The sequence below is a fragment of the Squalius cephalus genome, assembly GCF_949319135.1.
Source record: "Squalius cephalus genome assembly, chromosome: 1".
In the NCBI taxonomy this organism is placed as follows: Eukaryota; Metazoa; Chordata; class Actinopteri; order Cypriniformes; family Leuciscidae; genus Squalius; species Squalius cephalus.
The window spans coordinates 62,635,082-62,923,439 of NC_137122.1; the positions used below are offsets into that span (position 1 = coordinate 62,635,082).

Genomic DNA, 288,358 nt, shown 5'->3' on the forward strand with positions numbered 1-288,358 from the left:
GCAGTATTAATTTCGTTGACGAATAATTTTCGTCATTATTTTCGTCAACGACATTTTTTCACAGATGAAAACGAGACGATAACTAAATAAAAACTAGTTTTCAATGACAAAAACTATGATGAAAATCTATTGACATTTTTGTCAACGAATAAAAACTAGACGAAAATGTTAAATAGTGAAGAGGCGATCCAGTCTTATGTCCTGCATTTGTGGTAGATGCGCACATTTGTACTGTATCGTGCTGATCTACCTAGCGGCACACGAGTTGGCATGCGCTGCATGTCTCATAAAACGTTAAAACATGTAAACGTCTGGGAGAATGAGTAGAGCAGATATGTAGTAGATCTGAATAAGAGTGACAACGCAAAAAAGAGCTCTATATGGTACGGTTTTCTGTGCGCACACACCCGACCCGAAGCGTGCAGCCATTCACATAGACACCTACAGCGCGCGAGTACTGAATTGAGCTCTCTTTCGTGTCTGAATGGACAGATACACACAACATTGTCTAAATGTTCGTTTTGGTTTTGGAGTATTCATGTAAATTATGTCGGTTATGTCTTAAACAGATGTGAGTGTATCGTATGTGCATCAGTGCATTGGATCCTCATGTCATTGGACATGATCCGATGTCTTAAAGTGACAGTGGGTAATAACCTAATGCGGTCTGTGTCCTTAATATTGATCAAGCAACAAAAGAAAAAGAGAAAAGCATTCACTGCTCGTTAATAGCTTTAATAAGGATTAATTATATTTAATTCATACAAATAAATATGTCTGCTTGAAAGAATAGAGAATGATGTATGCAAAAAGTTATAAAGAATTCATATAGGCTATCATTCATTGAAAAAAGACTGTGTTCTACTTTAGGAAAAGTGGTTTTATTTAATTTTAAGATATTTTTTAAGTTACAGTAGTTAAATCTGTATCTGTATTGCACGTTCAAACTTTAAAATCATTCATATTAGCAGGTGAATGTAATGTAATACTATGTAATGTAAAACTATATGTTTTCTCCAGGAGTATATGGGTTTGGAATTTTAGAGAAATTCTAAATAAATGCATTTAAATTTAAACCCATTATATTTTAGTCGACTAAATATACTGTAGATTTAGTCGACTAAAATCTTATTGTATTTCGTCGACTAAAACTAGACTAAAACTAAAACAATTCAGATGATTAAAATATGACTAAAACTAAATGGCATTTTAGTCAAAAGACTATGAACACTGCACAAAAGAAAGATTTACTTGGAGCAGGAGTGTTTTCTATGTCTTTGCACACCAGAAACGTGTCTGACGCGGCGCTGCTGCTGCTGCTAGGTGACATATTATGATAAGCCTCATTGGTGATAGGCTATATTCGACATATGGGGAGAGAGTTGTGGAAGGCCTATACTTCATGTTAAACATAAATATATAGCAGCAAAGACAACGTCGGCAGTATTGACGGAAAAATAGGCTACAGAATATTTCGTATTGACAGGTGCAGTAATTGAAAATCGATAATATTTTTTTTAATTACATTTATATCTGCATTTATGTCAAAACCTAAACTTTCAAACATCAAAATTTCATTTATTAATATGTATTCATGTCAAAATGACATACAAACATCTTTTCCTATTCTATTTTGCCTGGAAACGTTTCCAAAACGCTTGCGTGTCGTGAAAAATAGGCATTGATTCTATTTCTAGCATGCACGCGTTTTACGCGCGGCACGAGCTGCGCCTGACACACAGGCAGTGTGCAAGCTCTAACCTGTTAACATTGGAGCCGAAATAAAAATGGACACGCCACACAGCCAGTGTGTCGCCGGCCTGAGGAATCCCTTCGCCTGTGGTTAAAAGCTTTACATTTGAAGAAACCACCTAAACGACCGTATGTTTGTTCTTTTCATTTCGTGAACACAAGACCTACAGAAGACCACCAGAAAAGTGGCTGGGCTACGAAGTCCCAATAAAAAAATCAAAGGAGAAACAAAATCACTATAGTAACCCCTGTATAAAATCTAGTCATAATGGCATTTATTTTGTATGATTTACAATTATTTATAGCCATCTACTTATTGCTATCCTGTGCTTTGGTTGCATTCTGATGGCATTATTAATACATTTTGACATGACAAAATACCCCCATAGATATATTAGTCCAGCGTTGGTTCGACCGTGCTGAAGGCCGAGTGCTGAAGTTGTCACTCTGCCAGCTAGATGCATGAGTGTTTTCAACCAGGTCCGGTAGCCAAACTGGGTGAGGTGCGGGGCTTTAGTTCTTTGTTGTATTTATCTACTACTGCATGTGTAACATTTTTCTGTCAACTCTGCATAATCCTTCGCGATCGATATCGTTAGTTAGCCCAGGGAAGCGAGGAAATGGAAGTGCTGCACAAAAAACGGAAATTGGACCCATGTTTACTTCCGTGTTCGAAAATAAGGTGAATAAAGCTTGCAGGACAACTTGGTTGGCATTGCCTTTTCAGCGTGAGAAATACACGGTGTGGCGTGTGAGCGTGTGAACTGGTTGAATTGCGTGTGTCTCACGGCCAATGCGTGAGACTTGAGAAACCTATGTATGTCAAATCAGCCAAGACTTTATTGAACTACTCTAATACACGCAAAGTAATCTAATGAAAACACACAAACATTCATAGGAAAGTGATGTTATTACGGAGTATAAATGGAGTCTCAAATGTCTAGCGTTAGACACTATTTCTTGACCACAACCTGAGAGAATGAGTATACTAGCAGTTCTGTTATTCTAAATTCTGTCAGCTGGGGGTCACATTAATCCATGCATGTAGTTAACTGCAAGATATTTGCATTTTACAGTGAATGTGTTTGTTAGCAAAGTTTTAGTAAACAGGAAGTTTTTCGGTAAATGTTTTTTGCACTTAAATTAGGATCTTTTACTTTCATTTTATGGCTTTTGTTTGGTAGCAGTAGCTGACAGTCATTGAATGTTTTTATTATTTTTTATTTTTTATTTTTTTTACAGTGTAGATAAGGCTCAGATGTGACTCAGTTTTGAGGTTTCTGGTTTACTTAGGCTATGAATCGGTACCAACACTAAAACCTATTTAGTCCCAGTGCAGGTCCAGTTATAGGTTAGTAATTGGCTGAGGCCTTTGACTGTACCAAATATCTCATTAAAAACAAAAACAAACAAAAATCAGTATACAACACACTATGTACCCACTGAGCAAAAGTATGTCCAAAAGACGTTTTTTCTTTTTTTTTTTATGGCTTTGTCATGCGTTGAAAAGACGTCCCCTGAAGAGCCAGAATTTACGGTGACCGGGAGGGGACATGTTCGGTTCACTTATTTTTGTCGTGGCCACAACATAAACTCGTGGGAACGTGATATTAAGTCGTGGGAACGTCATAATATCTCGTGGGAACGTCATATTAAGTCGTGGCCACGAGATCATTTTGTTGAGGTAACGACATCATTATGTCGTGGCCACGCGATGCAAAGTCGTGGCCTCGAGATCATATGTTGAGGGAACGATATATTTTTCTCGTGGCCACGAGATCATTTTGTTGAGGTAACGACATCATTATGTCGTGGCCACGCGTTGAGGGAGCCACAGCGGCCAATACTGTAACCGTACCATAGACTGGGCTACAGCAGAGATGGAGATGACAGAGGAAATAACATTTTACTTTAAATTAGGAATGTCATATAAAGATATAGTGCGGTCTTTGGCATTAAGACATGGGTACGTTATAAAGATTCTTAGACTTTTTATGTCGCACGCATATTTAGGGACCGTCTCAAAATTATGCGACATTGGCATAAACGTTTCTAACTTCAATAGCATTTGAAGACAATGACGTACAGTCATAAAACCAATTGTACATTGTTCACCCAGGTCTCATGTATGATGCACACCTTTTAGATTTTTTAGATTTATGACAATAAACTGCTAAATCATATGCAAATATTGTAGGCCTATTTCACATACTGTATGGGATCATACACAAAATATGACAATATTTAAAGCTCAATATAGCATTTGAAGACAGTGACTTACAGTCATAAAACCAACTGTACATTGTTCATAGGTCTCATGTATGATGCACACCTTTAATATGTTTGTTATGTATGACAGTAAACTGCTAAATCATATGCAAATATGTATTTCACTACTGTGTGGGATCATATACAGAATATGACCACATTTAAAGCTCAATAGCATTTGAAGACAATGACTTACAGTCATAAAACCAACTGTACATTGTTCATCTAGGTGTCAGGTATGTGGCAGTAGTGAAATAGGCCTACAATATTTGCATATGATTTAGCAGTTTATTGTCATAAATCTAAAAAATCTAAAAGGTGTGCAAGATACATGAGACCTGGGTGAACAGTGTACAGTTGGTTTTATGACTGTAAGTCATTGTCTTCAAATGCTATTGAAGTTAGAAATGTTTATGCCAATGTCGCATGTAATTTTGAGACGGTCCCTAAATATGCGTGCGACAAAGTCTAAGAATGTGCTTCATGTGTCTTTCACTTATAACGTACCCATGTCTTAATGCCAAAGACCGCACTATATCTTTATATGACATTCCTAATTTAAAGTAAAATGTTATTTCCTCTGTCATCTCCATCTCTGTAGCCCAGTGGTGCGGTTACAGTATTGGCCGCTGTGGCCATAGATATCATATAAAGGCTAGATGTCTCGTCCGCGCTGCTGGCCAATGGAGCTCGACATCCGCACACGGCGGCCATCTTACGACAGGATGCTCGCTCACTCATAACATGGTGCATGTACTTTTAAATAACCATAACTTGCTCAATTTTCTACCGATTTTCAAACGGTTTGGTTTGTTATAAACGTCAGAGATGTAGCTATTATACTGCATACATATGAATAATTATGTTCAAAATGTTAAAAGCATTCAGAATTATAGCCACGTTAATAACGTTTGTAAGAAACCAAACCGCTTGTAAATCTGTCCAGATTTCAGCGAGATAAGAGGATTTGTGTGCGTGCTGCTCACTCACCTTAATTCACAGAGCCCTGTCCTAAGATGGCCGCCGGTGATGCCGGAAGTGACTCCGCCTTAAGACATCTAGCCTTTATATGATATCTATGGCTGTGGCTCAACGCGTGGCCACAACATAATGATGTCGTTACCTCAACAAAATGATCTCGTGGCCACGACTTAATATCACGTTCCCACGAGTTTATATGTTGTGGCCATGACAAAAATAAGTGAACCGAACATGTCCCCTCCCGGTCACCGTAAGAATTAATGTTTTTATTACGTCTTTTTTTGACGTCTTCTGAACGTCCAACATTGATGTCCATGTGCCCTCTGTACAAGGTCAAAAACTACAGTAGTGAACATTTGAAGTGTATAGAAACATTTCATCAAAAATACATGATTTTTGAACAATACCCATTCTTGTCTTTGATGATCTTTTTTGATCCACATCAAAATGTTGACTACTGTAGTTCAAATGTGGTCTTTGTTGAATTATTTTCGATGACCCTTAAAGAACAAAAATGTATTTCTATACATTTATGATCAATATATTATATGGGGTAAATATACTGAAAAATAAATTAAATCATATATTGTGTAAATATATTGTTATATATTATAATTGCTTTTCATATATTGAAAAATATATTTACAATATATTTACACTCTAAAATGTAATTAATTGAGTGTACTTATAAAACACGGGAAACTATTGCCTAAAATTCTCAAGGATGTTTTACTCAAAGTTGTAAGTTGCAAACACAAAAACATACAAGTGTTGTGACAAACATGTAACGAATACGACTCTGGGTAGCTCAAGAATATGGGGAATTCTGGGAATATTAATATGTATGACTCATGGTCATAATTCATAAGTCGCATGTACATTTATTTTATCAATTATCGAGATTACCTTGTTCTGTAACTGTGCTGACCAACATTTAATTCGTCCAGCGAAACAAATGTAAAATCATTAGGCTACAGTTAAGAAGAGGTATTCACAAACTTCGAGAGAGTTTATGTTCTGGCCACGGACATAACTCTCTGAGTTTATTAATTAAAACTACTGAATGTAGTCTAATATCGAGCTTGTAGCTCAGATCTTTTAGATTCATTGACTTATAAGGTGGATTTTTCAAACACAGAGACAGTGAAAAGTATTTATGAATTTTAATAAATGCAAAACTAGAGATTATATGAGCTACGAATATAAACGTACGTAAAAATGCAAACAATAAACAAACAAACAACCAAACAATAACATAAGTGATCAGAATGAAATGGAATGAAAGAAAGAAAGAAATAGAGAGGAGGGAAAAGCTAGTAATTATTATATACAGAAACCTTGGTTCACGAGACCCCTGGAAACCGCTTTTATCAGCTCAATATAAGTTACTTGCAGAAGTCTGTGCTCTTTCTGGTCAGGCTGAAGCCGGAAGCGGGAAGCGGACAGCGCGGACGTGTCCTGTTTCTGCTGGGTCTTCCAGTGCCGCGAAGTTCGAAAAGGCTCACTGAATGTAACATTACCGGAAAATCAAATTCATCTCCCGGGATGGGAGAGGTTTAAAGTCTTTGTTGCAAGGGACGGCAGGCTTTTACATGGCGCGGGCCATGTGTCCCAGAGGCCAAGGCAAGGCCCATTCATCTGGAGCAGCGCTGCACGTGGAGAAGGAGGAGGAGGTCAGCAGGATCGATGAGAGAAGAGATCCGGGAAGGAAGAGAGAGAAGAGTGGGGGTCTCTTCCTTTTAACAGACAATCTGTTTACGCCTTGTTTTGTGACAGAGCGAATCAAAAATTCTGATCTGTAGCGGGAAGACGTCTTCTTTGTGTGAAGAACAACACGCCCCCTTTTACCATATGTCTTATGAGGGAAAGGATTCATACTTAGAAATATGATATTTCCTGGAACAAATGCATATTATTGTACTTTGCAGTCAAGATTCGTCTCCGTGAGATAGAGAGGATTACAGAGACATCAATTATGACAGGTAAAGATTGGGGAAACATAACGTTACATTTATATGCATAATTACACACAAATAAAGTTTGATTAAACCCACAATAAAGTTGTCAGTTTTTCCGTTATGGCAAGTGACGACACTTTGAGAAACATAGGAATACATATCTATTTAGTGGCTTGTTGAGTGGGGGAATATCTGTTTCAAAGTCCAGAGTGTGTGTGTGTGTGTGTGCGTGTGTGTCTTCTGGAATGTCATGAGGCTGTAAAGTCACAGGAAGTCCCTGCTGAACTAGGGGGGTTTTACAAGGGATTCTTAAAACAGGGTCCTCTTTATGGCTCAAATGTCCCTCTGGGGAAATTACTAACCAGACGATGTGTTTTGACATCACATGATTCCTTAATTTGAAAAGCAGATGCCATTGTCGCTACAAACACAAACTGTACATTTATTTCCATTTATGAAACTTAATTATGAAACAAATTTTTTTTTAAATCATTGCAATACAGATGCATGCTTTTTTTTTTAAAAGCAACTTGCAGCATATCACCAGTGTTTCTTGTTCTTCTCCTGGACTGAAGCACAGGCTCTACTCTTCAGCACAATGGTAACCCACAAAACAGACGATACAGAAACTCTTTAAATCCCAACAGAATATTAAACACTAATAAACGCGCGTGATCATAGGTAACTAAACCTATGCGCGTGAACTCGGCAATCGACTACTTTTGACTTCAACCGAAAACAGGATGTAAACACAGGTATTTGCGCTGGCTTAAATAACATAATTTTTATACATATCTTTCACATCTACTGCAGTCAGATTCACTCTTGTTCACTCTGAAGGAATCACTCACATGACCTGTGCACTTGTAATGACACATCAAGGATGTTAAGAGGCTAAAAGCAGGTTTAAAACTTGCCCCATTGAAGTCAACAGGGTGCAAATTTTAAAAATAGAATAACTCGGTGTAGGCAACACTGATTTTTGTCGTTATTCTCTGTACTGACAGCACTCCAAATGTACAAAAAAATTTGCTCAATGTTAAAATTGACCGGAGTTCTCCTTTAATCCTAATGTCTTCTTTTATCTTCAGTTCATCTAAGGCTGTGGCTGAAGGAAGTTGTAATTTATGGTTTTATTTCTCTTTCTTTCAGTGCATGTTCACAGCAGGTGTTTGAATGATTGAAATATTTTTTCAGGAACATCATACTAACCTTTAAATAACATTAAGGAAACTGGAAAGTTTTGTTATTGGAATGTTTCAAATCAACGTTCCTAGAATGTTGAATTGTTAATTACAATTAAGTTGAAAGAACCATCCTGGGGTGCGTTTCCCGAAAGCATCGTTGGCCAACTATGGTCGCAAGTTCCCTCGTTACCAATAGAGTTCAATGGACATTGCGATGAACTTGCGACCATAGTTGGCCAACGATGCTTTCGGGAAACGCACCCCTGGACTGGACTGGACTTTATTTACTAATATAGTCCACTTGACAGTGAATGAAAAGAAGTGAATGAATTCAGACACTGATCAGCAAAATCACTGAAGGGAAGAGAAACAAGAGCAGAAAAAAGAGAAACACAAGATTTAAAGTCAGTATGATAATACACAAGGAAGATGACAACATCTACTTTAAATAAAACATGAGTAAAATAAAATAAGGCCTTTTTGATTTTAGAAACTTTTAAATAATGAATAAACACCCATAAAAAAAATTAAACAGATAGTAATCTGAGATAATTGGAGATGGCAAAAGTACAGTGGCAAAACCTGTACAACAGGGTTTTCAAAGATAAAAATTAACCACAGCACTATGAGTGTGTATACTGGTTTTGTTTTTCAAGAGATGTTTTGTACAGTCAAAGGCCTTTAGCATAACCACATATAATGCTGCTCAGCTGGTCTGAATTCTTTCTACTGTCTCTCATTTCATCTATACTGCAAGGAAATAGAAAAAAAAAACATTTCTGAAAACCCCTGTTGTACAGGTTTTGCCACTGTACTTTTGTCATCTCTGATTACATCCAGTTACTATCTGTTGTATTTCAAACACCACTGTGAAACTACAGCAACCAGTTGCAGTGACATTTTTAAAAAAAAAAATCACACACAGCCATAGACACAGAGCTACACTGTCTTGTAGAAACACAGAGATCTCAAAAATCAGCACATCGCTCAACAATGGTGGCAATAATTTATTTATTTATTTATTCATACTGCAGTGCATGCTGGGAGTGTTATACTATCCTGGAACCCAGCATGCATTGCTACATGAAACTTTTGATTGTCACCATTGTTGAGATTCTTATGCTGATTGTTGATGTCTGTGTGTGTCTAAAACAAGCAGGATTTAAAAAAAAAAATGTCTTAATGCATTATATGAGTTCAATATCCATCAGAAAAAACTTTCTGGTTTATAGAAACCTTGTTGGATTTAATGTTGTAGTTTCTTGTATATATTATAACTATTTAGTCATACATTAAAATATAATACACAGTACAACTCCACAAACAGCATTACCAGCTTCACTTATTACTAACCAGACTAACTTTATTTTTGTTAGACGGCTACAAATGTTTTTATTAAATGCACCACACTGTTATTTAAGCGTATTGACTAAAATGTATAATGCACTAATAATGTGAGCAAAGTATTACTGAGAACCTATTTCATTTGTTTGAGACAGCTAAAAAAATATTCTACAGTTTTTCTCCATTGATTTGGCTCATTTCTTGAAACAGAAATGACATTCTCAAAACAACATGGACAAACCTCCAAACCACTTTGCAATTGTTCACAACAGAATTGAATTTCTCATTAATTTCATCAAATTGCAAATGTCTAAGTACATGTCTCAATGTCTCAGTACATCTTTGCAAATGATTAAGTACAGGTAGCCTACATTTAGCACAATTTCCAAGTGAATAGATCTTGTTGATCTCTAAACTGATTGTTGATTCTCAGTCTAATGGTTGTTCGCTCCAAAACGTGTCAGCATCATTTCATTGTATAAGTCATCACATGCACAATAGTCTTTTCAATTGTCAAAATTAGTCAAGAACATAATACCATAAATACCATACATGAATCCCTTGGAACATTTGATACATTGATTACAGCAATTGACAGTCAGGTGAAACTAGAACTTGACTAACGAAGGAGGAGTTTCACACATCTCAGATGACCAATCAAACAGTATGTTTAGTTACCTGACAGGTGCTGTCCATGACTGTGAATGCTGCCAAACATGTATGTAAAGAGCTTGACCATGCAGAACCAGTACAATATCTGAACATGGAGGCACCTGGCCAAGTAAATGAACAAGGGCAACTGCCTGTTCGAAAAAGAAAAAACTCCAGCTTTATTTACGGGCCACAATTATAGACCATGTCATCAACCAGGGCTTCACAGGGTTTATTTTCTACAATATTGATGATACAGTTTACAGTAGTATTCCACTCACTGTGCAGTGATGCATTCGAATTGTGGTAAAGTTACTGTAAGTAAAACAACAATACAATTACATACACTGTTAGACCTTATCATGTTTTTTTACAGTAAAATACTGGCAACACTGTTGCCAGTAATATACTGTTAATTGTACAGTTATTTACTGTAACCTACAGTATGTTACTGTAAAAATGCACTAAATTAAAGTTAACTAATTACACTTGCAGAAACTGACTGCCTTTAAATTGACCAACTGTCATTTAAATGTATTAACTAAAATGTATATTGCATAAATAATGTGAGCAAAGAATTACTATGAACTTCTTTCATTTGAGACCACTAAAAAACTATTGAACATAAAAAGATTTCCACTAGACCAGCAACTACACAGGCACTGTCTGTTAAATACAGCAACACGCAGCAAATCATCAATGTTTGTAGATCTTCTCCTGGACTGAAGCACAGGCTCTACTCTTCAGCACAACGGTGATGATTTTACAGTAAACTACTGGCAACAGTGTTGCCAGTATATACCTATTTTATTACTTACAGTTTATTACTGTTAAAATACATTTTGTGGGTGTGTCTTTTTATCTTACATGTAGTTTACAGTATTTTATCCATTATTTCACTATGTAATGTTCAAAGTCAACATGTATGAAGGTTTTGCTTATAAGTAATACTCAGAGGTGGAAAGTAATGAATTACATTTACTCGCGTTACTGTAATTGAGTAGTTTTTTGTGTACTTCTACCAGTTTTTAAAATCTGTAATTTTACTTTTCTTAAGTGTGTTTTATTTGAATTATTGTACTTCGCTACGTTTAAAATCATATCCGTTACAGAGAATAAAAAAAATCCGAAAGGGCGGGACAACAAACAAGTGAAACAAATAACAAAAAACATGGAGACGGACAAGACAGATGCAGACTGAAAGTGAAACGCCGTCAAATTCTTATGAGGCGAACCATGGCCATTATGCAGAATACTTTGGATAAAGAAAAACTAACTGAGGACAGATATCAATTAGCAAAAAATGTGGATGCAAAGTGGCTGCAAAAGGAGGAAACCCATAGAACATGTTCGGGAACACCATTCCTCCGTGCAGATAAAGCTATGTCACGTTTATAACGTAAGGCAGAATGATTTCCATGATGCAAATGGAATCCCGTGTTGTCCCAATTTTCGACTAATGCCAAATTATTACCCCCCCTCCCTCCTCCCTCCCCCCTCCCTCCTCCCTCCTCCCTCCTCCCTCCTCCCTCCTCCCTCCTCCCTCCTCCCTCCCCCCTACTACAACTGACTTCAGACACAGCCTTAGATGAAATCAACTGAAGAGAAAAGAAGACATTAAATCTGTGAAGATCTCAGCAGAGGAGGATTAAACAACTCCACAAACAGCATTACCAGCTTGTGACGGGGCGCATAGCTACCGTCACGGCAGCGATGCGCTAACTATTCCAGTTCACAAAGACTGAGTGCAAATGTTGCTTGTATTTGTTTGTCAAGCGTGTCAATGTGTTTTGTTAATCCTCATATTGTTTCAAATCAGTGGTAATCTAGCCTTTTATCAAAGCCCCCACAGTAATCCCGTTGTGCACACTTATAATATCTAATACTACGGTGATTTATATGCTATAGCTACTACTATCAATACATATCTTACTGTTTAAAACCATGTTATTTATTTCACAATCATGATCAGTTTCAATAACCACGTAACACATGTTTCCATTAATTATGTATCTGTTTATTTAGTTTAAAAGGAACATAGCTTTGACATACCATCTTTGTGTCTTACTGGCGTCTCCGGTTTGTTTGTGTAAAGGAATGTTTGCCGCAATTGTGGGGTTTAAATGACGCTATGACTTCGGGGTCAATTGGAAGTGACCCGGAGTTTGAGTTATTAATTTTTTGGCTGTTAATTTGACTTGTGGCTTTGCCAAATGTTAGCTGGAACCATAGAAATAATATTTTGTAATTTTCTAGTTTTATAGATGTAGCATTTCGACTGTTTTTAAGCATTTATGGACTTTTCACCTGAGCCACCCCTGTATTGTAATATTGTGTTGGTATGTGCCAATTTCAGGGGTGCCTTTAGTCCTATAAAGATGAGTAGCTTCATTCTTTTGGGAGGAGCATGAAATGAGAAGACATAAGTCTGTGTGATGCTCTATTTTTTTTTATTTAACCTTTATTTAACCAGGAAAGTCCCATTGAGGTTAAAAACCTCTTTTTCAAGGGAGTCCTGGCCAAGAGGCAGCAAAAACACAATCAATTACATTTATAAAAGTTATACAACACAAATAATTAAAAACATTTACAATTTAAACAGGTAATTTCAGGTTCTCTCAATCTGGACTTAAAAACATTTAAGGAAATAAGTTCAGATAATTTCAAGTCTTTTTGCAAAAAGTTCCATGCAGAAGGAGTGGAGTAGACAAAAGCCCTTTTTCCCAGTTCTGTACGGGCAAATGGAACAAAGAGCAGCAAGTGATCATTTGATCGCAATGAATAAGAACCAACACTTCTCCATGTGATTAAACTACAGATGTAGGATGGCAACAGACCAAGCATGGCCTTATAGATAAAAATATGCCAGTGCCCTGATCTCCTGTTGGACAACGATGGCCATCCCACTCTGGAATATAATTCACAATGATGGGTCAAGTTTTTACAATTCGTAATAAATCTCAGAGACGCATGATAAACAGTGTCAATCTTATGCAGACATTGTGCTGAAGCGGTCCTATACACCAGGTCTCCATAATCTAAGACAGATAAAAATGTTGCAGTGACTAGCTGCTTTTTTGCTTTAAAAGAAAAACAAAATTTATTTCGAAAGAAAAAGGACAGTTTAAGTTTGAGTTTCTTCACGAGGTTGTCTATATGAGGCTTAAAAGTGAGAGCATCATCAAGCCAGATACCAAGGTACTTATAAGAATGAACCACCTCTATGACACTTCCAGACAAAGTGAACACAGGAGGAGGAGCTTGAGAAACCTTCTTAGTATTACTAAACAGCATCAGTTTGGTCTTATCAGCATTGAGAACCAGCTTAAGCTGCATAAGCGTGCGTTGAACCACATCAAAAGCTTTCTGCAAAGACTCAACCGCTTTAGCTGGGGATGATCCAAAACAATAAATAATCGTGTCATCAGCATAGAAATGCATATTAGCATCCGACACATTTTGGCCTAGTTCATTTATATACATACTAAACAATAGAGGACCTAATATTGAGCCTTGTGGCACCCCCTTGTGGACCTTCACTAATGCAGAACATAAACCATCACATTTAATGCACTGAGTCCTGTCACTCAGATAATTCATGAACCAGAAAACTACACAATCAGACAATCCCAGACAAAGAAGCCTATGCTTTAGAACAGCATGGTCCACTGTGTCAAAAGCTTTCGACAGATCAAGAAAAAGTGATGCACAGAATTGCTTTCTATCAAGAGCGACAAGTATGTCATTAATTACTTTTGTAACAGCAGTGATGGTACTGTGCTTTTTCCTGAAGCCTGATTGCAGTTTAGAAAGGAGTTCATTTGAGTATAAAAACTCTTTTATTTGGTCTGAAACAAGGGATTCTAAATTTTTTTCTAAAATACTAAAACACTCTAAAACACATTCTAAAACACACAAATTAGATATAGGCCGATAGTTAGTTAAAACTGCTGGATCACCTCCTTTAAACAAGGGAGTAACAAAAGCTGACTTCCAAACTGATGGTATTTCATTGTTTTGAATTGACAGATTAAAAAGAATTGTAAGGGGCTCTGCAACAAAATCAGCCGCCTTTTTCAAAAAGTAAGGCTCTATTAAATCTGGTCCAGGAGGTTTTCTGTGATCTAATGCTTTAAGAGCTCTGTGCACCTGCTGCACAGTAAAATAAACAAAATTAAAAGGCTCTCCAGAAAACACTGGGGAGTGTGTGCATGGAGTGACAGCGACTACTCCTGTCGACTCGGACAGAGAACCAACTGATACAAAATGCTCATTAAAGCATTTTAAGACATCAACTCTGTCGTAGACTGGGAGAGAGTTTTTTAAGACAAATTTTGGGAGGGCTTCATTACTTTTATTCACCGAAAGAGACTTGATGACTTTCCAGAATTTCTGTGGATTATTGAGGTTTTCACTTGTAACTGATAAATAATATTCTGATTTAGCCTTTTTGATAAGAGAGGTACATTTATTTCTTAGTTGTCTGAAAATGGACCAGTCAGTGGCAGAATCACCATTTCTAGCTTTAGCCCATGCCACATTTCGCTGATGGATAATGTCTGACAACTCTGGAGAAAACCAAGGGTTTTCCCGTCCCTTCACTCTGTGCTTTGTCCAAGGAGTATGTTTATTTACAATTTTCTCAAAATTCTCCTTAAAAAGTGTCCAGGCAAGCTCAACATCAGGCAACAGGCCTAGCTGTCCCCAGTTAATCAAAGATAAATCTTGATGATAGGCTTGTTCATTAAAGTTTTTCAAATTCCTCTTTCTAATAATTTGCGATTTACATTTGGGTATTTTACTGCCTCTCGAAGTAGCAATAACACAATGATCACTCAGATCATTACAAAAGACACCCATGGATAAAAATTTATGAGGGACATTTGTTAGAATCAAGTCGATTAAAGTAGATTTATCTGGATTTTTGAGATTAGGCCTTGTAGGTACATTTACCAACTGGCTAAGACTGATAGAATCACAGAAAGATTTAAATTCATCAGAACCATCACTTAGCCAGTCCCAATTCAAGTCCCCGGCCAATAAAAGTTCCCTATAGTTTAATCTGGACAAAAGAAACTTTAAAGATGATAAAGCCTCCCTGGAGGCTGATGGAGGTCAATAACACCCCACAACAGTTATTGAAAGGGACTTAAATATCTCAACATTTAAGGCCCAAAACTCCATTTGCTTACAAAAAGACTCAGACAGAACAACTGATGCACCAAATCTTGACTTAACATAGATAGCTACGCCACCACCTTTCTTCGGCCTGTCACTGCGAAAAACATTATACCCATGCACATTTATATCTTCATTAGTAATTGATTTCGTCAACCATGTTTCCGAAATTATCACTATGTCTGCATCTGTAGATTCAATCCAAATTCTAACCATGTCCATTTTGGGTAGTAAACTGCGAACATTAAGATGAACAAACTTAAGTCCAGGCATTGATTTAAATTCAGCAGGGGTCAAAACACATTGCAAACAGGGGCCAGGATTGGGCTGCACATTTCCAGATAGAAGTAGGAGTAGTGTAATAATCAATCTGCATTTCACAGATTCTATGTATAGTGGCTTGTGCAAAGGTCAATTTCTAAGCAGCTGCAAAATTTTGATTGTGGTTTTTTTTTTTTACTCTCATGTCAATTTATTTTCTTTACTAATCAGTATTTTTTTTTTCGTAAATTTGCAATGCCTTTCTTTGGCCTTAATTGGGGTAATTAAAAAAGATCCCATCTGTTCAAACTCATCCAACTTCTCCTGAGTGTTTACATCTGCTCACGACGACTCAGCCACATTTACCCTCAACACAGCTTATTACTAACCAGGCTGACTTGATTTCTGTCAGACGTCTACAGAAGTTAATGTTGAGAATTAACAGGTGTTTAACTCTAATATGTTTCATTTGAAGTCACCATAACAGTGATTAGTGTTCCCATTAGTTGGGATCTTAACTCTTATTATATATTTCGTCATTTTTTGGCTGCTTTAACAGTGTGTTTGTTAATCACATATGCAGCAGCAAAGGAAGCTAAAGTGAAATGTGATCAGGTGATGATTGTTACCTGTTGATGCGTTTATAATCATCACAAAATAACCTGATTTACAGATGTCTTTTGAACCTAACCAGATCTAACAATTTTATTGAACTAATAATACATTTATGACATGATCACTGCAGCAATCAGATTTTAACAATCACGAGTGTATAAAAAAAAGGTTTTTAGTGTTATGGTGACACACAGACATTGCTGAGATTCATACGCTGATTGTTGATATCTGTGTGTGTCTTAGGAGATTAAATTTGTATGCTCACGTTCATTAAAATCCTCTAAATTATTGCTGTAGTATTGGTGGATCTATTGCAACGAGACATCATTGTAATGGAGGTTAAATATAATAATTGCACACCTGAATTGTTGAAAGTGAATTGTAAAAGTGACTTGTTCATATAATTGACAATGATTCAAGCTACTTCATGATGAATTTAAAACCATCAGCAGGTAACCAACAAAGGTGACCTGATTTCATTTCACTTTGGCTTTCTTTGCTATTGCAAATGTGCTTGTCCTACACACACTATCACAGCAACCAAAATAGACATAAGGGCAAAAAATTGTGAAGAGCCTAACTAATGGAAACACTAATCACTGTTATGGTGACTTCACATGAAACGTTAATTCCCAATAAGAACTTTCGTAGACGTCTGACAGAAAAAAAGTCAGTCTGGTTAGTAATAAGTGAAGCTGGTAATGCTGTTTGTGGAGTTGTTTAATCCTCCTCTGCTGAGATATTCACAGATTTAATGTCTTCTTTTCTCTTCAGTTGATTTCATCTAAGGCTCTGAAGTCAGTTGTAGTTCTTGTGTTTCTGCTCGTCTCTTTTTCTGTTCTCTTCTTTCCTTCAGTGATTCTGCTTGTTAATTAATTAATTAATTAATTAATTAAGTTTTAATGTTAATCAAACAAAGGACAAATAAATTACTCAATGCTCTTGACTAAATAGGCTACCCTTTTCAACTTTACAACAAAATATCTATCTATATAATTTATACAGTAATGAATATGCAGTGCATTAAATATATATTTGATGAATAAATTGTTTAAATTTAATAAACAACTAATATGATTGATATTATTTTGGTTTCTCTACCAATACATTTGAAAATTACAAATGCATGAATTAAAAATTAATTGAAAATTAAAAATACAGTTATCGGTGAGTACCAAAAATGAAAGTATAGGTATCAGACTCGATCTGGAAAAAGTGGTATCGGGACATGTCTTCTTTTCTCTTCAGTTGATTTCATCTAAGACTGTGGCTGAAGTCAGTTGTAGTTCTTGTGTTTCTGCTCGTCTCTTTTTCTGTTCTCTTCTTTCCTTCAGTGATTCTGCTTGTTAACAGGCTTATTAAGGCTGAGATGAGTCCATATTTCATATACACAGACTTTGTGGCTCAAATAAGGTCCAGTTCTGGTTTATTTCTTTGCTCTTGGCTGACATGTGGCATTGCTATGGCCTGCTTGTGGCCCAGATCTGGCAAACAGGAGTGGGCCACCCAAGGGCCGTCATTCCACGCTGCATGTGGGCCAGATCCGCATTCCACAAGTGCCAGATGTGGGCCGGATCCGGGCCGAAATAATGTTGCTATCTGGGTTCTATTGCAAGAAAACAATATCCACTTTTGTTGAGTCGGAAAATTAGTAAACTATTTTATTTCTAATTGTGCTGAAAATTGTTTCACCTGATTATCTTTGTTTCTGTCTTTCTTTGCAACAAATTATGTTTTGGTTAACACTGCTGCAAAGACCAGAAACACACATAAAAGCCTTTGAAAACATCAACTACTAAACCTCTGTTTATTCTCCAAAAAAAGAAAAAAAAAGAAAGAAAAAAGAAGATCTTGGGATATTTATTGTCTTCTTTTATTTGCAGTTGATTTCAGGCTGTGTGGCTTTAAGTCAGTTGTAATTGTTGTGTTTCATTTTCTGAGTGCAAGCATGATGTTGAACCAGCATCACATTGTAACATTGACTCATGTCATCACCATTTATTTATGAATGAAAAAAAAAAAAAAATCAACATTAATTGCTGGAGATTTAAAAGAGAAAAATGACCAGACTATAAAAAATAGCTTATAAATCACTTGTTATGCTATATTTTCACCCAATATTGGATTCAATCTTTTTGTCAACTTGTTCTCTTTCAATTAGGACTGGTTTTATATTTCTATTTGCATCTGATTAATCATAGGCCTCATTTATTTGAGAGTAGGCATCTACATTTTTGATAAAAAATAACATTATTTTTGAATCATTTTGGAAATATTAAAAAAAATCTGAAGAAAATTGGCACTGTTGATCACACTAGTCTACTTTAATTTTTCACCAGGAATTTTGTTTTGAATAACTTTTATTTTGTACTAAATGGCACATTGTCACACTTGTGGTGTTCCCGGACAAAAATGACCGGCCTACAAAAAATAGCTTATAAATCACTTGTTATGCTATATTATCACCCAATATTGGATTCAATCTTTTTGTCAACTTGTTTTCTTTCAATTAGGACTGGTTTTATATTTCTATTTGCATCTGTTTAATCATAGGCCTCATTTATTTGAGAGTAGGCATCTCAATTTTTGAGTAAAAAAACATTATTTTTGAATAATTTTAGAAATATTGGAACAAGCTTTTAGCTTTTAGAACAAGCCTGACCTGACCTGAATCTTTATGTGACCTATGAGTCGTGCAGTGATGTGTTGATTCAGGGAAGATAAAGGTGGATTTTGCCCTTGAGCAAAACATTTGCATTGGTTCAGGAAGATCAACACTGTAATACATACATTGTGGTCCATATGCATCAGTGGAAAACATTATTTTCCTTATAAGGAATAGGAAAACTGTACACCAGGGATGGGCAACTGCGGTCCTGGAGGGCCATTGTCCTGCAGAGTTTAGCTCAAACCCTGATAAACTCTCCTGTCTGTAGCTTTCTAGTAATCCTGAAGACATTGGTTAGCTGGTTCAGGTTTATTTGATTAGGGTCCCAGAAAGATAGCAACCATCAAAACAATGTTAAATCAATGTTAATGTGTACTTTTTGACTCAACATCACTTTTGCTCCCACAATTAATGTAGATTTTTTTTAAGATTTCAGTTGCAGTTGATTTCAGGCTGTGTGGCTTTAAGTCAGTTATAGTTGTTGTGTTTCATTTTCTGAGAGTGCAAACATGACATTGAACCAACATCACATTTTAACATTGACTCAATGCCATTACCATTGATTTATGGATGAAAAAAAAAAAAAAAAAATCAACATTAATTGCTGGAGATTTAAAAGATATGTTGATTCAGTACAGTTAACATTGACACATTAACATTATGTTGATGGTTGATATATATCTTGGACTCTAATCAAACACACCTGAACCAGCTAACCAATGTCTTCAGGATTACTAGAAAGCTACAGACAGGAGAGTTTATCAGGGTTGGAGCTGAACTCTGCAGGACAGTGGCCCTCCAGGACCGCATTTGCCCCTCCCTGCCATATACTGATTGGCTTCATCACTGTCTCCTCTCCACCAGTAAGCTGGTGTGTGGTGGGCGTTCTGGCGCAATATGGCTGCCGTCGCATCATCCAGGTGATGCTGCACATTGGTGGTGGTTGAGGAGATTCTCCCCTTCCATATGTAAAGTGCTATATAAATGTAACAAATTATTAATTATTATGAAGATCTTCCTCACGTACAACACGGGAGTCCATGCTAGTGCAGCTTGTGAACAAACCTTTAGCATATGAAAAGACCATCTTTCCAATAAAAATTTTGAAAAGCTTCTAGGCTATTGTGTCGCGTGATTAAACACCTCTTGTTAAAAGGATCGGGGTCTAGCCTGGCCACCTCTTGATAGGTGGTGGCAGAAACTTGTTTCCATGGAGAGATATCTCTTATAGACACACACACACACATCAAATGTTACTGTGGTTTGAGCTGAGTTGAGTTTTAAATTAACAGTTTGTCCTGCAAATATACCCACGTCTAAATTGAGCATTCCAATGCAAACACAGGTGCGTACGCATACGTACAGATACAGATGAACATACACATACTCTCGACACATGGTTTTGTTATTTGTGGAAGTTTTTTGTTTGTTTGTTTTTGTGACCATATGGATGAACAGTTGTTGAATAAACATTTGAACTGAACAATTATGCCTCTATCTGTTTGACTGACCATTTAATTGATCACTGAGATAGCATTGATGAAGTTAGTTCAATTTAAAAAGGTTAAAAAAAAAAAAAAAATAGCTTAGATGTAGTAAACCACTTTTGCCATGTTGCTGTAGCTTAGCTCGCTAAATTTATTTCCCAGGGTGGTAGCTTCAATGTAGTGAAGCTTAACTTAATGTAGAGTAACTGCTAGCTTAGCTAACTAAATTTTTCAAGTAGCTTGCCCAGCACTGGTCATACGTCTACAGAAGTTCTTATTGAGAATTAAAAGAGGTTTAACACTATTAATTCATGTTGATGTTTGATGGGACGTAAGATTTGATTGAAGTCACCATTATGATGATTAGTGTTTTGTCTAGTTGGGCTCTTGGCCATTGACTTTCATTCTATACAATTTATTTCAAAGACTGCTGACACATTTTTGTGCTCTTAAAGAAAGAATTTCATAAACAAATAGATCAGTTAAAAATGCTTATTTTAATGATGGACAAATAAAAAGTTGGCAAATCCAGGATAATATGAAATGTTTAACTAAATGAATGTAGCAATTGCCTTAGAAAATCACTGTAATGCATTGCTACTAAGTGAACAGTTTATTTATTCTCGATTCAATTAACCTTTATTGTCATTGCATGAAATATACCAAAAATAGCTTGCAAACTTCACAAATAGAACACAGTAAGTGTACAGTGACACATACCATACAACAATTCAGCTGAAATAAGATATTACTGAAATTAAATATTGCAGCACCTCCATATACAATTATTGCATTTCATTGGGAATTTTTACAAACATCAACACTCATCATTAGGGTTGGGTATTGGTTGGGTTTTATCCGATACCAGTAACTACTCTGTATTTTTTAAATGGTTCCGGTACTTAAACGGTTCTTGAACCGGTACTTAAGAAAACGAAACCTCACACACTTTATCAAAAAAAGAATATGTGTGTGTGTGTGTGTGTGTGTGTGTGTGTGTGTGTGTGTGTGTGTGTGTGTGTGTGTGTGTGTGTGTCCAAACTGGACACAATATTAACTGAAATCTTTAAAGATTTTCTGATTTTTGATTAAATTAAAAAATGCGCCGTTTAATAGGCTACTGATGTAGCCTAAAACACTTTAGTTAAGATCAAAATTTTGTCTTCTCATATTATGACTTATACTTTAAAACAGAAATATCTGACACTGAGCAGAAATATTTAACACACACAGTAAAGCCTCATATAAATATACTTGATATACTTCATACTTGATATGCAAAATTTGCAGTTGGCATTAAAATACTAGACTTACCCGAAGAGGAACGGCTGCTATCATCATTTGTGAGGTCCATCACGACACTGGAAACTGAACTGGAAACCCATGCGAATCGGCCATGTCTGTAATTTGTAAAGTAAAAATTCCCCCACAAATGACCTACCATATTTCGCCGAACACAGAGGTCCTGTGATGATATTAGTCCCATGCAAATCAGCATCTCTGTGATTTGGAGGGTTTGTATATAATTTTTTCAAGGTTTTTGTTTCCTGTGCGCTTTTTATCCATCTTTCGCGAAGAATGGAGGCTGCGTTGGACTGTTTTGATAATATTTTTGGTGCTGGGTCATATCACTGTACACTATTCAATTTGCAGAAAGAGAAAGCTGAAAACCATCAGAAGACAAAAAGAATGATTAGATGGAGATGGATGACATGTGTAGCAGCATGCGGTAAAGAACATTATTCTGTTTATGATATATCATGCAACTAACGACAAGACATTTCCAAGCAATAGCCTATTGACATCATATCGGAGAAGTCAGTAAATTCAAGTAAAATCACAGGCTTCGCTTATCCCGTGCGATTGCGCCACATGAAATTCAGATGTGGAGGGGTAATTTCTAAATCACATGTGGTCCCCATAATACTAATCCAGTGCGAATAGGGCTTTTGATGAAATAAACTGAAAAGACATGAAATCTCTCTTATTACAAACCAGTTTTACCTTATTTCTGTCATTTATCTTCAGAAGTTCTTTTTGAGAATTAATAGAGTTTTAGATGTTTTATTGAAAATGTTTGGTCGCCATTATGGTCATCAGTGTTTCCTTTAGTTGGGCAGTTTGGCATTATATTTTTTACGTTAGTTGTTGTCTTTGTAACAGTGTTTACCAAAACACATAATTTGTTGCAAAGGAAACCATAAACAAAGATGATCAGGTGATTTATATTTCATCATCATAAAGAAAATTGTTTGACAAATGTCATCACTGACCTAAAGAGGTTACTTGTTAATAGTTTAATTTTGCCAAAGATCAAACATTACAAATTTTCTAAATACTTTGTGAGAAAAGAAAACATATCGATCACAAGTTCAGTATGGAGTACCACAAGGCTCAGAACTAGGACCATTGCTGTTCACTCTGTACATCATACCCTTGGGAGATATCAATTGGAAGCTTGGCATATTGTATTTAAATCATTATATGAATGTACAGTTATTTGTTATATGAGTACAATGCTTTCTCTTATAGTTACCCTCACTAAACAAAGAGTGTGATGTTTACAGAGAAATGGAAACCTCTTCTAAATAATATAGTTTGAATAATGATAGATGGTGGAAGAACTTCTGTGGTGTAGTGAAATGCCTTCTGCTTTAACGTTCATGTGGCCGTATTTACATATTTCTTTTTTGTCGTGTCACGCGATCACGCTATTTCAAAAGGATAACCACAAAACTTAAACAACATAAGCATGAGCCTGTTGTGAAATGAATACCCTTTCTGTGCAAAGTTATATGTAATCCCACATGAAAAAATACTATAATAGATTTTAGTAAAATTACTCTAGTAAATACTATAATGTTTTTGCGCCATACACAGCAAAATCCCCAGTGCTAAATTAACACTCAGAGTGTTGACATATTAAATAAATATAATTCAGTGTCTATTTCAATGTGCCGCACATTTCCATGTTGTATAATGCTCTTTTCACATAACTAAATGTTCTCTAATCCAGCCTGTTACATTTTTTAATTAGGCTAATGAAATTAACATTTGACTACTCTGCCAATAGAGGCTGGACCTGCACCACCACTGATAGATGAAGCAGAGATACACAATATTGGACGAATATTAAAATCCAACAGGAAAAAGAATTATTGTTGCAAGGAAATAAAGATGATCAAATAAATTGTGAATAATTTGTGTATTTAACAGCTGTGGTGGTTACAGCATATATCTCTACCCTATCTGGCATCCTCCCATCCTATACAGTAATCTGCTTCATTTTCAGAAGGTGCGATGATGGAAATATGTGTGTCATCAATGCATACAACCACACTGGATATCCTAAAGGAAATTCTAATTATTCGGTTACTTTCAGAGGTCACAGCAAGATGTTATCAAGTGAATGTCATTTATCAGATTATCCTCATTTAAGCAGATTTCTCCACCACTGACCTGCAATCCTGTGAATCTATTCTCTGATGGATCTCATGGGTTTGTGTCCAGGAAACAACACAAAAACTCTCAGAAGGAGCGTGAGAGCGAGGCACACTTTCCTTCCTGCTCTGATACAGTGGCCTTACTAATGTGCTCTGCATCTCCCATATTATATAAAAATGTGCAATGAATGAATGAACTGCACTACAAAAAAAAAATGCTTTTCTTACTTAGCCTTTTTGCCTTGTTGTTTCCAGTCAAAATATCTAAAAATTCTTAAATCAAGATGATGATGATGATGATGATGATGATGAATTTTATTTATAGTGCACTATACATTTGACATCAAATCTCAAAGTGCTACAAGGATCAAACAAATAAAAACAAAAAACAAAAAAAAACTAAAACAAATACACAGACACTTAAAAAAGATGCATACTACATAAGAAAAACTCTGGGTTTTCACTGTTATGCTGATGATACTCAGCTCTATATTTCTTCACACCCTGACGAAACTTACCAATACACAAAAATAATGGAATATATAGTTGATATAAAAACTGGATGACTAGTAATTTCCTACTTCTTAACTCTGAAAAAAAAAGAAAAGAAAAAAAAAACAGGAAGTGATTGACCAGAAATAAGGAAAAAGGCCATGTATTTAAATCATGATATGAATGTACAGTTATTTGTTATATGAGTACAATGCTTTCTCTTATAGTTAACCTCACTAAACAGTGAGTGTGATGTTTAAAGAGAAATTGAAACCTCTTCTAAATAATATAGTTTGAATAATGATAGATGGTGGAAAAACTTCTGTGGTGTAGTGAAATGCCCATTTGTTTGCTTCTCATTTTATTTACATTATGTATTTATTTTTACATCCTTCTGCTTTAACATTCATGCTGGCTGTATTTACATATTTCTTTTTTGTCATGTCATGCGATCACACTATTTCAAAAGAATAACCACAAAACTTAAACAAGATAAGCATGAGCCTGTTGTGAAATGAATAGCCTTTCTGTGCAAAGTTATATGTAATCACACATGAAAAAATACTATAATATATTATAGTAAAATTACTCTAGTAAATACTATAATGTTTTTGAACCATACACAGCAAAATCCCCAGTGTTAAATTAACACTCAGAGTATTATTAGTAACACTGAAGCAGTGTTAAAGTGTGTTCCTCTTTCTTTCAGTAATTCTGCTTGTTAACAGCAGGTGTTCATCAGTGTCTGAATTAACTCACTTGTTTTTATTCACTCAGTCAAGTGGACAATATTAGTGAACTAATGTTAATGTTAACCAAAATAAGTTTTCACCACTAGATGGCGGGCCAGAACATAGTCAAAGGATAATTTAAGAAATTAATTGATGAAAAATGCAACTAGAAATGCCCGTGACAGACTGTTACAGTGTCTTTTGTAACTGGTAGTGAGCTGTTACTCTGTGTTGAATCCTGTAGTAGGACAATCATTAACAAAAAGCCACATTTGTGTGGCAGTTTCCGGGTTTTACACTGGATAAATTAATAAAGCAGTAGTGACTAGGGATGAGTCAGGATTTTCGAATATTTGATTAGTTGATTTAATTATAGAAAATCGAATAGGTTGTGCGATTATTGTCTTAAAAATCCCCATGTTTTCAGTGCTGATGCGGTGGTGACTTGCTCATGTAACCAGAGTGTGGCGCTGCCAATAACGTACATAAAAGCTGTCACAAAGAACCAGCAAAAGTAATGATTATGAATGTTTCAAATATAGCAAGGAAACATTACGGTGAGTTTCGGTTAATTTATGAGACGAGCTCCAGTACACGTGCAATGCAAGTGATCGCACCAGCCCATCCTGATTATATTGTCTGCTATATTTGCTTCTTCTATAAATCCAGACAATTGGTTGATGAAAATGGCTTTCTACAAAACAAAACTTAATGAAGTGGGCAACATCTCGTCAGACCCACATGTCTCCCGATATATGGTAGCCTTGAAATCCAGAACTAAATCTGAAAGATTAATGGTCTGGTATCGATTAATGAAAATCGGCCAGCTCGAGGGGCGGCACCAAGCATGCATTTGAAAATCTCACTGCACGCAATTGGATAACACTACGACCAATCACAACAAGCCCCATACGCTTAGCTACCAGGGGAGCTAACTGGTAGATTAGACTCTCACCGTATCCGGTCGGCAAAACAGCAAAAACGCCCTTCTTGCAAAGCAACAATTCGAGCTCTGTCTTCTGTTCCTCTTTTAGATAAAAAGCCAAGTCTAACTTGCTCATTGTAGCGGCCAAAGCCGTTTCAAACAACTGGTGTTCATCCATAGCCATCTTGCAATGGTTACTAATGACTTTGACGTCACAGCGCTGTCGTCATCTGTTTAGCTCGCCTCTGGCCCGCCCAATATCAGATAACCTGATGTGATTGGTGCAGCTCAGATACAAGGGCATATTTAATGAGCATCATTACTCGACGCCAGAGTAAACTCGCTGAGCAAATTCAACTTGTGCTCTCGCAAGAACTCTGGATTTCCAGGATAGGTATATTGCGCATCTTGCAACACATTCCGCCTTCTAAAAACACACATTATGTGGGAGATGTGGAATGGATAAAAAAAAATAAAAAATAAAAATAATAATAATAATAATTTTCTCTTTGCATATTGTGAATAATAAATGTGTATCATTTGAATTTGCTTGTTATACAACAAAATCCCCAGTGTTAAATTAACACTGCTCAGTGTTTATATAATCCACACTCAGAGTGTTATAAGTAACACTGAAGCAGTGTTAAAGTTAATGAGATAATTAAGTGATTAATTTAGTGATGATTGAGCATTATTGAAGACACCTGATGTTAACAAGCAGAGTCACTGCTATAAATCTCAATAAATAAATCACCATTATGGTGATCTGTGTTTGTTTAAGTTGGCCTCATGACATTTAAATTATTAAAGGCAGGGTAGGTAGGATTTTTCTAAAAAAAAAACATTCCAAATTTGTTTAAACTGTCTTTATATACCAATACATAATTAAAATGTAAGTACTCTGAAAAAGAAAGTATAAAAATCGAGTGTCTGTAGACCTCTCACGACTGTTGTAAACACAGCTCATTATTTCCATTCACTCCACCCTCTCCCTTCTGGGCTCCTTCCAAAGCCACACCCCCAAAACACATGAACGCGCGCCGCCAAACGCTCAGGCTCAGCTGGAAGACGCATTTATTTACCTGAGACGAGTGGAGAGGAAGGAGCGCAGTGCATGCAGTGACATCATGTCAGAATCACATGTAATAAAATACCTAACTTTATCACTATGAATATAAACAAATATGATGGCTTTTAGTACTCACTATCAAGCTAGCATATCGATACTGGTAAAGTTTAAAATATATTTTGTTTGATTCGGTAACGAGCTATATATAGGCTATAGGTAACGAGCTATATTTATAAGGCAAAGCTAGGTTGCATTGATACACGTTTTTCCATTACCATCAGTTACACTGTGATGAAGGTGAATTTCGTGTAAGAGTCATAACATATACGGTGTTTTGCATGTAAGAGTTTCCATGATGAAAACATTGTTGACTCTGATGAGGACTAACGTTACACACAAGTACCGCATCGTCGGTTCGAGGACAGGTCCACTCCGGGGTCGAGGGCGAAGCAGAGGAGGTCGTTCAAGAGTGCGGGCAGGGTCCGAGGAAGTAGTTTAGCAAAGTAGCAAAGCTGGCATTGGTACTTTTTGCTGCATTTTCTCAGCCATTGTGCCGCAAACTCCTGCTTACTCGGTGTAGTGAGCTGAATATTTCCGGGAACGGTGACATGTGATGAGTGCACGCAGGTCAGCGCACGCAGTGGGGCGCGGGCACGAGACATGAAGACATCTGATTGGTTCTTTACACTCGGACCGAGTGGCAGTGATTGGTCAGAGTTTTTACTGTCCTGCAGCTGCTACAGAGGTCTGATTGTTTTCATTCCTTTTTCTGAACACATAATGTATTGACTACTCTCAGGATGGAAGGACCATTTCACCCAGTATAAAAAAAAGTGTTTCTGAACAGGATTACCTACCCTAGCTTTAACTTTAGATCTAATTTGGCTGTGCTAACTGACTTATAACAGCTAGATGAAACAAGAGAAAAGATGTTCTACCAGAAAGACTCGGGAGAATAAATACTGTGACAATTATCCATTTATTAACAACCCAGCAAGCAATAAAGTACTTTGGCATAGGCCCCGTCCGTAGCTCGCAATCTGAGGGTCCGGACTCTGCATATCCTGCCTGAAGATGAAGGCAGAGGCGCAGCCGACCCCCGTGAAGTATGGAAGGGACCATCCTGGTGGTGGTGATGGGGAGGATGGAGGGAAGAATTAGACTTGGAGGATGGTGGTGAATTGGAGCATCAGCATCTGCGAACTCAAACATGAGTAAGTACCGATCTTTTATACCACGAGTGTGATAATGTGATTGGATAGATGAAAGGTAAAGTGACATAACAATTAAGTCTTCCCGGCATAACTTTATGCTAAAGCTTTCATATCTGATGGTGTTTGTTGTGTTTTAAAGGAGCTGTATGTAGTTTTCAGCGACCTCTAGCGGTGATGTTTCAGATTGCAACCAATAAGTTTACAAGCGCGTGCTCTTACGCGTGCTCGAATTTATGAGCGAGCACTGTGGGTACCGGCCAGACTGAGACGCAACACACAAAGCATCCCACAACATGCTGGAAACTCAGGTAAACTCCCACTGCAACGTTACAATAATAGGCTACTTTTATCAGCTTGACGTTGAACTAATGCTCCATGCTCGTACCATGATAAGTTTGGAACCCTATCAACCGTGCCGAATTTTGCCACTGCAAGCACCACTTCACATTTTCTTCAGGAAATGTACATTCTAGGTTTGTAGATAAGGTTTCTCCATGATTCAAATGCCCTGCCGATGTTGATCCGTGTTTTTTACCCGAAGTTCATCTGATTCACGTCTGGCCTTACGAGCTTCAGCAGAAAAAAACCTTTTTTTTTTTTTTTATCAATATGTGGAGTTTGTGTTGGAGTCGGTGTTTTGCTGGGCGCAGGTCATTTCTTAGTGTTATCAGACATGTCATAAGTTGCATAAGTCATAAGTCCATGTCATAAGTTGCAGTGTCGTCGCTGTTGAGTACAAAGTCAGTAGGCTAGACGAGGCGAGAGGCTCGGGAGCGCGCATGCAGGTGACGTCACTGGCGGTAAATCCGACCCGGGACCTTCACATAAAAATAGGAATACTTGCTTTCAGAGGTAATAGCAAAAACCGCAAAGTGGATAATTTTAATGTGAGATTACAACCCCTTCACACACAGGCAATAAAAAAAGGATTTGTTTTGGTAAAAAAGCTACATACAACACCTTTAACTATTTTATTTATATTTTACAATCATTTGTCCTGAATCACTGAACTCATATAGAGCCTAATTTCTCAGTTAGGTTTATTTTATTGATTATAGCAGTACTGTTCTTGAACAGCATAATTTAACATTTACAGTGTAATCCAAATGATGTATTAGTTCATCATTTGGATTACACTGAGTTCAAAGCCAGATTAAAGACACATCTCTTTGACCTAGCATTCACATAATACATTATAGACTTCTATAATTTAATGTTAGACTGCATAGATTAGGTCAGCCGGAACCGGGAACACTTCCCATAAATCCTGATGTACTCATTACATTATGAGAAGAATAGCATCTACGCTAATTTTAGTGTCTGTGTTTATCCCGAGGTTTTCCTGCAGCCTGCCGGATCCAGGCCGTATCCAGATCTGATGAAGGACCTTCACCTGGACTGATGACAACGCAGTGCTGAAGTGCCAACTAGTCTCTCCCTATGGAGGATCCCTCTACCACTCTACAGATAAGGCGTTGTCGGGAAAATTCGTTTCGCGTTCCTACCCCAAAGCAACAAAATAAAATAAAATTCTTTATCAAAATTTATAAGGAAAGACAAGTACTTTGTTTAGGCTTGGCTTGTAGGGAATTCCAAACCTGCGTATATTCAAACGCACATAACTATAGAACCCATTCTAAATGCGCATGTGAACGCCATCAGCGTTTCTCACAGGTTCGCTTTAAAGTCTGTGTAGAGGGAATGGTGTCGTCTTAGCGGCCCCTAATTTAATAACAAATGATCGTTGCGACGGAAGCAAATCAATCAAAACTAACTTCAGATGGAAAATAACTTAACTCTGCTATAAAGCCAAAACAATCTGTTACCTTAAATTATACGCTTATCTCTGTAAAGCTGCTTTGAGGCAATCTATATTGTTAAAAGCGCTATATAAATGAAGATGACTTGACTTGACTATTAAAAATTGTTCAAATACAAAATAATTGCTATTTTTAGAGACAGACATCAAGATTCAGCCTGTGAATCTCATCAATGGTGACAAGTATAAAGTATGTTGTGCATTCAGTGCATTCTGGGTGCCACCAATCCCTAACCCTAACCACTCCTATGTAAATACCCCTGTTCCGCCACTGGTTGGGAGTGAGAATGTATGGCTCACTCACATTGTATAAATATGACCAAATGACTGACATCTGTTTAAGAGTGAATCCTCATCCTACAGCAGAAGTATCTCAGACACTCACACCACTATTGAACATGCACCTACACTGGCTAATATTATTTCTTGCCTCAATGGGTAAGTAATATTGTTTAATGGTAACACTTTACAATAAGGATGTATTTGTTAACATTAGTTAATGCATTAGGCATAAAAAATTACAACAATTTGCATTTTTAAATGAATAAATGATGAATAAATTATTCAATAACAAATAGGCTACACTTTTTAACAGTAACTTGTCACTACTTAGTGGCGAAACAATGTAATCGATAAATGCGTTATTTTAAGCTCCTAGTTTTTTCACAAGCTGATTTTGGTCGCTATCGTAGACATCAGTGTTCATATTTGAACTTTAAACTTTTATCCAAGTACTTCTATGATAATTTTAACTATTGCATCATAGAAATAAGACTGTTTGTGAAGCTGTTTCATGACAACTCTCTCCGGGTCAACGGCAGCGGCAACACAGATGTTGAGATATGATTTTGTCAAAGTTTAATAGACAGACAAACTGAAAGATCACGTGGGTGTTTGTATCAAGATCACAGTCTTTTAAAGATGAATCGTGCAGCTCAATTGTCTTCTCTCTCTCTCAGCATATGAGTAGCGTGAGGGCTTTTCGTGCTTTCAGTCTCACGTCGCTTCCACACGTCCACTTGGGATATTACGACACTCAACAATCATAGATAACGACACATTTCATCCTCTGTTGGAACGAAAGTGGCAAACTTCTGTCAACCTCATCTACAAGCAAGGACAAAAAAAGCAATTGAATTTGAGTTAATATCGATTCTGGAATAAAAAATCGATTTTAGAATCGTAATTAAAAAAAAATCACGATAGCTGGGTGAATCGTTTTTTTCTCCCAGCCCTACTAGATAATGTTCATTTATAAAATGTATCAGTATATGTATAATTTAACAGTATAGCCAGGTTAATAAATGCTGCAGAAGCACTGCCCAGACAGCAAACAACCATTGAAAAATTGTTAACTGCATTGAATCAACATCACTGTTGCACCCACAATTAATGATGAAATAATGTTGAACTTTCATGAAAAAAAATCTGATGTTGGTTCAACATAATTTTTGCAGTCTCAGAAAATGAAACAATAAATTACAACTGACTTAAAACCACAGCTTGAAATCAACTGAAGATAAAATACATCTAATCTCTCAAGATCTCAGCGAATGAGGTTAAACAACTCCAAAAACTACATTACTAGCTTCACTTATTATAACCCATTTGACTTTTATTTTTATTGTTAACAAAATCTCTTATTGAGAATTAACAGAGGTTTAACGCTGTTAATTCATTTTGATGTTTTGGAATGTAAGTTTTGTTTGGAGTCACCGTTATGGTGATTAGTGTTTCCTTTAGTTGGGCTCTTGACCATTGACTTCCTTTGAAATCATAATTGTTCAACAACTGTCAAGTTGTGATCTATTTTTTGTGCAATTCCCCACTTGAAAAGGACAGTCCCTCCACATGAAGATTTTAACTGGATTTCACTCAATAAACAGCCATGGAATCAGTTGTTTGTCTTTTATTTACCATGCTTTGGTTGGCACTAAACAGGTGAAAAACCTCAAAAGAGAGATGACAAATACAAGATTATTATTTGAGTTGACAGCCAAATTAAATAAACAAAATTATTCACATTCACCTCAGATAAACACATTACTGCTATTACAAGGTTTCCATTTTTATTCTAAACAGTATTTTCAAGTAAAAGTAAGTAAAGTAAAAGTCCTAACAAAGTCAACAAGGGTTTTCCATAGTATCATTTGCACTGCACTGCTTAAGTCAGTTGGGCCAAACATGGCCAATATGGTGCTTACCGGCTGTCCTTCACTGTTTTGTGGAGGGCTTGGTTTTGCACAGTCACCTTGATTACAAAGAAAGTTTCCTTGGTCTAATGGTGCCACAAATGCTCCTTTCACTGCGTTCTAAAGAAAGTAACAGAGCCAGGTCCTGGCACACTCAGATTGCCTCAGATTTGTCCCACCTGGTTCTCCACTGATTGAAGGAGGAGGAGTTTCACCACTGAGGAGCTCCCAGGCAGTTTGTCAGCACACCTCCCACTCGATCTTCCCACGGGAACCGATGGAAAGATCGTAAATCAGCACCTGCTTACTGCCGGTCAGTTCCGAGTTTGGTCCTCAACTGGTAGCAAGACAACCAGGCGTCGAACATCTCTGTGCAGGACTGTGGTTTGGGTAGCGTCTTTCAGGACTTTGGCCGATTGCCGGTTTAGTGCGGGTTTTGTGACAGGAAGGCAGGAGCTTTGGACCACTTTGACGTTCACGTCTCGAACAATGCCCTTAGCATCTGGATTGACGCTCACCACCCGTCCTAGCTTAAACTGGCCCCTCACTGCATTTTGGTCACACAACCAGACAATATCTCCGACAGCAACGTTGCGATGCAAAGTGTGCCATTTACTTCTCAGAAATAAGTTTGGGCCGGCAAGCTGGCTCCAAAACCTCCAGAACTTGTTGACCTGGTTCTGCATCTCTCTGAGTCTCTTGTAAGGGTAGTTCGCAAAGTCAAATGTTCTGATCTCACCGCTTGGAGAGGCTCGGCCCAGGAGAAGTGTGTTGGGTGACACATACTGCACGCTTTCCTCATGGCTCTGCACCCTGGCATCTATTGGGCATTCGTTGGCAAGGTTTGCAGCAAGTTGTAGTGTTGTCTGAAACTCGCTGTAGCTGAGGCCAGTGTTGTTGCCCAGGCTCTGCAGTGCTTTCTTGAGAATGCGGACAGCGGCTTCAGCAGCCCCATTGCGGTGAGGTGAGTCAGCAGGGTGAATTGTCCACTCCCATTTGGTACCTTTTTGAGCCGACATCTCTTCTATTGAAGTTCTATTCTGAGAATCCAGGAACTGGTACAGCTCTCTTAGGACAGGTTTGGCGCCGATGAAGTTTGTCCCCGGGTCAGACCAGATCTTTCTTGGGTGCCCTCTAATTGCAGTAAAGCGTTGGTAAGCCATCAAGAAGCTCTCTGTCGACATTGTGTTGACCAGGTCTGCATGAATTGCCCTACTGGCCATACAGCTGAAGACGACACCCCACACTTTCATTGAGACCCGTTTCTTGATGTCATCTTTGACAAGGTACGGTCCGAAGAGGTCGACTGTAGTGAACTCGAACGGGGCTGCAGGTGTGGCTCTTTCAGAAGGTAGGTCAGCCATTACCTGTTTGCACCTTCTTGCTCTTGACTTTTTGCAGAAAAGGCAGTTCTCCACTACTTTTTGGGCAATTTTTCTCCCTTGGATGACCCAGGCTTTCCTCCTCATTTTCAGCAGGGTTGCAGCCACACCTTCATGACCCTCATCGTGTGCCTCCCGTGCCAATAAAGTAGAGACCCATGCACTGAAAGGCAGAAGGGGAACTGCAGCGCCATCCTCCCTGAAGCCATGGATTCTCCCACCGCAGACTAGTAACCCAGATTCTGGCTCTCTGTACACAACCAAGCGGTCCATAGTGGTAACTGGGAACGTCACCCCCTCTTGAGCAGCAAGATAGATGTCTCTTATTGCCTCTTGACGTTCTGTAGCGGTGATAACTCCTTTTGTGGGAATTGCCTCCCACTTTGGGGTCTCGATGGACTTTATTGTAGATGTAAACTTTTTGGCGGCTCTCCAGATAAAAGCAACAGTCTTGATTAGACACTTTAGGCTACTAAAGCGCCTCTCATCCACCAAGTTTAGGACAGCTGCACCAGCAGGAAGTCGTCCCACAAGACTTGGCAGACTTCTTTTCGCTTGGGCTCTGGTGAGTGCTGCCACGAATGACTTCTTTTGCATATTGTTAATGCTTTCTCGAGCTGTCACAGACACATCTTTTGATGACATAATTGGCCACTCGCTCTCTGGAAGATGTAGAAACTCTGGCCCTTGCTGCCACTCTGAATGGGCATCAAGTTCCTTTGGCCCAGCTCCACGAGTGATAATGTCAGCTATGTTGAGTGGTCCAGGGATCCACCACCAGTCCTGTAGCCGTGTGCTCTCTTGGATCTCTCCAATTCTATTAGCGAAGAAAGTTTGAAATCCATAGCTTTCACGCTGGATAGCTCCAAGAACAGTCTGACTGTCTAACAAATGGTACCACCTTTTTATCTGGATCTGGGTATGCTGTTCAAAGTACTTTTTCAGGCGGCTAGCAAAGACTGCACCGCAAAGTTCTGCTTTGACCGCATCCCCCTTCTGGTCTAGAGGTGTCAGCTTTGCTTTTGACTCCACTAGTCGAATTGTTAATTGTTTGTTGCAGTTCCACCGCAGGTAGAGGACAGCACCATAGGAGCTTTCACTGCCATCTGAAAAAGTGACAGCGACTGGTTCAGTTGTTGCCGTTGGTGGAGTAAGGGCTCTTGGGAACCTTACTTTGCTTAGCTGGACGTACTCCTCAAAAATTCCAATTGCATCTTTGCGGAGCTCATCCGACAGAGGAAGGTCCCATGTGTCCTTGACCATGCTGCACTTTGGTTTTGCCTCTTGGAATGCCTTTCGGACCAAGATAGCCCCTTTTTGCTTTGATGGCGTTGTCAGGCCAACTGGATCGTATAAACCAGCAACTTGACTCAGCAGTTCACGTCTTGTCAGCGGGTCTGGTGTCTGTGCTCGTACTTCTTCTAGCAGCAAGTCTTGCCCAAGTCTCATCTTTTTCTTCCGCCTGGAGAAGTTGACCCTTACCATGACATGCAACATGTCTTCATCCACAATGTAGCCGAGACCGAGCGCCTTGTTGTCTTCCTCCTTAAGCTGGTTCGGCAGGACAACAATATTTGGTGATGCCTTTTCTCTTTCTCCTTTACCTTGGCCTGAGAAGACCCAAGGCTTCAGTGCAAACCCTCCTGCTTTTAGAATCAGCTCCACATTTTTTGTGATGACTTCAAGTCTTTCACGGCAGTTGTGGGATGTCAAGATGTCATCGACGTAGCTGTGCTCATGTAATACTTGGCATTCATCTGTGAGGTGGCTGAATTGAGGCAGGTTAGCCGTCTCCCTCATGGCAAGTTGTGCTATGCAACCTGCTGGCTTGTCCCCGATATTCACTCTGGTTATGGCGTATTGTTCTAGTTCGTCGCCCTCTGAATCACGCCACAAGAACCGGTGTAGATGGACTTCCCTCTCCTCGAGCCACACAGAATTGTACATTTTCCTAATGTCTCCTAGAGCGGCGAAGGAGCCTTGGCGGAACTTGAGGAGGACAGCTCGAATCGGGTTGAGAACGTCAGGGCCTTTCATCAGAAGGTCATTGAGACTTTGGCCTTTGTACTTCTGACTGCTGTTCCAGACAAGTCTTACTGGAGTTGTAACAGAGTGGGGGTTGGGTGCGATAAGATGACTAATATACCAGACAGGTCCATTCCAGTTGGTTAGATCCTCTTTGGTCAGTTTTTTTGCAGCCCGACGGTCAACCATTTCGTGGACTTGAGCGCTATAGGCTTTTTTCCACTGTGGTTCTTTGGCGAGCTGTTTCTCTGTTCTAAGGAAGGTTGCTTCCACTGCTTTTCTGTTGTTTGGCAATGTAGATGGGTCCATGAGCCATGGATATCTTGCATGCCAGTGTGGACTATCACTGTGGTCATCAGCACCAACATAAGTCAGGCCACCCTTTACAACTTCCAGCTCCCTTTCTTCAGCCAGAGTCATTTCTTTGCCACCAGGTTGACAACTGCCGCAGCGACATCCTCCACATTTTGGGGTGCAGGGGGCGCCAATGCTATCCCATCTCCACCACTCAATAAAATCCCGAGTGGTAACAGCAGAACAAGAAGACTTGATGGTAGGTTTGGCGCAGATATGTTCTTCATACATCAATGCTGCTGTTCTCATGGACCTGGCGAAGTGCGCTCTGGACTGGTGTGCTGTAACTGTAGCCTCTTCAAACAGACCAGGGTGTGTCCCTGCAATTGTCTTACCCAATGGCCCATCCCATAGTACAAGGTCCCCAACGGTGCGTATTTTCTGTGGGACCAGTCGCCCTTCCTTATGGCTTATCAAAAGCTGTATCTGTCTTGGTCTCACCAGTTCATTTTGGGGGACATCTGGAAAGAACTTTTGGAGTCTTTTGGCCGTCACATGTTTGTGGATCCTTGCAATGCTGTCCAAACCATAACAGAGGAGTTGGTGAGATCTGAAGTTGCCTTGCTCTGTGCGGACCCGGATCTTTAGGAGGTACCGTTTTGTGGTAACTTGAACTTTCATTCCTCCCACACCGTGGACAACAAGGGTTATGCCTTCACTTCTAAGGTTCAAACGATCAGCTGCATCATGAGTTATATAGTTTGTATCCGATGCCAGGTCGATCAAAGTCCCAACTTTTTGTCCTGCATTGGCCGTGACCTCTAAGAGCATCATGATGACTGGCCACTCCACTATTCCATTCTCTGCTAGAAGGCTGGGTTGGTTGGACACAAGAGAGGTTCTAGCTATAGTGTTGCAAAAGGCATTGCGACACTTCTCTGCAAGTTCAGGTGAAAGACTTTTAATGAACTCTTCTTGGGCTTGGGTGTAACGCTCTCTTGTGTCACCTCCCACTTTGCTGTTATTGTTGGACCTCTGGACGACATTCCCTTTGGACGTATCAGCTCTCGGGCAAAGGTAATAGTGGTGTTCTGCAGCACGCTGTTCTATGCAGTCTGGCCTCCTGCACAGAAACTCTGATTTACAGTAGTCACCTTCATTGTGAATCTCCAGGCATTTTTTGCAGGCTCCCAGCTTCCTGACAGCATCTCTTTTCTCTGACAGCTTAAGCGTGCGAAACTTTTGGCAGAAATATAGCCTTTTCTTATGCTTGCCATCTCCGCAGACCACACATCCTTGAGCCTGGTTGCTTAATTGGGTGGAGGTTCTGGTTCGAGCTTGACGAGGTTCAGATTTTGGTTTTGGTTCCTCTTCTCTCAGTTGGTCCAGCTTCTCATAGATGGCTTCTTGACCTTGAAGAAACTTGAGGAGGTAGTCAAATCGCTTATCTTCTTCAGCTTCATCACCTTTGCCAGCTACATGAAGAAGCCATTCCTTCTTCAGGCCATCAGGAAGTTTACTCTCTATTGTTTTTGTTACAAGAGGGTTCTTTATAGCACCGGTCTTGCCAAGCTCGTTCAGATCAACCAGGGCTTTTTCTACAGATTGAATGAGCTCAACAATCCTCCTGGGCTGGTTACCTTTAACTGCTTGGAGTCTTTGGAGCTCTTCTACTATCTCAAGGGCTATAGTGGTCTTATTTCCAAAGCGGTTCTCCAAGACCCGGAAAACCTCCTCAGCAGTTGTGTAAGTTGTAAGGCGGAGGTCTCGTATTGTCTTCTCATCCACACTGTCGAGAAGTTGGAACTTTTTAACCTCTTTGGATCCAGTAGGTTCTCCCTGCATCTGGAGTGCTTCCCAATCTTTTTTCCACCGGTGAAACTCTCGGCGGATGCCAGAAAACTTTGGGAGGGCAGCTGGCTTTAATTTAATCGTTGGTGTGGCCACACAACTGGTTGAAGTAGTACTCAATCTGCTGGTTCCTTCTCTGACATGTGCCCCTGTAAAGTCTGCTTGTCTTATTGTGAGTTTTGGCAGGATGGTTTCAAGGCCTTTGATACGACTCTGGAACTGTTGTTGCTCTGCTGGGGGGGCCCAGCACTTCCAATGCTTATGCACCTCCTTCGCAGCCTTCACAAGTTTCTCTAGTTGTCCGATCATGAAGAGATATGCATCTGGGTTTTTACTTGGGTCCACAGTTCCCACGTTTTCTGCTTGTGACTCTGCTGTTGTAATTGCTTGTGTCAGTTCATATTCCCCGAAATTGGCCCACAATGTCTTTTGTATGAGGTCCTTTAGCTCTTGCAGTTTTCTCTCACACTCATTGGCTGTTTTGACCAAGTCAGACTTTTGCTGCTCGCTCAACTCCTCTGCATCAGAGTTTTCTTCAATACATTGCCCCTCTACATCATCATTGGCTTCAAGGACTTTGCCAGCTTCTGCAGTGAGCTTCTTAAAAATGTCTCTGAGCTCCTCTTCTGACATCATTGTATGCATTCGTAGCACATTATTGGCCAGACGGGAAAACTGACGCTTTGCTGATGTCCTTGCGGTCTTTAGCTGCTCCAACAGTAATGAATCAGCCATTTCAATCACAACAGCAGGGCAGGAACAGTCTTTCTTTGTCTCTATGGACAAGTGTGGTCACTTTTCTGGTCCTTTTCCAGTCTTCAGTGGCGGTTTTTCACTGTCAAGTTGTGATCTATTTTTTGTGCAATTCCCCACTTGAAAAGGACAGTCCCTCCACATGAAGATTTTAACTGGATTTCACTCAATAAACAGCCATGGAATCAGTTGTTTGTCTTTTATTTACCATGCTTTGGTTGGCACTAAACAGGTGAAAAACCTCAAAAGAGAGATGACAAATACAAGATTATTATTTGAGTTGACAGCCAAATTAAATAAACAAAATTATTCACATTCACCTCAGATAAACACATTACTGCTATTACAAGGTTTCCATTTTTATTCTAAACAGTATTTTCAAGTAAAAGTAAGTAAAGTAAAAGTCCTAACAAAGTCAACAAGGGTTTTCCATAGTATCATTTGCACTGCACTGCTTAAGTCAGTTGGGCCAAACATGGCCAATATGGTGCTTACCGGCTGTCCTTCACTGTTTTGTGGAGGGCTTGGTTTTGCACAGTCACCTTGATTACAAAGAAAGTTTCCTTGGTCTAATGGTGCCACAAATGCTCCTTTCACTGCGTTCTAAAGAAAGTAACAGAGCCAGGTCCTGGCACACTCAGATTGCCTCAGATTTGTCCCACCTGGTTCTCCACTGATTGAAGGAGGAGGAGTTTCACCACTGAGGAGCTCCCAGGCAGTTTGTCAGCACAACAACAGTTGAAGTTTTTCAATAATATTGTTTGTGTGTTAGTGAAGAGTTTGATAAAGAAGATCAGTTGAAAATATTTGTCTTTCATGTTGATCAAATGTCAGGTATAAAGTCAAGAATATTAGTCAGTATGAATCATGGAAATGTTCTGTTGAGCAAATGCAGTTGTTATCTTAGAAAGTTGTTGTAAAGTATTAGCACTGGGACAAAGTGAACAGATTATTATAATAATTATATATTTTTTTAGGAATTGAGAAGTACATAGACATGATATACAGGACTTGCATTTAACTTATTTTGTTCATCAGCCACTGTGGCTAGTGATTTTCCGAAGTTACTAGCCTCTCAGCATTTTCTCTGGGCACAATTTTGACATCGATGACATAGGGGGAAAACTGCCATAAAAATATTTTTAATATTATGTCATAAGTGGGCAATAGGTATATTAGGCTGCTGTCACTTTAAGACGTGACGCAGATCCATTATACTGTTACACACCGTATTGAACTTATTTGGAATTTTTACTTTACAAATTACAGACATGGCCGATTCGCACGGGATTAACCCTTGTGCATCCTTGAGGACATTTTTGTCCTTTTCAGTTTTGTTTTTTTGATCACTTTGCCTGTGTTAATGCTAACTGCATAAAATTTGGCACGGGTGTGTATTTTTATTGGAATTTTACTATTTCATCACCATTTCCTTTAAAAAATCTATTTTGCACTAGTTACACAAAATACTTCCTCTCAGTGCCTTTTGGACAAAAATGGCCCCATTGAAACCCATTAAAACTGCATTTTTTAATCCCTGTGCCGTTTAACTATAAAATGATGCAATCTTTTTTAATAGGCTTTCATTCTGGTTGCAAGGCTTCAAAATTGACATTTAAAAAAAAAAAAATTATCAGATGGTGCCATTTTTTCAGGTTAGGCCTATAAAGCAAATACTGGCTTTATTCCTGTTTTCTGCTTCGGCATATTATAGAGCCAACTGGATAAATTATGCAACAATAATTGTGTGGGTTTGTTGGTATGGATGTCTAAGTGTGGTTTGTATGTGTGTAATAAAATAAAAAGTGTGTTTGTGTGCTTGTAATATTTGAGAGAGAAAAACTCAACTGCAAATCTAAAATCCAATCACTGTGTTCACCAGTGGAGTTTTGCTGGCATCCAATGGGGAAAGTCTGGTACTGCGCCCAAACAAAATCTTACTGAAAGCTCATTTTTTGAGATATCATCCTCAAATTCGGAACACAACCTGATTAGATTTATGGCTTTGAATTTATATCAGTTTTAGAGTTCCAAATGTTTCATAAAATCTATATTTTATATAAAATATTGATTATAATATTTTCCATAAACTTAAACTTCTATAACATTTTTTTGGTTGCACTTTTTTCACTTCAACAACAATCTGCCAAGGGTCTTCTTTAAAATGAGACCAAACTTAAGTATTTGCTCCCAAGCATAACATTTTTATGAGAGTTTTTTGACTTGGACATTTTTGTCCCTTTTGGACCTATGTGTATTTTTATATATATATATTTTTATGTTAACTGCATGAATTTTGAGCTATTATAGAGCCAGTTGGATAAATTATGCAATGATAATTGTGTGTGTGTGTTGGTATGGATGTCAGAGTGTGGTTGGTATGTGTGTTATAAAAAAAAAAGTGTTTGTGTGCATGTGTGTGTTTGTAGTATTGAGAGAGAAAAACTCAACTGCAAATAACAAAGCCAATCACTGTGTTCACCAGTGCAGTTTTGCTGGGATCCAATGGGGAAAGTTTGGTACTGCGCCCAAACAAAATCTTACTGAAAGCTAATTTTTTGAGATATCAACCTCAAATTTGGAACACAACTTATTTAGATTTATGGCTTTAATTGTCTAGCCGTTTTAGAGTTCAACTTGTTTCATAAAATATATATTTTATATAAAATAATATTCATAAATAATTTTCATAAACTTAAACTTATATAACTTTTTTTGGATTTAAAAAAAAAAAAAAAAAGAAGAACTTCAGCAATAATCTGCCAAGGGTATTCTTTAAAATGATACCAAAGTTAAGTCTGTGCTCCCAAGCTTCAACTTTTTATGACAGTTTTTTGACATGGACATTTTTGTCCTCTTTGGACCTATGAGTAACTTTTTTAAATTGATGCACAAGGGTTAAGATCACAGACAACCTCAATTATTACAAATGACTAGATGTCACCAGGTAATACTAATCCAGTGCAAATAGGGCTTAAGGCTTTGTCTGGAAGTCAGTTGTAGTTATTTTGTTTCTCTTTTCTTCAGTGATTCTGTTTGTTATCATCGGGTGTCTTCAATAATCGAACAACCATCATTAATTAATTATCGAATTAACTCTAATACTCCTTCAGTGTTACTTTTAACACCCTGCTGGTGGTTCCCATATGAACAAAGAGCAGTGTTAATTTAACACCAGGGAATTTACTGTGTGGTGGCCTGTATACAGCTAGTACAAATGTCAAGCGAGATTTAAGATTAACACTAGAAGGAGTTTTTTGTATTTCCTAATTCGGGGAACAGACACAGTCTATATATGATCATATCTAGGTGAAAGATATGGTCTCTATGTCTCTGTGGTGGGATTTATCTGATCTCAGTGACGTGAGGCAGCTATACACTGTTATCCCTGAAATTGTTTTAATTTAAACTACTTAGGTACAATAAACATAAACTCCAAAATGTTTGCACAATTACTCCATGTTTTTAGTTTGTTGTACGATTTGCATGATACTTTTCATTCTATTGAATTGTTTAAATTGAATGTACTTAACTTAGCTTATTTTAGTCTGCTGTCAATGCAACGCAATATAAGGAAGATGTTGATTGGCTCTTTGAACTGACGTCAGACATGGATGCAGCGCGTATTTTCATCTGTTCATCTGGACTTTCATCATGCACGTTTGCTGGTGAGTAGGACTTTACATTTTGGTCTGAAACAGCGATTACATTATAAAACATTGATAAATGAGATGTATAACATTAAGCCAGTAAAACTAAATGTAAGTTTACTCTGTGTTTACATGTTAACGTTCGCCATGGTGTTGTATCGATCAGTCGCAACCGACAATTTTAAATAATTCTATGCTCTTTGGGATCGTCACATTTAAAATCTAATGCCTAACCTTTTTTGATCAATAATTCTCATTAAACAAATGAACGAAAATGTCGTCTGTTGTGTAAAACGATATATTTTTTAGATGGTGTTTTTGCATCTTGGCGGTTTGCCATCCCAGCTAGCAGGGAACGTTCTCAGAACGTTGGCTAACATTCCCTACAAGTTTGGTTAATGTTTTAAAAAAACCATTTGAATTTAATGTTCAAAGAATGTTTTGAGGATGTTTTCTCATTCCAAATAATGTTTCTATAAGGTTAAATGTAAACTAAGATATAACATTATAACTTTAACATTTTGAGGATGTTTTTAGAGAATCTTTTCCTACACAGCAAAAACTCCAGTGTTAAATTAACTCTCCTGGGAGTTTATTTGACTCCACACTCAAATGGTTAAAGTGTTAAAATATGAGTGTTAAATGAACACTGAGGAGTGTTAAAATGAATGAGATAATTAAGTGATTAATTGTGTGATGATTGTCCATTATTGAAGACACTTGATGTTAACAAGCAGAATCACCAAAGGAGAAAATCTAATTTTAAGTTACCATTATGGTGAATAGTGTTTGCTTTAGTTGGGCTCTTGACCCTTAAACTACTAACTTTAGATTTTGTCTGGCTGTTGTAACTAAGTTATAACTCTCAGCTGAACAATTATAAAAGGTGATCAGGTGGTGTTGGTTATGTTTTGACGTAATCATCAATTGACCTGAAACACTAAGCTCATTTACACATAGTCATTTAGCAGATGCTTTTATCTAAAGCAACTTACAACAGGGGACTAAACTTTATAGAGTATTGATTGCATTATTATTGATTATTTTATAGCATACGATTTGTAGCATTTTCCATAAAATCCAAAATATTTCTTGAAAGTTCTGTTCAAAATATTTTATTTAGACACACAGACATCAAGATTCAGCCTGTGAATCTCAACAATGGTGACAATAATAAAGCATGTTGCATTCTGGGTGCAACCAATCAAAACGCATTCATGGCTCCCATCATGCATTGCGTTATGAATAAAATATGATCTGAATTGTCTTAGTAATTTCCTTTTCCTAACTAAATATTTCGTTTGTCACCATTGATGAGATTCATACATTCATTTTTGATGTCTGTTTCTGCCTAAACATTTATTCTTTTTTTTTTTTTCAAAACAACTTTTAAGAAATCCGTTGAAATATATAAAATTCTGGATCTTATGTTGTAGAATCACTGTGATGATGTAATCAACAATATAAATTTAAGTCAGAGATTAGGCTCTAAATGAGTTTTGTGATTCAGGTCAAATGATGATTATATCAAAACATAATCAACAACATCTGATCATCTTTTCTCTTTGTTCATATGGGAGTTATAACTTAGTTACAACAGCCAAACAAAATTTAAAGTAAAAATGTAAGTGTCAAGAGCCCAGCTAAAACAAACACTCATCATCACCATAATGGTAACTTAAAATAGTGATTTTCTCCTTCGGTGATTCTGCTTGTTAACATCAGGTGTCTTCAATAATGGTCATTGAAGGTCATTAATCATCGCTCAATTAATCACTTAATTATCTCATTAACTTTTTATCACTGGAGTTTTTGCTGTGTACCTTTTAGGAGAACATTCTGGGAACCAAAAGAAAACTACCCGCTGAAAACATTATTAGAACTTCATGGTAATGTTCTCAGAACGTTTTTAGAACAAAACATTTCTAGCTGGGATGTTAGAAATGTTCAACATGGCTTAAATACTTTTATATAAAGCACAACTTTATCATTAACCTTTTAGAAGTTTTTACATTTCTTTGTGAGTGAAATATTAAACAAAATAGCTTATATTGAAATTCGACTGCCCGCAAGAAATGCTAGCCCATGTAGTTGTCTTAAAGAAATGCAACCTCGTGCTCATCAGTGTGGTGTTAGCTAGTAGGCCTACATTTCAGTTAATGCAGGTCTAGTATCATGACATGCTAAATAAATAAATAAATGGATAGCTAGATAGTACTTTATTTTGGATATAAATTTTAGAGATAACAGATCAAAAGATATAATTTTTTTCTTGTTATCATGTAAAAAGCAATCTAATGTGTTTTGTTACTCTGCAGATTCAAGTTCAAAGCAAGGCTAATCAAGATGATCTGGAAATGTAAGTATTGCATATTTGCTTGTGACAAAAGGGGATACTTGTTAAAACATTACAGACTTAAACATGGGGAATATGCAAGAAGCCAGGCTTTTCCATGCCTATATCAAGAATGTTTATGTAGTTTTAAGTCTTTCAATAGCCTTAAAATACACTTATCCCGTTTTCATACAACAAAACAACAGTCGAAGAGAAAATTTGAAGCTAAGTTTCGCTGTCAACTTTGTGATTTTCTTCAAAAGTCAATAGTCAAAAGTATGATTAATAGAAATTGCCTTCCTTTCATGTTGACAAATGATACAATATTTTATTTTTCTCTGCAACCACCACACCTCAGACCTCTGATCTCGTTGACATGCGATGCATTGCCATAAGAGGTCTTCCAGTACTTCTTGGTGATGACCCAACTGAGCTTGCTTTGTAACAAAACATGCTTTGTAAGTATTATTAATGCATGTCATAGGTTTATTATAATATTTTCAGCTGGAAATATGTAAACCTTACTGTGCATTTATGCTAGTAAGAACAATAATAATAATAAAAAAAACTAAAAACAATGTTATATTTTACATAAATGTTGAATGAAATGAGTGAGGAGGAAGTTTTAATTTTAAATCAGAATTTTAAATTCATGTCATGACACCTTTGAAACACTAAAATACAATCAAGGTTAATCTCATAACGTTTTATTTTAATCAGTAATTCATGTCATATGCAAAGACTTGTATATAAAAGAAAAACATAATGTTTAAATATAACTGAACTCCTGGATGCACTTGTGTACATAATTCACAAAAAATTATGCTTGCATTCAACTAAACAAAAAAATGTCCAATAAAATTAATATCTAGAAAAAAACTGTACACTGCTAAAATGTATTTTAGAAATCTCCAATCTCTTGTCCAGGCTTCTGATGATGGAGACTCGTACCAACATGTGCCAGTTGGAATCCTCAGCTTAGAAAATGAAGATGTGGCTCTGCAACCCCTGTCCATCCATCTCCACCCATCCTTGGTGGGAATCATCTTAGAGGGGAATGTTGTAATGGACAATTTAGACAACATACCCCAGGCCATGTGTCTTCTTTTTGGTTTAACTTGCGTAAGTTAAATTGTAGACAACAGACTGCCTAGCACATAGCACTACCTAGTCTAGCACCTAGACTACCCAAAGTGCATGGGCAACACCTTTCTTTTCATTCAGCAAGTTTTGCTAGGTTTAGGAAAGAAGGAGTTGAAGGGCAATATTCTGGCTGTTACAAACCAGCTTACCATGTAAACAGGTACAGTAAATGCATTTTTCTTCTGGTTCTCTTTCAGAATCGTTAGATAAAAAAAACTTTCCCTTTCATTGAACTATGCCTTCAAATAAATTGTGAGTTCAAATAAATGATTGTTATCCTTTGTCCTTATTTGTTATGCAGGTGTATCTTTACTAAATCATTTACAGTAAATAGGTATATTTAAATTAAAGTTTTGGGTTCTGTCTACTCACAACATTCATCCAGATTGTAGGTTTCACATATGTTTTCTGTGCATAACTGTAAGCCTTTACAGGTTGATTGAGCTTAAAAAATGTATGGAAACTCGTTGCCCTAAAAAAGTTAATTTTGTATTGTTGAAAAAACAGCATATTTTAAGTTTAATGTACCTAAAATTTCAATTGCACTGTATTAAAAACTGTTAGTTCAATGAACTAAAAGTTTTCAATTAAATGCATTTGAAATCTCATTTCCATGACTTTAGAGGAACATGTTTTCCAAAAGGTATGATGTTCCACAAACGTTATTTCAACTACATTTTTATTAAGAACTCAACATTCTAGGAACGTTAATTTGTAACATTCTGAGAACATAAAAATATCCAGTTTCCTGAATGTTAATATAATGTTATTTAAAGGGGACATACCATGAAAATCTGACTTTCCGTGATTAAGTGCTATAATCGGGTCCCCGGTGCATCTACCATCCCAGAAAATGTGAAAAGTGCAATCCAGTAACTTTGTTTTGGTAAGCATTTCTCTGCAAGCATGTAAAAAAATAAGCCGATCAGACGTTGCTCCCCTTCTGACGTAGGAAGGGAAGAGATCTTATAATATTACCGGCTCTTAATCTGCCATTTGGTTTTCGCAAGCGACAACAGTGTAACCAGTTCTAACGCAATGGCAAAAGTTTGAGCAAAGCATGCTAACTGTTCTGTCGTTGATGCACAATTTCTCACGATTTGCTAATCTCATCAATGACCAAAATTGGTTATTTGTTATTAATAGATTATTTTCACCAACTATAATTTCTTGCCACACAGAACGGACAATCTAAATTGTGATTTGTTTTAAAATACATTCTGGGGAATTTAATGTATTTAATGTCAATATGTCAATCTGTATTTAATAATCAAAATTTGGACTGTTCGATCTGTGTCAAAAAAGGTGAAAATCATCTATTAGTAATGAATTACCACTTTTGGTCAGTGATGAGATTAGTGAATCATTATACCTTCTGATATAAAAAAACGAAATCACCTGATCAGGTCTGTTTCTGGCTTTCTTTGTAACAAATTATGTGTTTCAGTAAACACGGTTACAAAAATCACAAAGTTGCTTAAAAAACTTAGTCGAACTGCACAACTAAAATAAACACTGATCACAATAACGGTGACTTTACAAAACCTATTATTTCCAATAAAACATCAACATCAACACCACATCTACATTAATTCTCAATAACTAGTTGGTAATAGGCGAAGCTGGTAATGCTATTTGTGGAGTTGTTTAATCCTCCTCTGCTGAGATCTTCACAGATTTAATGTATTCTTTTCTCTTCAGTTGAGTTCATCTCCAGAAGTCAGTTGTAGTTCTTGTCTTTCTCTTTTCTTCAGTGACTCTGCTTGTTATCATTAGGTGTCTTCAATGCTCAATCATCACTCAATTAATCACTTAATTATCTCATTAACTCTAACACTGCTTCAGTGTTACTTTTAACACCCTGCTGGTGGTTCCCATATAAACACAGAGCAGTGTTAAATTTAACACCAGGGGCCCTATCTTGCACCCAGCGCAATTGACTTTGTACACCGACGCATGTATCATTCCTATTTTGCACCCGCGCAAAGCGCGCTTTTTCCTCCACAGACGCACATCGCTAAACTAGGGAATGAACTTGCGCTCCCTGGGCGGTTCAGCGCAAAGAGGAGGTGTGTTCCAGCGCAAACGTTCCTTCATGCTATTTTGCAGGTTTAGAAAACAGTTGCGCCACTAACCAGGAAAAAACAGTTTAAAGTCAGTGGCGCGTTGCGCATGTTATTCATATGCTATTTTAAGGGCGCATGCTTGGCCATAATCAATGTAGTGTGTGCACAACGCGCATACACTTTGATTCTCTCATCTACACAGAAGCAGCAGTTTTCATTTTTGCAAATCATACATTATTACGATAGATAGATAGATAGACAGATAGATAGATAGATAGATAGATAGATAGATAGATAGATAGATAGATAGATAGATAGATAGATAGATTATTATAAAAGCATACATCTAGCTTACACATTTACCCAAATTATCATACGCCTGTTTAACCGAAGTTAATTTGGGTGCGTTTCTCCATTTCAAGGTAACTTCTCTCTTTTTTATGGCCGTGACGAGAACGTCGGTCTCCTCGGCTGTGAACCGCTCCTCGCGTGCGCCTGGCAAATCCGCTGTTACAATAGGAATCCGCTTTAGAACAAGCGCGCCTGCTCTTAAAGGGAATGTGAGATGACGCTCTGATTGGTTTATTTCACGTTACGCCCAAACCACACCTATGAATAATGAAGCTACTTCAGACCAACCCAGTTTAGATTTGTGCCTGGCGCAAGAGTCATTTATCCCGCCGGGAAAATAGCAACAGCGCCCGAGACCCGCCCACAAAGTTACTTGCGCTTTGCGCTTGACACTTGCGTTTCAGATCGTTAAAATAGGGCCCCAGGGGTTTTACTGTACAGGTCAGGAAGCAGACAGACTGGCTAAACCAACCGGCTGCTAGCTGTCTCACGTCACTGAGGTCAAATAAATCCCTTTCACCTAGATATTATCATATAGAGACTGTGTCTGTTCCCCTAAATAAGAAATACAAAAAACCCATTTAAGGGTAACATTTTTATTGATGTTTAACAAATAAAAAACATATAATACAGATAAACAAATGATAAAGCTTGGGTTGCTGAATATTCAATCCCTTACTTCAAAAACACTTATTGTAAAAGGTGGTATCAGTGATTTCAGGCCCAAAAATATTGAAATTTTTTTTCCTAACGATCCGCTAGCTGCCCGCCCCATAAGCATGTCGTCAAAAAACGTGTCTCTGTAGGCAGCCTAGGCTCTGAGATCTGCACACAAAAACAATTGGTTTCACCAACCACTCAAAACCAAAACAAATAGTGTTCCAACCAATCACCGACAGTGGGAGGGTGTTGTGAGGTTTTGTGCTCGTGCACGGCTGCACGCGATGTCAGAGCTGAAGAAAAAGCTGGCTCAAAACCTCACAACACCCTCCCACTGTCGGTGATTGGTTGGAACACTATTTGTTTTGGTTTTGATTGTTTGGCTAAACCATTTGTTTTTGTGTGCAGATCTCAGAGCCTAGGCTGCCTACAGAGACACGTTTTTTTGACGGCATGCTTATGGGGCGGGCATCTAGCGGATCGTTAGGAAAGATTAGATGAATGTGATAAAAATATTTTATGGGCCATGAAATCACTGATACCACCTTTAATGGTATGATTACAGATTATAACCTAGATGTACTTAAATGAGTCCACCCTGCAAGATTACTGTTATAAACATGAGCCTCGTCTGAAAGGCAAAGGGGAGGTGTTGCTGTAATTTATAGTAATATCTTCAGAATTACTGAGAAGTCTTGTTTTAAATATAATTATTTTGAAGTGTTGGTGCTCTGAAGTGTTGGTCCACTGTCACAGCAGCCAAAAAAAGACAAAAGATATGATAATAGTTAAGAGCCCAACTAATGGAAACAGTAATCACTGTTATGGTGACTTAAAATGAAACACATTACACAGTAAATTTGTCAGAGTAAAATTTACTCAAATTGAAGAAAATTTTACTCTATGCCAGATAACATTTGGTCCCTCTCTGAAAAGAGTAAAAGTTACTCTTTTGATAGAGCAGTTTTTCCAGAGTTAATTATACTCAATTTAGTGATAATATTTTACTCTTTCCTATGATATTTAACTCTATTTAGTGTTTTTTTAAATCAACTCTCATGCTATTTTACTCACTTCAGAGCTACAAGAAATTGACTCTGCTACTTTTTAACTCTGTTCAGGGGAACTTCAAATTTACTCGGCCACATTTTATTTCCCCTCCAGAGTTGTTTATCATCAATTATGAGTAAACTATAAAGAATAACTAACTGAATAAAGAATAACCATTCATGTTTTACCCTCAAAAAGTCTAGAAAATATAAATGAGAAACTTAAACTTGCTTTTCAGTCTGAAATAAAATCAACAACTGTATACTCGTCTCAATTTTTATTTTTCCAAGCACCTGTTTAAACAATTTTACACTTACACTTAATTCATTTGTGATCCTAAAAATAAAATAACGAAAACAATACTAAAATAATAATAAAGAAATCTAGCACCTGTTTAATTCAATTGTGATCATAAAATAAATAATGAAAACAATAATACTAAAATAATAGAAAATTGTGATAGTAATGTAAGAGAAGAGATGAAGAATTACATGAAACAATATGGTACAATAAACAAATCAGAATCCAAACCATAAGACATAAGATACGTAGATACGGTACGATAGATACGGCTGGAGACTCTCTCCAATGGTATCGAAGTGCCCTTGGATACTGGTACCGGTCTGTGAAAGAATGAAAACACATTAGTGCCAATGTGACTTAAAAGTTAAACTCAATATACACCATGAATAAAATATACAGTGATGTCTTCCACCTAAGTTTCTTTATTACATACTTCCAACAGATTGTTACAAAGCAGGGCTCCAGACCAAGTTTTCCACTGGTTGCACTGGTGCTATCAACTTTCTCAGTTGGTCGCACCAGCACATGATTTGGTCGCACCCATTTTTTTTTTTTTTTTGTTGCTACAACATAGGATTAATCAATGCATGCTGATGAATAGTTGTCTCAATCTTTTCATTTTTATATGACTTAATTCCTAAATTTCCTTAATTTCTAATGGACTATATGCACGGTTACTTCCTGGTTTTCGATAAGCCAGCTCAGGCATTTCTGGTGTACATTCTGTGCTCACTGTACATCCACACAAAACCATCAAAGGTTGACTTTGTAATGTTGTATTTCTATTTTAATGCCGTTAATGCCGAAAAACTCGTTCATTATATAAATTTGGTTGCAGTCTAGAACCCTGCTAAGTATGTACTAAGTAGAAAAGAATTGAACAAGTACAACAATTTGGAGGACCAAATAAGAACCTGTCTGAGAAATAAGCAAGTTCAAGGTCACACAGTAACACAACAATATGAACTAGTGTCATTTGATCTGCTTCATCAGTAGCTTCACCTTGATGAATTTGACAAGACAATCACATGCTTTTCTCGCTGAGATCTTTCCCCGGTCTTTTGTGGCCTTGACTTGAGGATGGCAAAAGGTGAACCAGCATCAGAATGGAATACATGTTGCTGTCCCAACCTGGAGACAAGGAAAACAAAATAAACATTGGTTTTTAAGTTTTTAGGTAGAAGGGGTTGAGCATACCCTCCTACTCAGTTGAACTAGTTTAACTTAGACTTTAACTTCACTTGGATGATGTGCCGGTATAAATAAATTAACCACTCTAGTACCTTAGTTTATACTGCACACAGAATCAGTATTAACAGCACATTCATGGCCAAGTCTTGATGACTACAGATGTGTGGATGAATTAAGGTGAAACCTCTACAGATATTGAAATGAGGTCATAGAGTTAAACTTTATCTACTACATATCAGCCATACTTTTGTTATTCAGATACCCAAATTCTGTAAATCTGCAACACCTGTACTAGGCCTTTGAGAAAAGATCAGGGTAGAAATGTTAGAGAAACAGGTGATTTTCATTCTGACAGTTTACCCATTGCAAGTCTGTGTTGCATATGAATCAAGCATGTCTAATGGGTAAAGTTGTGACCACACTTTAAACTCTTTAGATCTGAATAAAGCTATATGCTTGTCATAAACACATAACTTATAGCACAATATAGTTACCTTCTTCAACTTCAGTGGCTTCAGCATTTTGGATGAGGTCTTGGAGCTCACTAGTCTGTGTGAGGCCACGGCACTGTGCAATAACCTTTGGTTTTATGTTGGTAGACCACTTCAACAACTTTGCAGAGGTCGCATCACCAAATAGAAGTCCAAAATCTTGATCAATCTGTACAAAATGCCAAAGATAATTAAAGTAGGAACCACAGTAGAAACTCACTTTTTTTTTTATCTAATGAGTCTGGGTTACTGCAGAACAACAATAGCACTTAATTTCATGTGTATGTTTTCATGTTTAAAGATTTGAAGTCCACATACCAAGCCTGGTATATCCAAGAATCGCGGGAAAATAGAAAGAATATCAGATGACTCTTTAGGGTCATGCAGCATCTTCTGCCGATAGCCCAGTGTTAACCTCATCTTTTCCTTTACCACTGCCTCGTCAGCTGTATGCTTCATCAGGGCAATTGCTTCCTGACACTGACGTTCATCTTTCAACCAGCTGTCTTCTTTGAAGGGATCCCTGTCAGTAGTTGGCCCACCTGAAAATGTTTAAGACAATATGAAAACCAAATATTTTCTTTCAAAAGCATGCACAACACATTTATACCAAAACTAAATACATGACAGGAAAAAACATAGAAAACATGCATGTACAGTATCCCAGAGTGACTTTTAAATTTGCCCAACATGGATGATTGTGCAAAACATATTTGCATTTAAAAAGAACAGCAATTATATTTTGAAGAGATACTATGTAACACTTGACCTCATTTACATTATGACTTAATGACAGACCAATCTGGAACAAAAGAATACTTTTTAAAAATGATAAAAATAAGCAAGTTTTATGTTCAATAAAAAAAAATAAAAAAACATTTATCAAGCCTTCCAGCCAAGCTAATAAGAGCAGTGACTAAGCATCAAATCTCGCACCTGTTTGTGGTTGGCGTTTCATTCGTCCCTCGGATGCTTCCTTCTGCAGAGTCTTTATTCTCCATGCCAGATATCCACTTCCATCTTCTGCATTGTAATAATGCTCCTATGACCAGAACAATACACAGACCTAGTAGTTATACATTACACAGCTAAGAAAATAAATACCACATGAATTATAAAGTAGATAATCTTTACTCTTTAACTCATAAACATAATCGTTTATGACCTTCTCGCCTCCAGGGCTGCTCTTTAGGATATCTTCAATCATCTGGAGGGGGGAATTATGTTATATTGAGCAGAGATGAGAAATTATTAACAAATGACAAGTGTATATAGTTCCAAATATCTTTACTATTTAAGTAATTCTATATAGATGTATTTCAGAGGCAAGATTGGTGATCCTTACTTGGCCAAGACGACGTTCCTCAGCTCGATTTTTTTCAGGAGGACTTCTAATCAACATTGCTGTGTCATCAGACTCTGACGTGCCCTCAGTATCTCCTAAATATGAGCTTAAGCTTAAAGAATCTGCAATATAAACCATATCAATGGTCTGAAGATCTGTTCATACTACTTTTGATTGCATGCTATGACAGCTATTGAGAATTAGTCAAATAGACATATTAGCCTATGCAAATATGGTGAATATTGCTGAGAATAAACAAAACTTACCATCAACGCTTGCTGTGCCTGGAAGGAAAATTTCTAGGACACCAATGTCTGGTCGTGTCAGCAGATATTCAAATGCTTCCTCATCAACCTCTGTCTTTGAGTCATCAAAGACTTTTACATCCTTTGTAGGAAGATCAAATTTCTTGGCAACTGAAGGAAGACAAATCATTGGGAAATTGACAAAGGCCAGCAATGCCAAAGGAACTAAAACAGTTATTTTTATAAGATAAAATCATACACTTATTATATTACTATTAAAAAATATTTTCAGAGGGAAAAGTATTAATGATATTAACAATGTTAAAGTTTGTTATATCTCACCACATTCCAAAAACGTCTGAAATGTAAAAGGTGTTGGAGAAAAAATATATTTCTTGCTATTTTTGAACTTCACTCTGACAACGTTGTTGGTTTGCATTCTGGAGGGACCAAAGAGACTAAGTTAAACAAGGCGTTAACACTCACAGTCAGATGATAAAAGGAAAAGAAGAAAAAAAAAAACATTTGGTAACAATTTAGAGTACTAGGCTTATTTTATAGGCCCATTTTCTTTCTTTTTTTTACAGGGCGAGTAAAAATTTGAATTACTGGCCCGACTGGATTTTCCAGCTAAAAAATCCTTAGCGTTGAGCCCTAGATTATGTATAAATATAAGGTAATAAAAAGCATGATAACACTCTAATATTGGCATTAATAAGTCATTGTTAGCTGTTGAGGTTTTTGTAAGATTTTGGATAATAATAATGACTCAAGTGTTACTAGCCTACATCTTTCTAAAGGAACAAGGAATTACTATTCCAAATCTTCCAAAAATCTAAAAAGCCTACAATGACTTTAGCCATTACTAGGGAATTTAAAAGCTAATAATAACATTTTAATAGTTCTGTTAAGGCACTGTGCTCAATGCTCATCCACATCCACATCAAAATGGCCTCCATCGATCCTAACGTTAACTTAACTCATTACAGAGTGAAGTACATGTGGTGCACAACTCGAGCCGCTCGTCACAATAACGTATAGTGGACAAACATTTGATATGAAGCTAACTTCACTGGTGTCAATTAACGTTCATGTAATCTATATGTTAGCTAACGTTATTTTCTTTGGTTAACAGTTACAAAAATAAGATAATTTATCATTTAAGATAAGATAACTTTCTAGATTTATCCTAACTTAGTTCTATCTCGAGGCCAAATGTGATATGTGTTCGCCTCATAGACTGTAAAAAAAGATGGACGACGCCCCTTCGCTCTCTTCCATTGATGAGAACTGAAGCCGCCAGAGTCCCGATATGGCGCTGACATATTGGAACTTGAGTCTGCGCAGTAGCGATCTCGGGACCAGACCTGCGCAGTAGTGAGCAGGAAGTAAAGCCGCGAAATCAACGCTCCGCCCTCACTCTCGCAGGGAAAGTGCATTCTGCACACTTTTTTAAAAATTGATTGCAGTACGACAAGAGGCTTATTAAAATAAAGTAAATACAATCTCCTCAGTCCTCCGAAGATCCCGAAAAAAATGTCCGTTGGTGCTTCAGTGACTACTTCGCTCAGAGAATCTGTCAATCACAGCTGTCAATCATGACGTTACACCACCGCATCACGTAACTAACTAAAAACCAACTTATTTTTGAAACAGACACTTGAACTTACATCAGCGTGATAAAAACGACAGCAAATGAAAGAAACCACCTTTGGAAAAAGATATTTGAAGTGTAATTTAATTGTTTAGTTGGTCGCGCGTCCCGTTGAATAACACGGGGAGGCGGGGCTTATGACCTATACTAGGACCAGCCACCGGGGGGCGATCGAGACGTTTTGGCTTCACTTTTCAGGGCATGTGCGGCACGCTTGGTTCGCCTGCACAACATCATCTAACAAGTGATTAACTTATGTTAGTGATTTTCCCTCGTTAAGTAGCTAAACAAGTCTTGTCGAGCACTAACGTTCGCGTTAAACTTCACATCAAGTTCACATTGGCGTCGCGATCACTGTAATGTTAAAAAAATGCGGCAAAATGGTCTGAGCTCAAAACAGAGGCGATTATTATGAAAAGGAGTTCTAAAACTTTGAAATTCTACTTACTTTTACATCCAGCAGAAGCACAACTTCTTCCAAATCCACATGCAGCGATCACCGTGACCAACGTAATGGCGGATAAACGAAACTTTAGGAGGAGAAGATTTTGGGGAGGAGTCACAGTTACTCTTCAATTTTGCTCCCACTCTATGGACACATTTTACTCTGTTCACTCAAAATAGATCAAAAACAACTATTTTTGAGCAAAAAAAAAATTACTCTGGAAAAATTACTCTGCCAGTTTTCCTGTGTAGAGTTAAACCTCTGTTAATTCTCAATAAGAGCTTCTGTAGACGTCTGACAGAAATAAAGTCAGTCTGGTTAGTAATAAGTGAAGCTGGTAATGCTGTTTGTGGAGTTGTTTAATCCTCCTCTGCTGAGATCTTCACAGATTTAATGTCTTCTTTTCTCTTCAGTTGATTTCATCTAAGGCTGTGGCTGAAATTACTCCATATTTAATATACACAGATTTTTTGGCTACGATAAGGTCCAGTTCTGGTTTATTTCTTTGCTCTTGGCTGACATGTGGCATTGCTATGCAGAGGTGTAAAGTCCAGGTTCAGAAAGTAAAAGTCCTCCTCAGTATTTTGTTCCAATCACCTGGATTTGCTAATTCAGACAGGAGAGAGAACTAATTAGTGAAATCAGCTGACTTTTAGTTTATGGGTGGAATAAACATATGGCAGGACTTTTACTCTTTGACCCCTGGATTACCCACCTCTGCCAGTATCAATGTTGCTCGTAGTTCTTCTGTGTCGCAGACTGGCTGGAGGGGTCTGTTGAAGTGTACAGTCACGGCCGCCACTCAACAGATTGTGTGCGTGTTTTTCACAGACAGTTCAACGGTGACAGACGTTTTTTTTTTTTTTTTTTTAATCCTTTATTTAAACAGGTCAGGTCAGAGAGCAGGATCTCCAACTCAACAATGCGCATGTGCAAATCATGCTTAATCTAATAAAAATGCTTTGATCAAATTAATAAATTCAGTTTAATGTCCCCCTGCCAATTTATATTGTATCCATGTAAAAAAAAAAAAAAAAATGGATTCAACCATAAATATAAACTAAAATGTTTACTTTAATGAAAAAATAAATAAAAAAAAGTAAGCTATTTCAACGAGAAAATGCACATTAAACGAACAACAGCAATGTTAGACTTTTTTCAGTGCTCCTTTACACAAAGTCTTAAAGCCTGGCTTCTAGAAAATCCAACATGTGATCATATTTAATTTCTGTAGTTCATTACTTGTTTAACTATTACTGCTGTTATTATTTAACCTGCTTCTAATGTCAATGTCCTTTGCTTGTTGCCAGGTGTCCAGCTGCAATATTATGGTATGTATGGATTATTGTATTTTATTACATGGCTTGGTTGAGTTCTAATGTAGAATGCGATGTGTTATTGATAACAGACCGCTGCGAAGTATAACACACCATGAAAAACAGAGCATTGCTATGGATATTTTCTTTAGCGGAAGCAATACAATCGTTTTTAAATCAATAAACTCCTTTTTAGATCAATATTTTGTGTCAAATAATTGATTTATTTTGTAGGTAGCCATGTAATAAGCGGGATAATGTAGAGCGAATACAACCCCTTCAGGCTGATTCAAGCTCCGCTTCACGTTAGGGTCCTGCCTGTCGGGGTTTTATTCGCTATAACAACTGCCTCACTCTATATTATCCCTTAAGGCACTTTCACACCGGACGCATAGCAAAAAAGCGAAACGAATAAGCAAATAGTTTGCGTGCGAATAATTTGCATCAAAACCATTCACATCAGCCGCGACGCGAATTTGCCGTTCAGAGCTTTTTCTATTTTTTCTGCGTCTTCAACTAAACACATTATGTAACACACAAAGTAACAAGTTAAAATCATTCAACTAGAAACTGTAGACATCACACAAAGAATGTATAGTAGGCTAAAAGCAGCTCTAGTCTCACTACATTTTGTTACATGTTCAAAGTAAACACGGTCTCTGTCTCTATCTTTGACGATAATAGTGTTAGCTTTCTATCCCAAATGTAGTTTAGCCTGCTAGCTTACACAGCACAGGACTATACAACGACTAAAACTATCACACAGCATACTCACAGTCAGGGCCGTTTGAAGGAATTTGGGGGCCCCAAGCAAAATGGACATGGAGGCCCCCCCAATAAAAAACATATTATAATATGTAACCATATTCCGTCCGTTCGAAAAAAAAGTTGCACTAAATGTTTGTTACAAGCAGCATTTGCCGTCAGGCAGGTAGCTAACATAAACATATTTTTTCTAGCCTATATACCTGCTGCAAAATTACACCATTTGTACAAGACAAGTGGAGCTATTTTATCCAGTGTAATTTATCACTTACCACTAGGGGTGTAACAAAATTCACGGTTTGGTATGTTTTCGATACAGCAAAAAGAAAGAAATGCCAATTTCCTTGATTTATTTATTTTTCTTCTTTTTTAAATTAAAACTAGCATCATAAAATATGATTTCTTTTTACTTTGAGCAATTCTGGAGCTATAATTGACTCTTCTTAGGAGCATTAACATTTAAGATTAACATTTGAGGGCATTGTATTCATAATGTCAAAATAAAACCGACGTAATGTTACTTGAAGGCATTATAGCCTACTATTCCTGCCAAACTATGTGAATGTTTCTCACTAGATCTCGCAGCGATGTTATTACTTCTGTGGCGAATTCAAATGCTTTCTTTACTGGATCTCTTATTAGCGCTGTGTAGTAACAGTGTCGCATGAACACGATCGGCTCGCGCTGCACTGGTCCAAACTGATAAACAACGGTCCGTCAACCACACAATAACGAGTAGCCCAGTTTCGTTCCGCTTGCATTACGTTTGCACATTTGATGCTGGGCAATGTTGTCGCGCCGGCGTCTCTACATTATGAGCGCGCTTGCCACGCGCAACGCGCCTACATTTGAAATAACGAAATTTTGGTCGGCAGGAAAAATGATCCAACGAACCGTTCTGTTTGAAAACGCGTAAGTTACCGAACACCGAACCGAAAGCCTCGTACCGAACGGTTCAATACGAATACGTGTATCGTTACACCCCTACTTACCACTATCTTGTTTTTTCTTATCCTCCTCTTCCTTTCTCTTCATTCTTTTCTGGCTTCCTGAAGCATAATTCCGCTTCATGATGACTGCCGAGGAGGTTTTGTATTTTGCCGGCAGCAGAGATCGCGTGGTTGGCTGGTTGCTGTCAGCGACTACTGAGAGGGGCCCCCTTGAGGGGGATCCCGATAACAGTGTCATTGCACTTTACTGCATTGACTATCATCAACGGGGCGCTCACACAGTTTGTCGTTGCATTTTATTCTTAACCAGTCGTTGTCTTGGGGCCCCAGGCCAGCTCGGGGCCCCAAGCAATTGCTTGGTTTGCCTGCCTTGTCGCGACGGGCCTGCTCACAGTCGAGATAACCGAGTTGGTTGGCAATGCTATGCCACACATTGTCTTTCAAATCGTTGTCCTTGTAGTATGTGATTGGCTGAAGCCTTTTCTGTCGCCGCAAAAATAAAAATCGCATCGAAGCAAAGCAGCAGCACATTCACTTTCGGTGTGGAAGCACTCATTACACAAACAGCTGATCAAAAAATAAAACCATCGCGCGAATTATTTGTGTGTCAAAATCACATCCAGTGTGAAAGGACCTTTACTTATACAACACGTAACTGTCTCTAATATTTTATCGAGATTAATATAATGTTGGCTATGTTTTACGTATGTTTATTGTTTATTCCTGCATGCCTATACATGTACCGACAGAAGTTTGTGTGTTGTGGCGTTGTATGCTTGTATGGCTATTTGTGTGGAAATGCTGATTGTTGTTTCTGAGTTAATGTTCTGATGTTTTGCTGCTCATTGTTGCTCCGCATGGCTTGTGTCCTGTGCTGAGAATTATTATTTTGTTGCTGTTGTTGTCTTTATGTTATGATGTTATGATGTCCTTGTATTGTGCTTTTTTATTTTGTTGATTATTTTGAGGGTTTCAAAGAAATTCCCCATTGTTAAATGCAGTGGCGGTTCTACATTGAATTACACCATGTGCGAGTAATAACCTGGGCGAGTAGTGCAGTGTAATAACTGAACTTGAGAGAGAAAACTGAATAACTGAATCATACAGAGAAAACATAGTTGCATTTTATCTTTCGCTCGTTTCTAAATTGGGCAACTGATGGCTTGTACCTTTCTTGTGCCTTTCCGCGCCCCCTCCCCTTTCCCCTTCTCAGACAAACAGCTTCCGTGCACGGCATCTTCTCAGCAAGCAGGGGCGCCTGCAGCTGCAGGGGGCGCAAATTTGCCAATTCCCCACACAGTGAAATGATAGATAATAGAAAACCGCTTTGCGGCGCCGATTTTTTTTTTTTTTTTTTTTTTTTTTGCTCGTGCCGGCGGCGCCGCACCCCCAAAAATGCCGCCCGGGCGATTGCCCGGTTCGCCTGTGCCAAAAACCGCTACTGGTTAAATTAACACTGCTCTGGGAACCATTAACAAGGGTGTTAAAAGTAACACAGAAGCAGTTAATTAGATATTTAAGTGATTAACTGAGTGATGATTGCTTGATTATTGAAGAAACCTGATGGCAATGAGCAGAATCACTGAAGGAAAGAGAAACATAAGAACTACAACTGACTAAAACAATAAATATTATTACAAACCTTTATTTCTCTAATTTGTCTAGTTCTCTTTGAGTAATAAGCAGTTGTTTAAACCACTTTAATGCAGTCATTTAGCCATTAAAGTAAAAATATCGATCTGCTTTAACAAAACAAAAATGTTTTCTGAAACACCTATAATGGTTTAAAAGAAAAAAAAAAACCTTTAAACGAGTTAAGGGTCAAGAGCCCAACTACAGTAAACACTGATCACCATGATGGTGACTTACAATTTGTGATTTTCTCTTTTGGTCAAGCGAAACAATCATTCATCTACATCTAAACCACTAATTATTGTCAATAAGAGCTGCTGTAGACGTCTGACAGAAATAAAGTTAGTCTGGGCTGCATTTCCCAAAAGCATCGTAAGCCTAAGTTGATCGTAAAAACGATCGTAGGACTGATCTTAATATTATGGTCTGTTTCCCAAAAGCATCGTAGCTTAAGTAGCACTTGAAAATCTTCGTAGAACTACGAGTGCTCTGGAGTAATCGTACATCCTCAAGTGCATCGTAAGAAGACAGATTTATGAGGACACCTCCAGGACAACCGGCAGATTACACCTTTAACTTTATTCAAATGCAATGTGATTATAATATAAGGTTTTAAATGTACTTTATTGTACACTTTATTACTCTTTTTTGTTGTTGGTTAAATTCATGTATAAATTAAATAATTAAAAAAGTCAGAAAATAAAACAAAAAAATAGAAATAATTTAATCTAATAATTTTAATCAAAATTAAATGAATGAACAAAAAAATAAATAAAAGAAATCCTTTAAATCTGTTAAAAATTACATCTTTGTTTCGCTCTATCTCCTCTAAAAGGACATTAATTTCATCTCTTTGAAAGGTATCTTTTCTGTTTGTTTTTTTTTTGTTTTTTTTTTGCCATTTTGTCAGTGCCTCTGCCTGTAGGTGCTTTATATAGACTTGTCTTGATTGCTAATCCACAACATATGACAATAGGCTTTATGCCCAGCTCCACTACTTCCTGAACTTCAGCCAGCTTCTTTGTTTCCTGTCTGCCATTATTGGACAAACTGATTAATCCAGGTGTGTCTGTCCTCAGTAGTCGCAACAACAGTAATCAGACACACCTGGATTAATCAGTTTGTCCAATAATGGCAGACAGGAAACAAAGAAGCTGGCTGAAGTTCAGGAAGTAGTGGAGCTGGGCATAAAGCCTATTATTAGGTTAAACGTTCAGAATACGATTCCATATAAGGTTATATTTCAGCACTTCGCGAATGGACAGCGACTCTTAAGTAGCACTTAAAGCACAGCTGCGAACGATCGTGCTAAGTGCATTTTTGTGAAACGGATGTGAAATGAAGACGAACGTTCGTAAAGTCGCTCGCAGAAAATCCTCGTAAGTGCTAAGATCCATCGTTATCGGGAAACCCAGCCCTGGTTAGTAATAAGTTCACTTTAAGATCCCAAAGTCTGTGTCTGGAAAGATCACCCAAGTAGTCTCTCATGTTAAATATATTGGTATTATCCTCGACTCCACATTATCCTTCAAAAACAAGTGAAGAAAGTATTGCAAATAACTAAATACAATTTGGCTAATTTTAGGTACATAAGAAACTGCCTAACAACTACAGCAGCAAAACTACATTTAAATTCAGTGATTATCCCTCATTTAACATATTGTATGACAAGTTGGTCGCTAACTAAAGGAACAACACTGAAGCCCATTCTCTCCTTATTTATACATATATGCAGGCCTATTAAGTGTTAGACAGAAAACCCAATACCTACCACCATTGCGATATTTTGGGAAAATATGATATCCTTAGCTGGGAAAATCTAACAAAATACACTAATGCCAGATCCTAAATGGAAAAGCTCCTCCATCACTTAGTATTTTTATTAATCAGATAATTCCAACAACCAATCTACAAGATCTGTTTAGAGAGGGGACTGTGTAATCCCCTTTAGGTCCTTCTCCTACAGCCTGTCATGCTTTTCCATAAGAGCTCCTAAGTTGTGGAGCACACTTCCAACTGAAATAAGAAACTGTACCACATATCACTCCTTTACACAAAGTCTTAAAGCCTGGCTTCTAGAAAATCAAACATGATCATTTCTGTATTTCATTGCTTGTTTAACTATTACTGCTGTTATTATTTAACCTGCTGTTAATATGTTCCATGTCCTTTGCTTGTTGCCAGGTGTCCATCTGCAATATTATGGTATGTATGGATTATTTTATTTTATTAACAGTCTGGTATGTTTTACTATAGTGCTGATTTATAACTCAGGTGCATGCTACCATTTTATTAACCCGTAACTGTGTCTCTGATATTTTATCGAGATTAATATAATGTTGGCTGTGTTTTACGTGTGTTTATTGTTTATTCCTGCATGTTGACGGTAAACTAGAAAGTATTTTAGCCTGATTGTTTCCCTTTTCTGTTACAAATAATATAAAAGCAACGCTTTACATTTTCGCATACCATTTATTTTCTTTGTTTACCAGTTCTGTCTAACAAAGTATTAGATATGACTGACAGAGATTGTGAACTAATAAAGACGGAGAATGTGAGTTAGCGCTGTGTGATCAGGCTCTGCCGTTCTTTTCTCAGGCGCTGGTGTTCTCAGCGCCGCCCGTCAAAATAAATGTCCCGCTTCCAACACATCGGCCAATCAGAAAAACTTATTGGCCGATGCTGATATTTTAAAAATGCCAAATATCGTTCCTCTAACGTCAAGAAAACTGGATTTTTTTTACGTTCCCATAACCAACAATGAATATTTAGAGAATGTTCTTATAACAAAAATCTGTTAGCTGGGTATGCTTAACTTCTATAGTGTGAGCACATAAATCGTGAGCTCTGGCTTCATATCACGATCTACTTGTTCAGTGTGATTTGGATACCTTGCTGAAATTGCACAGAAAATTGCACAGTGTATGCCCGCCTTAACAGACACACAGCAGACAGCTGTTTAAACTCAAAATTCTCTGCCATCAGTTACATCTCTGGCTCCTACATAAAACAAAACTGCTGCTTTCTAGTAGCCTGGGAAAACCCAGACTACTTCCGGCGAATTTTAATTCTCTCTTCAGGATAGTCTGGAGAAGAGCCCATTCAAACTCATTACTGTGCCGGCGAAATCGCGGCACCAATCAGAAACGTTTGGGGAGGGATTTACATGATGACGACAGCGCAGCGACGCTGAAGGAGTTCTCACGCAGTGAAAAATACATTGCGGAGCAGAGAGGAGACTGACAACACGCTGGCAGACAGGACAGAGCAGGCTACTTTTCGGTTACGTTTGATATTAAACATATTAAACAAAGTCTCAGCTTTCAAATTTGGTAATTTTTTAAAAGAAATTTAAACAATAAATACCGTTTTGTTGCTCTTTAATGTGCCGTGACAGATCGCTGTAGAGCATCAGTTAAAGCTGCTCGTGAACCGATCATCTCTTCCTTCTAGTTAATTTATAGCCTCAAATAAACATGAACAAACATAAGAAGGAATGTTGTTTTAACCACGGAAAGGCGTCAGTACACTCCGTTTTTCAAGTTCAAATCCTGTTAATCTACTCTCTCCTGACTGCTTTGTCGGACAAAATGGCGGATGGCGAAGTATGATTGGTCAGATCACCTGTCAGTCAAGCTGAGCTACGTCGGTTGGTGACGCCCCTTTCGAAATGATTTGTCTACATAGCTTCTCCAGACCCTACACTCAGTTTCAACTGAGAAGGGTCTGGATTTAACCAGGCTAGCTTTCTAGATGTGGTTCTTCCAAATGGGATCTCTGGATGACCAGGCAATAAACTTTATAATGACCGGACAAAAATGTATTTTCTGCACTCTTCCTACAAACTCTGACGTCGGTTGACATTAATGTGGCGTTGACAGATCTCTGCATCTTCTGGAATGGCAGATTTCAACCACCTGTGCTTTAACATACTCGCCTTCCTGCAGTCTGGTAACCTGCAATCTCCCACTGTCTTTGGTATTTTTTAGCTTCTTTCAGCTTTTCTTCAAGATTTGATAAACCTTTTCTGATTGTCAAAATCAATACATGATTAACTAACTGTATTTCTCTATGTACATTTCTGAAATGCACTTTCTGTAAAGCTGCTTTGAAACAATATGTATTGTGAAAAGCGCTATACAAATAAATTTGAATTGAATTGAATTGAATTGTTTTAGCACACTTTTTGATATCAGCTAGCCAACTCACCATAGACACGGCTCAATCAGAGGGGCGGGATAAACGGCTGTCTTTCAAATTCCTTCTGCACGCAATAGGACAGCGCTTCAACCAACCAAAGCAATTGCCCACCAGCGGAGCTAACGTTAGTTGATAGATTCAACTTTTTAATCTGGCCGGCAAAACTACGAACACGTCTTCCTTTTTTAAGAATGACTGAAGTGCCGTTTTTTGCTCTTTTCTCAAAGAAAAACTTAACTCCAAGTCCTCCAGAGGCAAAAAAGCCGATTCGAAAGACTGTTCTCCATCAGCAGCCGCCATTCTTTGTTTTCAAGTAGCAGGAACCGTCGCGACTCTGTCGTCATTATTGTTAAGCCCGCCCAGCCTACTCTATACACGATGTGATTGGCCTGACCTAATTTGGGTTTTTCTAGCTCGAAAGTCAACGGAGAGTTGCTGCAAAATAAATTTTGCTGCCGCTAGGGTGCGTCTAGATTTCTAGGCTAGATATCGATGTCTACTTTACACTTGTGATTGATGGACAGATGTTGACGGTGGGCGATTATCAGGGGCGTAGCTACGTGGTGGCCAGGGGGGGCCACGGCCACCATTGGTCAAGGCTCGGCCCCCCTGCAGGCCCCCCCGCCGGCCCCCCCAACCTCACATCCCCACCCCCAGTCTGAGGAGGGGAAAAATAAATTTAATTTAAAAAAACCCTCCTGAACAGAAACAGTCTAAAGGAAGCTGAAATGTATGCATTATTATTTTTTATCAAGTAATTTGTCACTTATGCTACAAGCCCCATATTAGCAGCAACATGTTGGGTCAGGCCCCATCAACAGTGCAAACCATTACGTGCCTGCATTCTGACAGCGCTTAATGGAGACTAGCAGCTAGACTAGCACTGGATATCACTGTAACTAACACGTGAGTAAGTTGGTGATACTTGAAAGCATAATTGAAATGATAAGATCATATAGTTATGTTCTCACTCAGTTTAATGCGGGTGTGGACTAAAAGTAGCCTAGACGAGCACGAAGCATCTTAATTGTGAACAGTTCACAATGCTGGCACTCTCCTGACTCCAATACAGCGATCGCATGCTCCTCCCCCAAACACACAAAGCAGTAAGTGTGTGTATCCAGTTCTGACATAGGACGAGAACATGAAGGGACACAGCGCTTACTTTGCTGACTCCTAACCAAGATATGTAGTAGACAGAGAGGAAATAGATGCTTGCACACCAAACACAGAGAGGTCTCTGAAGACAAAAGACCTGACGATGCACCTGTGGCTCATCTAATTATAGCCTCGTGTCGCGGGTGTGCACCAATGACGTCACCGACCGAGGCTATATTACTTCCGGTCGATTCCATCTACGTGTTTACACACTATATTCACAGCAGGTCACGATTAAAGATGTTCCAATGTGCTAAGCAGCGCAGCATCGATTGTAGCTTTTGAAAGGGAACACCGAAGCAGTGTTACAGTTAGTTAGATATTTAAGTGATTAATTGAGTGATGATTGTTTGATTATAGAAGAAACCTGATGGTAACTAGCAGAATCACTGAAGGAAAGAGAAACACAAGTACTACAACTAACTTCCAGCCACAGCCTTAGATGAAATCAACTGAAAAGACAATAACTCTGTCTTACAAACCAGGCTGACTTTATTTCTCTCATTTGTCTACAGTTCTCTTTGAGTAATAAGCAGTTGTTTAAATCACTTTAATACAGTAATTTAACCATTAAAGTAGACAGATTGGTCTGGTTTATAATTTCAGAAATGTTTTCGGAAAACACCTACAATGGTTGAAAAATAAGTAACTTAAAAAGAGTCAAGGGTCAAGAGCCCAAATAAAGGAAACACTGATCACCAAGATTGTGACTTAAAAATAGATTTTCTCCTTTGGTACATCTAAACCTCTAACCTCTAAACCTCTTAATTCTTAAAGGTAGGGAATGTGATTTGCAAAAAGGCCGGCATTTTTGAAAATACACAACTCAAATGGTCCTACCTTCTTTCCTTTGACTCCACCCATTCGAAGAACATGGACATGGATGGGGGAGGGGGGTATGGTAGGACCGTTTGATTGACGCACTTACTGTCCAATGATTCTAGGTGGTCTTGGAAATGATTGGCTGGAGTTTGAGTCCTGCCCCTTCCACAGATGATTAAATTGCTTAATTTTTATTTCAGTGCTTCTAACTCAGTGGCTGTAAGTGGGTTAGGAATAGGATTTCAAGTGATTTTGAAAAAATGGCCAAAAAAGATAATTACATACCCCACCTTTAAGTCAAGTCAAGTCATCTTCATTTATATAGCGCTTTTAACAATGTAGATTGTTTCAAAGCAGCTTTACAGAGATAAGCGTATAATTTAAGGTAACAGAGATTGTTTCGGCTTTACAGCAGAGTTAAGTTATTTCCATCTAAAGTTAGTTTTGATTGATTTGCTTCCGTCGCAATGATCATTTGTTATTAAATTAAGGGCCGCTAAGACGACACCATTCCCTCTACACAGACTTTAAACGCGAACCTGTGAGAAACACTGATGGCGTTCACATGCGCATTTAGAATGGGTTCTATAGTTATGTGCGTTTGAATATACGCAGGTTTGGAATTCCCTACAAGCCAAGCCTAAACAAAGTACTTGTCTTTCCTTATAAATTTTGATAAAGAATTTTATTTATTTTGTTGCTTTGGGGTAGGAACGCGAAACGAATTTTCCCGACAACGCCTTATCTGTAGAGTGGTAGTGGGATCCTCCATAGGGAGAGACTAGTTGGCACTTCAGCACTGCGTTGTCATCGGTCCAGGCGAAGGTCCTTCATCAGATCTGGATACGGCCTGGATCCGGCAGGCTGCAGGAAAACCTCGGGATAAACACAGACACTAAAATTAGCGTAGATGCCATTCTTCTCATGATGTAACGAGTACAACAGGATTTTTGGGAAGTGTTCCCGGTTCCGGCTGACCTAATATATGCAGCCTAACATTAAATTATAGAAGTCTATAATGTATTATGTGAAAGCTAGGTCAAAGAGATGTGTCTTTAATCTGGCTTTGAACTGACAGAGTGTCTGCTTCCCGGACAATGGTAGGAAGACTGTTCCAGAGTTTTGGTGCTAAATAGGAAAAGGATCTACCACCAGCAGTCGATTTTGATATTCTAGGTATTATCAACTGGCCGGAATTTTGAGATCGCAATAGACATGACGGACTATAATGCGTTAAGAGCTCGCTCAAGTACTGCGGAGCTAAACCATTTAGTGCTTTGTAAGTGATCAGCAATATTTTAAAATTGATGCGATGTTTAATAGGGAGCCAGTGCAGTTTTGACAGAACTGGGCTAATATGGTCATACTTCCTGGTTCTGGTAAGAACTCGAGCTGCTGCGTTTTGAACCAGCTGTAGTTTGTTTATTAAGCGTGCAGGGCAACCACCCAGTAGAGCATTACAATAATCTAGCCTTGAGGTCATGAACGCATGAACTAATTGTTCCGCATTTGTCAATGAGAGCATATGGCGTAATTTAGATATATTTTTAAGATGGAAAAATACAGTTTTACAGATACTAGACATGTGACTTTCAAATGAAAGATTGGTATCAAAGAGCACACCCAGGTTCCTAACTGACGACGAAGACTTAACAGAGCAGCCATCAAGTGTTAGACAGTATTCTAGGTTATTACGTGAGGAAGTTTTTTGTCCAATAATTAGAAACTCTGTTTTTTCAGAATTTAGAAGTAGGAAATTACAAGTCATCCAATTTTTTATATCCGCTATGCATTCCGTTAATTTTGTGAATTGATAAGTTTCGTTAGGTTTTGAAGAAATATAGAGCTGAGTATCGTCAGCATAACAGTGAAAGCTAATGCCATGTTTCCTAATGATATCTCCTAAGGGTAGCATGTACAGAGTGAACAGCAACGGTCCTAGTACTGAGCCTTGTGGTACGCCATACTGAACTTGTGATCGATGAGACATCTCATAATTTACTGCTACAAACTGATAACGGTCAGATAAGTATGATTTAAACCATGCTAGTGCATTTCCCGTAATGCCAACATAATGTTCTAATCTATTTAAAAGAACGTTGTGGTCAATAGTGTCAAATGCAGCACTAAGATCGAGTAACACTAATAGAGAGATACAACCACGATCGGATGATAAGAGCAAATCATTTGTGACTCTAACGAGAGCTGTCTCGGTACTATGGTACGGTCTAAATCCTGACTGGAAATCCTCGCAGATATCATTTCTTTCAAGAAAGGAACACAGTTGTGAGGATACTGCCTTTTCTAATATCTTTGACAGAAAAGGTAGATTCGAGATCGGCCTGTAATTGACTAATTCTGTAGGATCAAGTTGCGTTTTTTTAACAAGCGGTTTAATCATAGCCAGCTTAAAGTTTTTTGGTACGTATCCTAGAGACAAAGACGAATTAATGATATTAAGAAGAGGATCTAGGACCTCTGGAAGCATCTCTTTCAGTAGCTTAGTCGGTATAGGGTCTAACATACATGTTGTAGATTTAGATGATTTAATGAGTTTAGTAAATTCTTCCTCTCCTATAGCAACGAATGAATCAAATTTTTCCCCAGGGAGACTACAATGCACTGCCTGATGTGATACTGTAGTAGACGGTTGCATAGTTATAATTTTGTCCCTGATATTATCAATCTTATAAGTGAAGAAGTTCATAAAGTCATTACTGCTGTGTTGCTTGGAAACTTCGGTGCTTGAAGCTTTATTTTTCGTTAGTTTAGCCACCGTTTCAAATAAATACCTAGGATTATGTTTATTTTCTTCTAATAGGGTTGAAAAATAAGCAGATCTAGCAGCTTTTAAAGCCTCTCTGTAAGCAATCGAGCTCCCTTTCCATGAAATGCGAAATACCTCTAGTTTTGTTTTCTTCCAGTTGCGCTCCATTTTTCTGGCTGCTCTCTTAAGGGCCCGAGTGTGCTCGTTGTACCACGGCGTTGGACTATTTTCTTTAATCTTCTTTAAGCGCAACGGAGCAACTGTGTCTAAAGTGCTGGAAAAGAGAGAGTTAAATGTTTCTGTTGTAATATCTAGTTCTTCTAAGCTATCTGAGATGCTGAGATGATGAAACTGATTAGGAAGATTATTAATAAAGCAATCTTTAGTAGCAGAAGTGATAGGTCTCACATATTTGAAACACGGAGTCGGCTTTGCAGCCTTGGCTAAATGCAAATTACACGAGACTAGGTAATGATCTGAGATGTCATCGCTCTGCTGCAGAATTTCAACGGCATCAACATCTATTCCATGTGATAATATTAGATCTAGAGTATGATTACGACGATGAGTAGGTCCTGACACGTGTTGTCTAACTCCAATTGAATTTACAATGTCTTTAAATGCCAATCCCAATGCATCTTTTTCATTATCGATGTGTATATTAAAATCACCAACAATTAGTACTTTATCTGCAGTCAATATTAATTCTGATAGAAAGTCCGCAAATTCTTTGATAAAGTCAGTATGGTGCCCTGGTGGCCTGTATACAGTAGCCAGCACAAATCTCAAACGTGATTTATCGTTTACACTATATATTTTTACATTAAGCACCAATGCTTCAAAAGAATTATATTTAAAACTTGATTTCTTAGTGGTTTTGAAACTATTACTATAAATTACAGCAACACCACCCCCTTTGCGTTTCAGACGAGGCTCATGTTTATAACAGTAATCTTGCGGGGTTGATTCATTTAAAGTAATGTAATCGTTTGGTTTTAGCCAGGTTTCTGTCAAACACAGCACATCTAGGTTATTATCTGAAATCCTATCGTTAACAACGAGTGCTTTTGAAGTAAGCGATCGAATATTCAGCAACCCAAGCTTTAGCATTTGCTCATCTGTATTATAGCTGTTTTTTATTTGTTGAACATCAATTAAATTTTTAACCTTAGATGGGTTTAAACGTTTTTTGGATTTCCAAATTCGGGGAACAGACACAGTCTCTATATGATGATAGCTAGGTGAAAGAGGCTCTATGTGATAGGATTTATCTGACCTTGGTGACGCGAGGCCGCTAGCAGACGGTCGGTTTAGCCAGTCTGTCTGCTTCCTGACCTGAGCCCCAGATTGTCATGTTTGAGCTCTAAGACTATGAGCCATATTACTAGAGAGAAGAGCAGCACCATCCCAGGAGGGATGAATACCATCTCTTTTCAACAGGTCAGGTTTGCCCCAAAAACTTTTCCAATTGTCTATGAATTCTATATTATTAAGCGGACACCACCTAGACAGCCAACCGTTAAGCGAACACAATCTACTAACTATCTCATCGCTCCTGCGAACAGGAAGGGGGCCAGAGCAAATTACAGTCCTTGACATCGTACTTGCAAGTTCACACACCTCTTTAATATTAATTTTGGTGATCTCCGACTGGCGGAGTCGAACATCATTAGTGCCGACATGAATAATGATCTTAGAGAATTTACGATTAGCATTAGCCAGCACTTTTAAATTTGCTTTGATGTCAGGCGCTCTGGCTCCCGGCAAACATGTGACTATGGTGGTTGGTGTCTCTATTTTCACGTTCCGTGTAATAGAATCGCCAATAACTAGGGCACAATCATTCTCAGTGGGTGTTTCACTGAGCGGGGCAAATCGATTTGTTATGGTAATCGGAACGGAAGAGTGGTTTTTAAATCCGCGACTAGAGCGATCCCTCACTGTCACCCATTTGCCCGGCTGCACAGGCTCTACTTCAGCGGGAACCGACTCATGTAAAGTGTTCACTATACTATGCGCATCCAAAACATCTAAAGCACTAGCACTCTTACTATCCTCAATTAAAGTTTGGATGCGTGTTTCTAATTCTGAAATCTTCTCTGTCAACCTAACTGTCTCCTTACATTTATCACATATAAATCCTATATTGTCGACAGAGAAGGCTAAACGTGACATGAAGTGCAGGTGACAATAACAGGACAAGACATTACTCACCGTGTTTGTTGACTGATTCTTACTCACCTGAGCTTTTTATGAACTCAAAGGCGCGGACGCGCGAGAGAAAAATAAATAAATAAAAATAGCTGAGCGCACGGGTGGCGCGTTAACAGGCTAGCGAATAACTAGCGTTTTGTGCTAGTAGTACTAATAACAAAAGCTAGCGATGTCAGGTTAATCTGAGATGTTGGGTAAAATGTAGTAGTATAAACAACTAGAAATGGTAGTAAAATGATGGTTCAAAACAAAGAAATATAAGGCTAAGACGGAGCTTACAGCACCGAAGCACACAAACACACTCACAGCAGGCAGCGAGGCAGACAGGAGCTGACTTTAATAAGAGCTGCTGTAGACGTCTGACAGAAATAAAGTCAGTCTGGTTAGTAATGAGTTCACTTTAAGATCCCAAAGTCTATGTGTCTGGAAAGATCATCCAAGTAGTCTCTCATGTTAAATATCTTGGTATTATCCTTGACTCCACATTATCCTTCAAAAAACCTGAAGGTAACGAGCAGAATCACTGAAGGAAAGAGAAACACAAGAACTACAACTGACTTCCAGCCACAGCCTTAGATGAAATCAACTGAAAAGACAATACAAACCAGGCTGACTTTTTTCTGTCATTTGTCTATAGTTCTCTTTGTGAATCAACAGAGGTTTAGGTGTCAATGTTTTATTGAAAATGTTTGGTCGCCATTATGGTGATCAGCATTTCCTTTAGTTGGGCAGTTTGTATTTTTGCTTTTTTTATATAATTTTGTGGTTTTGTAATAATATTAACTGAAACAAATAATTTGTTGCAAAAAAAAGATGTTTGTATTTGTGTGTGTCTGTGTATGTCTGACAAGAGTATGAAAAGTAGAAGAATGAATGTTTGGTAACACTTTACTTGAAGGGGTGTGCATAAGACTGACATGACACCGTCATAATCATGACATGACACATGTCATGAATATGAAGGAGGTTTTATGCATGTTTATGACAAATGTCATTAAGTGTCATTCACTCAATTATGACATTTTTAATGCAAATATGACATTGTGTGAGATGTCTTTGTTATGGTAACTTGACTTTACTAAGACAACACAACCTGTCATAAATATGTCATAAACATGACATAGCAGATTAATTATCAAACTTAAGAAACCACTTAGCTTTATGGGTTAACATTTCATTAAACTGTCATGTGGTTGGTTTTGACATTGGCTGTCATGAAGCCATTATAACATTTAATGACAAATTAAATTTGTAGTTGAGGTCAAGAAAAAACACTGTAGTTGAGGTCAAGAAAAACATTCATGACACAGTTATAATGGCCTCATGACAGCCAATGTCAAAACCAACCACCTGACAGTTTAATGAAATGTTAACCCATAAAGCTAAGTGGTTTCTTAAGTTTGATAGTTAATCTGCTATGTCATGTTTATGACATATTTATGACAATTTATGTTGTCTTGGTAATGTCAAGTTGTCATGACAAAGACACTGACAGGTTATGATGTATTGGTTTATGTCAAGTTGTCATTACAAAGACATCTCAAACAATGTCATATTTGCATTAAAAATGTAATAATTGAGTGAATGACACTTAATGACAGTTGTCATAAACATGCATAAGACCTCCTTCATATTTATGACATCTGCCATGTCATGATTATGAAGGTGTCATGTCAGTCTTATGCACACCCCTTCAAGTAAAGTGTTACCGAATGGGTAAACATGAAATTCTCTTTCACTGTGTGCTTGGAGATTAAATTTTGCTGTTACCGAATGTCTCATATGTACAGGGTGGCCTGATGCACAATACTGCAGTTTTCCAGCTAAAAAGAATCTTTTTGAATATCTCAGCTTGGACAAAAATGACTCTCAGAATATCAGAATGTGGCCCTTGATATTCAACAGTTATGGCTGGTACTTCGCTACCAACCCTGCTGTGATTTTTGTGGACCTGTATGTGACCTCCAACATAAATGTGGTATGTGTCCAGCATGACTTATCTTATCATTCAATTCATTATGGGATGTCAAGCAATTGTAATATCATCTTTCAAAAACAAAACTTATATCTACAGGATGAAAAAGCCCAGAGTCTCACGACACAGGTCAAAGTGCTAACAGTAAGCGTTTTGAAAACTATTTTATTCTTATTTCACAAAGTTTTACTTAATTTACAGAATTTTGTCACATGATCAGAGGTTTTATTTGATTTAAGCATACAGTATCTGTTTTATAATCACTCTAAACTTCATATAACTTTCCAGAAGTGGCCAAATCGGTATATGCAGTGGAATAAATGGGAATTTTGTGGAATTGAAACATTTGTTGCCCCCAAAAATATGTTTTGGACTCCAGACATTTGTATAATGGAAAGGTATAAAAATTACTTCTGCCAGAAAATTTTATTTGGTCTGTTTTTGCCTTTTATTGATAGATCAGAAAGGTTGCAAAATGATAGATAGAATAAGGATGATGGTATATGACAAACCGGAAATGACAAAACAGATTCAAAGGCTTTGTTCATTCTGCACATAAAACACCCAGTCAACACTTTGATCTCACAGTGATCTCACCATGTGGTCACAACTTCAGCAATGTGAGTTTACAGTGAGCTAAAAGTGTAACCTCACAGCGCACTCACTGTGTGCTCATACTATGGCCACAACATGAGCTCATCCCGGCTAGAAATGTTATTGGTCCATGAATGGTTTGAGGAACATTATGTTAGGTTCTTGTAATGTTTTCTGTAGCTAATTTAATTTTGTTACCAGAATGTTCTCCTAAAAGGTAGGATGTTGAAGTTTGATTGAAAGTAATAGTTTGGTTTGGTCATCATTGTGGAGGTCAGTGTTTGTTTTAGTTGGGCTCTTTGGCCTTGACTATTTGTTATAGCAAGAAAAAATTTGATCAGTTGTTGAAATTGGTTACTTGTTGATAATAAAGATGTTCTCAAAATTTAGTTGACTGATTTCAACCAGTGAATAGATTCTGGTATCTATTTTATATCATAACAACCCAAAAGTTCTACAGCATGAGATCCTGCAGCATATAGTCTGAATAACTATTTAAGTATTTAATATAAATAAAAACTAAAACTCTGCACCACAAACTTTAAACACTTTCATCGAGACAAAAACAAACCTCAAGAATCAGCGCGTGAATCTCAATAATGGTGACATGCTTCATGCCGCAATGCATTCTGGGAACACCATACAAAACTTATCAGTGGTTCCTAGAATGCATTGCGGCATGAAGCATATCACCATTATTGAGATTCACATGCTGATTCTTGAGCTTTGAATATGTCTAAGAGAAAATGTAGTATTTATAAAAATATAATTGATAACACATATACAGATCAAGAAGTGATCATTTTATCAGAGCATTGCATGATGATTAAAACATTTTCATCACCAAGTATCTGACACCATATAATCACATTTTTCTCTTGCTATAACAAACAGTTATAGCAGCCAGAAAAAAAATAAGCATTAAAACATCAAGAGTCAAACTACCCAACTAAACCAAACACTGATCACCATTGTGGTGACACCAAACCAAACTATTAATTTCCATAAATCAACAACATCTAAAACTCTGTTAATTTCAATAAGGAATTTTGTACACATATGACAGAAGTAAATCTGTTTTGTAATAAGTGAAGCTGGTAATGCTGTTTTTGGAGTTGTTTAATGACGTTGGAGCCTGACATCAAACGTTTACGATGTCAACCCAATTTTAATTTTCAACCAAAATTTGACATCTGAGCAATGTTGGAGTCCATGTCCAATAACATTTCTAGCTGGGGTGACTCACATTGTGGCCATAATATGAGCACACAGTGAGTGCACTGTGCGGTTACACTTTTAGCTCACTGTGAACTCACATTGTGGTCATATGGAGGGATCACTGTGAGATCGTACTCGGTTACTAACGTAACCTCGGTTCTCTCTAGAAGAGGGAACGAGTACTGCGTAAGTATCTTACGCTAGGGGAAAACCTCTTTTCCACGAGATATTGAAGCCAAAAAATTATCCTATAATTTTGTATTAATGCAAAACGCGTTGCGGCAGCATGCAGACATGGGCGAGACAGCTTGCGCGCCCATTGGCTGCTCTGTGGCAACTGCATCAGCCTACCGAGCGAGGCCTATAGTGACGTCAGACCAATGAGGGCGCTTCGCACCCACTGCGTCATGTCCCGCCGACACAGGCGTGGCTTAGGCCTATAAAAGGAGGCTCGGGGGCAGCTGATACCTGGTTTTTCATCGCCGAAGCGAACCAGAGTGTGTTGCATGCACGGCAAGATACGCAGTACTCGTTCCCTCTTCTAGAGAGAACCGAGGTTACGCTAGTAACCGAGTACGTTCTATTACGAGAGGTCTCTCGTACTGCGTAAGTATCTTACGCTAGGGGACCCAATGCAAAACGCTGTGCGTGCTGGGATCTAACACCAATAAACCTGAAGGCGAACCCCAGGATTCACAGTGCATAATCACCAAGGGAACTCACAGAGAGTCCTGGAAAGATTAGGGGGAACCACTCTATCCATATACAGCAGCGTTCATAGACGCAAGTGTTTATTGTGACATCACACAGACAGGGCGGGATCCGGCCTGAACTGATGTGGGAAGATGCGGGTCTTACGCAATTTGCCCATAGCATATACAGTCGGCAGCGCGCAGCGCTTCAGCGACCTCAGTGTCCTGAATCAGCGAAACAGACAGCACTGATTCGTTTGCACCGACAACAGCTTGGCCTGTAAGGCGGGAACCTCCAGGTTATAAAAACTTATAAATGTAGACGGTGAGGCCCAGCCCGCCGCCATACATATGTCTTGCAAGGAAATCCCACTAGACCAAGCCCACAAAGAGGCCACACCTCTCGTGGACTGCACTCTGACACCCAACAGGCACTGTAAGCCCTTGGCAGTGTATGCCAGCGCTATGGCGTCAACTATCCATCTGGATAGGCTCTGTTTCAAAGCAGCCAGTCCCTTGGATCGCCCGCTGAACGAAACAAACAGCTGCTCAGTCTGTCTAAAAGCAGACGAGCGAGACACATAAGCTCTTAGCGCCCTAACTGGACAAAGAAAGCTTGCGTCCCCTTCCTCGTCAGAGACCGGTAGGGTGGACAGGGAAATGACCTGAGCCCGAAACGGCGTGTTGAGGGATTTTGGAACGTAACCATGCCTAGGTTTGAGTATGACTCTCGAGTCATTCGGCCTAAACTCCAAGCACCGCTCACCGAGAACGCGTGTAGGTCACCTATGCGCTTCACTGAAGCGAGAGCCAGTAAGAACACTGTTTTGAAAGACAAGTGTTTGAAGTTAATCGTTTGGATAGGCTCGAATGGGTCACCTTTCATGGCTTCCAAAACCGTAGAAAGGTCCCACACAGGGACTGAAGGGGGTCTGGTAGGATTCAGCCTCCTAGATCCCCTGAGGAAGCGGATGACTAAATCGTTCCTTCCTATTGACTGACCAAGCGTTGATTTAGAAAACGCTGCTATGGCCGCCACATAGACTTTGAGCGTGGAGGGGGCCCTGCCCTTATCCCCTGACATTTGTGCTTTTTTCAGTTGCTTATAAACATATTAATGGCAAAGGTGTAATTACACTGTATATAGCACAAACAGGACTACCATAATATGTGAGCCACATGTATGTACATGTTTTCATTTTTGAGAGAATAATGTTTATGCATGGTTATTGAAAAAACTAAAAATGAAAGTTTCTGAAATAAGGCCACAAAACACATACTAAATATATGTCAATAAGACATTTGACTAATGGATGTTTTTTCTTCAAAATGATGTGAAAATCATCCTGCCTAATCATTCACATAAAACGATACATTGATTTAAGTTATGTGAAACACTTTTAGTTTGGAAAGCCAATATGCGGATGGGGCGTAAACGCTCCAACAGCATCATGCATATTTAATAGTTCACACCTGATGAGACAATGTCCCTGCATACTTAATGAGCCATTCATTCAGGTGTGTCACCTATAGCTAACTTAAATACAAGCTTCATAAAAATGATCATTCTAGAACATGTAAACATGTCTAGTAATTGTGCAGTTAATTCTCATACTGTATTCATACTGTATTTTCAGTTTTGGAATTTATCCTCTCCTCAAATTTGTCACTAATAAAACACAATACAAATTATTTAAAGAAAAAAATTATATTTGTTTACATCTACCTTGTAAATATATATATTTTTTATTATATGTATATGTATACAAAACGTATTATTTGATGACTTTATTTTTGACAAAACATACTATATTTAACATATGTGCAAACAAAAGCTTATTTGATGTGGCAGTCTACTGTACAGTAAAAACTTTATAATCTATTCAAAACTAGTCAACGTCTTTCAAAACTAAAGTATACTTTTTATCATACGTATTTCAAAGTAAAGGATTCATTAGTTAGTTGATGACTTTATTTTTGACAAAACACATACAGTATTCCTCATCTCAGTATAGCAATAGAGTTTGCTAAAAGCTGTTCATTCAATACAGTAGTATTTGAAAATCGATAATATTTTGTAAAATTACATTTATATTTGTATTTATGTCAAAAACTAGACACTTTTAAACATCAAAATGACATTTATTAATATGTATTCGTGTCAAAATGACATAAAAAGATTTTCCTATTAAATTTTGCATGGAAACCCTTCCAAGACGCTTGCGTGTCGCGTGAAAAATAGGTGTCGGTTCTATTTCTAGCATGCACGCGTTTTCCACGCGGTTTGTGCCGCGCATGAGACGCGCGTCTCACGCAGGCAGTGTGCGAACTCTAAACTGTTAACATGGGAGCCGAAATAAAAACGGACACGCCACACATTCCATTTTATTCCGTCCTCCATGCGGTGCCAACTCACACCGGGAGCATATCAGAAGCGGAGCGAATGATTTTGGGGTTTTTAGTACCATGGATAAGTTGGCTAAATACGTGCACATTTGGGAATCTGTACAGGGTGTTTATTTTTAATTTGACAGTTTTTTTTTTACTTTTATTTTGTATTTCCGGTGCGACTTGGACACGCGTCCGTCAAAAATAGACTAGGCGCCTATATTTAGCGAAGCGGCGCAGAGAGCCGCTTCTGGGAAGCTTCTGAAACGCGCCGCGTTGCGGCCGGTGTAAACACAAGCATTGACTAGAATTGGCGCGATCAGCTCCGGTAGCCGTGTCGCAGCTGTAATGCGCCGCAGGCGTTTGCAGTGTAAATGAGGGGTTACGCCACGCATCCAGTGTGTCACCGGCCTTATCCAGCTGATGTGGGCGTTTCACAGGTTTGTATGGATCACCTCACATTTGCGTTTGTATAGCGCGCTCTCCGTGGGCGGAGTCACATTAAAACTTAATTAGCTGAGATGAGAACGACTGACATCTCTCTCTTTACATACATATTACATAAACTGTGAATATTTGTTTTTTATAAAAAATACTTCATTTAAAAGAAGATAATTCAAGCTTCATGCCTGTGTGTCTGTATGCCTGTTTGACTGAGTATTCGCTGAGTTACAGTTCATTTTCGGACGCGTTTCAAAATTTACTTCACTGACGGAGAGTAGGCAGAACTTGCATCATGTTTATTTTTACCCATACATGAAGGGACCACAGCTCCGGCTGAGGATGCCAAATCGAACCCCTGGCCTGAGAGAGGAGGTCCCTCCTCATTGGCACTGGCCATGGGGTAGTGTCCGCTAGCTGCATCAGAACTGGGAACCACGGTTGGTTTTTCCAGAGCGGCGCTGCGAGCAGCACTGAGCATCTCACTTCCCTGATCCGTTCTATCACCTGAGGCAGGAGAGAGGGGGGGGAAAGCATAGTGCGGGCAGCGCGGCCACGCTTGGGCCAGCGCGCTCTTGCTCTTGGAGAAAAATTCCGGGCAGTGAGCGTTTTCGTGAGACGCGAACAGGTCCACTTTCGCTCTGCTGATTCTCTCCCACAACAGTTCGACTGTATGTGGGTGTAGAGACCATTCGCTCGTCGGAAGGTTGTTCCTGGACAGTCTGTCTGGCCCCAAATTCTGTAGCCCAGGCATGTGCACTGCTCTCAGCGAGCGCAGGTTGCGCTGAGCCCATAACAGGAGGCGTTCCACCAGCCTGTATAAGTTTCGGGATCTGAGACCGCCCTGGCGAATTATGTAGGACACCACCGACATGTTGTCCGAGCGGACTAAGACGTGGTGGCCCTTTATCTGAGGACAGAAGCTCGTCAGCGCGTTGTCCACTGCCAGCATTTCTAGGCAGTTTATATGTTGAAGCTTTTCCCGTTCTGACCACTGGCCAAAGAACGGTCTGCCCTCGAGCAGCGCTCCCTATCCCGAGGTGGAGGCATCCGTCGACACCACTTTTACCCTCGAGGAAGTCCCCAGGCTTACACCTGATTGGTACCAGTCGTTCGCTTTCCAAGGTTTCAGAGCTAAAACGCAAGTCTGATCGACCTTGAGACGAAGCTGACCGGATGCCCACACTCTGCGCGGTACCCGCGCTTTTAACCAGAACTGCAGGGGGCGCATGCGGAGCAAGCCCAGCTGAAGAACTGATGATGCTGAGGCCATGAGACCCAGCATCCTCTGAAATTTCCTGAGCGGGACGGTCGCGCCACAGCGGAAAAAGCTTGCTGCGCGCTGAATGTCTAGTGCGTCATAGACTGCGAGTCCAGTTCTGTGCACAGAAAAGATATCATCTGACTGGGGATCAGAGAACTCTTCGCCCATTTGACTCTTAGACCTAGATTCTCGAGGTGTTCGAGTAAAACGGTCCAGTGCTCTATGAGCTCTGAGTGAGATTGAGCTAGAATCAGCCAATCGTTCAAATAGTTCAACACTCGCATGCCCCGGAGTCTGAGGTGCGCGAGCGCTGCGTCCATGCACTTCGTAAATGTACGGGGTGCTAGGGACAAGCCGAACGGTAGGACTGTGTACTGATAAGCCTGGCCCTCGAAGGCGAATCTCAAGTATCGCCTGTGACATGACGCTATCTGAATTTGAAAATACACGTCCTTCAGATCTATCGTGAGGGAGGGCTGGGCGAGTCCCGTAGGACTTATAATGTTTGTGAGTAAGTGTGGGCGCAGGGGAGCGGGCACATTTACTGCTTCGAGCGCACTGTCTGTCTGAGCATAGTGAATGCACACAGGTTTCGTTTTTACAGAAACCGTGAGACATGCAGAACATAGTGTTTGTGGGCACTGGGCAGTGGGCACGTTTACTATGTTGGGTGCGCGATCGACCTGAGTCGATTTTATGAGCGCGGGCCCTGTGTGAAGGGCTGTGCATGTGTGCAGGGATGGGCACTGGGCAGTGGGCATCTTCTCTACACTTATAGTACCATCGGCCATGGCCGGGACACCAGAAAATACACTCTTTATGGGATTTATCTGGGTAGCCATAAAAACGGCTTTTGTGTGGCCATCGTGTGCAGCGCTGACGCAGCCTGCCCAGCGGCGGAGAAAGCGCGACCGAGCAGTGTTGACGTCATGCGGCAGGCTTTAGAGGGCAGAACCGATTTTGCACGCCGTCCAGCAGAGGGAGGGCAAAGGTGGGCTGCTATCGCCTCTTCGACCGGCGGAAGTGAATGGTATCCTCTGTTCTTAGCACCGTCAACAGTGGAGAATGCTGGAGAAACAGACGAGCGCATTCGAGCTGAGAAAGGAGCGTTCCAAGCTTTGGCAACTTCTTCGTGTAACTCAGGAAGAAAGGGTGCCGGTTTGGACTCAGGCGAAGCACGCTCCCCAGGAAGGAAGAAACCATCCAGCCGGTTGTGAGAAGGAAGCTCAGGCGTAGACCACTACGCGAGTACATGCATCAGTTCCATCTCGATGCTAGCTCTTTTGCTTGGTTTACGAGCAGAAGGCGCGAGATCCACAGAGCTCGCCCAATCCTCGCTGCCAGATGCCAGCAGAGAGCAGGTGTCATCTTTCCCAGACGCGGCTTTCAAGTCAGCATCCTCGATAGAAGCGGCGGCGGTGTGCATCAGGAAGCGACTCAACTGAAGCCGGCGAAGCAAGCGGGCGAACCGGCGAGCGATCCAAGGGTGTATCTCGTAAATGACCCCACTAATAATGCCCAGAATGGTACCAAACTTCTACATTAGTATAAATAGGTTCTGTACTCATAAAAAGAGGCATTGGAAAGTTTGTAAGTACATCGGGAGTTTATTTAAAGAACACTTGCCTGATGGCTTATGCTACCGCTTTGTATTTGAATTTAATTTTGAATGATTTCTTAATGAAAACCTGCTGTCTCCAGTCATCATGTCTTTATTAATCAGTGTTAATTTATATTTTATCCATTTAGCATCAGGACCGAGCTTGGAAAAAAGGATTCTCCAAATGTGCTGTTGCTCTATTATGGCTATACAGTCTCAGATGACTTTTTATCTCTGACCACGGCCTGTAAGATGGATCTCTACAGGTTTCCCTTCGACACCCAAAGCTGCAGTCTAACATTTCAGTCTACATCATATTCAAGTACATCTGAAACACACAAATACGTTTTGTCAAACAAACACAAGATAACTTGGTTTATTCTTGTAAACTATTTGACTTTAATATAAAATGCAATTTTAATGTCTGTTCCCACAGAGCAGGAGATTATAATTAGTCCAATGACTGACCAACGAAACATCAATAATTCATCACAGGAGCTCTTTCAGGACCAGGGAGAGTGGGAGCTCGTCAGTATAACTAACTCTAAGAATACACTCTTTAGGGGGGTTGAATTCGATCAGCTGATATATCAGGTATAGCACTGAGTATGAAGTGCAAGCCAATATTAAATATTTAAATAAAATTATAAAAACAAAAACAAAGAACTACACAGCAAAATCCCACTCTACAGAGTGTTAAAATAACTCTGAGCATTAGTGATGAACACCTGCTGATAATAAGCAGGACCACATATGAATTATAGAGAAGGACCTGGCTGCAGCCTACAAATCGGGGCGGGGCTGCATGTGACGCCCCGCCCAATACCTACTCTGATTGGCTCTGTCGTCTTTCATAGGTGTACTTGATAGAAAATGTGTGGTAGGATTAAGGAGTATGTAATTTAAAAAACTGGGAAAGCTGTGCAGTTTCACAAAGCCTTCATTATAATGCACAGAGAGGGAAAAAAAAAACATTAGCCTGTAACTCGCAAAATATCCCTGAAATCTGTGTTTTGGTAAATTAAGCTGCATGGTCTTTAGGCTATAACGCACAAATGACCCCAGAACATTTAAAAAATTAATTGGTTGATTATCCACAGCAGGAGGTTTAGGTCTTCGGGTAGAGGAATTAATTATGAATTAGGCTAAATGATTTATGCTATATAAATTATTTCATATCACCATAGTAGGAGAACGGAAATGAAAATGATGTATCACTATTGTTATCAGTAACATGACAAGACATAGCCTATTTATAGAATGTGTCATTGGTCATGCAGTTGAATGATAACTAAATAACACTGCAATAGGCCAACGTGTTTGCCGTGTTATTTGTGTGTGTGTGTGAAGCTTTATTTTCTGCACTACATTGCGCATAATATCAGACTTTTTGCTACACTTTATTTTAGAAAAACAATCTGCTCTTCGTTATTTTAAAGTGACGAAATTGAGAACTTTTTATCAGTACCTGCCATGATTCGGAAACAACGCGCCTGGATTCTGTTGCTATGAATGCAACTTTCACGCGAATCTGACTGACAGATTAACAACAGCAGGGTTTTTATTTTTATTTCAGTGCTGTTGAAATAAAAATATTAGGCAGTCAAATATTGTTATTCACTTTATGAAGTATTAAATCGAGATCTCCTGGACACGTTTCATGACCAAATCTTTTGAACTGATTCTTTTAAATCATAGTACATGTTTAAATAACAAACATTAATTTGTGAATTCGACTGATCTAAAATATTAAACTTGCAGTAACAACTCAGTGATTCAATAACTCAGACAAAGCGAGTTAGGTTAACAAAAAACAACTGAATTTGACACAGATTCTCAGATCTTATTTATGTGGCATTAGACATCTCTTTTACAGTTTTGTAAATTGATTGATGACATTCACTCATCTATCTATGCACTTAACTGACCAACAACGAACACTATTCTATCATGTATTTCTATTGAAGACGAATGAGCCAATCAGAGTAAGTGCTTCTGCTTGTTAACATCATCACAACATTATAACTTAATTTATCACTTAATTATCTCATTAACTTCAACACCGCTTGTACACTGAGGAGTGTTAATTTAACACTGGGGATTTTGCTGTAACAAATGATTAACATTAGCAAAGATTAATAAATACAGTTACAAATGTATTGCTCATTGTTAGTTCATGTTAGTTAAAACATTAACTCATGTTAACAGATGAGAACTTATTGTAAAGTGTTACCATAAAATGATAAAATTTACTTTGAAAATTAAAAACCAAACTTTGAAATTTAACTTAATTGACATTTGAAAAAAGATTTGTAAAAACTAAACTTTGCCTTTAAAATTAAATCAATTTTATATTCAGGAATGTGCAATATATATGACCAAATATCATGATATGAGTTTTATGCAACAATATATCACAACATATGTAGCTCTTTAACCCTTTAATGTTCACTCCAAGAAAAAAACAATGTAAAAATTATTTGTTTGCATTTAAGTTATTGGGGCACTAATAACACAATTAAAGGTGCTCTAAGTGATGTTGGGTGATGTCACTTCTTGTTGACGTTCAAAGTATTGTCAAACAAAACAGAGGCTAGACCCTCCCTCCTCCTCATCCGCGCACTAACCCCCCCAAACCCCACCCCCAAATCATTCTTGTCAGTTATTGGCTGGAACAGTTTGTTATGTTTTCGTGGTGTGGGTGAGCCCAGTTTGTTTTTGTTGCTGTTTGTGGAGCCTGTGGTGTCTAGAGAGACCGCGTTTTTTTACAGTGTGTTCAGGGGACAGGCAGCAAGCGGATGGTGAGGAGATGTTTGCTGTATGTGACAAAAAATATTTTGGCCTAAAAAAACGTGTGACATCACTTAGAGCACATTTAATAAAAATAAATAAATATATACCCCCCAGTTTTTTAAATGTAGGCCTCTACCAAATGGTTGAGATGCTGCTTGATGGTAAAAGTACCTATTACATCATTATAAATGTATAATATCATTTAAATTATCATGTAATATCTACAAAGACAAAAACAAAGTTGAAAATGTAAAAATACCAGGAAACAATTCATGTCAAGTAAATTTTATTTCAACAAAAGAACTTCGCTCCCATTTTCTGCATAAAATTCCAACAATTTTAACAACAATTGTATTCTCAAAAAACATATGGGGCCCTCTCCAACTTCTCAACACACTGTGTGTGTGTGTGTGTGTGTGTGTGTGTGTGTGTGTGTGTGTGTGTGTGTGTGTGTGTGTGTGTGTGTGTGTGTGTGTGTGTGTGTGTGACTGTATGTCTGTGTGAGACTGTATGCCTGTGTGTGACTGTATAACTGTGTGTGTGACTGGATAACTGTGTGTGTGACTGTATAACTGTGTGTGTGACTGTATGACTGTGTGTGTGACTGTATGACTGTGTGTGACTGTATGCCTGTGTGTGTGACTGTATAACTGTGTGTGACTGTATAACTGTGTGTGTAACTGTATGACTGTGTGTGTGACTATATGACTGTGTGTGACTGTATGACTGTGTGTGTAACTGTATGACTGTGTGTGACTGTATAACTGTGTGTGACTATGACTGTGTGTGTAACTGTATGACTGTGTGTGTAACTGTATGACTGTGTGTGTAACTGTATGACTGTGTGTGACTGTATAACTGTGTGTGTAACTGTATGACTGTGTGTGTAACTGTATGACTGTGTGTGTAACTGTATGACTGTGTGTGTAACTGTATGACTGTGTGTGTGACTGTATGACTGTGTGTGACTGTATAACTGTGTGTGTAACTGTATGACTGTGTGTGTAACTGTATGACTGTGTGTGTGACTGTATGACTGTGTGTGTAACTGTATGACTGTGTGTGACTGTATAACTGTGTGTGACTATGACTGTGTGTGTAACTGTATGACTGTGTGTGACTGTGACTGTGTGTAACTGTATGACTGTGTGTGACTGTATAACTGTGTGTGTAACTGTATGACTGTGTGTGACTGTATAACTGTGTGTGACTATGACTGTGTGTGTAACTGTATGACTGTGTGTGACTGTGACTGTGTGTAACTGTATGACTGTGTGTGACTGTATAACTGTGTGTGTAACTGTATGACTGTGTGTGACTGTATAACTGTGTGTGTAACTGTATGACTGTGTGTGTGACTGTATGACTGTGTGTGTAACTGTATGACTGTGTGTGTGACTGTATGACTGTGTGTGACTGTATAACTGTGTGTGTAACTGTATGACTGTGTGTGTAACTGTATGACTGTGTGTGTGACTGTATGACTGTGTGTGACTGTATAACTGTGTGTGTAACTGTATGACTGTGTGTGTAACTGTATGACTGTGTGTGACTGTATAACTGTGTGTGTAACTGTATGACTGTGTGTGTAACTGTATGACTGTGTGTGTAACTGTATGACTGTGTGTGTGACTGTATGACTGTGTGTGACTGTATAACTGTGTGTGTAACTGTATGACTGTGTGTGTAACTGTATGACTGTGTGTGTAACTGTATGACTGTGTGTGTGACTGTATGACTGTGTGTGACTGTATAACTGTGTGTGACTATGACTGTGTGTGTAACTGTATGACTGTGTGTGACTGTGACTGTGTGTAACTGTATGACTGTGTGTGACTGTATAACTGTGTGTGTAACTGTATGACTGTGTGTGACTGTATAACTGTGTGTGACTGTATAACTGTGTGTGTAACTGTATGACTGTGTGTGTAACTGTATGACTGTGTGTGACTGTATAACTGTGTGTGACTATGACTGTGTGTGTGACTGTATGACTGTGTGTGTAACTGTATGACTGTGTGTGACTGTATAACTGTGTGTGTAACTGTATGACTGTGTGTGTAACTGTATGACTGTGTGTGTAACTGTATGACTGTGTGTGTAACTGTATGACTGTGTGTGTGACTGTATGACTGTGTGTGACTGTATAACTGTGTGTGTAACTGTATGACTGTGTGTGTGACTGTATGACTGTGTGTGTAACTGTATGACTGTGTGTGACTGTATAACTGTGTGTGTAACTGTATGACTGTGTGTGACTGTATGACTGTGTGTGACTGTATGACTGTGTGTGTAACTGTATGACTGTGTGTGTAACTGTATGACTGTGTGTGACTGTATAACTGTGTGTGACTATGACTGTGTGTAACTGTATGACTGTGTGTGACTGTATGACTGTGTGTGTAACTGTATGACTGTGTGTGACTGTATAACTGTGTGTGTAACTGTATGACTGTGTGTGACTGTATAACTGTGTGTGACTGTATAACTGTGTGTGTAACTGTATGACTGTGTGTGTAACTGTATGACTGTGTGTGACTGTATAACTGTGTGTGACTATGACTGTGTGTGTGACTGTATGACTGTGTGTGACTGTATGACTGTGTGTGTAACTGTATGACTGTGTGTGACTGTATAACTGTGTGTGTAACTGTATGACTGTGTGTGTAACTGTATGACTGTGTGTGTAACTGTATGACTGTGTGTGTGACTGTATGACTGTGTGTGACTGTATAACTGTGTGTGTAACTGTATGACTGTGTGTGTAACTGTATGACTGTGTGTGTAACTGTATGACTGTGTGTGTGACTGTATGACTGTGTGTGACTGTATAACTGTGTGTGTAACTGTATGACTGTGTGTGTGACTGTATGACTGTGTGTGTAACTGTATGACTGTGTGTGACTGTATAACTGTGTGTGTAACTGTATGACTGTGTGTGACTGTATGACTGTGTGTGTAACTGTATGACTGTGTGTGTAACTGTTTGACTGTGTGTGTGACTATGACTGTGTGTGTGACTGTATGACTGTGTGTGACTGTATAACTGTGTGTGTAACTGTATGACTGTGTGTGTGACTGTATGACTGTGTGTGTAACTGTATGACTGTGTGTGTGACTGTATGTGTGTGTGTGACTGTATGACTGTGTGTGACTGTATGACTGTGTGTGACTGTATAACTGTGTGTGTAACTGTATGACTGTGTGTGTGACTGTATGACTGTCTGTGACTGTATGACTGTGTGTAACTATGACTGTGTGTGTGACTGTATAACTGTGTGTGTGACTGTGTTGCGTAAACGCATTGGGTATTACATGAACATTAGCTCAAATGATCTATAGGGAATTTGAATAATTAATCATGAATATGATTAGTATATTGCATATTACAGTTAAATTAAATTATCGAAGTTGAAAATAGATCGATTATATGAATATATGAATAATCAATCACAACAAATTATAATTCCTCATTCATACATCAATAATCTTATTTCAGATCGATTATGAGATAACCCTTAATGGAAATTAAATGTAATTATCAAACAGCTGTTTGTCCAGCAAAACGGCCGTAAGATTAACTTATCAACTTCTCAATAAAGTTATCACTTCTTATAAACTCCAAGAAATATTAACTTTCTGGCCGTGAACATTAATTTTCCTGTGTTTATAAAAGTTAGGTTACTGAAAAGTAACGAACGTAAAGCTTCGTAGCTTGGATCAAAATTTCATTGACTTTGTAATACGAGCAGACAGACAGAACCAATCAGGAATACATATTGGATTTTTAATAATTGGACTAAAAATACATCGAACTAAGGAATACATGTATATACAACCGAAACAAACAAAACGAAAACATTACAAACACAAATTAAAATAGGATGAGAGAGGAAGAGAAAAATGAGAGAGAGGGAGAGGAATGTACGAGAGAAAGTGAAACTAAAGGTCAGGATGAGAGAGATCACCGAGATGATCTCAGCATGGCAAAAATCACAGGCAATGTAACCTTGAGAGAGACAACAAGAAATCACATCAATCAAATCAAATCAATACTTGCGTATGGTTCTCTTTGTATTTGTGAAAGACAGATCCTTTTGGATCTGTGCGTTCTTTCGTGTCTTCCGGTGCGAGCAGACTCGCGCGAAGGTTTAAAGGTTCACCGAACGTGAAGTTACCAAATAAATGATTCAGAGTTCATCTCCCTTGTGGAGGGAGAGGCGAATATGAAAATAAAACTTAGTAAAGAAAAGAAAACTGAGATGCGCGTTCGAAGTTTGACCGAAGAAGAGCTTGCACTCCCATCTCTTCCGTACAGCGTGGTCGCGGGAATTTCAACCGAGTCTTTTCCTGTGAGTAGAAGTTGCGCTTCACTGAACGTAGGTAGAGTCCGACGACAAAAATAAAGGAAAGACTACAAGAAAAGAAAAGAGAAACGGAGAACGCTCTCTAAACGGGAGCCATGGATCTTCTCACACTGAACGTGGGTTCGTAAAAGTGCTCCAGAGAAAGTTCTGTGTCTGTCTCTTATGGAGAGAATGGGCTCACGCCTGCTCCACGTACGTGAACCAATCATCTTAGAGTATCTCGAGCGGGAAAAGTTCTTCTTTGTCTTGTCAAAAGAACTTATTTGCATAGTTTATGATGGTATAAAATTCCGTCATTTCTACCTAGGAAGATTGTACACACAGAACAATACATTTTACTGTAATCTCCTATGTACGGTTGGTTTAGTCACCGCAAGACGGTCAAACAGATACCAAGAATGAAATATAAAAGTAGAAGAAACATAAAGTTACATTCATATGCAGAATTACACACAATTAAAGTTTGATTAACACACAATAAAATTGTCAGTACTTCCAGTATAGCATGTGTAAACATCTACATAAAAAAGGAATACATTTAAAACATTTAGAGGTACTTTTCTGGTGTTTGTGTGTGTGTGTGTGTGTGTGTGTGTGGGGGGGGGGGGGGGGGGGGGTGCCTGTTTGTGACTGTATGCCTGTGTGTGAGTGTGTTAATGTGTGTGACTGTATGCCTGTTTGTCACTGTGTGTGTGACTTTATGAGTATGTGTGTGTGTGTGTGTGTGTGTGTGTGTGTGTGTGTGTGTGTGTGTGTGTGTGTGTGTGTGTGTGTGTGTGCCTGTTTGTGTGACTGTATGCCTGTGTGTGACTGTATGCCTGTGTGTGACTGTATGCCTGTGTGTGTGACTGTATGCCTGTGTGTGTGTGTGTGTGTGTGTGTGTGTGTGTGTGTGTGTGTGTGTGTGTGTGTGTGTGTGTGAGAGAGAGAGAGAGAGAGAGAGAGAGAGAGAGAGAGAGAGAGAGAGAGAGAGAGAGAGAGAGAGAGAGACTGTATGTCTGTATCCCCCAACTCCTTGGAAGAGTAGAGATTGGTTTGATGAGCAATATGTTGAATCATCTCATCAGTGAAGAGCCTTTTGAAGTACTGGAAGGGTGTCTTGACAGCATCAGGGGGTACAGGGGCCAGAAAATTCCGTGGCCTTGAACCATAAAATGATTTAGCATCCATCTTTTGCTTCTAAAACACAGAAATACAAGGCGGGAATAAGGAAATGATGCAACATTACATATAAATGTCAGCATGTTACAAAAATCATACATATTAAACCATTTAAGTATAATAACACTATAACTGTAACATTTTGATAATGCATGAACAGCAGTGTTTTTATTCCATGGAAAATAGTGCATTTTAATAAAATTAGCATAACTTCACCAAACTGTTACCGTGCGGTTGAGCTGTCATTCCATGCCAAGGTTTACCATGGAGTGCCAACTCAACCGTATGGTCAAGCATGTTTAAAAAAAATGATTTGACCATTATAAGATGTTTCTGTTTTGCATCAATTTACATAATTCTGTTAAGTAACGTGTTAGATGATATAAAATGTTGACAAAACTAACTCACCTTTGAAAGTACAGCCAAAAATAGTCCACATGTCAGAGGTGATTTTTCAATTTTAAACTTGCTAGCAGCAGGATGAGTGAAAAGTTCTACTGTCAAAAAATAGAGTGACTTCTAGTGGATGTTTGAAGCATAGCATACCTCAACCAAGTTGTAGAGATGACCCAATCAGCTTGAGTTCAGTTCCACACATTTTTCAATAAGATATAGCGACTATAAGATAATCAATAAGATCTCTCTCTCTCTCTCTCTCTCTCTCTCTCTCTCTCTCTCTCTCTCTCTCTATGACAGATCACCATAAAAAGGAGACCTCTACTGTATGTCATAAACATCATAGCACCGGTATTTTTCTTCCTTGTGCTGGACATATTCTCCTTCTTCATTGACAGAAATGGAGAAGACAAGCTGAGCTTTAAAGTGACTTTACTGCTGTCTATTTCTTTGATGCTGCTGATTCTTAGTAACACACTGCCCTCTACTGCTGGAAAAATCCCTCTGATCGGTGAGTCTAACTTTGATTATTTAATATGACTTAATTTTTTTAGTTGAATTTCAAATTAAGTCTCAACAATCAAACAATATGTATTTATGTATTTTTAAATATATTTGATAATCTAATGGTTTAAGGCAGAATAGTTGCAGAGGTGTAAAGTCCAGGGGACAGAAAGTAAAATGTTTATTGCGCCCATGAACTCAGCCAGTTGATCTCCTGGCTGAAAAATTAGCAAATCCAGGTGATTGGAACAAAATACTGAGGAGGACTTTTACTTTCTGAACCTGGACTTTACACCTCTGGCAAATCCTTCTCAAGTCAAATGAATGTTGATGCTTCCTGTCACACCGTGACCTGTCCAGCAACCAGTTATGTCCACAGTTTCCATGTAGGCCTCACATGGGTTAACCCAAATGATATGAACACAGCTCAGTGTGCACACTACAGCCTGTTAAATGAAACACTGAATCAGTGTTGGAAATTAATGTGATAATTAAGTGATTAATTGAGGGTATGTTTACACGACAACGATATGCTTAAAATGGAGATGTTTTTTCCATTTAGTTTTCCGCATACAGACATTGTCAAAACGATCCCCATTCACACAGATCTGCTAAAAAAAACTAAAAACGCTGTATTCTGCTGCCAGACCAGTAGATGGCGATGAAACACTACAGACTGAATACGTAACACACGTGTGCATGATGTCATCATTTTCAGAGTTTCATGTTTTGTTGTTAACACCAAGTTTGTGCTGATCCACCTATCCTGATGGAAATATGAAGAAGCCAATTGAATGATGTGCTACACTAAGGTGCCGTCACCAAGCATTTGTTTTTAAATAATAACTTAATTTATCCTGTGTCTTAAGTACAATAAAACATTAGTCAATAGATTCTAACTAAAATTACCATGGTAAACTGATAATAAGATTAGAGTTACCATTTAATATTTCTTTAATACGGCCAAATTATTCACATAATCATACATAAAGGAATGTGCATGCTCTGGCCTGAATCGTCTAAGCCAATAAGATTGCTGTATTATAGACCAATTAAATGTGTCACTACTCCATCATTCCAGACTGAACTCTGGAGAACTAAAATTGCCAGACACCTGTGGCTCAACCTGGCTGATATGAGAGAGGCGGAGCGAACCCGGTTCCTCAACACTCAACAGCGGTCGAGGACTTCGCCCAGCAGTTCTTGACCGCCTAGAAGCAGACTGAGGCTATCAAGTATATGGCAGGACGTGGTTGTGCCCCCACACCGGATCGCTATGCCGCCCATTCAGTTTGCACAGTCTCTTCCCCACTTCAGGGGAGTCCGCTTCACTATGGTCGGTGACAATGTTCCTGTCATGAGGCCGGAGATCGCCACCCTACTGGTGAAGGGTGTGATCGAGACTGTCCCTCCAGCCGAAATGAGGTCCGGATTCTACAGCCCCTACTTCATTGTGCCCAAGAAAACCGGTGGGTTACGACCAATCTTGGACCTGCGCTTCTTGAACCGGTCCCTTCACAGGCGACGAGACACACGAGACATTATGCTGCCTGTTGCTTTATTTAAAAGCAATATCCGTGTAGTTGCTGATGTGGTGACAATCTCCTTGTTAAGTACAGTAGCACATACATGTATGCTAATGTTCGCTAAAGACGAACCGCAAAGATTTGAGTTAAAGTCATGTTTTTTAAATTAATTCACTATTACACATTAGGTGTTTGCAGTTTTATATTACGATATATTCATTTTCAGTGGACTCAAATGAAGTAAGTTCACAGTACTATCAGTATAAATACTAGTTTTCAAACTCAAACTGTTTGAAGCAATTGGTTTCCCAAATGATACGAGTTACCTTTCATGGTATTTTTACGGTAACAATCAATCAAGGCCTTTTGCAGCACAAGCGCCGATCTGAACGGTGTCTAACATGCCGTCTTTCTGTGCAAAAGCTGCTGTAAGCAATGGCAGGACAGAGTTGTGCCCTCTGTCAGCGCGGACCGCCAAGCTGCCCGGTCTTCTGCAAGGTGATGCCATCGGTCAGGGTTGATGTTAAAGACATTCATGTCCCGCTTGACGACATCCTTAAAGCGTAGCTTGGGTCGGACACGGGGTCCCACAGCTAACTCCCCATGGAAGATGGACTTTGGGAGACGTTCATCTGGCATACGACGTACATGTTCGATCCATCTGATGTCACTGCTGTTAGTGAGTTTCAGTTCGGGACCCGATCCTGCCATGACAGGCCAAGGATCTGTCGTAGGCAACAGAAGTGAAAAGCATTAAGCTTGTGCTCCTGCCGTCAGTATGTAGGCCACGTTTCGCTTCCATATAGCAAGACGGAGAGCACACAGGACTCATAAACACGCACCATTACTTTGAAAGAAAGTTGTTCCAGATGCGAGACTGAAGCCGCCCATAGGTTGTTGAGGCACGACCGATCCTGGTAATTCAGTTCAGCATCAAGGCTGTTGTTTGCTGTCAAGGTTGAGCCGAGATAGATGAATTTCTCGACAATCGACAGCACTGTGCCATTGATGGTGACGTGAGGGGAAGCAGGAACGTTCTGAGCCATCACCACTGTCTTCTTGAGGCTTTTGGTAAGTCCGAACTCTGTGCAGGCAGCGGCAAAAGAATTGCACATCTCCTGAATTTCTTGTTCAGTGTGAGCCATGAAGGCAGCGTCATCTGTGAAGAGCAATTCGCGCACAAGGATGCGCTTCACTCTCAGGCGAGCCAAACTGAAAAAGTTGCCATCATACCTGGTGTGCAGCAGAACACCACCTGGATCAGGAAACGACTCGCAGCACAGCCGAGAAATAGATGCCAAACAAGGTGGGAGCGCGGACACACCCCTGCTTTACTCCGCAGCAGACATCAAACTCATTTGAGCGGGCACCGTTAAACTGTACGAACTGTGCTCTTAATGCTACTGTATGGAATCATGCTGACCATCACGAAAAGAGAGAGAGAGAGAGAATGCACACAGTACTTACATCTTCTGTGTTTACGGAAATACTCGACTTGGCATTTTGAAATATTTCTTTGTTTATTTGGCCGTTTAGATGCGCAACCGAAGACAAAGGCTACTTGTCCGTGTTGCGCTCGGAGCGCGCGCACAGCATCCTGTCAGTAGAATTCAGTTCTCTTTCGCGACTTATCGCACTCTTAATATTTATTTTCAAAATAAAGCACATCCTGCTCTTTTTTTTCTCATTCATTCATGTTTTGTTATTAATAACTTTAAACAGAATCTTCAACTGAAATCTGCATGGATTATCAAAAATACAACACATTTATAGGACATAAAGGATCTGCGGCAAAAGTGAAAGTACCAGCGGGTGATATGTTTCGAAATGTCTCTTTGCACAGCAAAGCACCCGTTTCAATAAAAGGATATATTAAAGTTTATATAGCCTTTATATAGCCTTCCTTTACATTTTCACTGCTGTTACCTTAACTGAATAGATTAAATTACATGACCTTTCACAAACTGCTGTGAGACTGGGCTGGTCTGACAGGGTGGGGGGCGTGGCATCATGATTGTGGCTCTCCATCGTGATGTTGGTGAGCCATCATGATGGACGATGTTATCGTCACAATCGCCATCGGCACAACCCTAGTCCAAGGTCGAGCAACCAGCACGGAAGCCACACTGACTCTCCGGGAGCACCTGGTCAGCAACGCACAGCAGTCTTGGGAGGATTACACGGGCAAGGCATTTTCCCGGAAGGCTAAGGAGCAAGATACCTTGGTAGTTGTTGCAGTCCTGCCTATCACCCTTATTTTTATAAAGAGTGACGATGTTGGTATTCTTGAGTTCTCTAGGGATGCATTTGTTCTGCCAACAGCATCGAAACAAGCAGTGAAGTTGCCTGACCAGCACTGCCCTGCCACACTTCAGCAGCTCCGCTGGAATTCCATCGCTACCCTGTGACTTGTTATTCTTCAGAACTGCAATCGCATGCTCGATTTCCATTGTTGAGATCTCCACATCCAGCTCATTGAGGACAGGTAGTTGTGGTACAGCAGGATAAACAGCGTTCAAGTCGGCGTCCACAGGAGTGCCATACAGCAAGCTCTAATGCTCAACCCATCTACCAAGCTGGCCTGGAAGGTCACTGACAATGGTGCCATCAGTGGCTCGCAAAGATGCTGTTTTTTTCTCTGTAGGACCCAGTGCCTCATTGATGCCGCTGTACATGGCGAGTATGTCCCCAGTACTTGCACACCGTTCTACCTTCTCACTGAGGTCCTGCCAGTACTGCTCATAGGCCTGGTGTGAAAGACGCTTGACGTCGTTCCTGGCCTTACGATAGTGAGCGATGGTGGAGTTGTTTCTGTCTTGGAGAGCACTGAGACGGGCAGCACGCTTGTGAGCTAGGGCCGGGAGCAGAGTAGCAGAGCTTGCAAGAAACCACCCTTATTTTACCGCGGATTGCTGTTAATTTACAGTATATTCCTGCAGGCTATTTTCTCGAAAATGACAAATATTACCCAGAATGCATGGTTTTCTATACACTGTAAAAAATAAAATCGTAAAAAAACGGTCAATGACTGTCAGCTACGGCTGCCAAACAAAAAACGTAAAAATAAAGTAAAATATCCTAATTTAAATGAAGTGCAAAAAACTTTTACAGAAATTTTCCTTAAATGTTTTATAGAAAAACACTGTTATTTTACAGCTATTTCCTGAATTATTACGATCAAACACCTTCATTGTAAAAGAATCCCATAGAAAAACAGTCAAATGACTGTATGAAATGACAGCAACGGCTACCATACAAAAACCGTAAAATTAATGTAAAATATCCTAATTTAAATAAGTGCAAAATACTTTTATAGAAATCTTCATTAATCTTTTTTAACAGAAACACACAGTTTAAACACAGTTATTTCACATTTATTTTCTGATTTTTTTACTGAAAAACATGCAGTTAACTACATGCATGCATTATTGCTGTGACTATACGTCACTGCATCAGCAACTACACAGTTACTGTCAGTTAAATAAAGCAACATGAAGCATATCATCAGCGTTTCTCTGCTCATCCTGGACTGAAGCTCAGGCTCTACTCTTCAATACAACGGTGACACACAAAACACACCATACAGAAACACTTTAAACCTCAACAGAACATTAAACATTACCAGATCTCTCAGGATCTCAGCATCTTCACTTATTACAATCCAGACTTTATTTCTTTCATACTAACATTCTTATTGAGAATTACCAGAGGTTTAGAAGTTGAAGTTTTATTGAAAAGAATAAAGTTTGATGTCACCATGATGGAGATCAGTGTTTGCTTTAGTTGGGCTCTTGACCTTTTAGTTTTTAACTTAAGTTTCTCTCTCTCTGCTTTAATTATGTGTCTCTGATGCATATTAGCTATGGTAAAAATCCAAGAGAAACTTAGATCAGATGATGTTGGTCACTTATTAGTGATAATAGTCATCATGTAGTAGTTACCTGCTTCTACTACATGATGTCGTTAAATATTAGTGGTTCATTTTGCATGATAAAACTACTATAGAAGATCCTGCAGTGCTGTGATACTCAGATTTTATGAAGTCATTATACAGAAAATGTTATGACAGGATCATATCGACTCACTCGGACATCAAGAATCAGCGTATGAATCACAACAATGGTGACAATGAAAAATAAATCTGAATTATAAAGTCACAAAAAGGCTTTGTTGGTTGTCACCATTGTTGATATTCATATGTTGATTCTTGATGTCTCTATACGACTAAAAAAAATGAACCAGCTCAAAACTTTTTCTATATAATATTTTCTTTTAAATTTCAGATTGCTATAATACTGATGCCACAATATTTCAAAGGCCATGCGAAAATTTTTGCCATTATTTAAAGACTTTGTATAAAGCTAAAATCCATCTACATTTTGCATAATCTAAAATATTATATTCTGAGATTTGACAGTCATATCAGTGAATCAGATCATCATATATTGACTTTAACATCATCTGATATTTTCTCCTGCATTTATTGCTATAACAATTGTGTATCAAATACACAGTTAAAGCAGCCAGAGAAAAACAAAAGTAAAAAATTCAAGGGTCATGAGCCCAACTAAAGCAGACACTGATCTCAATCATGGTGACATCAAATGTATTTTAAAGTTTTTTACACTTTATTTAAATTAGCATATTTTACTTTAATTTTATGGTTTTTGTTTGGCAGCCGTAGCTGCCAGTCATTTGACCCTTTTTTTACGATTTTTTTACAATGAAGGTATATGATCGTGATTATTCAGGAAATACCTGTAAAATAACAGTGTTTTTTCAGTTTATTTAAATTAGCATATTTTACTTTAATTTTATGGTTTTTGTTTGACAGCTGCAGCTGCCAGTCATTTGACCCTTTTTTAAAGATTTTTTTTACAATGAAGGTATATGATCGTGATTATTCAGGAAACACCGGTAAAATAACAGTGTTTTTCAGTTTATTTAATTTAGGATGTTTTACAGTTTTTTGGGTAGCTGACAGTCATTTGACCATTTTATCATTTAACTGTTTTGTTTCTGTTAAATTACAGATTATATTTGTAATTTTACATACATTTTTATGTAATTTAAGAAAACAGAAAAAATACTGTATGAAAAATACAATCAATTTTCTGTATAAAAAATGTGAATTACTGTAATTTGTCATTAATGTCACAATATCTAAAATAACAGCTCAATTTTTATTTTACAGATATTATTTGTAATTTTACAGTGTTTTGACTACAATTTAAAATTAAAGAAAATGATCGTCAAAAAATCACAGTTATTTTCTGTAAAATTAGGATTTTTTTTTTACAGTGTAGTATATTACAGTTTTAATGGAAAATGGTATGTTACTGTCAGAATTTGGCCATTTTTCGACCACAAGGTTTAACATAATGTTAAACCTCACTGTAAAAAACAAACAAAAACATAATAGTAGTCAAGTCATCTTCATTTATATAGCGCTTTTAACAATGTAGATTGTTTCAAATCGGCTTTACAGTAACAAACGGATAATTTAAGGTAACAGAGATTGTTTTGGCTTTATAGTGGTTCTTGAATAAAGATATTTTCCAGCTAAATTTAGATTTGATTGATTCACTTCCGTCACAAGGATCATTAAGTATTAAATTAGAGGCCGCTAAGACGACATCGTTCTCTCTACACAGACTTGATGGCGCTAACGTGCGCATCAAGAATTAATTCTATAGTTATGTGCATTTGAATATATGTGCACAGGTTTGTTATTCCCTACAAACCAAGCCTTAAACTACTTGTCTGGCCTTAAAATTTTGATACTGAATTTTATCATTTCGGGGTAGATACGTGAAACCGAAATTATCCCGACAACTCTTTATCTGTAGAGTGGGAAAGGAATCCTTCACAGGGGGAGACTAGTTGGCACTTCAGCACTGTGTTGTCATCGGGTCCAGGCGAAGGTCCTTCTTCAGATCCTTCTGACTCTCCGGGAGCACCTGGTCAGCAACGCACAGCAGTCTTGGGAGGATTACATGGGCAAGGCATTTTCCCGGAAGGCTAAGGAGCAAGATACCTTGGTAGTTGTTGCAGTCCTGCCTATCACCCTTATTTTTATAAAGAGTGACGATGTTGGTATTCTTGAGTTCTCTAGGGATGCATTTGTTCTGCCAACAGCATCGAAACAAGCAGTGAAGTTGCCTGACCAGCACTGCCCCGCCACACTTCAGCAGCTCCGCTGGAATTACATCCAGGATATGGCCTGGATCCGGCAGGCTGCGGGAAGACCTTGGGATAAACAAAGACACTAAAATTAGCGTAGATGCCATTCTTCTCATGATGTAACGAGTACATTAGGATTTATGGGAAGTGTTCCCAGTTCCGGCTGACCTAATCTATGCAGCCTAACATTTGATTATAGAAGTCTATAACGTATTATGTGAATGCTAGGTCAAAGAGATGTGTCTTTAATCTAGCTTTGAACTGACAGAGTGTGTCTTCTTCCCAGACAATGGTGGGAAGACTGTTCCAAAGTTTTGGTGCTAAATAGGAGAAGGATCTACAGCCAGCAGTCGATTTTGATATTCTAGGTATTAGTAACTGGCCGGAATTTTGAGATCGCAATAGACGTGAAGGACTATAATGCGTTAAGAGCTCGCTCAAGTACTGCGGAGCTAAACCATTTAGTGCTTTGTAAGTAATCAGAAATATTTTAAAATTGATGCGATATTTAATATGGAGCCAGTGCAGTGTTGACAGAACAGGGCTAATATGGTCATACTTCCTGGTTCTGGTAAGAACTCGAGCTGCTGCGTTTTGAAACAGCTGTAGTTTGTTTATTAAGCATGCAGGGCAACCACCCAGTAGAGCATTACAATAATCTAGCCTTGAAGGTCATGAACGCATTAACTAATTGTTCCGCATTTGTCAATGAGAGCATATGACGTAATTTATATATATTTTTAAGATGGAATAATGCGGTTTTACAGATACTAGACACGTACCTTTCAAATGAAAGATTGGTATCAAAGAGCACACCAAGGTTCCTAACCGACAATGAAGACTTAACAGAGCAGCCATCAAGTGTTAGACAGTATTCTAGGTTATTAAGTGTGGAAGTTTTTTGTCCAATAATTAGAATCTCTGTTTTTTCAGAATTTAGCAGTAGGAAATTTCTAGTCATCCAGTTTTTTATATCACCTATACATTCCGTTAATTTTGTGAATTAGTAGCTACATGATTCTACTGCATGATATCCAGCAGTGTTGTGATAATCAAATAATATGTAGGATTTCTTTACTTTTTAGGATTTATTTTATTTTATTTACTTTTTTTACAGGGATTTACTGCTGTGCGGTTTTCTGTCTCATTGGCATCAGCATTGTGGAGACTATCCTTGTGAATTATCTGAAGAATAAAGGAGCTAAGAAGAGATCAGTGGAAACAACATCTACTGTTAGTGGCCAAGATGGTAAGAGTCGACACCGCATCTGATTATGAGGAACATTTTCCTGTATTTTATACTTTTACTTCACAAATTAAGATTTATTTGTTAAATTGATCTTAAGATTTGTTTGTTTTGTTACTTTGGTACATATGCAAAGAAAAGCAAAGAAAATTAATCTTTGAGTAAATTAGACATGTGAACATGTTCGAGCATCCCTGTGCCCCTAAAATAGTACAAGCGGTTTGGATAATGGAAAGCCACACATGAAATTTATTTGATTTTCTATAACGGAGTATCAACAAAGATTCCACATTGAAAAATCTTATATATAATTGAGTTTGTTCAGACCACACAAAATAGCATCCAGATACTTGCTTTGCTTTTTTCCTCTCACAGGCGATGTAAAAGACCAGCAGAACCCTCCAGCCTCAGATATATATCAGAATGAAGAGCAGTCTTATACCCTTGACAGTCTGAAGCAGATCATCATTGAATGTCAGGCTGCAACTCAACGAAAACAACGATGGAAGACATCTCTGTCCTTGACCAGCGTGGCAAGAATCATAGATGTGACCTTCTTGGTTCTTTACATAATCACTACTATTGTCTTTCTGTCTGTGCTTGGGAAGCTTTGGATTCCATATTGATGCCTTACTTGAGATATCACACAATACTACATTTTAATATAAAGAGTTAATATAAAGTTTATATTGAGTTTAATACACAATAATTCATGGGGAAAACACAAAGATTCAGACAGGATCTCAAGTGAAAAAAGAATATCCCTCTTATAATCATTTATAAAAAGTAAAGTTACATATAGTTGATAATATTCTAATTAATCTATCAAAATCCATTTACACTGCAATTACAATTGCCCAAATAATATAATAAGGTTAATGTACTAATTATAACATTTTGAATATGGAAAAATGTAATTGAGAAAAAATAAATTATGCTATTATATATTAAACTAAAACCACCAGTAGATGGCAGCAAGTTGTAATAAGTGAATCATAGAATCATTATTTCAACCAATTTGTTCAAACCGGCTGATTCATTCATTAAATTTCGAGGCTGAATCCGAAGTCACCCACTAAACCCTCATTCACTATTCCCTATGTTAGTCCACTAATACTGTTCACTTGAAGGAAGGAAATGAAAACGATTTAGTGAATTCGGACTGCAGTTGAGGGCATTTTTATTCATTTTGGTGGCATTGGTGGTGGTGGTGGGGGGGGGGGGGGGTCCTGTTTTGTGCTGTATTGAATGGAAAATTATAAATTCAATTGTATACAAACAAGGGACTTTTTTTTAAAGAAAGAAAACAAGAATTTGATTAATATACAGACATTTTATATCCAACCTTGCTATTATCATTGGAGCGTTAACTTAAAGTGATATGGGGTCAATGGGGTCATATTAGTATATAACAGTTGAAATATTATCCGCTATATGAAGTGCATACAAATCTTACATTGCTTGCATTGAAAAAAAAACTTGATTTGGATTTGTTTTTATCTATATTATCAACATTTGTTGTTTTGTATTATTATTCAGTTTTGGTTGTTATTTACTTTGATTAGAGGAATTATAAGTATAACATGTCTTGTTGAAGTGGGCTCACGGTTTATCTTAAACACCTGTCTGTCGTCTCAGTTTGGGGGTCAGATTTTGTTCTGTTCATTTTTCCTTCGTTTTACCATATACTGAGGTAAAGGTTGAAGTTTATTTTAAGTCTAGCTATTATTTGTTACATTATTTTTGAATTAAGTTGATTAAGTTTGTATTCTTTATTAGTTACATTTTTTGATTGGTTGGTCACAATAAAAAAAAATGTTTTTTTTGGAAATCATGTTTCTGCATGCCTTATTACCTGGCTTTATCACAAACACACACACACACACACACACACACACACACTTGCTGAGCGCCTGAACGCAATTGGCAATTGTGTTTGAGAATCCGTTCTACATCACTCAAAATGGTAGAGGGAGATCCTGGTATTGTAATATTTTTTTAATTTCAGTACTGACTTGGTACCAATTTTGTACTTTTGACAACACTAGTTTCAAAGTAGCTTTTCAAAGCAGAAATTCGTGATGTTAATGTTTATAATACATGAATGCCTACCCAGCCAGCACAGCCATGGGGCCCAGGTGGGTTTGACCTGCTCTCTAACTGGGGCCCGGACAGTTTTGTCCTCAGTTTTGAAGGGCCCACTTGGGTTTGCCCAGATGAAATGAACACTGCCCAGTTTGCAAGTTACATGGTGTTAAATGAAACACTGAATCAGTGTTGGGAGTAAATGAGAAATTAAGTGATTGAGTGATGAATGAGTCTTATTAAAGATAGCTAATGATAACAAGCAGAATCACTGAAGAAAAGAGAAACAACAAGAACAGAAAAAAACTGACTTCCAGACACAGCCTTAGATGAAACTAAAGTTAAAAGAAGACATTAAATCTGTGAAGATCTCAGCAGAGGAGAATTAAACAACTCCATAAACAGCATTACCAGCTTCACTTATTACTAACCAGATTTACTTTATTTCTGTCAGACGTCTACAGAAGTTGTTATTGAGAAATAACAGATGTTTAGATATTGATATTCATTTGAAAATGTTTGGTTTGTGATATAGATCAATGTTTGCTTTAGTTGGGCTCTTGACCCTTGAATTTTTAACATTAGACATTCCGTCCTTTGGATGAGATGTTAAAACGAGGTCCTGGTTCTCTGTGAATTAAAATCTCATGGCACTTCTCATAAAGAGTAGGTGTGTAACCCCAGTGCCCTGGCCAAGTTCCCTCCATTGGCCCTGGCAAATCATGACCTCCTAATAATCCCCTTCCATTGAATTGGCTCTATTCATCCAATTGGATGCTGCACACTGGTGGTGGTTGAGGAGAGATTCCCTGACTGGGAATTTTTGGGTTTACAGTAGTACATATGAAAGCATTATATAAATGTCTCATTCATTAGTTTTTCTCTGGCTGCTGTACCCACTTATTACGGCGAGAACAGAAAGAGAAAAAGTGATATTTTGGCTTCTTATTGATAATCATCACATATTGGCCTCCATTAACAATTGGGCACCAGGTCAGGAAGCAGACAGACTGGCTAAACCAACCGTCTGCTAGCGGCCTCGCGTCACCCAGGTCAGATAAATCCCATCACATAGAGCCTCTTTCACCTAGCTATCATCATATAGAGACTGTGTCTGTTCCCCGAATTTGGAAATCCAAAAAATGTTTAAACCTATCTAAGGTTAAAAATTTAATTGATGTTCAACAAATAAAAAACAGCTATAATACAGATGAGCAAATGCTAAAGCTTGGGTTACTGAATATTCGATCGCTTACTTCAAAAGCACTCATTGTTAATGATATGATTTCAGATAATAACCTAGATGTGCTGTGTTTGACAGAAACCTGGCTAAAACCAAACGATTACATTACTTTAAATGAGTCCACCCCGCAAGATTACTGTTATAAACATGAGCCTCGTCTTAAACGCAAAGGGGGAGGTGTTGCTGTAATTTATAGTAATATTTTCAAAACCACTAAGAAATCAAGTTTCGAATATAATTCTTTTGAAGTGTTAGTGCTTAATGTAAAAATATATAGTATAAATGATAAATCGCGCTTGAGATTTGTGCTGGCTACTGTATTCAGGCCACCAGGGCACCATACAGACTTTATCTGACCGTTACTTATCATACTTATCTGACCGTTATCAGTTTGTAGCAGTAAATGAAGAGATGTCTCATCGATCACAAGTTCAGTATGGCGTACCACAAGGCTCAGTACTAGGACCGCTGCTGTTCACTCTGTACATGCTACCATTAGAAAATATCATTAGGAAACATGGAATTAGCTTACACTGTTATGCCGACATTACTCAGCTCTATATTTCTTCAAAACCTAACGAAACTTACCAATTCACTAAATTAACAGAATGCATAGCTGATATAAAAAATTGGATGACTCGTAATTTCCTACTTCTAAATTCTGAAAAAACAGAGATTCTAATTATTGGACAAAAAACGTCCTCACGTAATAACCTAGAATACTGTCTAACACTTGATGGCTGCTCTGTTAAGTCTTAGTCGTCAGTTAGGAACCTGGGTGTGCTCTTTGATACCAATCTTTCATTTGAAAGTCACGTGTCTAGTATCTGTAAAACCGCATTTTTCCATCTTAAAAATATATCTAAAATACGCCATATGCTCTCATTGACAAATGCGGAACAATTAGTTCATGCTTTCATGACATCAAGGCTAGATTATTGTAATGCTCTACTGGGTGGTTGCCCTGCACGCTTAATAAACAAACTACAGCTAGTTCAAAACGCAGCAACTCGAGTTCGAGCTCCCTATTAAACATCGCATCAATTTTAAAATATTGCTGATTACTTACAAAGCACTAAATGGTTTAGCTCCGCAGTACTTGAGCGAGCTCTTAACGCATTATACTCCTTCACGTCTATTGCAATCTCAAAATTCCAGCCAGTTGATAATACCAAGAATATCAAAATCGACTGCTGGCGGTAGATCCTTCTCCTATTTAGCACCAAAACTTTGGAACAGTCTTCCTAACATTGTCCGGGAAGCAGACACACTCTGTCAGTTCAAATCTAGATTAAAGACACATCTCTTTGACCTAGCATTCACATAATACATTATAGACTTCTATAATTCAATATTAGGCTGCATAGATTAGGTCAGCTGGAACCGGGAACACTTCCCATAAATCCTGATGTACTTGTTACATCATGAGAAGAATGGCATCTACGCTAATTTTAGTGTCTGTGTTTATCCCGAGGTTTGCCCGCAGCCTGCCGGATCCAGGCCGTTTCCAGATCTGATGAAGGCCCTTCGCCTGGACCCGATGACATCGCAGTGCTGAAGTGCCAACTAGTCTCTCCCTATGGAGGATCCCTTTCCCACTCTACAGATAAAGCGTCGTCGGGAAAACTCAATTTGCGTATCTACCCCGAATTGATAAAATAAAATAAAATTCTGAATTAAAACTATAAGGAAACACCAGTAATTTGTTTAGGCTTGGTTTGTAGGGAATTCCAAACCTGCACACATATATTCAAACGCACATAACTATTGAACCCGTTCTTAATGCGCATCTGAACGCCATCAGCGTTTCTCACAGGTTTGCGTTTAAAGTCTGTGTAGAAAGAATGGTGTCGTCTTGGCGGCCCCTAATTTAATAACAAATGATCATTGCGACGGAAGCGAATCAATCAAAACCAACTTTAGCTGGAAAATTACTTTATTAAAGAACCGCTATAAAGCCAAAACAATCTTACGTTAAATTATACATTTATCTCTGTAAAGCTGCTTTGAGACAATCTACATTGTTAAAAGCGCTATATAAATGAAGATGACTTGACTTGACTTGACTCATTTACTGATCTCATTAGAGTCATTGATTATACTAGCCCTGTGACTCTACAGCATGAAATCCAGCAGTGCCTTAATCTGATAATCTAAATGAAAAAAGTCCATTGTGACACTGTGGCAATATATCGCAAATGTACATATCGCGATATGCATATCGCAGGGGTTTGCGATATCGGAAAGTTTTAATAGGCTACATATAAAAGTTGTAAAAAGTCGAAATTTCAGGTCAATGAATATAGCAGAGAATAGACTGAGCGTGTGATTTGCTTGATGTTAAAAAGAGTTATTTTAACAATAGAGCAATAAGCTGCGGAAAACAACATTGCTGTACTCGCTTTGTCTGACTCACACCTTAAGCATGTGCACAGAAAGCCGCTTCTCAGAAAGCGGACAGTTTTCATGTAATCACAGTCTGTTATGTCTTAAGTGAACACAGCAAAATCCCCAACTCTGCTCAGAGTACATATGGTCCCACTTTACAGAGAGTTAAAGTAACTCTGAATCAGAGTTAAAGTTAATGAGATAATTAAGGGATTAATTAAGTGCAGCTATAATCAATGAAGTAAATCTAACTCAGAAATTAGTAGGGATGGCTGACACGAAACAGTCGTTCCGAAGCTTTGCGAGATCCCGAAGCGCAAATGTTTCGAAACACTGATCCGAAGCGTGATTCAAAACACCCATGTCACGTGACTTTGGCCAAACGAAGCCTCGAAGTGTTTCACGAAGTGTTTCATCAGGTGTGGTCTGCCGAATCAGCGTTTGATTGACACGGTCAGGAACAGACCACACAATCGCACATCTGTATAAAAGTGAAATCAACGCATATTGACCTCGTGGGTTTTTGTGAGAGGAGTTTGATTTTGAGATAGCCGATTTTTTACGATATAGTGGCAGTGCGATTTGATTTATAGGCTATTTAGGCTTACATTTAAATTTACACAACACATTGACAGATAGGTTAGAGACAGACAGAGTATAGCCTACATATAGTGACACATTAATATATATATATATATATATATATATATATATATATATATATAGACAGCTAGATTAATAGATAGATACATATATAGATAGATTATAGAAACATATATATATATATATATATATATATATATACATAGATAGATTATAGATAGATAGCCTACATATATAGATACATAGATGGGTTATATCTAGATACATATCTAGATACATAGATAGATTCATATAGATAGATAGATAGATAGATAGATAGATAGATTTGGATAGATAGATAGATAAAATTGAGGCTCCCCAGAAGAGATGCCTTACATCTGTGGTGTGGGAGCATTTCCGTTTAGAAACCCCAAATAAAGTGAGATGTGTGTATTATGATCGGCAGCTAGCCTACTACAGCAATACATCATCCATGATGCGCCATTTGAGGAGCACTCATCCTGCCATTTTGCAGGGTGCAGAGGATGGCATTCCCCCTAGGCTTGCTACTGACACTGCTGGGCCATCTAAGCAAGGTTTGCATTGTTTGAAATATAATTATAATTGAAATAATATAGCTGCAAGCAGCAATTATCGGGGCCAAGCGCAAGAAGAGGATAAGATATGCCTACATTTCTGAAAGTGTCAGACCAACTGCAACAATTAGCAATTAAAGACATTTAAAGAGGATTTCAGGCGAAATGGCTGAAAAATCAAATAAACAGTAATTAAAAATATGATTTAATGGATTATCACTTTCGACCAATAGGTGGCGCAGTTACAAAACTGATTTGATGTGGTCAGAGTGAAGTGACACTGACACACACAAAGTTTGGTGTCAATATGTCAAGGCATTGCAGAAATAAAGCCTGAAAAGTAATTTTGGCATCATGCCTCAACTTTGCTGCTGCGGTATACGAAAACGGTTTTGTCTATCGACAGAAAATCCATAACTTTTAGTCGCCACAGTCTGGAGATGATACGATTCGATTTTGGTGATGATCGGACAAACGGTCTAGGAGGAGTTCGAAAAAGTAGGTTTTGGATGTAAATCAAGATGGCGGACAGGAATTTAGGCCAAATAAGGTAAACTTGGTATCTATGTTCTCAGCGTGACCTAAGGAATATATTAAGACCAGTGGCATTACAATAGGCAGGTTTATTTGAAAGTTATTAGCAGTTTTGAAAAAAAAAAAGATAACTTTTGACCAAAAGGTGGCGCTGTCTCGAAATATTTTGAGTACTTTCAGGGGATGGTGCTGATGGCATATTCTGAGTTTCACAATATTACACCAATGCATTTGTTTAGTATAGCATTTTATTTCACAAAACGGTATTGAAGTCAATGGGAATTTCATGTTTTGTTCTTTTATAGCGCCACCAAGAGGCTCAGTCACACCATTTATTTTAATGTGTCCTCAGAGTGAGCCCATACATATGTGTGTTGATTTTGGTGAAAATATCTCAATTCGCTTCGGAATTATAGACATTTATATGAAAAAACACGTAAAAAATGACTGACACATGACTTTGATTGGATTTTACTACCCCTTACTATCAATATTTTCGCATTTGGGCATAGTCAGGTTGTTAACAAGCTATGATTCCAAACTTCTGACGGTGGTTTCGTCTCGATCGGACTAGCGGTTTCGAAGATATAGTCAAATGTTTTTTAAGCGCTAAATCACAACGCTACACAAACCGTAAGGAGAAACCTAGCATGTTTTGTATCGTAGGACTCGGCAAGGATTCAGGAGTCTAATTAGATGAGTCTCGTTAAAATACGTTGACAACACCCAAAGTTATAAGCATTTGAAAAAAAAATTCACCACTAGGTGGAGTTGTTTCGAAACTTCTCAGGTTCTTTGAGGACATTGTGCTGATTACCCATACCAAGTTTCGTAACAATCCGTTCATGCGTTCATAAAATACAGCATTTTAGCACATAATTCAAAATGGCCGACAGTCAAAATGGCCGATATGGTAAAATTGGATATGAGTCGACTCGGCATGTTGCCCTGAATCTAACGAGACCAATTTTATGATTTTTGGACAAACTGGTTCAGTTATAAGCAAAAATAGCCATTTTTCATATCTCCGGACCAGTAGGTGGTGCTGCGCCGAAACACAGCATGTAGCCTCAGGTCATGCTTGTGACGATATGTACCAAGTTTGGTCTGAATCCGATAAACCGCTGCAGAGATACAGCCTTATATCTGTTTTCGCAAGCGCTATGTAAAATTTGTTCGTGGGTTTATCAGAAACGGTTTGACGAATCAACTTGAATTCCATAACTTTTTGTCGGCATGGTCTGGAGATGATCTGGTTCAATTTTCGTGAAAATCGGAGCAACGGCCTAGGAGGAGTTTGAAAAAGTAGGTTTTTCAGAAAATTCAAAATGGCGGAAAAATTTCCATGACGGAAAATGACGTCATAGGGTGCAATCGAATCGGCTTGAGCTAGGGAATAAGTGAAAAAAAGAATTTTGTTGATAGGCCTTAGGGTTCAAAAGTTATTAGCATAAACATGAGTGAAACTTTGGACAGTTGGTGGCGCTAGAGGGATTGGTTTTAAGACACCAAATTTGCTATGGTGACTTTTCAGACTGTCCTCTATCAGTGTGCCCAATTTCATAACTTTCCCGCAAGCGGTTCTATGGGCTGCCATAGACGCCCAGAGCGGAAGAAGAAGAAGAAGAAGAAGAAGAAGAAGAAGAAGAAGAAGAAGAAGAACAATAGGTGCCTCCGCACCTTCGGTGCTTGGCCCCTAATAATTACAAACTGTTGGGACACTTTTTAGAAAGTCCATAGGCCTGTGTCAACCTAAGCCCTACAACCTAACGTCCCAATCACAACTGCCAATCATGTTAAAAACAGCTTTTTTCAAAGGCTGGAGAAATTATCTGTAAAAAAAAGTAGTAGGCTAAGTCCTTCCACAGCAGAGAAATTCATATTTTTGAATAAAAATCTATAAAAAAGTGAGACATTGTGGCTTGATTTCTTTTATTAATATTCATTTTTCATGACCAAAATAACATGCACAGTGAGGAGCCTACAGGTTACAAGCTTCACATATTAAAAAAAAATACAATAATAAAAAAACAACACATTTTTAATGGCTTCGTTGTCAAGGTTGTTTCAGATCAACACCTGCAAGTGACCACTAGGTGTCACCGTTGAGACGGGTGTCAGATTGTTTCGAAGCCTCGACACAATATGGCACATTTGCTTCAACTGTTTCATTGTTTCACGAAGCCTCGATCTGCCCATCACTAGAAATTAGGCTCTAAATGACTTCAGGTAAAAAAATATATAACTTTGTTAAAACATAACCAACACCATCCCATCACAAATGTAAGGGTCAAGAGCCCAACTAAACCAAACACTGATCACAATAATGGTGACGGTTTATTCCGTGATTCTGCTTATTATCATCAGGTGTCTTCACTAAAAGTCAATTATCACTCAATTCAACACTTAATTATCTAATCAGGATCTGTCAGCCAAGAGTAAAGAAATAAACCAGAACTGGACCTTATCCAAGCCACAAAACCTTATATTATTTATAGTAATCTCAGCATTTACAAGCAGAATCACTGAAGAAAAGAAGAGAACAGAAAAAAAGATGAGCAGAAACACAAGAACTACAACTGACTTCAGACACAGCCTTAGATGAAATCAACTGAAGAGAAAAGAAGACATTAAATCTGTGAAGATCTCAGCAGAAGAGGATTAAACAACTCCACAAACAGCATTACCAGCTTCACTTATATTATTAACTAACCAGATTGACTTTATTTCTGTCAGACATTTACAGAAGCTCTTAAGAAATAACTGAGGTTTAGATAATGATGTTTTATTGAAAATTATGGCATTATGGTGATCAGTGTTTCTTTTAGTTGGGCACTTCGACTCTTAGCTTTTTAAGCATCTTGGCGGTTTTGTTAGCCTGACTTCGTCATACTCATATTCTAGGCAGAATGTGAGTCTGATACTGCTCCATTGAGATTTGATTATGGGGCGTGTTTCAACCGAACCAGGAAAGAAAAGGCCTCTGCACTCAATTGGATAGACCTACAACCAATCAGAGCAACAGAGTAAGTGACGTATGTTTTTCATTCATGTTTCCGATCGACAAATGCCTTGATCGCGGTTCTCTCTTCCTCTTTTAAAATTAATGCGCTGTCGATATCTTCTATAACAGACGAGATGGCGGAATCTACACATGATGTTTCATAAACAAAGTTCGGGAGAAGCACATTCAAATAATCAATCCAATCAACGTGTCAAACGATTACCATGTCTACACTATCAGCATGAGAGGAATCATATTTATTCACTCTATCAACTCACCTAACATTCCTTGACAGTTTTCAGCATCCCTCCACTCACTCTCGGCTTGTTCTTCCACAGCCTGGAATACGGGGGGAGTACCCTGAGTTCGGGCCGAATACCGAGCCCGCCCTCTCCTCGGACAGCACCCCAAATATGCATTTATTCTATCTGACTTATAAGTGTGAAATCTAAATTCTCCAGAGGCAGTCATCTTTTCTTTTACTGTCTATGCATCTTTGTTGTAAACGAATTCAACCCAAACGCTCTTTGATGACGTGGATGATTACGTTACCATTGCTCATCTGTCCATCATCGATTAAAGCCCGCCCTGCAGGCAATTTGATTGGCTCGGCCTTCTGGGAGCCGAGCATAATTACTCCTCAACGGATCGAGTCCAGACCGAACTTCCCGACCAAAAAATGTTGTGGGCGGGGTTCGGGCTGGCACCCAGGCTAGGTTTTTGTAACAGTGTTTACTGAAACACATAGTTTGTTATAAAGGAAGCCAGAATCAGAGCTGATCAGGTGATTTAGTTTTTAATATTATAAGGTATAATAATTCACTAATCTCATCACTGACCAAAAGTGGTCACTCATTGTTAATAGATGATTTTCACCTTTCTTGCCACAGATCGAACATTCCAAATTTTGATTAGATAATACATTGATGGAAAGGTTAGTTTTAGACACAAACAGACATCAAGAATCAGCATATGGATCTCAACAATGGTGACATGCTGCAATGCATGCTGGTAGCCATGAGTTTTATAGAGGGAATGCATTGACGTCACTTTCCTGCCGGAATGCAACCCCCTCAGCCAGACTGAGTGGCAAAAGAGCTGCTGCGTGACTGGATTTAATAGGGGAAACTGGGATAACACGAGTAAAACAAACAGTTACCAGTTTCAACTAAAGGTTGGACTCGATATAGTGTTCCTTACAACTTAACTAAAGATCCAGTGATCCATGGATATTGAAATGCAGCCAGGAATCGTATTTCCTCTGAGCAGTGCTGAATTAACACTGGGGATTTTACCGAGTAGGAAGTGTTCCTGGTTCTGGCTGACCTAGTTTATGCAGCCTAACAATCATTTAACTGATTTGCATAATAGAAATTGATAATTTTCTATGTATATGCCAGATTAAAGAGATGTGTGTTGCCTTTTTTCTGTTTCTCCAATGCCATAATTGCTGAAGAAAAAATGCAGATATGAAATCACCGCATTTGAGCCTTTACTTATGAGATGGGCTTCATCCACAGCAGACACCAAACAACCCATAATTCCTTGGAACTAGAAAATAAATTGGTCCTGGCTGCAAGGGGTTACTTGGCAGGTGGACTTGCTGGGCATAGTCAAACGAGTAGTGCATAGTGATGTTGCGACTGATTGCTGCTTAGGTCTTTGATGTCATTCTCAGCACACACTTTCTTGGCCTCTGTGAACATGTTACAGTTTTTTCCCATTGTGAACACACTAAAATGACATGCACAGCACAATTATTTAAACTGACACACAGAGAGCAAAACCTTTTCTCAAATCTCCCAAAGTCTAAACACATTTTCTGCTTAACACATATTTTGCAATTCAAAATGCCACTTTCTAAATGCACTGAACACGGTTCTCTGCATAAGACACAACAGTCTGACATAAAGTCACATGTTTGCCATTTCAAAACACTGCCATTCAAAATGACACTCCATGAGCTAACTGACCAATACATGTGCCACCTGGCCAAGCACCTCAATCTTTTTCAGTTTACTGTTTTTTTGTGAGAATATATTTAATAAGCATATGTTGCACTGACTTGTTTGGTGAAAAAAAACATGCCTGTGTGACTGAGTATTCGCTAAGTTACAGTTCATTTTTGGACACGTTTCAGAATGGACTTCACTGACAGAGAGAAAGCAGAACTCTCATCATGTTTATTTTTCTTTATTTGACAAAAAGCATAACACTTTTTTTTTATTGTGAGTATACACTAAAAAATAGACACTTAACAGGATCGAATGATGTATAACACACTTTTATGTATGATAAAAATCAACAGAGTATTTTGAGTCTCTTTTGCAGTGAAGTGAAGTTCTGTGAGACGATTGTAACCCTGCGGCAACATACATCTCCACACACACATAATTGTCAGTGTACAGAACCCTACGGATCATGACCTACTGTTAGCAGGCAAGATGGTCATAGGCACAGTGCAACCTGTACAGGCCGTGTATCCAACTGCTACTTTTGAGGGACCTGGCTAAACTTCTTTGAGGGTCAATCAAATAAAAAATGAAACCAGCCATACCTCTGACATCGCATGGGATCCACCGCTGGACTTAAGCCATCTCAGTGAGTCTAGAAGTCAAGTCATCTTCATTTATATAGCGCTTTTAACAATGTAGATTGTCTCAAAGCAGCTTTACAGAGATAAATGTATAATTTAACGTAAGATTGTTTTGGCTTTATAGCGGTTCTTTAATAAAGTTATTTTCCAGCTAAAGTTGGTTTAGATTGATTCGCTTCCGTCGCAACGATCATTTGTTATTAAATTAGGGGCCGCCAAGACGACACCATTCTCTCTACACAGACTTTAAAGCTCCAGTATGTGATTTTTTTTTTTACCACAAGAGGGCGCAGTTTCCAACAATAACAAAGGTGAAGCTTGATGACGCTATGAAGGAGGTGACGATGGGAGATGTCGTTTTTAATGCGTTTTCACCATCTAGCGATGTATCTAAATGGAATTAATGAATCATGATCACGGATGAGGTAATTTATTCGTTTTTGTATTACCTGTATGTCTGATCGTATTATTTTATGTCATCATAATTAATGAACTGCAAGGAACGTGAAATGTTATGCTATATTATCCCGTTACAACTTACAGCTATTTGTCAAATGATTTGTTGGGTTAATGTTGTGCAGTTTTACGTTTTTATGGTTAATGCCGTGTTGTTTAACGTGTTCAAACCAATATCTAAAAGTAAATTTGAACGAACATTTGCAAGTAATGACTAAATATATTTTTTTAACAACACATATCCGATTGTATTTAATTGTACTGCCATAATCTCGGTCACCACACACGTGATAAAAAGCCTTACCGAAGTACAAAGAGCAATATAACTTTGTTTATAAGTGCTATTATTGACAGTTGCATGTCTTTACCTGTCTATCAATTCACTCGCGAGAGCAGAGTCTCGGTCAAGTCCAAGATTGTCGCGCAGCTCTCTCCATCTCGAAAACGTCTGGCCGATATTTATCCGGGTTTTATTCCTTCGTTTGTCACACAGTCCGCATGTATCCGAATATGGACGCTTTCGTTTTGTTGGCACTTCAATACTCGCCAAAGAGTAATCGTGATCCATAACAGCTATAACCATACAGTCTATGGCTATAACGCTATAACCACCACTTCCGCATTTGACCATGTGATATTCCGGTGTGGTGGGTCATATTTTTTATTTTATTTATTTTTCTTCTTTGTCAGACGTCGTTATAGTTTATTGTGATGAGAAAAAAAACTCAATAAAGTTGTTGTAAAAATAAAAAATAAAAAATCCGGTGTGGCGGAAAACAAGGATAGAGCGGACATTGCTTCACTGAGAGGCGACATTTCTTTTCCGGGACGGACAGTTATTTAAAATCGGAATTTCTCTGAAATAAAAAATCTTTGGAGACTTTTGAAATATTGTAAGTACACAACTGGAGGAAATATATCACACTGTGCAAGTTATTTTCGGAAATTTTATTACAAAATTCCTACATATTGGAGCTTTAAACGCGATCCTGTGAGAAACGCTGATGGCGTTCACATGCGCATTAAGAATTGGATCTATAGTTATGTGCGTTTGAATATATGTACGCAGGTTTGGAATTCCCTACAAACCAAGCCTAAACAAATTACTGGTGTTTCCTTATAGTTTTGATTCAGAATTTTATTTTATTTGATCAATTCGGGGTAGATACGCAAATTGAGTTCTCCCGACGACGCTTTATCTGTAGAGTGGTAGAGGGATCCTCCATAGGGAGAGACTAGTTGGCACTTCAGCACTGCGTTGTCATCGGGTCCAGGCGAAGGTCCTTCATCAGATCTGGAAACGGCCTGGATTCGGCAGGCTGCGGGAAAACCTTGGGATAAACAAAGACACTAAAATTAGCGTAGATGCCATTCTTCTCATGATGTAACAAGTACATCAGGATTTATGGGAAGTGTTCCCTGTTCCAGCTGACCTAATCTATGCAGCCTAATATTGAATTATAGAAGTCTATAATGTATTATGTGAATGCTATGTCAAAGAGATGTGTCTTTAATCTAGATTTGAACTGACAGAGTGTGTCTGCTTCCCGGACAATGTTAGGAAGACTGTTCCAAAGTTTTGGTGCTAAATAGGAGAAGGATCTACCGCCAGCAGTTGATTTTGATATTCTAGGTATTATCAACTGGCCAGAATTTTGAGATCGCAATAGACGTGAAGGAGTATAATGCGTTAAGAGCTCGCTCAAGTACTGCGGAGCTAAACCATTTAGTGCTTTGTAAGTAATCAGCAATATTTTAAGATTGATGTGATGTTTAATAGGGAGCCAGTGCAGTTTTGACAGAACTGGGCTAATATGGTCATACTTCCTGGTTCTGGTAAGAACTCGAGCTGCTGCGTTTTGAACTAGCTGTAGTTTGTTTATTAAGCGTGCAGGGCAACCACCCAGTAGAGCATTACAATAATCTAGCCTTGATGTCATGAACGCATTAACTAATTGTTCCGCATTTGTCAATGAGAGCATATGACGTAATTTAGATATATTTTTAAGATGGAAAAATGCGGTTTTACAGATACTAGACACGTGACTTTCAAATTAAAGATTGGTATCAAAGAGCACACCCAGGTTCCTAACCGACGACGAAGACTTAACAGAGCAGCCATCAAGTGTTAGACAGTATTCTAGGTTATTACGTGAGGAAGTTTTTTGTCCAATAATTAGAATCTCTGTTTTTTCAGAATTTAGAAGTAGGAAATTACGAGTCATCCAATTTTTTATATCAGCTATGCATTCTGTTAATTTAGTGAATTGGCAAGTTTCGTTAGGTTTTGAAGAAATATAGAGTTGAGTATCGTCGGCATAACAGTGGAAGCTAATTCCATGTTTCCTAATGATATCTCCTAATGGTAGCATGTACAGAGTGAACAGCAGCGGTCCTAGTACTGAGCCTTGTGGTACACCATACTGAACTTGTGATCGATAAGACATCTCTTCATTTACTGCTACAAACTGATAACGGTCAGATAAGTATGATTTAAACCATGCTAGTGCAATTCCACTGATGCCAACATAGTTTTCTAGTCTATTTAAAAGAATGTTGTGGTCAATGGTGTCAAACGCAGCACTAAGATTGAGTAACACTAATAGAGAGATACAACCACGATCGGATGATAAGAGCAAATCATTTGTGACTCTAACGAGAGCAGTCTCAGTACTATGGTACGGTCTAAATCCTGACTGAAAATCCTCGCAGATATCATTTCTTTCTAGAAAGGAACACAGTTGTGAAGATACTGCCTTTTCTAGTATCTTTGACAGAAAAGGTGATGGAGCCATCTACAGAGGAACTCTCATCTGATTGTGTTGAAGCAACCATACAGGCTGTAGAAGCTCAATATCTTGCCATGTCATGGACAGCCATGAGTTCGCTTTATGACCCAACGGAATGTGCAGAGTCAAGATACGACAAGCGCAGAGAAGTGATGCCCACATTGGACCTGTAATACAATGTAAGATGGCTGACGAAAAACCCTCCAGGCACTTATTAAGGACATTCAGTGCACAGGGTAAAAGTTTGCTGCGTCAATGGGACAAGCTGTGAATTGGAGAAGATGGAATACTCCGCCGGAAGACAGCTACCCGAACTCAGCTTGAGCTGCCGGAAAGATATAAACAACCTGTCTTGCAGGAGTTACATAGCAAAATGGGGCATCAAAGAGTGGAGAGGATGATGTCATTGATTGGAGACAGATTCTTCTGTCCAAAAATGCAGGGTGAAATTGAACATTTTGTGACCAAGAGTTGTAACTGTTTGAAACAAAAGAAACCAAGTAGAGAAACCAGAGCACCACTCATGAATATTGTCACCACTTACCCATTTGAACTAATTTCCATTGACTTTCTGCACCTGGACAGGAGTAAAGGAGGGTATGAATATATCCTGGTGATAGTTGATCACTTCAAAAGGTTTGCACAGGTTTACGCCACCACATCAAAATCTGCCAAAACTGTCGCTGATCAAATATTCAATGACTATGCACTGAAATTTGGATTTCCCCAAAGGATTCATCATGACCATGGAGCAGAATTCGAGAATCAGTTGCTTTATCAGTTAAAAAAGAATTGTGGAATTGCAGGATCGCGAACAACCCCATACCTCCCGCAAGGAAACGGACAGGTTGAATGTTACAACCGGACATTGCTCCAGATGTTAAAGACTTTGACAGAAACACAGAAGTCCAACTGGAAGGAGTCATTGAACAAACTTTTGCCTACAACTGTACGTGATGTGAGGTTACTGGATTTTCACTATTCTCTTGTTTGGGAGATCGCTAAGACTACCCGTTGACTTGCTCTTTGGATTAACTGCAGAGGAAGGGACTAACGACCATAAGGAATACGTAAAAAGATGGAGGCAAGGAATGCAGGAAGTGTTTGAGATTGTCAAAGAGAACAGCAAGAAGACAGCAGAAAGAAACAAAAGGAACCATGAGGGTAAAGTAAGGAGCTCAGTGCTGCACCCAGGAGATTGTGTTCTGGTGCGAAATCTCTCACCCAGAGGAGGTACAGGAAAGCTTTGCAATCACTGGGAAGACGATATACACACAGTTATTTGTCGAGAGGGAGAAGAAGGCCCTGTTTATGAAGTCAAGCCGGAACGAGGGAAAGGGAAGATCAAAGGTTCTACACAGAAATCTCTTGTTACTGTGTGATTACCTGCCAATGGAAATGGAGCTCAGAACACTGCCAAAAAAACAAAGAGAAAAATGGATAAACCTACCTTCGTAGAAAGGGATGATGCTAGTTCAGCTAGGCCAGTGGTCTCAGCAACAAAACAGTGAGTTAGCAAGTGGAAACTTACCAATTATCTGGCCCAGTGAACCTGAAAAGGGACGGGAAGAAATTGGTCAAGAGGTAGTGAAGGATCATGGAAAATAAGTTTGAATGGAAAATAAGGAGATACCTCAACAGGAAGTTGATGTGATTGAGGAGGAACAACCTGGAGGAAAATCTGACGATACACAGTCCCTCCAGGATTTCGCGGTCCTTTTTTGTGATTGTTGCGGCCTAAAATGCCTGATGTTGCGGCCACTTTTCTAAAAAGTTGCAATGAAAGTTGCGATGTTCTTTGGCATTTGTTTTTATAGGTTAAAACGGCAAAGGTAGATAGATTTTTACTTAAAGGGATACTTCACCTCTGTAAAGATGAATGTGTATTTAAAATGGGTCATTTATGTAGTAGAAATGTGAAGAAATTTTTGAATTTGGAGCTTTCTAGACTGAGAAAAGCCAGAAAATGTATTTGTGGCTTATGTGGATGAAAGACAACTCCCAGAATGCACTTGCTTTGCTGCCCTACGAGGCCACTCCCAAGCCACGCCCTACTACCAGTAAGAGAGCGCAGTTAAACAACAAGGCTATCTACTAGTGAGTCTCTGTGACGAGTCTGCACGGGATTTCGAAATCCCCAAAAATGTCCGGGATTCGGCTTTTGCATTCTACAGTCACCATTCATTATGTTTACTGTGGCAAGCAGGATGGGACTGAGGGCCGTGGGAGAACGATGAGCGGGAATTTTCTTAGCAATGTTAAAACGCACATCAACCGATCACTTGTTTAGCGTTCATGTAAACGCTACATTCAGATTCACCAATCGGAATGAATTCAGTTAGATTGAAACAAAAGGTGTGCATGTAAACAATGAATGGCGACTACAGAAAACAAAAGCCAAATCCCGGACATTTTGGACGATCTCAATGGCCGGACATGTCCGGGAAAAAGAGGATGGTAACCCCTACTCAGCTTTCTCCACAGAATAAGAACCTGTTAGCTTAGCTTCCAAAAAAAGATGGCTGACACTATTTGTACATTCTGTGAGTGAGATCCCACCCTCTATGGGCAGGTTGAAAACATGCGGATCTAGCACCTTCTACTGGCTGTAGTTTTTAGCCTCTGGCCAAAAAATCCTCTGATGACACAAAATGACAATTTTTGCATCATCGAAGGATTTTTTACAGACAAAAAAATACATAAATCTCTCGTCTCAGGGGGATATGAGGGAGGGAAGCACGGTAATTTGAAAATACTACAGGTTTTCTACTGCTACAAAGCTTAATCCTTAATCCTAAGGTATCCCTTTAAAGTGCTCATATTATACTTTTTGGCTTTCCCCCTTTCCTTTATTGTGTTATCTTTTTTGTGCATGTTATAGGTTTACAAAGTGAAAAAGCCCAAAGTCCAGTCCACCCCAAAGGGACTTACCATGTCCCATAGAAAACACTGTTCAGCACCTGCTCTATTGTAGTCCATTCTTTACTTCAGAGACAAATGTGCTCACTTTGTAACACACATTATAATGCTCGCCTAGCTGCTAAACATAATGTTGTATGTAACTTTGAAATGTGTTTTACCTATTTTGATACCAATGTTAATCATCAAAAATGGAAATGTCACTTTTTTAGAATATTCTATTTTAAAGATAATTTATAAAATCCACAAAAGTTTACGGGTGTTTATTTTAAAGTGGCCAAACAATGTGTTTTATTCTTGTTTTGCATATTCACATTTTTATAAATGCCACCTCTGATGCAGGTTCTGTTTTCTCTGCAGTGGGAAAAAAATATTTTTTGTTGATACTAGTCAATTTGATTGGTAAAAGCCATGTAGTGACTTAAAATGTATAGAATTTGACATGAAAGATGACAGTTAGGGGGAAATTACATTTATAATTGTTAAAAAAAAAATGCAATGAGACTCAATTTAAGATTATTGGTTCAGAATAAATTTTACAACACAAAAATTGAACACTTTACTTAAGTAGTTAGTTATTGCACCACCACAGGATTTTATAAAGGTAGAGATTTTATTATAATAGTAGGTCAATGTAGCTTACATGAGTGAGTCGCCAGCTGAGGAAAGTGAGTCGCCCGTTAAAGGGGCATTCCACCCATTTGAACATTGTTTTTTATTTAAAGTGGGTCATATATGTAGTCGAAATGTAAAATAAATTTTGAATTTGGTGCCTTCGTGACCGAGGAAAGACAAAAAATAACTTCAGGACGCATTTGTATGAAAGACAACAACTCCCACAATGCACCACATTGCACAGCTCCTCAAGCCACTCCCACTAATCCAGAAAGCGCATATCTGCCTATAAGAGAAATCACTCTTCCGTCTACAAGGCTAGCTACCACCAGAGCTTGAAATTCATTTCACATTCACTCAAAATGTCTAGTTAGTTAGCAAACTCATTAGTGCATTACTCCTCGTTTGTATTTCTTTCGAAAAGGTGAATTATTGCATGGTACCTGGATGTTCAGTCAGAACATATGCGGTGCGAAACTAGGATGGTTCACAACACAAACGTCCGTGTCCTCGTCTGATTCAGAGATTTCGTCCAGGAGAAATTGTCATCGTTGAAATTGTTTGCCGCAGACGGACTCTATCTCTGTGTTCGTAGTTGCATCTTACAGTCTATGAGTTGCATAGTGAGATCACCGGCGCCACCAGTCCGCCCTAACTCGAGCCAGTCCGGGCTCCTCGTCCGCGGCAGGCAGGTCTTCTGCCTCGGCTGCTCTTCGCTATAATGCGGCTTGTAAAGGTAGCCACAAACACCTGATTCAAGCATCAGACTTCCGAAATCATCTTCTTCTATATCATATTGAGCACTCTCCTCCGCTATTGTCATAACTTTACATCTGTCTCCACAGCGCCTGTTAGCTTAGCTTCAAACAAGATGGAGGATATTGCTTTCAGTTTCAGAGAGTAAAGTCCCACCCACTGATCTGTAATAGGTCTGTAGCGTTAGCGGGTCCCGCCCCCTGGGAAAGATGAGGAACTAGTGCTTGTAGTCTTAACAGAAATCCCCCCCTCTTACACTTCCTCCTACAATGACGTAAAATGATGATTTTTGCTTCATTGTAGGAGGAAGTGTAAGAGGTAAATAACGGATTTCTCCCGTCTCAGGGGAAAATGAGAGAGTGTTGCACAACCATTCAATAGTATGACTGGGTTTCTAACAATGCAAAGCTTAATGCAAATGGGTGGAGTGTCCCTTTAAGTGAGTCGCTCGTTGTGTGCCGAGTGAGTCGCCCGTTGTGTGAGGAGAGTGAGCCGCTGCGTGAGGAAAGTGGACGACACTTTGCTGGAGACCGCGATGATTGGTCAAAGTTGCAGAAAAGTTGCGGTGATTGGTCAAAATTGCAAGTCGCACTGAATTCACAGGGATTTGTTGAAGTTGCGTTAATAGTTGCGATCGCAACATGGCGAAATCCTGGAGGGACTGGATACAGCAGATGGACATCTAGCATCTGTGGGAAAGTAACAGTGAAGAAGAACAGGAGTGTAGATTGCCTAAGAGAGAGAGGAGACCACCAAAGACATCCACCTATGATTACGGTACCCCTGCATGTTATAATGTAGAGCATACGAACACAATAGCCTTTCAGCCCACGCCATATGAAATACAGAGCATGACTCCATGGACTTACCCAGCATCACAGTATCAGCCAGTACCCAGATAGCAAAAAAAATTCGTCCCAGATCCGACCCACATCTGGCACTTGTGGAATGCGGATCTGGCCCACATTCAGTGTGGAATGATGGCATTTGGGCGGACCGCTCCTGTTTTTCCAGATCTGGGCAATAAGCAGGCCATAGCAATGCCACATGTCAGCCAAGAGCAAAGAAATAAACCAGAACTGGACCTTATCTGAGCCACAAAGTCTGTGTATATTAAATATGGAGTCATGTCAGCCTTAATAAGCAGTTAACAAGCAGAATCACTGAAGGAAAGAAGAGAACTAAAAAAAAAAAGACGAGCAGAAACACAAGAACTACAACTGACTTCAGACACAGCCTTAGATGAAATCAACTGAAGAGAAAAGAAGACATTAAATCTGTGAAGATCTCAGCAGAGGAGGATTAAACAACTCCACAAACAGCATTACCAGCTTCACTTATTACTAACCAGACTGACTTTATTTCTGTCAGACCTTTTCAGTTTTTATTATATGTTAATATATGTTTAGGGTATGTTAGACCCTATACCGACTAAGCTACTGAAAGAGATGCTTCCAGAGGTCATAATTCATCTTTGTCATTAGGATACGTACCAAAAACTTTTAAGCTGTCTATGATTAAACCACTTGTTAAAAAAAACGCAACTTGATCCTTCAGAATTAGTCAATTACAGGCCGATCTCGAATCTACCTTTTCTGTCTATATACTAGAAAAGGCAGTATCTTCACAACTATGTTCCTTTCTAGAAAGAAATGATATCTGCGAGGATTTTCAATCAGGATTTAGACCGTACCATAGTACTGAGACAGCTCTCATTAGAGTCACAAATGATTTGCTCTCATCATCCGATCATGGTTGTATCTCTCTATTAGTGTTACTCGATCTTAGTGCTGTATTTGACACTATCGACCACAACATTCTTTTAAATAGACTCGAAAATTATTGCATTATCATGGTTTAAATCATACTTATCTGACCGTTATCAATTTGTAGCAGTAAATTAAGAGATGTATTATCGATCAAAAGTTCAGTATGGTGTACCACAAGGCTCAGTACTAGGACCGCTGCTGTTCACTCTGTACATGCTACCTTTGGGAGATATCATTAGGAAGCATGGCATTAGCTTTCACTGTTATGCTGATGATACGCAGCTCTATATTTCTTCATACCCTGACAATACTTACCAATTCCCAAAATTAACGGAATGCATATCTGATATAAAAAAACTGGATTACTAGCAATTTCCTACTACTTAATTCTGAAAAAACAGAGATTCTAATTATTGGACAAAAAACTTCCACACGTAATAACCTAGAATACTGTCTAACACTTGATGGCTGCCCTGTCAAGTCCCCGTCGTCGGTAAGGAACCTGGATGTGCTCTTTGATACCAATCTTTCAATTGAAAGTCACGTCTAGTATCTGTAAAACCACATTTTTTCATCTTAAAAATATATCTAAATTACATCATATTCGCGGGTTTGCGTTTTTGAGGTTTGCATATAGATAACGGATAATCGTTTGCATCTTCAAACCTATTTTAGGGAGTGCGTTCTCAAGACACCAGGCACTGTTTTGTGCGAATGGGCGGCCAGAGCGCGTTAAGTGTTTTCCTGTTAGAACGGTGTTGTGTTAGCAGCAATAACAGTTAATAACTAATGATCTTCGCAACGGAAGTGAATCAGTCAATCAAAACTAACCTTAGCTGGACAATATAACTTTATCCTAGGGCTGGTGTAAAGCCTAAACCATCTGTTATGGTAATTTCCTATTATCACTGTAAAGCTGCTTTGAAACAATCCATATTGTTAAAAGCGCTATATAAATGAAGGTGACTTGACTTGACTAAATGAAACACTAATCACCATTATGGTGACTTCAACTGAAACACAATAGAGTTAAACCCTCTGTTAATTCTCAATAAAAACTTCTTTAGACGTCTGACAGAAATAATGTCTTTCTGGTTAGTAATAAGTGAGGCTGGTAATGCTGTTTGTGGAGTTGTTTAATCCTCCTCTGCTGAGATATTCAGAGATTTAATGTCTACTTTTATCTTCAGTTGATTTTTATCTAAGGCTGTGTCTGAAGTCAGTTGTAGTTCTTGTGTTTCTGCTCATCTTTTTTTCTCTTCTCTTCTTTCCTTCAGTGATTCTGCTTGTTAACAGGCCTGCTTAGGGAGTTTAAGGAGAGGGTGCCTGAATCTAAAGATCAAGTGGTAATGATGGTGCAGGGAGTTGTGGATGAAGAAGATGAAGTGGAGATGGAACCAATTCGAACATCAGGGGAGGATCCAGACCTCTGTTCATATTTGAGTGGCCACCAGCAACCAACAACTAGCATATGTATGTAAATCTGTTCCATCTCTCTTCCAGGAAAGACCAGGCCTTCCCAAAGTTGTCACTCATAATATCATCTTGGAAGATACTGCTCCAATCCGTCAGAAGCCTTATCGAGTCGGCCATGGATAGATTGAGCCACAAGTGGAGAAGTGCAAGGCCATTCAAAACATTCCAAGACCACAAACAAAGAAGCAAGTAAGATCTTTTCTTGGTTTAATTGGATGGTATCAATAAAGCAGAACAAAAGATTTGTAAAGGTTTCGAAGCTTCATGAAGCAGTGTTTTAAAATTGCCAATACTAGCTGTTTGTGGAGTTGTTTAATCCTCCTCTGCTGAGATCTTGAGAGATTTAAGGTCTTCTTTTCTCTTCAGTTGATTTCATCTAAGGCTGTGACTGAAGTCAGTTGTAGTTCTTGTAGTCTCTCCTTTTTCTGTTCTTTCCTTCAGTGATTCTGCTCATTATCATCAGGTGTCACCACTAATGGTCAATCATCACTTAATTAATCACTTAATTATATAATTAACTTTAACACTATGTAGAGTGGGACCATATGTGCTCTGAGTGTTTAAGATAATTTTTTTTAGAAAATAAGTTATTTAATGTTTGTTATATGTTAGCATATGTTAGCTATATGTTTGTACACTATTATCGCATCAATTTTAAAATATTGCTGATCACTTACAAAGCACTAAATGGTTTATCTCCGCAGTACTTGAGCGAGCTCTTAACACATTATAGTCCTTCACGTCTATTGCGATCTCAAAATTCCGGCCAGTTGATAATACCTAGAATATCAAAATCGACTGCTGGCGGTAGATCTTTTTCCTATTTAGCACCAAAACTCTGGAACAGTCTTCCTACCATTGTCCGGAAAGCAGACACACTCTGTCAGTTCAAAGCTAGACTAAAGACACATCTCTTTGACCTAGCATTCACATAATACATTATAGACTTCTATAATTCAATGTTAGGCTGCATAGATTAGGCCAGCTGGAACCGGGAACACTTCCCATAAATCCTGATGTACTCGTTACATCATAAGAAGAATGGCATCTAATTTTAGTGTCTTTTGTTTATCCCGAGGTTTTACTGCAGCCTGCCGGATCCAGGCCGTATCCAGATCTGATGAAGGACCTTCGCCTGAACCCGATCCAACGCAGTGCTGAAGTGCCAACTAGTCTCTCCCTATGGAGGATCCCTCTACCACTCTACAGATAAAGCATCGTCGGGAAACTCAATTCGTGTATCTACCCCGAACTTTAAAAATTTTAAGGAAACACCAGTACTTTGTGTAGGCTTGGTTTATAGGGAATTACAAACCTGCGTACATATATTCAAACGCACATAACTATAGAACCAATTCTTAATGCGCATGTGAACGCCATCAGCGTTTCTCACAGGTTCGCGTTTAAAGTCTGTGTAGAAAGAATGGTGTCGTCTTAGCGGCCCCTAATTTAATAACAAATGATCGTTGCGATGGAAGCGAATTAATCAAAACTAACTTTAGCTGGAAAATAACTTTATTAAAGAACCGCTATAAAGCCAAAACAATCTCTGTTACCTTAAATTATACGTTTATCTCTGTAAAGCTGCTTTGAAACAATCTACATTGTTAAAAGCGCTATATAAATGAAGATGACTTGACTTGACTATTATTTCCTCTGTGTGTGACTTTGGTTTGACTTTCTGAAGCCTGCAGAAGGCCTGGAAGAAAGTTCAGAAAATTCTATTCTAGTGTGTCACATGGTACAAGACCTTTCCCAAGAATATACATTTTGAAAAACAACGTATGGTACATATGTGTGAGCGGAGCAAAAATCTGGAGTTGTCTTCTGCAGAATATTCTCAGCTTTGTTGTAAAATGAAGTCTAATAATTCTGGCATCAAAGATCTCTGAGAAGTGATTTTTCACGAAAGAGAAACCACAACATGAGCAGGGATGATTTAACACTGGGGATTTTACTGTGTAGGAAGTGTTCCCGGTTCTGGCTGACCTAGTTTATGCAGCCTAACAATCATTTAACTGATTTGAAGAATAGAAACTGATAATACTTTATGTGTATGCCAGGTCAAAGAGATGTGTATAGTCGAGATTTAAATTGTAAAACTGGAAGATGCCAAGCTGCCTGGACTGAGAAACGGATTACTCCCAGAGAAAAAAAAAGGACCTTTCTGGAAATTAACATTTGAACTCTCTCTTGCAAAATTAGCATCCCCGTCTGAGACAAAGACACACTGAGTCACCACTTATGGTCAATCCTCACTTAATCACTTATTTATCTCATTAACTTTAACACTGTTTCAGTGTTACTTTAACACTCTATAGAGTAGGAACATATGTGGTCTGAGCAGTGTTGATTTAACACTGGGGATTTTACCGTGTAGGAAGTGTTCCCGGTTCTGGCTGACCTAGTTTATGCAGCCTAACAATCATTTAACTGGTTTGATAATAGAAACTGATAATGTTCTATGTGTATGCCAGGTCAAAGAGATGGGGTTTTAATCTAGATTTAAATTGTAAAACTGGAAAATGCCGAGCCACGTGGACTGAGAAATGATTAATCCCCAAGAAAACAAAGGACCTTTCTGGAAATTAACATTTGAACTCTCTCTAGCAAAATTAGTATCCCCATCCAAGATGAAAACACACTGAGTCAATCACCTCAGTATGGTCTTAATTTACATTTCTTTCCCTTTAACCCCTCTTCCCCCATCTCTTCTATCAACATTATGAAACTATCTGAAACTCACCCAAAAATCTATACAGTTTAATAAACAAAGTCCAGTTGTACCAAAATGCAATAGCTAGTGTTCTCACAAGAACCAGAAAGTATGACCATATTAGCCCAGTTCTGTCAGCACTGCATTGGCTCCCTATTAAACATCATATACATTTTAAAATATTGCTGACTACTTACAAAGCACTAAATGGTTTAGTTCCCCAGTACTTGAGCGAGCTCTTAACGCATTATAGTCCATCATGTCTACTGCGATCTTAAAATTCTGACTGGTTGATAATACCTAGAATATCAAAATCAACTGCAGGCGGTAGATCCTTTTCCTATTTAGCACCTAAACTTTGGAACAGTCTTCCTAACATTGTCCGGGAAGCAGACACACTCTGTCGGTTTAAATCTAGACTAAAAACACATCTCTGTTACCTGGCATTCATATAGAACATTATACATTTCTATTATTCAAATCAGTTAAATGATTATAGAACCGTCAGCCGGAACCGAGGACACTTCCAATAACACCTGATGTACTCGTTACATCATAAGAAGAATGGCATCTATGCTAATGTTAGTCTTTCTGTTTATTCCGAGGTTTACTGAAGTTGATCCGGGTTACTTGACTGTAACCCTGTTCCCTGAAAAAGCGGAACGAGATGCTGCGCTACTTGACGCATTAGGAATGTCTTTAATCGTGACCAGCTGTGACTGTAGTGTGTAACACGTCAATAGAATTGCCCCGGAGGTATTAATAGTCTCGGTCGGTGACGTCACCAGCGCACACTTGCTTGCACCCGAGTCACAAGGCTATAAATAGATGAGCCACAGGTGCATCGTCAGGATATTTTGTCTGAAGAGCAGTCCTGGGACATCTTCAGCACGACAATGTAGCCCAGCAGCTCGTTCCGCTTTTTCAGGGAACAGGGTTACAGTCAAGTAACCCGGATCGTTCCCTTTCAAAAGCTACAATCGATGCTGCGCTGTGCATTGGGAATGGGAATAGCCACGCTGCTGTGCTTGAAAGTGTCTGGACCCCTTACAGTTGTCTAGGTGTGCTCACAAGAACGCAAGAAGGCCCTAGACATGAGCTTGAGATGTCGACTCAAGGACATGAGAGCCCGGAGTGGCATGAACATCCAAACTATAAAATCTTATGAATGTGTGCGGAGAGGACCAGCCTGCCGCATCACAAACAAATTGCAAGGGGGCACCCCTTGCCAGAGCAGTAGAGGAGGCGACCCCCCTGGTGGAGTGAGCCCTTAGTCCCATTGGCGGAACTTGACCACGTGCCTCATAGGCAAAAGCAATAGCATCCCTGACCTAATGTGATATGGTCTGCCTGGTAGCAGAACGAGGCTATAGTTCGAGGGCCCCTGTTAGTGCCCCCATAACAGACGAACAATTGCTTTGAATTACGCCACTGGCTAGTGCGGTGGACGTAGGCCTGAAGAGCATGGACTGGACACAGTCTGTGAGATCTCTCCTGCTCCGGTGTTGTAAACGGCGGAGGGCAGAAGGCCTCAAGGGTGACCGGATGTATGGTCGAGAAAGGAACCTTAGGCAGGTAGTCAGGATGATGATGCAAAATCGCTTTCACCATACCTGGGGCAAAGACTAAGCAGGATGATGAGATCGACAGAGCCTGCATATCCCCGTTTCTTTTTAAAGAAGTTATAGAAAAAACATCTTTATGGTCAGAAGTTTGTCAGACGCTGACTCTAGAGGTTCAAAGGGGGTCTCAACCAGACCCTCGAGGACTATAGCTAAGTCCCATGAAGGGATCTTGGTTCTTACAGGTGACCTCAGTAGTCTGGCCCCACGAATGAAGCGAGCAAGCAGAGGATGTCTCCCGAGTAGCGCCCCTTCCACCAAGGTGTGGCAAGACGAAAGAGCGGCCACATAAACCCTGAGAGTGGAGGGGCATGTGCCTGTCGACAACTTTTCCTGCAATCTGGCAGTTGACTGGATCTGCATTATATGCTGTGAACCACCTTTCAGAGACACCCCATTTACTGGCATAATTCTTTTTAGTGGAGGAGGCCCTAGCAATTAGAATTGTCTCAATAACGTTAGGCAAAAGCCCAGTGTCCCTCAGTTGGTTCCCATCAGGGGCCAAACATGAAGGTTTCACAGGTCGGGCCTGGGATGGAATATCGTGCCCTCCGCCAGAGACAGAAGATCCCTCCTCTTCGGAATCACCCACGGCGAGCCGTCGAGGAGAGATATTAACCCCCGAGAACCATACTCTGTTCAGCCAACGCGGCGCTATCAATAAAAAGCAAGACCCTTGTTGGCGAACTCTGGCTAAAACTCCCGGGAGCAGAGATATTGGCCAAAATGCATACAGGCGCATTTTGGGCCATGTGTGCGCCATCGTGTCCAGACCCAGGGGGGCTGAGTGACTCAGAGAGAAGTAGAGGGGACATTGCGCTGATGGGAGGCGAACAGGAACTTTGTGAGTGACAGGAACTTCTCCTGGACCCAGAGAAAAATCTGCCTCGCTATTCTGATTGAGTGTATTCAGACCTCCCTGGTGATTTATGTAAGAGACTGCCGCTGTGACACCCACACTAGGACATGACAGTCTCTCAAATGAGGGAGAAAGTATTTCAGGGCCAGAAATACAGCAATCAGCTCGAGGCAGTTGATGTGCCAATCGAGCTGATGAACCTCCCATTCCCCTTGAGCTGAACAACCACTTAAGACTGCTCCCCAGCCCATCAGGGAGGTTTATCAGGCAAGACGCACCTAGAGTGGGACCCAAAGCAAGGAACCAGGGTCTGGACCACGTAGAAAGGGAACGAAGCCGCAGCGTGTAACCCTTACCATAAACATGGATTTTAGAAAGTGCACGAAGCATTCAGCGCGTGACATACCATAAACATGGATTTTTAGAAATGACACGAAGCACTCAGCGTGTGCTCTTGCCTTTATTTTCCCTTGGGTATAGTATAGATGAAATCCCCTGGTTTTGAGCCACAACTGAAGTAGTCTCATGTGAAAAAGGCCCAGAGGGATCACTGTGGCTGCCATGAGACATATGTAATGTCCTGACCTAGCCAGATGTTACTTAGGGTGTTTAAAATTGGTCTTAGCACGAGCGGTAGACAGTTGTGCCCCCGATGGTGACAGAGTCCCATTTAACCCCCAAGCACGTTACCCTCTGGGCGGGAGAGAGAACGCTCTTCTTGGCGTTGCATCTCAGCCCCATAGATCGATCGCAATGTTGAAACGCAAGTTTCTGAGACTGGGCCAGTATCAGCCAATCATCTATGTGACATGACTAGGTCGAATGGAGGGACCCAATATTGGTAAGCTTCGCCCACAAAAGCAAACCATGGGAACTTCCTGTGTTGTAGCAATATTTCTATATGAAAGTATGCGTCCTTCAGATCGATCGTGATGAACCAATCGTGATGTTGAATTTGCAACACGATCGTCTTTACAGTTAACATCTTGAACTTGAACGCTTTGACTGTACGGTTTTAGACTCGAAGATCTAAGATTGGACGCAACACCCCATCCTACTTGGGAACCAGGAAGTATCTGTTGTAATAGCCTAACTGTTCTATGGCCTGACCCGCTAAAAATGCATCTGATAATGCGATCCCAGGGGAGAGATAGCCCACGAGCGTCTCTCTGATCTTAGGCAGCATAATCACATGCCTTCGCACCCACGATAGTCGAATGGGTCGACATCGAGGGCACAAAGACATGCAATGTATATATACATAAATGTATACAATATATAATTCTATATTTACAATCTTTATTTATAAACTTTGAGTGTTTATGGGACAATTTGCTGTGATTAGAGTAATCTGGCCCCTGCACGAGCGATTGCCCCAAGCAGTTCTCCTTATCATCACGTGAGGAACGCTTGGAGGTGGTGAACTCACGAGATTCAGTGTCCTCTGCCTGAGCCGAGGCACACTTCGGTAGTTAGGCAAAAGGACATTGCGATCTGGAGAGAGAGCGAACGATAGGGACACACCGTCTCTCACTCCTCAACCAGAACGACACGCGAGCCCCACAATCACATTGTGGGCGCTACCCCTTTGAAATAAGCAAAGTGAACGCAAAGCACTTTAACTGTGAACATTCCACTGTGCTCGCAATCACCATGCTCAAATGCAAGGGCAGCATGCTCTTTCCCCAAACAAATCAGCATTGGTGCATGTGTCTGATTCAGCCATAGGACGTGAACACGGAGACACACACTGTTTGTTTTATAAATCACTAATTTTCTTTTTGTTTCACTTGTCAGACAGAGTATAGAGGAAAAAATAGATTTTTCTGCACACTGCCTATAGCAAAAACTAACTCCGAACAAGATCAGTAGCAGATATAAAGAGGTAAGAGAAGTTTTATTGACGCACACATACACAGAATGCTCTCTGAAGACAAAAGACCTGTTGATGCACCTGTGGCTCATCTATTTATAGCCTCGTGTTGCGGGTGCGGGTTGCGGTGTAGTCACCGACCGAGGCTATTAATACCTCCGGGTCAATTCTATTGACGTGTTACACACTATATTCACAGCTGGTCACGATTAAGGACGTTCCCAATGAGTTAAGCAGCGCAGCATCGATTGTAGCTTTTGAAAGGGAACAGCCGGATCCGGGCCATATCCAGATCAGATAGTGGACCTGCGCCTGGACCCATCTACGACGCATCCCTGAAGTGCCAGCCTCATCAGCCCTGTGAAGGCCTCATCGACATGACAGCCATCGGCACTGATCCTCAACAAACCCGTCTCCATACGGGTGATGACTCCAACTTCCAACCAGATGGAACTGGATAAATATTCTAAATGTTCTGATGCAATCTGACTTCTGACCTGTAATGCTGAATCATAATCATAATAATTTGATGACCTGAATCAGTTGATTGATTGAGACATACAAAATATGCAGTGTTGGGGAGCTCCAAGACCAGGGGGCCTCATTTACAAAGATATGCGTAGAATGGGTCTCATTCATGAAACATTCGTAAATATACGAGTAAATATGTGAGTGATTTGCGCGTAAAGAGACCTTCCCGAAAACTCTTCTCCTGATTCACAAATACTTCGTAAACGTCAGATGTGATAGTGAAATGTGTGTGTGTGTTAATGAATTCCAATCAGTCGTAAATGGGACGCACGTGCACGCTCATTCTCAATTACCATTAAATCCGACTGACAACTATATATGGGCATCATATTATGACACCAAACGAAGGATTTCAACATGTCTTCTCAAAAGCGAATGAAAAAGAGAAATTTCTCAGATGCAGAAATTGAAGTTTTATTATCAGAAGTTCATTCAAAATGCCACATTTTATTTTCAAGCTTACATAGTGGCGTATCAGGTCCTAAAAAAGGAAGCTTGGCAGCATATTACAGATGCAGTTAATGGAGTTTCATCTGTTAATCGAACAGTCCCAGAAGTGAAAAGAAAATGGTTCGACATGAAGCTTGACTGCAACACTTGTGACTTGCAGACTTGTGTTCCGTTTGCAGATGCTATTACTGGCTCTCATAATAAAAGTAAAAAGAAAAAAACGTAATTACTATAGGCTGTATAATATTTTTTCAAAATGCTGTGTAAATATGTACCCGATTAAAGTGAATTAAAATGCAGCCTTATTAATGAGCAAAACGTTCGGATGTTAAACGCACTATTTACTTGTGGCTGGGAGCAGGTGTAGATTTCTTTCGTACCAACTAACATTTCGAAAATACAAACATTTTAATGAATCAGAAAATTTTCGCCAGAACCACTTTACACACGATTTACACAAAAATTAGTTCATTTAAAAACGTCCATATACCATATACAAAACATTTTGCACAATGCATCCCACTTAATAAATCACAGTTCATCTTAAATTCTAGAATCTAGAGCATTGTGAACAAGCACATAAGCTTCAACTACAGAATGGCCACAAACACAAGGATATCCTTAATATAATTAATGAATAATGACGCAATTAACTTAAAGGTTTAAAATGTTGCGAATTTGTGCATATAATAATATTAATGCATATTGTGATTGTCTATTTATCTTTATATTTTAATAAACAATTTTGGATTATTTTAATTACACGTTTATATGAGCTCAAAAAGTTCATATGCTCTTTAGTTGGCATAAATATAAGAACATTTTGCCTTTATAAATCCCAACTTGCTCCTCGCTACAAAAATCTGGTGGAATTTTTTTTTTTTTTTGAAGAAAACTGTTTAATGCAAAATCTTGTGACATGAGAGGCCAAAGGCAAAAATGAAAATATCCAGGCTCTGCCACTGGTTGGGAGTGAGAATGTGTTGCTCACTCACCATGTATAAATATGACCAAATGACTGACTGACATTACAGCCTTATCCTACAGCAGAAGTATCTCAGACACAGGAATTTTTCCACTATTGAACATGCACCTACACGGGCTAATATTTTTTCTGTTCTCGTTGGGTAAGTAAATATTGTTTAATGATAACTTTACACTTTACAATAAGGCTCATGTTAACATTAGGTAATGCTTTAGGCATCATCACAAATGAAAACAATTAACAACATTTTTACAAGACTTGTTAATCTAGATCAGCTTTTCCCAACCCTGCTCCTGGAGGCACACCAACAACACTACAAATGTTCGATGTCTACTGCATTATCTGACCCATATATTTCTGGTCTTGGAGTCTCTACTAATGAGCTGATGAGTTGAAACGTGTGTTTAATTAGGAAGAGTTAAAAAATTTGTCGTGTTGGTGTGCCTTCAGGAACAGGGTTGGGAAAACATTGATCTAAATATGTTAATTTATAGATATTGTTCTTTCATGTTTGTTAATAATATAACCAATGCTGTTTGGTTATATATAACCATACCAGTTACTTTGCACAGGTCACAGATATGTGTGTGTGGTAAATTGAAATGTCTAGCACATTCCACTACTGGTTGAGAGCGTGAACAGTTCGTGAAATGAAGGAAACCAGTTTTATCTGCAGATGAGCAGAGTTATAAAGTTTGATGATGATGAAGTGGATTAGGATTAGCTAAAATGAATTAGCAATTGAAACAATGTCAATGCATCAACATTAACTGCATTGATTCAGCATCACTGTTGCATCCACAATTAATGCTGAAATAATGTTGAACTTTGAATCAATGGTAATGACATTAAATCAATGTTACAATGTGATGTTGGTTCAACATCGTGTTTGCACTCTCAGAAAATGAAACACAACAACTACAACTGACTTAAATCAACACAGCCTGAAATCAGCGGCAAAAAAAGACCTTAACCCTCATGTGGTGTTCAAAACCCTATAACACCTGTGGTCTTCCCGGGTCAAAATGACCCGCCTATAAAAAAATAGCTTATAAATCACTCATTATACCATATTTTCACACAATCTTGGATTCAGTCTTTTTGTCAACTTGTTCTCTTTCAATTAGGACTGGTTTTACATTTCTATTTGCATCTAATTAATCGTAGGCCTCATTTATTTGACAGTAGAGATCTAATTTTTTGAGTAAAAAAAACATTATTTTTGAATATTTTTGAATAATTTTGGAAATATTAAATGAAATCTAAAGAAAATTGGCACTGTTTATCACACTAGTCTACTTTAATTTTTCACCAGGAATTTTGTTTTGAAAAACTTTTATTTTGTACAAAATGGCACATTGTCACACTTGTGGTCTTCCCGGGTCAAAATGACCCGCCTATAAAAAATAGCTTATAAATCACTCATTATACCATATTTTCACCCAATCTTGGATTCAATCTTTTTGTCAACTTGTTCTCTTTCAATTAGGACTGGTTTTATATTTCTATTTGCATCTAATTAATCATAGGCCTCATTTATTTGACAGTAGGGATCTCATTTTTTTAGTAAAAAAAACATTATTTTTGAATAATTTTGGAAATATTAAATGAAATCTGAAGAAAATTGGCACTGTTTATCACACTAGTCTACTTTAATATTTCACCAGGAATTTTATTTTGAAAAACTTTTATTTTGTACAAAATGGCACATTGTCACACTTGTGGTCTTCCCGGGTCAAAATGACCCGCCTATAAAAAATAGCTTATAAATCACTCATTATACCATATTTTCACCCAATCTTGGATTCAATCTTTTTGTCAACATGTTCTCTTTCAATTAGGACTGGTTTTATATTTCTATTTTCATCTGATTAACCGTAGGCCTCATTTATTTGAGAGTAGGCATCTCATTTTTTGAGTAAAAAAAACATTATTTTTGAATAATTTTGGAAATATTAAATAAAATCTGAAGAAAATTGGCACTGTTGATCATACTAGTGTACTTTAATTTTTCACCAGGAATTTTGTTTTGAAAAACTTTTATTTTGTACAAAATGGCACAGAATTACACTTGCGGTTTTCCACTGGGCCATTGAGGGCCATTGTTTCAATGGGCCATTGAAAGTGAATGGGAGAGACTGAAACATTTTCAGGAGCATGTTCATTGTTTATGTACACATATGAGCATGTGATGGATTATGGTGAGTTTGGGCTCTTTTTAATCTTAACAATCTCATGTAAATAATGATGTGCCATTTTCCACAATTTATGCATGCTTCATTGAGTTACGAGTTAAAACGCGACATAAGTGCTAGGCTACATCTATATTCAAAGCTCTGTGAGCGCCTGTGGGGGTTTGTGTGTTACAACTCCATTAGGAATATCTTTAGATCCGAGTGATGGATTGTGCTGTGTTTGGGCTCTTTTTAATTGTGATAGTCTACTGAAAATAATGATGTACATTTTTCTACGATCTGTGCATGCTTCATGAAGTTATGAGCAAAAACCAAACGTGAGAGCTTCATGAGTATATACTTGGCTAGGTGCGTCTGTGGTATTTTTTGTGTTAGAGCGCCATGAGGAATATCTTTAGATCTTATTGATGGAATATATTGAGTTTGGGCTCTTTTTAACCGTGAGCTCCTGCTGTAAATAACGATGTGTCATTTTCCATGATCGATGTATGTTTCATGAAGTTACGAGTAAAAAGGCCAAGTCTAAGCTACCTTGCTTGGCTATGTGAGTCTGTGTGTCTGTAGTATTTTTTGTGTTAGAACTCCATGAGGAATATCTTTAGTTCTGAGTGATGGATTATGTTGAGTTTGGACTCATTTTAATTGTAAGCATCTGCTGTAAATAATGATGTGTCATTTTCCACAATCGGAGCATGTTTCATGAAGTTACGAGTGGAAATGTGTCTAAACTTCCATCATCCATGTATGGTTTACACATGGGTCTCTTGAAGGGCTTCTTTTACAAAAATCTCACTCAAGTTTAGAAAAAAGCCTGAAACAATTATGCTTGCTGTATTCTACTAATTGAGACCTTTCAAATGACATATGACACAGGACTATCTGAGCTGTATGATGTATTTGACATATTACTGAATGTAGTACAAAAAGTAGTTTATAAATTATGAATTTGTTTTTTTCTATTTATCAGCAAATAACTCAGCACTACTTAGGAGTTTATCAAACTGACTACATTCATTGTAAGTTTCAGACTCTAAGCTTTCAAATGACACCTATTTTAAGTTGATCAAGGTAACAGTTTTGAAAAATATTATGATTATTTATTTCGCAGCTAGGTGGCGCCTGCGGGGGAACACTCTGTTTTAGAGTGATAACTCAGCTCTCGTTAGGAGTTGATCAAAGTGATTAGATGCATTAAAAAGCTGAGATTCTAAGCTTTAAAATGATACCTATTTTGTGTTGTTCCATTCATTGTTTGCATTGGTCTCTCCCATTAACTTTCAATGGCCCATTGAAACAATGGCCCACAATGGCCCTCAATGGCCCAGTGGAACACCACAAGTGTAACTCTGTACCATATTGTACACAAGTAAAGTTTTTCAAAACAAAATTCCTGGTGAAAAATTAAAGTACACTAGTGTGATCAACAGTGCCAATTTTCTTCAGATTTTATTTTATTTTTCCAAAAATTATTCAAAAATATTTTTTTTTACTCAAAAAATGAGATGCCTACTCTCAGATAAATGAGGCCCACGATTAATCAGATGCAAATGGAAATACAAAACCAGTCCTAATTGAAAGAGAACAAGTTGACAAAAAGATTGAATCCAAGATTGGGTGAAAATATGGTATAATGAGTGATTTATAAGTATTTTTTATAGGCGGGTCATTTTGACCCGGGAAGACCACAAGTGTGACTATGTACCATTTTTTACAAAATAAAAGTTTTTCAAAATAAAATTCCTGGTGAAATATTAAAGTAGACTAGTGTGATAAACAGTGCCAATTTTCTTTAGATTTCATTTAATATTTCCAAAATTATTCAAAAATAATGTTTTTTTTACTCAAAAAATGAGATCCCTACTGTCAAATAAATGAGGCCTACGATTAATTAGATGCAAATAGAAATATAAAACCAGTCCTAATTGAAAGAGAACAAGTTGACAAAAAGATTGAATCCAAGATTGGGTGAAAATATGGTATAATGAGTGATTTATAAGCTATTTTTTATAGGCGGGTCATTTTGACCCGGGAAGAACACAAGTGTAACAAGGTATCAAAACCCCCCCTAAAAAAGTACGAAAATTTTCAAAAAACATTTGAGAAGTAGTTATACCCTTTGGGAACAGAGTCACTAAGTTTCAGTCCAATGCGATAACATTAACTAGTATTTTTGGGAAAAAGAAAATCTTCTCCGGGTCAAAATGACCCGAAGACCACATGAGGGTTAAATATCTAAAGATCTCAGCAGAGTATTAAACAACTCCAAAAACAGCATTACCAGCTTCACTTATTTTTGTTTATCAAGTGAAGAAAAATACTTTTAATGCGCAAAACAACAACAAAAATAACGACTTTATTCAACTATTCATTTACGTCTGTGTGGGCCTGAATGAATTCACATAGTGTAACAACGCAGCGCTTCTGTGTTGTACGTCACACACATGACCAGCGCCGGCCAATAGTGAGCCTACGTGGTGACATACAACCCAGACCCAGCACCCAAAATACTATCAAAACACTCCAATTCTTCATGAAAGATGGATAAAAAAGTGCACAGGAAACAAAAACCTAGAAAAAATTATATGCGACCCCGCCAAATCACAGATGCCGATTAATTGCAGTACTAATATTATCACAGGACCTCTGTGTTCTGCGAAATATGGTAGGTCATCTGCGAATTTTTAATGACTAGAGGTCAGGTAGTACTTATCCCATGCGAATAGGGCTTAAGTCACCATTATGGCGATGAGTGTTTGCTTTAATGAGTGTTGGCTCTTGACCGTTACATTTTCAACTAATATGATGGTGTTGGTTGCGTATTAACATATTTTTTTAACCTGAATCACTGAACTCATTTAAAGCCTAGATTCTGAGTTAGAATTACTTTATTGATTACAGCAGCACTGTCCTTCTACAGCATAATATTTTTAGGATTTTCGATGTAAGCCATAGGATTTATAAAAAGTTGTTCTGATACAAAAACTTTGACATTTTTTCTATTTAGACACACAGACATCAAAGTATGTTTTCTGTAAATACACTAAAACTTCACTAAAAGTATACTTGTATTTAGCATATTTCTTAAAACTAAGCATATATTTATTACCAACTAGTATACTTTTTAGAAATAGATTAAAATGTAATATATGTTTAATGCACTTCAAATAAGCATGATTGGAATACAAATGTATTAAAAACATACTACTTGAATTTCAAATATATTTTTTAATACATTTAAAACTACGTCTTTTTCACCTGGGAAGTCAGTTGTAGTTCTTGTGTTTCTGGTCGTCTCTTCTCTTTTTTTCTGTTTTTATTGTTCCTCTTTCCTTCAGTGATTTAACAGCAGGTGTTCATCGCTAATGATCAACAATTACTTACATATTCACATATGTTGCCCGTTGTTACTGTAAAATTTAGGTTTTTTGGGTCACCATTGTGCTGAAGAGTAGAGTCAGGAGAAGATCACAGGCATATTGAGAATATGTTGCATGTTGCTTTATTTAACAGGCAGTGACTGCATAGTTGCTTATCCAGTGAAAATCTCTGTATTTAAAAAAAATATATATAGTGATCTCAAATGAAACAGTAATATTATGCTCACATTATTAATGCATTATAAATATTAGTTAATACATTTAAATAGTAGTTCAACAGCAGTTCAATTTAATTTATATAGTACATTTACAATAGCAACTAGGCGGACCAAAGTTCTTTACAGAACAACAAGATTAAAAGAAAATATAACATGCATAACAACAAATAAAACAAAAATTAAAAGCAACATAGCTAAGAGTAACCATAAAACAGGAGTAGCAAAACAGTATCAGACTCACATATAAATTAGTAAAACCAACCGAAGAAAAGAATCAACCTACTAAAGAAAACAGGTAGGTTTTTAAAAGAGACTTGAAAGCAGACAGAGAAGGGGCTTTGTTATGAGATGCAACAAACTCATGAACAGCCATTTCCAGAGTTTTCAGAGTGAGAAAGCCTTTTAGACAGTAGATGAAGTTGATAGAAGCAGGAACTGATTAGGGAGGAAATGTTTGTCAAATTTTAAAGGCTGGTCAACAAGAACACTTCCGCATCTCTAAACTCTCTAAATCGGGGCTTATTCACTGAGAATTTTCAAATGGGCCGAAAACCACAGGTCAGAGGTGCCATGGAGCGCGATTCTCCTGATCTCAAATCTGTGAGTTTCAGAAGGCGAGAAAAGAAGAATTTATGTTTTAAACTGGGGAGTTGAAACTTGCAGTATGTTTTTTATTCTAGAGTAACCTCTTATATCTATAAATATGTACAAAAAGACCATTTGGACGACCACCTAAGAGCAATAGTCTACGTTTGTCTTTGTGTGTGTTTGTGTACGTCTGTGTATGTCTGACAAAAGAGTATGAAATGTAGAAGAATGAATGTTTAAGGGAGAATGCTTGGAGAATATATTCTGCTGTGTTACCGAATGTCTTACAGGGTGGGTGTCTGATGCTCAAAACTGCAGTGCTGTTGAATATGCCAAAGCTAGAAAGGATCTTTTTGAACACCTCGGCTTGGGCAATGATGACTCTCAGAATTTCAGAATGTGGCCCTTGATATTCAACAGTTGGGGCTCCTACTTCGGTTCCAACCCTGCTGAGATTTTTGTGGACCTGTATGTGACCTCCATCATAAATGTGGTATGTGTCCAGCATGATTTATCTTCTCATTCAAGTCATAATGGGATGTCAAGCAGTTGTAATATCATCTCTCAACACATCTTATATCTACAGGATGAAAAAGCCCAGAGTCTCACGACACAGGTCAAAGTGCTAACAGTAAGAGTTTTAAAAAACTATTTCATTATTATTTCACAAAGTTTTACAGAATTTTGTCACATGATCAGAGGTTTAATTGGATTTTCAAGCATACAGTATCTGTCTTATAATCACTCTGAACTTCTCTATAACTCTATACTTTTTCAGGAGTGGCCAAATTTGGATATGAAGTGGGATATAGATACATTTTGTGGAATTAGAAAATTTGTTGCCCCCAAAAATATGTTTTGGACTCCAGACATTGGTATAATGGAAAGGTATAAAAATTACTTCTGTCAGAACCTTTTATTTTGGTTGTTTTTGCCTTTACAAAATGGTGGACAGAATAAGGTTAATGTTCTGATGAAGTGGAAATGACAAAACAGATTCAAAGGCTTTGTTCATACTGCACATAAAACAACTTTTTTGGTCAAATCAGATCTTTCGGATTTATTGTTCACATAATAATTTTGTAATCTATATCTGTTTAATCAGACAGTGATCTTGATCAGCTCTTGTTTGTCACAATACAAAAGCTGAAGATACTTTATACATAAAAAAGAAATGAGACACATTCACAGACTCTTTTATTCAAATTGATATTTCCGTTAACCTGACAGATGGCACTAAATAGCAGCTCTGAAGCATTGTTAAAGTTAATGAGATAATTAAGTGATTTATTGAGTGATGATTGACTATTAGTGAAGACAGCTGATTATGAAGGTAATATGATGCCATAAAGAATCGCATGTGCGGGGTAAGATTTGTGAAAGTGTACATAAGATTGCAAGTGAAAATTAAAATAAAATTAGACACCTTACCCCCAGGCTAACTTAGGTCTAAGACTGTCTGGCTCTTCCTCTTGACAAGGCGGGATGCTGCTGTCAGTGGCTGAGGGATCACACACTTGATGCCACACACTCCACTTTCCTGTCCTCCGCTTATCCCCCAGAACATAGGCGACTGTCCACCATATATGTTCATCACCATTTCAGTGGTGTCTTTAAGTTTCTCTTGGGGTAATCCTCCTCTTTTTTGGATAAATCCTCTTAAATATTTATTTTTTGGTATATTGTACCATGTTTTTGTATCTTTTCTGTACGTCTTTAACGCCCAACGCTGTTAAATGTCGTAGCAATCTTTTTCCAAATTAAACATTTCTTCTTGTTAACTACATTCTCCACTAAATTTCCCAATTGTCACTGTTATACTCCTCCAACAAACACATATTTTCCGCTGGGGTAAACTGCACTGAGCGGTTGAATGCGCTTACTCGATCCGCCCTGTTTTTTGTTTTGAAAAGTGTCTTATTTTACCCAGAAGGCATTGCAGTGTAGTCCTACTTAAGATAGTCAGAGTCTTAAGTGCTTTGTGCAATGGTCTGATTTAGATGTCTATCTGAAGTCTGACTATCTACTATATCTAAGCCATAGTCAAAGTCTATCTTTGTGAAACCAGCCCCAGATTGGATCCTAAGTAGTTTGAAAATTACTTTTGATTTGAATACCTGCTGTCTTTAATCACCATGTCTTTATTAATCAATGTTATTTTATTTATCAATTTAGCATCAAGACAGAGTTTGGAACAAAGGAGTCTCCAAATGTTATGTTGTTCCATTACGGCTATACAGTCTCAGTTGACTTCCTATCTCTGACCACGGCCTGTAAGATGGATCTCTACAGGTTTCCCTTCGACACCCAAAGCTGCAATATAACATTTCAGTCTACAGCATATTCAAGTACATCTGAAACACACAAATCAGTTTTGACAAACAAACACAAGATAACATGGTTTATTCTTCTAAACTATTTGACTTTAATATGAAATACAATTTTGATGTTTGTTCCCACAGTACAGGAGATTACAATTAAATCATTAACTAATCAATCTTGGATGACCCATTCGTCACAGGAGCTCTTTCAGGCCCAGGGAGAGTGGGAGCTCCTCAGTATAAGTTACTCTAAAGCTACACTCTTTAAGGAGATTGAATTCGATCAGCTGATATATCAGGTACAGAGCACAGGGTATGGAGTGCAAATAAAATGATAAACAGTTTACAAACTGAAGTATACAAACAGTAAACAAACAAATATTTAGTTGTTAAAAACAATTGAAAAATATGCGCCAAAATGCCATCCCAGTCAACAATTTGATCTCACTGTGATCTCTCCATATGATCACAATGTGAGATCACAGTGCACTCACTGTGTGCTCATATTATGGCCATAATGTGAGGTCACCCCAGCTGGAAATGTTATTGAACATGGACTCCAACATCGCTCAGACATAAATTTTTGGTTGAAAATTAAAATTGGGTTGATGTCCAAACATTTGTTTGACGTCAGGCTCAAACAGCTTTACCAGCTTCACTTATTACAAACCAGATTTACTTTAGTAATATGTGTAAAAAAAAATCCTTATTAAGATTAACAGAGGTTTAGATGTTGATGATTTATTGAAAATAATAGTGTGATTTTGTGTTACCATTACGGTGATCAGTGTTTGGTTTAGTTGGGCAGTTTGACTCTTGGGGCCCTATTTTAACAGTCTGAAACGCAAGTATCAAGCGCGAAACGCAAGTAACTTTGTAGGTGGGTCTCGGAATGGGAAATTCGACGCAAATCTAAAATGTGTTGGTCTGAAGTAGCTTCATTACTCATAGGTGTGGTTTGGGCGTAACGTGAAATAAACCAATCAGAGCGTCATCTCACATTCCCTTTAAGAGCAGGCGCGCTTGTTCTATAGCGGACTCCTATTATAACGGCGGATTTGCCAGGAGCGGTTCACAGCCGAGGAGACCGACGTTCTCGTCAGGGCCGTAAAACACAGATAAGTGACATTGTATGGGGATGGAGAAACACACCCAAATTAGCTTCGGTTAAACAGGCGTATAATAATTTGGGTAAATGTGTAAGCTAGATGTATGCTTTTATAATAAACTGTCTATCTATCTATCTATCTATCTATCTATCTATCTATCTATCGTAATAATGTATGATTTGCAAAAATGAAAACTGCTGCTTCTGTGTAGATGAGAGAATCAAAGTGTATATGCGCGTTGTGCACACGCTACATTGATTATGGCCAAGCATGCGCCCTTAAAATAGCATATGAATAACATGCGCAACGCGCCACTGACTTTAAACTAGGTTTTTTCAGTCAGTGGCGGAAGTGTTTTCTAAACCTGCAAAATAGCATGAGGGAACGTTTGTGCTGGGTGCAAGACAGTAGAGTTCTCAACGGGCCTGAAAATTACAACCCGACCCAACCCGTGGCTTTTAAAGCCCGGACCCGATGTAACCCAACACATCAACATGAATTATCTGCCCGAACCTGGCCCGCGGCCCGACGCTCATGACCAGCAGACGGGAATTCAAATCAACCTTTAATGTTCACGCCTTTTAACAATACAAACAACTGAAACAATAAACTTTAAATATATAAATAGGCGACGGTGCGACGGTGAATTCACCTGCGGCAAGTTTACTTTTCACCAACTCCATCTTCTTCACTAGGCTAAAGGCGTGCACGCAGCGGCGTCAGGTCTGCCCCCGCCCCTCTCCATGATGCACGTTGCACGCAGCAGCCAGACTTTCTTTTACGGTGAACAGCAGCGAAGATTAATAAATGTTTTTTTTATTTTCACTGAGCGGAAAAGATTAAGCCCGAGGTCCGACCCGACCCGAGTCATTTGCTTATATTTTCGACCCAAACCCGTCGGGTTTGTCGGGTTTGTCGGGCCGACCCGACCCGTTGAGAACTCTACAAGATAGGGCCCTTAGTGTTTTAATGCTCATTTTTCTCTGGCTGCTGTAACTGTTAGTAATCGCAAGAACAGTAAGAGTAAATGATGTGTAGCTACTTGATCATGAAGATAATGATATAATCATCATATAATGCTCTGATAAGCTTTAAAAATCTCTTCTTTACATTTACATGTGTTATTAATTTCATTTAATTGATTACTACTTCTTCTCTTAGACACATTTAAATCTCAAGAATCAGCATTGCGATATGAAGCATGTCACTAGGCGCGTTTCCATTACAGATTTGCGCAAAACTTTTGCGATTTTTTTTTTCTAAATGTCTACAAAAAACTATTGCAAAATGACAGAGTTTCCATTAACCGATGTTATGCGACTAAAATTTTTGGCAACAGACGTTGGTAGGTTTATGTACTATATCCCTGCCACTGCACTGTCCATTATTATTAATTGAAGGAGATGTGTCTGTGTTTTCCGAGCATTAATGGTAAGGAACGACCCTTATTATACTTGTGAGCGGCACATATGAGGTGTTTCTGGGTGTTTCTCCCTCAGATCTGCTTCGAGGTCTTGATTGTGGCATTTATTTGAGGTTTAGAATCCAGTATTCCTGTAATTATTTTGTCTTTTATGAATTTAATAAAGAGCTCTGTCTCGTATTCTGTCCAAACACACCGCGTCATCTACGTCAGGTGACTGTAAATGCGCAAAAACTGTTTCCACTGCAGTTTGGCGAAATATTTATTTTTCGAATTGCCTGAAAAAACACCTCATGCGAGCGTAAAAACGTTTTTGCGATAAATGAGAGTTTCAAATTCTTGAGGTTTGTGTTTGTCTCGATTAAGGGGTTTAAAACTTGAAATACTCCAGCCTTTCTGATTAAATGCTGCAGGATATCATGCTGTAGAAACTGTGGATTGATATGATCATGTAAAATTGATACAGAGACTACTCCCTGGATGAAATCAGTCTGCTTACATCATGATAAAACCTTTATTATTAACATGTAGTCAACATATTTGATCACATTTTCTCTTGCTATAAAAAACACTTACAGTAGCCAGAGAAAACTAACATCAAACAGTCAAGGCCAAAGAGCAAACACTGACCTCCACAATGGTGACCAAACCAAACTATTACTTTCAAACAAACTTCGACATCTAAACCTCTTTTAAGAGGTTCAGTCCTGTGTCTGCTAGGAAACTTCCCACTAAAATTGTTATGGGATAATGTTCTATCAATGCTATCACTAAACATGTTTAAAATGTTTTTAGAGAGTGTTATCCTACCTTTTAGGAGAACATCCTGGTAACAAAAATAAAATTAACTACAGAAAACATTACAAGAACATAACATAATGCTCCTCAAAACATTCATAGAACAATAACATTTCTAGCCGGGGTAAGCTCATGTTGTGGCCATAGTATGAGAACACTGAGTGCGCTGTGAGGTTACACTTTTAGCTCATTGTAAACTCACATTGCTGACGTTGTGACCACATGGTGAGATCACTGTGAGATCAAATTGTTGACTGGGTACTGCCCACCCCTATTTAATGTATGTATTATCTCAGTGTTCCCAATGTTCATTTTGATGCTAATGTTACTCTCTCTCTCTCTCTCTCTCTCTCTCTCTCTCTCTCTCTCTCTCTCTCTCTCTCTCTCTCTCTCTCTGACAGATCAATTTAAAAAGGAGACCTCTACTGTATGTCATAAACATCATAGTACCAGTATTTTTCTTCCTTGTGCTGGATGTGGCCTCCTTCTTCATTGACACACATGGAGAAGACAAGCTGAGCTTTAAAGTGACTTTACTGCTGTCTATTTCTGTGATGCTGCTGATTCTTAGTAACACACTGCCCTCTACAGCTCAAGATATCCCTCTGATCGGTGAGTAACCCTTGAACTCGACGCACAACACAATGACAAATGCGGTTACCCAGCCCTGTTTGTTTGAACCGCGTGAGGCGTCAAAGCTTACGCGACTCCTACGTCATACATCGTCAAGTGTTACTCTTTTGGTGTAAGTCGACTTGCGTACGACCATCTGCCGGAAGCTAGTTATTTTAGTCGATAAAGTTTTAAATATGTATATTTTTCTTACACAAACGCATCGCTTCACTTCAGAAGACCTTTATTAACCACCCCCCCCCCCCCCCAGAGCCGTTTCAAGCATTTTTATCATGGATGGATGCACTTTGATGGACTTCCAAAAATATATCCATTGACTCCCATTATAAAGCTTGGAAGAGCCAGGACATTTTGTAACATAACTCGTGATAGTATTCCTCTGAAAGAAGAATGTCATATACACCTAGGATGGATTCAGGGTGAGTAAATCATGGGCTAATTTTCATTTTTGGGTGAACATTAACAGAAAGGCAGTCATAACTGAAAGATTTACAAACAAAGACTGAGCTAGATGTTTAACGTACATTTTATTACAGTTAAAATATAATATAATAATATAATTCGTGGGTGTGTCTTTTTATCTTACACGGTTAACCCTTTCAACCCCACAGGGAAATCCACAGGGAAATCCACACTACAAAGAATAAAAGTAACATTGAGACAGTGTTGCAGTGAGATAATTAAGGGAATATGTAAGTGACTGTTGAGCATTAGTGATGAACACCTGCTGTTAACAAGTAGAATCACTGAAGGAAAGAGGAACTACAGGAACAGAAAAAGAGAAGAGACCAGCAGAAACACAAGAACTACAACTGATTTCCAGCCATTACACATTATTACACTTATTATTAACCAGTATGACTTTATTTCTGTCAGACGTCTACAGAAGCTCCTATTGAAAATTAACAGAGGTTTAGATGTTGATGTTTTATTGAAAATGTTTGGTTTGATGACCATTATGGAGATTGGTGTTTGCTTTAGTTGAGTTCTTGACCCTTGACTTTTTAGTTTAGATTTTTGTCTGGCTTCTTGAACTGTGTTAGTGCAAAACACACAATAAATAAATAATGTTAAACTGGGTTGTAAACTGGTTTCACACTCAGTGTGGCTAAAAGTAATTTGTAGTTCTTATGTTTTTGCTCATCTCTTCTCTTTTTTCTGTTCTTGTCCTTCAGTGATCCTGCTTATCATGTGTTCATCAGTGTTTCATTCCCTCTGTCAAGTGGACTATAGTAGTGAACTAGGGAATAGTGAATGAGGGTATAGGGTGTGATTTGGAACCAGTGTTCATTTTGGCAGCCATTTTTTATTGTCTTAGTCTTCATCTTCAGACAAAAATGCTTATTGGTCTTAGTCACATTTTAGTCATTTTGTCTTTCATAGTTTTAGTCTAGTTTCAGTTGACGAAAAGTTGACGGAAATTAAAATCGCCAGTAGTTGGCGGTAAGTCACTGTCTTTATGAGCGAGTCATGGAGTCATTATTCATTATTCATTCAGTAACGAAGTAAGTTGCTATATTTATGAACGGGTCATTGAATCTCACGATTCGTTCAAAGCCACAGATTCGTTCATGAATCACCGCTGTGTGCTGCAGTTCTGCTATGGCTTTCATTGCAAAATAGAGCAATAAACCTACTGATAATACTGTTTTAAATGTAGCACATCACTTAATGTTACCCTTCTGTTTGTTGAACTGTTGTATAAAATCAATGTCACATTTGAAATCGTGTGGATATTCAGGAAACATTGCATTTTTGCTCGTATAATATGATCAACATTAAAAACACTGCTGGAGCCACATCAGCCTGCATTTTGATCGCAGATTTAGTTGCACAGATAGCGCAAGCAGCTCGTGGCAGAACACAGACCGACTGAATGACACTTTAATTTAAGTAGAAAATCTCAAATGAAGATCGCTGAACTCCAGCTTACTTGTGTGTGTTTTCAGATCATCCGCACTTCTTCAGCAGTGTAGAGGTTAGATACTATTGAAAATAGAAAACGTGTTCTTTTAACAGAAAAGCTCTGACTTACATGTAATTTATTAGACAGGTGAGCAAATGTACATAAAACTAATCAATGTTATATAGCTCAACATGAAATGTTAGAATTTGATCAGTATGTTATTCTAATGTTGCTATAACTTACTGCTAGTCTCATACAGCCAACAAACTAACACATAGAATAACATTATAACTTTAAACACACTCAAATGCAGTTTAGTGTGATAGTGTAGAGCAAATGAAACAGCGCCGCGTTACCTCACAAGTTTCATTCGTCTAATAAACTGACCTGTGTGTAGTAATTCAGCACTTGATTGTAGTTCGGTAGAATGAAATGTCCTTATTCCTTTATATCCGCGGGACTCGCGTGTGGCGCTGAGATCTGTCTCTCATTAGCAATTGTGCCCTGCTTCACACCACACTCATGTTAAAAAACATGAATGTATTCACTCATCCATAAACATTATTAGATCCTTCGGCATGACGGCAAGTTCCTTAATTCCGCTTATGCGTCATCAACCTACGCCTGTTATTGTAAGAGGTTAGTGACCCCTAGCGGCAAAAGAATTACATATTGTAGCTTTAAATCTCACTGTAAAATATACATAATAGTAGCTACATGATTCTACAGCATGAGATCCAGCAGGGTTGTGATAATCCATTTAATGCTTTTAAATATAGGGCCCTATCTTGCACCCAGCGCAATTGACTTTGTACACCGACGCATGTATCATTCCTATTTTGCACCCACGCAAAGCGCGTTTTTCCCTCCACAGAAGCACGTCGCTAAACTAGGGAATGAACTTGCGCTCCCTGGGCGGTTCAGCGCAAAAAAGGAGGCGTGTTCCAGCGCAAACGTTCCTTCATGCTATTTTGCAGGTTTAGAAAACAGTTGCGCCACTAACCAGGAAAAAATGGTTTAAAGTCAGTGGCGCGTTGCGCATGTTATTAATATGCTATTTTAAGGGCAGCATGCTGGGCCATAATCAATGTAGCGTGTGCACAACGCGCATACACTTTGATTCTCTCATCTACACAGAAGCAGCAGTTTTCATTTTTGCAAATCATACATTATTACGATAGATAGATAGATAGATAGATTTATTATAAAAGCATACATCTAGCTTACACATTTACCCAGATTATCATACGCCTTTTTAACCGAAGTTAATTTGGGTGGGTTTCTCCATCCACAACGTCCCTGACGAGAGCGTCGGTCTCCTCGGCTGTGAACCGCTCCTCGCGCGCGCCTGGCAAATCCGCCGTTATAATAGGAATCCGCTTTAGAACAAGCGCGCCTGCTCTTAAAGGGAATGTGAGATGACGCTCTGATTGGTTTATTTCACGTTACGCCCAAACCACACCTATGAATAATGAAGCTCTTCAGACCAACCCATTTTAGATTTGCGCCTGGCGCAAGAGTCATTTATCCCACCGGGAAAATAGCAACAGCGCCAAGACCCGCCCACAAAGTTACTTGCGCTTTGCGCTTTGACACTTGCGTTTCAGATCGTTAAAATAGGGCCCATAAGGTTTTCATATGGAGCACTACTTTGACACACACAGACATCAATAATCAGTGTATGAATCTCTATAATGGTCATTGTTTGCTGTTTTTCACAGGGATTTACTGCTGTGCGGTTTTCTGTCTCATTGGAATCAGCATTGTGGAGACCATCTTTGTGAATTATCTGAAGGCTAAAGGAGCTAAGAAGAGATCAGTGGAAACAACATCTACTGTTAGTGGCCAAGATGGTAAGAGTCGACACAGCATCTGATTATGAGGGACATTTTCCTGTGTTTTATTATTTTACTTCACAAATTAAGGTTAAGATTGGTTTGCTTTGTCACTTTGGTAAATATGCAAGAAAAACAGTAAAAATTAATCTTTGAGTAAATTTAAAAATATATATATATATATGTTATGTGTTCAAGCATCCATGTGCCCCTAAAAGAGGACAAGCGGTTTGGATAATGGATAGATGGATGAAAATAGCACATGTAAAACCATGTAAATGTGTATTAAACAAACCATTCTAAAGCCACACATGAAATCCATTTGAAATTCAATTCCCCATCGAAAAATCGTACATATAATTGAGATTATAGACCACACAGAACAGTGTTTATCCAGTGCTATGCTGTTTTCCTCTCACAGGCGGTGTAAAACACCAGCAGAACCCTCCAGACTCAGTTATATATGAGAATGAAGAGCAGTCTTATACCCTCGAGCTTCTGAAGCAGATCCTCACTGAGTGCTGGGCTGCAACTCAACGAAAACAACGACAGAAGACATTTCTGTCCCTGACCAGTGTGGCAAGAGTCATAGATAAGACTTTCTTGGTTCTTTACATAATCACCATTATTGTGCTTCTGTCTGTGCTTGGGAAGCGTTGGATTCCTTAGTGATGTCTTATACGTGAGATATCACACGATACTAACTTTTATTTAGAGTTAATATACAGTTTATATAGAGTTTGATACACAAGAATACATGGGTAAAACACAAAGATGAAAGTCCACTGACTCTATGATCAGGTCATTCAATCATTGACACGCCCAATTCGTTCAAAAACGCTGAATCATTCAAGGACGACTTTTCTGCTTTGTTTGGAACTATTTTCATAGGCAAAATGTAACAAAATGAGTTAATTTTGACAATGTTGTGTCTATAAATGGTCGATTCATATAATATACTGTTTGTTGAAAGGGAAAATTTGATTTTGATTTGTTTTTAGCTATATTATCAACATTTCTTGTTTTGTTTTATTATTCAGTTTTGGATGTTGTTATATTTACTTTGATTAGACAAATTGTAAGTATAACATGTCTTGTTTAAGTGAGCTCACGGTTTATCTTAAACACCTGTCTGTTGTCTCAGTTAGGGGGGCAGATTTTGTTCTGTTCAGGTTTCCTTTGTTTTTCCTTATGCTGAGGTGAAGGTTGCAGTTTATTTTAAGTCTAGCTATTATTTGTTACATTACTTTTGGATTAAGTTTGTATACTTTATTAATTAAATTTTTTGATTGGTTGGTCACAATAAAAAAATTTTTTTGTTGGAAATCATGTGTCCGCATGACTTATTACCTGGCTTTATCACACACACACACACACACGTTTACATGTTTTATGGGGACTTTATAGACATAATGATTTTAATACTGTACAAACTGTATATTCTCTCCCATTACACTAACCCGACTCCAAAACCTACCCATCACACAACTTTCTGTGTTTAAAATTTTTTCAAAAACACATCACAATCATATTTATAAGCTGTTTTCCTCATGCTGGCCAAAACAATGTCCCCACAAGGACAAGGATTTTGGATTTTGCCATCTTTTTGGGGGCATTTTGTTTCCATAACGTAGTGTTTTTCAGCCCCTAAAAAATGCCTCTATTAAACCAGTTGTCCATGAAAAAAAAGAAAAAGTTTCAGATAAAAAATATACAAGTTTCACAGTATCTCTTTGTGTCTTTACCTGTTGTCTTAATAACTAGCGGTTCTGATGTGATTCTGAAAGCTGATGGGCTCATATGGTTATCTCTGATTATGATTGTTTTATATGCGATAGGAAGCAAACTTCATTTAACTCTGTCCGGCCATGCTTTGAATGAAAACAAAGAATGTTGCATCATTTCATTCTTTCTGATTGGTCAGTTTAGTAATGAGAGAAGCCTTTATGCTGTCAGCCTCCTCTAACAATCATGCATGATTAAAACTGGCTTGAGCTCTTGTGTATGAAAGATATTGTTAAGACAAGCCTCCCTTGCTTCATACGGCAGACTTCTTCTAGTATGTTCATGGTGTGTTTTAAATTTTTTATCTCAAAAGATTCTCACCATACATGCATATTATCAGTAGAAAATTACTACAGCAAATAGCAAACTACCAAATATTACACAATCCTGCTAACATTGTTTCAAATAGTGTTGTCAAAAGTACCGACTTCTGTATCAAATTTTTAAAGGTCCCGTTCTGCGTGATCCCATGTTTCAAACTTTAGTTAGTGTGTAATGTTGCTGTTTGAGCATAAATAATATCTGTAAAATTATAAAGCTCAAAGTTCAATGCCAAGTGAGATATTTTATTTAACAGAAGTTGACTACAAAAAACGGCTCGATTGGACTACACCCCTCTACATCCTTCTTTAATGATGTCACTAGAACCGTTTCTTGACTAACCTCCGCCCACAGGAATGCTCCCTCAACTCTACTGGCTACTTGCGCACTTCTTATAACTTACTGTGTTTACTCAGCTCTTACGGTGATTTTCTGAAGTAAAACTGACGCTTCATCTTTTGTGTGATGTACAATAAACTTTATTAAACTCATCAGTACATGTTTGATCATCATTCAGACAGCAGACTTGTAGGCTATTAATAAATAATGGATACATAGCCTACAAGCAGATGACAAATACATTATAATAACCGTAATTAAACTACTAAACCATACCTGTTTCATCTCTATACAGCACTCTGACTCTGTAGACATTATTGTCCGACTCGAAATGAACGCCGTTACTGAGAGTTTCTGATATTATCATCATTCCGTGAGATGAATTTTTCCTGACAGACTGAGCGCGAGCTCATGAAGCTCCGCCCCCTTCGTCGTCCAGCAGCACCTCATTTGCATTTAAAGGGCACACACTGAAACAGCTCGTTTTTCTGAGCCCCAAAAAATGTCAATTTAAACATGCTGTAAAAAATTATCTGTTGGGTATTTTGAGCTGAAACTTCACATACACACTCTGGGGACATCAGAGACTTATTTTACATCTTGTGAAAAGGGGCACATAACGGGACCTTTAAAAATGTGACGATACCAGCATTTTCTCCTCAAACCTCTGCTTTCATATGCCACGCTCCGTCCCCCTTTGCATCTGGCTGAGTACGTCCCCCAATCCATGATGGCTTCCATCCATGGCGAGTGTAAAGGGCATACTGAAGTCGGGGTATACAAGAACGGGGGGGTGACATCAAGCACTTCTTCAACTCGTCAAATGCGGCCTGGCATTCTTGGCTCCAGGTGAGAGTTGCTGAGGTTCTGATTTTCTTTCCTCCACCTACCAACACATGTAGTGGCTTGGCAATCTAGGCAAACCTTGGGATGTATTTCTGTAGTAGCTCATAAACTCAAGTACTTGTGTAAGAACTGATTTTCCTGCTAAGACAAAAACTCACCCTGCAATAAAGCCATAAAACGCACCCACAGAAGATAGCAAAGACAGAGCACAGGATAGGATTGTCCTGTCCAAACTTTTCTCCTACCTTATCTCTGCATCCCCCTGATCCCACTTTACCAGGCATCCCCCATACAGTGCTTTTTCAGTGTTTTCCTTTTGGAAAACACTCACACACCACTGTGTGTCTCTCAGGAATGCATTGCTTACTTTTAGAGTCATCTTTGAGTAAATGATGTCATGTATTTATTATTTCTGAATTGGCTTTTAATCACTTGTGTAATTGGCATGATACATTTTTACCTGACAAATAAATGTTACATCTTAATTCATTCTGCATCTTTCAGAAATCATTATTTCCAGTAGATTAAAGTGTAGTCTGGTGTTTCCACAAATCTCTGTCCAGGATAGATCAAACTGGAGGCACTTTGAATGGACCATGGGGCACATCTTAGGAAGACCTTCCGATTTCTGACTATTCCCTGACTTAGCATGTTGTACGCTGTAACTATTACAAAAAATTACACCTACAGGTCAGCAGTGAGCGGCCGCTTATAGGGTAAAATACTTGCACTGCACCCTCTGACTATTTCAGGACTGGATAGTTTGTGATCGTGAGCGCACATTCGCGACGTGACGTCTCAAAGTGACACTTGGTCCTTAATGAACGAATATTTGAAATTATGAGATGCTCAGAATATTCTAATATTTTCTAATCAGAAACACAATCTAAATTTGATTATCATTTGAAATTGGAGTTAGATTACGCATAGAGCTAAAGTAATATTGAAACTAAATTCCAATAAATTAAGTGAACTTAACTGGAGCGCTGAATAGACATACACGCATTATTCCTTCGCCTACCGTTGGATTCCGTCGTTGGGCCAATGGGTGGTCCTTACAGACAAAGGTGCTAACCGCTAATCAGTAACGCTACCGTTTCAAAATTTTAATGAATGTAAGTGAGTAATGCTCAAATTCTGATTTTAAGTTGTAATTTAGGCAGCTTCTGGAATGGGTTGTACCATTGATATTACCAGAGCTCTGAGCAGTTGAAGTAAATAGAGAAACCGGCTCATACTAGGATGCAGATGTTGGATGGATGGAACAAGAACAATGTAACCAACACCAGCAGATACACTTTTCTCTTTGTTCATCTGGCTATTATAAGAGTTACAGCAGCAAAACAAAATCTAATGTTGATAATTTAAGGGTCAAGAGCCCAACTAACGCAAACACTGATCACCATAATGGTGACTTTAAAAAGTTAGATTTTCTCCTTCTTCTGCTTGTTAACATCAGGTGTCTTCAGTTATGCTCAATCATCACTCAATTAATCACTTAATTAGCTTATTAACTTTAACACTGCTTCAGTGTTCATTTAACTCTTTCGAACATTTTATATATATCATCGAAATCGTGTGTTTATTGTCTTCATGTTTCATCAGTCAAAACATCTCTATCTGCATGTTATCCAGCTATAGCGATATCTGATGCTGAATGGATTTCCTGGAACGTCATAAGTTTAATAATTTTATGAATCTTGAAGGCGCGAGGGCGAATGAAACAGAAATTACATGAGAGTGTTTAGTGCTCCATATTGCTGACCTCGCCTCATTTTGGGTATACCACTACTACTACTACTAAAGTACTTTGTAGCGTAGTAACTTTAGTAGTTTTTCACCAAACTACTTATTTACTCTTACTTGAGTCATATTATTTTTCAGCACTTATACTTGTACTAAAGTAAATTATTTATCAAGTTGCAATGATTGCTTTGGTTTTTCGCCAAAGTATTATGATCATGCTTTTTAGTGTAGTATTTTATAAACCTCTTTAAGGATTTCATGTGAGTCTGCCAGTGAGTGCATCTTCTGTCTGAATCTTTGTGTTTTGCCCATGTATTCTTGTGTATCAAACTCTATATAAACTGTATATTTACTCTGAATAAAAGTTAGTATTGTGTGATATCTCACATATAAGGCATGACTATGGAATCCAACGCTTCCCAAGCACAGACAGAAACACAATAGTAGTGATTATGTAAAGAACTAAGAAAGTCACATCTATGATTCTTGCCACTCCAGTCAGGGACAGAAATGTCTTCTGTTGTTGTTTTTGTTGAGTTGCAGCCTGACATTCAATGAGGATCTGCTTCAGAAGCTCGATGGTATAAGACTGCTCCTCATTCTGATCTCTAACTGGGCTCTGCTGGTTTTTTACACCACCTGTGAGAGGAAAACAGCAAAGCAAGTCTCTGGATAAACACTGTTTTGTGTGGTCTGAACAATGTCAATTATATACAAGATTTTTCAATGGGGAAATTAATTTCAAATTAATTTAATGTGTGGCTTTAGAGTGGTTTGTTTCATTCACATTTACATGGTTTAACATGTGCTATTTTCATCCATCCATCCATTATCCAAACCGCTTGTCCTCTTGTAGGGGCACTTGGATGCTTGAACACATTCACATTTTTTTCTAGTCTAATTTACTCAAAGATTAAATTTATTTGTTTTTCTTTGCATATTTACCAAAGTGACAAAGCAAACAAATCTTAACGTTAATTTATGAAGTAAAACAATTCAACACAGGAAAATGTCCCTCATAATCAGATGCTGTGTCGACTCTTACCATATTGGCCACTAACAGTAGATGCTGTTTCCACTGATCTCTTCTTAGCTCCTTTAGCCTTCAGATAATTCACAAAGATGGTCTCCACAATGCTGATGCCAATGAGACAGAAAACCGCACAGCAGTAAATCCCTGTGAAAAACAGCAAACAATGACCATTATAGAGATTCATACACTGATTCTTGATGTCTGTGTGTGCCAGAGTAATACTCTAGATGAAAATGTTTCCTGTGGGGTTAAAAGGATTAAAAAAGACACAACCATTAAAAATATATATTTTAACAGTAATAAACGGTCAATTAAAAACAGTTATATACTGGAAACACGGTTGCCAGTAGTTTACTGTAAAATTAGTTTTTTGTGGGTCCCCATTGTGCTGAAGAGTAGAGCCTGTGCTTCAGTCCAGGAGAAGAACAAGAAACACTGAGAATATACTGCATATTGCTTTATTTAAAAAAATGGTGAATGTGTAGTTATTGATCCACTGTAAATCTCTTTATTTAAAATATTTTTTAGTGGATGCAAATTAAATAAGTTCATTGAGTTCATAAGTTCATATGATCACATTATAAGCTCATTATAAATAAACATTTAATGGCAGTTGGCCAATTTCAGGCAGCCAGTTTCTACAAATGAAAGGAGTTAACGTCTCGGTTACGTATGGTAACCCTCGTTCCCTGAGTCCAGGGAACGGAGACGCCTCGTCGGGGGAGTTCCCCTGACGAATTGGGATCACGCTAGGGAGACCAATTGCCTTCGAGTGAATTAAAACGAGCCAATGAACATTGGCATGCAAGATTTGCATTCCGCGGCCCGCCTACCAGTGCGGGTATAAGGCGGAATCAAGCGCATACACAAACGCTTTTCGCTGAGGAGCCGAACGGTGTCCAGTCCTCCGCGAAGGTACAGCAGCATGGCGACGGGACGAGGCGTCTCCGTTCCCTGGACTCAGGGAACGAGGGTTACCATACGTAACCGAGACGTTCCCTTTCGTCAGCAGGGAACTCCGACGCCTCGTCGGGGGAGTTCCCCTGACGAATTGGGATCCCTACCAAAACGCCATGGTGCTGGCCCCTTCCAGCGCCCAGCTAAGCTACAGCCCTGCAGCAGTTTCCAGAAATTTTGCGGGAGCTAGCTAGGGAATCACACTGCTGTTCCGCAAGACCCAATCAGTGGATATTGGATAACACTGGGAAAGCGTGCCCGACCCCAAGGATATAATAGGGGGAGGGAACGCTGCGGAAGCTGAGGCAGCCTAGAGGAAGGCCCTCAAATACACACATGTACTAGCCACGTAGGGTAGTGAAACATATGGCAGTCCTTGAAGGTAGTCCCAGTCCAGAGGAGTGAGGAGCGTACTCAACAGGAACGACAGAATGAGTCTGTCAAGGGGAAGACACGGCTGAACTGCACGTGGCAATCATGGGTCGCCGCAGGGACCACTGGAAAGGCACCCAGTCTACTAACAACTCCTTACTGAAGGTAGCAGACCTGGTGCCAGGCGGTCCGCAACGCCTGACACCGGAGGGGGTGATGGAGGAACTCACGAGGTTAGCCGTTTGTTGGGTAACCAACGGAGCGAAAGACGCACGTATCCGCTCACGGAATGGCGTCGCAAGCCGACACACCTATTCCCTCTAATTACTGGCCATAGCAAGTACTCGGGAGGAAACAGGTTCCACACGTAGGCTATAAAACCTAGCGAACGTGTTCGGTGTCGCCCAGCCCGCAGCTCTACAATGTCTGTTAGCGAGGTGCCTTGTGCCAGAGCCCAGGAAGCGGCAACACTCCTAGTGGAGTGAGCCCGCAACCTGGGTGGGCAGGGCTCACCCTGGAACTCATAAGCCCTGGTGATAGCATCCACTAGCCAGTGGGCTAACCTCTGCTTGGAGACAGCCTTCCCCTTCTGCTGGCCTCCGTAACAAACAAAGAGCTGATCTGAGGTCCTACAGCTTTGCGTTCTGTCTATATAAACCCGGAGAGCCCGGACGGGACAGAGAAAAGCTAGGGCTGGGTCTGCCTCCTCCTGGGGCAGCGCTTGCAGGTTCACTACCTGGTCCGCGAAGGTCCACCTGGGGATGGAGTCGCCATTCTCCCGGAAGGGGAGGCTGACGTGAAAGCTCGTCGGCCACACAATTGAATTCCCCTGGGACATGAACGGCACGAAGCGACCTCAGATGCTTCTGACTCCATAGGAGGAGGTGGGAGGCGAGTCGCGACATACGACGGGAGCGCAGACCACCTTGTCGGTTGATGTACGCAACGGTCGCAGTGCTGTCCGTACGGACCAGTACGTTCTTGTGTCTGAGAAACCCCTTGAGGCGACACAAGGCCAAGCGTACTGCTTGCAACTCTAGGCAATTGATGTGCCAATGCAGCTGGGGCCCCGTCCACAGACCCAAGACTGCATGCCCTTTGTACGTGGCCCCCCAACCCTTGGCAGAAGCATCTGTGAACACCACAGCATGCCTGGAAACCTGGACTAGGGGCACTCCGGCCCGTAGAAACGCAGGATCCGACCAAGGGGAGAAGGTTTGGCGACAGTGCGGGGTGACTTTGACCCGGAACGTGCCGCTCTGCCACGCCCACCTCGGGACTCGGTCGTGAAGCCAGTGCTGGAGCGGTCTCATATGCAACAAGCCGAGCGGCGTTACTGCGGCTGCGGCTGCCATATGCCCCAGGAGCCTCTGAAACTGTTTCAGTGGGACCGCTGTCCTGCCTCGAAAGGACTTGAGACAGGTGAGCACTGACTGGACGCGCTCCTCTGTGAGGCGCACAGTCTGAGCGACTGAGTCCAGTTCCATACCGAGATAAGAGATCCTCTGCACGGGGCAGAGTTTGCTCTTCTCCCAGTTGACCTGAAGCCCCAACTGTCTGAGGTGACGGAGCACCATGTCCCTGTGATCGCACAACACATCTCGCGAGTGAGCCAGAATGAGCCAGTCGTCGAGATAGTTGAGAATGCGAACGCCTTGTTCTCTCATGGGAACAATGGCCGCCTCCGCGACTTTCGTGAAGACACGGGGCGACAGGGCCAGCCCGAAGGGTAGGACCTTGTACTGATATGCTCGACCCTCGAAAGCAAACCGAAGAAATGGTCTGTGTCGAGGAAGAATCGAGACATGAAAGTACGCATCCTTCAGGTCGATCGCTGCAAACCAATCCTGGGACGGATGCACTCGAAAATGCGTTTCTGTGTGAGCATCTTGAACGGGAGCTTGTGCAGGGCCCGATTCAATACTCGCAGATCCAGGATTGGTCGTAACCCACCGCCTTTCTTGGGTACAATGAAGTAAGGGCTGTAAAACCCTGACCTCATATCGGCTGGAGGGACCGGCTCGATCGCGTCCTTCGCCAGCAGGACGTCGATCTCTTTCCGCAAGACCGGAGCATCCACTAGACGCACACGGGTGAAGTGGATGCCCCTGAACTTGGGAGGCCGGCGTGCAAACTGAATTGCATAGCCGAGCCGGATGGTGCGGATGAGCCAGTGCGACGGACTCGGGAGCTCTAACCAGGCTCCGAGACACCGCCGCAACGAGCCCACCCGCACGACCGGCGTACCCGCGGAGGGGCAGCGAGGTGGAAGGCAGGGACACGGCTCCGGTGGCATTGTAGCGGCCGAGAGCGGGGTCTGGGTGTGTACTTGGACAACACCTACCTGCTTCCACCGGGGGACAGACGGCAGAGAAGACCCGAGAGTGTTCTGCTGCGGGCTGTCGCCTGGCGAGGGAAGGGGGGGAGACGAGGAGCGAGGCCCAAGGGCAGCTGCTGGTCTCCGTGCCTTCCCGCCCAGCGGCAGACAGGAGTGACGTGACCGAGGTGGCGCCACTGCTATCTGAGAGCTGGGGAGAGGGGACTGAGAGTGACGAGACCCAAGGGTGGCGCACACTGACGTCCTACTCTCAAGCGGGAGAGACTGCATGTTCGGCAGTCCCAACCGTGAATGACCCAGAGGAGGAAGAAACTGCTCTTTTAATGAGGTTTTGGGTACCACCGACCAGCTGGTCGGCGGCGGAACAGAAACAAGAAAAATCCAACAAAGCATTCTCCACCCGGCCCTCCTCCGGGGGAAGGAGTGGTGATGACACACACTCCCGAAGAGCAGTTTCCGTCACACTCTCTAGGTCGCTCCTCTCAGGGTCATTTCCCTTCCTTTTGCTGGGGGGGAAACGAACCCCGAGCGGGCTGGTTTTAAGGCGCTTCTGGACCACAGTGTGGACATCGTCTGACCGAAGGCCAGCGCTGTGACTAATCACGGTCAGTCATAAAGCGCAGCTCTACTCCGAGTCAGAACTACCCACGTGCACTGAATGTGCAGGGGTAGTGAGAGAAGAAAAACTTTTGCAGATTTAGGCATGTTTGGCTTGCCATATTGGCGCCAAAATGCTTCCATACTGCCAAAAATTTTCACACCCATCCAGGCACTTTAGAACAGCCCAGGAAAGTGTGGCTGTCAAGTCTGAATCTTCAGCATGAGAACACACCACTATAGTAGGAACTCGGCATCACTTTCAGAGTATAACAGCCCTCTCTCCGATGTAGCGATCGACATCTGCCCTCTCCTGGGGCCCCGAATGAAATGCTTGGTCCCTCATGAGAAAGACCAGAATCCCACCCGAAAGCCTCGACGGCACACGGCACGCTGAGCGGCTCAAGCCTTTACGAGAAAGGGGAGACGAACAACGTGCCGACGTGGTCATGCACTCATGAGAGAACATGAACCACCCACGAACGCAGTCTCAACACACTGATTAGGCATGTGAAACCGTGATCGTGGCCGTCAACCAGGCATGCAAGACAGTGAACGTGGCCATCGTCTCGATGACACACGGCACGCTGGCGCTCAAGCCTTCAGGCAAGGCGAACAACGTGCCGACGTGGTCATGCTCTCATAAGAAAGCATAAACCACCCACGAACACAGTCTCAGCATGTTTGCGATGCGCTAGAGGAGTGGGAAGCTCGTGAGGGTCTTTCACCTGGCGAGACGTTCCGCACTGTAACCCCCAGATCACCAATGCTATTAGCCAAGTAGTCCTCTTTTTTGAAAAGGAACTAGATGGGGAATAAGCAAAGGGACTCAACCTCGTAGAGGTACACGAGTCTCGATCACGCATCTAGAGCGCCGAATGACGCGCGCTGGGTTGCCGTGACAACCCGCGCTGTCAACCGGCGCTCGACGGCACACGGCACGCTGAGCGGCTCGAGCCTTTTAAAAAAGGGGAGACGAACAACGTGCCGACGTGGTCATGCACTCCTGAGAGAACATGAACCACCCACGAACGTAGTCTCACACACTGATTAGGCATGTGAAACAATGAACGTGGCCGTCAAATGAGGACAGGAAACGATCACATCCAGAAACACACGAGTGAAACGTCATCCTGAAAAGGACGCGATCTTCACTCGTGTTGCTCTTTCAGGAAGAAATTACTCTCTTTATTGTGCTGAAGCACACAGGGACCCAACGCGGCGACACAACGGGGAAACTGCAAGCCCGCTGTGCGCACTCAACCGTTTACCAGCTGTAAAAACAGCTTTTGAATTAGCAGCGTGTAGACGCAGCCGGCAGACAGGAAATCGCGCGGTCGCTGAAACGCCGTCTCACCAACACAGAGAGGTCCATTCCCGAAACAGCAGACTCGTAGAGCGTAAGATAAATACAATCTTAAAGCTCATTCACTCAGAGAGGACACAACCGGTCGGCTCCGAAGCAGAAAGCGTTTGTGTATGCGCTTGATTCCGCCTTATACCCGCACTGGTAGGCGGGCCGCGGAATGCAAATCTTGCATGCCAATGTTCATTGGCTCGTTTTAATTCACTCGAAGGCAATTGGTCTCCCTAGCGTGATCCCAATTCGTCAGGGGAACTCCCCCGACGAGGCGTCGGAGTTCCCTGCTGACGAAAGGGAACTCGAGTTTTCATTTTTACAGTAACATACTATAGATTACAATAAACAACTGTACAATTAACAGTATATTACTGGCAACAGTGTTACCAGTATTTTACCATTAATTTACAGGTCAAAGTTTACACTGCATGTATGTGTGATTATGTTCATTAAGATTAGTTTTGTTTATGATGTAGTTAATAAAACTTGTGCACAATACATATTTGGTTCTGATTCTCTGCTTGCAACAGTCAATTTTACAATGTTTGGTCTTGGCTCGCTCTAACCGCTGTACATGCTAAGAAAGAATAATGTTTCTGTGGCCATGAAAAAAACTCTTTTCTTAGAATCAATGAATAATCAAGTGTTGCTTGACAAACATCAAGTTAATCAGATTAGCTGATCCAAATCTTCATAATTAATCATAACAATTTATGATTAAAGGGGCAGTCTGTAAGAATGACGAAATAAGTACTGCAGTCCAAATTCAAAATATCGGAGATCGTTGGAAGAGACATTCCAACACGGAACTCACATTTCAAAGTAAAATGACTGGCTGTTAGTGTTTTTCAGAAAAAAGAGTATGTGAACTCAGCATGTTTCCTAAATATCTGCAAACATATTATGGTATTTTTATGCTTTAGTAGAGTAAAAAAAGTCACATACAGCCTTAAATTATTAATATTTCCTCTTGAGATAATTTATTACAAGATTTAATTTTGGGGATTCAAATTTATGTCAATTAAATATGCAAGTTGGAGATAGAAATGGTTGAACACTTGTTTTTTCAGGGTAACTTGGTATTAGCATTCTGGATTGATGCGTTCAGCTGGATGCAACAAAGAATACCTGCAAAACTGATACTGGTGTGGGAAATTGTTAAATTAGTTTTTTTTTTTTTTTTTTAAATAAGGATATATATATATAAACTCCTACTATACTTTTCCTTTTCTTTTTATTAATTTACTCATTTGTTGTTTTTGTTTGTTTGTTTGTTTGTTTGTTTTTTCTTTGTCTGTAACTTACTCATTGTTTGGTATGGTGTGTATAGTGTGAAGTGACAATTGAATGTAGCTCAGTCTTTGTTTGTCAGTCTTTCAGAGAATAAAAAATGAACAGGAAGTCAGGAGGTGGTCGATCTTGTGCTGTGTTTCCCTCTGCTGGACAGGCCATGGTGTGACAGGAGGCATCAACATTAATTTGACTTGAATAGTATTTGCAACTGTTCTGCCTTCAATTCTCAACTATATTTCGTTTAAAGAGAATACTCTAGGTTTAATGCATATTGTTTGATTGTTGTGACTTAATTTTAGCTTCAACTAAAAAATGTAAGTAATATTAAATACTCAGGTCAAAGTTAGACTCACCGATCAGAGGGAGTTGTTCAGCCGTAGAGGGCAGTGTGTTACTAAGAATCAGCAGCATCACAGAAATAGACAGCAGTAAAGTCACTTTAAAGCTCAACTTGTCATCTCCGTTTGTGTCAATGAAGAAGGAGGCCACATCCAGCACAAGGAAGAAAAATACCGGTACTATGATGTTTATGACATACAGTCGAGGTCTCCTTTTTATGGTGATCTGCCATGGAGAGAGAGAGAGAGAGAGAGAGAGAGAGAGAGAGAGAGAGAGAGAGAGAGAGAGAGAGAGAGAGAGAGAGACATTAGTGTAATATTAGCATCAAAATGTACTTTAACATTGGGAACACTTAAAAAATACATAAATATTCTCCATAAATCAAGACAATCAAGAAAACTAATACAATATTCTACTCAAGTAAAAGTACCATTACTTCAATTAAATTTTACTTAAGCACAAGTAAAAATACCGGAAAAGTAAGTAAAAAGTAGCTCATTTAAAGCTTAAAAAGTTACTGATAATTTTTTTAACAGCGGGGGTGGGGTGGTAGCCTGGTTAAAACCAGACCATTCTCAGTAGTAACTGAGTTATGGTCTGGCAAAGCTTCATTAATAACTAATTTCCAAAGGGGCGTCACCAATGGACGTCGCTCAAATGCCTCTGGGCGCAATTGGATAGACCTAAAACCAATCAGAGCGATCGGCATCGTGTAAAGCCATATGCTGCGTCCCAATTCGCCTAAGTTACACTATGCCATAAATATGTACTCTTTTTGTGAAGAAAAGGTATTTACTTTTGAATGTGTAGCAAAAAGTAGGCAAGCTTTGGGACATACTACTTCGTCATCTTTATCGGACGGATCTGTCACGCAAACTGCCCTGTCAATCATCTTGTCACAGTTAAAATCCTCTATTAAATCTAATTTAATTTCCTATACCGTTTTGGAGAGAAATGTAGTAGCACGTTCATCTGCCAGTGGGTCTTTCATGGAGAATGTCCTCATGTGTTTGCAATTTGAATATAATAATGCATTTAAAGGTTGAACGGACGTCGCTCAAATGCCTCTGGGCGCAATTGGATAGACCTAAAACCAATCAGAGCGATCGTCATCGTGTAAAGCCCGCCCCAACGTTTCTGATTGGTGCCGCGATTTCGGCGGATTAGAAATGGGCTTGAATGAGCTCTTTGCCAGACTACTTGCAGAGAAAATCTAAATTTGCCGGAAGTTGTCTGGGTTTTCCCAGGCTAGTGGCGTGAGGGACTATGAGATTTTCATTGTATGATAACCGTCTCAGAAAATATAACGGTTTACAATATTAAACAATTAAAAAAATTAATGATATTATTAAATTATGGTTATTATTATCATCAGTTAAAATGACAGTTAAATTAATGAAAATTAATGAAAATATGTCTAATCAACTAAATTCAATAACCGATTATGAATTAGTTTAACAACTTATTTGTATCATTAATAATTTATTAAAATGTTTGAGCATAAGAGAGTCATATTAAATGTATTTTATTCAGAAAAGTCTTTCTTCTTTTCATGATTTAATACAAATATATGATCAAAAATGGTGGTAATCAACTGAAAATTTAATAAACTTTATCCTTTTGATTTTTTGGCAAAGGGCTGCAGAACAAATTTATTAAATGAAACCATGGGGGAAAAAATCCTTAAATAATGTTCAAACAATTTTTTTAGTATTATTATTAATATTATTTTGAGAAAGTACATTCAATTGTAGGGCTACAATAGTAATATATTTCTGTCATGATTTCTTCAAGTTAAACCAAACTTTTTATTTTTTGACGGGTTGTAGTGAAGACCTGTTTCAGCGTGTATTTGAACTGTTGAGGTGTCTCAGTTTGCCTTCTTATACTAGGCCCTAAAAGTATGTACACTTTTTGTGTAAAAAAAAAAAAAATGCATAGGGCCTACTTTTGAGTGTGTAGCAGAAGAGTAGACAAGCTTTGGGAAACACTATCACATCATAAAATAGCGTCTTTGACGGTTGCTCTCTGTAACATTTGGATGCTAAGTATTGCCGCGATGTCAAGTTAGCAATGCCAGAAGTAAACTGATAATATTGTGTGAGTGCGCAATGCACCGGCGCTATCACTTGGATTTGTACCTCAGCACAGGAAATAACTTAATACTCTGTCATTTATAGTCATACAGATAATATGACATCATTCGAAACAGTAAAATGTATAGCTTTGTTTGTGTACATTCACTACAAAATGACAACATGACTACAAAATGTCATGCCTTTTAAAAAATTAAGAAAACAACATGATGCACTGCTTTAGCGCATCTCGGTCTTCTTGAAGATCTTTCTGGCGCACACCAAAAATTAACGGAAAATATAAAAATTTTAAAATATAAAATACGGTAGTTTATAGCTAATTATTTAACAAGCCCCCTGGCACCTGAGAACCTTTGTATTATTATAATTTATTTTAACTCAGTAACAGATATGATTTTAAATACAGCTAAGTACAATACTTCAAATAAATCTAACTAACTCTAACACTGCTTTGGTGTTACTATTATGGAAGTAAAATAATGCCAAATGTTTTTAAAAAAACAAAAAAGCTTGTAGAATTGCACTACTTGAAAAAAAATATGCACTGCATTAACCCTGCTTGCATTTTAATGCATTGTATTTTTGTAAAAGTAAAATTACAGATTTTAAAAACTACTTAAAAAAGTAGAAGTACACAAAAACCTACTTAATTACAGTACTTGAGTAAATGTAATTCGTTAATTTCCACCTCTGAGTATTACTTATAAGCAGAAACTTCATAGAATTTAAATGTTGACTTTGAACATTAAATAGTAAAATAATGGATACAATTCTGTAATATATATTATATGATAATTCCACACTTTGGTGTAAAAAAAACAGCACACACATTAAAAATGTAATTTTAATACTTGCGTCCTAATCTTTTGGAAAAGGGCAATAAATGAATTGCCTTAAAGGTTAAAATGAAAATGTACAAATTGTATGTCATTTTGGCACATATTTTCACAAATTCATCAACTAGCTGATCTTTTGTATTTGTTTTTTGTTTCATTTTATTTAAATATTTAATATGGGCTTGCACTCCATACCCTGTGCTCTTTACCTGATATATCAGCTGATCGAATTCAAGCCTCCTAATGATGGTAGAATTAGTGTAACTTATACTGAGGAGCTCCCACTCTCCCTGGGCCTGAAAAAGCCCCTGTGAGAAATGATTGATGTATGGTTGGTCACTCATTGGTTTAATTGTAATATCCTGCTCTGTGGGAACAGACATTAAAATTGTATTTCGTATTAAAGTCAAATAGTTTAGAAGAATAAACCATGTTATCTTGTGTTTGTTTGTCAAAACTGATTTGTGTGTTTTCAGATGTACTTGAATATGATGTAGACTGAAATGTAATATTGCAGCTTTGGGTGTCAAAGGGAAACCTGTAGAGATCCATCTTACAGGCCGTGGTCAGAGATAAGAAGTCAGCTGAGACTGCAGCGCCGAAATAGAACAACAGCACATTTGGAGAATCCTTTGTTCCAAACTCTGTCTTGATGCTAAATGGATAAATAAATTAACACTGATTAATAAAGACATGATGATTAAAGACAGCAGGTATTCAAATCAAAAGTAACTTGCAGACTACTGATTAACCAGCTAACCAAGAGCTGTATCTCGTTTTGAAGGCTGCACACTTTAGTCGGCCACATACGTCACAGAAGCTTCAAATTGGTCATTTATTTGAAAAAATGGTGACAGCTGCGCTTTCAACTGTAAGCCATGTTTATTTTTAAAGCTCTATATCCTCAGTAGAGTGCAGCAAGCAACATAACAAGTGTTTGTCATTTTTAAACGTTCAAAGAACAGGACTGTATATTTTTTGTGTCATCATTTGCTATATCCAGCTAAATAAACTATTGTATTGAAGGATGATTCTCACAAAACTGTATTTTCTGCAAGCTTTTTCAAGGTTATAGAAAGGACACTTGGAGACTCGAAAAGGACACTAATTGGGTCATTCCAGAATTGGAGGACATTTCATGTCCCACCTATGAAATTTCAAATAATCTATTTATAATATACAAAAAAATTAGTCACTGTGTAAAAAACACTTGTCCTGATACTAAATATATATAGACTTGAAGATTTTTCTTTTCCTAAATATTAATGAAAATAAAAAAAAGTCTCTAGTACCCACTTAAATGCCATTTTTCTCTTGTCCCACCTTCTAGATGACCAAATTGAATGTTAAATATAACTGTTAAAATACATTTTAAATGTCCATTTTTTTTGTATGATTTTGTTTTATATATGCCTCTTTTAATTGTTAAAGCATTTTTTTTAATTTATATAAATATTTTAAATAATAGAAATGTTGCAATAAAGTTATGTCCCCAACATCGTGCAACCCTGTTACCGAAATATTTAGACTGGCAGAAGAAGAAGAAAAAAACAGTGAGTGACATGATACACAAGAAATGACATCACTAAGCAGTTTGCCGCCAGAATGTGTAGAAAAAAGGTATATTCTCTCTTCGATTTTTCATGTTATTATACAATTGTTAGCCTTGATTGAATGTGTCACTCTAACAAATGCAACCGTGTTACTCTTATTATCAGAATAAGACAAATTAATTTGAAGGTTTTCTTCTAAGTAAGTTCGTCCTAAAGATGACAGTTAGAGATAGCTAAACAGTTAGTTTCTATTCATGAGAAAAAGCTAACATTAGCATTAATTTGCAACCCTGTTACTCGCAACCCTGTTACCATAATTAGAGTAACAGGGTTGAATCTCCTTCAGTCCACTCATAAGGGACAATTGCCTATTACCTGGTCTACCCTGTTTATTGTCGCAGCTCTTTACAATACAGCGAACACCCATGATTGTAAACTTTGCATTTACTATCTAGTAATTGCTGACACTATTACTCCAACTCTGAGCGAACTCTCTGCTCCTCACCACGGCGCTTCTCGGGTGCTGTGCTAATCACTCCGCCCAAGTAGCAGTGCTTCGCCTTCTGAGAAAATAGTTCAAAGTATTTAAACGTTTAAAAAATGGCTGTGTCTCATATGACCTTGTTATTTGTACACACTGTGACTATACAAATCACAACATGTAAATAGGAAAATATTGGCTTTCCCTTTCGTGGTCACTCCGAGTTACGTCGGATGACGACGATTGGGGTTTCGCTTAGAAGCCTATCACCTTCGAGTATATAAAACGAGCCAATGGCAATGAAATGCCATGGGTCTGCGGAATTTGCATAGCGTATCTCCGCCCACCGCAGGGGGTATAAAGGAAGTACGCTGGCAACATGCAGATATGTTTTCGCTTCGGAGCCGAGAACTTCTCCACTCCAAGCAAGCCAAATATCCTGAGTTATTTCTTCTCATCTTCATCTTCGAGACGAGCGAACTCTCCGGTGTTGGTGTGACGGCGATTTCAGCGAGTGCACACTACCCTGCTGATCTGGTCAGTGATCTGACAGATAGTGTGATTTCTCCCTGTTCGCTTCAACATCCGCGGAGTTTCCTCTCACAAAAAGAGCATTGCACGTGGCACGTCTTTTTAAAGATGCCTCGCCCGTGCACTTCTGGTTGCGGTCGCAATGTTTTCTTTTCTGATGGGCACAATCTCTGCTTAGCGTGTTTGGGCGTTGATCACGCTAAAGCAGCGTTTGTGGATGACTCATGTTCTCACTGTGGGAACATGACCATCTCCATGCTGCGGTCGAGACTCAATGAGCTCGTCAGAGCGAGAGTCCCCCTACCCACACCCCGATCTACTGACTCCCCGAGAGCTAGTACTTCGGCTGGTGGCCGGGCTGACCTGAGGGTGACTGTGTGGGACACACCACCGACACGTCCACGGTCCACACACCCCTCTTCAGCATTGGTACCGGCGAGCGTTCAAACTGAGACCGCTGGTCCCTCTACGGAGGCCCCGCGTGTTTCGTTTGGAGCTCCAGAAGAGGATGCAATGTCGATCGCTGCATCACAAGGTGGGCGTGAGTCCTCGGGAAGTGAGGATTCAGCTGTGTTGCCGCCCTCGGGCGTGCCAGCATTGCCCGAGTCTGATCCCGAGCTGACCGCCATGCTTTCCCGGGCAGCCGCAGCCATTGGGCTCGAGTGGTCCCCGCCACCCGATCCAGTGCGCTCGCGGCTGGATGATTGGTTTTTGGGAGAGGCCGCTGACACTCGTCGCCGCCCAACCCCAATACCATTCTTCCCGGAAGTGCATGAGGAAGTCACGCGGTCCTGGAAGGCTCCCATGTCTTCCCGTGATCGTTAGGGTTCCCGTGATCGTTAGGGTAGACCGTTTCTACGGTTTGCTTTCCAGGGGCAGGCATACCAGTACGCGGTTCTCCCTTTCGGGCTAGCCCTGTCTCCTCGCGTCTTTACGAAGGTCGTCGAGGCAGCCCTTGTTCCCCTCCGGGAACACGGGGTTCGCATCCTGAACTATCTCGACGACTGGCTGATCCTAGCTCACTCTCGAGACCAGGTTTGCGAACACAGGGACCTAGTGCTCCAGCACCTAGCTCGTCTGGGCCTTCGGGTCAACTGGGAGAAGAGCAAACTCTGCCCCGTGCAGAGGATCTCTTTTCTCGGTATGGAGATCGACTCGGTCACCATGTGCGCGCAGCTTACGAGCGAGCGCGCGCAGTCACTGCTGACTTGTCTTCGTCAGTTCGAGGGCAAGAGTGCGGTTCCACTGAAACTTTTTCAGAGGCTCCTGGGGCATATGGCATCCGCAGCCGCAGTAACGCCGCTCGGATTGCTTCATATGAGACCGCTTCAGCTTTGGCTTCGCGATCGAGTCCCGAGGTGGGCATGGCAACACGGCACGCTCCGAGTCCCGGTGACTCCAGCCTGCCGTCAGACCTTCACCCCGTGGACGAACCTCAGTTTTCTACGGGCCGGAGTGCCCTTAGAACGAGTTTCCCGGCATGTTGTTGTATCAACAGATGCCTCCACCACGGGCTGGGGCGCCATGTGCAATGGACATGCTGCCGCGGGCTCCTGGACAGGACCCCAGCTCCTTTGGCATGTCAATTGCCTCGAGTTGCTGGCTGTACGTCTCACCCTACACCGCTTCCATGCGCTGCTCAAGGGTCAACACGTACTAGTCCGATCAGACAATACCGCGACAGTAGCGTACATCAACCATCAGGGTGGTCTACGCTCCCGCCGTATGTCGCAACTCGCTCGCCACCTCCTCATATGGGGTCAGAAGCATCTGAGGTCGCTTCGAGCCATTTATATCCCGGGACACCTGAACCAGGCGGCCGACGAGCTGTCTCGAGTTCGGCCTCTCGCTGGAGAATGGCGACTCCATCCCCAGACGGTCCAGCTGATTTGGGATCAGTTCGGGGACGCACAGGTAGATCTGTTTGCCTCCCATGACTCGTCCCATTGCGACCTGTATTATTCCCTGACCGAGGGCACGCTCGGCACGGATGCACTGGCGCACAGCTGGCCGCGGGGCCTACGCAAGTATGCGTTTCCCCCAGTGAGCCTTCTTGCGCAGACCTTGCGCAAGATCAGGGAGGACGAGGAGCAGGTCATTTTGGTTGCCCCGTATTGGCACAACCGGACCTGGTTCTCCGAACTAGTACTCCTCGTGACAGCACCTCCCTGGCCAATTCCTCTGAGGAAGGACCTCCTTTCTCAGGGACGGGGCACCCTTTGGCACCCTCGTCCCGATCTTTGGAACCTCCACGTGTGGCTCCTGGACGGGACGAGGCAGGTTTGAGTACCCTACCACCTGCGGTGGTGGCTACCATCACTTCCGCTAGAGCATCGTCCACGAGACATCTCTATGCGTTGAAGTGGAACCTCTTCGTCAACTGGTGTTCTTCTAAACATCAAGAACCCACGAAATGCCCGATCAGTGTCGTGCTTTCCTTCCTGCAAGATGGGTTGGAGTGAAGGCTGTCTCCCTCCACCCTGAAAGTGTATGTTGCCGCCATTGCCGCACATCACGATGCAGTTGATGGTAAGTCTCTGGGAAGGCACGACCTGATCATCAGGTTCCTGAGGGGAGCGAGGAGGCTGAATCCTCCTCGTCCTCCCCTCGTACCCTCTTGGGACCTCTCAGTGGTTCTAACTGCCCTGCAGAGTGCTCCATTTGAGCCTTTGCAATCAGTAGAGCTTAAGTTCCTGTCTATGAAGACAGCGCTCCTGGTTGCATTGGCCTCCATCAAGAGGGTAGGGGACCTGCAGGCATTTTCGGTTGACGAAGCGTGCCTGGAATTCGGGCCGGCTAACTCTCACGTGATCCTGAGACTCCGGCCTGGATACGTGCCCAAGGTTCCTACCACACCCTTTCGAGACCAAGTAGTGAACCTGCAAGCGCTGCCCTTGGAGGAGGCAGACCCAGCCTTGGCACTGCTCTGCCCAGTATGCGCCCTTCATGCTTACGTAGACAGAACGCGGTGTTTCAGGACCTCAGACCAGCTCTTTGTCTGTTATGGTGGGAAGCTGAAGGGAAAGGCTCTCTCTAAGCAAAGGTTGTCTCACTGGATAGTGGACGACATCGCTTTGGCATACCAGCAGCAAGGTCGTCAATGCCCCCTTGGTGTGAAAGCCCACTCCACTCGTAGTGTGGCTTCCTCTTGGGCTCTAGCGCATGGCGCCTCGCTAACAGACATTTGTAGAGCTGCAGGCTGGGCGACACCCAACACATTCGCGAGATTCTATAATCTCCGAGTAGAGCCAGTTTCTTCTCATGTACTCGCTTCAACCAGCCGGTACTAGATTCTGCTCAGGTGTCTTCGCTTGCTCGCCATTCCTCTCCACGGACGGGATACGTGCGATTATCTTCTCAGGTGAGTCTGATAAGCTCTGAGATTCCTCCAGCACTGGTTACGTCAACACCTGAGTTATGCCAATCTGCCATAACGCAGCTTTTGCGCTTGACTAGGTGCCTCCATGTGCATGGTCCCCCCTCTGGGCGACCCCCACATGTGTATTCCACTGTAAGTCTCTTTTTGAGCGTGTGTCTTTCCCTTGGCAAGCCACCTTGCCACCCCTGGGGTTTAAATATTCCACCTGCGGCTGGACACCTCAGTGATACTCCATATGCATCCCTCGGGATCATATGTGTTTCTCAAGTCCCCCCCTTAATGGTTGGGCATAATTGCATATTTCTCCTGAGATATGCTTCCCAGTGTACCTTGGTATTCCTGTGTTAGGTAGGACTCCTTTGTTCGTGCTAGTCTCACAACGGGGAGCTCAAATTCCGCAGACCCATGGCATTTCATTGCCATTGGCTCGTTTTATATACTCGAAGGTGATAGGCTTCTAAGCGAAACCCCAATCGTCGTCATCCGACGTAACGTCTCCGTTCCCTACTCAGGGAACGAGGGTTACATCCGTAACCGAGACGTTATTTTGTCACTTATTGGGATTAGTATGCTAGCTGTAGCCATTTACATCCAGTCTTGGTGCTAAGCTAGGCTAGCGGTGGGTGCGTCAAACAGACTTACAGCACGCACAGAGATGAAAAAGGTATGTATGGACTTATCTAACTCTGGGGGATACGGTGAATAAGCTAAAGTCCCAAAAAGTCAAAGTGTTCCTTTAAAGGAACCACGCACCTATTACGAACTAAATATTTAGCATCTTAATTAATAGAAATCAGTATTAGAAGAATAAATTAATGAAATATTAAAAGAATAATTCCAGAATACAAAATAATGAAAGAAATATAACAAATGATAATAACAAAGGGAGAGAATTTGAGTGAAATTAACAAATATAACACCCATTATATTAAGCTAAATAATTAATATAATTTTGATTATAATTTAGCATACATTTCATGTTATTAATGTATTACTATGGGGTGCCAGATTTAAAAATTCAGATACAATTTTATAGCTGATATATTTTTATTATTTAGCTGAATTTCCTCACATTTTGCTATTTTTTCTCACATTTTAGACAGAAATTTGTGTAAAACATGTTCTTTGCAATTGTCAACAATATGTTTAAAAAAATAAAATAAAATCTAAATATTAAATCCAAATATTAAATGTAAAATCTAAATCTTAAATCTTAAATTTAAATCTAAATATTAAATCTAAATCCCAATCTTAATATTGTCCTCAATGTGAGAAAAATGATCTAAAGATGAGGAAAGTGAGCTAAGTAATAAAAATATATCAGCTTTAAAACTGTATCTGAATTTTTACATACTGTATTTTACAGAATATATTTGTTTCCCCTTTTATGTCAACCAGGTAGAGGTAATAAGCACTTAAAAATCACTTTGCTCATTAATGCTTATCTGGCCAAACTGCCCTTTATTGTTAAGTGTTACCAAATCATTTTGAGCTCATTTTATATACATCAGGTTAATATAGGCATTAAAGGTTTTTGAAATTGATATCTATAGGGTTCTTGTTCTTGTTCTTGACGGATGGACTGTTATAAGATGCTATTAAATGTTATTCAACAATGTTCCTGTGTTTCCTGAGCATTTGTCACATTATTGACCTGATCTTTAATCAAAAGTAATCTATCTATCAATCCCTGTAACTTTTCGCAACCCTGTTACTTAAATGTCAACCCTGTTACCGTATAATTTGTATTAAAATAATAATAAATTACCTTTTTTAGCTCACAGGGGCTTGAGCTATTGTCCTTACCGTAGTTTGAAGGATTATATGCATTATGCATTTTAGCAAATACTTGAAAATATATGCTGAAATCAGTCAAATTAAACATGTCAAAAGTAAAAAATTTGGCAAAGATGGAACTCAAAAGTTACTGAAATGAATTTAAATCAAGTGATATCTAAAATTAAATATTTATATAGAGTGATTGTGACTTTCTATAACTAATGGCAGGAAATTATATTTAAAAAAATCAATAAATATACTTTTTTCGGGTTCCTGAGTATTGGTAACAGGGTTGCATCATGCACCAAAAAAATAAAATAAAAAGTATTATAAAAAGTGTGCCTTTGATACCTGAGCTGGACGAATTAAATTATTTACTGGTATATTGCCTGTTTTTATGAAATACATAATAAAAAATAGTAAAATAAAGGGCCAATTTTTCAAAATTATGGATGCCTAAATGTCCTCCAATTCTGGAATGACCCAATTACCAAAATAATACACAGCAAAATCAGTGTAAAATCAACACTGCTCAGAGTACATATGGTCCCCCTCTAAAGAGTGTTAAAGTAACTCTGAATCAGTGTTAAAGTTAATGAGATAATCAAGTGATTCATTAATAAAGATTGAGCATTAGTGATGAACACCTGCTGTTAACAAACAGAATCACTGAAGGAAAGAGAAACACAAGAACTACAACTGACTTCAACCTAATTTTTTAAGACACCGTTATTGTGATCAGTGTTTGCTTTAGTTGGGCTCTTGACCCTTAAACTGTTAACATTAGATATTGTTTGGCTGTTGTATCTGGGTTATAACTGCCAGATAAACAAAGAGAAAAGTTGATCAGGTGGTGTTGGTTATGTTTTGACATAATCATAATGTTTTGGCCATGATCACTGTCTGATTAAACAGATTACAAAATGATAATGTGAACAATCAATCTTAAATATCTGATTTGACCAGAAAAAGCTGTTTTATCTGTAGTATGAACCAAGCCTTTGAATCTGTTTTGTCATTTCTCTTTTGTCATACCAGTACCCTTATTCTGTCCATCATTTTGTCACTAAAAGGCAAAAACAACTGAAATAAAAGTTTCTGACATAAGTCATTTTTATACCTTTCCACTATACCAATGTCTGGAGTCCAAAACATATTTTTGGGGGCAGCAAATGTTTCAATTCCACAAAATTCATTTGTATCCCAGTACATATCCCAAATTGGCCACTGCTGGAAAAGTTAAAATTATAGAGAAGGTCAGAGTGATTATAAGACAGATACTGTATGCTTGAAAATCCAATTAAACCTCTGATCATGTGACAGAATTCTGTAAATGAAGTAAAAATTTGTGAAATAAGAATGAAATAGTTTTTTAAACGCTTACTATTAGCACTTTGACCTGTGTCGTGAGACTCTGGGCTTTTTCATCCTGTAGATAAAAGATGAGTTGAGAGATGATATTACAACTGCTTGACATCCCATAATGACTTGAATGAGAAGATAAATCATGCTGGACACATACCACGTTTATTATGGAGGTCACGTACATGTCCACAAATATCTCAGCAGGGTGGGTAGCGAAGTACCAGCCATAACTGTTGAATATCAAGGGCCACATTCTGAAATTCTGAGAGTCATCATTGCCCAAGCCGAGATATTCAAAAAGATCCTTTTTAGCCTCAGCAACACTGCAGACTTGAGCATCAGTCACTTGAGAATCAGTCACTTGAGAATCAGTCACTTGAGCATCAGACCACCCTGTGAATATGGGACATTCGGTAACACAGCACAATATATTCTCCAAGCACACAGTGAAAGAGAATTTCATGTTTAAACATTCCTTCTTCTACATTTCATACTCTTGTCATGCATACACAGACACACACAAAGACAAATAGACTATTGCTCTTAGGGGGTCGTCCAAATGTTATTTTTGTACATATTTATAGATATAAGAGGTTACTCTAGAATATGAAAATATGAATTATTTTTTTCTACCCTTCTAGACTCCCAGATTTGAGATTGGGATAATAGAGGTGCCTTTTTTTCTTTATTTATAATGGAAATGTTCACTCCCTGTACATTATTCCATTGGAGAGTCAGTCGTTTATTTGCATAATCAAATTACTTTGTATAGGTTGGACTTCTTGTTGTTGGCCATTAGAATGTGAATGTTGTTCATTTAGTGCAATAGTAAAAGATGTTATTTGTAGGAGCCATAATTAAGTGGGCTGTCACTCATCACTGGGGGTGACGCGCTGGGTTTGAGGTCACGTGTTCACGGGAGGAGTTTTCATAAGGCGCGCATCTCTTTTGTGAATGGAATCTGTCATGGAGAGAGGGGGGCCGGGGTTGCCGTAGTTTTTGTTGACCGTTCGTTTGTTTGTTTAATTACATCGTTTTCACTGGATTACATGCAATACGTGTACACTGTTAACATCTGCTATGTATGTGAACCAAAAGACACTTGTTTTAATTAAATGCCACAAAACGCATTTGGTTGAACTCTGTGCTTCTGTGATAAACACCAAGCAGCGCGTCATACAGATATACCGAACCCAAGCAGCTCCTCGGAAGCGACAACAGGGCTTGGAGTCGCTACATTATTAAATGAAATATGAAATTAATAAATATGCATATAATGTACAATGTAAAACATTGTCCTGCAAATTAATGGTAAAATAACACTGCTGCCAGTAATTTACTGTTAATTGTATCGAGTTAACTCATTTCATTTGCAGAAAACAGCTGCTTTAAATTGACCTACTGCCATTTACAGTACATTTATTTACTAATATTTATAATGCTCTAATAATGTGAGCATAATATTACTGTGAACGTATTTAATTTGAGATCACTAAAAAAACTATATTTTAAATAAGGAGATTTTCACTAGATCAGCAACTACACATTCACTAGCCGCGTTTCCATTACCCTTCAGATTGGGCAAACTGAAATTGAAAATTGAAAATACGCCCAATGGAAACACATTAATTCATTCCACAAAACTCAATTTTACAGTAAACTACCCATTTCTAACTTACAGTTTATTACTGTTAAAATACATTTTGTGTCTTTTTATCTTACACTGTTAACCCTTTCAACCACACAGGAAAATCCTGTAGTGTCCACACTACAAAGAGTAAATTAGTGATGGGTCATTCATGGACGATCCATTCATTGCATGTGTCACATGACAAATGAACCAAAGGTAAAGGTAAATATTTATGTTCCCTGTAAATCATCTTTGGCTGCATTATAAAGATTTCTTAATTCAAAATATGATCAAGATTGCGTAGGTGACTTCCGGTTGGCGAGCGATTTGGAGTAGCGGTGTTTTTCCAGGCTCCTGCCACACAGTCTCTATTTTCAATATTACTCAGTCGGTTTAATCGTAACCTCGCTACAACTCGCTGCCATTGACGCCAAATTATACGGTGTACAGACCACTAACCATGAACAACGTATTTCCGACCTGGAATCTGGGCTGAATCAATTGCAGTCATTGGAATCTCAGCTATCCAACATATCCGATGACAACGCTAAACTGAAAGCCACGATAACTGACCTGGAGGGGAGAAGCAGACGGTGCAACGTGCGTCTCATTGGAGTACCCGAATCTGTTGAGGGGACACGACCAACAATATTTTTCTCTAATCTCCTGGTGGATATACTGGGCAAAGATGTGCTGACTCCCCCCCTAGAGCTTGATAGGGCTCATCGCGCGCTGAGACCCAAACCGGCAGAGGGGGATAAACCTAGAGCCGTGATCATTTGCTTCCACAAATTTCAGACCAAGGATATGGTAATTCGTGCTGCCCGCAAGAAGCGAGACAACCTAAAATATGATGGCAAGTCAGTGTACCTATATGATGATTACTGTCCTGAAGTGATGGACCAACGAGCTGAGTACAAAGAAGTCATGCGTCAGCTGTTCACTCTCAAGCTCAAGCCTTCACTACTGTATCCAGCGCGACTGTTCATCAAGGCTGACGACCGGGAGAGACGGCGCCTCTTTTCGGTGAAGGAAGCCCAGCAGTTTCTGGCATCATACCAGAAATACGGTAAATACTTCAAGAGGCTATTTGCTATTCATGTTACTCCTATTTCTACTCATTTTTTCTCTTCCTGGCACGCGTTTTTCTCTACTCAAATGGACAAATTTGTCTGGTTGCCTAAGCTACACTATGTTCTCAGACGGTCTGATGGGTCTACAGGTAGGCCATTTTCTTTTCTGGGTGATGCTTCGTTGATATATACTCTTGTTTAATTTCAATTCAACCAACATCTCTAATGTAACCCTTGTTTGAAGTAAGCATGACCATGGGCTATGTAACATGTATATGGACTATGTGTAATGTGGATTATGCCAGGAGCGCAGGCCAGTGCGACTTATGGTGTGAGTTATAGTGAAGTGTTTTCCTTTCTCTTGGACTGTAACAACTACTTAGCTATAGTTATAGTATAGTGCACATAACTATAGAACCAATTCTTAATGTGCATGTGAACACCATCAGCGTTTATCACAGGTTCGCGTTTAAAGTTTGTGTAGAGAGAATGGTGTCGTCTTGGCGGCCCCTAATTTAATAACAAATGATCGTTGCGACGGAAGCGAATCAATCAAAACTAACTTTAGCTGGAAAATAACTTTATTAAAGAACCGCTATAAAGCCAAAACAATCTTACCTTAAATTATACGTTTATCTCTGTAAAGCTGCTTTGAAACAATCTACATTGTTAAAAGCGCTATATAAATGAAGACTTGGCTTGACTTGACTTAGCTCACTGCGCTGACACAAAATGTTTTTAAAAAATAAATTTGCTGTTCAGAGGTGTTTTGAAAAAAGATTAGCTAAATCACTTGTTCATATGACTGTGTGGAGGAGTGGGAGGTTAAAAGGGGAAGGAGCTCCGGGAGAATTTTGATAAGTAGACTACATGTCTGTGTCTGAAGTGGGGGTGCTTGGTGGGGGTGCTTGGTGGGGGTGCTTGGGGGGGTGGGGTGCTTGTGTGGGGGTGCTTGTGTGGGGGTGCTACCTGTCTCTTCTCCTTTTATCTACAAATACCTGTCTGTTTTTTTTTTTTCCTCTCTTTGTCAAGCATACTAATATACATTACACTGTATAATCTTAACCTACTTTTGCCTTAATGGAAAGTAGACAAACAATGAATAACATTCGCTTCATATCATGGAATGTCAAGGGGGCAAACCAACCTACTAAAATAAATAAGATTATCTCTCACCTCCAAGATTTGAAAGGAAATATAGTATTTCTGCAGGAGACCCACTTACATTGTGGTGAGACTATGCGCATCAAAAGGAGTAGGTTCAGCCAAGTATATCACTCCAAATTTAGTGCAAGAGCCAGGGGTGCTGCCATTTTGATCCAAAATAATATTCCATTTGAAGCAGAAGATGTTATTGCGGACTTAAATGGCCGGTTTGTTATTGTATCAGGGACACTGTCACATCAAAGTCTAGCTAGCATCTATGCACCCAATTGGGATGATGAACAATTTATTTCAAAAGATTTTTACTTCTATTCCTAATATTGAAACACACCACATTATCATTGGGGGATATTTTAACTTTGTACAAAATGCTGATTTGGACAGATCTTCCCGTAGACCGCATTCCCTTACGAAGTCTGCTAAGCTACTAGCGTCTTTTGCAGAAGAGCTGGGTATGTCTGATCCATGGAGGCGTAAATTCCCGGAAAAAAAAAAAATTTTCTTTCTTCTCACATGTCCACCGCACCTATTCTCGAATAAAAAAAATTCTTATTGATAACAGAGTGCTTTCGAATGTTCTATCATGCGATTACCATAGCATTGTGATCTCAGACCATGCTCCTACATCACTAGACATAAACTTCCCCAATCACAACCGTTTTTTTAAACCATGGAGATTTAACTCAAATTTGCTTGCCAATGACCCTCTGGTGGACTCTTTAAGATCAAGCATTGAACTATTTTTTTAAATGAATGACAAACCAGACGTGGCGAGGGGCACCTTATAGGAGTCCCTCAAGGCATATGTAAGCGGCCAGATAATTTCCTACACAGCCCACCTCAGAAAAACTGCCATGTCTAGACAAACTGAGCTAGCACAAAAGATTCTGGAAATTGATGATAGCTATGCAAATAACCCAGACCCCTCACTTTATAAGAAGCACCTACAATATCAGACAGAGTTCAACCTTTTAATCTCAAACGATGCAGAAATGCAACAGCTCAAGTCGAGACAAAGAATTTTTGAGTCAGGGGACAAGGCTGGCAAACTCCTTGCCCAGCAAACCAGAGCTGCAGCAGCATCTAGGTTCATTCCTAGTATTATATCTTCATCAGGCGCCACTACCACTGACCTAAAGCTTATTAATGAATCATTCTCCAAATTCTACTCTGATCTATATGCCTCCGATCACCCTAACACCAATTCAGCAAGTGGGTTAAGCACTATCGAGTTCCCTAAAGTGGATCAGGGGCTAGTAGAGAATTTAGCTGAGCCAATCTCCACAACTGAGATCATGGGGGCGATAACTACATTGCAGAGTGGGAAATCACCCGGTCCAGATGGATTCACAGTAGAATTTTATAAGAAATTTACTTCCACTTCTCTCTACAGTTCGAAGTGACATGTATAATGAGGCCCTGTCACTTGGCCGACTTCCTCCAACCCTGACCAATGCCACAATTACTCTTCTCCTAAAAAATGACAAAGATCCCTTACTTTGTAGTAGCTTCAGACCCATATCATTATTAAATGTGGATTACAAAATTCTTGCTAAGATTCTAGCCCTCCGTCTTCAGAAGGTTTTGCCAGGGATCATTTCAGCAGATCAAACAGGCTTCATGCTGGGAAGGCACTCATTTCACAACACCAGGAGACTCCTAAACATTCTGAACATGCCCAGCTCCAGCACCCCTGAGATATTGGTGTCGCTGGATGCTGAGAAAGCTTTTGATAGGGTGGAGTGGGAGTTTCTTTTTGAGATGATGGATAGATTTGGTTTGGGTTCAGGTTTCATATCATGGGTAAAGTTGTTATATTCATCCCCAGTAGCTTCTGTACAAACAAACAATGTGCTCTCACCCTCTTTTCAACTTCACCGTGGCACAAGACAAGGGTGTCCACTGTCCCCTTTACTGTTTGCCATAGCCATTGAGCCTTTAGCTTATCTGGCTAAGATCTGAAGAAAATTTTGAGGGCATTTCACGTCAAGGCACAGTACACAAGCTATCACTGTACACGGATGACTTGCTTCTGTATGTGTCCAACCCTTCTACCCCTCTCCCCGTAATTTTATAAATTTTAAAACAATTTGGCCAACTGTCAGGCTATAAACTAAATTTTGGGAAGAGTGAGTCATCAACAACCTAGTAGGTAAATTGCCAAACCATGTAGCCCCTTTTAAATGGGTGGACCAAGGCTTCAAATATTTGGGTATTTTCATCACCAGGTCCTTGGCAAACACTTTTAATAGCAATTTTGTCCCTTTGCTTAAAAAAGTCGAGGAAGACTTCAACAGATGGTCTACTCTGCCCCTCTCCTTAGCTGGCAGGGTTAACCTAGTCAAAATGACCATCCTCCCAAAGTTTCTTTACCTATTCCAATATATCCCTGTACTTATTGTTACGATCTGCTCCGAGACTCGAAGGTAAAGATCCAAACGCAGCTTTATTTAGGGGTAATCCAAAGAACAAGCAATAGGTCATACACAGGAAGGCAGTCCAAACAAACAAACAAACAAAACAGGCAGGGGTCAGAGGCAAGAGAGTAATCCACGGAACAGGCAAGAAATCCAAAAACCAAGAGACAACAAAACCAGGGAAAAACGCTCAGAAGTGCAGTGCAACAACATACTAAACTTCGCAGTGAGTGATGGGGTGAACCAGGCTTATATGGGGTGAACTAAACAAGAAGATGAGATACAGGTGAATGTGATAATGAGTGCTGATGAGTCCAGGCAGAGAATGATGGGAGATGTAGTCAATGAGTGAACATGAGAGTCAGGTGTGGAGTGCCCTCTGGTGGCTCTCAAGGGCACTCCAGCTGGTTATCGTTACATAGCCCCTCCCCAAAGAGCGGCTTCCAGATGCTCCAAAACTGTCCAGGTGGGAGGTGGCCCGGAGGCGGATCCGGGGGCGGGATGGAGGGCCAGGTCCGTGGAGCGGAAGAGGACCTTGAGACTGCGGTAATACGGGAGGCCAGGACGGAGCAGGCAGTGCAGGCGACCAGGGCGGAGCAGGCGGCCAGGGCGGAGCAGGCTGTGCAGGCGACCAGGGCGGAGCAGGCAGTGCAGGCGACCAGGGAGGAGACGACCCTCCAGGCGGCCAGGGAGGCGACCATGGCACAGGAACAGACACCGGCTCAGGAACAGACACCGGCTCAGCGGCGGCCATCTTGTCCGAAGACACTGGCTCGGCGGAGACCATCTTGTCCTGAGACACTGGCTCGGTGGCGACCATCTTGTCCTGAGACACTGGCTCGGCGGAGACCATCTTGTCCTGAGACACTGGCTCGGCGGTGGCCATCTTGTCCAAAGACACAGGCGTGGTTTCAGCCATCTTGTCCGAAGACACAGGCGTGGAGTCGGCCATCTTGTCCGAAGACACAGGCGTGGAGTCGGGCATCTTGTCCGAAGACACAGGCGTGGAGTCGGCCATCTTGTCCGAAGACACAGGCGAGGACTCGGCCATCTTGTCCGAAGACACAGACGTGGAGTCGGCCATCTTGTCCGAAGACACAGGCGCAGAAAGAGGAAGAGGAACAGATTCAGGCTCAGTAACAGGATCAGATTCAGGCTCAGGCTCAGGAACAGATTCAGTCTCGGCGGGACGAGACTCTTGACGGGCGGACGTGACGTGAAGCTCAGTCTCTGGATCGGCTGACGTGACATGAAGCTCAGTCTCTGGATCGGCAGAAGTGACGTGAAGCTCAGTCTCTGGATCGGCAGAAGTGACGTGAAGCTCAGTCTCTGGATCGGCAGAAGTGACGTGAAGCTCAGTCTCTGGATCGGCAGAAGTGACGTGAAGCTCAGTCTCTGGATCGGCAGAAGTGACGTGAACAGTCTCTGGCTCGGCAGAAGTGACGTGAACAGTCTCTGGATCAGGATCAGCGCGCTCTGAGCTTGACGGGACCAACGGCGAGGGCTTTGAGCTGGGTAGGACCAGCGGCGAAGAGGACTCTGAGCTGGTTAGGACCAGCGATGAAGAGGGCTTTGAACTGGAAAGGACCAGCGATGAAGAGGGCTCTGAACTGGATGGGACCAGCAGTGAAGGCTCTGTGCTGGACGGGACCAGCGGTGAAGAAGGCTCTGTGCTGGACGGGACCAGCGGTGAAGAGGGCTCTGTGCTGGACGGGACCAGCGGTGAAGACTCTAGCTTGGCGGGCATGTCGCTTGCTGTCTCAGGCGCGGCGGGCATGATGCTCTCAGTCTCAGGGGTGGCGGGCATGACGCATACTGCCTTGGCTTCGGCAGATCTGGCGTGAAGTGTGGGCTCGGCTGGACTGGCGTGAAGTGCAGGCTCGGCTGGACTGGCGTGAAGTGCAGGCTCGGCAGGGCTGACGTGAAGCGCAGGCTCGGCAGGGCTGACGAGGAGAAGCTCAGGCTGAGGGGATACTGCGGGCTCACGGAGCTCCTCCTCTACCCCGCCCACAGTAAACGATGATCCGCTTAACAAAAGGGCCAGATCAATATAGTGCTCCAAAGTCTCGTGAGGATCATGCAAGGGCATGAATGAACTGAGCGGTTCAGATAGCCCTCCCCGAAAAAAGATCTTAAGGCATTCTGTGTTCATTGAGGTGAGATTTGCCAGTTCAATAAATTCCTCGACATACCTCTCAATCGGCCGATTCCCCTGATGGAGACGCAGGATTTGTACTGCTGTATCTGATGGCATCGCTGCTGGATCTAGGTATGGCGAAGTTTTCTGTTACGATCTGCTCCGAGACTCGAAGGTAAAGATCCAAACGCAGCTTTATTTAGGGGTAATCCAAAGAACAAGCAATAGGTCATACACAGGAAGGCAGTCCAAACAAACAAACAAACAAACAAACAAAACAGGCAGGGGTCAAAGGCAAGAGAGTAATCCACGGAACAGGCAAGAAATCCAAAAACCAAGAGACAACAAAACCAGGGAAAAACGCTCAGAAGTGCAGTGCAACAACATACAAAACTTCGCAGTGAGTGATGGGGTGAACCAGGCTTATATGGGGTGAACTAAACAAGAAGATGAGATACAGGTGAATGTGATAATGAGTGCTGATGAGTCCAGGCAGAGAATGATGGGAGATGTAGTCAATGAGTGAACATGAGAGTCAGGTGTGGAGTGCCCTCTGGTGGCTCTCAAGGGCACTCCAGCTGGTTATCGTTACACTTATCTTGTTTTTTGTCAAAGTAGATAAATTAATCTCTCATTTTCTTTGGGGTAATAAGCCAGTGCGCATGAGGAAAAACATATTGCAGCTCCCTAAAAGGTCTGGGGGGCTAGCCCTCCCCAATTTTCTGCATTACTACTGGGCTGCTAACATTCAAAAACTCCTATACTGGACAGTCGATACCGCGGCCAATCAGCCAGCCTGGGTCCAAGTAGAATTTTCCTCCTCTAAAACCTCATTACAGTCATGGTTATGCTCCCAACTTCCAATGTCAGCTACTGACATTAGCGTTAACCCTGTAGTCATTCAATCGCTTAAAATATGGATGCAATTCAGAAAGCATTTTGGCCTGAAGCATCCCTCTATCCATGCCCCAGTATCCCACAATCATATCCCACAAACGTTTCAAACCAAAAAAAACAGATATTTATGGGAGCAGGACTTGGGGCATATTGAGGAAGACCAATGGGACCAGATTCTGGAGCTAGTCCATAACTCTTCCATCTGTGCATGGCACGGACTGATTCAATGTAAACTAATACATAGGACTTATTACACTAACCACAGATTGTCCAAGTTCTACCCCAATGTTGCAGATGTCTGTAATAGGTGTAACCAATCTCCTGCAGACTTCATTCACATGTTTTGGTCATGATCAAAGCTAGTAGACTTTTGGTTTAAAATATTTTACACTCTTCACACGGCCTACCATTGTGTAACAAACCCAAATCCTTTGTCTGCCCTTTTTGGTATATCACATGGCAGCACTCTAACAGCTGAAGCACAACAGTCTTTGGCCTTCTGTACCCTGCTTGCTAGGCGCTTGATCTTACTTAACTGGAAGCAGGCCCTGCCTCCATCATATGACAGATGGATTAAGGAAGTCCTACATAATCTAAAACTTGAGAGGCTAAGGTTCTCCCTTAGAGGCTCCTTGAGGAGATTTGATAAAACTTGGAACCCCTTGCTTTCCATCATTGACTCCCTAGACATCATGCCTGATGAGTAAAAAGTTTATGTCCTCTGGATTTACAGTGTAACTAACCACCAATGCATTTTTTTTTTCTTTTTTCTTTCTTCTTCTTTTATTTATTTATTTATGTATTTATTTATTTATTTATTTATTTGTATCTTTATTTTTTGTATTGTATTGTGTTTGTCATCCAGGAGCAGGGGGCATCAGGGTGTGGAGTCCCATGTTGTGTTGTGGGGAGCTGAGGGGGAGTGTGAAAAAAAAAAGAAAAAATGTGAGCACTGTTTCATATTTATAAGTACTGTTTCACATTGTGTACACGTTGTATGGCTGGTGCTCAATAAAACATATTTGGGAAAAAAAAAGGATTGTGTAGGTGGACGTTTTCAGGGAATTTAGTTGTTAAAAGCATAACATTTAAAGCCACTTAAATGAACGAAATGACTCAAATAAAGATTTGTTCATTTTGTTGAATTAGATCGATCAAAAAAGTCAAATGATCAGAACTTCCCATCACTAGAGTATATGTAACATTGAATTGACATCAAGCAGCTGGCATCATCTGATTACATTGTCTCTTACTGTTCTTGCTATAACTAACAGTTACAGCAGTCAGAAAATCATTATAACATTATAACATCAACAGTAAAACTGCCCAACTAAAGCAAACACCGATCACCATATTGGTGACATCAAACCAAACTATTATTTTCAATAAATCATCAACATCTAAACCTCTGTTACCTAATTTTCATTTTCAACCAAAATTTGACGTCTTAGCAATGTAACTGTCACAAACTGCTCCGAGACACAAAGGTTCAGATTCAATTGCAGCTTTATTTGAAGCGTAATCCAGAATCGTAATCAGCACAAGCAGGGGTCAAACACAAGAAGGCAGTCCAAACAAACAAATAAACAAACAAACAATCAAAACAGGCAGGGGTCAGAGGCAAAAGAGTAGTCCAGGGAACAGGCAAGAAATCCAAAAACCAAGAGACATGAAACAAGGGAAAACGCTCGGAAATGCAGTGCAACAACATACAAAACTTTGCAGTGAGTGAATGAGTGAACATGGTATAAATAGGCTGAGACTAACAGTGTGATGAGACACAGGTGAATGCAATCAGTGATGATGAGTCCGGGAAGTGAGTTATGGGAAATGTAGTTTGTGAGGAGTGATAATAGTCTGGTGTGGAGTGCCCTCTGGTGGCGCTCATGGGCACTCCCGCTGGTGACCGTTACAGTAACATTCCTAGCTGTGGTGAATCACATTGTGACCATAACATGAGCACACAGTGAGTGTACACTTTTAGCTCACTGTGACCTCACATTGTGACCATATGGAGAGATTACTGTGAGATCAAAGTGTGTTACACTTTTTTAAGAAATATGCTAAGTAAAAGCATATTTATATTTAATGGTAATTAATATATGTTTATTTACACTTTTAAGAAATTAGCTAAATACAGCAAGAACATAGCAAAATTATTAAACTTTTAGTGGGCTTAAAATATATACTTTATAAATGTGTAGGCCTACTGCAATAAATTTAAAATATTTATGTATTTATCATTTTTATTTTTTCAAAAGTATGATATTTTGAAAAACATTTTTTACATTCACAATGTACTAACTTACAATGAATTATAAACATTTGTCAAGTGTTATTAAGCATTGCAATAATCATGCTTAAAATGAATATGTTGTTCACATTTACTTGTTTGTACTTGTAAAAAGCTACTTAAAAGTTTGTTACATGATATGTTTTTACTACTGAAATTCACACAAGGATTTCAACCTCATATTATTTGAAATACATCATAAATCAAGAGCCAAGCTTTTTAAGTCTAAGACCACATCCAAACGAAGCCAGAGCTTTCCCTAACCAATCTTGTTTCCCCTCGTTCTAAAAAAAAATGATGTATGAAACTACTGTAACGATGTAGTATGCATGCCAGACCAGTATGTGGCGCTGTAATTCTGCCACACAGATAAAAAAACAGATAAAAACAGAGAAGACTTGGAGCCTGTGCATAAACCTTGAGCGCTATATACAATAATAATAGGCTCAGTAGCTTCTTCTTCTTCTTCTTCTTCTTCTTTTTGACCAATAACTTTATTGAACAATCTAAACAACTATAAATGGCTTGGTACAAAATATGAAATGTCTTAATAAGACAACAGTAAAATAAAGAAATAAAGTAAAAATACATTAAAGTAAATAATAAATAAAGAAATAAGAGGCTCGGTAGCTTCTGCAGCACGAACACAAGCATGTAGTCCGCAGTTGTTGTTTCTGTTACGTGACGTAGCGATGTCTGAGTAGGGTCGACATGTGGGGTGATGACATCATCGTTTCATAAAATATACGGCTGGCTTTGGCTGTACACGCGAAAACGCAAGGGTGTCGTTTTCAAAGCTATCCACTCTGGGACCCGGTTTAAAAAAATAGTGGTTTCAGGCTCTCAAAACACCAGATCCGTCTGGACAAAATTATTTTTTAATTTTATTTTTAGATGAAGATACTGCCCTCAGAAGTGACTATAGAGGCTAAAAAATAAACGTGAAACAGGTGCGCCTTCAGCTTATCACTTTGGGATAGAGAAAATGCACAATGGGAATGAGAATACAACAGCGTTGGTAGTGTGTGCTCACAAACACTGGAGAGGTCTCAGACAAGAGCTTGGGATGTTGACTCAAGAACATGTGAGCCCATGAATATCCAAACTATGAAATCTGATAAATGTGTGCAGAGAGGACCTGCCCCATCACATAATTGCTGCACGGGGGGCGCTTCTTGAAAAAGCGCTGGAGGATGCAACCCCCCTGGTGGAATAAGCCCTAACTCCTAGAGACAAAGCTTGTCCACGCGCCTCATAGGCTAGATCTGTAGTTCTTAAACTTTTGAGGCATTTAACATCCTTCTGTGTGACCCCTCTCTTAAACTTAGACTGCAGTCACATATATAATAGCTGTCTCAAGTCTGTATAAAAACATCTGAACGAACTTTCTCTAAATGTGGAGAGGTTGTGAGCAAAAAAAGAAACAGGCTCAGTCCAAAAAGTGTGGAAAAAATATTGTTCCTTAATAAAAAATCGTTGAGTGTTCCCTATCCCACATACCCCCTAGCCATAGTTACACAAGCAGACCCAACATGTGCCATATTTTCCCAACACATCCTCTGTTTCCAGGGCCGGAGTGGGGCCACTTTTCAGCCCGGGAGTTTCAGGCCCAAGACCGGCCCACTTTTTCCATGGTGGAATTCCAAATTAGCACTTTTTCTAAATTGGATAAATGAAGCAACAGTTCAGCTCGTACTATTGTGTAGTTTGTATTACTACCATGGGTTAACAAATAATGTAGCCTAAAGGTTAAATAATAATTCACTTAGACTTTAAGCAATTGTGACTTTATATCACACAATTCTGACTCTATATCTTGCAGTTCTGACTTTATAAGCAATTGCAACTTTATTTCACGCAGTTCTGACTTTATATCTTGCAATTCTGACTTTATAAGAAGCAATTGCGACTTTATTTCACACAATTTTGACTTTATAACACACAATTGCGACTTTATATCACGCAATTCTGACTATATCTCGTAATTCTGACTTTATAACACGCAATTGCGACTTTATTTCACGCAATTCTGACTTTATATCACGCAATTCTGACTCTATATCTCGCAATTCTGACTTTATAACATGCAATTGCGACTTTATTTCACGCAATTCTGACTTTATATCACGCAATTCTGACTCTATATCTCGCAATTCTGACTTTATAACACGCAATTGCGACTTTATTTCACGCAATTCTGACTTTATATCTCGCAATTCTGACTTTATATCACACAATTCTGAGAAATAAAGTCAGAATTGCGAGATGTAAACTCGCAATTGTGAGATAAAAAGTCACAATTATCTTTTAAAATGTTTTATTCTGTGGCGGAAACAAGCTTCCATACCTCCTGGCCTCTTCCTCCCATCCATCCTCCCTGACGCGTACCGTTACGGTAGGGCCGGTCCAGCTATCGGTAGGCGCTGGCGGTGCCGCGGTAGCCTACCTGAGAAAACGTTTTGGAAAAGACGGGCTATGGACCCAACCAACTCTATAGGAGGGGAGGGGAGAACTCCCTCACATGGTACAACCCATGCAGAGGCTGCGCGCTGCGGTGTCAGAATGCGGAATGTGTGTAGCCTAATGTAACTAACGTGACATTGAAATGTGAAAAAAAAAAAAAAATTCCTCGACCGGCCCAAAAGTGAAGCGGCCCACCACGAATTCTCCCGATTCTCCCGATTACCCACTCCGGGCCTGTCTGTTTCCCCAAGCACTCTCTCCCCAATACCCAATAACACAATACACAAATTCATCAATCTTTATTTGTATAATGAATGGTATCCTATTCTTAGTATATGCACTGTGTGTGTGTGTGTGTGTGTGTGTGTGTGTGTGTGTGTGTGTGTGTGCATACACTAGATTTATTTCAGTCGTCTTAAAGCCTCCTGTCCACTATCTAGCCGGTATAATTTAGATGCAGCCTTGGCACTTCACCAGGAGAGGTCGCTTTTACTGAAGCTTTGAATAATGAACCCATTTTCAGTGGTTCACTGTGGTTCAGTGCTTCACCAAAGCTTCATTTGCCCATCACTACAACAATCTACTTCATCATCATCAAACTTTATGACTCTGCTCATCTACAGATAAGACTGGTTTCCTTTATTTCACAAACTGTTCATGCTCTCAACCAGAAGTGGAATGTGCTAGACATTTCAATTTACCACACACACATATGTGCACATGGAAAAATCATTCAATTATATATGTATATATTTGTATGACTTGCAATGTATGGGGGTTGTGTCTTACATATGGGTTAATAGTTTGAATACATGATGAAAGAAAAATCCCCCTTGTTTGGTCATTGATAGACCTCTCTCACATTAAATACATTATGGCAGGGGTCTCCAACACGTCGCTCGCGAGCTACCAGTAGCTCGTGGCCTGATTGAAGGTAGCTCGCCAAGACGTACTTTTCATCCAATCAGAGTCAGGCAATATAGACGGGTGTCCCACCCCTCCAGTGCAAATTAAGTATTTATTTGACATATTGACATTTATTTGACATGCTGTGAGATAATTTGTATTTATTTATGAACATACAGATGTAATTACACTATAACAGAATAACAAAACAAAAAAACCTATCGACATAATTTGAGAAAAAAAAAGTATTAGCTTGAGAACGTTGCATCAGAATGAGTAAAGACAGCAGCCAAGCAAAAAAAAAAACGAAAAAAAACATACTATTTTCATGAAGAATGGGAAAGTGAGTTTTTCTTTACAAATATAGGTGAAAGATGTGTGTGCCTAATCTGCGCCGCTAGCATTGCTGTCAGTAAAAAGTGTAACATTGAGCGCCATTTCACTCAAGTTCACAGGAACTTTGCACAAGACTTTCCTGCGGGTAGCGGGCTGCGGACTGAAAAGGTTAAACAGCTTAAAGCAATACTACAAAAACAGCAATCTTTATTCACCAAACCGATAAAGAGAGGAAATGCTGTTATGGAGGTGCCATTTAAAGTGGCGCGCATCTTAACAAAAGACAATAAACCATTCACCATTCACCGATGGCGCCATGGTAAAGGCGGATGACAGCAGTGGCCAAAACTTTATTCAAGGGCCACAAAAGCAAGGCGGAAATTATGTCTGCTATCGCTGATGTCCAGCTCAGTGCCAACACCGTGGCAAGGAGAGTTTCCTTGCTGGCTTCAGATGCGATCGGACAATTAGAACGGGACATGGAAAGGTGTACGTGGTTTTCACTTCAGTGCGACGAATCGGTGGACTTGAGTGATACAGCTCAGTTGGATGTTTTTTGTTGATTTTTCCTCCAAAGAGGAGTTTTTGACATTGCTTCCTCTGAAAACTACGACCAGAGGAGTCGACATCTACAACGTTTTCAAGACGTACTGCATGGAAAAACGCGTGCCCCTTGAAAAGCTGGTATATAGACAACAGACGGAGCACCAGCCATGATACGGCGCCACTCTGGATTTATTGCGCATTGCAAGAACGACCCAGATTTTCCTGCATTTCTGAACCATCACTGCATCATTCATCAGCAGGCAATCTGCAGTAAGGTTATGTGCTTTGATCATGTCATGACACCGGTTGTTAAGATTATCAACTCAATTTGCGCAAAGTCCAAATAAAACAGATGCTTCAATGTGTTTCTTGATGAACTTTCTGCAGAGTATGGTGATCTCTTATTTCACACAGAAGTCAGATGGTTGAGTAGGGGGGGTAAGGTACTTCACCGCTTTATTTCCTTACTGAGTGAAATTAAAGCTTTTATGGAAGCAAGGGGGGAAGACACCAACCTGTTGTCTGATGCTGGGTGGCTGCTTGATCTTGCATTCTTGGCTGATGTGACACAGAACTCAATCAGCTCAATCTTCAGTTACAAGGTAAAAACAAATCCTTATGTGATATGATCAGTGCTGTGAAGGCTTTTAAAGCAAAACTGTCATTTCACGTTCATCAATTGAAAAACAACAGATTGCAGCACTTCCCTTCAGTGTTGAAGATGTTAGAAAGCCACGCAGGTGAACCTAAGTGCATAGACACCAACATATACCTCTCTTGTGGAAACAATGCAGTGTCAGTCACCTCATTAAATGTGAGAAAATGTGAATGGACATCATATGTGTCCCTTCATGAACTTTTGTCATTTAGCTTCTCTTATTTATGTAGCATACATATTAGTTCAGAATGAAGACCAACATTGTTCTGCTGTTTGTTTCCCAGTTTAATTTACTTTGAACATGACTTTTATTAATGCATACCATAACATGAACAATATAGCCAACAAAATCTGATTCTGTTCTGTAAATTTAAAGAGTGAAATGAGTTTACAAAAACTCAGGTGTAGTATTTTTTGCTCAATTTAGAGTTAAGATGCACTATAATTATAACTGTTACAGTATTTGTTGACAACTAGTATAATTAGCAAAAGTACTGTTTTCCATGAACTGAACTGTTTTTTTCACTCTGACATTACAAGGTGATGTGTATTAACTCTTTCAGGCATATTACAGTTTGGATTTTTGTCAATTTGAGAGTTATTATACATTGTTTAAGAGATTTAAGTGTTAGATAATACGAATAGCTCTCAGCCACTTTCATTTTTAAAAAGCAGCTCTCAAATGAAATAAGGTTGGAGACCCCTGCATTATGGTATTTGCAAAGAAAAGGCGACCCCCCTCCTCTTTGATTTCATGTAGCTTGACCTGTGCAAAGTAACTGGGACGGTTATATATAACCAATCAGCATTGGTTATATTATTAACAGACATGAATGAACAATATCTATAAATGAAAATATCTAGATCAGTGTTTCCCAACCCTGTTCCCGAAGGCACACCAACAAGACACATTTTTTTAACTCTTCCTAATCAAACACACGTTTAAACTCATCAGCTCATTAGTAGAGAATCCAAGACCAGAAATATAAGGCGAGGGACATCGAACATTTGCAGTGTTGTTGGTGTGCCTCCAGGAGCAGGGTTGGGAAAAGCTGATCTAGATTAACAAGTCCTGTAAAAATGTTGTTATTTGTTGTCATTTACTGTAATTAACTAATGTTACTAAATTGATCCTTATTGTAAAGTGTTATCATTAAACAATATGTACTTACCCAGCGAAAACAAAAAAAGTACAAGCCAGTGCAGGTGCATGTTCAATAGTGAAAAGAAAAAATCCCAAGTGTCTGAGATACTTCTGCTGTAGGATGAGGATTCACTCTTGAACATATGTCAGTCATTTGGTCATATTTATACACTGTGAGTGAGCAACACATTTTCACTACCACTCCCACACCAGTGGCGCAACCAGGATAGTTTCATTTTCTTCTTTTGCCTTTCATGTCACAAGACTTTTATTGCTTAAGCAGGTTTTTTTTCTAAAACAAAAAAACAAAAAAAAAATATTCAGTTTTTTTCACCAGATTTTTTTTTTTAAATGATGAAATATGTAAATACAGACACCATCAATAACATAAATGTAAAAGCCATATCATTATCATATAGACAAGGTTTCAATTTCTCTCTAAACACCACACTTACTGTTTGTATTGTACTTCAAATAACCATACATTCATGTCATGGTTTAAATATGATTTAAATTCCTTATTTATAGTCTATTTGTTTTTTTGTTTTTGTTTTTATTTAAAAATACCCTGTTATTCAACATGAACATAATCATATGAAGAGTTCAGATGCAAAAGACTCTAAGTGCCATCTGTAATTTTCTTCTAGAATGATCATTTTTATCAAGCTTGTATATTTAAGTTCAATAATTTCAATTAAATGGCAATGCAAATTACCTATTAATTGTCATTTAAGTGAAATTACTTAACTTAAATAAACAAGCTTTATAAAAATGATCATTCTAGAAGAAAATTACAGATGGCACTTAGAGGCTTTTGCATCTGAACTCTTCATATATGCATTCACTAGTTTGCCTGCCCATTCAGCCTTAAAGGTTAATGGTAAACTAACTTGGCATACTGTCCTTAGAGGAAGCTCGAACCTGAGGCTAAGCTTGAGCTCCGAGTTAAAATCCCCCTATGATGGAATTCTGCATAAGAGGATAGTGATCATTTACTGGAAGAGAAGGGGAGGAGAAGGGCTGCCGGAAAAATTTGTCAATGATATGACGTTGATGTCATATCATGATATGCTGCTTATATAGTACGCTCATAATGATGATTGACAGGACAGAATGTTAAGAATGTCCTAAACTATTGAGCATTAGTGATGAACACCTGCTATTAAATAAGCATAAACACTGAAGGAAAGAGAAACACAAGATCTACAACTGACTTCAGACACAGCCTTAGATGAAATCAACTGAAGAGAAAAGAAGACATTACATCTGTGAAGATCTTAGCAGAGGAGGATTAAACAACTCTACAAGCAGCATTACTCAAGACCTTTACCTTAAAACAGGGGTCGGGAATCTTTTTTGACCAAAGAGCCATTTTTTTCATTTTTAGTTAATGCATTTTTCCAAAAGAGCCACAGTAAAAAAAAAATAATAATAATTATATATGATGCTGAAAATTCAGCTTTGAACCATAGAAATAAATGATAATTTAAAGTATAATAAATTGCAAACCAATTATTTTAAATTGTAATAATATATCACAATATTTTTTTTTTTTTTTTTCTGTATTTTTGATCAAATAAATGCAGGCTTGATGAGCAGAAGACACTTCTTTCAAAAACATTAAAAATAGTAATGTTTCCAAACTTTTGGCCTGTACTGTATCCCCCCCAAAACTGCACAACTGTAGAGTAAAACATTAATAAAAAAAGTGATAATAAAAAATGCGTCTTAAAATTTACATGATCGTTACAAAATCACACAGTCTGGGGCCTCTGGAGAACTCAGAACAACTGCTAGCATACAGTTTAAAGGACAAGTTCGGTATTTTACACTTAAAGCCCTGTTTACAGATCGTTTCTGGTGAAATAGAACGGTTAAGATTAAAATTTGGACAAATGCTGCTGTCCCGAGAATTTTAGGTTTCTTTCGCTTTCCCCAAAACCTCCAGAATGGGTGTATAGGTGCACTGGAACAATCCTTCCTAATACGCATTAATCTTTCGTTTACAAAGACGTGAAACTCACCGAGTGGTCAGGGGTGTTCACTGATATGCTCATACAAAAATCGCTGCAAAAGATGCTTTCCAACAGGTTTTATCGTAGTTTTTGTCCAACTCCATTGACTTGTATTGGATGTGATGTGAGGTACGGTATTACTCCGCGCGGAAACTGAAATGGGGTTGTTTTCTTCTTCTTCTTCTTGTGTTTTTTTTTTATGGCGGATCGCAAACTGAAATGCCAGTGGTTTGCTTGCAAAGGTGCATTATCGCCACCAACTGGGCTGGAGTGTCTATTATTCAAGCTCTCAGCGGAAGAATCTACGGGTGTGAGACGTTTGGAAAAATAGGTCCACAGTTTTACAACGAATGGTAAAACACCTGTTGGAAAGCATCTTTTGCAGCGATTTTTGTGTGAGCATATCAGTGAACACCCCTGACCACTCGGTGAGTTTCACGTCTTTGTAAACGAAAGTTTAATGCGTATTAGGAAGGATTGTTCGAGTGCACCTATACACCCATTCTGGAGGTTTTGGGGAAAGTGAAAGAAACCTAAAATTCTCGGGACAGCAGCATTTGTCCAAATTTTAATCTTAACCGTTCTATTTCATCAGAAACGATCTGTAAACAGGGCTTTAAGTGTAAAATACCGAACTTGTCCTTTAAGGTAAAAATAACTGCCATGAAATTATAGTATCTTACTCCTATGCAATTAGATAAACTGTTCATTCACTACATCACTTTACCTCTGTATTTATCCCCTTTTATCCTCTTCTCTTCTTTTTGGCACTGTATCTATCGCAGACTATGCTCATTTATAATGTGTCATGTAAATTCGGCCATCCGTCACAGTCAGGAAACTTTCACCGTGTCTAGAACTGGCGCGAGCTGCCAGACCCGTTTCTAGCTGTGTGTTAACAAAAGCAATGCTGTCTACATTGGATGCGGCGTCGCGCACGCTACACAACACAACAAATTCGCGCTCTGTTTCTGAGGCACTTCAAGCACTCGCTGGGCGGGGGAAGATTAATGAGCCGGACTTTTTTTGCTTTGTTTGGTAGTATTTCGAATGAATGGTTTTAAAATAGTATTATATATAAAAAAAAATGAAAAAAAAAAAAAAATCCACTCGTTCACTCATTCTGGCGCCCCTATGGATGAATGGCGCCCCTAGGATTTGCCTATTCCGCCTATGGGCCGGCCTTGCTAACGATTGTTAACGGATACGTTTTGTTATGCTTGATATTAAAGCGGATAGTGTCCCTTTATAGTAAATTTTAGAATTGCAAGTAGATTCTGATTATCTGAGAAATTGGTGGAATGAGCTAGAGGATGAATAGAGCATTGAATGTTCTAGTAGTGTTTTCTTAGTGACTTCCTGAACGGAGGAGAAATAATCAGTCAATACAATAATACTTCAATGAATGCTTTGAGAGGAAGATTTACTTGGATGTCAGGTCCATGTGGAGAGGCACTCGGGTGTGTGACGGGCCTGTATATGGAGCCAATGTCTTAAATCTCTGAAAGGCAGAATTTGAAAGAGAGCAATTTGGATTTTAAATCCTGTTACATGTTTTGCTTTATTTATGAAATAATTGCAAGCGGAAGACCGGATTAGCCGTCTGAGGAATTGCATTAGTTCAGAGGAACCTCAATCATCACTCAATTAATCACTTAATTATCTCATTAACTTTAACACTGCTTTAGTGTTACTAGGGGTGTAACGATACACAAAACTGACGGTTCGGTACGTCCCACGGTTTTGACGTCTCGGTTTGGTTCGGTTCGGTTCATTTAGGTGGAGTGGGGGGTTTAGAAAGCTAAAATTGCTTCTTTTTTTTAAACAGTGCTTTAATTAACAAATTGTGTCCTTGTCTTTAAATTAATTCAATTACAAGTAAACGTTTCGCAAGGATAAAAAAATGTATCTGCTAATGCTGTAAACTATATAGAAGCCCTTACTTTCACATTACTATAACATTAAAGCTTAACAACAAAGCCTAAACTTTTAGCCTAAATTCAGTTGCTATTTATTTTTAGATATAATAATAATCAACACTCAAGTAACAAATTGTATGAAAACATGTAAACTGCACATAAGGCAGTTTTTACATTAACATTTTTACTCTATTATTGAAATATAATAATTTAACGTTACACAGTTGCTGTCATTTTCATGACAGATATTTTAAACATACATTAAATAATCAAGATGTCATTAACAGGTTAAGTAAAATATAATATATAGGCTAACATTTATTTAGTGAAAGAGTTCATTTCCTTAGCAAACCAACAAGCTGTGGACACTGAATGACTTGCCTGAGGTAAATAAAGCTATGTGAAAAACTAGCGTTTTATTGACGTATTTCCGCTGTTGAAACACTGACTGAGCGATTACACGAGTTATGATGCCTTTCAGTAAGTATACTGTATCTTTCAACGTACCTTCAGGTGTCCATTCATGTTTATTCTGTAACTGAGGAAGAGAATCGCGTTTACTCGCGCTCCGCGCTGCCGCTTTAAATGAGGAGCTAGTAGCCTACAGTGATCTGTCACGCCACATCAAAGAGCGCCAAAACGACATTTAATGTTTGAATTTCGTGATCAAATAGACAGAATTTGAAGGATTACACCTTGCTTATTATCGAATGTAACAAAACACTGAGCTTATTGCGATTAAATGTGGTTAATGGTGGTTAGGCAACAACGCAGTATTCGTTGTGTACACATAAGACATGAGGTCCAATGAGCCGGGACAGCAGGGGGCGGGGCGGGCGTGTTCGGTACGCCATGAGAGTATCGCGATTCGTATCGTGGGTGGTGTATCGCGGTTTTTCGGTTCGGTTCGAATATCGTTACACCCCTAAGTGTTACTTATAACACTCTGAGGGTGTGGATTATATAAACACTGAGCAGTGTTAATTTAACACTGGGGATTTTGCTGTGGCCCTCAGCTATGGAATAAACTGCCCCCTATTCTCCGTGCCACCCCTAACCTCCAAACCTTTAAATCGCAACTTAAAACTCATCTATTCACCATGCTCAGTAAATAATAATTTTCTTACACTTTTCCAGTATTTATGTTACGTTTACTTTATTGAAATTTAAGTATTCTCTGATTCTATAACTTCTCATCTTTATTATTTGACAAACAGCATTACCAGCTTCACTTATTACTTACCAGATTGACTTTATTTCTGTCAGACGTCTACAGAAGTTCTTATTGCAAAATGCCGTGCAGTGCCAGGTTGTGTAAAAACACAGTATAACCTGTATAAAGCTGCATAACCTGTCAGATGTTCTTTGTCTCAAAACCGTTTATTGCTGTTTATTTGTCCGTAAATCAACCCAGTGATTAAACGGTCAACTTCAAATTGTTTCTCTTAGTAGGATGAAAATAATCTGTTATTTAAACTGTGATTAAATTATATATAGAAAGCAATCTAAGAACGCTCCATTTACAATCGCTGGAACTGTCAATCAAACAGCACAAATTTATCAGTAAGTTCTGGACTCTCGTTATAATCAAATTATCTATTATTTACATTGTGTGCAGAAATCGAGTTGCAATGATGAGATCACTGCATTCATGCGCTCAACATGTCTGTTGTCAGCTGTGAATGCTCATCACTACAACCTTTAAGAAGTCTTTTGAAGTGAGAAGTGATCTCATTTCACTTTACCTTCTTGTGCTGCTGCATATGTGTTTAACAAACACACTGTCAAAGCAGCCAAACAAGGACAAAATATATAATAAGAGTTAAGAGCCCAACTAATGGAAACACTAATCACTGTTATGGCGACTTCAAATTAAACATTAGAGTTAAACTCTTTGTTTAATTGGCAGAGGATGCTATTAACATCGTACTGCAATACATACTGCACCACCTCGACTCCCTAGGGACGTATGCTAGGATCCTGTTCGTGGACTTCTCCGTTCAACACCATCATACCTGAACTCCTACATCAGAAGCTCACCCAGTTCTCAGTGCCTGCCTCCACCTGCCAGTGGATCACCAGTTGATAGGCAGCAGTATGTCAGATTGGGGAGCATTTCATCCAAACCCTGGTCCATCACCGGTGCTCCTCAGGGGTGTGTCCTCTCCCCACTGCTCTTTTCCCTCTATACCAATAGATGTGCACCTCAGAGCACACGTATGTGAAAGTCTTGAACACAAGTGATGATTTGCTGATGACACAACTATCATTGGTTTAATCCGGGATGGGGATGAGTCTGCCTACAGACAAGAGGTGGAGCAGCTTGTCCAATGGTGCAGTCAAAACCATCTGGAGTTAAATCCCAAGAAGACTGTGGAGATGACAGTGGATTATAGGAGAAGCCCCCCACCCCCCCCCCCCCCCCCACTCCACTCATCATCCAGAATGACACAGTGTCCTCTGTGGACTCCTTTAGGTTCCTGGGCTCTACCATCTCAAGGGACCTAAAATGGTCCACCCACATTGACTGTCAGTCAGTCAGTCAGTCATATTTATTTATAGAGCACATTTAAAAACAACAGCTGTTGGCCAAAGTGCTGTACAAAGTGTACACAAGTATCCTAATAAGTAAATGCACAAAACAATACAAAACCACTACGCCCACTTATGACCATAAGCAGCAGTAAATAAGTGGGTTTTAAGCAAAGATTTAAAATCAATATATGTTGATGCAGTCTTTATGTAAGATGGCAGATTGTTTCAAAGCTGTGGAGCGGCCACTGAAAAGGCACGATCTCCTTTTAATTTTAAACGTGTCCTTGGAACAGTCAGCTGTAGACTACTGGTTGACCTAAGATTTCTAAAAACATTATGGTGGGATGAAAGGAGATCAGAAATGTATGGAGGAGCCAGTCGATGCAATCCCTTATAAACAAACAACAGTGTTTTGAACTCAATACTATGTTTAACTGGAAGCCAATGGAGTGAGAACAATACTGGCGAAATATGATCACTTTTCAAACTCTTTTCCTTGTTCCTGTCAACAATATAGCAGCAGCATTTTGGACTAGTTGAAGACGTGACAGTAGGGACTGTGAGACACCCAAGTATAGTACATTACAGTAATCTAATCTTGATGAAATAAAAGCATGTATCACAGACTCCATATCTCTGGGTGATAAAAATGCATTAATTTTTGCAATATTCTTTAACTGATAAAAGCAACTTCTGACCACACCATTGATCTGTTTGTCAAAAGTCAGAGCAGAGTCAAAAATAACACCCAGATTCCAAACATGTGTATGGCAATTGCCAGATAAAGGTCCCAATTTACTGGCAACAACCTCAGTAAACGTAGATGAGCCAAAAATTAAGACTTCCGTCTTGGAATCATTTAACTGAAGGAAGTTAGCAGACATCCACTGTGTAACGTCTCTCAAACAATCAAATAAACACTGCAGACTAGAATCATCCTTTGGATGTAAAGGAACATAGCACTGAGTATCATCTGCATAGCAGTGGTATGATACATTGTACTTGCTAAAAATAGTATACAGCGGAAGCATGTATAAGGAAAATAAAACAGGACCCAAGATCGAGCCCTGCGGAACGCCATATAAAACTGGAGCACGAGGTGATAAGTAATTGCCCGTCTCTACTGAGAAGGTTCGATCCTTTAAATATGAAGCAAACCAATTGAAAACACAACCTTGGATACCAATTTGCTGTAAACTATTTAAAAGAATGCCATGATCGAGAGTGTCAAATTCCGTGCTAAGATCCAGCAGAATTAAAACAGCACATTTACCAGAGTCGACAATCAGAAATAAGTCATTTAGTACTTTAAGCAGTGCAGACTCTGTACTGTGCTGGGATCTGAAACCAGACTGATATTTATCCAAAATACCATTTTCCTGTAAGAAGGAAGAAAGCTGATTAAACACAACCTTCTCCAAAACTTTTGATAAAAATGGCAATTTAGAGTTTTTGTTTTTTTTGAGCTGTGGCTGAACAATGGCATGTTTAAAATGAGATGGAACTATCCCACTAACTAAGCTACTATTCATTATTGACAATAAGCTAGGAGTAATAGAATCAAGTATATCTGATAAAAGGCGAGGATAAACGACATCCAGTGAGCAAAAGGTGAACTTCATTTGTCGAAAAATTTGTTGCAGATGACTATGAGACACTGGAGAAAACTCAGATAAATTTGTTAAAATCTGTGACGATGTGTCCAAAAAAGGCGCAACAGAGGTTGTACTTCCTAAGACAGCTAAGGAAGTTTAACCTGTCAAAGGAGCTGCTGATCACATTCTATTCAGCCATCATTCAGTCTGTCATCTGCACCTCCATCACTGTCTGGTTTGGGTCAGCCACCAAACGGGACAGGGCCAGACTGCAACGGACAATAAGGGCTGCGGAGAGGATAATTGGAGCTGACCTTCCCTCCATCCAGGACCTGCATCGGTCCAGGTTCAGGAAGAGGGTGGTAAAAATCTCTGCAGATCCCTCACATCCTGGTCACATGTTTGTCTCTGCAAACATGGCCAATAAAGTTGATTCTGATTCTGATTCTGAATTCTCAATAAGAACTTGTGTAGACGTCTGACAGAAATAAAGTCAGTCTGGTTAGTAATAAGTGAAGCTGGTAATGCTGTTTGTGGAGTTGTTTAATCCTCCTCTGCTGAGATCTTCACAGATTTAATGTCTTCTTTTCTCTTCAGTTGATTTCATCTAAGGCTGTGTCTGAAGTCAGTTATAGTTCTTGTGTTTCTGCTTGTCTCTTTTTCTCTTCTCTTCTTTCCTTCAGTAATTCTGCTTGTTAACAGGCTTATTAAGGCTGAGATGACTCCATATTTAATATACACAGGTTTTGTGGCTCAGATAAGGTCCAGTTCTGGTTTATTTCTTTTGCTCTTGGCTGACATGTGGCCAGAGGTGTAGTCCAGGTTCAGAAAGTAAAAGCTAAACCCCCTTCACTATTTTTGCTCCAATCACCTGGATTTTCTAATTCAGACAGGAGACAGAACTAATTAGTGAAATCAGCTGGCTGAGTTCATGGGTGGAATAAACATATGGCAGGACTTCTACTTTCTGGCCCCTGGACTATACACCTCTGCTAAATATAATGCTATAGATCTAAATATTATGCTATAATCAACACGTTTTACGATTAGTATAACTTGAGAGTTGTAATAGTAAAAATGTTCTAAAAGTTTTCAAGACACTTTCACATGTAATACTTCGCTATAGACTGGTGCAGGTATGATGCCACTTTGTAGGCCAACCGACAGTTAGCATCACAATGGTTCCCTCGATTTGTCCATATAAGATGACAACATCTTAAAACATGAGTAAAATAAAATAAGGCCATTTTGCTTTTAGAAGTTAAATTAATGAGCACTCTTAATTCAATTCAATAGATATTAATTGGAGGTAATCAGAGATGACAAAAGTACAGTGGCAAAACCTGTACAACAGGGGTTGTGTTTTTTTTTTAAATGTTTTTTTTTCATTTCCTTGCAGTACAGATGAAATGAGAGACAGTAGAAAGAATTCAGACCAGCTGAGCAGCATTATCTCATGAAAAACAAAACCAGTATACACACTCATATAGTGTTGCGGTCAGAGGTGGACAGTTACAAAGTATATTTACTTGAGTACTGTACTTAAGTAGTACTGAGTACTGTACTTGATTGTGTAGCTAGGACCAAGTTAAGAGAAACTGCTCTCTCTTCCAATATTTTGTCAGATGAAGTTTTAAACCCATCTTTTTCATTTCGACGGGTTAGCTCCGAGGAAGTTTTCAAAGGTCTTTTAACTATTGATATAAAAACTGCTACTGGAGCAGATGATCTTAATCCCTGTCTTTTGAAACTTGCTGCAACTATTATTGCTGAGCCACTTGCTCACATTTTTTATTTATCCTTGTTAACAGGAATAATTCCTAAGGTTTGGAAGACGGCCCTGGTACGTCCACTTTTTAAATGTGGTGATCCCAAAGATTTAAACAATTATAGACCTATTTCAAGGCTTTCATGTCTTGCGAAAATATTTGAGAAAATAGTAAATCTGCAGTTGCGCTCCTTTTTAGACGAACATTGCATTTTGAAAACATATCAGTCAGGTTTCAGACCTGGTCATAGCACCACCTCTGCTGTTACTCGGGTACTGGATGATATTATAAGTGGTATAGATTAAAAGAAGCATTGTGCAGCCCTGTTTATAGATCTATCCAAGGCCTTCGATACTGTGGATCATTCTTTACTTCTAAACAGACTGTCATCAATTGGACTAGATTTGGTGGCCTGTAGATGGTTTGAAAATTATCTGACAAATAGAACTCAGTGTGTTTCCACTGATGGTGTCAAATCTGGTTTTCTTGAGCTTTTGAAGGGCGTTCCGCAGGGATCGATTTTAGGTCCAGTTCTTTTTTCTATTTATATTAATAATATTGGTTCAGCTATAAAAAATTGCAAACTCCACCTCTATGCTGATGATACAGTTATTTATGCTATTGCCCCTACAGCTGACCAGGCCCATTTAGAGCTACAATCTGCCTTTACAGCTATACAGAAGGTCTTTGTTGAATTGAAACTGGTAGTTAACGAAGGTAAAACCAAGTACATGCTTTTTTCAAATAAACAACAGAAAATAGGTGATGATTTATGTTTTTCCACATTGGATGGTGCCTCCATCGACCGTGTTCATGTTTATAAATATTTGGGGATTTGGATTGATGACAGGCTCTCCTATAAAACGCATGTTGATGAGTTGGTAAAGAAACTAAGAGTTAGAGTAGGTTTCTTTTATAGAAATAAATCTTGTTTGACTCTAAATAATAGAAAAAAATTTGTTGAGTCCACTTTTTTACCTGTCATTGATTATGGAGACACAATCTATATGCATGCCCCTGCTTCTGTTCTAAAACCTCTCGATGCTGTATATCATAGTGCCATTCGTTTTATTACAGGGGACAGGTTTAGTACCCACCATTGCATACTTTATAAGAAACTAAATTGGCTGCCCTTAAAATCTCGTAGAGAAATGCATTTTGCACTTTTTGTATACAAAGCTCTTTTGCACAAATTACCATCTTATATTAATTCACTTTTATCTGTTAGAAGGTCTGGTTATCAGACCAGAGCTCAGGGATGGCTATTATTACAGATCCCAAAGATCTCCTCTGAATTGGGTAGATCTGCTTTCAGTTTTTATGCCCCTCACACTTGGAATGAATTACAGTGTACTTTTAAACTGGATGATCTGATGCCTTTAAGCCATTTTAGACGTCTGCTTAAGGATCATTTTATTACTGACTGTGTTTGTTCCCTGTGATTGTTTTTGCTTTCCTTTTAATTGCTCTTAATTTATTTAGCTTGTTTTACTGTATATTGCACTTTTGGCTGTATTTCTCTTTTTTTCTGTGTTGACCTACACAGGTCGTTGCTGTAAATGAGAACTCGTTCTCAGTCAACTTACCTGTATAAATAAATAAATAAAGTACACTTTTTGAGTATCTGTACTTTACTTGAGTAGCCTATTATCTTTTCTGGAAACTTTTTACTTTAACTTCACTACATTTAAAAGACAAATATTTTACTTTTTACTCCACTACATTTCTGTCAAGGTCCTTGAGTAGAAAGTAGTGACGTCAGTCAGGGGATGATTTTGGTTTGGAAATGAAAGTCGGGTTGACGTCACAGCTAAAAAACTTTAAATAGGGCACTATTTGAGGGAACAGCCATTTGGGTGTCCGAAACCATTGTAGACGTTATTGAGTGACTTATTCAATCTCATATTCAATCCTACCACTGGAACTGTGTTCTAGAAATAAATGTGATATTGATATGAGGGAAGGCAGGCATAGATTCAGAGGCATAAGGTACTGTAAGTATTACATTCAACAATGCAACAATAATAAAACAATGCATTGACATTTACTTTTGATACTTAAGTACTTTTAAAAATGAGTACTTCTGTATTTTTACTTAAGTAAGAATCTGTCTTTACAACTTTTACTTGTAACAGAGTAATATTTGACCAGTAGTATATGTACTTTCACTCAAGTAAGGAAGTTGTGTACTTTGTCCACCTCTGGTTGTGGTTTCACTTTATCTTTGAAAACCCTGTTGTACAGGTTTTGCCATTATACTTTTGCCATCTCCAATTACCTCCGATTACTATCTGTTGAATTTTTTTACGGGTGTTTATTAATTATTTAAAAGTTTCTAAAATCAAAATGGACTTATTTTATATTACTCATGTTTTAAGTAGATGTTGTCATCTTCCTTGTGTATTATAATACTTATTTTAAATCTTGTTTCTCTTTTTTCTGCTCTTGTTTCTCTTCCCTTCAGTGATTCTGCTGATCAGTGTCTGAATTCATTCACTTCTTTTCATTCACTGTCAAGTGGACTATATTAGTAAGTCCAGTCCAGTCCAGGATGGTTCTTTCAACTTAATTGTAATTAACAATTCAACATTCTAGGAACGTTGATTTGAAACATTCCAATAACAAAACTTTCCAGTTTCCTAAATGTTATTAAAAGGTTAGAATGATGTTCCTGAAAAATTCTTTCAATCATTCAAACACCTGCTGTGAACATGCACTGAAAGAAAGAGAAATAAGAGCATAAATTACAACTTCCTTCAGCCACAGCCTTAGATGAACTGAAGATAAAAGAAGTCATTATGATTAAACAACTCCACACACAGCATTACCAGAGATGAAATCAACTGAAGATAAAAAAAAAACAAAAAAACTTACAGTATCTACAATACAAATTTTAAATGCATCTAATTCCAACACAATTTTGTTCAGTTATATATCTTGGGATGAGATTTGTGAGCAAGAATAATAAAAGATAAGCCAGAGAGAAATAAAGCTAAACAATTCAAGAGTCAAGAGCCAAGTTTAACCAAACACTGATCTCCATAATGGTGACTATATACGTTATTATTTTCAATAAAACATCAACATCTAAACCTCTGTTAATTCTCAACAAGAACTTCTGTAGACGTCTGACAGAAATAAAGTTAATCTGGTTAGTAATAAGTGAGGCTGGTAAAGCTGTTTTTTTGTAGTTTAACACTCTGCTGAGATCTTGAGAGATCTGTTAGTGTTTAATATTCTGTTGGGATTTAAAGGGTTTCTGTATCGTCTGTTTTGTGGGTTACCATTGTGCTGAAGAGTAGAGCCTGTGCTTCAGTCCAGGAGAAGAAGAAACACTAACGATATGCTGCAAGTTGCTTTTTTTTTTAAAAAAAAGCATGTATCTGTATTACAATGATTTTTTTTTTTTTAATTGTTTATGTAATCAATTAAATTTCAGAAATAGAAATAAATGCACAGTTTATGTTTGTCCCAATACTTGTATGTTTTTGTGTTTGCAGCTTACAACTTTGAGTAAAACATCCTTCAGAAATGTTAGGCAATTGTTTCCCCATGTTTTGTAAGTACACTCAACTAATTACATTTTACAGTGTAAATATATTTTTCAATATATGAAAAGCAGCAATTCCTTATGAATTATTATATTTATTGTAATATATAACAATATATTTACGCTATATGATTTCATTTATTTTTCAGTATATTTACCCCATATAATATATTGATCATAAATGTATAGAAATACATTTTTGTTCTGTAAGGGTCATCGAAAATAATTCAACAAAGACCACATTTGAACTACAGTAGTATATACCAATATCAGACCAATGATACCAATATCAGATCTGCCCAAACTCTGACACTTTTTAAAACTTCTCTGAAAACGCATTTCTTTTCACTAGCTTTTAATATACCCTGAAGTGCCCGACTTTTTCTCTTTAATGTGTATGTGGCACGATGGTGAGGCGGAGAGCAAGATGATAACTAAGATAAGCAAAAGTTACATGAAGATACTCAAAGTCTTAACTGTAGCAACTACGCCACCTATAGGGACTTTCAATCAGACAGTTTTTGGGTCCCATTGACTTCCATAATATATTTTTTTCCTACTATGGAAGTCAATGGGACCCAAAAACTGTCTGGTTACTGATAATCTTCTAAATATTTTTCTTTCTGTTCAGCAGAAGAAAGAAATTCATACAGGTTTGAAACAACATGAGGGTGAGTATATGATGACAGAATTTTCATTTTAAAAGTGAACTACTCCTTTAAACACTACACCCCAAAAAGAAAGGCGGGCAAAGTACCCTTTCTACCATTGGCCAAAGGAGACCCAAGCGCTTGCATTAATTACAAATAACAGAAAAAAAGAGAAAACTTTATAAATCAACAGTTGCTTGTTCTTCAGTAAACTTCCTCAATGGGAAGCACTTCATCTACAAAATACAAATTATATAAACAAAGAAAGAAAATCAAATCACTCAAATTATAACAATTACTAATAAAAGAAAATATCACAAAACAAGAACATTAAAAACAAGATTCAAAATAGAAACAAAACAGCAGCGTAATCCGGGGCCGTGCATCTTGCCATTAAAGATAAGCTACACCGCTCAGAGCTGGAAGCAAGCCTGTTATGCACGTTCCTTCCGACCTGCACGCACACACAGCAGTGAAATTTACTTTTTTTATAAACATGAAACGGTCCACCAGAAAAGAGATCATACTCACTGCGTTCACAATGATCCTAACACGACTGTACAGGTTCTCGCTGCACTCGAATTGTGTAGTGACTGCAGGACACAAGCTTTAAATTACACACTAATATTATAAAATCACAGTCCACGTTCCACTCATTCACATTTCTGATCAAGCAATGAGCAGACTAAGGCCCTGTCCCATTTCTCCCCCCTTAAAACTTCCACTTGGTTTAGATTTTAAGGGGAGAATAGCACTCCCCCTTGCTCTTTAGAGTATTGGGACACCCTACCCCTACACGAGAACGCGCAAAAACAAGGGTTAGGGCAGAAATCTAGGGTAAGGGGAGGTATTGGGACAGGCCCTAAATGCCCCGAACCACACGACTCCACTAGAAACAGGCAACCAGGATGCAAAGAGTAACACATCCCCAGCCATTTGAATGCTGCATTTTTATTTAGAGCAAAATCATGGTAATTAGTCACCAGACGGTTACCTGACACCACTAAATCTACTGGGCAGATAATTCAGTTCTCCACCAGGGGGAGAAAAGAAGGGAAATACCCAATCTGCTACATGTATCTTTGCTGGTTTTGTGCTTGTATTGTCTACCTTTATTGGCCTTGTTAAGCACTTTGGTCAACGCCAGTTGTTTTTAAATGTGCTATACAAATAAAATTGTTGTTGTTGTAGTCAACATTTGAAGTGGATCAAAAAAGTAAATCAAAGTTGTCCTTAGACAAGAACGGGTATTGTTCAAACATCATGTATAACCTTGATGAAATGTTTTGATCCACTTCAAATGTTGACTACTGTAGTTTTTGACCTTGTACAGAGGTCACAAGGACATCAATATCGGACGTTCAGAAGACGTAAAAAAAAGACGTAATAAAAACGTTTGTTCTGGCTCTTCAGGGGACGTCTTTTCAACGTATGACAAAGCCATAAAAAAGTTGTATACTGATTTTTTTTTTTTTTGTTATGAGATATTTGGTACAGTCAAAGGCCTCAGCCAGTTACTAACCTATAACTGGACCTGCACTGGGACTAAATAGGTTTTAGTGTTGGTACCGATTCTTAGCCTAAGTAAACCATAAACCTCAAAACTGAGTCACATCTGAGCCTTATCTACACTGTAAAAAAAAAAAAAAAAAAAAAAAAAATTATAAAAACATTCAATGACTGCCAGCTACTGCTACCAAACAAAAGCCATAAAATGAAAGTAAAATATCCTAATTTCACCTCATTTTAGTGCAAAAAACATTGACAGAAAAACTTACTTACAAACACATTCACTGTAAAATGCAAATCTCTTGCAGTTAACTACATGCATGGATTAATGTGACCCTCAATAAAGTCTTGGCTGATTTGACATACATAAATGTGTCTTGTGCTGTGTGCTTACAAGTTACTGCCTTAAACTGTAGATTTTGTTACCTTGCTCATAATCAGTGATCATAATTTTAGGATATTATTACCGTAGGCCACGGGATAATATTCTGTCCAGAATTGATAAAATACCCTAATCTCAATTTATTGGTGGATGAATAGTTGATAAAGTGTTGACTATTAATTCTGAATCATTTGCAAATTCATTTGGTTCTTATTCATTGTAATTCAATCCCCTCTGAGTTATATTGATCCTAGCGCCCTTACAGCATCCAGCCCCAGTGAGCCCGTGTCTTTGCTCAGCAAGAACCATTTCAGACACTGACTGTTCGCGAATAGATCTATGTCTGCTGCTCCAAACGTGTTACAAATCAATTGAGTTACCTCTGGATGGAGTTCCCACTCTCCTAACAGAGGCACACTCAGAGACAACGTCATATATATATATAAATAGGCTATATATAATATATATATTAGGACTGAGGCTAAAGTTTATGTGAATAAGGCTGCATTTGTTGATCAAAGCAGATTCATAAGAAATGTTTCTGTACACGCTAATTTGTCTCATTTATTTTTATTTTATTTGTTTGTTCATACATTGTGTAAGAACTACATCAACACTAACACATGAATTATGAGGATTATTTTTATTGCTTTGCGGTTTACAGAGCACAAAGTGTTTTATTACATGAAACGATAAAAAAAAAATTGATGGGTCTTCTGGGACAGAAAGACAGCTTTTCCTCCTTTTGACCACTAGATGTCGTAGTTTGCAACGGTTTGTAACGTGTTAAAAAGCTTTGAGTAATGAGCCATTTTACAATCCAGTCAAGGAGGAAAGCTTCATTTCACCATCACTAATGTATGATACTCTGATCTCATACTGAGTATAACATTTGAATGTATGACTAAATAGTTATTATAAATCCGAGTACCTACAACATTAAATCCAGCAATGTTTCTATAATCAGTTATTCTGATGGATATTGAAACCACATAATGCATTAAGACATATTTAACTCCTGTTTGATTCAGACATACACAGACATCAACAATCAGCATAAGAATCTCAACAATGTGACAATCAAAAGTTTCATGTAGCAATGCATGCTGGGTTACAGTATAGTCTAACACTCCCAGCATGCACTACAATATGTTGTGCATGCTGAACAAAAATGGCATCCACCTCCCTACGGCTTCCCAAATGATCTAAACCAAAATTTTATAATCAAAACCAAAAGTTGTAAATGTTTTAAACTCAAGGCTCTTTCAGTAGTCAAATTAAGTTAAAGGGGTGATGAACTGAGAAATCAAAATTTCCTTGAGCTTTTGACATATAAGAGATCATAATACTATAATAATATCCTGTAAGTTTCAGAGCTGAAAACTACCTTGTTAGTCCAATAAAAGCTTTTATAGACATCAGGCTCAGCAAACGACTCGTTTTTCAAAGTGGGGAACTATGACGTCAAAGAGGATAAAACACCGCCTCCACAAAAGAAGATCAACTCCTACTTCAACACGGCCTGTTTAGCCCCGCCCACCGATTCGCCCAAACATGCTAAATAACATAGGACGACATGATAATTGCTAAACCTGATCGAGCTACTTCCAAGCAATAAACATGCTGTTTACTAAATATTGTGCAGCGCCTGTTTGTGGAAGAAGACAGTCTGCATAAGCTTCCTTCGGATTCCAGCATGGTTAAACTTTATTAAATCAGTCAATCACAATTTCCCGACACGGATCTGCCAGCAACATGTAAGTAACCATGTGTATTCTAATGCCTGATCTGCGATCAGTGATTTCTGTGTAATTATTCAAGTTCAGATATTTCTCTTAAAATTGTTCAATACTGTTTATGCATCAGTGACTAAACGATCAACTTCACATAATTTCTCGTAGTATTATGAATGTAAGAACAATGAGTCGTACATTAATATTAATATTAGCTCAAATGATCTATAGGGAATTTTAATAATTAATCATGAATATGATTAATATTTTGTATGTTACAGTTAAATTAATTTATCGCAGCTGAACTAGATTGATATATGAATGATTACCATAACGGGTTATGGTTCGTCATTAATACATCAAATAGTCTTATTTCAGCTCGAAGTTATGGGATAACTTTAATGGAATTAATTTAGTTATCAAACAATCTGTTTGTCCAGCAAACATTGAATTGAACGTAAGATTAACTTAATTCTCAAGGAAAATTATCCTTCTTACAAACACGAGAAAGAGTATCTTTTCCAGGCCTTGAAAAGACAACTTTCTATGTTTGTAAAATTAGCTTACTTAAATCGTAGGCTACCAAGATAAAGCATATAGCTAAGATCGAACATTTCAGGGACTGAGTAACATGGGCAATTAAAAACAGAGTCAGTCAAGGACATATGGAATTTAATAATTGGACCAATACATCGAACTAAGGAATATATCAAACTACACAATACACACGGATTATATGTCTATGTACATAAAATACAGTTAAACAATACAAGATAACGAATAACGAAAATGAGAGAGAGAGAGAGAGATAGATAGAGAGAGATCGGAAGATGCGAGAGATGGAGAGAAGGATGGGGGACGAGATCGGAAGTGAAAGCAAAAATCTGCGATCAGAGATCGCAGTTGGCTATGGCAAAATCACAGACAGTAACCCTTAAGACACAACAAAGAAATCACATCATAAGTTCAATTCAATAATCGATACTTGCATGGCATATGGTTCTCGTTGTATGAGGTGTGTAGGACCGCAGGGTTCTGCGTGTCTTTAAAAGCAGCGCGAGTCGTCTGAGGGGAGGCGTGCGCGTGCCGTCTTCCGGCGCGCGTGCGAGCGCGGGAGCTTCAAAGAGTTGCCGGGAATGATTCAGGCGACGTTCATTCAGCTCGTGAATGAACAGAGGCGAAGAGGAAAACGAAACTAGACTATAGAAAAACATAAAAGAAATAAATAAAAAGAAAAGAGAAGCAGGCCGAAGCCGGTCCGGACTTGGGTTTTGGAGGAGGAAGGAGAGTGTAGGAATGAGAGAGAGAGCGAGAGGATTTTCTGAGTCGGTCTTTTATGGACAATATGGGTTGACGCCTCTGTTCGCGCGAACAACCAATGAACGTCCAAAGGTCTGAAGCGGGAAAAATGTCTTTGTCTTTGGGGCCACGCCCACTCGGATGAGTCATGAGGAGATGAGCTTTGAGCTGTTCGGCTCCCGAAATATGAAAAAGTGTAAAATAATGCACATTACTTCATTCTGCTATCGAAATTCGACTCTGTTAGATTGAGAGAATTTCAACGATATCACACACGTCATATGAAGATTAAGAAAATCAAGTTACATAAGATATGCATATTTACAAGCATTTTAAAGTTCGTTTACATGTCTAGAAATAAGATTTACCCAAAATGTGTTGTACCCTGTAGGGTACAAATGGATATGAAGCTTGAGGAACTAAACACGGTACACACCTGATTTGTCTAACCTTATTACCAAAGTTTACCAGAATACACAAACTACACCACGTAAAAGAAAAATTATGAGATGGGAAATTACATCCATGTTTACATTTCTTCGGTGGTTATGCATATAGAAAATTTAGGATTTAAGTAGAAAATGTAGGATTTAAGTAGGAGTAAAGATTACCACGTTAATTCTGCTCCACTCCTAAAAAACCCAGTTGACATTCCATTAGGCAATAAAACAGCAAAGTGGGGGGAAGGCAATTGCCAGAGAATGTTGTTGAACATTCTCTAACTAAAACACTATTGATTAAAGAATACATTTCAAAACCACACCTCTAGAAAATCATAATTATTTGATTAAACAAATTAATAAAACATGCATACAGGAAGGTCAAACCCTAATCTGAGTTACATACATTAAAACTATATTTCTATAGGAGGATGTTTGTGTGTGTGTGTGTGTCTGTGTGTAGAAAGTTTCAAGTTTCGTTATCTCTCTGTGGACCAGAGAGGGGAAAGGGGGGGTTCGGAATGTCTCTGAGGTGAAATTAGTGTCGTAAAAGTCAATTGGCCGACTAGCTGGACCCAAAGCCTGATTTGCACTCACGAGTTCAAAGTGCACCAGCTTTTGTATTCAGGAAGAAATGTTTTTAGCAACACAGAGTATTTGAATTTGTTAATTCAAACCAACGACGAATGATTCGATAGCCAATGTTGTTACATTCCCCCTTTTCGTCCGGTGAAGTCCGTGTGGACATCGTCGGACGACAATCATCACAATGGTCACATGGCAGGTGAATCATGACAGTCGTGTAGCAGGTGGATCATGACGGTAGGAAGGCAGGTGGTGCTTGGAGCTGAGGATTCAGCTCGATGAGGTTCGGCGTGGTCTCTGACTTGACACCCCCTTTCTGGGGATTCCGTCTGAAACCTTTGGACACAGCTTTCGTGAGCTTGGCTGTATCGCATCTCGTTGAGTCTTCTGTACAGGATGGAAACCAACCTAGTGTTAGGGTCTGGCTGATTACCTGCAAAGGTGCACAGCCCAATGTCGGCGGCGTTCCAGCCTCGGACCGCAGATGAAGTGTTCAGAACGGGCCGTCGAGCCGGTGCTCGGAGGGCTTTGTTGGCAGGAGCAATGTCCATGAGTTGGGACCCCCTTTTCTCACTACGGAGTTCCAGTCCTGGATTCAAGGTGACGTTGAAGTTTTTGGAGGATGGTAGTTTCAGTGCTGTCTGGTACTCTTTGCTGGGAAGCTGGTACCATGTCAGGCCATCAAGGTGTAGGATGACACCTTTCAGTACTTGAAGTCCCATTTTCTGGTTGAGCATGTTGACACGGCTGGTTGTGTCATGCTGGTCGTGAGTGACAGTGGCGGTGTGCACAGGTGCGTTAGCACGCCACCTTTCACCTGCTATCTCTGCTTGTGTGTGGGTGACTTTGCTGACCAGGGGGTGCAACCCGCAGATTTCTTCAGCGTTGTCTCTGAGTAAGGGTTTGCTAAGGCAGAGATAACAAATGTCTTTGGTCATAGTACACAGGTGTAGGTTTGGAGCTGAGTACCGTTGTGTGTCGCCATCGTGGTAGGCCACCACGTCTGGAGGGCTTATCTTGAGGTGGGTGTTGTTTTCCCAAAACCTGACCTTGCAAATGTCTGTAAGTCTGTAGACTTGGCTTGACTCGATGATAGGCGGATTTAGGGGAAGGCCCACTTCTCTCTGCTCGGGATCGACGCAGAGTGAGATGGTGCTACCCAGAGAGTAGGCCAGGTGTTTTTGTAGAAAGTCAGCTGGCGTGTTGATGGCGGAAACCAGCACAGTTAGCATCAGGCTTAGTATCAGGTATGGTGTGATTACACCTGTGGCTATGCTGTCATTGGAGGAGCTAACCTCCCACAGCATGTCTGTCTTTGGCACTGTAACCAGCTGAGTCTGGACAAGGTCACTCTGTAAGACAGTAAACTGCGGCTTCATGGAGTTTGCGGTCTGGGTCGCTGCATTTACACTGGACACACCAATGTTAAACAGAGTTCTGGCAGCAGCTCCGGTTCTGAGCAATGCTCCCAGGAACTGGCTGGAGTGGTGGTTGGTGCTTAGGAGTCCCGATTGTGCAACAGTCACTTTCTCAAGTTGGTTGAACATGTGTTCGACCTTGGCCTCGGCGTGAGAGAGGGAGTCCTCTGTCCGTCGGACACTTGTCCAGATGTATTGGGCTACGGAGCTGGGGTGGTGTGCTCTGTAGACCGGGCGGGGCTGGATGAGTCGAACATGCACTTGCTGGGGGTAGGTCCTGCCGTCAGTGATCTGGGGTCTCGGTCGTTCTCTCGGTGGCAGCTGTCCTCTGGTTGGCAAACAGTACAGCATGGCGAACCACAGCAGCAACCTGGCACAGACAACAGGGAGAGAGAGAGAGAAAGGGGAGGAAGAAGCCAGCAAGGGTTGTCTTTGATTGGACAGGGCAGTCTTTTTACTTTGTGGGCGGCGACTGGGTTTAGTTCGCCTTGGCCCATGTTTTGCCACATCTTGCTGTCGGCTTGTCGCTTGCTTCAGTGTCTCGTCAGTGTCTCTGGTGTTGCGTTGTGCAGCACATGATGCGTTATAGACGAACATTAGCAGTTTATCCCCCTTTGTGCGCCGTGGCAGTACAAGCCTTGGCATTGTGATGTCAATCGGTGCACAACTCATAATGTTGTTCTGTACGCGCAGCATGTGCGTTGTGTTATGCAGTGGTCTGAGGCACTGGTTGTCAGTGAGGTCAGACGGCATGCGAGGGTGGTTGGAGGGTTTTGAGAGGTGGGCATTTAAAGTCTTTATGTGGATGTCAGAAGCCCGCATGTCAGTTATGGTTGTCTTTGCAAACAGCGGAGCCAGCGTAAGAGGCTCTGAAGTAGGCAGTTGATCTTGTAAAGTTCTTATGCTGTGTGTAAGCTTTTCAACCTCTAGGGTGGGTGGGTGGGTTGAAAGTGACCACAGCTTGTTGTTTAATGCACCAGGCTTGGCACTGGCTTGAATGAGGTCATGTCGCTGCAGGTCAGTCATGACATTGAGGCAGCAAGTGTCAAAGTCTTTGGTGGGCTGTAAGGTGCAGGGTAGCGGATTCGAACCTTCAGTTGGTGCTGAGTCTGTGTCTTGCTGGCTGGCTGTGGGAGTTCCCATGAACTCTGTGACCTTTGTGACCTGACCGTCTGGCTGTGACTGGAGGGGGCAAAGTTCTCGTACTTGAGCCCAGACTTTGAGCTGTTTCAAGTCCAGTAACGGTTCAAAACGATCTAGAAGGTCTCTGCCGATGAGGAACGGAAAAGTGTCCATTTTTGAGATGAACACGGGATGGACTAGACTCAAAGGACCAATCGTCAGGTGAATGTGGGCTACCTGTTCGAGCCGGATGTCATGTTGACTGTATGACTGTACGTTCAGTTCACAAGTTTGAGGTGTAAGAGTTCGGTCTTGTCTCTTAGCTTCAAATTGGAGTCTTTTGAAAAGTTCATTTGAGATCACCGTAATGTCTGATCCTGTGTCGATCAGGGCTTCCATGCTCACTTCCTCTTCCAACGTGATGTTCAGGTAGAGTTTTTGGGCCACCCCCTTTTTGATTAGGTTGCCCAGGAATGTTGGCATGGCAGGTGTGACGGTCGTTGGGTGGTTAGGACCGGTCTCGTGTAGCTTGCTGTGGAGGCAGTTAGACAGAACAGCGTTTTCTGGTACCTTGGTATTTTGGTACCTGGTGTGAGGAGGTGTGCTGTTTCGTTCATGGTGTGCAGCTGTCAGCTGTGGAGCTTTGGTGATGCTGTCACGTTGTGATGTGACAGTTAGCTCTGTGGTCTGTGGATGATGAGCAGTGTTCGGGGTGCTTGGCTCAGTCAGATGGCGGTCAGACGGTTTGGTTTCAGTTCTTATGCTTAGGCATAAGATGTCTGGCTCGTCCTTCTTGTCTTTCTTGCGACGTTTCTGGTGAAGAAGCTCTTTCAGCACCTTTAGGATCTCTGCTGTCTCAGATGTGGATGCACTGTGGTTATCTGATGTGAGCTCAGGCTTGAGCTTACCAGTGTCGTGTCGAGAGTGGTTCCACTCTCTGTCGGGGCTTGTCGTCCTGGACGGTGGAGATCGGCTCTTCTTGGGTCGCCGGCCGGTTTCCCGGAATCTTTTAGAGCGCTCGCTCTGGTGCTTTGGACGAGCACCACCGCGATTGTGTTGCCCTCTGCTGGTTTGGAACGGTCGTGACTCTCTGTAAAAATGTCTGTGACTGTGGTGTTGTGGGACACCCTCTAAAGTCAGTTTTGAACAGTGTTCAGAGACAGAATAGATTGTGGGGTTTTTCACAGTCTTTTCAGAAATAGTCTTTTGCTTGTTGTAGGCTTTATGGGCTAGTTCTCGCAGCTGTTGTGTAGACATGCTACGTGGGCACACGGCCACGCCCAAATGGTAACTTAAAGTGGGATGTAGGTTTCTGAGGAACAGAGTCTTAAAGTTGATGTCCTGTTCCATCCCGGGCTCATTCCGTGCTCCGAAGAAGACTTGTCGGAGTCGGTTGTAGTAGGTCTGGGGGTGTTCACGCCGACCTTGCTTGAGGTCTACAGCAGCGAAGAAACCTTGATCGGAGTCTGGATCAGAGAATTCACGGATCAAAGCTTGCCGTAATTGTTGGACGTCCGTTTTGACAGTCTGAGGTTGACGGTCTAGGAAGCTACGAACATCACTGCTAGCCGTTATTCTTAACAGATACAAATTGTCCCAAGCTGTCATGTTGGCGACAGTTTGCAAGTGAAAGTCGATGTCTTTTAAATAAGCATGAACATCACGACCTTCTGCAGAATCTGGATCGAACATAGGAATGTTTCGAGCTAGCTTGTCAAGTTCTCGGGGGGTCGTGCCGTGGTTAGTGGCATGGGTTGTCTGAAGGGGTCCTCCCCCTTTTGCTGCTGACAGGTGTTCTGGAAAGCTGGCTGGTGATGTCTTGAGCCGTGGGCTTACATCTACCTTTTCAGCTCTGGGTTCTTGGCTGAAAGAATTGGAGTGGCGGGCCGGGAGAAACTCTGTGATGTGTGTTTCTCCGTTCCAGCTACTCTGCAGTCTGTAAGAATGTTTCAGCTCTCTGTGAACAATGTCAAGTTCGTCTTTGAGATCGTGTTTCTGCAGAGTAAGCTCATGGATCTCAGCTCGGGCCGCTTGCAAGTGTTTCTCGCAGGCCCTGGCTTTAGCGTCTCTGTCTTTTATTTCAGTCTCTGCTCTTGCAAGGAGAGCTTCACCTTGTTGGAGTTTTTCGTCGAGTTCTCTTCTGGTTTCTTTCGCCGACTGTTCTCTTTGGTCTGTGTCAAGGCGAAGATCTTGCAGGGTATATTGAAGTCTTTCTACTTCTTTCTGTAGCTCGGGATCTGTGGCGTCCTCTTTCTCGCGCTGGTACTGGGTCTCGAGGAGGAGCTGATCTAGACGGCTCTGGGTTCTGGCCTGGTCCTTCCGGGCCTCGTCCGCTTGAAGCTTTAGCGCTGCGGCTTCCTGCTCCAGGTCGATGTTGCTCCTTTCGTTGAGCTGTGCTTGGGCAACGAGATTGTGGGCGACGCTTCCGACGATCCTGGCCCAGTCTTTGTAGTTGTAGCTCTGTGTCGGATCCTGGGTTATCAGCTTGTCTAGCTCGGCGTCCAGTTGCTCTTGGCTCCGGTGCTGCAGGTCCTCGGTACCCTCGGGCAGGAAGGGGGTTGTCATTGCTCTCAGCCATGTCGAGAGGTTGTTCCAGCGAACTACAGGGCTGGATGAGCGGGACATACTGGCTTACTGTAGGCGAGAGAAACACAGCACACACACAGAGACCAATGCAAGTTCGTTCTAAGGCTAACGAGCTATGCTAATACGGCTATGCCGTCTATTAGAATTTGGGCTAACTGATGCAGACAGTTAGACTGTGCCAATTAACTCGGGTCGACAAAGGACCTGAAATGGAGATTTTGGCAGGCAGTAGCCTGGCGGGTCACGTGTTGTGACGCCGGCTCTGGTTGTCGCTCTACTTATTCAGTTTTCCTTGGTGGCTCTCACAGGTTACTGTCTTTAGGTGAACTGAAAGAAACAAATCACAACAAAACAAAGGATAGAAAAGATCAAAGTGAAACAAAACACTAGTGATGACTAGGTCTGGAATTAAATGAAACAGAATAGTAACACGGTACGTGTTAGAGAGGATAACGAGACCTAAGCTATTACCACTGCTAGGGTTTAAGATAGGGCCAACAGGTGAGTGGGGCTATCGGGGCAGGAAGCCTAGGAAGAGGGTGTGGCTTGGAGAGGAAAGGTGGGTCAAAACACTTAAAATATATCCGGGGGAATATCTAATATTCTGGGGCTTATACTAAGTGAATGGGTTTTATCACATTTAGTTTACCTGATGTGAATTGAGGCCACTCAGGTGGAAACCAGTGGCTCGGTCAACCTCTCCGACGGTTCTCCAACACTTGACCGCAGTGCCCTCGGGCAGCCTCGTCTCTCGGTACCACGGTGTGCCCACTCAAACCACTCACGACTTTAAACACAAAGTGGCAACGCCAAGGTGTCAATCATCAGACGGTACGGAAAAATTGAGTTTTCCTCGGAACTCTCCTTTCGGAGTGGTCCTTTCAGCAGACCCCAGTTCGAGTGATTGTCTCAAAATTGCCTTGTGTGCCGCTGGCGTTGACTTAACCTTTTGGCGGGCCAAATTGCTGATGTTGGTGTGGCGTGGCACATTCGGTGGTACGAGATTCGGAGGTGTCCGAGACTCACGCACGGCCAGCGTCAGGTAGCGTCGGACAGGTGAGCTCGCTTGCCGGAGACCAAGCAGAGATGGCTGTCAGATCACAAAGGGAGTACTACAATAAATACACAGAAGGATGAACAAGGGAAACTTAAAGTGAATTAAGGCTTGCTTGTTTAAAACCAATTGAGTAGTTATGTATGTAGAAAGGAGAGTCAAAGGTTTTACTAAATAATGATAAAACAATAGGAAGTTATGATAATGTTAATTATCAAAATGACCTAACCCGAAAGAGAGAGGAAAAAGAATAAAAATAAAAATTGAAAATCAAATTCAAAATGAAATGGCAGGATGAACCCAGGAGAAGAGGCAGGCCGCAGTAGTGGGTTTTCACCACAAGGGGGCGTGCTCCCTCTCTGTGCTCAACCTGGCAAATCGAAAACTTAATTCAAATTAAAAATTCAAAACTGAAAAAACAACAAAAAAAAAAAAAAAAAAAATCGGAATGATATCCTATACTAATCCAGATACACTAAAGTATCAGTCCTATTTATAAAAATAATCAGGAGAGAAAGACGATATAAAAGAGTGAAGGGAGGAAAATAGTGATGCCGACTTAGTATCCACAAGGCCACACGATGGTGCTGTTTCCTCCAAGTGAATATCAGTGGCTGAAATAGAAACTCAATTTAAATTTGAAATTCAAAACTAGTTTAAATAAAATTTAAATGAGCATGTAAAGAAAGTCTAAAAAGGGAGCTCATAATCATATCCTATAATAAATTAACGATAACAGTGAAGTATCATTAATAACTATAAAAATAATCAAAAGAGAAAAGTAGAAATAAAACAATTCATGACAGGATTTGAAAAGAGAGAAACGCGAGCTGAGTGAACCGGCCTCGCGGGAGGGGGCCACTAGGTGCCGTTGTTTCCTCTAAGTGAATGCTGGGCTGGGATTTAATTTAAGTTTTAATTCAAATCTTGTTTGAACCAAACTCAAAGTAAATGTACCAGTCGAAAGCAGGAAAATTGTCTAACACGAAATAATATTTGCGCGAGCAAAAGCTGTAAATGCAAATTATTATTGTGGTTTAGACCATAAGTTCACTAATCGCAGGGAGAGTGAAAATAGCAGGAACAGAGAGCATGCCGGAACAATAAATCTATCTGTTAATGTACACACGATGGCGCTGTTGCGCAGAGTGACGTCAGGGGGCGAGGCGCAATCTTTGAGAGCTGCTGAACACTTAAAGGACACCCTCTGGTGTTAGTCAGCGGAATTACGACTTTCAGTGATTCAAAATCTGAGAGCATTTACGCGTAGATTTTCTGCAACAATCACAAATTAGACAGAGGTCTCGGCGGACCTTTTGGTGCTATTAATACTGCACAAGAGAGTATGGCGGGGTTTCTTCGCCGCAAATACTCAAATGTGGACAACAGGAATTGTACGTCTGTTGCACTCCCATACGCACTTTATCAAAATAGCACTTTATGATTTAAGTGTGTTGGTTTAAAAATTGGGTAGCTAATCCATTTTTTCGACCAGGAGTTTTATCGTTAATTTTTGAATATCACTGTGGTTCACCACAAATTCAATAACGACATTTGCATGCATGCAAGGCCTACGTTTAATAAGGAATCTCGCTTAGAAAACATATTTATTAATACCGGTAGTACGCACGTGAGAATTCTTCGTTCACAGTGATTTAAAACAAATATTAGAAATGTATCAACTGCAGAGATATTTCTTCATCTCTTAACAGGACATTTGTAATATTAAATACTGCAGTGTACGTAGCATTTAACAGTGCTAAAATCGTCTAGGCATATTTTAGCAACTTGTTAAAATGTACGTTAGGCCTACTGACTTCGGCTTTTTGCCTTGGACAGTTAGGAGTGAGTTCGCGTTAGCGACTTAACTCACAAATTCATAATTTCATAATGCGCAAAAATTATTAATAACCATATAAACAGACTGAAACTGAATATTGCCCATAAACAAAGTTTGAAATGCGTCGCGTTCTCCACCAAAACTGTAAGAACAATGAGTCGTACATTAATATTAATATTAGCTCAAATGATCTATAGGGAATTTTAATAATTAATCATGAATATGATTAATATTTTGTATGTTACAGTTAAATTAATTTATCGCAGCTGAACTAGATTGATATATGAATGATTACCATAACGGGTTATGGTTCGTCATTAATACATCAAATAGTCTTATTTCAGCTCGAAGTTATGGGATAACTTTAATGGAATTAATTTAGTTATCAAACAATCTGTTTGTCCAGCAAACATTGAATTGAACGTAAGATTAACTTAATTCTCAAGGAAAATTATCCTTCTTACAAACACGAGAAAGAGTATCTTTTCCAGGCCTTGAAAAGACAACTTTCTATGTTTGTAAAATTAGCTTACTTAAATCGTAGGCTACCAAGATAAAGCATATAGCTAAGATCGAACATTTCAGGGACTGAGTAACATGGGCAATTAAAAACAGAGTCAGTCAAGGACATATGGAATTTAATAATTGGACCAATACATCGAACTAAGGAATATATCAAACTACACAATACACACGGATTATATGTCTATGTACATAAAATACAGTTAAACAATACAAGATAACGAATAACGAAAATGAGAGAGAGAGAGAGAGATAGATAGAGAGAGATCGGAAGATGCGAGAGATGGAGAGAAGGATGGGGGACGAGATCGGAAGTGAAAGCAAAAATCTGCGATCAGAGATCGCAGTTGGCTATGGCAAAATCACAGACAGTAACCCTTAAGACACAACAAAGAAATCACATCATAAGTTCAATTCAATAATCGATACTTGCATGGCATATGGTTCTCGTTGTATGAGGTGTGTAGGACCGCAGGGTTCTGCGTGTCTTTAAAAGCAGCGCGAGTCGTCTGAGGGGAGGCGTGCGCGTGCCGTCTTCCGGCGCGCGTGCGAGCGCGGGAGCTTCAAAGAGTTGCCGGGAATGATTCAGGCGACGTTCATTCAGCTCGTGAATGAACAGAGGCGAAGAGGAAAACGAAACTAGACTATAGAAAAACATAAAAGAAATAAATAAAAAGAAAAGAGAAGCAGGCCGAAGCCGGTCCGGACTTGGGTTTTGGAGGAGGAAGGAGAGTGTAGGAATGAGAGAGAGAGCGAGAGGATTTTCTGAGTCGGTCTTTTATGGACAATATGGGTTGACGCCTCTGTTCGCGCGAACAACCAATGAACGTCCAAAGGTCTGAAGCGGGAAAAATGTCTTTGTCTTTGGGGCCACGCCCACTCGGATGAGTCATGAGGAGATGAGCTTTGAGCTGTTCGGCTCCCGAAATATGAAAAAGTGTAAAATAATGCACATTACTTCATTCTGCTATCGAAATTCGACTCTGTTAGATTGAGAGAATTTCAACGATATCACACACGTCATATGAAGATTAAGAAAATCAAGTTACATAAGATATGCATATTTACAAGCATTTTAAAGTTCGTTTACATGTCTAGAAATAAGATTTACCCAAAATGTGTTGTACCCTGTAGGGTACAAATGGATATGAAGCTTGAGGAACTAAACACGGTACACACCTGATTTGTCTAACCTTATTACCAAAGTTTACCAGAATACACAAACTACACCACGTAAAAGAAAAATTATGAGATGGGAAATTACATCCATGTTTACATTTCTTCGGTGGTTATGCATATAGAAAATTTAGGATTTAAGTAGAAAATGTAGGATTTAAGTAGGAGTAAAGATTACCACGTTAATTCTGCTCCACTCCTAAAAAACCCAGTTGACATTCCATTAGGCAATAAAACAGCAAAGTGGGGGGAAGGCAATTGCCAGAGAATGTTGTTGAACATTCTCTAACTAAAACACTATTGATTAAAGAATACATTTCAAAACCACACCTCTAGAAAATCATAATTATTTGATCAAACAAATTAATAAAACATGCATACAGGAAGGTCAAACCCTAATCTGAGTTACATACATTAAAACTATATTTCTATAGGAGGATGTTTGTGTGTGTGTGTGTGTCTGTGTGTAGAAAGTTTCAAGTTTCGTTATCTCTCTGTGGACCAGAGAGGGGAAAGGGGGGGTTCGGAATGTCTCTGAGGTGAAATTAGTGTCGTAAAAGTCAATTGGCCGACTAGCTGGACCCAAAGCCTGATTTGCACTCACGAGTTCAAAGTGCACCAGCTTTTGTATTCAGGAAGAAATGTTTTTAGCAACACAGAGTATTTGAATTTGTTAATTCAAACCAACGACGAATGATTCGATAGCCAATGTTGTTACATGAAAATAATCTTTTTTAAACTGTTATTAAATTATATACAGAAAGCGATCAAAGAACGATCCCTATTCAATCGCCCAAGCTGTCAATCAAACAGCACAGCGCGAGCGAGCCGTGAGAGCTTATCTGGACACTTACCAAACTCGTGATGAAATAATGACACTGTTACACTACACAACAAAGCCTTTTCTGTGTATTCACATCGTGTTTGCATTGTGATTTGGTGTAAGCATTTGTGAGAGTGCAAAAATTGCGTTGCAATGATAAGATCTTTATTCACGCGATCAACAGACTGTCTGTCATCTGCTCAGTGCTCATCATGCTGCAACCTTTCATGTGATGGAATAGGTTTAAATATAATGCTTTAAACGATACTGTCCACGATTTGTTAATCTCGATAGCTTTAATAGTAAAAACGTAGTAAAAGTTTTCGAGAGAGTTCCTGTAATACTAGCTATTTCATTGCAAGCATGTCAGCCAATCACAGCAGTGGGCGTTTACACTGAAGTCTCACAGCAGACACGCCCCTTAAAACAGAGCGTTCAAATCTCAGGCTGAAATCAGGCTTGGAAAAATGGCTTTTATTTATAAATTATGACAATTTTTTATATAAAAATCATACTAACATTATAAGGGTACCCCAGGCAACATTATAAAATAATAAAACAATCCAGTTCATGACCCCTTTAAGAAAACTTAGCTCAACTGCCGTCCAAGTCTGCTTAGGTCAACAACAACAAGTAACCAACAAGTTACAATCAACAATGAGAATTTTAGCAACTGTGAGGCAGGAGAAGACAGTCTTGGCAGCCTGGAGTCAAAAAGGAGCTCAGCAAACTGGGTTTTCCTCTCCAGCTTTATCCACAAGCCTTCTCAACCAAGAACCAATCGGTGACAACCAGGAGATGATTGTAATTGGTGTCAGCTGGTCTTCATTTGCAATTAGGAGGGAGAAAGAGAGAGAGAACACAACAACAACAAAAAAACACCAAAACATTGTACACATAATAATTACGCCTTGGGACATAACACTTCATACCAGTCAGTTGAACTTGAATGACATTCTGGCATTGGTGACTGATAATGCATCATACTGTCTGAAAGCCTACAGAGAAGTACTGAAGGGAGTCATGCCTCACAGTGTCCATACAACCTGCTTATGTCGTGTCATCAATTTGGTGGGAGAGACCTGGCAACACTACAAATTCTTCAGTGAGGCTACAGCTCTTGTGATGTGGGTTAAGTCTGCCTTCTTCAAAAAGCCTGCAAGGAAGAGAAGATGGTTGTACTTCTTGACAATGAAGGAGGCTGAGAAACCCAAGGTACCCCCTGAGCCTGTAAGCACAAGGTGGAAGAGCTGGTTTGAAGCAGTTCAATACCATGCTGAACATGTCCACCTCTACAAGGAGTTCTTCTTAGCTGAGAAGTCTTCTGCTCAGGCAGTAAGAAACATCATTGAGCTGGTTGAAACCGATGAAAAACAAGAGGCCCTCCCCTTCAAGCTGACCTTCATCTCTGAAGGGTGTGGGAAACTGGTGACAGCTCTGACAGTGCTGGAGGGCACCCACACTCCTGTAGCAGTCTCTGCATACAACATCATGGAAGAGCTTGGTTCCTTTTTAGTCAGTGGAACAGCCAAAACCCTTGGCTTTGGGGTCAAAACTGATGAGCTGCTGAACCAAATGAGAATGCCAAAGAAAAGGGATATGTTGGATCACCTTCACGATGGATTTCACATTGCATTTGAAACATTTTCAAAGCACTGGGATGTCCATCCTGCCAAAAAAACATACAAGATGATCAGAGTGTTTGATCCCAGACAGGCTCCTGCTATGGAAAGGCATATTGAAGCCTATGGCACACTGTGGGAATTGAGGACCCCGGCATCTCCAGAGCTCAGTGAGCAGTGGGCCGCATATCAACACTGTGTCTCAGCTTCCTTGGACCTTGCTGACTACTGGAAAGGTACAAGCTAGTGTTGTCAAAATATCCGGTACTTCGGTACCAAGTCGGTACTAAAAAAATGTAAGCGTCACGGTACCAATTTTTCTTAAGTACCGGTGGTACCGAGGACCTGTTCAAACCCGGTTCCTTGATGTGCACGCATGCACTGAGCGCGTGCAGTTGCGCGTCCTCTTTATTAAAGTGCTGAGACATGGCGACTGGCGGTGCTGCTGATGTGGTGGCTGTAAATCCACTTGTTGATAAGAAAGGAGGAAAGAGACACATATGGAAATATTTTGGATGTGGCCGTTCACATAGCGCGTTTTTTGCGCATGCAGATTCCAAATGTAGGCGCGAGGCAAGCGCGCTCATAATAGAAACGATGCGGCGCGCTCGTTTTTCCAGGCACGCCTATGTTCATGGTTGCATAGCAACAACTGACGCCACGGGAGAGCAAGCGCTTGTGGAAAGAAGAAACTTGTCGATCTCCGAATGCAACGTTATGCCTGGCTCACACTACAGGAGGCCGATTTATGCCCGATTTACCCCTCCCGAGAATCTGAGAAAAAATCTTGTCGAGGACCTCGATCGGTTCAGATGTTCGGCGCAGATTATCTGGTAATGTGAGGCATTCACAGATCGAATCTTGCACCTCCCGATCTGCTCGCAGACACATCGGGGCCGCCCCGATAATATCAAACATGTTTGATATCTAGGATTATAAATCGGGCGTAAAACTATCATTACGTCAGTACTTCCACAATAGCCAATGAGAGACAGGTCTACAAGGAGACGGAAGTGACGGAACTTTTGACGGAACTTTTGAAAATGTCAACCGCGAAAGCAGCTGTACGGGTCCGGTGGACAACGGAGATGGAAGAACGGATGGTGGAGATGTGGCAACAGTATGAGTGCCTATTTAATGTCTCCTCAAAAGAGTACCACAACCGGAGCGACAAAGAGAAGAGCTGGGGAGAGATCGCTTCAGATTTGAACGTACCGGGTGAGTGTAGAAAGTTGCTAGCGCACTAGCTAGCAAATGTAAACATTAGATCTAGGTCAATGATCATCTGCTACATTCAGGTCTAACAAAAGATGAATTGCACAGTTAGTTTGTAATAATATTACTAATATTTAATGATATTAGTTCAGTTGAATTTAGAATTCTTTGAATGTCAGTGTCAGTGTATATTTTCAGTGGAGGAGGTGAAAACAAGAGCAACAACATTACGGACACAATACACCAAGCTTCTCAAACCTAAACCAAGTGGGAGTGTGGAGAAAGGGCTCACTCATAAGCAGGCTTGGCTGTTGAGGAATTTGGAGTTCCTCAAAAAACATGTTGCCCAACGCCCCAGTGCTTATTTGCATAATTAGATATTAATTATCAGTAAATTTTCATTTAGGGGTGAACTAATCCTTTAAATTCTTGCACTGACATAAAATTGTTTTTCAGCTTGATCAATCTGTCAAAGACTTGATTGACGGGCAGGACATGGATGACCACACCAGCGATGAGGACATTATAAATACATCCGAGGCACCAGGTAAAATAACAATTGTAAATGTAAAGACTAATAAAATGCTGAAAAAGTGATGACAGATTAGTTGTTTTGTCATTCAGGATGCCAGATGTCCTATTTTAAAGTTTGTACAAAACAGATCAAGCAGTGACATTTTCATAACTGGTGTATCCAAAATGGTCAATGTTTATGATAATGTCTTTATTCAAATTATTTATTTTATTAGTTATTCTTTACATATTATTATTCTTTTACATGTTATGGAGATATTTTATCATTTATAAATATTCTACTATATGCTCTGATATGTTTATTTCTAAATGGATTCGCTTCTGTGCTGTAATAACAATGTGATTTCTCTTACTTTAATTTTTATCTCATTAACCACAGCACCACATCCCTCTACCCAACAAAGGGGTGAAGAACTCACCACCTCTTTTCCCACTCCCAAATCGGGATCGAAACGTCGCAAAGGGGATGCAGATTCTATTGAGCGACAGAAACTTAATTTGTTACAGCAAGTTACTTAAGTTCTTGCCACTCCAGATCCTTACAGTTCCTTTGGACATCAAGTTGCTGTGGAACTTAAATTAATAAAAAATGTAAGCATACAGACCAGGGCAAAGAAAAAAATAATGAATGTTTTGTTTGAGGCCCAGGAAGCTGACCAGTCCACTCCATCACCATCCTCACACATTCCACCAGCTACATACTCACCTACACAAATGCTCTCCTCAACCCCTTTATACACACAGCCATACCATCAGCTCCTGCCTCCTCAGGGTCCGGCTCAGCCTCAAAACTATTTCAGGATGTTAGAAGATTTGGATGAGTAGTTGCAGATAAAATATGCTCAAATAAGTTCATCGCACATGCACAAAACTTCATTAAAGGGATAGTTCACCCAAAAATGAATATTTTGTCATTACTTACACACCCTCATGTTGTTCCAGACCTGTTTATGACCATTTCATTTTCATTTTTGGGTGAACTATCCCTTTAACACCTGAAATGTATGACTATGGCATTTGAGGTTACTGTAAGAGATGTGTAGTTCAAAGTGAAAGCTTTCGAAAGTTTTATGAATTAATAAATATTTTAAAATGTTGAGTTGGCAGTTTAGTACTTTTGTATGTTTAAAAAAATTGAATAAAGAGCTGAAATGTGATCATGAATACTGTCTTTATTTGAACCCTTGTGTTATGTTGCGGGTCAATTTGACCCGTTTAGATTTTCTAGTTGTTGGAAATACTGGTTAACCTATGTTTTTTTTCTTGATATTTTGTGACTTTTTCTCATTTATCATCATGAACATGCATGCAAAGTTTCAACATGCTGGTGTTTTTTGACATATACAAACAAAATTACTGTTCCTTTCGTGATGTTCGCGGGTCAATTTGACCCGCATATTTTAACGCTCTAAGGCAACTGTACGGACCCAAAATAATAACATTTCTTGGTTATATTTTGTTATTTTATTTTTTTACTACCTTATGAAGCTAAAAAATTACGTTTTCCACACTTATTTCAATACAGAAAAATATTTTGTCAGCCACAGATGGTAAAAATGACCTATCATTTATTTTTTCAAGCTACCTGAAATAATATTAAACCTTTTTTTTTTTTATATTATTATATTTTGTGACTTTTTCTCATTTATCATCATGAACATGCATGCAAACCCACTAAGCAAAATGATGTCCAAAAGACGTCTTTTCAACGTCTTTGTCACAAAAATCGGACGTTGAAAAGACGTCCACTGAGGGTCTAGAATGAAAGTTTTTATGACGTCTTTTTTTGACGTGTTCTGCACGTCCGATATAGACGTTCATCGAACCTTCGTACAAGGTTAAAAATAGTTCAGATGTGGCCATTGTGGACATATTTCAACATCATTTATTGTCTTATTTAGACATAATTACTTTGACTATTGCTGTCAGATGATCTCAGTGAGAATAAACAGAGGTTTAGATGTTGATATTTGTTTAATTTGAAGTGTCACCATTGTGGTGATCAATGTTTGCTTTAGTTGGGCTCTTGGTCCCCGTTCCTTTTACTTTAACTTTTATTTGACTGCTTTAATTGTGTGTTTGTAAAACACAAATGTTATGGCAGAGAAAGCTAATAATAAGTAAGATCAGCTGGTTTCAGCTTATGGTTGATAATGAAATCACCACAAAACAAGCATATAGTGTTGTCAGATGTTTTGGCATTCATAACCACCAACGTCGTGGAAATGCAACATTGGTGCGAAAAGCATTAAAATGATCACTTATTTGAAGGTATATAAAGCATGTGCACATGATGTTTTGAGCAAATGTATCATATAGTCACACACAGACATCAAGATTTTGGATATGATTCACAACAACGGTGACAATCAAAACAAAAAAGCTTGAGAATCAAGGATGAGTTTTGTACTATGAAAGCTACCCATCATGCATTGCAGCATGAAGCTTTTTTTTTAATTGTCACCATTGTTGTGATTCATGTGCAAAATCTTGATGTCTGTGTGTGACTATATGATACATTTGCTCAAAACATCATGTGCACATGCTTTATATACCTTCAAATAAGTGATCATTTTAATGCTTTTGGCACCAATGTTGCAGTTCCACAAGGTTGGTGGTTATGAATGCCAAAACATCTGACAACATTTGATGCTTTTTTTGTGATGATTTCATCATCAACCATAAGCTGAAACCAGCTGATCTTACTTATTATTAGCTTTCTCTGCCACAACATTTGTGTTTTACAAACACACTGTTACAGCAGTCAAATAAAAGTTAAAGTAAAAGGAACGGGGACCAAGAGCCCAACTAAAGCAAACATTGATCACCACAATGGTGACACTTCAAATTAAACAAATATCAACATCTAAACCTCTGTTTATTCTCACTGAGATCATCTGACAGCAATAGTCAAAGTAATTATGTCTAAATAAGACAATAAATGATGTTGAAATATGTCCACAATGCCCACATCTGAACTAGTTTTAACCTTGTACGAAGGTTCGATGAACGTCTATATCGGACGTGCAGAACACGTCAAAAAAAGACGTCATAAAAACTTTCATTCTAGACCCTCAGTGGACGTCTTTTCAACGTCCGATTTTTGTGACAAAGACGTTGAAAAGACGTCTTTTGGACATCATTTTGCTTAGTGGGAAGTTTCAACATACTGGTGTTTTTTTTTTTTTTTTTTGACAAATACAAACAAAATAACTATTACGTTTGTGATGTCCATCATAGGCATCTATTCGAAAGCAACTGTACAGACACAAAATAAAAACATTTATTTGATGTATCAACTGGTCATCAACTCCAGTTCTAAATTGTAAGTGTATCTAAAAGTGCTCTAACCCAAACCAAACACACTTGAAAAAGCTAAATCATGGTGTTCAGAATTAATTGCAAATTACAAATGAAAAATTTTGACAGACACAGATAGTAAAATAAGCTCTCATTTATATATTCAAGATATCTGAAATATATTGAGACTTTGACATAGACAGCAGGAAAAAATAGCTCAGATTGATTGATTAATTGTTCAGTTATGATGTTCTAAGCAAAAAAAAAAAAAAATTTAAAAAAATGTATATGCAAATATAACGTATATTCAAATTTTAAATAGTTTTAAAAAATGGTTAAAAAACATTTTCATTAAATCATATCTTCAGATATATATTTTTTGGAATATTTGACAAATGCTGATATTAAAAGTTTACAGTTTGAACCTGAATCTTTGTTGTTTTTCATAGTGTGATTTTTGAGGAATTGCATTGAATCCAATGCGGGTCAATTTGACCCGGACCATAAGGGGAGTGCACAGAATTCCAACATAACACAAGGGTTAATAATAGCAAATAGACATGCTGTGAGTTTAAATTATAATTTGTTTTTAAATAATTGCAATATTTTAAATACCACAAAAATATAAATGTAATCTAGCTATGTACATTATAATTTGTTTTTAAATAATTACAATATTTTAAATACCACAAAAATATAAATGATGTAATCTTCTAACTATGTACATTGCTGTGCTACACCTAGCTAACGCTTATGTTTATCAATTCTCTAAACGTAGTCTTCTTGCCATGGCACCTGGCCAGCAGGTGACGTAAAATAATCCTTCAGGACATCACTTTGCTGCTTAGCAGTGAGGGTGGGGTTTCGTGCCCTTCCAGCTTGCAGATTCTGCATGGCCCCCAGACCATCTCTCCTCCATGCTCCTAGTTGACTCTGTGGTCTGCATCTTCCCAGTCTGCCAGTGCTGGTGGCATGTAGGCCTCAGAACGGCGCTCACAAAGGAAGTTGTGGAGGCATGCTGAAGCCAGGGTGATCTTTGTAACACTGTCTGGATGAAGAAGGATGGTGGAGCGGAAAACTCGAAACCTATTGGCGAGAATGCCAAAGGCATTTTCTACAACTCTGCGTGCCCGTGAGAGTCGGTACACAGTAAATTCCCCGGTGTTAAATTTAACACCGCTCGGTGTTTATATGGGAACCACCAGCAGGGTGTTAAAAGTAACACTGATGCAGTGTTAGAGTTAATGAGATAATTAAGTTATTAATTGAGTGATGATTGAGCATTGAAGACACCTGATGATAACAAGCAGAATCACTGAAGAAAAGAGAAACACAAGAACTACAACTGACTTCCGTAAATGGAATCAACTAAAGATAAAAGACAACATTAAATCTCTGAAGATCTCAGCAGAGGAGGATTAAACAACTCCACAAACAGCATTACCAGCTTCACGTATTACCAACTAGTTATAGAGAATTAATAGAGGCGTAGATGTTGATGTTTTATTGGAAATAATACATTTTTGTAAAATCACCATTATTGTGATCAGTGTTTGCTTTGGTTGGCTAGTTTGAATCTTGGCTTTGTTAAGCAAGTTTGTGGACTTTGTAATAGTGTTTAACAAAACACATAATTTTGTTACAAAGAATGTCAGAAACAAAGATGATCAAGTGATATAGTTTTAACTGTCATGAAGTAGAATGATTCACTAATCTTAATCTAGTTGTTTGTTATTGAAAGATTAGGTTTTTTCACCAATGATAATTTCTTGCCACAGAACAGACATTCTGAATTATGACTTTCTTTTTGAACATGGCAGAGGATATTATTTAAGACGCACAAATACATCAAGAATTAGCATATGAATCTCAACAATGGTGACATGCTTCGTGCAGCAATGCATGCTGGGAACCACCATATTATAAAACTAATGGCTCCCAGCATGCATTGCAGCATGAAGCATGTCACCATTGTTGTGATTCATAAGCTGATACTTGATGTTATTGTGTGTTTGTTTGTCTACGGTCTATTTTCTCGCAATGTATTTAGAAGTTAAAATTCAGAATGTTTGATCTTTGGGAAAAAAAAAAAAGTGAAGATCTGTTAATAACAACTTTTCTCTTTTGGTCAGTTATGACATTCGTCAAATGATAATGTTTTTTAAATTATTTTATGATGATGAAATATATATTACTTTGCAACAAATTATGTGTTTTAGTAAACACTGTACAAAGACAAGAACTAACTTAAAAATATATATAAATTGTCAAACCACCCAACTAGAGGAACACTGATCACCATAATGGTAACCACACATTTTCAATAAAACTTCAACATTTAAAACTCTGTTCATTCTCAAAAAGAACTTCTGTAGATGAATGACAGAAATAAGGTCAAACTGGTTTGTAATAAGAGAGATTTCATGTATTTTCAGTTGATTTCATCTAAGGCTGTGTCTGGAAGTCAGTTGTAGTTCTTTTTTTCTCTCTCTCTTTTCTTCAGTGATTCTGCTTGTTATCTTCAGGTGTCTTCAATAATCGAACAATCATCACTCAATTAATTACTTAATTATCTAATTAACTCTAACACTGCATCAGTGTTACTTTTAACACCCTGCTGGTGGTTCCCATATAAACACAGAGCGGGGAATTTACTGTGCTGGTATGCTTTCAACTAATAGAACTATAGAATTGTGTATAAATAATATTTCACATTTCTTAAGGATTAACATTAAACCAGAGGATCTGGAAAATTTGGATATACATTCCAGGGCTGTTTTAACTTGCTTTTTATCTCTGAGAAATAAAGCAGTGTCATCTGCCAATTGAGAAATTTTGTTTTCTCTGTCAAATATTTTCAGTCCCAGAATGTTATGATTATTCAAAATGTGAATAGAAAGAAGTTCAGCCACTAATAAAAACAGAAAGGGAGAGATTGGACAGCCTTGTCGTATGCCACGATGAATCCCAAATCTTTTAGAGGTTCCCATATTAAGAATAATAGAGCTATTAATATCTTTATAAAACATTTTTATGACATCAATGAAATTATTGCAAAAACCAAAAACTTTTAGTGAGTGGAGTAAGAAGCCGTGTTCGATGGTGTCACAGGCTTTACAAAAATCTAACAACACAATAAGAGCCCCTGAATCAATTTGATCAGAATAGTCTAGAAGGTAAATTATAAGGTGAATGTTATTACTAATGTGCCTATTTTTCATGATACCTGTTTGAGTCTCATTAATGATTTCATTTAATCCAGATTTTAATCTTTTTGCATAAAGCCAACATTAACAGAAATTCTTCTAAATTAGCATTACAAAACATTAATCACTACTAAATCTTACACACACAAAAAAAAAACATATTACACTTAATTTTAGCATTTACTCTGCCTTTCGAGTGCCATCGGCAAAGCATGCTGGGAAATAGACATCCCAGCCGTTTCAGTTAAACTTAAGTTTGTCTAAATTAAAATAAATAATTTCATAAAACTCAAAACAATGAAACAGTTCAGTTTACTTAAAATATATCAGTTCTGTGAACTTGAAAGAAAAATAAAGTGCTAAATACTCATAAAAGTTAATTTGACTGAACTAATTAGTTTAATTCAAGTTTGTCCTACTCAAACCAATTCATTATTTTGAGCGTTAGGGTTTACAGTGCTGTTGGAAAGCACTGACACACCACTGTGTGTCTCTGTCAGGAATACATTGCTTACTTTAAGTGTCATCTTTGAGTAAATTATGTCATGTATTTATTATTTCTGAATTGGCTTTTAATCACTTGTGTAATTGGCATGATACATTTTTACCTGACAAATAAATGTTACATCTTAATTCATTCTGCATCTTTCAGAAATCATTATTTCCAGTAGATTAAAGTGTAGTCTGGTGTTTCCGCAAATCTCTGTCCAGGATAGATCAAACTGGAGGCACTTTGAATGGAGCATGGGGCACATCTTAGGAAGACCTTCCGATTTCTGACTATTCCCTGACTTAACATGTTGTACGCTGTAACTATTACAAAAAAATTACACCTACAGGTCAGCAGTGAGCGGCCGCTTATAGGGTAAAATAGTTGCACTGCACCCTCTGACTATTTCAGGACTGGATAGTTTGTGATCGTGAGCGCACATTCGCGACGTGACGTCTCAAAGTGACACTTGGTCCTTAATGAACGAATATTTGAAATTATGAGATGCTCAGAATAATCTAATATTTTCTAATCAGAAACACGATCTAAATTTGATTATCATTTGAAATTGGAGTCAGATTAAGCGTAGAGCTAAAGTAATATTGAAACTAAATTCCAATAAATTAAGTGAACTTAACTGGAGCGCTGAAAAGACATACACGCATTATTCCTTCGCCCACCGTTGGATTCCTTCGTTGGGCCAATGGGTGGTCCTTACAGACAAAGGTGCTAACTGCTAATCAGTGATGCTACCGTTTCAAAATTTTAATGAATGTAAGTGAGCTATGCTCAAATTCAGATTTTAAGTTGTAATTTAGGCAGCTTCTGGAATGGGTTGTACCATTGATATTACCAGAGCTCTGAGCAGTTGAAGTAAATAGAGAAACCAGCTCATACTAGGATGCAGATGTTGGATGGATGGAGCAAGAACAATGTAACCAACACCAGCAGGTCAACTTTTATCTTTGTTCACCTGGCTGTTATAACAGTTACAACATTCAAACAAAATGTAATGTTGATAATTTAAGGGTGAAGAGCCCAACTAAAGTAAACACTGATCACCATAATGGTGACTTCAAATTTCTCCTTCAGTGATTCTGCTTGTTAACATCAGGTGTCTTCAGTTATGCTCAATCATCACTCAATTAATCACTTAATTAGTTTATTAACTTTAACACTGCTTCAGTGTTCATTTAACTCTTTCGAACATTTTATATATATCATCGAAATCGTGTGTTTATTACTACTACTACTAAAGTACTTTGTAACGTAGTAACTTGAGAAGTTTTTCACCAAACTACTTATTTACTCTTACTTGAGTCATATTATTTTTCAATACTTATACTTGTATTTACCCTGAATAAAAGTTAGTATTGTGTGATATCTCACATATAAGACATGACTATGGAATCCAAAGCTTTCCAAGCACAGACAGAAACACAATAATGGTGATTATGTAAAGAACTAAGAAGGTCACATCTATGATTCTTGCCACTCCAATCAGGGACAGACATGTCTTTTGTCGTTGTTTTCGTTGAGTTGCAGCCCAGCACTCAGTGAGGATCTGCTTCAGACTGTCGAGGGTATAAGACTGCTCCTCATTCTGATCTGGGAGAGGAAAACAGCAAAGCAAGTCTCTGGATAAACACTGTTTTGTGTGGTCTGAACAATGTCAATTATATACAAGATTTTTCAATGGGGAAATGAATTTCAAATTAATTTAAAGGGGTGGTAAAAAACGATTTCACTTTTCTAACTTTAGTTAGTGTGTAATGTTGCTGTTTGAGCATAAACAACATCTGCAAAGTTACAACGTTCAAAGTTTAAAGCAAAGGGAGATATTTGCATTTAAAGAAATCAATTTCTAAGAACTACAGAAACGGCTGATAGGGACTACACGACATTCCTGTGGGCTTGCTGACATCACTAAGCCCAATATTTACATAAACCCCTCCTCTGGGAACACAATACATAACAGGGGCGAGGCCATTTTATGTTGCTTTGGAAAAGAGTTGTTGTGGTAGTGGAGTGTCGTTGCCGCTATGCCGTCGAAACGCTGTTATTTTCACCCAGATTGCAGGTCCACTTTGTTCAGTCTTCCTAAGGACGGTTACAATTTATTTTTAACTCGTCCCTCATAATCATATTATAAATGTGCTGCACATTTTCCGGAGGAAAGCTTCCTCAATCTACACGAGTTACAATGCAGGATTCACACAACGGCTTGTCCTGAAACATGGAGCAGTTCCAACTTTAAAAACAGAAGCTGTTGTTTACGACCAACAACCTGTAAGTATGATTTTTTCGTTGATGCGTTTTCCTGTAATAGTTCGTATTGTTAATTGTACGTTGTAGGAAGTAAACGAAGGCGGACAACGCTGTTCGTCTCCACAAACCAGTTTGTTAAATGCTAATTCATACTTATCCGAGAAACACATACAAACTTGTGTTTAATATCACCAGCGCAGCGAACTTTGAATGTTCGTGGTTGTTGTCGTTTATGCGATCACTGTAAATTATTCTTTGATTATAGCTTTTGTGTATTGTTTATCTACAGGCATGCTAAACATGGTTTGTGTTTGATTTGGCTGTTGTAAAGCCAATGTTTAGTGTTCGTATTGGGTTAATAGTTCTGGCGACAGATATTTAGCTACAATCGTTTTAAATATACAAAAGTAACGTTAACAGTGTCATATAATGTTAACAATCACAATAGATCTGCAGTCTTAAAAAAAACATACCTTTCTGAAACGTCCTTTAACAGCCGTTCTCCACTAACATCTGATTCGGGCTCAAACTGGTAACATATGGCAATATTGACGCTGTTGTTTACTGAAGCACAAACTACCATAGCAAACTACCGGTAAGGGGCGTTTCAGACCAACGTGAACTTGGCGGTTAGCGAATCACAACACACTGGGCCAGCTAACCAATCTAAACCCATTACGTATTTTTGAGGGCGGGGCTTCATAGAACCCGGAATCCATCCGACTGTTTTACATGGAGGGACAGAGCAGTGTACAATAATGGTTAAATATGTGACAAATAATGCGAATTTTTAAAAACGAAGCATGAACACATGTTACAGTGAACCCCACAAACACAATCAAGCCTTCGAAAAAAGGTGTTTTACCACCCCTTTAATCTATTTTCATCCACCCATCCATTATCCAAACCGCTTGTACTCTTTTAGGGGCACTTGGATGCTTGAACACATTCACATTTTTCTAGTGTAATTATGACCGCCGCTAGCATAGCTAGCGAAAGCGGTCATATAGGGATTGTCAAAGTTTTTTTTTTTTTTTTTTCGTCATCTACTGAATATTTCGTCAACGATACCAGGGACACCGAAACACCGGGGAACATGAAATTTGGTGGGCATGTAGCCCCACTAGACTTTTACGGAAAAATTTCGTTTGGTCCCCGGGGGCCACTCCCCCCCGCGCTGGGCCCCCCCAAACCCAAAAAATGCAGTTTTTCCTAAATAACTACCTGAACCGTGGCACCGAGGATGAAGAAATTTTTATGGTATGTTGGTCTTAAGGGCCAAATCAACCTAGCCCATAATCACTCATTTGTGATTTGCGCCCCTTCCCATAAAAAATGAAAATGCAATATTATTCTGCTTTAATCACCCCTATCTTCAGTTGAGATGTTCAGAACTGCACCATATTTCATGTGTATGATTAACTTGACATCCTCTGGGGGTATGCTAACTTTCGTAGAATTTCATCCATGGGGGGGTATAAAATAAATTCATTTATGTGCACATTTAGTGACTGTACACTCATCGGCCTATAGATGGTGGTGTTGAGCGAAGGGTTGCTGGTTTAGGATGATACTGTCACACACAGACATGCAGGAATACAAACAAACGCAAGCATGCACACACACTGACATCCACACGCACAGACACACACCCATACACACACATACAAATCCACATGCACAGACACACACACACACAGACACACACATACACAAACACACACACATACACACACACACAGACAGACATGCACATACTTCTACTTTTTTTGGTATATACATAAACATGCAATACAGCCAAATTGCTCCACGTCATTTATTTTTGTGGAAAGCCAGTGCAGGCCTGAGCGGCGGTCATATTTTGTACCGCCATGCGGTACATCTAGTTTACTCAAAGATTAAATTTATTTGTTTTTCTTTGCATATTTACCAAAGTGACAAAGCAAACAATTCAACACAGGAAAATGTTCCTCATAATCAGATGCGGTGTCAACTCTTACCATCTTGGCCACTAACAGTAGATGTTGTTTCCACTGAACTCTTCTTAGCTCCTTTAGCCTTCAGATAATTCACAAGGATGGTCTCCACAATGCTGATGCCAATGAGACAGAACACCGCACAGCAGTAAACCCCTGTGAAAAACAGCAAAATATGACCATTATAGATATTCATACACTGATTCTTGATGTCTGTGTGTGTCAGAGTAATACTCTAGATGAAAATGTTTCCTGTGGGGTTAAAAGGATTAAAAAAGACACAACCATTAAAAATATATATTTTAACAGTAATAAACGGTCAATTAAAAACAGTTATATACTGGAAACACTGTTGCCAGTAGTTTATTGTAAAATTATTTTTTTGTGGGTCCCCATTGTGCTGAAGAGTAGAGCCTGTGCTTCGGTCCAGGAGAAGAACAAGAAACACTGAGAATATACTGCAAATTGCTTTATTTAAAAAATGCTGAATGTGTAGTTATTGATCCACTGTAAATCTCTTTATTTAAAATATTTTTTAGTGGATGCAAATTAAATAAGTTCATTGAGTTCATAAGTTCATATGATCACATTATAAGCTCATTATAAATAAACATTTAATGACAGTTGGCCAATTTCAGGCAGCCAGTTTCTACAAATGAAAGGAGTTAACTCGAGTTTTCATTTTTACAGTAACATACTATAGATTACAATAAACAACTGTACAATTAACAGTATATTACTGGCAACAGTGTTACCAGTATTTTACCATTAATTTACAGGTAAAAGTTTTACACTGCATGTATGTGTGATTATGTTCATTAAGATTAGTTTTGTTTATGATGTAGTTAATAAAACTTGTGCACAATACATATTTGGTTCTGATTCTCTGCTTGCAACAGTCAATTTTACAATGTTTGGTCTTGGCACGCTCTAACCGCTGTACATGCTAAGAAAGAATAATGTTTCTGTGGCCATGAAAAATACCTTTTTCTTAGAATCAATGAATAATCAAGTGTTGCTTGACAAACATCAAGTTAATCAGATTAACTGATCCAAATCTTCATAATTAATCATAAGGGGCCAATTGTTCAAAACATTTAATCTGGATCAAAATTATCCGGATTTGGAAATCCCATTTTTTCTTGTTCAGGATCAGGTGATCCGTCTTACTTTTATGCTGGTTTTTCAAAGCAACATTGGACTGAATCGCCCTGATCCAGATACACAGTTTTCAAGATTACCAAATCCGGATTACCAGTGCTCTAAATGGGACAACATATCACAATGTGGGCGACCAGCGATGTAAAGAACAGGTAGAAGAGCCAACATGGGGTCACTGTAAGTGTTTCTTATTTTGAGACAAAACACAAAAATAACATAAACATCCACTTCCATTCATAATTTCTTTTATGACCCCTCATCTGAGCCACAACAAATAAAACACACATACATTAACAAATACATTGTGGATATTTTGAAAAAATAAAATGGCTAAATGTCCAATAGTTAACAAAATAAAGAATGTTCAGGGTTCTTCTTCATCTCTAATGATTGTTTCTTTGAAATTAATATACGGAGATGAATGACAGAAAAATGGAATGTATTATTTTTGTTTGTTATTGAAATCTGTTTGTGTGATTATTTCATGGGGACAAGATCATTTTTATTTTATTTTTACTTTACTATACTATACTGAATAGCTTAATTGGTAGCCTATGTCCACTTTATCACTGTTAAAACGGTTACACAAGTCAAGTGCAAAATATAAATAAAAGTATATACACTAAATAATACAAATGTATTATTTGACCAATTTTAAAGTTTTACTACATTTTCTTCCTGGAATCCACCTTGAAATCCTACCCCCTGTTGGGATCAGGATGATCCTGTTTTCTTGGATCAAAGTTATCCAAATCCTACTGACAAGTTTTGAACAACACAAACTGAAGGTTTGATCCAGATTAAAACTAGGATTGGATTGCGTGATCTAATCTGATTTCAGATTCCTTCTTTCCCTTTTGAACAACCCATTTTCAAGATTTGATCCAATCCGATAACCAAAATCCGATCAGCTTACCTTTGAACAACCGGCCCAACAAGTTATGATTAAAGGGGCAGTCTGTAAGAATGACGAAATAAGTACTGCAGTCCAAATTCAAAATATCGGAGATCGTTGGAACAGACATTCCAACATGGAACACACATTTCAAAGTAAAATGACTGGCTGCTACAGTGTTTTTCAGAGAAACGAGTATGTGAACTCAGCATGTTTCCTAAATATCTGCAAACATATTATGGTATTTTTATGCTTTAGTAGAGTAAAAAAAGTTACATACAGCCTTAAATTATTAATATTTCCTCTTGAGATAAATTATTACAAGATTTAATTTTGGGGATTCAAATTTATGTCAATTAAATATGCAAGTTAGAGATAGAAACGGTTGAACACTTGTTTTTTCAGTGTAATTTGGTATTAGCATTGTGGATTGATGCGTTCAGCTGGATGCAACAAAGAATACCTGCAAAACTGATACTGGTGTGGGAAATTGTTAAATTTGTTTGTTTTTTTTAAATAAGGATAAACAGGTATCTTATGTAATAAATCATTTGTTTCTTATGCTGAAATATTACATACACAAATGTACATTTTTCAAAATTCCTTTCTCGGTTATTGATTTTAAAGAGGAATTTCTAATATATTTGGAGACACTGAGATGGATGAAAAGTCCAAAAGCAATGTATTTGTATTCCTATAATATATATATTTATATATACAGTATATACACTGCTCAAAAAAATTAAAGGAACACTTTGAAAACACATCAGATCTCAATGGGGAAAAATATCATGCTGGATATCTATACTAATATGGACTGGGTAATGTGTTATGAATGAAAGGATGCCACATCGTTTGATGGAAATGAAAATGATCAACCTACAGAGGATTGAATTCAAAGACACCCCGGAAATCTAAGTGAAAAAATGATGCAGCAGGCTTGTCAATTTTGCTGAAATTTCATTGCAGCAACTCAAAATGGTACTCAGTAGTTTGTATGGCCCCCACGTGCTTGTATGCATGCCTGACAACGTCGGGGCATGCTCCTAATGAGACGACGGATGGTGTCCTGGAGTATTTCCTCCCAGATCTGGACCAGCGCATCACTGAGCTCCTGGACAGTCTGAGGTGCAACCAGGTGATGTCAGATGGACCGAAACACAATGTCCCAGAGGTGTTCTATTGGATGTAGGTCAGGTGAGCGTGGTGGCCCTTCAATGGTATCATTCCTTCATCCTCCAGGAACTGCCTGCATGCTCTCGCCACATGAGGCCGGGCATTGTTGTGCACCAGGAGGAACCCAGGACCCACTGCACCAGCATAGGGTCTGACAATGGATCCAAGGATTTCATCCCGATACCTAATGGCAGTCAGGGTGCCATTGTCTAGCCTGCAGAGGTCTGTGCGTCCCTCCATGGATATGCCTCCCCAGACCATCACTGACCCACCACCAAACCGGTCATGCTGAACGATGTTACAGGCAGCATAACATTCTCCGCGGCTTCTCCAGACCCTTTCCTGTCTGTCACGTGCTCAGGGTGAACCTGCTCTCATTTGTGAAAACCACAGGGCACCAGTGGCGGACCTGCCAATTCTGGTGTTCAATGGGAAATGCCAATCGAGCTCCCTGGTGCTGGGCAGTGAGCACAGGGCCCACTAGAGGACGTCGGGCCCTCAGGCCACCCTCATGAAGTCTGTTTCTGATTGTTTGGTCAGAGACATTCACACCAGTGGCCTGCTGGAGGTCATTTTGTAGGGCTCTGGCGGTGCTCATTATGTTCCTCCTCGCACAAAGGAGCAGATACCGGTCCTGCTGATGGGTTAAGGACCTTCTACGGCCCTGTCCAGCTCTCCTAGAGTAGCTGTCTGTCTTCCTGGAATCTCCTCCATGCTCTTGAGACTGTGCTGGGAGACACAGCAAACCTTCTGGCAATGGCACGTATTGATGAGCCATCCTGAAGGAGCTGGACTGCCTGCGCAACCTCTGTAGGGTCCAGGTATCGCCTCATGCTACCAGTAGTGACACTGACCCTAGCCAAATGCAAAACTGGTGAAAAACAGTCCGAAAAGATGAGTAGGGAAAAAATGTCAGTGGCCTCCACCTGTAAAACCATTCCTGTTTTGGGGGTTGTCTCACTGTTGCCCATCTAGTGCACCTGCTGTTAATTTCATTAACACTAAAGCAGCTGAAACTGATTACCAACCCCCTCTGTTACTTAACTGACCAGATCAATATCCCAGGAGTTTAACTGACTTGATGCTATTCTCTGATTAAAAAGTGTTCCCTTTATTTTTTTGAGCAGTGTATATATATATATATATATATATATATATATATATATATAAAACAGTTCGTTTCAATCCTTGATTCTGATTGGTCAATAGCTGTGCTTTATTCACGATAAAACACGGCTATGACCGCTTCACCCAATGGTTCAATGTATCACTACAACACCCCTAGCAACCACTCTTAGCAACTTAAACACGTGCGATCTCATTGATATTGTCCATTGAAGCTATACATGGGTATCAATGACGTCACCTTTTTGTTGTGGCCGCCATCTTTAGGACCGTAGCGCCCGCGCCACCAACATCTATGATTCCAGGGGAAATGGCAGACGTTAACGTCAAAGAAACGGGCTGTGCTAACGTTACTCAGACGAAAATCGCTCATCTCTCTGATAAAGAAAAGCAACGCTATTACAAGAAAATTGATATTTTGGGTTTTGATCCGTATTTACTTCCGAATCAACTACTGACCCCGCTGAAATCTGTCGTTAACTTGCCAAACATGTCTTTTGGTGACATTTACATCTACCTCGTCCACAATCCTTCTCCATACAGCGGGGAGTCCCTCAAGGCATACAAGAGCACTAAAGCGTACATGTATTTTAAATCAAGATGGGTGAATGATCCTCGAGTTTATCATCTGGAGATGAAGAAACTTTTCTTATTTACAGGAAAGGTAAGATATTTGTTTACTTAACTTTACTAGCTAGTGGTGTAACAATACCCTAATTTCACGATTCGATACATATCAGGATACTAAACTCATGATACGATATTATTGCGATACTCCAAGACATATAATAAAGGGTTAAGAAAAAATGTACTGTTGATTAAATGCTAAATTTGATATAACATTGTGGGTGTAAATGAATAGGCTTGGACAATGGTGACACCAGAATAAATACATTCATAATTCTGAACCTGAAAATACAGAATTATTTTAGATGAATATGCTTGCAATCTGTCACTGGCTAGATATATTTAAAATAATGTAACTTAGGCCACTTTTTACTGGTAACATAAGACTTATAACATAATAAGCATTATCAGGACCCACTAATATTCCCAATTATTATACATTATATTCAACATAATATATTGTAGTTTAATGTAGTACTGACTCTGAAAACGTAAATTTTCTCACAGGGTCATTTTTATTTTGGGTGAACTATCCACGATACATATTGTTGCATTTTTGTATTGCGATATATTGTGACACGATATATTGTTACACTCCTACTAGCTACTCTACTAACTTGCTACGTGGTGCTAGCTAGGTGGCAAAGCTAGGTCAATGCTAGGATAATAATTAACAATTGCCAATGGAATTTCGTTTTTTAAAGCTGACCTTACGTTTGTTAGCGAAAACATAATGTAGAAAATAGCTAGGAGTCTTAGATAATGTTATATGTTGAACTTAAACATCATTGGTAATCTGGCTATATTGCTAAATTTATAATTCTCAATTTGTGTTTCATACTTAAGGTTAAGCATTCACAAAACCTTTCTGTGACCCCAACACATCCCTGGATCACAGTCCAAGAGGACGGGACAGTGCTTATGGCTCACTGCACCTGTAAGGCAGGCCTAGGAGAGGTCTGCTCTCATGCAGCAGCTCTTCTGTACTGTGTGTTGGCTGCTGCTGATATTAAAAACGGGCAGGCTTGCACCGAGAAGCCTTGTGCTTGGGCTCAGACAAGTATGAACTCTGTCAGAGGGGTCCCATATGAAGAGATCTGCAACATCAGTTTCTCTCATAAACAAGAGCCATGTTCAAGCCGTGAAGATCAAGGTCCTGGTTGTCCTGATATCAGACCATCAGATAAAGACTGCCAAGCATTCTTTGAGGCGCTTCATAATAGTGAATTGCTGGAGTCCAAACCACAGAAGAGTGCCATCCTCTCTGTCACTGAGGGCCACTCCCACAGGTAAGATGCTCTGCTCCACAGAGACACTGAAAAGCTCTTTTGTGGCTTGCACATAATACTTTACAACTCATCTCAGTTATGACAGGGGAAAACAAAAACATGGGCTAATTATAATGAGTAATTACTACAGGACTAGAATATTTAACTGTACATTTGTTCTTTTGTCACTTTAAATAGTCTGGACACTATATATTGTCACTTAAAATGTCTTGTTTCTGTTTCTCTCTCACAGGTACATCCCAAAGGTGATGCAACTGGACTTGCCAGCTCCTCTTTCCACATTGTACTCAAGCACCTGGCTGGAGATAGACTTTCCCTTGCTGCTGATTGAGAGTACCAAGGTCTTTGATGATCTACATGTACAACTGCTGTTTTGGTACAACTCTTAATATTTCAGTGTATCAGTTCAGGTGAAACAAATGATAAGCCTTTCCATTTTGAAAGTATTCCTATGGATGATTTTCTTGAATGTAATCAGTTTTAGTCAATCTATACACTTCAGTGGTAGTTAATCTCTAAATAGTCATGTGTCACTAACTTTTTCCCCAGTGTTTGATAGTTGAGGAGGAGACCAGGGAGCAAAGTAAATCTAGAGTATGGTTTGATCAGAGGGCAGGAAGAGTCACAGCATCAGTTTTCAGGGAGGCAGCCAGAGCAGGCACATCTGTGCTTCTCGGTTCTCCACTGAGGCAACAAGGTACATCGATAACAGAACAGTTTCATAGGAGAGCTATTCATAGGCCTACTGTGCAAGACAACCATGCATAAAGCAAGATTAATTGGTCTAGTTTGTTCTAAGGCTTACAGCTTGTATACAATAGTGCTTGCAAGTTTGTGAAGCCGCTGTTTATAAGCCAGTAAATCAATGCTTTTTTTTTTTTAAATTGTCATAATGCAACACCTGGTAAATGATAGACATGTTCACATTTTAATGTGAGAGCTTGTAGAATACAATGTGAGAACTTACAGAACAAAAATCTGAACTTGTGAAGTGCTATGCATAAGTTTAGACACCCATACTAAAGTTGACTAAAAAGAGGAATAAAAAATCATCTTTTGGAAATTGAACTTAATGCCTTAATTTAAAAAATTAGGAAAAATCCAACCTTTAAGGACACCAATTTTCTTTGTGAATGAATAATGTATCATAAATAAATAAATGTTCTTCCTTAAAATACAGGGTGCATAAGTTTGGACACCCCTATGTTAAATTCCCATAGAGGCAGGCAGATTTTTATTTTTAAAGGCCAGTTACTTCATGGATCCAGGATACTATGCATCCTGATAAAGTTCCCTTGGCCTCTGGAATTAAAATAGCCCCACATCATCACATAGCCTTCACCATACCTAGAGATTGGCATGGGGTACTTTCCATAAGATCATCTCTCAATGCAAATCAAACTAGCTATTAGGCTAACTGAAATAAAACCATGCCAATCTCTAGGTATGGTGAAGGCTATGTGATGATGTGGGGCTATTTTAATTCCAAAGGCCAAGGGAACTTTATCAGGATGCATAGTATCCTAAAAATAAAATATAAAAAAATACTTAAAAATAAAAAGCTGCCTGCCTCTATGGGAATTTAACATAGGGGTGTCCTCTTTATTCCTCTTTTTAGTCAACTTTAGCATGGGTGTCTAAACTTATGCATAGCACTGTATGTTAAAATTTGCACTTGTAAAAATATTCACACACATGATCTGAATTTGAATTCACACAAAGAAAAAAAAAACACTGTAAAGAGAGCTTGCATCACAAAGTGGCAAATCTGTGCGCCTCGACTTTTGCATTACATGTTTGCAGCTGTCATGTTCATGTACATATCAATCTACACATTTGTGAAAAATTTTTTTTCTGTGACAGGTGTGTAAACATTTCTACAAATGCAAATTTTCAAGTTACAAGTACAGATTTTTTGTTCTGCAAGTTCTCACATCGTATTCTACAAGCTCTCACATTTTGCACCATACTGTATTTACCTGCATGCTTACATTCCAATCTTTGTCAGATGGGGTCAGCAAAATGAGGACAGAGCAAGGGAAAGCTATGTTGCTATGATGCAAGACCACCATGAAGACTTCCAGGTGAGGGCATCAGGGTTCATCATCAACCCAGAACTCCCCTGGATTGGAGCATCACCTGATGGTGTGGTAGCCTGCACTTGCCATGGAGATGGCGTTTTAGAGATAAAATGCCCCTTCAAAACCAGGAACTGCTCCCTCACTGAAAGCTGCAAGGATTCCTCATTCTGTCTTGGCATAGGAGAGGATGGGGTCATGGCACTGAGACATTTCCACAAGTACATGTATCAAGTGCAGGCACAAATGCACATTGCAGAGGTGAGTTACTGTGACTTCATGGTGTGGACCCCACAGGAAGTTTTCACCCAGCGAATTCCATATGATCCTGTCTTCTTCCACGATGCTTATGGCAAAGTGGTGAATTTCATCAAGACTGGAGCTCTCCCTGAGCTGCTGGGGAAATGGTATACAGCACCACGCCTTACTCCCATATACACCACAGCCACAAAACAGCCTGAAGTGGGATGCTGCTGTGGTCACCCTGCAGGCACAGATGTCATCATTTGCACATCTGGAAATTGTAGGCGAAAGCACTTTCACAAGACCTGCCTTAAGCTGACCAGGGTGCCTAAGACATGGAAATGTGTGGAGTGCAGAAAACAAGTTTAGTATTACCAGTCTTAAATATTAGAAGTGTGTGTGTGTGTGTGTGTGTGTGTATGTATGTATATATGTATATATATATAAAATGTATAAATTGCACATGTATTGTTACTGCAATGTGACCATGTACAATAAACATCACTAAAGTGTTGTAACTAAATGAATAACAATTTATTTCAAAAGTAATTTCAGCCAATATCAATATATACACATTTGTGATAGTCTACTTGTTTTAGAAACAAGTAAACAAGACAAACACAAAAATTTTTTACATGAAACTCTAAGTAACAGCCTTGTATAAAAAACAAAGATCCAAATATATATTACATTTATACACAATTGTTTAGCATTGTGACACTAAGGAAAACAATGTTACTGACACCCATGCTATTGCGAGGGCACAACAGATTGGCAAATGTTGCACAGAGCACAGCACACTCTGACCATCTTGTCAAGAGATGTAAGCTCTCCTGGAGTTGCAGTCAGGCAGAGAGAAATGGGTATTGTGCTTTGTAAAATTGTGTACTTATTCCTCACAAGACCAATCACTCGTTCAACATGAATTCGAACAGATTTTCCAGGTAACCACAGTTCTCTGTAATGTGCCTGTCACTTGCTCGCCCTCCCCAGCCACGAGACACAAACGATATGACTCCCTGTGGAGTTATTGATATCAAGTACTTGGCAGTATTGTGGTGCTTATATTGTGAGTATGTTTGTGCTCGGGCTCTCAAGTTTTTAGGTCTCTCGATGAAAATTTCAAAGCAGTCTATTATGGATGTACAATTTCTGTAACTACTATTTTTGAAACACATGGGTAAACTAATTTGAATCTGTTCCTTACTGGGCCACAGTATGAATCTAGACAACCTATCATGCAAGACATTTAACGTACTGTTAAAAATTCGGCCTGCAGGCGGCTTTGACACATGCAATATATATGAAAAGAAGTGCAGTGGTAAATTCAGTCTCATTCTCATTAGAGTCATTAAAAAGCTTCGAAAGGGATTCAATCCAGGTCCCACCTTGAGGAACGCTGACACAAAAGTGAAGACAACCATCAGCTTGGCAAAGGATGGAAGGCCAGTTAAGTCCTGCACCATGTCATCATTGTCCTTGAAGGTTTCCTGGCTGAAGGATAACTTGCTAACCTTTTCCCTGAGCTGATAAACCTCTGACCTCAGTGCAGTACACTCTTCTGTCAGTCTCCTCACAGTCTCATGGCAGGCTTCATTGGAGCATGGTACACTGCTCTCAGCATAGACTGCAGAATTACAGTAGCTGTGATCAGCACCTCTAACGTTACTACCCTCCTGAGCTGAGGTGTACCCACAGTCATCAATCTGCATATGGCTGCTGTGTTCACAGTGTGCCACCGGTCCAACATCACGTGTCCTTCTCTTTCTTTTGACAGCTTGCACTTGCTCAAATTTGCTGTAACTATTTATTTTTCTTTTGCGTTGCTCAGGTGTGAGATAAGCAAACAAAGTTGGCACATAATCGGGGTTTAATGGATTCTCGCTCTTCTGACCTACAGGTGTAGAATTCTCATTCTACAGAAACTATTAATGTTCATTAATGTGTATAGTGACACATTAATGAACAGTGTGTGACACTAACAGGAAGGCTACACCGGGTAAGTGAAACGCTCCGTTCGCGACGCGCAAAAAAATAGTTTTAGAAAACTATTTTATTTTGTGTTTTTTTTACGTACGGTAGTAGTCAGTTCACTGATCATAGCAGAAGGTTACAGCAGACGCAGCGCGAACGAACACTTCAGTTGCGTGCCTGGTGTAGCCTCCCTGTAACTTTAGCTCTACCAGAAATAAGTAACGTTACTTGACCGAAAATCAAATAATGCAATATAGATGAGCAGAGATTAAATAATTGTGACTGATCTTACTTTGTGAATCACTGTCATCATCAACATTGTTATGTGGCATGTCATCTTATCTTATCGTAGGGTTGCTAACATAGCTAGCTAGCTAACTTACCCGCACTGTAAAATCCAACAGTGGTTCTTACTAATTTTTTTTAATTAACTTTACTTAATGTCTTAACTTAATTGTAAAAATCTAGTAATCTGTACTATTCACATACTATGGTTTATTTACTCAGAAAACCCAAGTTAAGTTTAATTAATTGGTTTGAGTGTGGTTTTTGAGGCGGGGAAATTCTTAATGGACCTTTCACTCATTTCCTCCACTTCTGCAGTTATTTGTCTTTGTTTGCATTCACTCATTTCCCAAAGTAATCTTGAATGTTGAATTGTCAATACAACTGAATATTTTTAGTCACCATCATGGCGATTAGTGATCCCTTTGGTTGGTCAATTGGAACTTTCTTTTCTTTGTTATGATTCTCTTTTTATTGATGCAGTGGTGCAACAGTCATTTAGAATCAGAGAAAGATAATTACTACTCTCTCTCTCTCTCTCTCTCTCTCTCTCTCTCTCTCTCTCTCTATATGTATATATATATATATTAGGGCCAGGCAATTTAAATCGCGATATTGTTATGCGCATCTCGTCAGTAAAGCTGGTTCCTTGATTAGTAGTAAATCACCATCACCTGCTTTCAGATGGAGCGGCATTTACTACAGAGAGCCGTAGTTAACTGACAAGATGAGCCAAATCGCATTAAATATCGCTGGAGATACGTCCGCGATTTTACTGCGATATGGCTCAGCTTGTCAGTTAACTACGGCTCTTTGTACACAGCAAAAACTCCAGTGTTAAATTAACACTCCTGGGAGTGTATGAGTCCACACTCAAGAGTGTTGAAGTTAATGAGATAATTAAGTGATTAATTTAGTGATGATTGAACATTATTGAAGACACCTGATGTTAACAAGCAGACTCTCTGAAGGAGAAAATCTCAAATTGTAAGTTACCGTTATGACGATCAATGGTTGCTTTAGTTGGGCTCTAGACCCTTATATGTTTACTTTAGATTTTGTTTGGCTGTTATATCTGAATTATAATTGCCAGTTGAACAAAGAAAAGAGTGATCTGATGGTGTTAGTTATATTATGACAATCATCATTTGAACTTGATCACTGAACTCATTAAAATCCTTCTTTCTGACTTTGATTTATGTTGTTGGTTAGTGAATCTGCATAAATGCCCAGAATTTTTTATATAATATAAAGGATTTCTTAAAAGTTGTTTTAAAAAAAAAATAGTTCTTTTAGGCACACACAGATGTCAAGATTCAGTCTATGCATCTCAACAAAGGTGACAAGCAGAATATTCAATTAGGAAAAGTAAATTACATTCAGATTCAATTCAGATCATAATTTATTCATACCGCAATGCATGATGGGAGCCATTAATGAGTTGTGATTGGTGGCAGCCACTGCAACATGCTTTATTATTGTCACCATTGTTGAGATTCACAGGCTGATTATTGATGTCTGTGTTTTAAATGAATTAATCTGAATGTCTTTTGATCAGAATAATGTTTATTAAATATTTAGAATTATAAGTACTGATAATCATAGGCTGAAGAATCACTAATCTGCTGCTAACAAGATAAACCAAACTATCTCAATAAGTTTCCTTTTTCAGATCACAGCATGATTATGTCAAAACATAACCAACACTAACAAATAACATTTTACTTTGTTCATTTAACTGTTATCAATCAATAACAGCAGACAAACAACAGTAAATATTAAAGTAAACATATAATGGTCTAGAGCCCAACTAAAGCAAACACCCATCACCTTAATGGTAACTTACAATTTGAGATTTTCTCCTTCAGTGATTCTGCTTGTTAACATCAGGTGTCTTCAATAATGCTCAATCATCACTAAATTAATCACTTAATTATCTCCTCAGCCCTATGCTGATGCTGATGCTGCTCCATCTGAAAGCAGGTGATGGCGATTTAATCAAGGAACCGGCTTTACTGACTAGATGCGCATAACAATATCGCGAATTAAATCACCCAGCCCTAATATATATATATATATATATATATATATTAACCCAACAGTTAATTGGGATTATATAATCCTCTATATGTGTGACAATCTTGTAATTGATCATGCTTGACTCACACAGACTTCATCATTCAGCCTGCAAAACACAACCATGGTAACATTTCATTTAAAGTAAATTATCAAGTACTCTCTACAGTTATTTTTTTGTTACTAGAACTCTTGTGTAAGTGAACTATACTAACTAAGCATTTATCAGTACCACATACTATTCCTATTTTACTTTACTTGCTTTTTTTAAGGCAATCGGTTTCCTGATATTTTCCTAGTAATGTGAACTAATGAGAAGTTAACACAACTAATGATTTTGATTCAAGAGTGCTTGAGTATACTTGATTAACAAGTTTTTTTATACAAATGTTATTAAGTTGTGCCAACTAAAAATTAATACACTACTTTACTTGGAAATTTTAAGGTAATCGGTTTCCTCACTTTTTCTAAGTAAAGTCAACGTATTACATTTACAGTGTGCTATTTTCCTAGTAATGTGAACTCTAATGAGAAGTTACCACAACTAATGATTTTGATTCAAGAGTGCTTGAGTATACTTCATTAACAAGTTTTTTACACAAATGTTATTAAGTTGTGCCAACTAAAAATTAATACACTACTTTACTTGGAAATTTTAAGGCAATCGGTTTCCTCACTTTTTCTAAGTAAAGTCAGCATATTACATTTTACAGTGCGAAATAAAGTGTTCATTGCACAGTCTGGAGTGTTTTGTGGGAGTCCACTGATCCTTTTAAAGGAGAACTCCGGCCAATTTTAAAATTGAGCTCATTTTTTTGTAAATTTGGAGTGCTGTCAATATAGAGAACAACGACAAAAATCGGTGTTGCCTGCACCGTGTTATCCTCTTTTTAAAATCTGCACCCTGTTGACTTCAATGGGGCAAGTTTTAAACCTGCTTTTAGCCTCTTAACATCCTTGATGTGTCATTACAAGTGCACAGGTCATGTGAGTGATTCCTTCAGAGTCAACACGAGTGAATCTGACTGCAGTAGATGTGAAAGAAATGGATAAAAATGATGTTATTTAAGCCAGCGCAAATACCTTTATTTACATCCTGTTTTCGGTTGAAGTCCAAAGTAGTCGATTGTCGAGTTCGCACGCACAGGTTTATCACGCGCGTGAACTCGGCAATCGACTACTTTGGACTTGACCGGAGTTGACCGGAGTTCTCCTTTAATGGCAGCTAACCATTTATGTCTCCTTTCAGTGTTTTTAGGAATATTATAAAACGTATGTCCCGTTTTTTTTTGACTTGCTGTTATCACAGCCCACGGCACAGCAGATAGAAGGCATATTTACTGTTTACTTCCGGTCCCTGGGCGGTCCTAAAGATGGCGCCGTCTTTAATGTGTGACGTCACAGGATATCCATGTATAGTGGAGTATTGTGAGAGATCGAGAAAGCGAGTGTAAAGTTACCTGCATTCACAGTAGACATTGCATTTTCCTTCAGGTCAGTCCTATATTCATAATAAAATATTCCGTTTGAATGTCCGCTGCGATATCTTGTCCTTTTAACAGTTAATCGTTAAGGGGTTTTCCCGTGTCATCTGTCGTTTTATAAAAGCAATAAGGTACTCGAGGCAAGTGCTGTATCGTGAATAAGTAACGGCTGAAGGGCGTCGTCGTGCCTGCAACCCCTTCAGCCGTTATTTATTCACGATACAGCACAGCCTCTCGTACCTTATTGCTTACATATACTCCTACTACCCTACTTTTCCTTTTCTTTTTATTCATTTATGTATTCATTCATGTTTTTTCTTTGTCTGTAACTTACTCATTGTTTGGTAAGGTGTGTATAATGTGATGTGACAATTGAATCTAGCTCTGTATTTGTAAATCTTTCAGTTATGACTGCCTTTCTGGTAATGTTCAACAAGTTTAAGAATAAAAAAAAAAATCAGGAAGTCAGGAGGAGGTTGATCTTGTGCTGTGTTTCCCTCTGCTGGACAGGCCATGGTGTGACAGGAGGCATCAACATTCATTTGACTTGAATAGTATTTGCAACTGTTCTGCCTTCAATTCTCAACTATATTTCATTTAAAGAGAATACTCTAGGTTTAATGCATATTGTTTGATTGTTGTGACTTAATTTGATCTTCAACTAAAAAATGTAAATACTCAGGTCAAAGTTAGACTCACCGATCAGAGGGAGTTTTTCAGCCGTAGAGGGCAGTGTGTTACTAAGAATCAGCAGCATCACAGAAATAGACAGCAGTAAAGTCACTTTAAAGCCCAGCTTGTCATTTCCATTTGTGTCAATGAAGAAGGAGGCCACATCCAGCAAGAGGAAGAAAAATACCGGTACTATAATGTTTATGACATACAGTAGAGGTCTCCTTTTTATGGTGATCTGCCATGTAGAGAGAGAGAGAGAGAGAGAGAGAGAGAGAGAGAGAGAGAGAGAGACATTAGTGTAACATTAGCATCAAAATGTACTTTAACATTGGGAACACTTAAAAAATACATAAATATTCTCCATAAATCAAGACAATCAAGAAAACTAATACAATATTCTACTCAAGTAAAAGTACTATTACTTCAATTAAATTTTACTTAAGCACCGGAAAAGTAAGTAAAAAGTAGCTCATTTAAAACTTAAAAAGTTACTGATAATTTTTTAACAGCGGGGGTGGGGTGGTAGCCTGGTTAAAACCAGACAATTCTCAGTAGTAACTGAGTTATGGTCTGGCAAAGCTTCATTAATAACTCATTTCCAAAGGGGCGTCACCAAAGGACGTCGCTCAAATGCCTCTGGGCGCAATTGGATAGACCTAAAACCAATCAGAGCGATCGTCATCGTGTAAAGCCATATGCTGCTATTTACTTTTGAATGTGTAGCAAAAAAGTAGGCAAGCTTTGGGACATACTACTTCGTCATCTTTATCGGACAGATCTGTCGCGTGCATCCTGTCACGCAAACTGCCCTGTCAATCATCTTGTCACAGTTAAAATCCTCTATTAAATCTAATTTAATTTCCTATACCGTTTCGGAGAGAAATGTATTAGCACGTTCATCTGCCAGTGGGTCTTTCATGGAGACTGTCCTCATGTGTTTGCAATTTGAATATAATAATGCATTTAAAGGTTGAACGGACGTCGCTCAAATGCCTCTGGGCGCAATTGGATAGACCTAAAACCAATCAAAGCGATCGTCATCGTGTAAAGCCCGCCCCAACGTTTCTGATTGGTGCCGCGATTACGACGGATTAGAAATGGGCTTGAATGAGCTCTTTGCCAGACTACTTGCAGAGCAAATCTAAATTTGCCGGAAGTTGTCTGGGTTTTCCCAGGCTAGTGGCGTGAGGGACTATGAGATTTTCATTGTATGATAACCGTCTCAGAAAATATAACGCTTTACAATATTAAACAATTATTAAAAGAATTTACGATATTATTAAATTATGGATATTATTATCATCAGTTAAAACGAAAACAGGTTTTTTGGTTGAACAAATGCTTTATTATAACAAACTTAAAACCATTTGTTTAGTTTGTTTATTAAAAATCTCAGTAAAATATGTCTAATCAACTAAATTCAATAACCGATTATGAATTAGTTTATTTGTAGTTTTTAGATACTTATTTGTATCATTAGTAATTTATTAAAATGTTTGAGAATAAGAGAGTCATATTAAATGTATTTTATTCAGAAAAGTCTTTCTTCTTTTCATGATTTAATACAAATATATGATAAAAAATGGTGGTAATCAACTGAAAATTTAATAAACTTATATCCTTTTATTTTTTGGCAAAGGGCTGCAAAACAAATTTAGTAAATGAAACCATGGGGGAAAAAAATCCTTAAATAATGTTCAAATAAATTGTATTATAATTATTGTTGTTTTTAGTATTATTATTATTATTATTTTGAGAAAGTACATTCTATTGTAGGGCTACAATAGTAATATATTTCTGTCATGATTTCTTCAAGTTAAACCAAACTTTTTTTTTTTGACGGGTTGTAGTGAAGGGCCTACTTTTGAGTGTGTTGCAGAAGAGTAGACAAGCTTTGCGAAACACTATCACATCATAAAATAGCGTCTTTGACGGTTGCTCTCTGGATGCTAAGTATTGCCGCGATGTCAAGTTAGCAATGCCAGAAGTAAACTGATAATATTGTGTGAGCGCTATCACTTGGATTTGTTCCTCAGCACAGGAAATAACTTAATACTGTGTCATTTATAGTCATACAGATAATATGACATAATTCGAAACAGTAAAATGTATAGCTTTGTTTGTGTACATTCACTACAAAATGACAACATGACTACAAAATGTCATGCCTTTTAAAAATTAAGAAAACAACATGATGCACTGCTTTAGCGCATCTCGGCCTTCTTGAAGATCTTTCTGGCGCACACCAAAGATTAACCAGCGAATAGCCTTCTTGGTGCGCCTACTTTTGAACGTCAAAATGTAGATTATTTGATGTTAAATGCATTAGATATGCCTAAATCACTTTGGAATAAATCACAGCATGTTTCATGATTTAAAAAGCGAACTAGACGCGCGAATGAGGCGAATTCGCGTCTACCGCGCCGCGCTAAACGCCTCATTCGCGCCGCAAGACCTCCAGACGCGCGTAAACGCGCCTTACCATTGACTTAACATTGAAATCACTCGCCAGACGCATATTCGCATTTGGTGTGAACGCAGCGTGTCCACTACAGCGGCAAAACTCCGCTCAGTGCCGCTGGCAACGCTGTAACGTCTCCGCTTTGGGGTGTGTCTGTTGCGAGTGTGTTTAATCTAAGTTTTTTCAACACACGAACAGTATAATCATCAGCGATGCACGCGATTACGTTTATGGTGTGTTCACACCAAATGCGAATAGAGCGTCAAATTTGCGTCTATCGCGTCTAGTTAGACGCTTGCACATTTTAATCCATTCGCGCGTCCGTGTCACTGTCGAATAAATATCCCCCCAAAAAGAGTATCAACAACAACAACAACACTTTATTTCTGCCGTACATTTCCGTCATGTCTAGAATAAGACGTATTGCTGCTTTGTATTTGTTGTGGAAGATCCAAAAACGGAGGACATCCAGTGAGGGAACCTGAGGGAACGGACGAAACCGGTGACGTTTCAATGAGCTCTTCGTTGATTGGCTTGCGCAACTAAGCGTCATGCGAATTTTCCGCTCGAGTTCAATTTTTTCAACTTGCGCGGAAGACGCGATTCAGGAAACGCGTCGCTCAATTCGCGTCATTCGCACCGCCCGGCAACAATTCGCGCCGATTCGCGTCTTTGCATTGACTTTGTATGTAATCTACTCGCGCCAATAATGAAATTCGCATTTGGTGTGAACACACCATTAGAAATAGACAAGCTTTGTTTCCAAATGCACCAAGCAAAGATATCCTTTCAATTTTATAAACTTTTATAAACCCAGCCAATATAATCACAATGAACACATCCAAAATAAAATCTTTAACATATATATAACAACTGCAAGCGTCTAATTTGTAAACAAAATTATTTACGCATTAAATCCAGCATAAACTCCTGCACAATTTGCATATTTTTAAACTCTAAAGACAGACGTCACATCCCGAACCTCACAGCAATTGGCTGTCGACCGCGTTTTTCGCTTGATATTTGCATAAAGTCGAGAACTGCCCAACCTTTTTGACGCTGTCTGTCGCTCTCAACGCTTTCTCCGGTCCGCTGTCAATCCCAAAATGCACTGCGCGAGCGTGAAGCTCGACTTCCATAGGAATGAATTGAAAACGCTCGCTCCGCTCCGCTCACACCGTGCCAGTGGACACGCACCGCAATGCTGCGTTCACACCAAACGCGAATCTGCGTCAAAATTCGTGCCTGCCGCGTCTAGTTATATGCGTGACCACTTTGTGTGCATTCGCGCGTCAAGAGCGAAATTGACGCGCGTAAAATCAAAAGTTTGAAGCGAAATTTACGCGCGTCACGCGCGTCAAAGGCGAAGCCCGAGGGCGAAAGTTTCGAAACCTGTTGGCGGCCATCTTTTTTAGATGTTTATCGAGCATTAGCAATAGCATTAATCGAGAGAGTCACTGCTCGTATATGCTCTGGAGAGCAGAAACAGCAGCGTAGGGGACATCGTCACAGTACTCGGGTCCACCAAACCCTCCAGAGGGTTTCAGGAGTTTCACAATTTGCTTCAGGAGGTAGGTTTGGTGGACCTAACGGTGAGGACGCTGACGAGGACAGCGTAGGCCGTATAAAGCCTCGGCCTCGAGTGGTCTCTGCATGACGAGCCCGCGCTGTACAGCCCGGTGCGAGGTTCACCCTCGCCCGCACCTAATCTGTCATTTATTTTTGTTTTGATAATAAATGGAGCCAGCCTCCAAAAGTGAAACCTGTCCTGTGATTTTTTGAAAAGTTTTTATATTGTGTTTATTGTCTTTACATTAGATTAATAAAGTTTCATATAATCTAGAATATGGAATAAATAGCATTCAATACAAAATGAGTATCTCTCATATATTGAAATCGAGTTTTTATGTGAAAGATTATTTGCTTTGTTGTGCATTTTAGTCATATTACAAAATCTATTGAGGCCAAACATAAAATAACATTATAAACTGTCAGTTCACCACGTGACAGCAGCAAGCAGGCTCCTGATTGGTTAACGCGGCGCGAATTGACGCAGAAGTTCAGATTTTTCAACTCGGGCGGCAGACGCGAATTCGCGTCAAACGCACAAAAAGCACAATTCGCGCTTAACGCGCGTATCGCACCAAACGCTCAATTCGCGATGAGGCGAATTCGCGTCTACCGCGCCGCGCTAAACGCATCATTCGCGCCGCAAGATCTCCAGACGCGCGTAAACGCGTCTTAACATTGACTTAACATTGAAATCACTCGCGCCAGACGCATATTCGCGTTTGGTGTGAACGCAGCATAACACTGCTTTGGTGTTACTATTATGGAAGTAAAATAATGCCAAATGTTTTTGAAACAAAAAAGCTTGTTGAATTGCACTACTTGAAAAAAATATGCACTGCATTAACCCTGCTTGCATTTTAATGCATTGTATTTTTGTAAAAGTAAAATTACAGATTTTAAAAACCACTTAAAAAAGTAGAAGTACACAAAAAAACTACTTAATTACAGTACTTGAGTAAATGTAATTCGTTAATTTCCACCTCTGAGTATTACTTATAAGCAAAACCTTCATAGAATTTAAATGTTGACTTTGAACATTAAATAGTAAAATAATGGATACAATTCTGTAATATATATTATATTATAATATAATTCCACACTTTGGTGTAAAAAAAAACAGCACACACATTAAAAATTTAATTTTAATACTTGCACCCTAATCTTTTGGAAAATGGCAATAAATGAATTGCCTTAAAGGTTCAAATGAAAATGTACAAATTGTATTTTGCAAATTGTATGTCATTTATGCGCATATTTTTCACAAACTCATCAACTAGCTGATCTTTCGTGTGTTTTTTTTTTTTTTTTTCATTTTATTTAAATATTTAATATGGGCTTGCACTCCATACCCTGTGCTCTGTACCTGATATATCAGCTGATCGAATTCAAGCCACCTAATGATGGTAGAATTAGTGTAACTTATATTGAGGAGCTCCCACTCTCCCTGGGCCTGAAAGAGATCCTGTGAGAAATGATTGATGTATGGTTGGTCACTCATTAGTTTAATTGTAACATCCCGCTCTGTGGGAACAGACATTAAAATTGTATTTCATATTAAAGTCAAATAGTTTAGAAGAATAAACCATGTTATCTTGTGTTTGTTTGTCAAAACTGGTTCATGTGTTTCAGATGTACTTGAATATGCTGTAGACTGAAATGTAATATTGCAGATTTGGGTGTCGAAGGGAAACCTGTAGAGATCCATCTTACAGGCCGTGGTCAGAGATAAGAAGTCAGCTGAGACTGCAGCGCCGAAATAGAACAACAGCACATTTGGAGAATCCTTTGTTCCAAACTCAGTCTTGATGCTAAATGGATAAAATATAAATTAACACTGATTAATAAAGACATGGTGATTAAAGACAGTATTTAAATCAAAAGTAACTTGCAGATACTGATTAACCAGCTAACCAAGAGCTGTATCTCGTTTTGAAGGCTGCACACTTTAGTTGGCCACATACCCCAGCTAGCAGGGAACGTTCTCAGAACATTGGCTAACATTCCCTACAAGTTTGGTTAATGTTTTAAAGAAAACATTTGAATGTAATGTTCAAAGAATGTTTTGAGGATGTTTTCTCATTCCAAATAATGTTTCTATAAGGTTAAATGTAAACTAAGATATAACGTTTTAAATGTAACATTTTGAGGATGTTTTTAGAGAATGTTTTCCTACACAGCAAAAACTCCAGTGTTAAATTAACTCTCCTGGGAGTTTATTTGACTCCACACTCAAAGGGTTAAAGTGTTAAAATATGAGTGTTAAATGAACACTGAAGAGTGTTAAAATGAATGAGATAATTAAGTGATTAATTGTGTGATGATTGACCATTATTGAAGACACCTGATGTTAACAAGCAGAATCACCAAAGGAGAAAATCTCATTTTAAGTCACCATTATGGTGATCAGTGTTTGCTTTAGTTGGGCTCTTGACCCTTAAACTACTAACTTTAGATTTTGTCTGGCTGTTGTAACTAAGTTATAACTTTCAGCTGAACAAAGATAAAAGGTGATCAGTTGGTGTTGGTTATGTTTTGATGTAATCATCATTTGACCTGAAACACTAAACTCATTTGCACTTAGTCATTTAGTAGATGCTTTTGTCCAAAGTGCTTTAAATCAGAGGACTAAAGTTTAGAAAGTGTTGATTGCAGCAGCCTGTTGGTTTTATAGCATACGAATTGTAGCATTTTCCATAGAATCCAAAATATTTCTTAAAAATTCTGTTCAAAATATTTTATTTAGACACACACACATCAAGATTCAGCCTGTGAATCTCAACAATGGTGACAATAATAAAGCATGTTACAGTGCATTCTGGGTGCAACCAATCAAAACTCATTCATGGCTCCCATCATGCATTGCGTTATGAATAAATTATGATCTGAATTGTCTTAGTAATTTCCTTTTCCTAACTAAATATTTCTGTTTTTTTAAACGACTTTTAAGAAATCCTTTGGAATATATAGAAAATTCTGGATCTGATGTTGTAGAATCACTGTGATGATGTAATCAACAATATAAATTTAAGTCAGAGATTACACTCAAAATGAGTTTTGTGATTCAGGTCAAATGATGATTATATCTAAACATAATCAGCAACATCTGATCATCTTTTCTCTTTGTTCATATGGGAGTTATAACTTTAGCCCAGCTAAAATGAACACTGATCACCATAATGGTAACTTAAAATAGTGATTTTCTCCTTCAGTGATTCTGCTTGTTAACATCAGGTGTCTTCAATAATGGCCACTCATCGCTCAATTAATCACTTAATTATATCATTAACTTTTTATCACTGGAGTTTTTTCTGTGTATGTTTTAGGAGAACATTCTGGGAACCAAAATAAAACTACCCGCTGAAAACATTATTAGAATTTTATGGTAATGTTCTCAGAACGTTTTTAGAACAAAACATTTCTAGCTGGGACGTCACAGAAGCTTCAAATTGGTCATTTATTTGAAAAATGGTGACAGCTGCGCTTTCAACTGTAAGTCATGTTTATTTTTTAAGCTCTACTTCCTCAGCAGAGTGTAGTAAGCAACATAACAAGTGTTTGTCATTTTTAAACGTTCAAAGAACAGGGCTGTATATATTTTTTTGTGTCATCATTTGCTATATCCAGCTAAATAAACTATTGTATTGAAGGATGATTCTCACAAAACTGTATTTTCTGCAAGCTTTTTCAAGGTTACAGAAAGGACACTTGGAGACTCGAAAAGGACACTAATTACCAAAATAATATACAGCAAAATCAGTGTTAAATCAACACTGCTCAGAGTACATATGGTCCCCCTCTAAAGAGTGTTAAAGTAACTCTGAATCAGTGTTAAAGTTAATGAGATAATCAAGTGATTCATTAATAAAGATTGAGCATTAGTGATGAACACCTGCTGTTAACAAGCAGAATCACTGAAGGAAAGAGAAACACAAGAACTACAACGGACTTCAACCTAATTTTTTAAGACACCGTTATGGTGATCAGTGTTTGCTTTAGTTGGGCTCTTGACCCTTAAACTGTTAACATTAGATATTGTTTGGCTGTTGTATCTGAGTTATAACTGTCAGATATACAAAGAGAAAAGTTGATCAGGTGGTGTTGGTTATGTTTTGACACAATCATAATTTTTTGACCATGATGACTGTCTGATTAAACAGATTACAAAATGATAATGTGAACAATCAATCTTAAACATCTGATTTGACCAGAAAAAGCTGTTTTATCTGTAGTATGAACCAAGTCTTTGAATCTGTTTTGTCATTTCTCTTTTGTCATACCAGTACCCTTATTCTGTCCATCATTTTGTCACTAAAAGGCAAAAACCACTGAAATAAAAGGTTCTGACAGAAGTCATTTTTATACCTTTCCATTATACCAATGTCTGGAGTCCAAAACATATTTTTGGGGGCAGCAAATGTTTCAATTCCACAAAATTCCTTTTTATCCCACTGCATATCCCAAATTGGCCACTGCTGGAAAAGTTAGAATTATAGAGAAGTTCAGAGTGATTATGAGACAGATACTGTATGCTTGAAAATCCAATCAAACCTCTGATCATGTGACAAAATTATGTAAATGAAGTAAAAATTTGTGAAATAAGAATGAAATCGTTTTTTTTAAACACTTACTATTAGCACTTTGACCTGTGTCGTGAGACTCTGGGCTTTTTCATCCTGTAGATATAAGATGTGTTGAGAGATGATATTACAACTGCTTGACATCCCATAATGACTTGAATGAGAAGATAAATCATGTTGGACACATACCACTTTTATGATGGAGGTCACATACATGTCCAAATAAATCTCAGTAGGGTGGGAACCGAAGTACGAGCCATAACTGTTGAATATCAAGGGCCACATTCTGAAATTCTGAGAGTCATCATTGCCCAAGCCGAGTTTTTCAAAAAGATCCTTTTTAGCTTGAGCATATTCAACAGCACTGCAGACTTGAGCATCAGACACCCACCCTGTGAATATGAGACATTCAGAAACACAGCAGAATATATTCTCCAAGTTTAAACATTCATTCTTCTACATTTCATACTCTTGTCAGACACACACAAAGACAAATAGACTTTTGCTCTTAGGGGGTCGTCCAAATGTTGTTGTTTTTTTGTTTGTTTGTTTTTTGTACATATTTATATTAGAGGTTACTCTAGAATAAAAAAAAACATACCGCAAGTTTCAACTCCACAGTTTAAAATATGAATTACTCTTTTCTACCATTCTAAACTCCCGGATTTGAGATTGGGATAATAGAGGTGCCTTTTTTTTTCTTTTTTTTATAATGGAAATGTTCACTCCCTGTACATTATTCCAATGGAGAGTCAATCGTTTATTTGCATAATCAAATTATGATACAAAACAGATATTAATACTTCAATAGGACGGTAAATTCACATTATATCAGATAAAATACAGTTTATTACTGTAAATTTTAAGTTAAGTCTGTAAAACCAATAACGGGTTGTTACCGTATTTTTGACGGTAAAGTTCTGGCAACCACAGTTGCCGGTTTTTTACCGTAAAAATCACAGTTACATTTTTTACAGTGTAACTATAGAGGCTATAAATAAACCTGAAACAGGTGCGCCTGAGAATACCAACACAGTCGCACTTGGAAGTGTCTGGACCCCTCAAGGTTGTGTAGTGTGTGCTCACAAACACTGGAGAGGTCTCAGACAAGAGCTTGGGATGTTGACTCAAGAACATGTGAGCCCATGAATATTCAAACTGAAATCTGATAAATGTGTGCAAGTCAAGTCAAGTCAGGTCATCTTCATTTATATAGCGCTTTTAACAATGGAGATTGTTTCAAAGCAGCTTTACAGAGATAAGCGTATAATTTAAGGTAACAGAGATTGTTTTGACTTTATAGCGGTTCTTTAATAAAGTTATTTTCCAGCTAAAGTTAAGTTTTGATTGATTCGCTTCCGTCGCAACGATCATTTGTTATTAAATTAGGGGCCGCTAAGACGACACCATTCTCTCTACACAGACTTTAAACGCGAACCTGTGAGAAACGCTGATGGCGTTCACATGCGCATTAAGAATTGGTTCTATAGTTATGTGCGTTTGAATACACGCAGGTTTGGAATTCCCTACAGACCAAGCCTAAACAAAGTGCTGGTGTTTCCTTATAATTTTTGATACAGAATTTTATTTTATTTCATCACTTCGGGGAAGGTACGCGAAACGAATTTTCCCGACAACGCTTTATCTGTAGAGTGGTAAAGGTATCCTTTATAGGGAGAGACTGTGTGCAGAGAGGACCTGCCTGCCCCATCACATAATTGCTGCACGGGGTCGCCTCTTGCAAAAGCCCTGGAGGATGCAACCCCCCTGGTGGAATAAGCCCTAACTCCTAGAGACAAAGCATGTCCGTGCGCCTCATAGGCTAGATCTGTAGTTCATAAACTTTTGAGACCCTCTCTAAAACTTAGACTGCAGTCACATCTTTTCCAATAAGGGACAATATTTGCCCCCTTAAATCTAAATTAAAAAAAAAATTGTGGTGGGCATAGATTAATTTTTTTAATCTAGATTAATCTCACTTTAATCTTGGAATTAATCTAGATTAAAATGGCTCATTTGAATTCTGATGAAGGCATTCAGAATATGTGTGTGCTACCCAAATAATGACTAAAGGGCACGTGTTTCTTAAATACAAAGTGACATTTAAAAGAACTTGTGAAGAAATGCCAGAGTTTTTTTATTATTATTAAAACTAACATAATAAAGTATGATTTTATTTTTAATTTTTTACTTTGAGCAATGATGGAGCTATAATAGACGTCTTATGAGCATATAAAACAAAACAGCTCCTTGGAAAAAATGAAATGTAGCCTAATATTGAAGTAGTTATAAACAAATGTCTATTTTTAGTTCAGATTAACATTTGAGGGTAGCAATTTTATTCATAATGTCAAAATAAAACCAAGGTAATGTTACTTGAAAGCATTTATAGCCTATTCCTGCCAAACTTCCATGGTTGCAGTTAGTGTTACTACAGTAAATCCATGGTAAATGTTGCAGATCTGTGGACACTGGATAGTTCATTCATGGCACAATGTTTCTTCCTGGTTTCCACGCGCTGTTTGATCCGTTAATAACGGAGAAATGTGAATGTTTCTCACTAGATCTCACAGCAATGTTATTACTTAAGTAGCGAATTCAAATGATTTCTTTACTGGATCTCTTAGCGCTGTGTAGTAACAGTGTCGCTTGATCAAGATCGGCTTGCGCTGCTTTAGTCCAAACTGATAAACAACGGTCCGTCAACCACACAATAACGAGTATCTCAGTTTCGTTCCGCTTACATTACGTTTGCCATTTGATGTCGAGAATGTTGTGGTCGCGCCAGGCTCGATGGTGTTTTAAGCCCCCAATTGCTCCTTAGAGGCAGCTAACCCTACCCTCAACCTTAAACCTACCCATCCCCTCGCGCCAGCGTCTCTTACTTTATGAGCGCGCTTGCCACGCGCGACCCGCCAACATTTGAAATAACGAAATTTAAGTCGGCAGGAAAAATGGTCCAACAAACCGTTCGGTTTGAAAATGCGTACCGAACACCGAACCAAATTCGGCTAGGTATAGGCTACATCCGCGCTAAAATATCAAGGTGAAAGTCATCATAGCTTGCGTAGTATAGACCCAGCTCAACTTTGAGAATAGATTAACGGCGATATTTTTTTTATCGCCCGATAAGTCTCACGTTAACGCAGCACGTTAACGCCGATAACGGCCCACCACTAAAAAAAATGTAAAAAATGTTCAATGGAGAATATGCAGTGATGGAAAAAACGAAGTGATATTTTAAATATTTAATTAAAACCACCGGTAGGTGGCGGTAAGACACTGTCTTTATGAGTGAGTCATCGAGTCATTCATTCATTCAGAAGAAAGTGGTTGTATTTATGAATGGGTCATTGAATCATTGACTCTCACGATTTGTTCAAAGCTGCAAATTCGTTCACAAAACACAGCTGTGAGCTGCATTTCTGCTGTGGCTTTCAATATAAATATTTATGTTATTTTATAGTTTGAATGTTATTTTAACCCTCTGGGGTCTGAGGGGTTTTCTGGGCCCTCGAGGTGTTCTGATATGCTCTGACATTTGTGCTTATTCAGCACAAACTCTGCTACAAAAATATGTAAGCAGCATGTACGTAAAAGTTTGTAGTTTTGAGAAAATGACGTTTATGCATGGTTTGTGAAAAGACAAAAAAAATGTTGTCACTGAAATAAGGCCATTTAACCCATATTGATTATTTGTTCACAAGACTTTTGAAATTTGTATCAAGTAGCCTAGAATTTTTGCTTCAAAACTATGTGAAAATCATCCTGCCTAACCCTGCCCACAAACAATATATTGATTTAAAATGTGTAAGACATTCGTAAATCATCATGAATATTGATGTTTCACACCTTGAAAGACAAAGACCCTCCCATAATAGCCCTATCAGGTGGGACTGTGAGGGAACTAGAACAAAGAATGAGGAGAGTTTAAAATGGCTTTTTGATTGTTTGGATTTATTTACAACACAACATAATCCAAAGATACACAACAAAGGATTATTTGCCTTGGGGGCATATAGCTTCAAACAGGAACGTCTCGGTTACGTATGTAACCCTCGTTCCCTGAGTAGGGAACGGAGACGTTACGTCGGATGACGACGAATGGGGTTTCGCTTAGAAATCCTATCATCTTCGAGTATTAAAACACGAGCCAATGGCAAAGAAATGCCATGGGTCTGCGGAATTTGCATAGCGTAACTCCGCCCCGCCCTGGGGGTATAAAGGAAGTCGCTGGCAACATGCAGATATGTCTTCGCTGAGGAGCCGAGACTGAACTCAGGCGTTCCAGCGGTACAGCGGAAGTGGCAGGGAGACGTAACGTCTCCGTTCCCTACTCAGGGAACGAGGGTTACATACGTAACCGAGACGTTCCCTTTCGTTGTCACTCCGAGTTACGTCGGATGACGACGAATGGGGTTCCCGTATAATCACGCCACCTCTCGACTGTCTTCCAGTGCCCTGCGTAAGTCTGAGCTCCCTGTCGTGAGACTAGCACGGACGAAGGAGTCCTACTTAACACAGGAATACCAAGGTACACTGGGAAGCATATCCAGTGGAAATATGCAATCATGCCCAACCCGAAGGGGGGGACTTGGAATACACATATGACCCCGAAGGACTGCATACGGAGTAACACTGGGGTGTCCAGCCGCAGGTGGAATATTTCAACCCCAGGGGTGGCAAGGTGGCTTGCCAAGGGAAAGACACATGCTCAAAGAGGCTTACAGTGGAATACACATGTGGGGGTCGCCCGAAGGGAACCATGCACATGGAGGCACCTAGCCAAGCGCAAAAGCTGCCAGTGGCATAACTCTGGCGTTGACGTCGTCAGTGCTGGAGGAGACTCAGGGCTTATGAGGCTCACCTGAGGAAATATCGCACGTATCCCGTCCGTGGAGAGGAATGGCGAGCAAGCGAAGACACCTGAGCAGAATCTAGCACCGGCTAGTTGAAGCGAGTACATGAGAAGAAACTGGCTCTACTCGGAGATTGTAGAATCTCGCGAATGTGTTAGGTGTCGCCCAGCCTGCAGCTCTGCAGATGTCTGTTAGCGAGGCGCCATGCGCTAGAGCCCAAGAGGATGCCACACTCCGAGTGGAGTGGGCCGTCACACAAAGGGGGCACGGTCGACCTTGCTGCTGGTAAGCCAAAGCAATGGCGTCCACTATCCAGTGAGACAACCTTTGCTTGGAGAGAGCCTTTCCCTTCAGCTTCCCACCATAACAGACAAAGAGCTGGTCTGAGGTCCTGAAACACCGCGTTCTGTCTACGTAAGCACGAAGGGCGCGTACTGGACAGAGCAGTGCCAAGGCTGGGTCTGCCTCCTCCAAGGGCAGCGCTTGCAGGTTCACTACCTGGTCTCGAAAGGGTGTGGTAGGAACCTTGGGCACGTATCCAAGCCGGGGTCTCAGGATCACGTGAGAGTTAGCCGGCCCGAATTCCAGGCACGCTTCGTCAACCGAAAATGCCTGGAGGTCCCCTACCCTATTGATGGAGGCCAATGCAACCAGGAGCGCTGTCTTCATTGACAGGAACTTAAGCTCCACTGATTGCAGAGGCTCAAAGGGAGCACTCTGCAGGGCAGTTAAAACCACTGAGAGGTCCCAAGAGGGTACGAGGGGAGGACGAGGAGGATTTAATCTCCTGGCTCCCCTCAGGAACCTGACGATCAGGTCGTGCTTTCCCAAGGACTTACCATCAACTGCGTCGTGATGTGCGGCAATGGCGGCAACATACACTTTCAGGGTGGAGGGAGACAGCCTTCGCTCCAACCCTTCTTGCAGGAAGGAAAGCACGACACTGATGGGGCATTTTGTGGGTTCTTGATGTTTAGAAGAACACCAGTTGACGAAGAGGTTCCACTTCAACGCATAGACATGTCTCGTGGACGATGCTCTAGCGGAAGTGATGGTAGCCACCACCGCTGGTGGTAGGGTACTCAAACCTGCCTCGTCCCGTCCAGGAGCCACACGTGGAGGTTCCAAAGACCGGGACGAGGGTGCCAAAGGGTGCCCCGTCTCTGAGAAAGGAGGTCCTTCCTCAGAGGAATTGGCCAGGGAGGTGCTGTCGCAAGGAGTATGAGTTCTGAGAACCAGGTGTGGTTGGGCCAGTATGGGGCAACCAATATTACCTGCTCCTCGTCCTCCCTGATCTTGCGCAGGGTCCGCGCAAGAAGGCTCACTGGGGGAAACGCATACTTGCGGAGGCCCCGCGGCCAGCTGTGCGCCAGTGCATCCGTGCCGAGCGTGCCCTCGGTCAGGGAATAAAACAGGTCGCAATGGGACGAGTTGTGGGAGGCAAACAGGTCTACCTGTGCGTTGCCGAACTGATCCCAAATCAGCTGGACCGTCTGGGGATGGAGTCGCCATTCTCCAGAGAGAGGCCGAACTCGAGACAGCTCGTCGGCCGCCTGGTTCAGGTGTCCCGGGATATAAATGGCTCGAAGCGACCTCAGATGCTTCTGACTCCATATGAGGAGGTGGCGGGCGAGTTGTGACATACGGCGGGAGCGCAGACCACCTTGATGGTTGATGTACGCTACTGTTGCGGTATTGTCTGATCGGACTAATACGTGCTGACCCCTGAGCAGCGCATGGAAGCGGTGCAGGGCGAGACGTACAGCCAGCAACTCGAGGCAATTGACATGCCATAGGCGCTGGGGTCCTGTCCAGGAGCCCGCGGCAGCATGTCCATTGCACATGGCGCCCCAGCCCGTGGTGGAGGCATCTGTTGACACAACAACATGCCGGGAAACTCGTTCCAGGGGCACTCCGGCCCGTAGAAAGCTGAGGTTCGACCACGGGGTGAAGGTCTGACGGCAGGTCGGAGTCACTGGGACCCGGAGCTTGCCGTGTTGCCATGCCCACCTCGGGACTCGATCGCGAAGCCAAAGCTGAAGCGGTCTCATATGAAGTAATCCGAGCGGCGTTACTGCGGCTGCGGATGCCATATGCCCCAGGAGCCTCTGAAATAATTTCAGTGGAACCGCACTCTTGCCCTCGAATTGGCGAAGACAAGTCAGCAGTGACTGCGCGCGCGCGCTCGCTCGTAAGCTGCGCGCACATGGCAACCGAGTCGATCTCCATACAGAGAAAAGAGATCCTCTGCACGGGGCAAAGTTTGCTCTTTTCCCAGTTGACCCGAAGGCCCAGACGGGCTAAGTGTTGGAGCACCAGATCCCTGTGTTCGCAAACCTGGTCTCGAGAGTGAGCTAGGATTAGCCAGTCGTCGAGATAGTTCAGGATGCGAACCCCGTGTTCCCGGAGGGGAACAAGGGCTGCCTCGATGATCTTCGTGAAGACGCGAGGAGACAGGGCTAGCCCGAAAGGGAGAACCGCGTACTGGTATGCCTGCCCCTCGAAAGCAAACCGTAGAAACGGTCTGTGTCGAGGTAAAATGGAGACATGGAAGTAGGCGTCCTTCAGGTCGATCGCTGCAAACCAATCCTGTGGCCGCACACACTCGAAAATGCGTTTGGCCGTGAGCATCTTGAACGGCAGCCTGTGAAGGGAGCGGTTCAGGACGCGCAGGTCGAGGATTGGCCGTAACCCACCCGATTTCTTCGGAACAATGAAGTAAGGGCTGTAGAAGCCGGACCTCATTTCGGCTGGAGGGACAATCTCGATCGCACCCTTCGCCAGTAGGGTGGCGACCTCCGCTCTCATGACAGGGGCATTGCCACCGACCATAGTGAAGCGGACTCCGCTGTAGCGGGGAGGAGATCGCGCGAACTGAAACGCGTAGCCGAGCCTGATGGTTCTCGCGACCCAGCGGGACAGTCCGGGAAGCTCTAGCCAGGCTTCCAGAAAGTGCACCAGCGGGGTCATACGAACCACAGACGTACCGTCGGGGGTGCAGCGAGGCGGAATGACCGGCCCAGGCGTGGGTGGCATAGCGGCCCGGTGCGGGGGCACGGTCATTAGCCGCGTCCTGCCAGAGGAGGCCAGGGGAGGACCAGCGTCCCACGGGGGCGTGCTCTGGCAGGGGTCTGGCGACAGAGGGGGATGAGAGGAGCGTGGCCCGTGGGCGGCGCGTGCTCTCATCCGCACACTCCGTGTGCTCAGAGATGGGATAGTGAGTTCTTTCTTTAACCATTTTAGGGTGCTGCCCGTCGTGGGATGAGCAGCGGGAATGGGAAAACCAAGGATTCTCCCCCGGCCCTCCACCGGGGGAAGGAGCGGCCCTGCTACCGGCTCCTGTACAGAACTCATCGCCATCTCTGAGCAGCCCGTCTCAGGAGCGCCGCTTAGCCTGGCGTTTAGCGGGGCGCGGGGCGGGAGAGGGCTGTGGCGCCTTCCTACGGCTTCCTCTACGACGCGACCCGGGAGCAGCGGACTGCTGGGGCCGATCGGGAGGGGCGGGAACCGCAGGAGGGCGCCCTCGGCGGCGAGCGGGCTGAGGCACCTGTGCCGACGGCTGCGCCGCCGAAGCAGCGGGCCGCCGGGGCAGGACAGGTTTTAAAGCCTCAGTCTGCTTCTGGGCAGTCGAGAACTGCTGGGCAAAATCCTCGACTGCACCGCCGAATAGGCCAGCCTGGGATATGGGGGTGTCGAGGAACCGGGTCCGCTCGGCCTCCCGCATATCAGCCAGGTTTAGCCATAGGTGTCGCTCCTGGACCACCGAAGTGGCCATCACCTGACCCAGCGAGCGTGCGGTCACCTTCGTCGCTCGGAGAGCAAGGTCGGTGGCGGCACGCAACTCATCAAAGAGTGCTGGGTCAGACCTCCCCTCGTGCATATCACGCAACATCTGGGCCTGGTAGACCTGCAGAGTCGCCATGGCATGCAGTGAGGAGGCCGCCGTCCCCGCAGCTCTGTAGGCCTTCGCCACAAGAGTGGAAGAGAACCTACAGGCCTTGGAGGGGTGCTTTGGGTCCCCGCGGGAAGAAGCACTCTGAGGACACAGTTGCATCGCAACAGAGCGTTCAACCTGGGGAACCCCAGTGTACCCTTTGGCGGCCGCCTGATCAAGGGGAGGCAAGGCGGAGGCGGTCGCCGAGCGATCACGGGAAGACAATGGTGCCTTCCAGGACCTCGTGACCTCCTCATGCACATCCGGGAAAAAAGGCATTGGGGTTGGCCGCCGACGCGGATCAGCAGCCGCACCCAAAAACCAATCGTCCAGCCGCGAACGAACCGGCCCAGGTGGCGGGGACCACTCAAGACCGATCGCCGCGGCTGCCCGGGAAAGCATGGCCGTCATCTCGGGATCAGACTCGGACAATGCTGGGGCACCCGAGGGTGGCAGCACAGCCGAATTCTCACTTCCCGAGGACTCCTGCCCACCTTGTGATGCAGCGATCGACATCGCGTCATCCTCTGGAGCGCCGAATGAAACTCGCGGCAAGTCCGAGGACTGTACAGCGGTTTCCACGCGGACACTCGCGGGTTGCACGGGAACAGAGGGAAGTGTGGAGCGTGGAATAGTCGGCGCTTTGTTCCACACTGTAACCCTCAGATCACCCTGGCCGCCAGCCGAAGTACCAGCCCTCTCGGGACCAGTAGATCGGGGTGCGGATGAGGGGACTCTCACATGAAGATCATTGAGTCTCGATCTCAACCGTGCGATGGGCATGTTCCCGCAGTGGGAACATGACTCATCCACAAACGCTGCCTTAGCGTGCTCGACACCCAGACACACAAGACAGCGATTGTGCCCATCAGAGTCAGACACGAATAGACCGCAACCAGAAGTGCACGGGCGAGGCATCTTTAAAAAGACGTGCCGCGTGCAATGCTCTTTTGTGAAAGGAGATTTCTCCGCAGAGTGTTGAAGCGACCAGGGAGAGAACACACAAACACTGGCAAATCACTGCACAGATCAGCAGGGAATGTGCACTCGCTGGAACTCGCTGTCACACCAACACCTGGAGAGAGGCTCGTCTCGAAGAGATGAAGAGATAAACTCAGGATTTGGCTGTGGAGTGAAGTACATCAACTTGGCTCCGAAGCGAAAACATATCTGCATGTTGCCAGCGACTTCCTTTATACCCCCAGGGCGGGGCGGAGTTACGCTATGCAAATTCCGCAGACCCATGGCATTTCTTTGCCATTGGCTCGTGTTTTAATACTCGAAGATGATAGGATTTCTAAGCGAAACCCCATTCGTCGTCATCCGACGTAACTCGGAGTGACAACGAAAGGGAACACTCTCTCTCTGTCTTTGATGCCTGTGAGTTACAGCCACAGATGCCTCGTTGTGATGACCAAAGCTTACATAGAACAGTTGATTGTACGGGCAGTCTGCTTAGTCCTTTGGAGAGACAAATCTGTGGCCCAACAGAATTCTGAGAAGGCGTCCTCCTCATCAATGCTCCTGCACATACTGGTATGCCTGTAACAACACCATGATTTGCAGCGGAGCACCATCCTGACCTGCTTGACTGAAATGCTTTCATCACCAGCGTGGATGTTGTTCTGCATGGCTTGGTGGGGAGTGACTCAGGCCCCTCCCCTTGGCAACTGGACAGAAATCTATTCTTATAATATAACTTTGAGAACTGGGGGTCTCTTGTTCCTGTGGCCAGTTCCTGTGAGTACTCGACCGGGAGATTTTCTCAATTCGTCCGCTGTGAGACCAAATGCTCACTGGACAGAAAGAGAAAACATAGATGCATGCTACGTCCGCTGGGAGACCAAAGCTCGCTGGACAGAAAAAGAGGCATCGAGTAAGGGTTTTAAAGGGTGAGTTACAGGAATATTAATTCTGAATAGTGAGGTACTGGAGAGGAGACATCACTGCTTTTAGCAATTTTAGCAGTCACTGGCAGTGACAGGGTTCAGTCATGGCAATTCTGGTTGCTATGTTCATCCTAGCCACTAGGGGGACACACTTAGTGCACTCTGTATTGGATAAAACAGGAAGTAGTAGAGTTTGTGCTAGGTTCTGTTTGAAGCTGTTTTATTGTTGTCTGTTGTCTACTTCCCAAACCTGTTTGAGAAACCTTTTTGTTTTCTGCTCAAGCAGGATTGTTTTATGATGTAGCTCTCGGCTGTGGACAGCTCTACATGTTTACGATCAAGGACACAGCTTATATTGCTGAATCAACTCCTTTGGTTGTTTGGTGGGAAACCTTACGACTGACCAAACATCCAATTATAGGACAACAATCTAGTGATGGCAGTGTGACACTGAAGCATTGAAACGTGCTTCAAACCATTAACTACAATTTCATTTGAACCACTGCTCCGAAGGTTGCTTTGGTACGGAAAAATCACGTGACATATGACGTCCGAAGCAGCAACTGCTTCATTCTCTGAATGAATAACCTGAGTGGTTTGCAGCGCCACTGCCACAAGCAAACCAGTCAGTGCTGCCACTGCAACTGGCACCGTCTCGTTTCGAGTCTGAATTGTAGTGCTCAAAGCATAAAAACTTTAATGCACAGTGACAAGCATTAGGCTTGTTTGTTCGTATTGATTTATTCTCATTACTATGGAAGCATCTAGGGAAGAGAGGTCGTTCTGACGTGGGAAAACTTTATTCTGATCGCTAAGGTATGTGCACTGGCTGTTAAATATTATTATTAAATATTAGGCTAAAAGTAGAGTTATAGAACTGCAACTATCAGTAGCCTATATAATAGCTGTCTCAAGTCTGTATAAAAACATCTGAACGAACTTTCTCTAAATGTGGAGAGGTTGTGAGCAAAAAAAGAAACAGGCTCAGTCCAAAAAGTGTGTGTGTGTGTGTGCACACTAGATTTATTTCAGTCGTCTTAAAGCCTCCCGTCCACTATCTAACCTTGGCACTTCACCAGGCGAGGTCGCTGTTACTGAAGCTTCGAGTAATGAACCCATTTTCAAAACAATGCTTCTAAGTGGTTCAGTGCTTCACCAAAGCTTCATTTGCCCATCTCTACAACAATCTACTTCATCATCATTAAACTTTATAACTCTGCTCATCTACAGATAAGACTGGTTTCCTTCATTTCACGAACGGTTCATGCTTTCAACCAGTAGTGGAATGTGATAGACATTTCAATTTACCACACATGCATATATGTGCACATGGAAAAATCATTAAATTGTATATGTATATATTTGTATGACTTGCAATATATGGGGGTGGAGTCTTACATATGGGTTAACAGTTTGAATACATGCTGAAAGAAACATCCCCCTTGTTTGTTCATTGATAGACCTCTCTCACATTAAATACATTTTGGTATTTACAAAGAAAAGGCGACCCCCCCTCCCCTTTGATTCCATGTAGCTTGACCTGTGCAAAGTAACTGGGATGGTTATATATGACCAATCGGCATTGGTTATATTATTAACAGACATGAATGAACAATATCTATAAATTAACATATCTAGATCAGTGTCTCCCAACCCTGTTCCCGAAGGCACACCAACAAGACACATTTTTTTAACTCTTCCTAATCAAACACACGTTTCAACTCATCAGCTCATTAGTAGAGACTCCAAGACCAGAAATATAAGGCGAGGGACATCGAACATTTGCAGTGTTGTTGGTGTGCCTCGAGGAGCAGGGTTGGGAAAAGCTGATCTAGATTAACAAGTCCTGTAAAAATGTTGTTATTTGTTGTCATTTACTGTAATGAACTAATGTTACCAAATTGATCCTTATTGTAAAGTGTTATCATTAAACAATATGTACTTACCCAATGAGAACAGACAAAATATAAGCCAGTGTAGGTACATGTTCAATAGCGAAAAAAATCCCAAGTGTCTGAGATACTTCTGCTGTAGGATGAGGATTCACTCTTGAACAGATGTCGGTCATTTGGTCATATTTATACACTGTGAGTGATCAACACATTCTCACTACCGCTCCCAATCAGTGGCTGAACCAGGATAGTTTCATTTTTGCCTCTCATGTCACAAGAATTTTATTGCACAAGCAGTTGTTGTTTTTCTCAACAACAAAAAAACAAACAAAAATATTCAGTTTTTTTCACCAGATTTTTTTTAAAATAATGAAATATGTAAATACAGACACCATCAATAACATAAATGTAAAAGCCATATCATTATCATATAGACAAGGTTTCAATTTATCTCTAAACACCACACTTACTGTTTGTTGACCGTAACGACAAGAGCAAGTATTGTACTTCAAATAACCATACATTCATGTCATGGTTTAAATATGATTTAAATTACTTATTTCTAGTCTATTTTTTGTTGTTGTTGTTGTTGTTGTTTTTTTATAAAATAAATCCAATACCCTGTTATTCAACATGAACATAATCATACATGCATTCACTAGTTTGCCTGCCCATTCAGCCTTAAAGGTTAATGGTAAACTAACTTGGCATGCTGTCCTTGGAGGAAGCTCAAACCTGAGGCTCAGCTTGAGCTCCGAGTTAAAATCCCCCCATGATGGAATTCTGCATAAGAGGATATAGATCATTTACTGGAAGGAGAAGGGCTGCCAGAAGAATATATCAATGAGATGACGTTGTGTCTGCTGCTTATATAGTACGCTCGTAATGATGATTGGCAGGACAGAATGTTTAGAATGTCCTAAACTAATGAGCATTAGTGATGAACACCTGCTGTTAATAAGCATAAACACTGAAGGAAAGAGAAACACAAGAACTACAACTGACTTCCAGACACCGTCTTAGATGAAATCAACTGAATATAAAAGAAGACATTACATCTCTGAAGATCTCAGCAGAGGAGGATTAAACAACTCGACTGACAGCTTTACTCAAGACCTTTACTTTGAAAGAATAAGAGGTTAAAGAATATATAGACTAGAGTATACTCACCAGATTGACTTTATTTCTGTCATGTGGCTTTAGAAGTTCTTACTGAGAATTAACAGAGGTTTAGATGTTGATGTTTTATTGACATGTTGATCATCATTATGGTGATCAGTGTTTCCTTTAGTTGGGCGGTTTGACACTTGGCTGTTAATGTGAGTTAGTGGTCTTTGTAACAGTGTTTATCAAAACACATAAATTGTTCCAAAGAAAACCAGAAACGACAATGATGATGATGATGATGATGATGGTGGTAATATAGTTTTCAGCATCGTAAGGTAGAATTATTCCCTAATGTTTTTCTGACCAAAAGTGGTTATTTGTAATTAATAGATTTTATCCTTTAATAATAATTTATTGCAACAGATCAGATATTCTGATATTTGTTTTTTAAAAGGATAGTAGGAATTGTTTCCTTAAAGGCACAATATGTAACTTTTTTGCTTTAAAAATAGCAAAAATCACTATATCTATGTTATATATTTTTTTTGTTGTTGTGTACTTACATTATCCCGACTGTTTCCAACAACTTTCAAACCAGGAGAAATTTGTAATTTAATTCGAGAAACGTCCCGTTTCTTTATTTCCGTTTTGTCGCCGCCAATTCCATAAACATTATTAGATCGGTCGGCTTGACGTTGACGACAAGATCCATAATTCTTAGCAAATGTTGCATCATCAATCTACGCCTTTGTTATTGTAAATAGGTTAGCGACCCCTAGTGGCGAAAAATGCCATACTGTACGTTTAACAGACATCAATGAGAAAATAAGTTTACCCTGAAAACTGGTGCTAGACCAGTAGCCAAAATAATGGAAATCAAAATATTGTACCAGTAACCAGAAGAATTTTACTCTGAACGCTGGCGTGAAAGAGGTGGCCGAAATCACTGCTATGACAGTGAGAAATTAAGTTTACTCTGAAACCGGGTGCTAGACCAGTAGCTGAAATCACTACTGTGGTAGTGAGAGAGGTGTATTTTGATGAGGGGAGAAAGCACTGCTGTTGCACAGTGAAACATGAAAGTTTAATTGGAGAACCTGAAAGGAAACCCATGCACTTGAACAGAGATATGGGGTGGAGGGGGACTTTTCTTTAATTGGGTAAGTAAAGGAGGAGAGCAGGTGGAATTTACTGATTCATGAACACATGACCAGCTACTAGATTGCTGATTGGGTAATTTATGAGCTTGTCTGTGTCACAGGTTTGAAATCGAAGCGTTTTGGAACCAATGTTTTTAAAAGAGATGTGGTTGACGAAGAGGGGATCGGCAGGAGATCAATTCTTGGAACTTTGTGAACTGAAAATAAGGAAACAGACTGGTTAGGTTGGAGGGGTGTGGGTATATCAACAATGAACATCGAATGGTCGTTAACGGATTCGTTTTGTTATGCTTGATATTAAAGCGGATAGTGTCCCTTTATAGTAAATTTTAGAATTGCAAGTAGATTCTGATTATCTGAGAAATCGGTGGAATGAGAGGATGAATAGAGCTTTGATTGTTCTGGTAGTGTTTTCTTAGTGACTTCCTGAACGGAGGAGAAATAATCAGTCAATACAATAATACTTTGATGAATGCTTTGAGAGGAAGATTTACTTGGATGTCAGGTCCATGTGGAGAGGCACTGGGGTGCATGACAGGCCTGTATATGGAGCCAATGTCCTAAATCTCTGAAAGGCAGAATTTGAAAGAGAGCAATTTGGATTTTAAATCCTGTTACATGTTTTGCTTTATTTATGAAATAATTGCAAGCGGAAGACCGGATTAGCCGTCTGAGGAATTGCATTAGTTCAGAGGAACTTCAATCATCACTCAATCATCACTTAATTATCTCATTAACTTTAACATTGCTTCAGTGTAACTTATAACACTCTGAGAGTGTGGATTTATATAAACACTGAGCAGTGTTAATTTAACACTGGGGATTTTGCTGTGTAGGCCCTCAGCAATGGAATAAACTGCCCCCTAATCTCCATGCCACCCCTGACCTCCAGACCTTTAAATCGCAACTTAAAACTCATCTATTCACCATGCTCAGTAAATAATCATTTTCCTCTATACTTCTCTGTCTTACACTTTTTCAGTATTTATGTTACGTTAACTTTATCTTTTTAGTTTTTTTTTACTATTCTTTATTATTTGACAAACAGCATTATCAGCTTCACTTATCATTAACCAGATTGATTTCTACAGAAGTTCTTATTGCAAAATGCTGTGCAGTGCCAGGTTGTGTAAAAACACAGTATAACCTGTTTAAAGCTGCATAACCTGTCAGATGTTCTTTGTCTCAAAATCGTTTATTGCTGTTAATTTATCCGTAAATCAACCCTAGTGATTAAACGGGCAACTTCAAATTGTTTCTCTTAGAAGGATGAAAATAATCTGTTATTTAAACTGTGATTAAATTATATATAGAAAGCAATCTAAGAACGCTCCTTTTACAATCGCTGGAACTGTCAATCAAACAGCACAAGTTTATCAGTAAGTTCTGGACTCTCGTTATAATCAAATGATCTATTATCTACATTGAGTGCAGAAATCGAGTTGCAATGACGAGATCACTGCATTCATGCACTCAACATGTCTGTTGTCAGCTGTGAATGTTCATCTCTACAACCTTTAAGTAGAAGTCTTTTGAAGTGAGAAGTGATCTCATTTCACTTTACCTTCTTTTGCTGCAGCATATGTGATTAACAAACACATTGTCAAAGCAGCCTAAAAAGGACAAAAGATATAATAAGAGTTAAGAGCCCAACTAATGGACACACTGATCACTATTATGGTGACTCCAAATGAAACACATTAGAGTTAAACCTCTGTTAATTCTCAATAAAAACTTCTGTAGACGTCTGACAGAAATAAAGTCAGTCTGGTTAGTAATAAGTGAAGCTGGTAATGCTGTTTGTGGAGTTGTTTAATCCTCCTCTGCTGAGATCTTCACAGATTTATTGTTTTTTCTTTTCTCTTCAGTTGATTTCATCTGAGGCTGTGTCTGAAGTCAGTTGTAGTTCTTGTGTTTCTGCTCGTCTCTTTTTCTGTTCTCTTCTTTCCTTCAGTGATTCTGCTTGTTAACAGGCTTATTAAGGATGAAATGACTCCATATTTAACACAGGTTTTGTGGCTCAGATAAGGTCCAGTTCTGATGTATTTCTTTTGCTGGCTGACATGTGGCCAGAGGAGTAGTCCAGGTTCGCAAAGTAAAAGTCCTCCTCAGTATTTTGTTCCAATCACCTGGATTTGCATATTCAGCCAGTAGATATAACTAATTAGTGAAATCAGTTCATGGGTGGAATAAACATATGGCAGGACTTCTACTTTCTGACCCCTGGACTATACACCTCTGCTAAATATAATGCTATAGATCTTAATATTATGCTATAATCAACACGTTTCTCAATTAGTATAACTTGAGAGTTGTAATAGTAAAAATGTTCTAAAAGTTTTCGAGACACTTCCACATGTAATACTAGCTATAGAGTGGTGCAGGTATGATGCCACTTTGTAGGCCAGCTGACAGTAGTAGTTATGCCAAAGGCCTTTGACTGTACAAAACATCTCATGAAAAACAAAACCAGTATACACACTCATGGTGCTGTGGTTTCACTTTATCTTTGAAACCTCTGTTGTACAGGTTTTGCCATTGTACTTTTGCCATCTCCAATTATCTCTGATTACTATCTGTTGAATTTGATTAAGGGTGCCCAGCAGGGCCTTAAGTTAACTTTTTTGACCACCCACCACAGTGACTTTTTACCAGCCATTTTTTTTTGGCCTCATAAAAGGTGAAAAAAAGGAATTGCACAAACATTTGTTCTTTAACTTGTAAGAATACACATTTAAGTGCTGTCAAGTTATTAACGAGATGAGATCCATACAAGTAATAATAACTCTTAGGCTCAATCCCAATTCTATTTTATACCCCTTCGCCTACCCCTTACCCTTGCCCCTTGAAACAGAGTGTCAAGGCGTAGGGGTGAAAATATTCCCCTAAGAAATGGGACACCACTACTACACCGTTACATGTCATTATACATCGTCGTTAGCGCCTACGTCACAGGAGATGCGCCAATGTTTATCACAAACTTCCAAGATGCCGTCGTCAGCTGTAGTCTTGCGTGAGTTACAGCTATTTTTTTGCATTTTTCTTCTGAAGTTTGCAGAAAACAACGGAGATGACGATATCTTCGACGCCTAATGCTGCGTTCACACCAAACGCGAATAGAGCGTCTGGCGCGAGTGATTTCAATGTTAAGACGCGTTTATGCACGTCTGGAGGTCTTGCGGCGCGAATGAGGCGTTTAGCGCGGCGGACGCGAATTCGCCTCATTCGCGCGTCCACTTCGCTTCAAACTTTTGCTTTTTACACGCGTCATATTGTTAACGAACTTTAGCGATTTTTTTGCAACCATTTCTTTGAAGAACATGACCGTAAACACAAGATTGAATGAGACATAAAGAAAATGATTATTGGCAGTCATGTTGCCTCTGTAGCCGGTGTATGCAGGTACATTTCTCATACCCCTTCGTTTGAAGTGTGGTCCCGAAAAATCTTCGTTTCAAGGGCTATCTGGCCCTTCCCCTTACCCCTACCCCTCCAACCAAAAGAGAATCGAGACAGCCCTACCCCTTCACGGGAATGCGCAAAACGGAGGGGTAGGGCCAAGGGGTAGGGGCAAGGGGTGAATTGGGATTGAGCCTTAGAATACAGATATAGACCAGCTCGTAAACAAATCACACGCAGCTGTGTTGATGGCTGGGCAGCTGTTAAGTTACAGCGTTCAGGAACCGTTAAGCAGAACTAAATTAATATTGTTATTACTGGTAAAGTTACCGGGTAGGCTACCGGACATTTTCTCACCGGTTCCCAACTCCCAACTGACTCTCCGATCACAGATCCAAGATGGCGCCAGTGTGTGTGGCGTGCCGTCTGCTGCTTCTAGTCCCGCTTGTGTTTGTGTTGTTTCTGTCAATTATCTGTAAAAATGTCGACTCTCTACTGGTATATGATCGCCAAACACTCCTAAATATCAGATCTGTCACAAATGACTTAGTGAACTACGATCGGAGTGAACAGAGAACTTCTCTCCCATTCGTATCTGCAATCCCTTCTTACCTTTGGCGCGCGCCAGTTCCTCCTTCCCGGAGGAGGCGTTATAGACGCCGGGGTAAACGCAGTGGACTACTGGTAAAAATCAAACGCTACCTGGCGAAATGTTTCTGGAGTAATCATTATACCACACTTGCTGAAAACAAACTGGATCAACGTCGCGTTATTTCCTGGCATTCTATGGATTCTGGTCTGATAACGCTCGTCGGCAGGGACGTGGATGTCCCCCCTCCCCGCTCACCCCGTCTCCGTAGAGGTGGTGTGAATCTCCAAAGCCTTCGGCCGCTGGATCGGGAACCCCGGATGGCAGAAGGCTTGACTCCGACCAGGATAGCACTGGTAAATGCTAGATCATTAACCAACAAATCCTTCATTTTTAATGACTTTTTCACCTCCCGTGCACTGGATTTTTTATGTGTGACTGAAACATGGCTTAATGCCAGTGATCTAAGCGTTTTTTCAGAAGTTTTACCGATTGATTGTACATATTTTAACACTCCGAGGTCTTCTGGACGAGGAGGAGGAGTAGCGACAATTTTTAAAGAAAAATTTGAATGTCGTCCACTGTCATCAGACATTTACTCCAGCTTTGAACTTAATATTTTCGAACTGGGTCGATTCCAGCCGGTGTTGTGTGCTGTGCTATATCGACCACCTAAATATAATAAGGACTTCATCAATGATTTTTCTGACTTTTTGTCTGGAATTATGTCAAACTATGACAGGGTTTTAATAGTTGGCGACTTTAATATCCATGTTTGTTGTCCTATGAAGCCACTAGTTAAAGATTTTTTAAATGTTATTGACTCTTTTAATTTGGTGCAGTATGTGACAGATCCTACACACGAGCATGGACACACATTAGATCTTGTTTTATCATGTGGTTTACAAATTTGTAATCTTGAAATTTGTGAAGCGTCTTTTTCTGATCACATGCCAGTATTATTTGAGATCTCTCTCCCTTATTCTAAACCGAGTGGACCAGCTCGGCGGTGTCGTGTGTTTAACTCTTCCACGGCTGCACAGTTTTCTACTGTTTTTCAAAGTTTGGATGAAACTAATTGTATGCTCCCTTCCTGTTCTAATACCGAAGAGTTATTCTCACTGTTTGATTCTTCCTGCCAAAGTGTGTTAGACATTGTTGCACCTTTTAAAGTTATGCGCTCTAAGCCAAAAAGTGAACCATGGTTGAACAATACTACTCGTGCTGTCAGACGAGAGTGCAGGAGAGCTGAACGACAGTGGAAGAAAAACAGATTACAGGTGTCTCTTGACATCTTAAAAGACACCTGGCATAAATACCAAAAAACTGTAAAAACCGAGAAAACGAAATACCTTTCTGACATTATCTTGAAGAATTCTCACAAACCTCAAGCTCTTTTTAGTACAATTAATGCTGTACTAAATGGGCCTCCCTCTCAAATGACTTGTTCTTATTCATCTCCAGATGTCTGTGAGAAGTTTTCACAATTTTTTATAGGTAAGATAGAAAATATTAGAGCACATATTTTACCTTCTTCTGAGGACCCCTCTATTATTGTCACCCACCCTGCTGTCTTTAACCATTTTGAGCCTGTGTCCTTATCTTTTATAAAAGATATAATTGATCAAATGAAATCATCCGCCTGTTTTACAGATGTTGTCCCTCCACGTTTTTTAAAACAAGTTTTTGAAACTATTGGGCCCAAAATTCTAGAAATTATAAATAGCAGTCTGACCACAGGTGTAGTACCACAGGGCTTCAAACATGCAGTAGTACAGCCACTAATAAAAAAAAACAATCTTGACGCATCAGTTTTCTCCAATTATCGACCTATTTCTAAACTTCCATTTCTTTCGAAAATACTGGAGAAAGCTGTATGTATACAGTTGCAATCTTTTTTGGATTTACATGGAATTTTGGAGTTGTTTCAGTCTGGATTTAAAGCCCTTCATAGTACAGAAACTACACTCTTAAAAGTTTTTAACGACCTCTTATTGATTACAGACTCAGGAGATTCTGCTATTCTAATGCTATTAGACCTTACAGCTGCATTTGATACTATTGATCATAATATTCTGATCTCTAGGTTGGACCACTGTGTTGGTATCAAAGGTATTGCTCTAGAGTGGTTTAGGTCATATCTGTCCGATAGGAAGTTTTCTGTTCGCCTTGGAGACTTTGTGTCCCAAATGGCACCTTTTTCTTGTGGAGTCCCCCAGGGGTCTATTCTGGGCCCGATGCTGTTTTCCCTGTACATCCTTCCTCTGGGGTCTATCCTGAGAAAGCATGGCATTTCATTTCACTGTTATGCAGATGACACACAACTTTATCTGCCATTGAAACGAAATGATAACAGCTCTGTAAAATTATTGTTGGACTGCCTTGCAGAAATTAAAGCCTGGATGGCCATGAATTTTTTACATTTCAATGAGAGTAAAACTGAAATTGTGATATTTGGCCCAAGTAGTACCCATGTGGCCCCCAACACAGAATTGGGTTCCTTAACTCCGTATGTTCAATCTTCCGTTAAAAATCTGGGAGTAATCATGGACAGTGATTTTAAACTTGAAAAGCAGATAAATTCTGTGGTTAAAGTCAGTTTTTTTCAGTTAAGGCTCTTGTCTAAAGTGAAACCTTTTTTGTCATTTAAAGACTTTGAAAGAGTTATCCATGTGTTTATCTCCTCTCGATTGGATTATTGTAATGCCATCTATGCTGGTGTCAGCCAGGCATCTCTCTCACGTCTGCAGTTGGTGCAGAATGCTGCAGCTAGACTACTAAAAGGGGTACGTAAGCGTGACCACATTTCTCCCATACTGGCTTCCCTTCACTGGCTTTCAGTACGGTTTAGGATTGATTTTAAAATTTTAGTGTTCACCTACAAATCCTTGAATGGTCTAGCCCCGACCTACCTTTCTGACCACATAAAACAACATGTTCCATCTAGGTCTCTTAGGTCGGCAGATTGTATGCTCTTGGTTGTTCCTAGAGTAAGGCTGAAACATAGGGGAGATCGGGCCTTTTCAGTTGTGGCCCCTAAACTATGGAATAATTTACCATTGTCTGTGAGGCTGGCCCCAAAACTATCTGCTTTTAAATCTAGTCTTAAAACACATTTATTTTCCTTGGCTTTTATTTCAGTTTGAGAGCTGTGTTTGTGTCTTTTTATGTCATTTTATTTTTGTTGTTGTTGATTCATGATGTGGGATGTACAGCACTTTGGTCAACTTCTGTTGTTTTAAAAGTGCTCTAGAAATAAACTTGACTTTGACTTGACTTTGACATATAGGCTACGTTCCGAAACACTCAAACCGCGCTGCTTTCACAGATGCTTTCTTTACTCCAGTAATGTGCCGCCACATTTTTTAGCTAAAATCCAACGAAATGGCTGACTTCGTTTAAATGTCAAAGAACAACAGTTGCAAAAAAAAAAAAAAAACCTTTGCAAAGACCCGGCCCCTTTAGTTACTGTTGCTATGTCCGACAAGCTACACCGCGCTCACGCCAAACCATGATCTCACGCACTGAAAAACACATCGCGCACTGACAACACGCTGACAGACAAGACAGTGGTTACTTTTGATATTAAACAAAGTCTCAACGTTAAAATTTGGTAATTTTTAAAGAAATTTAGACAATACCGTTTTGTGGCTCTGTAATGTGTCGTGACAGATCGCTGTGGTGCCTCAGTTAAAGCTGCTCGTGAACCGATCATCTCTTCCTTCTAGTTCATTTATAGCATCAAATAAACATGGAATGTAGTTTTAACTGCGGGAAGATGTCAGTAGGCCTACTCAGTACAAAACTTTTCAAGTTCAACTTCAAATCCTCCAACGTTGAACTCTCCTGACTGCTTTGTCGGACAAAAAAGGCGGATTCGGCGGATTATGATTGGCCAGATCGCCTGTCAATCAAACTCCCCGCGAAGGGTCGATTCTCATTGGCTACCTGCCAATGTGGCAGGTAGATTGACAGTGTTACCCGCCAATTGCAGAATTCACCCGCATTTGGCGTGTGGTCGGGTGTTAATTTCAGGCCCTGGTGCCCAGCAAGCACACAGTACGTCAATGTGACGTCAGATGTTGAATTTTGGTTGGAATAAGCACCGCAAAAAAATGTGACATGCATGGCAGCACATTAAATCTGTGAAGATCTCAGCAGAGGAGGAGTAAACAACTCCACAAACAGCATTACCAGCTTTAAATCTGGTTAGTTTTAAGTGAAGCTGGACGGTGTACGGCCATGCATTTCACCTTTTTGTTTGGTTTATTATTCCAACCAAAATTCAACGACTGCCCAACGTTGGAGCTTGACGTCAAACAAACATTGGATTTAGACGTCAACCCGACTTTCATTTTCAACCAAAATCCAAAGTCTGACCGAAGTTGTAGTCCATATCCGGTGCCTGCTGGGAAGAGACACATACTGATTCTAATAATGCTGCTGACTGGGCAGTGGAATGGAATGGGATTGCTGTTCTAAATCATAATTACGGGTAGTTCATGTGCTGATCATTACTTAAAATAGCTTCTAATAATTATGAATGTCATTAAAGCATGATTAATGTAATGTATATATATCTTTATATTTAAATAATCCTGAAGTATGATTTATTGAATCATGTAAAAGTTGGCAATAGGTTAACTTCAAATATCAGTGAATATGTTTAATGTTCTTTGTCGTGTATCAAGTAGCCTATATATTATTTTTGAATTCTGTAGTCATTCTGAACTCAGCATTTTCGTGTCCTTTTGTAAAATTATCGTTACTGTAAAATATTATCACAGTACTAGAAGTAGTAGTACACAATGTGATAGTATTTCGAACGTTAATAATAAATATTAATAGTATTTCTCACCCGTTTTCAGAAATCTGGTACAACATTGAAAGCCAAACTAGCGTGTGTGGACTGTAACTTTCAGACGTCAACTTTACTAGACAGGTTTATGTGGACAATAAACAGATGTTGACTTACCCCTTTTCTCACTTTTGTGTTTAATCTATTTTCTTGCCGATGGTAGATGCAGAAACAAAGAATTAAATAAATAAAATGCTTGCACTCCTTACTGTAGATATAAATCACCTCAGAATCAGCGCTTGCAGCACCCGAGCTGAGGTTGTCTACAGTTGAGATCTACAATATGATTGGTAGTCTACAGTGATTGTAGACTCTCGGCCAATCAGAAGGCCACACACTGACTAAATTAGACTGTCCTGCAGCTTTGGTCTCTGATTGGTAGGCTACGGTCGGAGTGTATGGTAGCTGTTGATTCTCGGCCAATCAAATGACTTAAAAGTCTATCACAACCTAACCATATAAGAGACACTGATTAAGGTCAATAATCATAATGCTAATATTGTATTCTATGTAAGGGATAATTAGCCCGCTTATTACATGGCTACCTACCAACTAAATCAATAATTTGACACAAAATATTGATTTAAAAAGGAGTTTATTGATTTAAGAACGATTGTATTGCTTCCGCTAAAGAAAATAGTCCGTTCTGTCTATGCGGTTAGAGTCCAGCGTCCATAACAACGCTCTATTAGTCATGGCATTAGTCTCTAATCATCAAAAAAAACACTGCATTACCTCCCATCCATTCTTTTCTTTACCATATTTTCAGGGGAGAGCGCGAACGCAGTCCCCCACTACCATAAATTATGCAGTCGAGATTCCCACATTTGGGGAATTCGCAAAGGTCAACAAAGCCTAAAGTGCAATGGCTGAGTCTCGCCTTGGGTGAACCACCGTCGTGATCATGGTGTCTCCCCTGCCAGGTAAGTATGACTTCTTTACCGAGTCTGAGAGAGAGTTACTTCCGCGAACACGAGTCTCAGTGACGGTGAGGGACACTAAAGTCACTCCACTCGAGTCAACGGCATCTAGATGAACATTCATGTTTCCGCGTGTTTACATTAAAGTTTCGCTGTTAGTCGAGCTTTAATAGCAGCAACAACAGCAAAAACATTTCGTTTTATTATTGTGGCGAACAATTTCCCGTGATGCAACACAAGCGTCCACCAGCCAATGGAACAACAGATGTTCAAAATCATAATTTAAGAACTCAATAATAAGAGTATTGAAACATAAATCGAAAGAAAATGTTGACAATTCACATTTTTTAGGGTACACTATTTGATAGATATTGTTTTTCATCAGTTTTATTATTAAAAAAGCAACAGTGACGTAAATCACGCATCATCGCCTTCATCACTTCCGGGAAATTAAAACAAGGGGCGCGCAAACAAGCTCGCACTCGCAACAGAACTGGAGTCATCCCTGCTGAGGTGACAGGTTTATTATTTTATATTTATATATATTCATAAAATATATATTAGGATATTCTACTATTGGAACAATCATATCTGTGTGTGAGCGTGTTGTTTTAAAACAGTCCGCCAGAGGGCAGGACGCTCATTCATCCTAAAACCAGCGAAGAAGAGTCTCAGTCAGCTGGTGTGTGTGTGTGTGTGTGTGTGTGTGTGTGTGTGTGTGTGTGTGTGTGTGTGTGTGTGTGTGTGTGTGTGTGTGTGTGTGTGTGTGTGTGTGTGTGTGTGTGTGTGTGTGTGTGTGTGTGTGTGATGAACTGTCTGTGGAACAAACATGCGAACTCGAGTGACAACAGTAGAGTTTCTTAGAAGATATTCTTGAGAACACACCTGTATGATTTAAGTCATATGAGTGAAAACAGATAAAAGATCCCAAACTTTAAAGAGTGAGAAATGAGCAGAAAGCGAGCGCTGATCGCTTATGATCTGTTTTTGTGACAAATTAATATTGTATTTTTGTTCAATCAATATTCAGTTCCACTAACTGTAAAGAAGCTACAAAAGAATGTCTCGACCACATTATGATTAAAGTCACCATGAAATCAAATTCGACAATTCTTATTTTCTTTATGGAATATTCCGTGTTTTTTTATTCATGTCCCGCGTAATTTTTAATCAGAATAACTTAATTTTGCAGTGCCATCTCTGATGATGTGTTTTCTGGCGCGAGGGCGGGGCAACCTGTCACTCACATGAGATCCACCAATAGGAAACCACAACCATCCAATCGATCAAAATCAAGCCCCGCCCACATTTGTTCTTGTTCCAGGTCCGCTTCACTATAATATACGTCACAATAGGGAAGAAAAGACTCTCGCAGCTTCTGTTTCATGCCGACTTTTAAGTAAAACTGAAATATAATGTTCAAACGCATAACTTTGTCAACGGTAATTATTTTAATAGGGTTGCAAATTGCAAGTATCTTAAAGGGTTATTGCACCCAAAAATAAAAATTCTGTCATTAATTATCTTACCCTCATGTTGTTTCCTCAAAAAGGGTGAGTAATGACAGAATTTTCATTTTTAGGTGAAATAACCGTTCAAAAATATGTAAATATATTAATATGGTACTATGCTATTATATAGGCTTAAAATATATGTTTATAAAATATAAAATATGTTTGTAATATTCAGTTCCTGTGAAAAATTGTGAAATACTGTTCCAATAGGTGAAGTTACACAACAATATGCTGATTGATTATTACATAACAATATTTGGTTGTAATATTCAGTTCCAGTGAAAATCTGTTCCAGTTAATGGGAGTATACACAGGTGATGTGTAATATTCAGTAAACTCCACCCGCTGGAACAGTTTCTTACAGTAACTGAATATTACACAACATCACCTGTTCAGTTTTGAAAACTGTAGCCTATACTCACAGATTTCGTCCCCTTGGAATTATAAGGTTCTATCTGCGTTCTGAGCAGTTTTGAGATATTGAGCTTTAAAGTTTTTGCATTCCATTCGACTGTGTAGAAAGAACCTTTTTATTTTCTAAATAAAAAGTTTCAAAATGTACACAACTTAAAAAACAACATCACATAATGTAAAGAAGTGGTCACAGAATAAGAATATGTGAATAACTAAATTTTGACAAAAATGTTAGATAGAACCTTATAATTCCAAGGGGACGATTTGTGGCCTATACCTTATTTTAGAAATCTGTTTTTCTGTATATTGATTTGTTGTGTATTATTAAGATTAATACAACTGTCTTAACTGAATTTTTCTATGATTTGCCACAATGTATACAAGGTAAAAATTCAAAATGTTGAGTTATTTATTTATAACATATGTGATATAGTTAAGTAACATAACATGGCGGGAGCTATTTTGTTAGTTAATATTAAATTATTTAAATTACTTAGGTTAAATATTACATATACGCATGTAATATAATATGTATTTCCTTTTCCATCACAGGTTTGGTCTTAAATTTCATTCAAAGTGGCATTAAAAAGGTCTTAAAAAGTCTTAAATTTAACTTGTTTATATCTGTAGACACCCTGTCACTGTGATTGGTTTGTAATGAGCTAAGCTACACGTGACTGTTAGTTCTACTGCATTACACACTTTTCGGGAATGTCTTTAACCTGAACATCCCTAAGTCTGCATTTTTTCTGTACTTTTCATGTTTAAAATATCATTACATTAAATATTTCTATCACACTAATTACTTGCATCCTCCAAAAAACAGTATCTACTCAAGAGAGTAAGTGATTTCGGACACAGCCTGTGTGTTCTTGTAGTGCCATCAGTCACATGGTATTAACAGGTCAGGTGATTGGCTGAAAAAAAAAAAAAAAAAAAAAATTGCATACTTCTGTGGTCCTGCACCAATGTCTATGGAAGCTTGTTTCCGCCACAGAATAAAACATTTTAAAAGATAATTGCGACTTTTTATCTCACAATTGCGAGTTTACATCTCGCAATTCTGACTTTATTTCTCAGAATTGTGAGATATA

At 39.5% G+C, this 288,358-nt stretch overlaps 4 protein-coding genes and 1 long non-coding RNA gene across 5 annotated transcripts; 2 read left to right on the forward strand and 3 right to left on the reverse strand.

Moving 5' to 3' along the window:
• The first annotated feature begins 30,401 nt into the window (after positions 1-30,401).
• LOC307174638 lies at positions 30,402-139,495 on the forward strand. The gene is made up of 3 exons (XR_013824016.1): positions 30,402-30,481; positions 139,154-139,356; positions 139,450-139,495. It is a non-coding gene; the product is annotated as an uncharacterized lncRNA (long non-coding RNA).
• LOC307166400 (uncharacterized protein) lies at positions 50,286-53,560 on the reverse strand (the record flags this gene model as incomplete). The annotated part of the gene is made up of 8 exons (XM_079884729.1): positions 50,286-50,418; positions 51,101-51,229; positions 51,784-51,949; positions 52,099-52,322; positions 52,717-52,822; positions 52,946-52,987; positions 53,126-53,247; positions 53,392-53,560. 7 exons carry the CDS (start codon positions 53,558-53,560, stop codon positions 51,123-51,125), a joined length of 936 nt encoding a protein of 311 aa, XP_079740855.1. The 3' UTR covers positions 50,286-50,418; positions 51,101-51,122.
• A 3,992-nt stretch (positions 139,496-143,487) lies between the features above and the next one.
• Positions 143,488-149,706, forward strand: LOC307171803 (5-hydroxytryptamine receptor 3A-like; the record flags this gene model as incomplete). Its single annotated transcript, XM_079893660.1, has 4 exons — positions 143,488-143,496; positions 144,916-145,126; positions 148,775-148,906; positions 149,310-149,706. The coding sequence occupies 4 exons, from the start codon at positions 143,488-143,490 to the stop codon at positions 149,555-149,557; spliced, it is 600 nt and encodes a 199-aa protein (XP_079749786.1). The 3' UTR covers positions 149,558-149,706.
• Positions 149,707-154,325: 4,619 nt separating this feature from the next.
• Positions 154,326-176,375, reverse strand: LOC307171811 (5-hydroxytryptamine receptor 3A-like; the record flags this gene model as incomplete). Its single annotated transcript, XM_079893671.1, has 9 exons — positions 154,326-154,564; positions 154,971-155,102; positions 162,229-162,439; positions 165,356-165,513; positions 165,629-165,801; positions 173,990-174,099; positions 174,254-174,298; positions 174,392-174,627; positions 176,324-176,375. The coding sequence occupies 9 exons, from the start codon at positions 176,373-176,375 to the stop codon at positions 154,326-154,328; spliced, it is 1,356 nt and encodes a 451-aa protein (XP_079749797.1).
• Positions 176,376-232,857: 56,482 nt separating this feature from the next.
• LOC307172860 (5-hydroxytryptamine receptor 3A-like) lies at positions 232,858-284,672 on the reverse strand. The gene is made up of 9 exons (XM_079895544.1): positions 284,534-284,672; positions 260,919-261,121; positions 260,781-260,825; positions 260,515-260,624; positions 257,788-257,960; positions 257,516-257,673; positions 252,144-252,354; positions 237,056-237,187; positions 232,858-234,395 (listed from the first exon to the last, which is right to left on the reverse strand). The coding sequence occupies exons 2-9, from the start codon at positions 261,012-261,014 to the stop codon at positions 234,190-234,192; spliced, it is 1,131 nt and encodes a 376-aa protein (XP_079751670.1). The 5' UTR covers positions 261,015-261,121; positions 284,534-284,672; the 3' UTR covers positions 232,858-234,189.
• Positions 284,673-288,358: the final 3,686 nt, after the last annotated feature.

Coding starts and splice junctions, on each gene's coding strand:
- LOC307172860 (XM_079895544.1), bottom strand. CDS start 261,014: ATGTGGCCCTTGATATTCAACAGTTATGGCTCGTACTTCGGTTCCCAC. Junction 260,625..260,780: donor CACAGGTCAAAGTGCTAATA/GTAAGTGTTTAA, acceptor TAACTTTTCCAG/CAGTGGCCAATTTGGGATAT. Junction 252,355..257,515: donor TCGATCAGCTGATATATCAG/GTACAGAGCACA, acceptor TCTACATGGCAG/ATCACCATAAAAAGGAGACC.